Below are 205,261 nucleotides of genomic sequence, written 5' to 3' on the forward strand. Positions count from 1 at the left end.
AACCTTAGTCTCCACACATTGTGATGAAAAAGTCATGATGATTTGATATCCATCTTGAGTTTATTACTGTGCGCTTAACACGTTAATCCCTTTATGTTCTCATTAATAGATACATAACATGTCAAAAATGACACAGTGTGAATGCAAAAACTAACACTGCAGAGTAAAGCATATATTGACATAAGGGCTTATGTATCTGCATGTATATACCTTTACACATGACATATGGATGACTTAATGTTTGAAAGAAGTAAAGCTTTGCTCCTAAACCTGAAACCCTAGACTTTATTGAAAACACATTTGGAGGATTTTTTATTTCTCTCCCGTGATTCCGTAGTCCTAACGTGGCCGTAGGTTATATGGAACCGTGGGTGCTGAAAGGAAATTGCCTTTGCATACGAACTCCACGATCTTTCTCCACTGTTTCCTGTCCTGAGCCGCGTTCTTGTTGGGAAAATCGGGTGAAATACCGTACGCTGCTAGATCCATCTCCACTTGTTTGATCCACGTCTTTTTAGATGCATTTCTTAATACTTTCCAACTGTCTGGCCTGGTTCGCCATAGGGTGCGGTATGGGAGACGGTGCTCATCCATCCTGCAAACATGTCCAAACCATCGGAGGCGGGCACTTTTAATCAAGAATCCGGCGGAGGCAGCGCATTTGGAACACCTCCAATCTTCTCACATCTGCCTCTAAGAGTACCCAAGTTTCCGCTCCATATAGGAGGATTGGTAGAAACAGAGTGCGGTATAAACGAACCTTCGTTGCTGTTGTTAGAGACTTTTTCCTCCAGATGCACCAGGAAGTCGAACCAAAGGCCGAAAGTAAAAGCTGCTAAATTCACACCCATCGATCCAAATGATACACTAAAATTAAAACCATAAAGAAACATTTTCATTCAAATAAAATAAAATATAAAATCCTTTCAGGCAGTTGCAAAAATAATCTGACTTTAATCTGCCTTATACAGATGCTGGTCATATAATTAGCATATCATCAAAAAGTTGATTTATTTAAGTAATTCCATTCAAAAAGTGAAATGTTTATATTATATTCATTCATTACACACAGACTGATATATTTCTAATGTTTATTTCATTTAATTGTGATGATTAAAACTGACAACTAACGAAAATCCCAAATTCACTATCTCCGAAAATTAGAATATTACTTAAGACCAATACCAAAAAAGGATTTTTAGAAATGTTGGCCAACTGAAAAGCATGAACATGAAAAGTATGAGCATGTACAGCACTCACTACTTAGTTGGGGCTCCTTTTGCCTGAATTACTGCAGCAATGCGGCGTGGCATGGAGTCGATCAGTCTGTGGTACTGCTCAGGTGTTATGAGAGCCCAGGTTGCTCTGATAGTGGCCTTCAGCTCTTCTGCATTGTTGGGTCTGGCGTATCGCATCCTCCTCTTCACAATACCCCAAAGATTTTCTATAGGGTTAAGGTCAGGTGAGTTTGCTGGCCAATTAAGAACAGGGATACCATGTTCCTTAAACCAGGCACTGGTAGCTTTGGCACTGTGTGCAGGTGCCAAGTCCTGTTGGAAAATGAAATCTGCATCTCCATAAAGTTGGTCAGCAGCAGGAAGCATGAAGTGCTCTAAAACTTCCTGGTAGACAGCTGCGTTGACTTGGACCTCAGAAAACACAGTGGACCAACACCAGCAGATGACATGGCACCCCAAACCAACAGTGACTGTGGAAACTTTACACTGAACTTCAAGCAACGTGGATTCTGTGCCTCTCCTCTCTTCCTCCAGACTCTGGGACCTTGATTTCCAAAGGAAATGCAAAATTTACTTTCATCAGAGAACATAACTTTGGACCACTCAGCAGCAGTCCAGTCCTTTTTGTCTTTAGACGCTTCTGAAGCTGTGTCTTGTTCCAGAGTGGCTTGACACAAGGAATGCGACAGCTGAAACCCATGTCTTGCAAACGTTTGTGCGTGGTGGTTCTTGAAGCACTGACTCCAGCTGCAGTCCACTGTTTGTGAATCTCCCCAACATTTTTGAATGGGGTTTGTTTCACAATCCTCTCCAGGGTGCGGTTATCCTTATTGCTTGTACACTTTTTTCTACCACATCTTTTTCTTCCCTTCACCTCTCTATTAATGTGCTTGGATGCAGAGCTCTGTGAACAGCCAGCCTCTTTAGCAATGACCTTTTTTCAGCTTTGTCAGTGCCACAGACTAATCGACTCCATGCCACGCCACATTGCTGCAGTAATTCAGGCCAAAGTAGCCCCAACTAAGTAGTGAGTGCTGTACATGCTCATACTTTTCATGTTCATACTTTTCAGTTTGCCAACATTTCTAAAAATCCTTTTTTGTATTGGTCTTAAGTAATATTCTAATTTTTGGAGATAGTGAATTCGGGATTTTCATTAGTTGTCAGTTTTTATCATCAGAATTAAATGAAATAAACATTTGAAATATATCAGTCTGTGTATAATGAATTAATATACTATCTAAATTTCACTTTTTGAATGGAATTACTAAAATAAATAAACTTTTTGATGATATTCTAATTATATGACCAGCACCTGTATGTAACATATATTGTTTTTGCCATTGCTAGTGATTGCTATGTAACTTTAGATTGCCAGCTTTCAACACATTTCATTTAACAGTTCTTTGTGCAAGTGTCATACTGACTAGTGATCTTACTTTGTCTTTAGCAAGCCAACAACAACTGACCTTAACATAAGGACAATAGAAAAGACCATTTCTTTCTCCACACAAATGCCACAGAGAAAACCTTGTGTATTGTGGCTGAACTTGCAGGTTCACATATGTGTTCTATTATTCTCCATGTATGTGTGCTCTTGCATGGGGACATTTCTGCACAACGAACAGGATTTCTCATGTTTGGAGAGATGAGAAGAAACTTGCTTGTGTCACGGGTGGTGTATGGCAGGAAGCACGAGGAGACGAGGAATTCAAATAAACAATCAACTTTACTATAAATCAAAACCACAAACAGGTACAGGCAGATGGAGCGGATGCAAACACCAGTTAACATAGACGAGAACCGACAAAGACAGACTGAACAGAAGAAACTAAATACAGAGACAAATGAACCATAATGATGTGAAGACAGGTGACACAGATGATGATAACGAGGAACAGGCTGGTAAGTGAGGGAGTGAGTTCAGGTGTGGAGACAAGGAGGATTCTGGGTAGTGTAGTGCAGACAAGGACAGACAGGTGCAGACGAGGACTGTGACATTACTCCCCCCTCCCGGTAGGCGTGACCTCACGCCTTAGAACAGGGGTGGGAGGGTGGGCATCCTGGAGTCCGTGACGGGAAGGCGGACCGGGTGCATGAGGATGGACTCCAGGATGGACCAGGCGGCCATGGCGGAGCAGGACGTGGGCGTGGCCATGGCGGAGCAGGACGTGGGCGTGGCCAGGGGGGAGCAGGACGTGGGCGTGGCCAGGGGGGAGCAGACGAACCCTCGGGCGTCCAGGGTGGAACTGTCGGACCCTCGGGCGTCCAGGGCGGCGGAGACCCGTCGGGCGGCCATGGCGGCGAGGACCCGTCGGGCGGCCATGGCGGCGAGGACCCTTCGGGCGGCCATGGCGGCGAGGACCCTTCGGGCGGCCATGGCGGCGAGGACCCTTCGGGCGGCCATGGCGGCGAGGACCCTTCGGGCGGCCATGGCGGCGAGGACCCTTCGGGCGGCCATGGCGGCGAGGACCCTTCGGGCGGCCATGGCGGCGAGGACCCTTCGGGCGGCCATGGCGGCGAGGACACTTCGGGCGGCCATGGCGGCGAGGACCCTTCGGGCGGCCATGGCGGCGAGGACCCTTCGGGCGGCCATGGCGGCGAGGACCCTTCGGGCGGCCACGGCGAGGGCCTATGGCCCCCCCCAAAAAAATTAAAGGGGAGAGTGACAGAGTCATTACCAGTCTCTGGGCTGGACGGAACCAGCGGTGAAGGGGTCTTTGGGCTGGACGGGACCAGCGGTGAAGGGGTCTCTGGGCTGGACGGGACCAGTGGCGAAGGGGTCTCTGGGCTGGACGGGACCAGCGGCAAAGGGGTCTCTGGGCTGGACGGGACCAGCGGCGAAGAGGTCTCTGGGCTGGACGGGACCAGCGGCAAAGGAAGCTCAGGGCTGGACTGGACCAGCGGCAAAGGAAGCTCAGGGCTGGACTGGACCAGCGGCAAAGGAAGCTCAGGGCTGGACTGGACCAGCGGCAAAGGAAGCTCAGGGCTGGACTGGACCAGCGGCAAAGGAAGCTCAGGGCTGGACTGGACCAGCGGCAAAGGAAGCTCAGGGCTGGACTGGACCAGCGGCAAAGGAAGCTCAGGGCTGGACTGGACCAGCGGCAAAGGAAGCTCAGGGCTGGACTGGACCAGCGGCAAAGGAAGCTCAGGGCTGGACTGGACCAGCGGCAAAGGAAGCTCAGGGCTGGACGGGACCAGCGGCAAAGGAAGCTCAGGGCTGGACGGGACCAGCGGCGAAGGAAGCTCAGGGCTGGACGGGACCAGCGGCGAAGGAAGCTCAGGGCTGGACGGGACCAGCGGCGAAGGAAGCTCAGGGCTGGACGGGACCAGCGGCGAAGGAAGCTCAGGGCTGGACGGGACCAGCGGCGAAGGAAGCTCAGGGCTGGACGGGACCAGCGGCGAAGGAAGCTCAGGGCTGGGTTCATGGGCTGAAATGAATGTGTGTGCTGCCCACACACACACAACAGCCATGGATCCCACAAGTAGCACTGCGTCATCCAGAGCTGGCTGGACGGTCTCTGGCTGGACGGTCTCTGGCTGGACGGTCTCTGGCTGGACGGTCTCTGGCTGGACGGTCTCTGGCTGGACGGTCTCTGGCTGGACGGTCTCTGGCTGGACGGTCTCTGGCTGGACGGTCTCTGGGACTATGGCCTTCCTGGCAGCACGTGCTGATATAAGTGGGGGATCGGCGATGCAGGAAACCAGTCCTGGACGTCCATATACCGATCCGTGGCTGGTTTGATGGTGGGCGTGATGGAGATGGCTGGAGACGGTGATTGTGTGGCGATGTCATCAACCTCGCCTACGGTGAGGGTTGAGCCACTCAACCACAGCACAAGATCCAGGTACCACTCAATGGTCTCACCGGGATTTCTGGGCGGGATCCACGAGTAGAAGTGTGAATCGAGTCCACTCCAAAATAGATCCCCCAACTGCTGATCAGAGAGCGAGGTTTGATGGCTGTACTTAATGAACTCCTCTACGTAAGATTCTATCCCACGGCCATTCTGGGTAATAGAACACAAAATTGATCCAGCTTCGTCCATCTTTTGTCTTGGTCGGTTCTTCTGTCACGGGTGGTGTATGGCAGGAAGCACGAGGAGACGAGGAATTCAAATAAACAATAAACTTTACTATAAATCAAAACCACAAACAGGTACAGGCAGATGGAGCGGATGCAAACACCAGTTAACATAGACGAGAACCGACAAAGACAGACTGAACAGAAGAAACTAAATACAGAAACAAATGAACCATAATGATGTGAAGACAGGTGACACAGATGATGATAACGAGGAACAGGCTGGTAAGTGAGGGAGTGAGTTCAGGTGTGGAGACAAGGAGGATTCTGGGTAGTGTAGTGCAGACAAGGACAGACAGGTGCAGACGAGGACTGTGACAGCTTGGATAACTACACACTACTAGAAGTTACAGCCCAGAATCAAATTTGATTTGGATCAAATAAATAAGACAATTCATCACCATTGGAACTGTTAAAAGAATGACCGTTTCAAATGGGTTTCTAAAACTATAAACAAAAGACAAAATATAAAACATATTTTAAATGTATTTATATTTTCGAGCAATTATGATTAATACTTTGTTTTATTTACTACAAATGCCATTAATTGAATGCAATATCATTGATATTTAATTAGTAACTTTGTGTCAAGATCAGCAGTGATGGGAATGATAGAGCTGAGAAGCACCTCCTTCTGTTTAACAAGATGCTGTCCCTGATATAAGTGTGTTGGCATGCCTTTGACTCTAGTCATATATCTGACATAAAGTCGTCACGTCTGTTGAGGTGATGAGGAGTGGTATGCCTACAGGGTTCAAGAACTCCTTCATTAGGCTGCTTCAGTATTGAGAGATGGGCTCTAACTAAGAAAATCAAAAGTACATCTGCTGATGTGCCATTGGCAAGAGAACTGAAGAAACACTTTTCACTGCATTCATGTTGAAATATGGGAATTTAATTGATAAAACCGCAGAGATGATCCTTAACAATTATTATTTTACTGGAGTTTCTCATGGTCATGCAGTTAAATCTATCTATCTATCTATCTATCTATCTATCTATCTATCTATCTATCTATCTATCTATCTATCTATCTATCTATCTATCTATCTATCTATCTATCTATCTATCTATCTATCTATATGTCTGATAGTTTATCTATCTATATAATCCATCTGTCTGTCTGATGGTTTATCCATCCATCCATCCATCCATCCATCCATTGGTTTAAAGTTTTAATTTAAAAATGTGATTGTAAAAAAAAATCTCTTTTTGTATCACAGTGAACATTCTAGTAGATAAAACAGGATAATTTGTGTGAATTTTGGACTTGTATCAGTTGTGACAGATCCTCTATGGAAAAACCGGCTGTGTGTGTCAAGTTGCAGAGAGGAGAAGGCTCTCAGGCGGTGCACAAAAGTCGTTGCCCTGCACGTGGGGATGATTGCTGTGATTATGAGTTTTTACGAGAGCAAACGAGTCATAAGACATACTGAAGCAGCTGTGGGCCATTTCATCATGGGCCTTCAGACCTTTCAAACCAAGTAAATAACTGTACTTCTGCTTCTTGCTGTCACCAAAAGTTATTACAGACTTTTTTCTGACTTGCAAAAAATGTGCATTACAGCCATCACTTAGCATTTAGCACATAGTTTAAAGTTCAAATTCAAATTCAAATTTATTTGTATAGCGCTTTTCACAATACATATTGTTTCAAAGCAGCTTTACAGAAAGTGCATTTCAGAAAAGTACATTGAAAAAAAATACAGTTAGTTAATCATGTATTAATTTAGGGCATAACATATCGCCTGCGTTGAGTCGTCTCTTCACAGGCGTCGAGTCGTCTCTTCACAGGCGTTTAGTGCGTATATCATCGCAGATTTTTTGAACTCTGAAGTCTCTGTGAGAGGCTGGATACAAACTGGAGCTGATGAACGCCATTTACCTCGGGACTAGCGTCCCGAGATAACAGCAGAAAAGCAAATGGGAAATAATTAGCATAGCTGCTGTTCATAAAATTAATGCATTCGATCTGATTCAACAGAGGTATAAAAGGTAAGCATTATGTGAATGCTTGGCTAAATAGATGCGTCTTTAATCTAGTTTCTAACTGGGACAGCGAGTCTGAACCTCGAACAATATCAGTCAGGCTATTCCAGAGTTTAGGAGCTAAATGCGAGAACACCCTCCCTCCTTTAGTGGACTTAGATATCCTAGGAATGACCAGAAGCATCGAATTTAGTGATCTTAAAAAACGCGATGGATTGTAAGGCGATAGAAGGTCCATTAAATACACAGGAGCTAAACCATTTAGGGCTTTATAGGTCAGTAGTCATACTTTGTAATTGATACGGAACTTAATAGGTAACCAGTGTAGAGATGATAAAATTGGTGTTATATGATCATATTTTCTTGACCTAGTAAGAACTCTAGCAGCTGCATTTTGCACTAACTGCAGCTTGTTTATTGAGGATGCAGGACAACCAGCTAATAAAGCATTACAGTAATTTAGTCTTGAGGTCATGAATGCATGAACTAACTTTTCTGCATCAGAAACAGATAGCATGTTACGTAGCTTAGTAATATTTCTAAGGTGGAAAAAGGCTGTTCTTGTAACATATGATATATGATTTTCGAAAGACAAGTTGCGGTCTAGTATAACACCCAGGTCTTTTACTGTAGTGGATAAAGTAACAGGACATCCTTCTAAATTAAAGTTGTATTGTACAAGGTTTTGTGGGTAGTTTTTTGGACCAATAAGTAATACCTCTGTTTTATCTGAATTTAATAGCAGGAAATTACACGTCATCCAGCATTTTATATCTTTAAGACACTCTTTCAATTTAGATAAGTTAGTGTTTTCATCTGGTCGTGATGAAATATATAATTGAGTGTCATCAGCATAACAGTGTAAATTAATTCCATGTTTTCTTATAATATTACCAAGTGGCAGCATATATATTGAGAATAGCAGAGGGCCTAACACAGATCCTTGCGGCACTCCATAGTCTACTGACGTTATCTTCGATTTTTCCCCATTTAAACAGACAAAATGATAACGGTCTGATAAGTACAATCTAAAACAGCTTAATGCCTGTCCCTGAACACCAGTGTAGTTTTGTAGTCGATCCAAGAGTATTGCATGATCTATAGTGTCGAACGCAGCGCTAAGATCGAGTAGAACTAGTATTGAGATACAGCCTTGGTCAGAAGCTAAAAGTAAATCATTTGTAATTTTAACTAGCGCAGTTTCTGCGCTATGATGCGGTCTGAATCCTGACTGAAATTTTTCATAGATATCATCTTCTTGCAAGAAAGAACACAATTGAGCGGACACAATTTTTTCTAGTATTTTAGACATAAATGGAAGATTTTAAATGGGTCTGTAATTTGCTAGGTTATTTGGATCTAATTGCGATTTCTTAATGTGAGGTTTTATTACTGCCAGCTTGAATATTCTTGGAACATGACCTAAAGATAAAGACGAGTTAATAATATTGAGAAGAGGCTCTTCCACTACAGGTAACACTTCTTTCAGTAGTTTAGTTGGTATTGGATCTAATAAACATGTTGTTGGTTTAGATGCAATGATAAGTTTATTTAGCTCTTCCTGTCCTATAGTTGTAAAGCGGTGTAGTTGTTCTTGAGGGGCGATAATTGAGGCTGAATCATAAGACACCATAAAAGATTGTACATTTACAATTGTGTTTCGGATGCTTTCTATTTTCTCAGTGAAGAAATTCATAAAATCAGTACTACTATACTGTGGCGGAATATTTTGCTCTGGTGATGTCTGTTTATTTGTTAATCTAGCCACGGTGTTAAATAAGAACCTTGGATTATTTTGGTTATTTTCTATTAGTTTGCGGAGATTCTCAGCCCTGGCTGCTTTTAGAGCCTTTTTATAACGTGACGTACTGTCTTTCCATGCGATTCTAAAGACCTCTAAATTAGTTTGTTTCCATTTACGCTCTAAGTTAGGAGTTTCTCTCTTGATAACATGCGTAGCACTGTTGTACCATGGTGCTTTAGTTTTCTCTCTAACCTTTTTTAATCTAATTGGTGCAACAATTTCTAGTGTACTAGAGAAAATGGTGCTCAAACTGCTGGACATTTCCTCTAGTTCATCTGTTTGTTTGGGTTCACTGAGCAGCTGAGATAGATCAGGTAAGCTATTTAAGAATCTATCTATAGTGGTTGGAAGGATTGTTCTGCCTGGTCGATACCGTGGCGCAACATTACAAATTTCAGCAGTACGTATTATGCAAGTTACCATGTAATGATCAGTGACATCATCACTTTGCGGTACAGTATCTATATCGGTTGGATTGGTTCCATATGATTTAGATTTAGACGATGAGTGGGACCACTGACGTTTTGCTTGACCCCAAAGGAGTTTAATAAATCTGTAAACGCAGCCCCTAACGCATCATTTGTGTTATCTACGTGTATGTTAAAATCTCCAACAATTATTGCTTTATCGACATCAAAGTAACATATATTTTTAAATGCCATCAGAGTGTTGAAACTTCTCATACCAAAACATGTAATCATGCCTTATTTCTCTCTAGCAGAGCAGAGCAGGAAGTTTATTGCGATTTAATGGCAGTAAGGTCAATAACACAAATATGTAAGCCTAATGGCACTGCAGAGTCTTTACACAAAGCTGTAAAAATGACAGATAGAGTGCGTGCGGCTTGCTGGAAGCCAAAAAGCCCAAATTCAGAGTAAAATGTGTTCTCTTGTGACTTTCATGTCAAGAATCGTTCTCGTTGATTTGACAGCCAATGAATACTCTTGATGGACACTGGCTTGGAGCAAGACTTCACTGGAAGCTCTGTGTCAGTGCTTAGAGATTTAACGAGAAAAGGGTTGTGAAGAGGGACTTGTAGCACACAACAGTAGATCCATGACTTTCCATGGTCACTCTGGTTTTGCCAAGTAAGACATATTCCTGGATCAACATATTTTGTTGATCCCGAAACAACGTTCCTGTCCAAAATGTTTGTCCTAACCTTATCACTGGTGAACGTGATTTCACCAAGTACCACATTTGCTGGATCAACATCTTTGCTTATCCTGGAACAACTTTCAGATCAACCAATCAGATTTGAGGGACAAGTTTACAGTATGTCAAGTTTAGGCTTAGAACCAGGGTAAGGTGGTTCAACATCAGTGTTATTCACCTATCATTTCCCTCTGATTTTTAGGGGAAAGTTATGGGTAGGGTTATGTTTAGGTTTAGGGGGTAGGGATAGGGTAAGGACTAAATTTTGGGACAGGAATGTTGATCCAGGGACATGTCTTACTTGGCAAAATCACGGTGACCACTACCCCTAAACCTAACCCTACCTAGTTATCCCTAAAATTGGAGGGAAATGATAGGTGAATTTCACTGATGTAGAAGCATGTAACCCTGGTTGTAAGCCTAAACTGACACTAACTGTAAACTTGTCTCTCAAATCTGATTGGTCAATTGGAATTTTGTACCAGGATCAACACAAATGTTGATCCAGGAACATGTTGCACATGGTGAAATGACGTTCACTGACTTTCCATGTTGCTGGAGCCGTATGCAACACTTGGTGGAGCAGGGTCCTGTCTATTACACATTTTAGAGTACATTCACGATTTAAAGGAGTACATTCATGAAAATTATGATAAAGTCTTGTCATTTCAATCCCGTGTATCCACAAGATGGTTATGGAAATATTTTCACTAATATTGCCGCACCCTCTAGGCAAAGCTAGTAGTTCTCGTTAATTAAAGTCGGCATAAAAAGGTTGCGATAGTATTTTCTTCCCTATGATGTGTATCTGAGCATAACAGCCGTTTCACACCGCAAGCATGAGCGGCGCGTGAGCAGCACGTCAGCGCAACTACATCGTCACTGAAGCTGCAGACGCGCGAGTATTCACACTGGAAGCGTTTGTACAGCGTCACAACAGCGGCTCCCAGGCTACACATAAGGCTACATATAAGCAAGCATTTCTTTACAAGGACTTTTGAAAATTTTGTTTTTAGAATTTGGTGGTCATAAACACATTTGAAGTTTGTTCAAAGCCCAAACTGAATAATTAAAAACAAGTTTGATGGGTAGCCTACATTTTCTATAAAATGCTATTTTCTTTATGTTAGTCTTCATTTCCTTTTCTGACATACTGCAATTCTTGTTAAAACACACTAGACATGCAAATTCTATGCGTTTTGGGCACTTTTTGGGTGAAATCATATTAATTGTGTCCATCAAAAGTGTGCTTTCACTTTAACTGAGCGTGAGCAGCGCAGCAAAAATAGACTCGAAGCCGAAACCCCCGCTTCACTGCTGCTCACGCGACGCTCCTGCTTGACGCTCACGCGCTGTTCCTGCTCGCGGTGTGAACGCACTCATTGATTAACATGCACGCCGAAAAAAATAAACGCTGCTCACGCGCCGCTGACGCTTGCGGTGTGAAACGGCCGTAATGTCTTCTCGAACAAGAAAAAATTAAAGGCGGGACTTGATTTTGTCCATCATGAATTGATTGGATCATTGTGGTTTGCTATGGTCACGTTTTGGTTTTGTTCATGTCATGCTTCATGTCTGTCATGTGATCCCCTGTTTGTCATGTGATCTAGCCATGTGTCATGTCATTGGTTAATCGTCTGTTCATTGTTCACAGGTGTCCCTTGTTTTGTCATTAGTCTGTGTATTTAAGCCCTCATGTTTGCCATGTGTCCTTGTAAAGTTTTGTTCTACTGTAAGTATTGTTGTTTAGTGTCATTTTCATGTTTATGCTTTTGAGTTCATGCTTTTGTTTTATGTTTAATCTTGTTTATAAATAAACTGCACTTGGGTTCTCATCTACACTTGCCTCCAGTCCAGTGGATCCATTAACAGTTATATTGCAGTGATCTCAAGTGAGTGACAGTCAGGGGCTGTGTTTGAAATTGCCCCCACACCCTCATTTACTATTCCCTACATTAGCCAACTACTTTACAGTTACTTGAAATAATTCAGACACTGAGTGCACCAGAGGGGCTGCCATTTTTGTGTGGTTTGTGCTTGCTGTTTAAACATCATTTGACACTCAGCTAACTGGCAGAACCAGAAGTAATAAAGATTTTATCTTGAACTCTGTCATGGAAAATATAAACCTTAATTAAATTTACTAATCAATAAAAAATAAATGTATACCTGTATGATTACGCTGAACTCACATTGGACCAGTAGTTAGAAAATTTATGGATGATAACCTGTGCATACCATCTTCAGGCGAGACACAGGAATTCATTCAGCGTGACCCTCAGAGTGCATTATGGGTATTATCTAGCTGTATAGTGTACATCAGTTGTACATGTTACAGGGGATGTGTGTTCTTTGTAAGTTGGGGTGGGTTTTGTTTAATAAATGTACAAATAGATATTTTTCTTCACGTTTGTAGAACTGGTTGTTACAGTACACTTATTGCAGTGCATTATGGGATTGAAGGATTGCACTCGATAACATCCACTATGGTTTCGGACACCACTACAAATGGCTGTTCCCTCAAATAGTGCTGTTTTTAAGGCTATGGGGTTCGAACACAGCCAACTTGTCCCACCTTCACGAGATGTAGTTCAAATTGTTAACATTATTAACAACTTCAATTTTTGTCTGTTTTCACACAATGCTATCGTATGACTTTTGAAAATGACACGAATCATATGGATAGCCTGTTACAATCACCAACCTATCTTGAAGTGAGTATAGATTTTCATTACTCCTAACATAAAGATGTATACGTTTTATATATATTTATATTGCAAAAGCTATTTTGTCATAAAAATAGCTATTTCGATTACAAAGTTTATAAGGAATAATTAAGTTGTCATTAGAGCCGAAACTGAAAGAACCTTTTTTTTTTCTTTAGAATTTCAGTTTTGTTATTCATTTAGATAAATAAGCAAGCTAGCTAAAAGGAATCCCTCATTTCATATCTTTGCCTCAGCAATTTAATATAAACTGTATATAATATAATATATAATAGTAATATAACTGTAATATAACTGCTAATATGGTAATATTAATATATGTTTTTTTCCACGTCAGTCAGGTACACTTTTGCTATCATGTGGGTTTAGTTTTAATTTTGTTGTGCTTTTATAGCTTCTATGACTGAGAACATTATGTTCATCAGTAATTTGACTGTGTAGCTCCTGTGGGTTTGTTTTATGTGGAATTTTCTATTCCTTTGCTCTTTAAGAGACATTTTCGATGTGAAGCAGAAATATTCTGATGGAGTGGACATAAAGTTCAGCTTCACGGCTCTTAGCTCATTATTGTACTGGTCATATCTTGAATTCCTCAGCTGTGCACCATACTGAGAGAATAAATGAACTGATTTGAACTTTATTTATGTCATTTCATCTTGAAATGCCACAGCTATACATTTTTTGTTTGACATTCGCTTTGAGTTCTGTATAATTCCAATCAGATTGACCAATAATCCATCGTTTTGTTTGCTAAACTAAACAATGTTTGTGCCTATAAGAGGCTGCAGTTATTTTATGCTCTGAGTGAATGGATGATTTGCATTTTTCATTTCTGAAATGTAAATTTAATTTAACAAATTCTAGTGCTTCTAAGCTGAATGTGTCTGTGGTAAAAGGCAGAAGACATGCATTCATTTGTCATCTGTTATACCTAGCTCCTAGGGAAAATCTGATGAAATATGAGCAATGAGACCATTTATTTTACTCATAAGAAGTGACCTTGGTTTTGGAGCAGCAGTAGAACTCAGGCCTGCAGCTGTTTAAACTTTTTTTTTCAGGAACAGAGAGAAAATAAATGTGTGAAAGAAGCTTTACATTGTAGTCCCAGTGTCATCTGGAACATGTTTCTCTCCATAAAATTTTTTTAATGAAAAATTACAACGCTATTTTCTTTCAAGGGACTTTCTTTCTTCTGTGGAATACAAAAGAAGATATTTAAAAATATATTTCAGTGTTTTTTTTTCATTTATACAAGTCAGTCCAGTGTTGATTCGAATCCCACTGACTTTCATCACACAGAAACATTCTCCAAAATATCGTATTTTGTGTTCCAAGACAGTCATTCAGGTGACATGAGAGTGAGTAAATGATGACAGAATTTCTCATTTTTGAGCAAACTATCCCTTTAAAATGACTCACAACGCAGTTGTAATTGAGTGCCATAATGATCTCATTCCTTTTCATGACATTTGGAGAGAAGAATCGTTTGTTAGATTACCTTGATCTCTTTTACCTCAAATCACTTCAGCACAGTTCTTCTGAACTCTGGATCCCAAACTCCTAAAATTGCAAACCTTCGAAAATGGAGCCACAAAGGATTGAGACCCTAAAATATAATGTCTAGGTTTGTCATTATTACCGCTGGTTATGTTCTGAAAGGCTCTATTACGCAACAAAGTCGAATTTTATGGAGTTTTTGGAAAGCTTGTAGGGTTTCAATCTCAGTTTCAACCTGGCATGTTAAATTCTTTGTATAAACATGTTTCAAGTCATACATCCATGCGTAGTCACACAAGCATGCGTGACCTTGTCATGGCTAGTTACAAAGAAAAAAAGACCCGATGACATGCATGTATCTTCGGGCTGCTTTTTCAAAAGATGCAGGACACATATGATAGACAAGAACATTACACCCAGCAAATAAATCTTTTATGCTAGGACACGCTTTGATTTGCAAAATTAGTTACAGCCCACTGTGTTTACAATGCTTGTATCCTTTATAAGGTTATAGAATCAAACATAACAAATAAAAGGATATCTATAAAAATGTACAAATGTATTTAATGCCTATTAACCAAAGAAAGTGCTTTGGCTTCAGTGTTATTGTGCATTTAATTGTGTGAGGATAACTGATGGTATAAAAGTAGTCATTGTTTTTAAATGTATCTATGTTGTGCATTATGTAGTACTTTTTGGGGATGAAACAGAATCAAAACTGCACTCAGATCACAGTGTTTCTGAACAATCACACAAACTGTTTAAGTTTAAATCACTAAAACTTCTGGATACGAGTGCCGCTCATAATTACATGAAACAAAGGGCCAAAAATAGGATTTTTCGATATGGCAGAAACATGAATGTTGCCTCCACAAATGAAACAGCAGGAGACAGTGCACTTAGCTAACAAGCTAACACTGCCGAAAGGATCCATTTCAATAAATGGACATGAATATGCAAGCCCTGGAAGCCTGACTAGATCATTATGTCTAAATAGTTCGCCAAACCTCTGGGTATAGCACAATTTAAAGTGAATTGGAGAACAGATGTTTTTCACAAATTTAAAATAAGCCTTTATTCGTTATTTGTCTTGCCTGCAGCCCAACGTTTCAATGATTGCTGTATAGGCCTAAATATCACGGTCATGTTCTGTAGGGCTTTGGTTTCCCTGTCACTATTTGGCTGAGTTCTTGTTCATTGTTGGTTGTTATGGTTTCTAATTAGTTACACACCTGTTCCCTTTTCCGTTGATTATCATTCCATGCATATTTAAGTCCTCAGTTTTCTTAGTTCTTTAATCGGTGTTGTATATGTTTGATGTGTAGTGCACTTAGTGATTCTTTGTGTTCATTAAAGTCCCATTAGTTAATGTCCCCTACTGTGGAACCATGTTTTTCCCATTAAGGATAAAATGTGCTCTCTTGATAACTGCTTACATAAAGACTGTCTCAAATTGTGATTATCATAATGGTGCTATTTCATTAAGTCACATTTTGCCAAGATTATCTACACTGGCAACAGACAACATTGCTTGTATAGACCATATTCTCCAGAGAAACAATTGCTCAGCCATTTTAGAATTTTGACTTTGAACTTCCATTTTTGCAGTAACACTGTATATTTCTATGGCATGCTGTCAAAGTGTAATTAGCTGGTGAAGAGGATTTACTTATAAGCTATCGAAAGCGTGTTAGCAAGTCAACGAAAGCGGCAATATTTTAAAACAAGCGGTTCATTTACAAATACGTAAGATCTTATCTTCATGCTGTGGAAATACAAATTGGAAGACAGAACACAACGAGCACAGCAAGTTCATTTTAAAGTATACTTAAGTAAAGTTCAAGTACATTTTTAAGTATACTTTATGTAGTGAGTATACTAATATTGATGTACTAGTAGTAAACATGTAAGTGTACTATTTCAATACCACTTGGGACGAAAGAGGCACACTTTTTAGTAGGCTATATAAATACTATAAGTTTAACAGTAGTAAACTAGTTCAAAACTAAATTTCTATGTAAAGTTAACTATTTATATATTAATTTTACACTTTAAGTATATTACTATGTAATTGTATGAAATAGCCTACCTTTGTGAAAAAATTCAGATACTCTGAATTAGGAACATATCTTTTTTCTTTGTTTGAAAATATTGATTTATAATGTAAGTTTATAAGGCTGTATGTAAAACAATGTGAAAAGTATTTAATAGGCTACTCAATCAAAAGAGTAAACATAACTACAAGCCAAGTATACTTTGAATACTTAATTACACTGTAAAGTATACCTCGATCAAAAGACCAAATATACTTAGACCTTTCTGTATACTTGAGTGCAATTTTAAGTATATTTCTGAGAAGTACATAAAATATTTCTGAAAAGTATAAAAAGTTAGCTGAAAGTATACTTTCTTATTTTTTGTTTAAAAGCAGTATACTAATAGCACACTTGAATAAACTTTTTTTTTCTTAAGGGTGGGGTGGTATTCACGTAAGTTGTCTATAAAGATCATTTAAAATAAGTGAAAAAGTACACAATAGGATTTATTGTTGTTATTTTGAAGTTGATGTTATCAAAATTCTGTTACCTCACTTCTCCACCAATACTTCACAGTCACCAAAATATGAAGATAAAAACAACACAGATGGGGTGATGTTAACATTTGTTCTGTTATGTTTGGCCCATATCTTGTCATCAGCCTCCGAAACAATATGAAAATTGTGCTTCAGATGTGGTGTGGAAATTACTGTTACTTTGGTCTGAATGTCTCTTACAATTAGCGTAAATGCACCTGATATAATCAATCCTTCCTTTTTTGATTTTGACTTGATATTGATTTTGTAGTGACTCTAAGTGGAGTTATCAGTAACTTGATGATGGCATGGCACCACAGGGTCCCGTTCACCTAAACTCACCGACAGAGAATATTCACAGCCCCACCTCAGTCCACAATGAGTCATCATCTGACAGCTGGCCCAAAGTGACTCAGGCCAGGGTCATCACACAAATGTTTACCTTGCCCAAAGTGTTGTGTATCACCCTTGAAATATTGCAGGACTTATTTACTTGAGATGAAATGGAGAGTTAAGTAGACTTTTTGATGCTTGAAGACACGGTATACCTGCCACAGAAGAACTATACTTCAAACTGTTTAAGCGCACGTGCATTATTTCTTGATTATTTATGAACTAAATACAAAGTTCAAAGAGTTCGTTCTTTATGACTGTTACTCTAAATTGTCAAGATTAATGACTCAATTTCTGCATCTTGTCTCTTTAAAGAACATTAAAAAACTGGACTTCCTGGACTATTTCATTGTGACCAAAGTTCATTGGCTAATCAGACGGATGGGATGCTCCGAGGCTTGGAACGTGTTTTATGCAGCTCTTTTAACTAAAGCCATAGTGGTTACAGTATCTCTTAAATTGGATTGAGTAATCTGGATGAGACTCAAGTTGGATCCTTGTTTCTGGCATTTACATATTTTGCTTTCTCAAGAAAGATCATCATTTAAAAGTGAAAGAAGTGCATGTGTGTTTGTACTGTACGTGCTTAGCTGTGGCTTAGAGACTAAATTGTCCCTAAAAGTGAGCTAAATCTGACAAAGTCTCTCTTAGGGGACATCTGAAATTGGAAAATCAAATCATAAATAAAGAGAAGAAAAGACGTAATTTATATGATATGCTGAAATTGTGATCATGAGTAATGGATTGTAGAAAAACATACGACCCAAAAAATATTACCTTTTAGTAGGATCTAAGATGTACAATGAACAACGATTTCACCATCTTGTACAAATTATTACAGTTTTCATGAGAATGTTTTTTTATTATTTTAACCCTCAAAGGTGCTGTATGTAACTTTTTGACTTTACTAAGGGGGCTTTCACACTAGCACTTTTGGTGCGCACCCGGGTTCGAATGACGTCAGAGTTCGGTTCGTTTGGATGATGTGAACGCTGTCTTCCGAACTTGGATGCGCACCCACGAACCGTACTCAGGTCCGCTTAAAAAGGTTGTCTGGGGTACGGTTCATGTGAACACCAGTACGGTTCGCTGCTGATATGAACGCAATCGAACCAAACCGCGGAAGTGAACCGCTATTGATGCCATATAATGTATAATGTGGTCGACAGGAGAGTCGTCAGTGTGTGTGTGTGTGTGTGTGTGTGTGTATACACTTACCTTGACGAAAAGCGGGATTGACGCACTCTAAGCAGAGAGATGATTAATGCTTGCCACCGCGAGCAATTCTATCCATTTTGATGCCTTTTCATTCATAGCGGCGCCGGTTACCAAGCAACACGATTACGCGCCAGCTGCAGCTTGATGACGCAAGCGTACCGCGGTTCGGATACAAATAATATAATGTGAACACAGTTCATCGGGGGCAGGGGGAGGGAGGAGCAATGGAACTCAGGTTCGGAACAGGCAATCGAACCAAGTGTGAAAGCGGCCTAAATCACAAAAATACCATATGTTTGCAGATATTTAGGAAACATTAAATATTCACATGTTCACATGCTCATTTCTCTGAAAAACAATACAGCCTGTTATTCTACTTTGAAATATGCATTCCCTGTTGGAATGTCCGTTTTTGTTTGGGTCTGTGTGATCCCCCCAATTCATAGTATTTTAACATCCCGGGTTGCCAGCTGGTGGAAAACACAGCGTATTGTAACCATGGAAGCCAGCAAACAAACTAAGTCAGAGATCACAAAATCTATCTGACCTAAAAAGCCTCGCCATCCATCTAAAAAGCTCTATGCCCAGAGGCATATTAAAACATGGATGAATTAACTAATCAACTTACAGTGTAAGTGCTCAGCACCCTCCAATATCAATTGCACGCGTTCCTGTTGCGTGTTCTCAAACTAGCAACCCACATGAGCGTCGAGTCTGAGGAGGAGGGGCAGGAGAAACAACCCTCTCCAATATTTAGAATTTGGGCTTCAGTACCCATTTCAACCACTAGCTGTCAATATTAAATACTGCACCTTTAAATGCATGAATGTTTCACCAATCAATAGCCTATTACATTTTCAGGTCTTTAGCAACCCAGATCTATACATAACATGGATGTATCTCTACTTGTCGCGATAATATAAATCTATCCTGATATTAGAGTAACAATTACAGAAGTATAAAATAAAGCATATTTTGCTACCTCTTAGAGCTTGGAAGCGTTCAGTTTTAGCAGATGTTTTAAACCATCATCACTGTCCTCGTCAGAGCTTATTTCCAAGTACATTCATCATCTAACTCATATTCGCGATCTCAAACATATTCTCAAAACTATCATTTTCAACATCTTGAGAGCATGAACTTAACAATGGAACTGTTTCTTCTGAAGGAAATGGAATATGTGACTATCTAAAAGTCCTGCTATGATGACACCCTTATTCCACTCCACGTCCATAACACCACATTACAGGCAAATACAATGGAAGTGGCCAGATAAGGAGTTAAAGGGTTTCACATATGGATTTGGCTTTTAGGAACTCTCCATTAGAACTCTCCATTTTCTAATTTCTGTGGTCATCATGGATCAGCACCATACATTTTTCCATGCTGTGACCGCTTTTATGGAAGTGGCTGTAGAGAGTTATTAGTTTGATGTTCTTGATGTACAAAATGGGAATACTAACAGACCTGCTTTTTCTGTTGTGCACTTTATGAGAATGTCTTTAGATTAATTCTAAGAATAAATGAGTGTCTTCACTGTTTCATCACCGTTTAGCACTTCACTGACCTTCTGGTGTTGCGCCTGTCTTCACTTCACCACTCCTGAGGAAAGCCGGTAAAGGAATTGCGAAGTGTAACATTCCTTGTAACTGTCTAAGGTGTAAAATAAAACAATCGATTCTTAAACTTTCATTCTGTAGACACTGATGTATCATGTGAAAGAAAACTCAAATCAACACCGTTGATGTTCCGGGCAGCCTAAATCTGGAGTGATGATTAATGTGAGTCTCATGTAGAAAAAAAATGAGGGTAGATTAGAGAGGTTAAAACAGCAACATGCTTCATAAATCATACTGGCAACGCCATCGGCTCTATGAATCTGAGGAGTCAAAAAATAAACACCTTGTACATTTTACAAACAATAACATCCTTTTGGCCAGTGGAGTCTTTCATATAAATTTATTTTATATCATATTGAGTTGTCGGCAGGACTTTGTTGTCTTTTTGTTGATCAGTTGCCATAACTCCCTTTCATTAGCTGGAAAAGAACATCACAGAACATCTGTACTACACCAGAAAATTCATTTCAGTTACCACAGCTTTGGAAGATTTTTTTGAAAATGTGAATCACACTTGTGTTGCTTGGTATTTCTGTGTTCGCATCAAGGAAACTTTTTCTGATTTATCACACAATTTGTGTGACCATGGCGAAAACTGTTTTTTACACAGTTTTTTTTAAATATGTTTTTATTTTTTTATTTTCATATTATGTTTTCTCTAAGTTTTCTATAATGGGGGAATTTGATAACTGAAAATATTGTTTGAAGTTTCATAGAAATGTATAATTGCATGAAAACATACATTTTAAAGGCAATTACAACTGAAGCATGATGGTATGGCCTCAGAGAGAAATTATTATTATTATTATTGTTTTCAGAGGATAGAATTAATAAAAATAATTAATAAGGATATAACTCACATATTTTAAAAAAAACTTCTAAGATGTCTAGGTCATAAATCTTTTAGTGCATATGTTTCTTTATTTTCTTTCTTATGGATGATGAATACATCATATCTTCAAAGTGGGCCTCATTTCAGCTCAAACTTGTCGAGGCGTCTCATGTTGGACAGTGACATGAGAAGCTCGAGAAGATTCTTCCGTAGAGCGTGATGCCTAGGCATGTTTGAATACTAATAGCGTACATGACCACTGTCACGGATTCACCCAACGACACACCCCAGCCAGCTTCAACCCAACACACCTGGTCCCGATCGCAATCACCGGAATTCTGATTTACCTCACCTGCACCTTCATCACTTCACTCACCACGCCAGCTCTGCATATAAACCCCAGTCAGTCTACAGCTCACTGTCAGGTCTCGTCTTTGGACGCCAGTGACTCTCCGGTTCCTAACCCTTCGGTCTGGTTCCAGAATACTCAGTATATCTACGCAAGTATTGTCCTTCTACACTAACCTCTCTGTGTGTGTGTGTATTCCAAGCAGCCTCTGTGTGCGGTGGTTCCCCGGGATTCTCCAAACCGCCTCTCTGTGTTCTTCAGTGGAATTCTCGGATCTCTATCCGGATTCCAGTGGTCAGCTATCTCCAGTATCTACAAGACGGCATCAAGTTCAAGTCTTCTCCCTGTGTTCCCCTGTGTGGATCTCGAAGCTCATTCCTGTATTCAGGAGTTGCATACAGTGTCTAAAATAAAACCTGTTAACGCCATTCTCTGTGTCTTCATCCTTGCAGTAGTGTGACAACCACATTAGCCCGGTTCTGTCAAAACTGCATTGGCTCCCTACTAAAGATCGTATAAATTTTAAAATATTGCTGATTACTTACAAAGCACTAAATCATCTCTTAACACATTATAGTCCTTCACGTATATTGCGATCTCAAAACTCTGGCCAGTTGATAATACCTAGGATATCAAAATCGACTGCTGGCGGTTGATCCTTTTCCTATTTAGCACCTGAACTTTTGTCTTCCTGGCATTATCCGGGAAGCAGACACACTCTTTCAGTTTAAATCTAGACTAAAAACACATCTCTTTAACCTGGCATACACATAGAAAATTATACATTCCTATTATTCAAATCAGTTAAATGATTATTAGGCTGCATAAATTAGGTCAATCGGATTCAGGAACACTTCCTATAACACCCAATGTACCCATTACATTTTAAGAAGAATGGCATCTACGCTAATGTTAGTTTTTCTGCTTATTCCGAGGTTTACTGTAATCAGCTGGATCCAGGCCGTATCCAGACCAGATGATGGACCTGCGCCTTGACACGACCACAACGCATGATTTAGTCAGCCGTATCCGGGCTATATCCCGACAAGATGGAGGACCTGCACCTAGACACGACCACAACGCATGCCTGAAGTGTCAGCAGAGATTGTGTCAACTAGACTCTCTACTCGAGTTTTGGTTCATTCCCACTGTCGCCTTTTTCCACCTTTGTCGCCATTGGCTTGGCTTGCTTAGTTGGGGATATTAAATTTAACATTTAATTTAATATTCAACAATAATATTGATCTGCCTGCATTGACACTATTATACAAGAACTGAACAGAGCTGGACGATGACATCACGGTTTACTCCAGAGCGGCTATAAATATATAAATGAACTAAATGAATAATTTTTTTTTAAACAAAAATGAAACATCACTGAACTTACAAAAGCTGGACTGTGACGCTGGAAACAAACTTCTGGAAACAAACTCATTTGCATTATTTTCCTGTTTTCTCTGTAAAGCTGCTTTGAAACAATCTGTATTGTAAAAAGCGCTATATAAATAAATTTGACTTTACTGACTTCCCTAGTGGCTCAAAGTTTCCATTTCCCAAATGGTGTGAGAGCTGGTTAAAAATGGCCACAGAATTGTCAGGAAACATGATATTTATTTTGGACATGAGCAAAGGCTAAAATGTTTCATAGTAGGATTTTTGTTATGAACCCACACATAGAAGCTGGGCAGCACAGGCTATCTTTCATCTTTTGTAACACCTGAGTTTACAATAGCAAATTGGCAAGGCAGCTGTGTGCTCAATTTTTCTTTCTTTTTTTATTCCAAAGTTAATCTTGTCAAGTATTGTGTTATTTGGCATTACTCTTAAAGCGGACAGCATCTCCCTTATAACTCAAAACCTGCTAAGCACAATAAAAAAAATAGCTCGGAGCGATCTCCTTTGTACCTCTCTGAACGGACTCCAGCACCATCCATCAAAAAATCTCCCACAAATCTGTCTACACACATCAGTCAATGAAATACAACACACCCTTCACTGTAAAAAAAAACATTCTTTGTCAGCCAACCAATGTGGTCTGATGTAGTCTTTGTGTGATGTTGGAGTTTTTAAGTCTTTTATTTTGACATGGTTAATATTATAAAGGTCTCATTTCCTGTCTTTAGTTTCCTGTTCCCCTTGTTTATTGTTTCCAGTTTATCCTTTTCTTGTCCTTGGGTGTGTCTCAGTCCATTCCCTAATCAGTTTCTAAAGCTGTCTCATCTGAATATTCCTACTTCCTGTAATATATAATAAGCAAAAATAGTATTTGACAGGAATAGCATGTCCGAATAGTTTCATAAAACATTAGGCAAAATTACCCTGATGACCTATTACTTCTTCTGAGATTCTGAAATGCACTTAAAAGGACACTACTATCCCAGTCCGACGATGTGAACGTCACGTGTTGTCATCCCGAAATTGCGGTATGGTGTGAACGCAGCATAAGTAATGCAACACTTCTTGCAGGTCACATTCCAGTGACTCCATGATTGATGTATTATGTCCAGACTGCATTCACAATATGCACATTCAGAAATATAACTTACTTTTTTAATGAAACTCAAAGAGTATGTCATTTTGGACAGAGTCAGCATCAAAATAGAGTGGTGCAGGTATGACGTCAATTTGTAGGCCAACCGGCAGTTAGCATTACGCTGGCTTACCTGTACAGTGTGATGCCGTTTACTCTCCTCGACAGCCTCTTTAGTCCCATTTAGCCGCTTATTAGTAACCACCTTTTCCAAGACATGTAACAGCTTAAAAAAATCATGAGTGCTGTAATACTGTTTACATTGTATTGTATAATGTATTTTATGTTGTAAAATAAAACGTGAAAGTGTCTTGAGCTTGTGTTCACTATAGACCTTATTTCAGCCATTTAACCAAAATTCCATTAGAAAAAAAACACTGAATTTGGGACGAGGGAGCCGGAAGTGCTGAAATGCTAACTCGCTTCCGTGTTTAGGCCTACAATGTGATGTCATATCGGTACCACTATGTGGCTTCCTATAGAAATACCCAGAATGCACTGTAAAAAATCAGTGGATCAATAAGATATGCTTACCTTGGCTGCATTTATTTAATCAAAAATGAACAGTAATGTTGTGAAATATAATAATAATTTATAATGAGTGTTTTCTATTTTAATATATTTTAATAATTTATTCCTGTGATGGTAAAGCTGAACTTTCAGCATCACTCCAGTCTTCACATGATCGTTTGGAAATCATTCTAATATGGTGATTGCTGCTTAAGAAACATTTCGGTAACACTTTACATTAAGGTTCCCTTTGTAAAGGGTTTATAAAGGTGATTGTTAATGACTAATTAGTCATTAACAAATGCATTATAAATAATTAATAAGCAGTTATAAATGCATGAATAAAAGGGTGACTAACGCAATGCCCGCCAAATCGTGAGCCTTTTCTAACTCACATGTTATAAATGCTTAGTAGATGTATTAATTCACGTGTATTGGATGCCGGGTATGCATTATCAATGACCCACGCCAAGTGAGCTGTGTGCATGATGTTCAACAGGGCTTGCTCTTCAACGTCCTGATCGTCAAACCTGTCCTTATGTTTGGATGTGGTGAAGCCGAGGACTTCAGCAGCTGTGTTGTATGTGATATCCCTGATTTTGGACCATGTCTCCTCAACATTAATGGCAGCTTGATTGTCCAAGGTGCTGAGCCTGTCTGAAAGAGTCTGACAGAAGTTAATATGGCAAGAGTCAACCCGAAGCTTAGAAACATCTAGTTGCTTCCACCTTTTGGCTTTATGTCGACGTGATGGAGCCAGGTCCAGAAACATCACACTACGCAGCAGTCGGTGGTCAGACCAACAGCTTGTGCCTCGCATGGCTTGAGTTATATGGATCTACCTGAGATCCAACACTTGCCAGTTCTTTGATTGAGGATGTTGCCCAGTGGTCTTGTACTTGTTTGCCTGCTGATAGAAGGAGTTTGTGATCGCCAGCTCATGTTGCGCACATATCTCCAGCAGCAGTTTGCCGTTTGTGTTCTCGTTTCCTACTGAGTGTTGCCCAGAGACTTTCGGCCATGCAATGGCAGTTTAGACGCAGTTTAGTCTTTATCTTTTGTACTTTTTGTCGACCGCAGAATTGGATATTCAGCTGGTCGCGGTGAACCAGCAGAGTGAGTGGAACAAGCGATGTTTAAAGAACCTTTTCTATCCCCTTCTTCCGTTGAAGAGAGCAGCGCTGTCCCTAAAAAGGGCTGCTCTGTCACCTGGCCAGGATACGAATGGTACCGTCGTTCCAGGTCAGCATCAGACGACCATCACACCCTGGCCGCCTACGTGCAGGTTCGTGACTAAATGCTCCCAGTGGTATCCTCCACCTGCACCCATCGCCGCAGGACTTGGCGTATGTGACATAACATCACAATGAATGGATTAAAGTGGGAAAAGCTTGTGAGACCGATCCCACTCTCTCTTCCAACAGTGACCGTTGCCAGCAAGCTCAGAACCTGAGACGTGCAGGCTGGTGACTGCTTGGGCAGCAAGCTGGCCGGAAGTGATCCCAAGATGGGAACCCTACAGCCCTCCAGAGTGGCTTGTGACTGCTCCACTGTGGTGCTATGACCAGAAGACATAAGGGCAGTCTTTGCCAGAGCCCACTTGGCCAGTCATTGTCAGGGTTCCTTCAAGGCCTTTCCACCTCGCCCTAGGTGATACTTCGGTGCGAGCACCTTCATCACTGATGTCATAGCCCAAGTAGGTAGTCAGCTACTTAACTGTTCACCCCCTCAACAATTTGAGGTGTGAGTCGGAGTCAGAGGGGGGAAACCCACAAATACAACACCCTTCAATCTCACTATGATAGTCATTTTTTGCTGCTTCATAAAATAAATCAGGAATCTGGTTTTAGGTCAAATAAGTGTGAATAAGTACATTTACTAAGCATTTATTACATGTGAGTTAGAATAGGCTGACTATTTGGCAGGTACTGCGTTAAAGCTAACCTTTATATTCATGCAGTTATAACTGATTATCAACGATTTATAATGCACTTGTAAATGACTAATTAGTCATTAACAAAAACTTTTTAAAACCCTTTACAAAGGGAACGTTAATGGAGGTAAGTGTAAGTGTAATCAACATTTCTTATTCTTATTATACAGTTGTGCTGCTTAATATTTTTGTAAAAAAGAAAACGTGGTACACTTTTTTATATATAAATAGAACTGAAAATCTCAGCATTGCATTCTGCAGTTTTATTTGTATTTGTCAGGGTTCTGTCACTTCTGTCTAGTCTATTTCTTCGTTTTGTGACAGAGCCCTGACACTCATGTTTGACTTGTGTTGTGTAGCACACGGCTTGTGTTTTTACTAGCTGTGTGCTATCATGTTGTCATGTTTTGTGTGAACACGTGGCTTATGAGTGTTCTCATTGGCTGTGTGTTCATGTCTTGTTTTGTGTGAGCACATGGCTTGTGATTTGTTTTACTGGCCATGTGCTTGTGTTTTAGTCATGTTTGGTGTGAGCACATGGCTTTTCATGTATGTTTCCTTGTGCCATGTGCTCTCCTGTTGATTGTCTAGTCCCTCCCATCTTGTTACCTGATTGATTCATTTGCCCCACCTGTCCTCTCTCGTTACCTCCTTTGTTTGTTCTCCCTATTTATTCTCCTTGTGTTTTCAGTCCTGTACTGTTTCGTCGTCGTATGTACGTTGAATGTACCCCGAATGTACCCCTTGTGTCAAGTCAGGTCAAGTCAGGTCAAGTCAGGTCAAGTCAGGTCAAGTCAAGTCAAGTCAAGTCAAGTCAAGTCAAGTCTTTTCCCCTACGGGGTAGTTTTGTTTGTATTTTGTTTTATTTTTATTAATAAATAACCCATCATGCACCTGAGTCCTCGCTCCTTTCACTACCACCACGCCTGACAGCATTAGCCTAAATTTGTTTAATGTTTGTATGCAGATATTTATGTACATTATCTGTTTTTCTGGTAACACTTTACAATAAAATATGCCTTGGCGAGCATAAGAGACTCCTTTTAAAATTATATAATAAAAAAAAAGGCATTAAAAAATCGACAAAAAACGGTAACACTTTACATTAAGGTTCATTATTTAACTACCTTAGTTAACATTATCTAAGAATGAACAAGACTTCTACAGCATTTATTAATCTTAGTTAATATTAATTTCAGCATTTATTAAAACATTATTAAAATCAAAGGTTGTATTTTTTAACATTAGTTAATGCACTGTGAACTAACATGAACAAACAATGAACAGATGTATTTTTAATAACTAACACTAACAAATATTAATAAATACTGTAACAAATGTTAACTAATGAACGTTATTGTAAAGTGTTACCGTTTTTCTTTATAAAAAGAATTATCTATATTGCTGAATATGTACAATTTTCAGAATATTTTAAGAGCTACAACAAATATGTTACCTGCTTTATTTTTGACCCTTATACAGTTATTTGAATGATCATTAGTGGATCAATGTCCTTTCTAGAGTCCAAATTTGTGTTCATAATATACTGATTCACACCACAGGGAACTAGTGAGTTAAAGGATATATTATAATGTCCTCAGGAGACTTTATGAGATTAAAACCTAGGTTTTAACTACCTTTACACCAAGAGGAAGCAAGACACACCATGAGCTGAGCATCTAAATGTTCTCTATTGTGCGCTCTGTTGTGAGATGTATTATATCTGATCTATAAAGATTCCTCTTGAGCACACAAAAGGCCTGTGAGCACCTTCTTCCATTCTGTAATTCTCCTTTTTGAGCCATCTGTGCACTCGCTGTGCACTGTGAGGTTACCATTGCCAAACCTGTAATGGCTCGATTTGACTTTAAAATAATATATATTTTCTAATGCAGCTGTTTGAGGGAGCAAAGGTTGGCAGCTCAATTTACAGAGGAAAGCATTTACTTGAGTAAGACTTGAGCAGTACACTTAGTTAATCCTCCTGTCACAGGTAGACCCCATTACTCAATGGAAAAGAAATAGGATAAGGTAATAGTATGACTTAACTGTCTTAACTGCACCAAATCACAAAAGTGTCTCTGGGTTGCAGAAATTTGCTCACTCTTGTTGGAAGAAACTTAAGGGAATCTACTCAACACCACCAATGGAAAAATCCCATGAGCTTGATCTTCATTAGAGAGTGAAACATGTGGTTTCATACAGACATTTACAAATATTTAAATATATAAATAAAAGCCACCTTAGTGTTCAGTAAGAAATACAGGCCGTAAATAAAGGATTAGGAAAACAGACTCTGTCTCAGTCTGTAAAATGCATGAAACATGACTTAATATGAGAGCGGCTTGCCAGGTTAAGGAGATGTGGGCTGTGTGGATGGACGGGCCTTTCACAACAGTAAATAACATCTGTCGGTCAAATTACTTCCACTTCCAGAAACATCCATTGTTAGAGGCCCTCAGAGAGTGTCAGATCTGTTGTGTCCTCCTCTAGATTCACTGAAGCCCATAATACTTAATATGCTCACACCTGACATGAGAGAAAATATAGTTTTAACTTGTAAACTGCACACCAGATAAAGATTTCTATATAATATAACCGTATATAGCACTATAAAACAGGAGTGACAATCATGTTCAGCTGCTCTGTGAATGCAGCCATTGTTTCACGCAGAAGATTCCTTTCCCTCTGTCCTTATTATGTGTGTCGCCTCGGGTATGCAATTTTATTTCTGCATGTCAAGCTCCAGATGGTCCCCTGAAACCATTTTGAAAATATTCAACGTGATCATACGGGAAATCGACTTGTTATTTCTGAATGCTGTTGAAGTGGAAGTATCTAATCTGTGTGTCTGACAAACGCCACCTTGTGTAAATATTCATGCACCGGAAATCGCTCACATTGTGCCTTTGACACAACATGGGAGACAGGCCTAATATATTTGCACACATGTAATCGAAGTGAAATAACAATCTCTGTGTCGTTTAGGGTTTGGTTTGTGAATGCTTTAAATAATTTGCATAGTGCATCCTGTGAAGTGAATGTAGTAGCAGTACCAGCTTCAGAAATTCCAAAATCATTGAGCGATTTTAGCTGCCAAACACAAAGAATCGTGGCTAAAAACAATGTGGTTTTAGTTCTTCAACTCCATATACAGAAATGTCAATTGTTTTTTTTTTTTTTTGTGCATCACAACATGTGGCATAAACGTAACACATGCAATACAATGCAGGCCTCATTTTCAGTCAGATCTCTCATTTATATTACAATAAAGCTATAAACATTTCAATCAAGAAAACATTTCCATGTTTATTTTTAGTCGTCTTTGATGACAAATGATTTCCTCTCATCAGATGGTGAGCAATATGAAACCTCAGTTCAAACAGTACTGCGGACAAAGAGGATTGCTGCAAGACTCATTTAAATTCTTCCTGCTGGCTGGTCATTTTTTGAAACACAAGCGTGAAGGTGCTCCAGAACACACATATAAAGGTAAATAGACTGTTGCTGTGAACACTTCTTGGTGAGCTCATTACAATTCCCTTTGGTGCTTTGTTCTTTTCAGCCGTTGTTTGTTTGCATTTCCTGAAACCAAATAGTGGATTTTCTCGGTATTTAAAAGGTCTGTGTTTCAAAATGAGCTTTTGCTGGAACAATCACAGCAAACATGATCAGTATGAGTGTTTGTATCTAATTGATCCTTAAAAGGTTGTGCAAAGTAAAATCAAACTAAAAATGTGTGAATCTTCCAGTGTGATAAAATAAAGCCGCTACATCCTCAAGTCCAACAAGTAATTATCAATCATTATGGAGCTTTGTTTGAATAAATACTGGTAAATTCGTTTATAGCGCCTGTGGTTTAAATGGCAGTGATTTACACAGTTTTATTGGGGCACTTATGTAATTGATTGAGGTTTAAGTGTTTAACACACTCTGACCCACAGAGAAACATGGTCAGTAAAACAACTGATCGTATGCACAAAAACCCAAATAGGGTTCGAAAGCTGGGTTTCTTCATGGTCTGTCAACATTTTGATTAATTGGTATGGATTTAAATCCCTTGTAAATTTTCATAAAACCATATCACACAACCACAAATTTGTAAAGAAATTCCAACAATAATACAGTATGAAACGCTGGTCTATATTTGTCTAATTTGAATTTTGATTTCCTCAACATTCCTTTCTGATCCAGTGATCTTTAACTTTCAGTCAAGTCTAGAGTATCATTGGACTTTTAAGTACATGCAAGTGTTAGATGCCAACATGTGGCATACGCACTCGAAAAATAAAAATGCTTTATTAAACTGAAACTATAAATATAAATAATATTATAAATTATGGAATAATGTGTAATAAAAAATGTTATATATATATATAATTTTTGCCCGATCGCAGGGCATAAAGTGAGCATGTTAGCACATGTGGCACATTAAATGACCTTCTGTGGGGACCTCCAGGAGCTCAAATTGCTCAAAGCAGCAGAGAGAATGCTAACAATGATACATCTCTCATCCTTCAATCAACATGAGTTTGAAAAAGCACTCTAAACTCAACCTGGATTGTAGATAGTCTCAAATAGCAAACATTAGCCCAGGGCAGTGTTTTTCAAGTATGCCATTATTTTTATGCATCGTGATTGACTCAAACTTTTTTATGTAATATTATACCATGTAGCTTATAATGAAGCATTTTAATTATAATTTTAGGGTTGAAAACCTAAAATTGGTTCTTATTCGAGCCAGTTCCAATTGTTTTTTTGTTTGTTTTTTTTACAATTTGTGTACGGATAATCTGCTCTATTCAGCGACACCATGGCTGTGTCCGAAAACTGGAAAATGCTTTTGGAAAATGTTTGATATCCACTATCCTAAGATGCAGAGGAGTAATTTCACGGGGAGTCCGATTTTGATACCACACTGTGAAAGTTGAGCTAAAAATGTTGTCTGAAAGTTGCGGTTGGTTCTTATTTGTGTAAATGTAAATTTTTGACATTGAAATTATTTTTGTAGTTTGAAGGAGTGAGCCGGTTCTTTTTAGTAAACCAAAACAAACGGAGCAACCAGTGTAGTCTGACTTCTGAACAAATGACTCTTATGAGTTGGTTCTTTTTAATGAATCAAACACACACAACATGCAATAATGAAACATGGATCACAACTTTTTAACTGACTGGTTGTTCAAATGACAACTTCCCTGCTGAAAAATCCAGCATTTCTGGTCACCAGCACAAGATATACCTGTTGTTATGCTGCGACAAGCATTGGATCCTGGTTACTGGTGGACCAGTTATACCAGGTAATTTTTTTCTTGAGAACAGCATGACTATGCTGATCCACCAGCTAGACCAACACTATTCAGCTCTAACCACAGCATAAACCAGCCTGGACCAATTCATGCAGGATCTTTCAGCAAGGTTGTAGTTAAAGATACACATTATGAGGTTTGTCAGTAGTCTTTTATAAATATAAATTAAAAATGCATTTGTCACCTCTAAGGATGCTTTCACACCAGCTTCATTTAGTTCAGTTGAATCGCACTAGAGTTCGTTTTACCCCTTGGTGCGGTTCGTTTGGGTAGGTGTGAAAGAAGCATTCGCACTCGGGTGCGCACCAAAAGCTGACCAAACAAGTGTACGCTTTCAAACGAACTCTGGAGCTGTTCGTTTGTGGTGAGAACGTGATCCGACCTCGAACAGACCCAACTGCCAAAGAACTGCGCATTTTTGGACTAAACCAGCTGCCGTAGTCAGCTGCGCTGTCCATTATGGGATGAGGATTAATGTTTGTTGACAGTTTGCACTTTAGCATGGCAGCTCGCAGACAAACGTGGAGTTCTGAGGAGGTGCGGAGTATTATAGAAATTTGGTCTGATGACCATATTAGCTCCCAACTCTCCAAAACTCAAAAGAACAGCGAAATATATTTGCTTTGTTTAGCAAACAGCTCAGCTCCATAGTAAAAAGCTGTCTGCAGGATTTTTCTCCTCTTTGTTAACTTCCGGGAGCTCTGGAATTTTCCTGCACGTTTATTCTGACCAATTGAAGTGCAGTTACCTCTGGCCAACGAGTGATGTGGATGTTGTCGCGTGACTGCATTTTGGTTCGTTTCATCAACTCATCATCTGATTCGGACCAGAGCAATCAGTCTGGTGTTAAAAGGAACCAAAACGCCTGAAAAGGATACAAAGTATAATTTTTCGCCCTTAGTCCGGACCAAATGAACCAAACTACAGATGTGAAAGCACCCTAAAAATAGTTTTAAAACTTTGTGTAAAGAACTTTTGCAAAATATTTAAAAATGTATTTGACATGATATAACCATATGGCAATGGTATCAGTAAATCCTTTAATGTAATTAAAAAAAAAAACATTGTGCAAATCTTAGTATAAAAATCATCTAGATAGCATCAATCATTTTTTCATTTTTCATTTTTCATTTTCATTTTTCGTTTACAGCATGTTTTATAACACACATATCTTATTATCGCAACTAGAGAAAGCACAAACACAGCAACGACAGTGAAAAGAACCAAAAACACATCTACAGAATGGTACGAGTACCATGGCATCTTGTAGAACTCGGAGCGCAGGTGAGTCGCACCTTTATTTCTGATCACATACTCGATCCAGAAGATGGCTGAGTCCAAAGGCCTCATCGGCTGGTCCCTGTGGAGACCTGAGAGTCTCTGCATGTTTCTCCTGTAGGAGGCATCACCGAGCAATTCCTGTAGGGCTTGTCCAAAATTATGGCCTCGGAGCTCTGACAACTTTAGAATCTTACCTGCTCCTTTCTCCTGAATACGTAATAAGTTGTCAAACTGGTCAAAGAACAAAGGAATACCCAGGACCGGTACTCCATGGTAAATGGCCTCCTGCACTCCATTGGTTCCTCCGTGGGCTACGAAGGCTTGGATCTTGGAATGTCCCAGGAGGTCATTCTGCGGCATCCAGTCCACAATTAGAGTATTGTTGCCGACTGTAGATGGGTGATCTCCAAGATGTCTCCAGATGACTTTTTGAGGTAGACTAGCAAAAGCGGCCGCGATATCGTTCGCCATGTCGGTAGGGAGACTTTTAACAAGTGTTCCCAAAGACATAATAATAAAACCGTGGTCTCCTGAGCTCTGCACAAAAGCTTCCAGATCTGCAGGAAGAGGCTTGGAAGGTTTGCATTGAAATCCACCCATGTAAACAACATTTGGCATGGTTGGTCTCGGAAACTCGAAGACAAAATCAACCCTCATGAGCCAGATATCAGCAGCTTGAATGAGGCTAAGAATGTCCGTTTTGTAATCAAAATACTTCTCTATTAGTGCATCATAATGTGGACCCACCACAAATCTGTTCTGGAAGAAAATAAAGCTGTGAAATAAAACATTTTTAACCCTTTGAGTGAAGCTCATTTTATCTGTATGACCAGTGCCTGGTAAAGGTACATAAGACATCGGAGATGGTGCTATAGCAAAATGTCCTTCACCACTGGTGATCCATCGTACATTGAGAACAAGAGGGAGTTTTAGATAATGAGCTAAAAACACCCCGCCTGCTATGGCAGGATCGGTGAGCACCAGGTCATATTGTTCATTCTGAAGTCTTTTCACGAGTGTCTTATCTTCTAAAATGTCTGAGACCATTTTACATGAAATATAATGTGCTTTTGACAGCATTGTGAAAAAATCAACCTGAAGCTGCAAGAATGACAGTCCAGAAGCATCGCCTCTCTCTATCTCCATCACCTTCACTAAATACTCTTCAAAAAAGTTGTCAAATGTATTTGTTTCATCTGGGATTGTGATGGAAGTGTAGAGAGGGGAGTTTTCCGTGATGTACCAGCTGGATTTGGGTCGGATAACGGTGATGTTGTGGCCCCTGGAGTGCATCTCTTCTATCAGGACTTTCATATTGACCCAGTGGCTTCCATCGACAGGATACAGTAGAACTTTACCCCCGCTGCAGCTCAGGGTGATAATAGACAAGGCCAAAAATAATCCAATAATAAAATGCGACTGATTTGAAAGTGACTTCATTGTACCTGACCAAAAAGTAAAATAAAACAAAACAAATATTAATATTTCTCATTTGCACTCACAAAAGGTTTTAGAACACTGAAATTATTCATGTGCAAAACTAACACAACTAAATGTTACTAACTGACAAGATTCTTACCTTAATCGTTCATGCATGAGTGAAAGACAAACACTTGCTCGTTCCAGCTCCATTCATATAAGTTCAAATTCTGCCCTTTACTAAGATTTTACAAAGTCCACTTAAATTATTAACATTCAAATCAATAATTAACATGCAGACACTGCATATGGTTTAAGGTGCACTCAGACATATTTTTTTTTCTATAGCACTTTTGGACTGTTGCAGTAATATTGATACAGTTCAAACGTTTGTAGTGACCAGCTTACTCAGATATACCCAACTAAAGTGTCACCTAATGTAAATCATCTTTATTAAACAACAAGTTATTGGAAAATGCATGCAGACAAACACTTACACATAATTTCACACACATTAACAGCATCCTAAATGCTTACTTTAAGAGAAAGCTGTACAAGTGGAGACAGGACTGATGAAAATATGTGCTGGCCCTCAGGATAAAGTGTGAATCAAAGTTGAAAGAATAAAAGGATGAAAAAGTGGTGACACAATGAATGATAGTAAAAAATAACACTAGCTTGTTCGAGAAGTGGCCTAGCAATTGCACGTGCTCAGGCATGCTGCTCATGTGGTGGTGGAAGTTCAAGGCTAGCTCTAATAATTTAGGGTCATACTCTCTATACTGTCTCTGTTATCAAAAATGGCAAAAGAAAGCAATATACATATATTGGGGCAAGTTGTCACATGTTTTAAATGTCACTTAATTTCTACATAAAGTTATTCTAAAAACAACATGCCTTTTTGCTGTGAAATCTTTCCTGATATAAATATATCAGGAACAGACTAAGCATAAAACTAAGCATTTAAATATCTTACTGAGTCATTATTAGAAGATGATGATATTTATATGCATTTATATGCATTGCTATACTCTTATAAATATCTCAATGATTTATATTAAAAGCTATCAGAATGTCATCTTTTTGTCCATATTAGTGTCAGCATATTAGTGTCTGCTACAAATTGCTAATTTTTGCGCAGTTTGGGCCTAAAATTAAATAAAATCGAGTATGAGCTCCATATTCTCCTATATCATACTATTTTTAATATTTTATTTAAAGGTTCAATAAACTGCTCTATTTTAAAGAAAATCAGATTTTTCTGAATACTATTTCATATGTCATGCTTTACAGGGTTAAGCTTTAGTAAACTATTCCTTTTGGTCTAGACTATTTTATGAAGGTCATGAACTCTATTTCTGAAGGATAGGTAAACACAGAGCCCCCAAACCCAAGAAAATAAAATATATCCCCCACTCGTCGCATAATCAGATATGCCATGGCAACATAGATTCATAAGCAGTGTTTTGTCCCTCAACGGTTGTATCGAGTGCATTTTGGTTTTAAATCCCCCCTTTTTTCTAATTAATTGTCAACTTTAAAGCGTTTGGAGCAAAACGCAATGCCAAGAGTGTGATGCCAAGAGTTATGGTTTAAATTGCACGGTCTTACACAATATCTCTGTGTTCTTCGGTCACTTAGCATGCAAAATAAACCATATAAAGCTGGAAACTTTCTCTGGATATCACTATTTCCTTCTTCCTACACTAAGACAATGGCAGTGAGCAATCCAAGCAGCCGGAGGCAGTAATCTGTTTTAGCTGCATGATTTCAATCTTGGATTGAAACCATTAGTTTTAGAGGACCATGACATGACCATCCAACTCATGTCATAATAAATACTGTATCAACATTAAAACTGCAGTTGAATACTTAAATGAAAGAAAGGGCATTGCAATATTATCATTATTTACCTGCTTATCAAACAGACACTGATATTAATGGGAAACGTTTAAATGCTTGACAATTCACATAGATAAACCATTTGGACAAAAACTTGAAAAACAAATGTCTTTAACAAAATGACGCCCTCTGTTGGATTTACATAGTTTTGTGGATCAGTACATACAGTTGCACTGAACCAGTGTTAGGCTTAGGTTTGGGGTCAGTAATAATTTAAAAATAATTATTACTTTTATTCAGCAAGGATGCAATAATGTTCAAAAGTGTCAGTGTCATTTCTATTTCAAATACATGCTGTTCTTTTGAACTTTCTTTTCATCAATGAATCCTGAAAAAACAGCATCACTTTTTTCAACATTGATTAAAATAAGAAATGTTTCTTGAACAGTAAATCAGCATATTAGAATGATTTCTGAAGGATCATGTGACACTGAGGACTGGAGTAATGATGCTGAAAATTCAGCTTTGCCATCACAGGAATAAAATACATTTAAAAATATGTTAAAATAGAAAACAGTTGTTTAAATTGTAATAATATTTAACAATATTTCATTTTGTACTGTATTTTTGATCAAATAAGCCTAAATGCAGCTGGTGAGCAAAAGAGGCTTCTTTCAGAATGGTCGTGTACTTTGTTTTATTTCTGATGTGAATTTCAATAAACAAAGGACTTTGGTGAAACATTTTTAGCACAAGGTGGTCAGGGAAGGCCTCTAAACAGACGTAATGCTTTGTCATGAACACATTCAAAGCTTCTCAATCTTTTTTTTTATTTTTCTTTATTTGAAAGGATCTTCATAGAAACTCAGCTGTTTCCTATTACAAGACCTCTAGCAAGTTTTAAGTGAATGCAGTTGCTCACAAAAGAGGGACTGAATCATCAGTTTTATCCAAACTGTCAAGGGTGGAGGGTGAACATCAGGCAGCCTCCAGCATTTGGAATAATAATGACCGGTATTTAAACCCAAAGGATTTGATAAACCTGTGTAGTCAAACAATCTTTTTTTCATGGTTATTATAATAGGAACACAGAGTTTACTCTTGCGAGTCCTACTCAAAACGGTTACTATATAATATTAAAGCCGAAAAGACCCATATTTATTAATATGTTACTTTTTAAAATCATTAAATCCCATCTTTACACAGGAAAAATAGTCTCTGACATTGAAAGTAAACGGCAATTGTGCCCTCATCTGACAGAGCTCAAGTAAAACAGGAAGTGTTTTCATGCGCTGTCTTTTTTTACACATTTTGACACAATATGTAGCCTATTTCATCACACATATGCAGATATGCTTATCTCTCAGCATGATAAAAACGTTCGTTGTCCACCTTCCAGACCTGTCCGCGGCATGGCGCCTTTTTTAAACCGTAGGCCTACAACGCGAGCGTTATTAAATAGTAGGCCCTAGGGCTGAACTGTACGTTCTCGACATGCACCATACCGTAAAACTGAAAACTTTTAATAATAAATACCTGAAACAGAAAACTTTTAATAGTAATCGCTCTGCACTTCGTAACGTGAACTGTGGTCTTCCACACGCATATCAAAGTAACGCGTGAGAAGATTTTTATACACCTGTCAACTGGGATTTTTTTTTCTTTTTTACCTGGGAAGGGTGTGGCATCAAAATTAAAAATGAATGACGCCTGCAGGAGTCACTCATACCTCGTATAAACATAATAAACAGTAATTTTTACTGAAATACATAATGCATGGAATAGTTTTGTCAGAATATAGATCACATGGTGTTGCGCAGTAGGCTAATACGCATACATAGAGGTCTTAATGCTGATTGTTCAATCGGCTATGTGTTCATATTTTATTGCAGGTCATAGATTAATTTAAGCTAATTTTATTATTTAACTTTTTGAAAAAAAAGCACAATAGTTTATAAGAATGAGCACTGTCAACATTTAGCATTAAATCTACATCACTAGATCTCATCCAATGAATTTAACATCAACTGGTTTAATAAATAGCCTATGGTGAAAATTTTGCTTATGTTGCATGCATAACACATGAATTAGCAGTGTTTGCATTTACCATGCCAATATAATTTCAGTGTTTGGTTTTAAAGACATGTTTGTATTAATTAAATGTTAACTATTACGTGTAGCCTGCATCTATAAAAAGATATTTATATGATAAAAAATCAATCGGTGCAAAATTAATACGATTTTTACTCTCGATTTTCCATGCTTGCTTTCTGCGTCATCTAGTGGCCGTTCTTCGCAACAACAGTTTTCCAATCCCATCCTGCACCGCGAGCACAGCAACGACTCCGAGTCCGAGCTGTCTGCTGCCAGGGGCGGACATGTTGGGGCGGCCTGCTGGAGGACAGTACCACACATATTTCTGATTTTACCGGAGAAAGTGACTGCAAAGGAGAGACGGGACACCATGGATGCCGTCAACGCTTTTAATCATGAGGTGTGTGTGTTCAATAAGATGAAACCGGAGTAAAATGGCGGTTTGTTGAGGACAAGCGTTCAATGTGGTGAGCGGCCCAAGCCAGATGAAGGCCTCAGTGTTTAAAATGCGCAGTTGCATGCTTCCAGGTTGGATCTAGCATATCATACGAAACCATCCTTTCGTAAATGTTATTGTACATGCTTTGATATGCCTATTACGACACTTTGAACGCCATAATAACAGTCTCCTAATAATCATACTAGACAGCGTGATCTGCAATTGTCCACTTTGCATTTTAGTTTATGCTATTGTACGCCGGATCTAACATGTATGAATGCACATCTGTGCTAATGTTATGAGATGTCACACAAACTAGTGCTCGTGTTGTTTACAGTCTGCGCATAGTGTCTGTGTAGTTCCTCTGCCATGAGTTCATTCAAGGAAGACCCATAACCTGTCACAGTTAAGTCTTTGTATAACTTTGCATTCAGCATTGCTCGCTGATAGTCGAGATAAACAATTGTGGCCGGAAATGGTTAAATTATGCAAAATTATGTCCCACCAAAGACAGAACTATTGTTAATGGACAATTAGCAGTATTTTCTTAATGCCCATGAAGTTTTTGCACCAAAAATATAGTTTTAAACTACAATTTCCTATATTTTCTTATCTTTGAAAAAAAAAAAAATCGTTACTGTACCTTTAAGAAGTCAGACCTCCGCCTACTGTAGTTTAACAAGGTTGTTAATGTAAATATGGACATTTATTCATTGTAACGGTTTAAAGTTAAAAGTGTTTATATATATATATATATATTGGTGAAGTGTGTAATTCTTACACCAAACACATAAAACTGAACTGTAAAAACAATGATTGTGTTCAAGCATGTAGCATGTTTTCCCTCAAACTCTTTCCTGCTGTTATTGGTCAGCCAAATCGTTAGTCACGCCCCAAATCTCACGCTATTGGTTAAACCAGTGCTGGTCAGGATGCTTAAATGGAATATAACAATGCCGCCCACCTTTTTAGCAACCTTGGTTCTGGAAGTATTTCCCAGTGTTTTTTTTTTTTTACATTTATAAGCGATGAACCAAAAGCAACCAGCTGCAATGTGAAATTAGTGAAAATGTAATGTAGTTTTGTCACCAGGAATTCTGCATTTCAAAACCTAAAAAATAAGTTGAATAATGCAGGCTGATGGCATAAACAAAAACATATATAACCAATTAACAACCTTTTAGCTTACAGTAGGTATGTATTTTAACGCTTATGAGCTATCTTTAAATATCAGGTCCTCTAAAGAGAAAATGAATGGGATTTTTACTTCCGGAACCAGACTGTTGCACTCTATAAACAACATTGTGAAAGCGATTTCAAGCCACAATGTTAAGTTTTCCAGGGAAATCATCAGCGTACAAATTGCTTATTACCGTTATCTCTGAATAGTAAGCTGGAATACGGTGAAGTATTTCAACTTTGATAAAAGTACAAGCTTTAAAACACTTCCTCCTTACCACAAGAAATTCAGTATATCAAGTCTGAATGTGCCAATAAATTACGCTACAACCACGCGATGGTGCTGTGTTTGTAAAAAGTGTCATAAATTATGGAAAAGCCTTCTGTTCTGTTATTATATAATAAAGCTGTTCATTTTAAGAAGTGAAACTTGTTTTATCCTTTTGCAACATGTCCCTTACAAAAACATAGATTGAATCAGTTAGTATAATAGCGTGCTACTTTGATATACACTGCTGTACTGAATCATCATTACCTTATTCATGGTAATTACATGGCGCTCTGTCATGGTATAACTACTATGTTTTATGTCCGGGAAACTATGGCATAAAAAAAACAGCAATATCATGGCACTTGTCATGTTTAGTGTAAAAACTATAGTATAGTGCATCATCTTATAGTACAGGTTGCTTCCACTCATCAGACTGCAATGTTAAGCTTTCATTGTTATAATACCCAGTAATCAAGTTTCCATGCTCTATACTTTACTTCAGCCCTTATTAGCATCATGCATTAACATTACTTTATGGCTTCATTGCAGCTGTTCTCCTTGATGGACACCAAGCCTCCCATCTCAAGGGCCAAGATGATCTCTATCACCAAATCTGCCATAAAAGCCATTAAAGTAAGTTTGACAGACATCCAATACTTAATGTCTGTTGGGTTTTAATATAATAAAGTGTGTGTTTGTGCAAGTACCTCAGAGATTTCTCATCCTAGACAAAGATACTTGAACATGTATTTGAAAACCTTCCCTTTAATCCTTTCTCAATTGTTTGTGTCCTCCAGTTATACAAGCATGTTGTTCAAATTGTCGAAAAATTCATAAAGAAGGTAGGTGCCCATCTGAACTGAATTCGAATTGGATGATTGTTGGTTGTATTCATTTACTAAATGCTATTATGTGCACAGTGCAAACCTGAGTACAAAGTTCCAGGGCTCTACGTGGTGGATTCCATCGTGAGACAGTCACGGCATCAGTTTGGTGCAGAAAAAGATGTGTTTGGACCCAGGTTCACCAAAAACATTTTAGGGACATTTGAGAATCTATGCTTGTGTCCCACAGAAGATCGGGTAAGAATATTTCCCATGTTTTATTGTTTTTTTTTATACAGCTCCTTGTTCAGTACCCTCATTGTGTGGTTTAAATTATTTGAATCGGATGCTCGCTTAATGATATTTCTCTTCCTCCTCCAGAGTAAGATAGTGAGAGTGCTGAACCTATGGCAGAAGAATGGGGTGTTTAAAATTGAAGTAATCCAGCCTCTCTTGGACATGGCTGCTGGATCCAGCAGCTCAACAGGCTTTGACAGCGGCCCTGATGCGGGTATAACACTGATATGCAACTTTATGAAAATCGCTGATTTTTAGTGCTGCTTGTTTGGTATGAAATTTGTTTTGCTGTACAACCTTGACTCGCAGCTCACAAGTATGAGTGTGTTAACACACACTACTGTACTAACATATAATAACTTCATTATTGATGTTTTTCTGCAGCATCCCCACAGTCTCCCGTGAGGGAACAAGAGGCTCATCCTGTGTCGACGGCAAACTCGGCCGCAGCAGCTGCGCCTCAGCTTCAGACCTCAGATGCCTTTGCGGCTGTTGCTCAACTAATTCAGTCTTCTCAAGGACAGCAGGTTAGTTGAATGAATGCACTGGATTTCCTGCATATCAGTTGTTTGCACATGATCACCTTCGAACACCTTGTGTTTTCAGCATAAAAGATGTGCAAAGGAATCATGAAATCTTTTCAGTCCTGTCGGGATATTCATATGTTGTCTTTTTTGTGAAGCTTCAGCAGATTCTGCAGAACTTTCAGCCGCCGGGGAAACCTCAGTCTCCAGCTGTGGACAATAACAGGAGTCACCCCCACCAACAGGCCCAGGCTGTGACTGCCACCTCTTCCGCCCTCACACATCAGCACACCCATCCCGCACCACAGCCTGTGGAAAAGAAAGCCACTTTTGACACGGTGAAATAACAGAGATCAGTTGTTTTTGAGTAACACATCTGAAAACACAGTGAAAGGAATGGGTTATAAGGCATGTCATCCAACAACCAACTAATCATGCGTCTCTCTCACTACATTCATTTTTATGCTCATTTTTTTAATTATTAATCATTTTTTATAAAAAAAAAATGTTCAACATTAAATTGTTAAAAAGTGACATTAAAAACATTTATATTTACATTATTTTGTTTCAATTAAATGCTGATCTTTTTACAGATTCCTTAAAGAATCCTGAAAAAAAGATTTAATCACAGTTTCCACGAAAATACTACGCAGCACAACTGTTTTAAACATTGATGAGAATGTCATCATTATATCAGCATATCAAAATGATTTCTGAAAGATTGTGTGACAATAAATTCAGCGTTGTCATTTCAGGAATACATTTTTATTTATTTATTTATTACATTTTTAAATTGTAATAATATTTCACAATATTACTGTTTTTGCTGTATTTTTGATCAATTAAATGTGAGCATAAGAGACTTCTTTCAAAAACATTAAAAATTCTCACCAGTTTACCAAACTTGTGAATTATAGTGTATATTAATTATATAAACATTTGGTTTCTTTGAAATGATCCATCTTATTTATTTATTTTTTCAAGTTTATTTTTATAATAATTTTGTGTGACAGTGCTTTAATTACAATGTGCCCAAGAAATGTGTCTGAACAGGTGACCCCAAAACCAACTTTTTAAAGTTTAAAACCTTTTAAATATGTTGTGTTGTGCATTCCTAGTGGGCGTACAGATTTTGACATTCTCTTTCCTCCTCTTTTTTTCAGACACTTCTGGACCGCTTTGACTATGATGATGAGCCAGAAGCCGGTGAGGAAGCCAAGAAGGATGAAACGACATCTGCCCAATCTTCTATGTAAGTAGCATCTCATTTACTAAATGTTGAACTGTGATATACAGTATATCATCTGCTCAGTTTTGGGCAGAATTTTCAGTTTCTTTCATCTGTCTCTTCAGGGGATTTCCTGAGCAGACCGTCCCAGGATTTCCTCCAGCCAATCAGATGCAGCACTTTCAACAACATATGATGACTGTATCACAGCACCAACAGGTAGATTACTACAGCCTTCTTATACGGCAACATTTTGATGACATTCATTTAGTAAATCCACGGTCATGTTTTGGTTTTTATTTGTTGTGTGCTCAGGTTGTTCTACCTTCAAATGGACAGGTCCAAGGCTTTGGTATTATGACCTCTCAGCCCTACCCAGGCATGATGCCTTTGATGGGGCAGCCGCATACAGCTTTCCCTTCTCAGAACGACACCTTCAATCAGCTCATGGCTGGACATCAGCATCAGGTTAAATGATTTTGAAAATTATTTCTTAACCGTTAAGCTGCTTTTGATTTAACACTAATCATTGATAACTTGTGGCACAGGAAATGATGAATTCAGATGCTTCCGCCAGACCTCTGCCCGATGGGAAAAGATCAAGGTCACGCTCGGGGTCGAGGTGCGTACAACAAATCACTAAACTAATCAACAATTTATAACATTGTGCTTCTATGAAAACCATTTTTTTTTGTTGTGTCAAGGTTAATGTCGGCATGAAGCGGAGTTTGTGATAGTTTTTTCTTCCCTATTGTGACTTATATCTGAGGCAAAAGGTTTCTTGATCAAGAAAAAATGTAGGGCAAGAGTTTTGTTCCCTGGGGAATTGATTAGATGGTTGTGGTTTGCTATTGCTGTGATGTCATGTCATGTGAGTGACAGGAGGGTGTCCCGCCCTCGTACCAGTAAACGCATTATAATAGAAGAGATGTCGCTGCAAGAGGGAGGGAAATTTATTTTGCTTGAAGATTTTGAGACCACAAAAAAAGTGCACTGGTTAATCATTTATAATATTGCAATATTCCATAAAAAAAAATCAATTTGGATTTATGATGACTAAATGTTGTTGTTTTGTTTCAGGTCTCCTAAAAGAAGAAGGTCTCGGTCCAATTCCCGCACCAGACGAATGCGTCATCGGCGATCTCGCTCCCGTTCCCGAGAACGGCGGCGTCAATCACCTCGCTCACGGTCACAGGAAAGGAGAGACCGAGAAAAGGAAAGGGAACGAAGACAGAAAGGCCTTCCTCCTATAAAGAATAACACTCTCAGTGGTAAGCAAGGCCACTTTCAAAGCTATAGCCTCCAGTCCAGTCCTGATTATGTGTATTCTGAACCTTCGTCTGTAAGATTTTGTAACTCTCTTTCAGTTTGCAGTACAACTCTATGGGTGGGTCAGCTGGATAAGAGGACGCAGCAGCAGGACGTGGCCTGTTTACTAGAGGAGTTTGGGCAGATAGATTTAATTAATGTATGTTTTTTTTAGAATTAGAGCAGGCGTCACCAAACTCGGTCCTGGAGGGCCGCTGTCCTGCAGTGTTTAGCTCCAAACAGGTCCATCACACCTGCCTGAAAGTTTCTAGTATGCCTAGTGAGAGCTTGATTAGCTGCTTCAGGTGTGTTTGGGGTTGGAGCTAAACTCTGCAGGACAGCGGCCCTCCATGACCGAGTTTGGTGACCCCTGAATTAGAGTTTCATGTTTTGCATATTTAAGTTCTCCTTAACATAACTTTATTTCTATGCTAAAGTCTCATTTTGTCTTGTCTGATCTTAATAGATGATTCCTCCTCGTGGTTGTGCCTACATTGTCATGATCCATCGTCAGGATGCCTATCGAGCCCTGCAGAAACTAAGCAGAGGTCCATACAAAGTCAACCAGAAAGCCATTAAGGTATCAGATGATTATTTTATTACAGATTTAATAAAAATAAAATAAATTTTTATTTTTATTTTAAACTTGATTTAAACAAATGATCAAACTGCATAAATATGTAAAAACATGTACAAGTATTTATATATGCAAATTTATTGATAATAATTTTTTCTTATGTTTTGTTTAAGATTTTTTTTGGTGTTTTTAAAAGAAGACACGTATGGGTACCAAGGCTGTATTTATTTGATCGAAAAACAATAATATTGCGAAATATTATTACAATATGATGTATTAGAGGAATGGTCTCTGATCTCTTGTCAGGTGTTCTCCAAACTCATCAGGCATTATAGAAGAAGACTCAGAGCTGTTATCTTGGCAAAAAGGTTGCAAAAAGTTTTGAATAAAAGGGTGCCATTAATTGTGGCCAATGTGTATTAGAGAAAAACATATACTTATTTCATAAGGAGATTTTTCCTCCAATTTTCAATTGTTTAACTTCGATGAAAGGTTAGATTTTTGTGATATATATATATATATATATATTTTTTTTTTAAAATAAAAGGTCAAAAGGATTAACTGCAGATTTATTTTCACAGGCTTCTTTGTTCATATTTACCAAGAGTGCCAATAAATCTGACCAGGACTGTATTCTCCTTCTTAGAAGAGTGAAAGAAAGTGATTGAAAGATAATTATAATTTGCATTGTTTTGGTTAAAATTGTCAATGTCAAAGTTGAACTTTATTATAGTTGATCATTTAGAGAGATATTCTAGAGCTTCTGAAGCATTGTCTCTCTAGTAACAGTGAATATTTTAAAAGTATAGTTCACCACAAAAAAAAGTCTGCATTAATTTGATAAAAAATACTGTAAAAACTGATGTATTACTCTTTATTCAAAAATGTAATTTATTGCTGATGCAAAGCTAAATTTTCAACATCATTACTTCATACATCCATAATTGCGAATTTAACTTGTGCGCAAAATTGGAATAAACATTTGCGAATAAAGAACAGTTTTTATCCAGTGAGCCGAAGAGAACAAAATCATCACTTCCTGATAAACTGGCGCTAAATATCACTAAGAAAAATGGAACTTGCTGCAGTAGGAGAAGCCACTGTATATAATAATTTTGTATATAATACATTTATTTGTGCCTCAGAGCACGCAGACGAAACGCTTGTTATCTTGCTTTTGGAGGCAGATCCAAATAGTTTTGCTGTTTGGGAACAGTCTTGTAAAACAGTTCTGGTAGGTAATTATACTGAAATACTTTGACAGACTTTGCTCAGGCATTTCCGAACGTTTTTAGAATTTATGTGCATTTTGACGTTTCCATCCAGCTTTTTTATGCAATATCCCAAAATGCGCATCAAAATAGATGAAAACAGCTAGTGTCTCATGATCGTTCTAATATGCTGATTTGGTGCTCAAAATATTTCTTATTGTGATCAATGTTGAAAACAGTTGGCTGCTTAATATTTGTGTGTAAACAGTGATACTTTTTTGTCAGGATTCCTAGATAAATAGATTTTTTTTTAATAGAATATATATATATAATTTACTTTTACTGTCATACAGTTTTAATTTCTTAAAATAAAATCTTACTGACCCCAAACTTTGGAACGCAGTATGTGAAAATGTTTAATTATTACTATTTTCAAACTCATTGCATCACTATATTTCTCCAGATTGCATGGGCTCTGAATAAGGGCATTAAGGCTGAGTTCAAGCAGTATTGGGATGTGGAATTGGGTGTGACCTACGTACCATGGTCCAAGGCAAAGATGGAGGACCTGGATGTGTTCAGAGAAGGAGGGATGCTGGACCCCGATACTCTTGCACCAGGTAAATATTGGAACTAATTGGTAATGTAATTCCTCTAGGCATGAAGGACACATCATAACATATGGTTTGTCCATTTACAGAGTGGAGGGGCTCTCAGATTGAGCTAGAGAAAGCTGAAGAGTCACAGAATGGCAGACCTGAGGTGAGAAAAGTAGAGGAGACCCCAGCTGTAGTACCTATGCAGGTAATTCATAATGCCCTGGTTCCTTTTCCTAAAGGTTTGGTTTTATTCATTTTAATCATCCTTTTTTATTCATTTTTCCTTTTTCGTTCAACCTCAGGTTCCTCCTGTCCAGCCAATGGGAGCAGTTGGTGTCCCACCTCCAGGATTCTCAGGACCCATGAACATCCCACCCCCCTCATTCCCACCTGGGGTTCCCCCACCCCCTGGTCCCTTCATTCGGCCAAGCTTTAACCCCATGCAGATGCCACCAGGTACAACAGAACTAGTGATGATCAAAGATTAATTTAAATATGTAGTAAGGATAAGTTTTTTTGTTTTTGGAGAACTATTGTGCCCAGTTTCTAACATGTATTCTTTGTTTCAGGATTTCTCCCCCCGGGTGCCATGCCTCCTCTGGGTGCCACTGGGCCTCCTCCACCTACAGCAGGGATCGGCATGCCTCCAGGTGGCCGGTCTTTGTTATACACCCTATCTAATTTTATTGTCTTGACTAGGGGTGTCCCCGACTAAGGATTTTCATAGTCGAATCAGAATCGTCAAGTCTTCCCTATAGTCGACTAATAGTCGAATCGTGTGTGTGGGGTTAGGGAGGGGGCGGGGCTTTAACATTTTAAAGCCGCGATGTACAGAACACGCAAAGATATAGAAAAAAATTTAGAACAACATTTCGGATCAATACAACTAAGAAATAACATAAATAACTGCAGAAAGGCCACACTGCAGACAGGATTTACATTTCACATGCAAATCAAATTAAATCGGCTAAATTGCCTGTGCGAGCAGGCTCTAAGTACCTACAGCTATTCACCGAAAACTAATCAACAATTAATTTACAGAATTAAATTAGAACAGAATATACCTTTCTAAAAAAAAAAAAAAACGAAATAAGTCTGAATCAAGTCACAAGATGCAGAACAAATGTGTGCAAAGTGCCTAAAGTGAAGGGGAACATATATTCAAAACACAAGCCACAAATAGTTAAAGTAGATTACCCTGAGTGATCAATAAATAAATAAAAAAATAAAGATATTATTAAAATATCGAAAGTATAGCCAGAATGGTCAACTTTGTCTTTTTAACTGCAGAAACAACAATAAACGCTGAACTCGAGTGACAGTTTATCTAAACATGTTCACAGCATCCAAAAATCAAATTAGAACCGGCTGAAATTTTTTGAAATCACTTGTACCCTACCTGATCGAGAGAGAAAAAATCTAGTCTTTCACTCTGTCTGTGTCTCTGTGTCCGTTTGAGTCTTTTCAAATTGCGTGCGCGGATAAAATGCATTCTAAAACGCTTAACATGAAATACGTTTAACGGCTTAATGTCCTAAGACAGTTATATTAAAAAATCCAATTCTATACACACCTTATTAATATAGCATACTGTATAGCCTACAGAAAAGCAGATGAGCCCAGAATATGAACACAACGCGTTTAATTAAACGCTAATTTTCCTCCCATTGAAAACCGTTATTATAAAGAAAACGCTTTACGTGACTTTCTATAGGAGGAACACGATGCGTTCATATTCTGGGTTCATCTGCTTATCTGCACATTGTATGGTTTCTTAATGAGGTAGCCTACTATACATTAATTAAGCCATGTAAAAGTGCCCTAGCATTTTAAAAGCTTTTTAAAAGCTTTTCTAAAACGTTAAGCGTATTAGAATGTCCAGAGGAAAACCAACTTGTTAACGTTGGCCTGCAGAAGTGCGATCATGGTTTTCCTGATGCTAAATCCAGTCTGGGAAAATATCCTTTCTGATGGTGTGCATCCACTCTTTAGATTTTCTTATCCCAGACATTTTTAAAGATTTAAATCCCTGCCGCCAAAATGCTCCTCTATCGGTCACGTATCGAAAGTGAAACTTAAATCTGTCACGGGGTGTTTGAATTTATTCATGCACGTTAAAAATATTTATTTAAAGCTTCTTCCTTTGCACATTTGTATTTACAGCATTATCATAATAGGCTCCTATATTAACGTATTGACAGAAAACCGGTAGTTCTATGTGAAATCAGACTTTGAGCACCCATATAACCTCTGCGAAGATTCGACTGTGAGATTGGTAGTCGAATCAGGCTCCTCCTATCGATGCATCGAATCTTCGACTGTTCGGGGTCACCCCTAGTCTTGACCAGCAAACCTGTTTAGTTTCTTTAAATTTCCTATCTTGACAGTAACACTGAGCTGATTTGTCCTCTTTAATTCCTGTAGTTGGCAGCTCAGTTGAAGACCTTTCGAACGATCCAGCAGGTATGGGCCCAAGAATCAACAGTGATGGAACAGATGGGTTCAACTCAGGTGGGTTTCAGCATCTGTGTATCGGTGATACATAAACAGTGATACTTTTTTTTTTTTTTTTCAGGATTCTTTGATGAATAGAAAGTTCAAAAGATAAATGTATTTACTATCACGTTTGAGCAATTTAGTTTATTTTTGCTGAATAAATTCATTCATTTATGTTAAATAATTACTAATCCCCAATATTTGCTTCTCAGGAAACCAAGTGCCTCCTGGAGGTCCACCAGGGATGGGCATGCAGTCCCCACCGGGTCTTCTAGGTTCAAGGCCGGGTATGATGCCTCTCCAGCGGCCCCCAGGGATGCCGCCCCCACACATGCAGCGCTTCCCCATTCCACCTACTCGCCCTGGTATGCCACCCATACCCCCACAGATGATGCCACCCAGGGGTCCACCTCAGATGATGCACCGCGAGCCACCACCTGGGGCCTTCGGCATGCCGCCCCCTCCTCATGGTATGAGGGGCCCATTCCCCCCTCCCGGACCTCACTTTATGAGGCCAAGCGGACCCAGACCAGACGGGCCGAATGATCATGAGGCGAGGCCGTTCAGAGGCGAGCGTGGCGGGTTAGGAAGGGGAAGAGATCGAGAACCGGACTGGTACGGAGGGCGGCGTCCTTTCGGCGAGGGTCGTGGCGGGGAGAGGCCAGACAGCCGTGAAAGATTTGGAGGCTGGCACGAGGAGCCGGAAAAACAAGGCGGGTGGGACAGAGAAAGGGAACGCAGGGACTGGAGAAGTCCGGACGGAGAGAGGGATCGAGATAAAGGACGGGATGGTGAAGAACGGACCAGGCGGTCCGCAGGGAGCAGAGAGAGAAGCACACGATGGGACCGAGACGATAGACTCGATCGACTGGGTCTCACCAACGAGGAACCCAATGAGAGACTTGCAGCGAATACCAACGAGCCCAGTGCAGACTCTATTAAAGAACCTGAAGCCAAGCCAGATGTTCCAGCACCTTCTACTGCAGCCATAGCAGACTCAAAAGCCTCAGAACCTATAGCAGAAAACAAATCTGACGAACAAACACATAAAGAAGAGTCATAGAGGCCTCTTTTTAAACAAGACCATATGAGCTTCTTCCATGTCAGTGCTAATCTTGAATACTGCTGGCTAGAAAGCAAAGTCCAACTGTTGTGGGATGCATAGGATTCTTGGTTCTTCATCACAAACCAAGTTTTTCAGACTTTATAAAGCGTCATTTGGCAAACGTGGAGCGTTGCCTTGTGAAATTATTGTACCACCTCAATGAAGCTTGAATGTTGTATTAAAACTGAAGATAAGGAAAAGAATCGATCAATGGTTTTGCTGTAAATATGCTAACATTACTCAAATAATATTTGTAGATTTTGACTGGCTGTTTTTTTTTTGTGTTTTGTTTTCATTGCAATGATATCCCTGTTCAGTTTCAATAATGGAAACATTGACTAAAAGAAGATATTAAGACCCTTTTGCTGTAATGTTTTTAACTTAATGTTTACAACAAAAAACACAAGATGTTTTTATAATTTTTAAGTTTTTGGAGATAAGAACTCCAAATATTTCAGCGATAGGGAGGTGGTTTTAATAAAATATTTTCATACCAAATGAATGAACTGACTTATATGCAAGTTGTTTCAATCTATTTTAACATTTACCCTAGTGATTTTATAAATACTTCTGCCAACTAGAAGTAAGGTTATCAAGTTTAAAATTAATCTTGAAAAAACGGAATAAACTGGTTGCTTTTTGCCCTATACAACCAGATTTCCTCTGAACTGTGAATTTACATTTACATTTATTCATTTAGCTGACGCTTTTATCCAAAGCGACTTACAATTACAATGTATCATGTGACACTATTCCTGAACCATTTGTCAAGGGTTGATAAATATGTTATGTAGGCTACTTGCTTTTATTATATGTAACAACATTTCTCCATTTTTGAAACTTTTTTTAAAATTAGATTGTTGCACAAAAATATACAGACCTACAAATAACTATGGAATAAAATAAAGCCGAAAGTTAAAAGCAATATAAAATTGAAATAATTACGTTTTGAGAATTACAATTTGTCACTAAAAACAGGAAATGAATTGCAAGCATAAGGTTTTAAAGCTTTTTTGTTCTCAGACGATTTATGAGGAATTGCTTAATTTCTTTCATCAAAACAAATATGGTGGCGTATAGGAGACATTGACGTCACTTTGACAGCATGATACGCCAGACTTTGACCGAATCAGCGGCCACCAATCCGTTCAGCCTTCTGATTGGTCAGCTCGACACACGCGCCTCCTCTCTTACCAAACGCTGTCGGTTTATTTCACTCTCACAACTTTACAGTTTGCATAACCCAAAGGCAACATGGCGAAAAAGGCTGTTTGTGTGCTAAAAGGCAGCGGGGAAGTAAGCGGAACCGTTCATTTCGATCAAGAGGTAAAAATAAAAAAAATGTGTATGTTTTTCCACGGTGTTTGTTATGGAGAGTAGCGCTCACAGCGACCTAGCCCGAAACCACGCACGTTGCATTTCATAAACTCTAACGTTACAAGTGAGATTTAAGAATTAACCGTGCATTACTGTGAGATTAGCGTTACATTGGCGTAATATGCGGTTGCACGGGATTCGCTTTGCATATTCCATGCACATTTTGATGGCCAAACCTGATAATGAAATACAATGGCCTGTTCTAACGTTACGAGATTCACTTTTTGACCCATAATTTATAATGCACTACAATCGTTCAGTAATGACCTTTGGTACGGTGGCAGGTCTACGTTTCGTTTGCGCCCCTGTGCACGTGCATAATAATCATTTGCACCTGAAATTGGGACTATGGGCGTAGGCGTTTACTGGCCGCCAGTTTTGTCATTGAAAAAGTCGCATGAAATAACTAGAAGAGGAAGGTTTGCCGAGTCATGCTCCATCTCTGTTTGCTGTCAATTTTGCCAAATAGGACAGAGATCACAGCACACATCAACTGCTGGCAGGAAACTGTACTGATGTAACGTTAGTGGTTGTAAAGCTCATATATTATAGTATGACTTTGCACTGTGATATTTAACATTTACACTATGAAGTTTCATCTTCATTTCATATAACTTTGTCAAATATTTACATTTAAGCATTTGCCAGAGGCTTTGTTTATCTTCCATTGCATTTCAGATATACATTTGACCATTTCCTGTATCAAACCCATCACCTTGGAGTTGTTAGCACATGTATCTTCATCATGTCAAGCCGTAAATGTTTGTTTTCTGAAGTGAAATGAAACTATCATTGACCACACGAGTGGTCTGTGTGTTTTAGAGTGACACGTCTCCAGTGAAGCTCTCAGGTAAAATCACTGGCCTTACTGCAGGAAAGCATGGATTCCATGTCCATGCTTTTGGAGACAACACAAACGGTAAGCACCATTACTCCTTCCTCTGACCTTTATGTACGGGTTTATCCTATTAGGACTGAAGTGGTTGGTTGATATTTATTTTTTTATGGCCGATGCATTGCGCTTTATAATTTCAAAACCAGTCATGCTTCTGACACACTGGCCAAACAAAAACTTATTGACTGATAAAAAAAAATGCCACTGGTCTTGATCTAGAGGTCTTTATTTTCTTATTGAGTGTGGTACAGCAACCAGAAAATGTACACATGAACACAGACTAAGATTTTTTTCCCTCTATTAATCACAGGCTGTGCCAGTGCTGGTCCGCACTTCAACCCTCACAACCAAAATCACGGTGGACCAACTGACAGTGCCAGGTGAGTTTATCAATGTGCTGTATGGCATGACCGATTCATCATGTTACTCGCAGTACAAACTCTGTCTGCCAAAAGTTGTCTCATTTGCATAAATCCTTCAAATTACTTGCTTCAGAGAATGTCTAATAAGGGGAGAACTCTCACTCTCAGTAAACTTCCGGCTTCTGAACTGGTTGCAGTTCCTCTCTGGTTCTATATGAGGGCGCTCACAGGACGAGTGCAGAATGAATGGAGGTCTATGGAGCTATACCCCTCAAAATCCACTTTTCTCAGGATATAATTTTTTGTCTAGTAATTTGAATGTTGTATTCGAAAGATGCAAAGAAATTACTCATTGCTGGGTGTTAGATTTTTTAGAGTCACTTATTTGCTTTAAAAAGACTTTTAAAATGTCAGTGACGTCATACACATAATACGGCCAGAGATACTGCTTTACGGCAATCCTTCAGTCACTTTGGTGCTTTTCTCTCGAGGCATCGACAACACAGCTGACACAGATAAATACACCTGCTAGAAGAGTTTTTGTTTTGTTGTTTTAAAAGACCACGCGTGAAAATGCACACACATTCTAGTCCCGCTTTGGATGCCACGATGCCATCAAGCGGTATCTCTGGACTAGAGGGTGACACGGGAGTGGATTTTCAAACCTCTCCCGTCCCACTCACACAAAAAATATCCTGTCCCGTCCCTATCCCGTGATGCATAGTGATTTTGTTTCCCATCCCGCGGGGTTCCCGTGACCCGCGGGAATCCCGAAAAAATGTCAGCCTCTAGTGTGGAGCATGTCATTCATTTTACCAGCCACACCAAAGCAAACAGGAGAGCATAAAGAGATGGAGCAAATATAATTTAGTTCAAAATTTAAATATAGAGTTTATTTATAGAAACTGTATATTTGTGTATAAAGTTGGGTATCAGTTTTAAGACGATTCCCATTACGCCCACTCCCGCTGACATTTTTTCCTTTCCCGTCCCAATCCCGTGATGCATAGTGATTTTGTTTCCCATCCCGCGGGATTCCCGAAAAAATGTCAGCCTCTACTCTGGACGTAGCAGACCCATAGACTCCCATTCATTTTGCACTCAGGGCGATCGCCCCCCAGTGGAACTCTGGTGGAACTACAACCAAAATTTGGTACAATAGGGCTTAATAGGGAGTGAACAGGCTCTCCTAGACGGGCTCTGCTTGCTTCCTAAATAGTCTCACATTATATAGGATTCAGGTATGTAATAAAGTAATCTGTCCGTTTGCATTCTTATTCATCTCAATTAGAGCCCGACCGATATATCGGCGGGCCGATATTATCGGCCGATTTTAGGCATTTTCCTAACTATCGGTATCGGCATTTATAATGGCCGATAAATGAATATTTTAAAAAATGCGGTACGGTGATTCATGTAAGGGTGGCGCTGCCAATAAAGCACCTAAAAGCTGTCACAAGAACTGGCAAAAATAATGATTATGAATACAACAAATATAGCAAGGAGACATTTTAATTGTTTATTAATAAACAAGTGTTTTCAGTCAGTGTCAGCCAAAGATGAAGTTGACGATGCTGACTCGCGATCTTCAGTGAGCGCGCGCCAGAGAGAAATGCACATTTCATACGATTACATGAGTCTGTCTGTCTTTCGTTTTGAATTGTTCTGTTTAAAAGTAGACATTTCAATATAGATATATTTCAATTCTCAGGTCTATACGCTGAGTTTCGGTTCATGAGACGAGCTCCAGTTCACCCGCAGGCGCCTCCGTGTCGAGATTGTCTATCGTCTGCTATATTTACTTATTATAAATTAAATGCAGGCAAATGGTTGATGAAACATAGATTAAAATTAAGATACAATTAATACAAAACGAAATTCACTTTGAAACGAAAGGTTTTGAGCTTTCTGTTTGATGTCTCTGTGAAAGTTTCAAAGCATTAGTGCCGCTTTCAGAGCGCTCACGTCCGTAGTGCTGAACTGTCGCGTCTGTAACATTGTTTTTTCCTCATAAATGCAAACACGAAAAATAAAATAAAATAAAATAAAATGAATATTTTATGTAGCCTGTGGAGACTGAGAGCCAACCCTTCTTCATCCGGTGGGTAGTAGCCTACTTGTGATTTGCGCAGTGTAATTCACAGAATTGATTTCTCTGCTACAAGCCTCTGTCACGTATTGTGTGAGCTTGTGACTATTGCAAGCGCGCAGCTGAGAAGTCCTGATTATATTGTCTGCTATATTTAGGCCTACTTCTTATTTATTAAGGCAATTGGTTGATGAAACATTGATTAAAATGCGTGGCGCGAGCGATCTCCGACAGTAAACTGATTCTGCTTTGTCTAGGGTAAACAGCTGTTGCGACGCGAGCAGTAACGGCCGCGTCCGGTGTAGACACCGTGTTAAAGCTCATTCTGCCTGATAACGCTACGTTACAACATCAAGCAATATTCCAAAAATGTATATAATTATAACACTTTATATAGGGCCATTTTGCATTAAGAGTAGCCTAGTTTCACGTTTAGTACATTTTGCTTACTAATTATTTAAAATAGTATAAAAGTACTGTACATGTAATTAAAAACGTTTTCATTATGATATTATTCATTTTACTTTAGTAAAAAGATCTGAGTTCTTCCTCCACTGGTAGAGATTAGAGGAATTAAGAGTAAAAATAGAAGATAATAAGGTTTTGTCAGTGACACTTTTTATATATTTATTGATACAAGTTATGACTAAATTAAAAGACAAAGTCGTCGTTAGTGAAGATTATGCAACAGTATTTAGAATATAATATAATATAATATAACATGCAATGCAAACTAGTTTGGTTACAGCTCAGCTGTATAATTCTCATTCTATCATTCCCCCTGCCTCCATTACATATCTGTGTCACACAAGTGTTTGATTACCACATTTGAGTGATCATTGCAAAACGTGTTTATAAAATATATTTATTCTGTTTATAGCTACTGTGTAAAGTACCCATCAAAAGTTTGTACACACCAATAGGAAAGTGTCCAAACTTTTGACTGGTATACTGTACTATAATACACATAAATAATATTGCTACTGTATTATAATATACACATAAATAATATCGGCCGATATATCGGTATCGGGCTTTTTTTACTCCCTAATATCGGTATCGGCATCGGCCCCCAAAAATCCATATCGGTCGGGCTCTAATCTCAATGGTGGTTGCTCAGTTTCTGAACCAATCGCCTGAGCTATAAATATAAGCACTACGGCACATCCGGGAACTTAACTGTCAATTTCGTTACTTTGTTTAAAAAAAACAAAGTAAAATCATTCACTGGCTTACCATGGTTACTCAATGAGGTACGAGTAAATGTTTAGGTAAGACACCTCTGGCCACTGGGTGGGGTTGTTGCACCAATTTGACGCTGGGAGAATGAAGGGATATGTTTTTAAATTAACCAAATTAAAGGACAACTCCGGCGCAAAATGAACCTTTGGTCGAATTACACATTGGTACATAGTCAACCGTTCTCTGAGATTTGTTTTCATGATTATTGAATGTAAAGAGTTTTATCTCTAAAAACTGTTTAGCTTATAACGTTAGTATATAGGGCATAGAGTAATGAAAATAAAAATCACTAGTTAATACCACTAACAAGGCTCGAAATAGCCCAACACTAACACAGTAGCATAATTAGGGTCTCTATCTGCAAACTGAAACATTGAGAACGTTGTAAGTGTACAGACAGTTTAATAAGAAGATACTTTATAAAGACAGTCCACTTCGCGTATACAGGCAGGAGCCATCTTTGGAAAACAGTCTCGACCAGTCGAATCATGAACGCCGAGCCAAGTGCGCTGAATCAAAGAGTATAGAAGAACAAGAGGCGAAACTCAATAGAACGTTCCATTGCAACACCAGCGCCCAGCAGCAACGCTACACTTCCGTAATTTTGGGGTGAAAGCGACTCGGGCAGTCCACTAGTGTTGATGTGTAGTTCGCGAACGAGCCGCTCTAAAAGCCAATTCTTTGAAAAGAGCCGGACTTGCCATCACTATCCACTTGCTTTTTGCTGTCGCTATGGCTATATCAGCTGCTTTGTAATTTTATTTTTTTAAAGTAACGTTACATTAAAGATCAAATCCAAACTGAATGATGACAACAGAATACAATCACTAGGCTAGTGATCATCAAATCCCTTTCAACAGTTTATTTCACAGACTTAGACAAGTTTTCTACTTTTTTCCCACAAAACCTTTAGTATTACCATTACAAACACTGAATTAATACCAGCATATAAAAATTAAAGGACATGCTATATCAGATAATTGGGAATATTGGACAATATTTATATATAACAGCAATAGAATAGCTTTACAGTCAACTTTTTGTTTTGTTTTTTTGCAGTAGCTACTATCTTATATTAATGACCACTATGTAAACAAAAAAAACACAGCCACTGTCCATCATGTTCTATAAGATCATGTTTTTAAGCATGATCCAGGGGATTACCCATACAGAAATGTAATATGTCAATATAAGTAAATTACATATATAATGTCAGTGCCCATGTATGTCTGCTGCCTATATGAGAATATATGAAAAATTCATATATATATAAAACACATAGACTTTTATGAAACAATATAGCAAAAATGTCCGTTTTCATGTAAGTGCCATATATTTTCCCATATATGCACAAGCACATAAATGTTAAATATATGTAGCCTAAGACCCATATGTGTGCATGTACTTATTTCAATATGTTTTCAATACTCTTTGGCCAAGTGCGCTGGTGAGATGTGAACGAGCCAGAAGTTGTGATAAGGTGAGCGAACAGTAGGCTACGTGTACATATTTACGAGAAGAAAATGGTTCGTGTTTGTGCTTTTCCCGAAAACAACGGACCATTTGAGATTCCAAGATACTTCAGCCAAAGAGTATAGAAGAACAAGAGGTGAAACTCCGATGCTTTTTTAGTAACAGTCACTAGGTGGCGCTTCGGTAGCGCGGCTGCCATTTTGGGGTGAAAATTCCAACTGGATCACTGGACAACAGCACAGAAGACAGTTGTTTTGAGTATTTACATTTTATGCAACTTTACACATTTACTACTATTATTAGTTACCAACTCCACTAGGCCTGCAATATATTCTGTACGTTTTGTACATAATGTAATATATGGCCATATATGTACTTATATTTTAAATAGCATGACATATCTATACATATATTTGACTTATCTGAGAACACAATATATGCCTGCAACATATATGAACATTTATGTGTCCAAACATGTGAAGAAAATATTTGATTTCATCCATATGATACCATATATCTGTATATATTACAGTATAGTATTGGTTCCTCACATATATGGACAACATTAAATATAAATATGTGACACATATTTGTTTCCCACATATTTAATAAATGTATGTAAACATACATGCATGTGATACTGATGAAGCGTAGCGCTGCTGCTGGGCGCTGGTGTTGCAATGGAACGTTCTATTGAGTTTCGCCTCTTGTTCTTCTATACTCTTTGATTCAGCGCACTTGGCTCGGCGTTCATGATTCGACTGGTCGAGACTGTTTTCCAAAGATGGCTCCTGCCTGTATACGCGAAGTGGACTGTCTTTATAAAGTATCTTCTTATTAAACTGTCTGTACACTTACAACGTTCTCAATGTTTCAGTTTGCAGGTAGAGACCCTAATTATGCTACTGTGTTAGTGTTGGGCTATTTCGAGCCTTGTTAGTGGTATTAACTAGCGATTTTTATTTTCATTACTCTATGCCCTATATACTAGCGTTATAAGCTAAACAGTTTTTAGAGATAAAACTCTTTACATTCAATAATCATGAAAACAAATCTCAGAGAACGGTTGACTATGTACCAATGTGTAATTCGACCAAAGGTTCATTTTGCGCCGGAGTTGTCCTTTAAGTTTGTTGATGCATCTTTCACGCTCAATGGCAGGCAGGGTGGACATAATTACTTGACATGTTTAATCTTAGTGATTTCTTAAGTTATTCACGCCTGCCAGCTGTGGACGGACGTTGTTTTGTGACGCTATTTTGTATTGAAATCTATGGGAAGTCTAGTTTATTTTCCCCTAAAAGTGGGCATGAACCTGTTCAGAGACATTATATGACGTTGCGTCGGTTGTGCGTATGGCTGATCATTCTTGATCCACATTAAATTGCATTATGAAAATACTGATTTCCTGATGGCAAACCCTTTATTAGTGACTGTCCTGAGCTGTGAAAAACAAGTCCTTTTAAGAGGGACTTATAACATTATATTTTATTGTGCAGTAGTGTTATTACAAGATATTTCTTGTGTTGAGTTTTTTTATATATATATATTATATTATCCTAATAATTTTATTTTTATATTGAATGGGTTAAAACAGTGGGAATGTGGCCTGTGAAAACGCTAGAGATTTTTGAAAAGCGCTGTTGACTTAAATGTTACTGAAAGAGGTTTTAATTTGTTTTCAAAGAATATATCCTAGTGTGAGCATCCATGTTTTCCCCAAATCTTTCAGCCCTTAAGGATGGTTCAGTCACACACAAAAAAAGTGAAGCCCATCTGTTGGTTTGCAGGTCTTTGTTTTCTGTGGGCTCTCTTCAAAGTGAAAATGTCATTTTTCAAGTTTATTAATTTTCTGTGCAGATACACTCCCCTTCAAAATCACCCCAATCAGTCTAGAATAAAGATTCCTGTATTTTTTCATATCACAATATATATTGCATGAAAACAATCACAATGCCAGTTATTTTCAGGTGTGCAGCCAGAATTGAAACGCATGATTCTGCATGCAGTATCTTTTCTGTATAATTTCATGTAGCCGTGTGCTAGTAGATGTGTCTTGACTGTAATATTTTGTCTCCTAGACATGTCGGAGACCTTGGTAATGTGACCGCTGATGAAAGTGGGGTTGCAAAAATTGACATTGTGGATAAAATGCTGACCCTGTCAGGGCAACACTCCATCATTGGGAGGACCATGGTGGTAAGAAAACAACTGGTTTTATAATAAAGCGGCACATCTAATGGCAATAACTGTCTGTTCAACATTAGACTTTGTGTATTTTCTGCTGTAGATCCATGAAAAGGAGGATGACTTGGGTAAGGGAGGCAATGACGAAAGTCTTAAAACTGGCAACGCTGGAAGTCGTCTGGCCTGTGGTGTTATAGGCATCGCTGAGTAGAGTCCAGCTCTAATCGAAGAGCCAGCTTTGAAATATTAGTGACCAATGTGGATCCCCCCTCATTTAAGCACAGTAAACTGATGAATACATCTCTATTTTTAGCAAGTTAATGCTTAAAGAATTGTACTTTAGCCCCACACAAAGCCATTTGTCCTGTACATTTCTATGTGGGACCCTTCTGCATTTTCAACTACAAAGTGATGTTCATTTCCTCTTTTTGCTTTATTCAATAAACGTTGATCAGGCTGGATGTGTGTGTGTGTGTGTGTCTTTGTGAAATAAATTTATGGGCTGTATGATGGTAAATAAATAGCGTGGGTATATTATTAAACCTGATTCTGGTCCGTGTTGTAATCTATTCATTTTTGGCAACTGAAATAAAGCTGAAAAAATATTTAAATTTAAGTACTAAAATTACGAAAGCTAAAACTGACATAAAAGATAAATATAAAAATGACAAGCACATCTACAAACTTAAAATCTAATTAAAACAAAGAAGATTAAAAATCAGCTAGTTCAAAATAATTAATACTTTAGGATATAAAGTAACACTTCTGTTTCTTTGATGAAATTATTTTTGTTTTAGAAATGCTGAAATGTGTTTTTAGCTATAAAAAGATAAAAGTTGGAAAGCTGCGTACATTGTTGGAGGGATATTCTCTTTTGGTATGGAATTTTGGAAGCCTTGGTTAAGATGGGAAATGTTTATTAGGGTAGTGTAACTGGTTTGACTGGTCTGGAGCCAAGACAGGTCATTGCATGGAAAACACCACTAGATGGCACACTTTTCTTGCGACACTGCGTGAGACCCAAAAGCGTCTTCAAGAAAATAATTTCGGAAAGTTTGTAATGTTTTTAACTTTATGAGTGTACTTAAATATGAAGTTGCTTACTCGTATTGAATTTGTAGTCAACTTTATAATCTCATATGCATTCGCATTATGCTTTGAGAATTGAGGTTTTATAGGGAACTTTTAAGATGGCCTGGCTCTGTGAACTGCTGTAAACCAGTTTGACCAGGTTGGAAGACCAGCCAACTTTAGGATTTTAAAAGATTTTATCATCAGGAATATATTACTGTAATCCCTCAGAGGCACTTGAGATTGAAGTCATTGTTGTTCTATGAATATGATTTTAAAATGGGTGGTCGCGCCTTTGACATCTGACTCTATATTTGACACTGCTATTAAACAGCTGCGCCCGGTGCAAGCCAGCATTCGCAGATGGCCAGTGTACTGCTGCTGAAATTACATGCTCCAAAACCTCTTTCTCTTATAATGGGGCAGCCTCCCATGTGAAGAAACTTGGCATTCCCAGTTTCCTCCCTCCAGACGAAAAGAGATTCCCCAGAGAACGAAGACCTGCAATCCACAGATGAGTTTCACACTTCAAATACCAAATTTGCTCCCAGAATGCTTATGTATTTGATAACAATGTAACATTTGAGCTTTATTCCAATCTTTATTTTGCTTATTTTACTGTCCACACAATACATTCAATACTCTGTGTGTTTAATGGTTAGGCCTACATTTTGTTATGCCTACTACTATGATGCATTCTACCCAAATAGGAATAAAACTAGGGGAATCACTGTGATAAATAATTTCTGATCCTGGTGATGAGTTTTCTGCCCTCTTATTACAGATGCAGCAGTACATAGACCTTAAAATGTATTGAGGAAGTACAATCATGGTTCTCACATGGACACATTTCCAGAAGCAGAGAGAATCACTGGAGCGTGATGAGTCAAAACGCTGGTATAAATAGCATCAGCAAGGCGAATCATGAATAATGAAGGAGCCGCCCATCCCACTGGAGCAAGAATGCACAAGTCATAGGCCTCACGTGCTGTCAACACACACTAACAAGGTCTTGTGTCTTATACAAAGCATCCACACTCTAAATGAATGCTTCAAACCTTTTCATAATCTGTGTGGCTATGGTCTGACTTTGCATGTGAGATTGTGTAGACGAATAGGCTACTGTGATTTTACAGTCTTGTGTAATTAGCACACATTGCAAGCATTCGTAAAAAACACATTTGCATGGTGTCGGTTTTCCTTGCACATGCATGTGCTTGACGATAATTATTGTTTTCGCTCTATAAAAGCTTAGCTTGAGGCTTTAATGGTAGAAATTTTGTCCAAACCAAAAAGTTCCCACTTTTTAAATCTTAAAGCACACTTGCTTCAAGAATAATACATAAGCAAACATTTGTCTTTGCTGTGCCCATATATAAATACACTACCATTCAAAAGTTTAAAGGAAGGGTGGGCAATTTGTTTCATAAACACTTTTTTGTTATGCTATGTACTTATATTGTATGTGGAAGTCACAGGACCAAAAAACATTTGTCATTCGATTCGAATGCAATGATATGATGTCCTACTTGCCTTTCATCATATGTATTTTCATACCGCCGCACAACCTGCTCGCTCAGACATCACGTGTCATCAGAGCGTTCCGTAAGGCTACGCAGAGTTGTAGACAGTCACCGAGCGCCACAAAGAAACAGCAGCCGCTTCAGCAGCCACTTAAACGGAGCTGTCTACGTCCTCAGACTCGGAATTATGTGATTTTATCTATCAACACTAATACTATCAATGGTGAAATTAATCTGCAGCAGTCAAGTGGTACAACTAGCTCTGTAAGTTGTTTACATTCATTATTATTGTAATGTTAAGTGCTTTGAGGCATGAGGTAATTTAACATCGTCTCTTGTCTCGTGACGCTTAGCAATCGATGTGCGTTCATTTGTTTTGAAGGAGGCGTGGCTTTGTAGAGCGCTCTGAAGGGAGGGTGGGATCTTATGCTTTTAAAGCTAGCCTGCTATTGCTAGCCTATTTGAAATGACCTACTCTACCTTTAAGGTTGGTAAGATTTTTTGATGTATTTTAAATTAGGCTGCATTTATAGAATCTGTGTGTGTTTTAAAGTTTATCTGAAGCTGTTTGGTCTTTTAATTATTTTTAAACGTATTATGTCCACCTGAGGGTTTTTTCGGACCCCTGTTTCCTAGCAACACGTCTAGATGTCCTGGATCACCGTGGGAGGAGAGTGCAAATCTGAGGGGTTGTTTCAGTTCGATGCTGACGTTACATAAAGGCCCCTGCGCTTCAAAGAACCAACAGTGATTTTATTGACTTTTTAGCCCTTGTTTTCGGGTGTTGGCTTTACGTTTTTAACACTTTTGATCATATCCCACCTCTTTGTTACTTCTCAGTTTGTTACAGCTGAAATGGGATGCTTTTGTTTGATTAAACCTGACTCTAATCCTAGTTTTTTATTCCAGATCTTGCAAATAAAGAGAAAGATTTTGAGGTTCTTGATATACATATTGAAGTTCCTTGAGTGTCAATATGATATCTGAGGTACCTTCAAAATGTTGCCCAGGAGTTCTCCAGATTTTTAGAGTTTATTGGCTATGTTTCATTCTGGGGATATTTTTGGACCAATGCTAGATGTTTAAGCCACAGGTCAGATGCCATACATGGCCTCTATACTAAGGGCCAGGGGTCATTTAATGCTCACTTTTGACTGCAGAATCCTCCTGACCAGACCTTTGCCCCCCAGGCATGTGTGTTATTCAGCCAGAGCCTCTAAATAACCTGTGCCTGTGAAGTCTGAAGATGGAGGATCACTGTGTGGTCCACTTTCACTGGAGTTCTGTCACTTTTTACTGTCTGAGAAATTTTCCTCTCTGCTCAGTTCTCGGGATATGGCAGAAGTAAAGTGAAGGACACATAAAAACAGACTTCACCTCTGCTTTTATTGCACCCCTTTGAAGTTACTCTTCCTGAGACAGTGGGTTGACTCAAATATCATTCATTCCTTCCCACATATGATATTCTTTCTTTTTAACTATTAAGTGTTTCTGAGCATGAGAGAATTTGAGTCAACATGCCATAACCCATATTAAGTGTGTGTTTGACCTATTTGCTCCACAGATCAAGTGGATTGACTAACTTCTGCTGTTATATGACCTTGTTAGATCAATGGGCTTGAAGAACAGGAAAATATTAAATGTGATACAAAAAGAAGAAAGTTATACACGGACAAATTAAATGGAAATAACATTTAAATAAATGTTATGTGGTCAAAATTCCAAAGACCTCTTTTGAAAATCTAGAATTCTAAATTTGATCGAAATGTTTTAGAATTTTGAATCGATAAAAACAAATAAATATTGTGATATAAAATTAAAAAGGAATGTCTGTGTGTATGTACATTATATTTGCAGATTATGACCACCTGCTTAATATGCAGTTGGTCCTCTTTGTGCTGCCAAAAAAGACCCATTGAGGCATGGACTCTACAAGAACCCTGAAGGTGTCCTGTGGTATCAGGCACCAAGACATTTGATTAAGTCCTGTAGGTTGTGAGGGTGAGCCAACATGGAGTGAACTTATTGGTCCAGCACATCTCACAACTGCTCAATTTGCATTGAAATCAAGGGAATTTGGAGGCCAGGGCAACACCTTGAACTCTATCATGTTCCTCAAACCATTGGCAAGGTGCATTATCCTGCTGAAAGAGGTCACTTCCACCAGCGAACACCATTGTGTACCTGGTCGGCAACAATGTTTAGGGAGGTGGCTCTTGTCAAATTTACGTCTACATGAATGGTTGGACCCAGGGTTTCCCAGCAGTGCTGCTGTGACTTGTTTGTCTGCTGTGAATTTTGCGTGACTTGTGCCACAGTAGACCTTCTGTTGGCTTGGACCAGAAGGGATAGCCTTCGTTGCCGTTGTGCATTGATGAGCCCTCAACACCTTTCGCTGGTTTGTGGTTTTGGTGTACTGCTGACCGGGAACAACCCACAAGCCTCGCCATTTCAGAGATAATCTTACCCAGTTGCCTTGCCATAACAATTTGGCCCTTTGTCAAAGTCGCTGAGATCTTAATTCCTGCCCATTTCTGCTGCATCCAAAACATTGATTATGAGAACTGATTGTTTGCTTACCATCTAATCTACCCAGACCTTGTTAAGAGATTATCAACGATATTCACTTCACTTGTGACTGGTCATGAATAATGGTTTGGCTCATCAGTGTTTAAATATAGTATGTGTATGTTTGTATGCATATGTCTGTATATATAGAGCCATATTAAAAAGCAGGTAAATATAATTTAAAAAAAAGTAGGCCTATATAAACTGACATTAACTGTTCTCTCAGCGGAAACTACAAAACATGACCTCTGATCCTGTAGTCATGGGACAAATATGCAGACAGAAACTGATCACTGTAAACTGACCTTAGCCAATCAATCAATCAATACAATACCCAAGCCAATCAATTCAGGCCTAGATTTATATGTCAAATACCCATCCAGGGAAACAACAGTGAGGAACTGAGAATCAGACAAAATTACTTAAAAACTAATATAATAAACTTTCCCCCCTCTCTGATTAAAAAAAAAAACAGTCCAGCCTGCTCAGTTATAAACCGCAGCCACAATTCCACATGCCAGATGAGTGCAACTGAAAGACTTCTGAGACATTCCCACCATAGTGTAAACAGGAAGTGGAATAAAAAGGCCACTCAGAGTTATTACTCAAGATAATAAGTTCAGAGTTTACTTGGCCAAGTCCTCAGTGTTATTACACAAGTCACTTTCACATTTGCTTTATTAGTATCCTGTGGGGTTTGAGGATTTGCTCCTTTAAATAGCAGTTATTTAAATGTCTAATTCAAACGCTAACGCACATGCAAATGACCGTTACAGGTGTGGCTGCACAGGGGATCGGACTGAGGAAGAAAGAAACATGTTTACACCTGGAAATGTGTTGAGGTGAGTTGAGCTCTTCCCTTTTTTATTATTTGTGTAGTATGCACTTTAAAACGACATCAATGAAAGTGGACAGATATAGAAAAACATGATTTATTTGGCCTGATTCATTTTATATGTTAAATTGAGATGTGGTATCCTTTGCAGAAGTCTCTAGTGTGATACATGTGTTTTGTTTTACCACTGTGTTGATGTGCAAACTTGGTTTATATTGTACATATATGTTATCTCAGGTATTTACAATAAATGATAACAAATTAAATGAATGCTGAAAAAAATAAATCAAATATAATTATATATTTCATTTATCTTTTCAGCATTAATACAACACATTCAGATAGATTACATAAAATTATATATATATATATATATATATACACATACATATATATAGGTAAAACTTTACAATACGGTTTCATTAGTTACATTAGTTAACTAGTTTATTTATGAATAAGTTAACTAAGTGAACAGTACTATTCATTTACTAACATTAAATATTAATAAATACTGTAGCAAATGTATTGCTCATTGCTAGTTCATGTTAGTTGATAGTAATACATTAGCTAATGTTAACAAATGAGACCTTATTGTAGTGTTACCATATATATTTTATATATATTTTTTTATGAAAGTATATATGGACTATATAGTATTCCAAGTTGCATAAATTAAATGCAGTAAACAAAAACACTACAATGATATATAAATACTTTAAAAAAATAGCTGTTTCGTTTGAATTAGAATGCTAATACAAGGGCAGTGTGCTTAACTCATTAAAATGATGTCACAACAAAAAATTCTTAACAGGAAATTGAGACTAAAAATAGACTCAGTTTTCTTTATAAAAAATATTATTTTGTCTTTATGGCCTGGGCATGTTCTCGATAACCTGAGTGAAATATTTTCTGCGGCATTATCATTGCTTTTAGGGTTGCATGTTTTTTATTAACAGGTTGGTGTTGTAAAGCGTCATGTTGGATACCAGAGGCAGTTTTCATTCCTGACCTCTGCATTTTAAGGTTATTTCAGAGCTGGTAAAAACAGTCTTCTCCCTTTTTGTCTGAGTTCATTAGACAAGGGATGCAATTAGAGTCATTAATTGGAATGGGGGCCGTACTGACAAAGAAATGATCACCTGGAGGCAAACGGGAGAGTGGGTGGGATTTTCCAGAGTGCAGGGGCGATTGGACAAAGCCGTGTGTGCGTGGATGTCTGTATCACTGATACTCTCAGCATCCTTATGAAGCATTCAGAATCAGCTCTGTTTAACTGCATAATACCGCTGGTAAACTTGCTTTTTTATTGTGTACTCATTTGCCCTTACAGACTGTCTGTCTGTGGATTCTGTGCATGAGATGTGTAATCTTCTGATCAATTTTGAATTATTTTTCAATATATTCAGGTCAGATCTCTAGGGGCAGAGGTTATTTCTCAGGATTTGTGCCAACTTTATCACTAGCCATTTATTTGAAGCTATTTCATGTCTCTTAAGTGTCCTCAGCTGACCTTTCAGCCATGTCTGATGTTTGAGAATGGGAATTACTTCTTTTATAGCTTTTTGTGTGTGGGGGTCAGGCTTTGCTATCTTAATAGAGATCAAATGTCCCCACAAGGATAGTAAAACCTGAAATCATTAGAGCTAAGGCATAGATGATTGTTGTGTCTGACCTGGGGCATTTCCCTGATATATAAGAAATATGTAAATAAATATATATATATATATATATATATATATATATATATATATATATATATATATATATATATATATATTTTTTTTATGATTAAATAAAAAATAAAATAAAATAAAATAGAGAAATATTTTGGTATAGGCTTAAAATTTGTAGTATTATGTTTCATGTTGTATTTGTATATGTCCACTGGAAGCCTCAGTACCAAAACAAATTCCTTGTGTGTGCAAGCACACTTGGCAATAAAGCTCTTTCTGATTCTGAAAAAAAAAAAAATATATTATTAACATGTCAATATAAACACAGTAGAAGTCAAAGGAAAGTTCCCTCCGTGATGTAAAAATGAACGCGTGTTGTTAAATTCAGATCTAAAAATAATGCTGTGGTTTGACAAAATAAAATTGCATCGGAGGTCTATATACAGGTCCTTCTCAAAAAATTAGCATATTGTGATAAAGTTCATTATTTTCCATAAAGTAATGATTAAAATTAAACTTTCATATATTTTAGATTCATTGCACACCAACTGAAATATTTCAGGTCTTTTATTGTTTTAATACTGATGATTTTGGCATACAGCTCATGAAAACCCAAAATTCCTAACTAAAGAAATTAGCATATCATGAAAAGGGTCTCTAAATGAGCTATTAACCTAATCATCTGAATCAACTAATTAACTCTAAACACCTGCAAAAGATTCCTGAGGCTTTTAAAAACTCCCAGCCTGTTTCATTACTCAAAACCGCAATCATGGGTAAGACTGCCGACCTGACTGCTGTCCAGAAGGCCATCATTGACACCCTCAAGCAAGTAGAAACATCCAGAGCCACCGTGCACAGGCTTGTGCAGGAAATGGGCTACAGGTGCCGCATTCCCCAGGTCAAGCCACTTTTGAACCAGAAACAGCGGCAGAAGCGCCTGACCTGGGCTACAGAGAAGCAGCACTGGACTGTTGCTCAGTGGTCCAAAGTACTTTTTTCGGATGAAAGCAAATTTTGCATGTCATTCGGAAATCAAGGTGCCAGAGTCGGGAGGAAGACTGGGGAGAAGGAAATGCCAAAATGCCTGAAGTCCAGTGCTGTTTCTACTCCAGACTCAGTCCACTGCTTCCGCAGGTCCCCCAAGGTCTGGAATCGGTCCTTCTCCACAATCTTCCTCAGGGTCCGGTCACCTCTTTTCGTTGTGCAGCGTTTTTTGCCACACTTTTTCATTCCCACAGACTTCCCACTGAGGTGCCTTGATACAGCACTCTGGGAACAGCCTATTTGTTCAGAAATTTCTTTCTGTGTCTTACTCTCTTGCTTGAGGGTGTCAATGATGGCCTTCTGGACAGCAGTCAGGTCGGCAGTCTTACCCATGATTGCGGTTTTGAGTAATGAAACAGGCTGGGAGTTTTTAAAAGCCTCAGGAATCTTTTGCAGGCGTTTAGAGTTAATTAGTTGATTCAGATGATTAGGTTAATAGCTCGTTTAGAGACCCTTTTCATGATATGCTAATTTTTTGAGATAGGAATTTTGGGTTTTCATGAGCTGTATGCCAAAATCATCAGTATTAAAACAATAAAAGACCTGAAATATTTCAGTTGGTGTGCAATTAATCTAAAATATATGAAAGTTAAATTTTAATCATTACATTATGGAAAATAATGAACTTTATCACAATATGCAAATTTTTTGAGAAGGACCTGTATATATATATATATATATATATAAAATAAATAACATAAAATAAGATAGAACATTTAAAATACAATATATAAAATCAAACAAAATAGAGAAATATTCTGGCATGGGTGTAAAACATTATTAATAGCTCAATGAAAAAAAAAACAGACTTCAAAGGAAAGTTCCCACAAAGATATAAAAATAAACATATGTGTTGGTAAATTCAGATCTCAGAATTATGGTGTGGTCAAAAACCGTCAATCTGGCTTTATTTATTGAAGAAACAGGCTGGTAAGAGTATACATTTGCTTACTCAGCTACTGTGTGTGTGTGTGTGTGTGTGTGTGTGTGTTGTGTGTGTGTGTGTGTGTGTGTGTGTGTGTGTGTGTGTGTGTGTGTGTGTGTGTGTGTGTGTGTGTGTGTGTGGCACTGGAGAACTCTCTGGGTGGTAAAGTGCAGGCTGTCCATTTAAGGGAAGGATTAATCTTTTTTTTTTTCTTTCCTTTGGGACAGGACATCAGTCTGGGTGGAATTCTTACCTTCTGATGTTTTAATCCCCCCGTTTCTCTCCATCTCTCCCTTCTTATGCCCCTTTTCTGCTATCCTCATCAAAATGATGGTTAAGCATCTCTTCAACACTTAGAAGTTTTGATGGGATTGCAGCTGCCCTGTATTATGTGGGTTTTGGTGCCTGTGAGAGTGTTTATCTGTGTTTGTTATTAGTACAGATGTTCTCAATTTACAGCTCTCGCGTACATTATTTAATGAGAATGTATCTTGCGCTTGTGTGAAAGTGTACTATTCAGAATATATATAGATGATCATTTAATTTTGTATTATTATATTTTTTATGACGCATTTTAATTCTGCTTGCATCTTGTTTGCTTACTCATTTCAAAATCAGTTCAATTTTTTTTAATTTAAAAGGCATTCATAATTTAAATATGTGCTTGAGTGAGTATTTCACACACATTTCATCCAGTTAGCCGATGTAACGAGACAAGCAGAACTATAGGAGAGAAATTAGAGACAGATCACATCCTTTCTGCCTGACCTGTAAAGAAGAGATTCACATTAAGGAATGAAAGAGAGAGAGAGAGTGAGGACAGCTGAGAAAGAGGAAGTGAGAGAGATGCCAGGGGCGGATGCTCCAGCGCTGCCGCATCACTTTTGATTTGCATGCTCTATATCTCTGAGCACTTGTATATGTGTTTTGTGTTGTACGGCATGAAACTAGAGCAGAGCTATTGTTCCAGTAACAATGATGAAAGACGATGAGAAAGATGCTTGGATAAATGTACAATCTTGGCTTGACTCTCAGATAGATTCTACTTAAAGGGATAGTTCACCCAAAAATGAAATTTGTTTTATCATTTACTCAACCTCATGTTGTTCCAAACCTGTATGAATTAATTTCTTCTGTTGAACACAAAAGAAAATATTTTGAAGAACGCCTGTAACCAAAGAGTTGATGGTCCCCATTGACTTCCATAGTATGGAAAAAAGAAATACTATGGAAAGTCAATGGGGTCCATCAACTGTTTGGTTACTTCTATTCTTCAAAATATCTTCTTTTGTGTTCAGCAGAAGAAAGAATTTCAAACAAGTTTGGAACAATTGAGGATGAGTAAATTATAAAAGAATTTTCATTTTCAGGTGAACTATCCATTTAAGTTGCAAGTCCTCTATTTGAATAGGCTTATTTAAAAAAAGAAATCGGATAAACCTGCATGAGAAAAACATACAAAAGGATCTGTATAGCTAGGGGTTGTGGGTTTAAAATGTATTCTGTAAGTTTATGTACTACTACTAGCTATAATTAAAATATACACAGAAGTTAGCTAAATCTGAAAAAAAAATTGAATGAAAAAAATTGTAAAGAGGCTTGAAATGTCTTTATTCATTTCTTAAAACATTAAATGTTCAGTTTTATGGTTTGGTATTGACTTAGAGTTAATTATTATAAAAAGCTTTTTGTTTAATTTAAGAAAAGTAGACGTCAGTGTGAAGTTATCATTTGGCACTGTGATGCACTGTCCAGAGCACTCTTCATGTTAATGTAGAGTATCCTCCGTCTGGCCCCCGGTGTCACACTGAGCTTTTGTCAGTGGAAGATCCAGTCTAGTCTCAAATACTTTTTATTATCACTTCTAATTGCAGAATTTATATTGCATTGCAGGTCCAGATATGTGGCTATTATTACAATATTAATCCTGACCTCAGACCCTTATCTCTACTGTTACAGTTCACATGTGTTTTCAGTTTGGGGATATTTTGTGGCCAACAAGAAATGCCATTCTGAAGATCTTTACATTTACAGTGTTGATTCAGCATTAATGAAACACATTGCTGAATTTACATATTCATACATTTGCGTATTGATTCAGATTAGCTTTATTCACAGGTTGGTCAGATTTTGGTCTGATATGTTACTGTTAAAAAGTTTATGGTGGAAGATTTATTTTAATATTTTTAAAAGAAGTCTCTTATGCTCACCAAGACTACATTTATTTGATCAGAAATATGGTAAAACAGCAATATTGTGAAATATTTTTATACTTACAAATAACTGTTTTCTTTTGTAATATGTTTTAAAATCGAATTTATTCCTGTGATGACAAAGGTGATTTTTTTTAACTGGATCATAAGCCATAAAGTAGTGAACATTTAGTATTTTTACGATCTAAGAAAAGTCTATAAAACGTCTCAGGTTACGACTGTAACCTATGTTCCCTGAGAACAGGGAACGAGACAATACGTCAACGACGTTATGGGGAACGCCTCAGGCGTGACAGGTGTCTGAAATCACTATCAAATCACGTCAATCATATTGACCGGCGACAGCCCGTGAATCATTAGCGTGAATGATTAACGTGCGACCTGGAAGTATAAAGGGGCGCCTTGCACACATGACAAATCACCTTATCGTCTGAAGGGACTGTACGGTAGGCAAGCCCCGAGGCATGGCAGGGAGACGTATTGTCTCGTTCCCTGTTCTCAGGGAACATAGGTTACAGTCGTAACCTGAGACGTTCCCTTTATAACAATACGTCAACAATACGTCAACGACGTTATGGGGAACGATATACCAACTCCGCCATGCTAAGGGGAGTGCATGCCAAGTGGCAGTGACAACTGTCAGAACCAGCAACTTCAAATGAAACGCTAGAACCACTCACCCTCAGGTCACACTGGGCTGTCAGTGACAGCATTCCCTACGGTCATAGCCCAAGCTACAGCCTCACAGAAAAACCTTCACAAATATGGTTAAATAAAAGGTCTACCTGGGCCGGCTCTGGGCCTGGGACCACAGCTTCCAATTAGAAGGGGTCCCTTCTAGGGAATGTGGCTAGGGAACCCGAAGGAACCCCAGCCAGTCACTATTCAGGGGAACGTACTCACCCCGAAATGCCACCAGGACGGCCTGACCTGGCGTCAGTACATAGACACTTAGTCTGGCCAAATCCTGTCTGTCTGAAGACAGAGCCTCTGGACAACAAAGCCTTAAGAAAGGCATCCAACCCGAGGGACTGCGAAGCTGGCAGTGAACCACTCGGCCCGGATCTCAGAGACGGGATATCCCGGAGAGTATGACAGGGCATAGTGCTTTCCGACCCTTGCTAGCGAGGGGAGTTCCTCTACTCGATCCACGGATCAACCCAGTGTCTGTGTTTCAAAACACTGAGGAGGCCTGTGAAGGCCTAAGGGCTGATCTAACTGGGAGGCCTCACGAGAGGCCTACGACCGTCTGACCAGACTCAGGAAGCCGCATGCTCATAGAGACCCTCGGTGAGGGGAGCACAAGGTCTGCCTGGTAGGCAAACCAGGCTGTAGGCAGAAAAGGTTCCGGGAGGGAACCAATAGCAGAGAATGAACACTTTAGTGAGCCAGGGCGCAAGCTCGCCTTCAGCAGCTGCCTATTAAGGCTAGCTGAAACTGATAGCAAGAGACCACTAGCTTCATAATCCCAGCACCACTAGGGAACGTTACAGGGAGGCCCGGAGAGGCCTACTAGCTGATAGCCAACGTAAGTGAGAATTCACCTTCAGGGAGGCACGTGAGGCCTACTACCTGATAACCACAGTATGTGGGGTGCTCACCTTCGGGGAGGCCCAGAGAGGCCTACTACCTGATAACCACAGTATGTGGGGTGCTCACCTTCAGAGAGGCCAAGAGAGGCCTACTACCTGATAACCACAGTACGTGGGAACTCACCTTCAGGGAGGCCCGGTGAGGCCTGCTACCCTACAACCACAGTATGTGGGGAGCTCACCTTCAGGGAGGCCTGGAGAGGCCTACTACCTGGTAACCACAAACTGTGGGAACTCACCTTCAGGGAGGCCTGGTGAGGCCTACTACCTGACCGTTCTCATTCAAGGAGGTCTGGAGGAGCCTACTACCTGATAATCACAGTATGTGGGAACTCACCTTCAGGGAGGCCTGGTGAGGCCTACTACCTTTGACAGCCAAAATATTTGGGAGCCCACATCCTAGGGAGGCCCAGAGCGGCCTACTACCTGACAGCCACAATATTTGGAAGCTCACATTCAGGGAGGCCCAGAGAGGCCTACTACCTGATAGCCAACGTAAGTGGGAATTCGCCTTCAGGGCGGCCGGGTGAGGCCTACTACCTGATAACCATCTTAAGTGGGAATTAACCTTCAGGGAGGCCTGAGTGGCCTACTACCTGATAACCACTGGTAGCTTTGAGCCCTGAGTCCGGGTGATAGTATAAGGTGGCCTGCTAAGGCCAGCCAGCTGGGGACTCGCCTATCAGGGAGGCCTGGTCGGGCCTAATAGCTAATAGCAAGTCATATTCTGCCATAAAGTACACTGTTGGGAACCATACTACACAAGCATAATTTACTAATGGGCTTCCAGTAGCGCTATAAGGTATGTCCCACAATGTTGGGACTCACCTCCGAGGAGGCCTGTTTAAGGCCTACTACCCATCAGTGAGTCAACTGCCCGAACCACCAAGGCCAACCACGTAAAGTGAGCTGGCCTACAGTGCCCTCTAGGGGGCTGTCCAATCAAGGAGGCCTGCTGAGGCCTACTACCTAATGGCCTTCGTTGGCAGAAAAACTGTTTACACAGCGCCTACAGCATCCTGGTGCCTAATCACATTGCCCATGGCAGTGTACTCAGCAAGAAAGCTAGCACCCTTAAAACAAGGGGAGTACAACATACGCCACTCTGCCTCAACGGAGGCCCCAGTTAGTCAGGGGCCTACCATCTATGCATGGGCGTCAGCTCAGGGCAATGCTCTGGCTTCAGGGGAGCGTACTTCGACCAAAGAAGAAGTGAAGCTTACTTCATACTCGACCCGAGCCATAGTGGTGCGAGGTAGGATAAAACAGAACTGGGAGTGAAGTGCTCAGACCTACCTGTATCACAGGGGAATACTCACACCTCACCCTGAGGTTACCAGGGTGCGGGCCTGCCAGCGGCTCTAGGGGTGACAGAAATGTATCTGTGCCCAACCTAGGGGAGTGGGGCTTGAATGAAAGCCAACCACCTACAACCTAGCGCTCGAGCAGTAGCTCAGCGAGGTGAGTGAAGCCTAAACTGGCGGCCTAAATCCGTAGGCCAGTTCTGCACGGCAGGGTCGGGCAGGAAACCCAGTCTTCTTCGTGAAGCGAAAGATGGCCTAACCCTGCTCAGTAAAGACATATATACCACGGAGGCCTATTTGAGGCCTACCATGTCCTTATAAACCATCCTCTGCACCACGCGGCATTACTCTAGTCACCCCAGAATGCAGAGAAGGGGGCGGGCCTTGGCCAAACGACTCCCATGGGAGGAGGCTGTTCATACAGGGATGCTAGAAACCTACATTCACAAAGTGAAGGGTCAGAGGAAGAAATGCTAAAATTTTTAGCAGAGCGCCTCCATTATCCCTGGCACAGCCTAGGCCAGCTACAGAGGCGGCCCTGGTGAGGGCCAGCCTGGAAGCATAGATCTATCTGAGGGCTCGGAGGAGCCACAGCCTTACTAAAGAATATAGTCTGTATTATTCCATACAAAGGGCTGCAGAATCGCTCAGCCTAATGAAAACCCAAACAGAGCTCAAGGGGCGACATACTCAGGAAGAAGTCAAACGGACCCGTGGGCCGGACATAAGATCTATCCGAAGCTCTAGCGTCAGTCAGCCCTCTAAGTAAAACAATTTTAAGAGAGAGACCAACCACTCTACCCTGAGGTGGCTAGCAGCCCGAAGGCTAACACATTTACCTTTCTGGCCACCTAACGGGGAACTTCAGGGCCCTGATAATCCAATAAAGTTCTCTTACCTTATTACCTTGACATGACCCCATGACTTTATACAGGGAACGAGGTCTGTAAAGAGAAATATGTTATTTTTTTTTAAACACAAAAAATACTCTTTGAAAAGACCAGCAGCTCACCTGCGGCGTGCAAAGTGAAGACTTGCCAGATAGTTCTTTACAAACCTGGGATCCGCCACTTTACATGCCTGAAAGGGGCATTTCCACTAACCAAGCATAGGTGGGCCATTGGAACATAGTTCTTATCATAGGCCCATCCCCAGGCCTGATGTTATGAACGCCTGGGGGTCAGAAGAAAGAGGGCAGATTTCGTGACCCTCCGGGGAGGTTCTCCATTACCGACGCTGTGTGCGTTTGCGCTGGATAACCTCCCTCAAATCTCTTCTGTTGCGGGAGTCACGCCTTCTCTGCGACCTGCTCCTCAAGGGAGGGGGCGCACGAGAGGCGACACTGGCTCGCTGGCCCTGCCTACGGTCCTCAGACCGTGAAGGGCCAGGCCCTCCCGCTTGCCGGGGTACGGACGCGGATCTCAGCGGTATACAAGTTTTAAATGCTGCTGAGCGCGCCTTCGCCTCCCTGAACTTCCCCACCACCGCCTCTACGGAGGTGCCGAAGAGTTCGGAAGGCGAAACCGGCAAATCGAGGAGAAAGCCTTTTTCTTTCTCCCTGATGTCGGCTAGATTTAACCACAGATGCCTCTCCGTGGCCACCATCGCCGCCATCGACCGTCCGATCGCGGCAGCGGTTTGCTTGGTAGCCCGGAGAGCCAGATCTGTGGTGCGGCGCAGCTCAGCGACCGCCTCAGGGGACATCCCTGCCCCCTGGTCGAGATCCCCCAGCAGGTCGGCCTGGTACGCCTGTAACACTGCCATGGTGTGCAGTGCAGCACCGGCCTGACCTGCTGCCGTGTATGCTCTGCCATTCAAACGAGCCGTTGTTTTCAGCGGTTTGGATGGCAGGGTTGGAGCTTTCAGTGTCGCTGCCCGCCCAGACACGAGATAGTTCGCGAACGTCTCGTCAATGGGCGGCATTGACACGTACCCATACTCTCCGATCCCCTCCACATCAGCGAAACTGGCCCGCTGATGTCAGTGAATACGGGCAGAGTATGGGCTCTTCCATGCCCTCTCGATCTCCGTATGGAGATCAGGAAGAAATAGAAGTCTCACCTGAGCTGGTGGTGTATGGCCGGGGAGAAACCGATCGTCGAGCCTACCGCGAGCAATCTCTCCTCTAGCGCGCTGCCAAGGCAGCTGCAGCCTGTTGGCAGCGTGCTCCATCACATCCACCAGCTCTGCATACACGGGGCAGGATGGCTGAGGAGGTTCAGGATCTACCTGATCATAAACCTCCTCAGCCATCTCCTGCGCGTCCTGAAGAGCATCAACTGCAGGTACAATCGGTGAGTAACCTTCCCCATCGACCTGCAGTTCGCCCTCGTCAGCCGTCGAATCATCTGAGAGGTTAACAGCCCTCTCGAGACGATCGACAAGCTCCATCTGGGAGCCCCATGATGTAAGTCGCCGATCGGCCTCAGCACGAGCGGGACCCGCACCACGAGGTCCAGACGCCGGACCCCCTTCACTCGAGAAGAGGGCCAGACGAGAGCGGAGCGTTTTAAGGGAAAAACGCTCGCAGTTCGCACAGAGGGTTCCCTCGAGAACCTCCCGTGCGTGCTCTTCACCCAAGCAAAAAACGCACAGCTCGTGTGTGTCGGCCGGTGTCAGAAACCTCGGACACGGGTCGGCACACTTACGAAAACAATCTGCCTTAGCTGTGCGTTTCATCTTTCTCTTACCTCGTAACTTGAATAGCGTTTTCAAACAAACAGTCCCTGAAGACGATGAGATGATTTGTCATGTGTGCAAGGCACCCCTTTATACTTCCAGGTCGCACGTTAATCAGTCACGCTAATGATTCACGGGCTGTCGCCGGTCAATATGATTGACGTGATTTGATAGTGATTTCAGACACCTGTCACGCCTGAGGCGTTCCCCATAACGTCGTTGACGTATTGTTGAGTTCCCTTCGAAAGGGAACAGCACCCAATATACTGTTAATATGAGATCATTTTTTCATATTGATTACTCACAGGTGTTATACATGTATTTTAAATTGCACATTGCATTGTGTGGTGTTTTAGGGTTGAAGGAAATGTCCGTAAACTTAACGGAAGAGTACTGGTAATTTTCTGCCAGGACATTATCCATTTTTCTACAGATATTTTTCTTACTGTGTACAGAACCTCATATTACAGAATATTCTGTATACAATTCCAATAATCCATCATCAGCCTGTAAGCTGTTAGTATCCAAAATACAAGACTCCTACATGAAGCAGACAGTGAGCGTATACACAACGTTTCCCTCATTAACAGACATCACATTGAAGACCTCAATCAAAGTCAACCCGGCCCTGTTCCTCTCCCTCATATTCATTTTAATTAGATTTGCATATTTCAATTTTAGAACATAAATTGCTCCATAATGTTGTTTGGTCAAGTCCCACAAGCCCACCTTGGCATGCGTGTTCTCAGAATTCATTTTTTCTTAACCCCAGTTGGCCAGACCTCTCTATTTCTGCATCACTAGAACGTTTGACTCGATTTGGAGCCTGGTCTTGTGTCCCAGGGGCTTTGATGTAAATTGGAGAGAATCTCAGCACTTGGACACTCCGTCTGGGCATCCAGCCTAATGAGTGGGGCCCGGGTCACCAACTCACCTCTCTTTGCCTTTTTTCTCTCTTTCTCCCTGCCCTTCTTCTCCATTATCCACCTCACTGTCTCTTCTCTCCCTGAATTTCATTTTTCATCCTCCACAGCCTTTCCGTTTTTCGTCTTCCTCATCTCAACACACATTCCATCCATCGCTTTGTTCATTGTCACACTCATCCCATTCATAATGCATCTCCCAGAGAAGCAAGACCTATGAAACCAGTGGTTTCCTGCCCTCAATAGACTTGGCCCACATTTTCAGCTTACTGTCAGATGTAATAATGTAGCAGCGTTCTTGCATTAGCTTGTCTTGTTAGAAGATGCCCATCAGCTTTACTAAGCTTAACTGAGGTTTGTGTAATTCATGAGGAACCACTCTGTGTATAAAGCTGCATCTAATATGCTGTTACATGAGGGAATGTAGTTTAAGAATATTATTCTTGCATCTTCTCTAAAACACCTTTACATAATCATAGAAATTTGTAGTTTGACAATACGATTCTGAAATATTATTACTGTAACAATTTTCTCACTTGGAGATTTTCCATTTTCCGTCTTGCTTTGCTGTTGCCAGATTTCGACAGAACTTTTGTATTCAGCGAGGATGAATTAAATCAAAAGTGACAGTAAAAATGCTGTTATTTTGAACATTCTATTCTTAATAATAGTTTTCACAAAACTGTTTCAACATTCATACTAATAATAAATGTTTATTGAGCAAAAAATCAGCATATTAGAATGATTTCTGAAGGCTCATGTGACACTGAAGACTGGAGTAATGATGAAAATTCAGCTTTAAATCACAGGAATAAATTGGGGGGAAAAAAATAATTTTCTTTTTTTGCCCACTGAAAATTAGTGGAATATTTTTGTGATTAATTTATTGACTGAACAACATATTGAATGTTTTTTTGGGTAGCACTTTACAATAAGGTTAATTAGTTAACATTAGTTCATGTAATCTTAGTTAATATTAGTTTCAACATTTACTAATACATTATTCAAATCAAAGGTTGTATTTGTAACATTAGTTAATGCACTGTTAACTTACATTAACTAACAATGAGCAATACATTTGTTACAGTATTTATTAATCTTTGTTAATGTAAGTTAATAAAAAACAGCTGTTTATTGTTTGTTCATGTTAACAAATGCAACCTTTGATTTTAATAATGTATTAGTAAATGTTGAAACTAATATTAACTAAGATTAATAAACGCTGTAGACGATATTGTTCATTCTTAGTTCATGTTAACTGAGGTAGTTAACTAATGAACCTTAATGTAAAGTGTTACCGTTTTTTGTCAATTTTTTATGTATTTTTTATTATTATTATTTAATTTTAAAAGGAGTATCTTATGCTCGACAAGGCAAATTTCATCTTGTATTATGAATAGCAGTTTTAAGTTGAATAATTGTATGTTTTTCCAGTGGTTAAATGGTCCTGTTGGATTTTAAACCTAACAGAATGGCAATTTACATGCGTCAGAGAGGGTTTGTTTGTGCCAAAAAAAAAAAACATTTATGGGTAAGATAACAAGTCTTTATTCCTCTCTCTCTCTCTCTCTCTCTCTCTCTCTCTCTCTCTGTTCTTATATCATAAATCATTTTTCTTGATGTTCTGAGTGCCCCATAACACAAACATCTGCTAGACTTTGTTACCACACACAGAGATAATTTTTATCAGTTGATAAGTCTCATCCTGGGACATCACGCTCTGTCTTTTATCACAGAAAGAAGCGTCCATTTGCGTTTGTATATTTTTCCTTATTCTTACTATCTAACAGATGCCAAAAATTGATTTACTTTTTTCACTGGTCACTTTAAGTAAGATACTTACAGGCCTATGTTATGTAATATAATAGTGTCATACCCATAAATAAAGACGGGGAAATGCCAAATGGCCAATTGTTCCTGTCATGTTTAATGTTCTCTGGAATGATAAACTCTTTTTAATAAGTTTTTCCTGTTTTTAGAACTCATGCTGTGATTCAGACTCCCTTGTAGCCGCTCTGTGGCTGTGGTCGCAGGTGTTGTTGAGGGGATTTATTCATTTGTTTATCCGGGTGGCCTCTGTAGCCACGGGCTGACCGTGCCAACCTTGCTGCGGGCTGAGCAAGGGGATTGAGTTTATCTCACAAATGACGGTGTACTCTACCTTTTTGTGCAGTGTGTTATTGTGTGTTACCTATGTTATTGTAAAGAGGACACTGACAGGTTTGGAGGGTCTGTGAGAAGTTTAATTTAGAGACTTTGTATGCAGGTTCATTGAGTTTGTTGATTTGTATTTGTGTTTAGTGCTTACGAAAGTATATATGTCCTATATTTAAGTGTGACCTCACTTCCACGCTGTGGAGTCTGTTAGAGATAAGAAAGCTGATAATGTCAGCAGGTGTGTGGCTTACCGGAAAGATAGGCCTGGGATGGGTGAGTGAGGAACTAGATGTAGAATTAGATCCCGATATGGACACACAAATCTCAAACGTTTGTGTTACATTGTGCAGCATGGACCATATGGGTCCAAAATGCAAATATATATACTGTGCTATATATATATATATATATATATATATATATATATATATATATATATATATATATCCATCCATCCATCCATCCATCCATCCCTCCAGAAAACAGTTATTTAAAATTTTTCGGTGCGTCTCAAAGGTGACGTTCATTATCACTCACGCCACCGGCCTCACGCCGTTCTCTCACGTCTCGTCCTGCTCGCAACAAGAAGCTTCTTTTCTTTCTGGTTGTGAATTCTGATTAAAACCATCTGAAGGGAAGCCTCAGCTTACGTCTGTGAAACACAATGAGGTTTGTTATTTTCATCGGGTGGTTCTTTGCCTCCATGTCATGCATTCAAATTATGTATTGCACACCTAGCCGTAAATAATGCTATAAAGGTTGCTTATTTGCTGCACAACTGTACAGCTGTACATCACCATAGAGTTGCAGCTCGAATTAATATTCTATGCCAATCAGAAGCATTACGTCAGTGAAAGTGAAAAGGGGACAAAGAGGTGGGATGCTCTTCTCTCATTCCATCTTTCACTTCACCGTTTTTCTCTTTAACTCTCTCAATCTCTCTCTGTCATCTTTAACTGATTCTTATTGTTGTTTCTCTATCCCCTCAGCCACCTGCTCCCTGTTCCAGTCTCTTTTATCAGAGTTTGAGTCAGTGAAGATGAGAGAATGGCAGTCTTGCCTGCTCTATTGTCTGTGACGTTCTTATAGAAGCTTCTTTTCTTTCTGGTGGTGAATTCTGATTAAAACCATCTGACGGGAAGCCTCAGCCTACCTGTCTGTTATAACACAATGAGATGTGTTATCAGGTACAAGTCTTGCATTGGAAATCTAGAGAACATCCAGCACACTTTAGTAGTACATTCCATATGTAATGTCATATGGGGGGGGGGGGGGGGGGACATAAAAAAAAGACATAAAAAAAAAATGTTTTTTTATGTCTTTTTTAAATTTTAAGTCTCTTATGCTCACCAAGGCTAAATTTATTTGATAAAAAAAGTAACATTGTGAAATATTATAATTATAATCCTTCAGAAATCATATAAATATGCTGATTTGCTGCTCAAGAAATATTTCTTATTAATATCAATGTCGAAAACAGTTGTCCTGCTTAATATTTTTGTGATACATTTTGCTAAATAAAATCGTGATTTTTTTTAATGAATAGAAAGATAAAAAGAAAAGCATTTATTTGAAATAGAAATAACTGTATAAATGTCTTTACTGTCATTTAAAATGATTAATTTCTTAAAAAAATATCTTTTATATTGAGCATAGCATATGTTGTTTCTTGATCAAGAATAACTTTGTACTCGCAGGAAGTTATGATAACACTTACGAATGTGTATTTGAGAAGGTTTATTTTAGGTATGTGTATTTGAGAAGGTTTATTTTAGGTATGTGTATTTGAAAATCTGACTGACAATGTGCTAGACACTGGAGAACGGAATACAGGTGGAGCAGCTTACACCTCGACTTGTTATTCTGTGTACTTGTCTAAACACGCTCACGGCTTTTCAAATCATTCTAGAATGGCAGTCGGCCAATCAGCAATGACTGATATTTAGCCAATGGGTTAGCAGAACTCTACACACATAGATACGGTAGTCGGTATGGAAGAACTTACGTTTGTGGGTAAATCATCACCAAACGTAAATCCTAGATGCAATCGTCATTGTGATTCCTTGGAGCCTGTTAGATGTGTGAATGTCACCAACAGCCACCAACAGGAGAGAAGGTGTGTCGGCTTAATTCTGAGAAGTTGTTTAGTTGGTAATAGCAGTGCGGGACAGCATCTATTTCTCCACGCCCTTCTTCGTGCACAGACATGTTCGGCTCTCACGGTCGGTGAAGTATTGAACCAGTTCTAAGATGCATTTCAGGAGAATGCACCTTAAAGCCATCAGGTGCTGTGCGATGAAGTATGTCCCTTTAAAATCGCTTAAAATTTAAATATATTGTAATGCCCATCCTATTTTCAAAAAATGGGGACTGAAGGGTTCAAGCTTCAAAAGGGATGACGGTCTTCTGAAGCCATACGATAGCTTTGTGTAAGGAACAAGCTGAGTCTGTTCCTCAATTTGGTTCTCAAACCATTGACTCAATTATCCAGTCGAGAGGGAAAGTGAATAATGACTCAGTACATTTCATAAAGGGATCATTCAGTCTGGTTTAGTGAACTGATTCAAAATTACAAAGAAAAGATCCGTCCCTAAAGAATGATTAGTTCACTAATCAGAAATGATTCCTTCTCATTAGCTAGTGCAGATATTAACACTTTCAGTGAATAGCAATTTTTGGTCTAACTTCAGGCCACCCTCATCCTAAGCCTGACCCAGAGACACTTTACCAGAGTGACAACCAGTCTAATGCTTCTGTTTTTCACTGATTGCTTGTCTCTAAGCCTGTGACTGTGTGTGTATGCATATCTGCTTGTGATTGTGCATGTCTATGTAAGCATTTGTGTAAATCGATATCTAAACTTTTTTGTCCCCTTGTCCAGGCTGAGGATAATCTGATCATTAGTGTCCTAATATCCAACTCTCTCTGTATTGTGGCAAAACAGCATGAAGGGGTTAGTTCTGTGGAATGCACATGCATACATACTCCTATGGGTTCTCTTCAGTAGGTTTGTAAGCACTAGTTACTCATTGACCACCATTTACAGTGGGTTCTCTGAAATAATAATACTAGTTCTTTATGCAGTGGCGGCTCTCAGCAGCTTGCCGTGGGTTAAATCCCTGATCTCCACAACTAGGATCAGTGTTGAGTTTCCCACGGCCCCCTCTCCCACTGATATACTAGCCAGAGGTGAATATGGCCCGCAGCATTGCACAATATCTCTGTTTTCAGCCATAAATCCAGAGGAAAAACAAGCAATGTTCTCTCTATAGGCCTGTAGGTCTGATATGTAATGTGTTATGGACTTTGGTCAGGCTAGACACCATATTCAATTTTACACAAATGGGGTTGTGAGGGAGAAGTACAGTTTGTTCAATAGATTGCATTGTTGTATATCTTGGTGTTGATAGTTCAATCAATGCAACATTGAAAGTACATACATATTTTCTAAAATCTGACAAAAAGCATGGGTTGTAAATTAGACATGACATGGAAATATTTTATTGTGATGTTTTTTTTGTTTTTTGTTTTTTACATACGACTTTCCAAAAGCATAAATACACACAAGTTTAACTTGTGTAAAGCAGTAAAACTTTTTTATTAAAACTTTTTAAACTATAATTTGTTTTAACTATAACCTTACTTAATTATGTGTTGCAATGAAAAAATATTAGAAAAAACGTTTGACTTACTTTATTTTATTATTCTTAAATTTTTTCTAACATAATATCACAACATAATGTTTGTTTTGGTTTGTTTTCAGTGTTTGTCTTTAAAATTGTATTTTATTTTATATTTTATTCACATACAACCACAACATAATGCATGTATATATGTATATGTATGTGTGTATATATATATATATATATATAAAATTATTGTATTATTTCATTTTATTTTACTCACATAATACCACGACATGATGCATGTATATAGTGTATTTTAATTAATTTGTATTACTGTACTAAACTTTTTTTTAAATATTAATTGCATTCCAATAAAATAAATAGTTTATATATATATTTTTTTTACTTTATAGTAAAATAATTAGAATGTGTCACACGCATATTATGCGTGTTTTTGCTTGTGTGGGACTTGTGTACACAAGCGTGTTATCTTAGGGTCTCACAGGCAAGCAATTTAAAAGGAAACGGGTTGTCTCAAAGCTTAGGGGCAAAGACCCAGTCTGCGTGCTGGCAGATACTGTTGATCCAGAGGAGGTGAAATGAGAAAGAGAAAGAGAGAAAGAGGGGGAGGTGAGAAGGAGAGGGGGAGGAGAAGCAAATGGAGGAAAGGGGAGGGTTGAGCAAAAGAGTGAGAAAGAAAGCGAGAGAGAGAGTTCACACACACCTCTTTCTGCGCTCTCAGTGGACAGACTCATCCTCACATGGTTGGATTGAGTGTGTTGTGGAGTTCTAATAGATGAGAAACACAGAGACACGCAGGATTACGTCCAGTACTTAGAGGAGGCATTACCAGTATGAATTGAGCTAGGAGACATTCAAATTGCTGATTTAAGGATACTTTACTGAGTAACAAAAACGGACCTAGGATTTACCTGTGAGGTATGCCACACTAACAACTGTATTTCCATGCTGTTTACTGTCTTTCAGAGATGTCTTTGCAATTGGACATTAGTGTCTGTCTGTTGGACTGTCTCTGTGTCCCATGTGCCTGTGCTCGAGTGGACGGCTGACAGTGATAAATGCCACACTGCTAGGTTAATAAGGTTTACTAGCCATAGAGGCTTTGAAATTCTGTCTTATGTGCCTTTGTTGGACAATCAATAAGCTGTGTGTTTAAGTGTATGTGGGGTTTGCTTTGAGAGGTCTCTAAAACAAATGGTTCTGTGGTTGTAAAACCCTTCATCCAGACAGAAATGTTTGGAAGCCAAGGAGGAGGATCCGTCGGTGTATATTCTCTCTCACACATGCTGCCTTTGTGTGTGCGTGTGAATTTTCTCACTGGACGGAGTAAATCTATAGTTTTCGCTCTATTTTTGCTGTTCTGTCACAAATTGACTTTAGTATTAACATTTTTTTGTAAGCAGAAAGCTCGAGTGACAGTATGCTTTAGTTCTGAATGTATTGTACAGATCTGTCAATATACTCAGATATTTTGTGTGTAAAAAGTCACTCTGAAATGTTTTACAGCCTTGTTCTGTTCTGCTGTGTTACCTTATGGATAATATGCCTCATTTAAAAGTTTTACAGTAAAACACAAGAACAGCTCCAGGATAGTTCAGTGTGTGTTTCTGTGTAGGAATGTGTTTGTGTGTGTGGTCTACAGTTCTGTGGAATTTGATTCATTGTGATGAGATGACTGAAAAAGCAGCTGAGCTGAGATTCTGATGAAAGATAGAAGAGAAAACACTTAAAATACAGCAACGTGAAATAAAAACAAGAGAAAAGATAATATATAGAAACCTTAAATGAGTTTGAGAAAGGTATAGAGACCATCAGACCTGAAAAAAAGACATTAGACCACTAACATTTATACTGGGTTGTCTGGGCTCATGGGGTAGCTGTTGCAGGTCTCAGCTGTTTGTAGCAAGACAGAGATGGCACACGGGGTGCCAGATTCCTCCCGAGGTCTCCTAGTGGTCTCATGTCTTTATGAATGAATTAACTGCGCTGTGGAGGAACTCAGACGGGCCAAACAAAGACTCCTTCATACTTCACTCTAGGTGTAAACATAGCAAACAATGAACCACACTCTTCCTACACCACCATATAACTGGCCTCCCCCTCAGAAACAGGCTGGACAGAGACTACCTGTCTCCTTTAAGAGCTCATATCTGGACTTTATCATGTGCATCTGTCTTGCTCCTGTCATATGCTGTTTAATCTATGGATTATTAGACTCAATAAACTCACTTTAAAACGGGCTGCTATGCTTTCACACAGTCAGATTGATTTCCAAGCGCAGTAGCTTTGTGGTTTAGGTCAATAAGTAGCAGACAAGATTGTTCTTCAAATACTGAGCATATAAATCAAGACCCTGAAATGTAAAAGCAGTACATTAACATGTAAAATACGGGAGATTCTTTTGGAATTGCAGACCTTGGGTAGTTGCTGGTTATTCAAGTGAAATGGGGCATGTGTGTTCAATCATGAGTGTGTGTCAGTATGCCTGTGCTTGTATTTTACACACTTTATAGTCTGATAATATGCTATATTTGTATAGAAGTGTGTTTGTGTGTATATATGAAGGCTAAATAAGGCAATCATGTTGTTTTGCTTTGCTCTGTAAGTGTGTTAAGTGGAACTAAGTAACAGAATGGCTTCTCTGACCCTCAGGGCATTTCTTCCTTTTTCTACCCCACTGGAGCAGAGGGCATCAGGGTGAAATGTGGGGGGTAGAGAAGCTGAATGTGTGTGTGGGGGGGAGGAAATATGGCTTAAATGGGTCACAGCACCACCACAGCATGTTTAAAGTACATTAACACAAAGCTAATGAAAGAGATGAGGAAATAAAGAATGAAAGGCAAGGTTTTGTGTTTATGTGTTTGAACAAGAGATATAAGCTACCACTTAAAGGTTTGGGATCAGAAAGAGTGTATTGCCATCACAGGAATTAATTACATTTTAAAATATATTAAAATAGAAACCAGTAATTTTGACTGTAATAATATTTCACAATATTACTGTTTTTATTGTATTTTTGATCAACATCGACTAAGTTTTATTCTGTTACTGTTTCTGTATTCTGGTCTTTTATTGGTGTGATAGTTTTAGATAAACAAAATAGTGACAGGTAAGAAAAGTTAAATAAATTTGAATTGCAAAATATTCTTGTACAGACAATAAATGAACTTGTGAGTATGGAGATCAGAGCAGTGACTGGTTTCTAAAGCACCTGCATTTGAATGTTCTATAGGTTAGAAAGTTGTTTGGAGAGTTTTTCAAAGGTATTTATATCTTATGTACTTCTAAACTCAGATACTAAATAGTTTCATGCTGTTTTTTCAAGCAGCGATAAAACACGCACAGTCATTGATTTCACTGACAGAATACTCACCGACAGAAAACCCAATGAAAGAAAAATGACATGAAACAAAAACAATGCATAAAAACCTTATGGATTATCTGCGACGTTGTCGCCTCTGTAAACCCATCAGGAACATTCTGTGTTGTATGAGGTATTATAATCCTCATGTTAGATGTGTATGTGCGAGACCTGACAGATAGTCCCCATTGTCTCCTGCTAATGTGTGTTTCTTAATGCAGCGTGTCCCCCATTCATTCAGCATGTCCTCCTCTTTCAATATTAGCACTTGACAGTGGTTGTTTAAGCGTAGACCCCCAGGAGGAGATGAGGAGGGGGTAGTGGGGAATTTTTTTTTTGTTCTGTGTGTGTGTGTATTCGTGTGGGGTTTAAATATATATATTAAAACATTTATGGTATTACCATCTTTCCTCTAACGCCACAGTGTCAGACCTTTCCCCTTTAACCTCTATTAAAGGCAGGAGAGTTTTCCTAAGTACTGTACTTTTGTTTATAAGAACATGCCTACAGTAAGGGTGTGTGTGAGAATGTCTTTCGGACATTCAAATGTCATGTTCATTCGTAATGGATGTAATACAACAGGCATCTTTTCTTTTTTAAATCCTGTAGAACCAGAAAAATTACATTTCTAACCTGAAGGCAGAAAGACACACGCACACTGGACTATTTCAGAAGTCCTTTTCCATGAGGAAGTGATTACTGCAAAGCCAAAACTCAAACAAAGTGGTGGTGCACATGTGAATATGAAGTATGCGCATGTGTGTATTTAAACACTAGTAAGGTCATCTGTGTGTGAGAGGGGGCGCAGAAAGTTAACAATAGACTGTAACATCTAGATCGATCAATCGTTAAATTTTTTTAGCCTCACCATTTGTCAAGTAAAATCCACAACCATTTTACCATTTAAATGTACCTGTCACTACAAAAGCCTTGATCTGACACATTTCGGATCACTTTAATCTTTGAAGATCTTCAGACCACAAGCCTGTTGAGACAGGCCACACAGCTGCAGGCAAACCACAGATTACTTGCTCATTCACTTAACGACTTTAACGAGGCGATTGACAAGAATAATGTTGAAGGAAGAGTGATAGGGAGAGTAGCAAAGCGAGAGAGGGGGTTGTTGGGGATTAACCACGTGAACCTTTCCATTCTGCTAAATTTGTGTGAATCTGAGTCTCAAAGAAAAGAGATACTCGGTCCTTAAAGGCATCGGTCACTTACCCTGATGTTGTTCCAAACCTGTATGACTTACTTTCTTCTGCAGAGCACAAAAGAAGATATTTTGAAAAATGTTTTTGGACAAATGATGAAAGTAAATGGGGTCCAAAACTTTAATTAACTTTATTGTATGGACAAAAAAAAAAAAACATGTTTTTTCTAATATCTAAGTAAGTTTAATTGTACATTATTTATAGTACTATGTTTTTAAAAGATTGTTACTTATTGTTTTCAACTGTCTTAAATTGTTGTCTTAAATCATATTGAAGCTTTATTGATAATGTTTTTTTTTTATTATTATTTAAAAAAAAAAATCATTTCTCACTCTGAGCTTTTGTATGGCTTCAGAAGACCACTTTTATGATACCTTTTTGAGCTTGACAGCCTCAATCTGTCTTAACTTTCACTGTATTAAAAAGAATACCTGGTATTATTTTCAAAAATTCACATTTGTGTTCCATGTAAATGATAACAACATTTTTAGGTGAACTACCCCTATAATGCTACTTGATCCAACTTGTTCCTCTATCTGTTACTAACATCCTTTCAGTCGAATCACAAAAGAGACTCCTCTTCAGCACGGGTCATCGGGGGAGAAAAGATTGGCTCTCTCAATATCCTCTACTGACCTGGAAAAGATCTGATCTCGGGCTGAAAGGGCCGACTGCTGTTGCATGCTGGTCTATTTTACTCTCTAAATTAGCTTTTTTTTAAGTAGAGACTTGAGTGTCTTCATTCTTGCCTTGTGGCGTGCGGCTGCAGGTTTTGTTGAGCTCCTTCCGCTTCTTTGGCACAGAGGAGAGGTTGTGTGGATAAAAGCAGCCTCTTGCTTTCAACAAAAACTTTTTCTGTGGTTCCAGCACCATGCAGCATAAATGCACAGGCTGTGAAGCTTCAACATGGTTTTTACATACAGCAGGGTCAGAGGATTGTAGTTATATAAAGTCACACAAACTTGGTGCCTGGGGGTACCATGGTCCTATTTTAAAAACATTGGACTCTTTTTAGTGAATTCACATTTTCTTTTTGTAAGCTTGCTGTTGAAAGACCTCCAGGCAGGGTAACATTAAAAATATCACAGATGTAATCTCGGAATCCTGGCTTTTGTATTTATATTTAACTACACTAGAACTAATCTGTGGTATTCAGTGCTATAGTTCTGATTTATCAGATGGGAATTGTTCATTTTATTTTTAAAGTAGACATTTTCTACTGTATTTGTTTTTCCCTATGCGGTTCACTTATAATGTTAGTCAAGGTTGTTGGCCAAAAGGCAAGTTGCAGTTATTTCTATAGCAGTATGCTATATGCTAAAGTGCTGTAAAAAAAAAATATTTTGTACAGCACGTTCGCAAACATTTGTTTTTCGTCACCTGCGGGGTACCTCAAGGCTCTGTTCTGGGCCTTTTTTGTTTTCTTTATATATGTTGCTTTGAGAGCATATGTTGTTTAGAAACATAACAGTGCATACCATTGTTATGTAAACAATACTTAGCTGATGTATTAATGTTTTTTTTACTTTATTTTTTATTTTTATTTTCTCACCCTAAGCTTTTGTATGGATTCAGAAGACCACTTTTATAGGTTTTTGCTGTATTATTATTATTTTTTTCATATTTATCAGATGGGAGTTGTTAATTTGTTTTCTTTATATGTGTTCGTTTGAGGGCATCTGTTGTTTAGAAATAACATTGCATACTATTGTTGTAAACAATACCTCGCTCCTAAACAATCTCCTAAACTCCTAGCTCCTAAACAATCTTGCTCTTGCTCTTGCAAAAAAAAAAAAAAAAATCTTACCATCTCTGTTTGACTGCCTTTAAATCATGTGCTCATATATAGGCGTGACATCAAAACTAAAGCAATATCTACATTTTGTAGATTAGTTTCCACAAATGGTTTTGTTGACTGGGAAGGGAACTTTGAGTTTTTAAACGTTACATACAGATGTCCTTTTGATGTATATGAAATGCTTAACTACTAATGCTAATCTTGAATTGCATGATTTTTGGCAGAATGAGCAGAATTCTCATTAGCAGTCTGGTAAAGTGTGTTCACTGCTGACGCACTTTGATGAGACACCTTCTGTGGGACATAACAGCTTGCTGAGGGGGAGAAAGAGAGAACTACAGTGTATATGGTTGGGTATGTGAGTGTGAGTCTTTTTTGGCCATGCACTGCCCGTATGTGTGTGAGATGGAGGTGGTTTTTAAAAGACAGGTTGGTCAGCAGTAATTCTCACTCACTAAATAGTGTCTGGCACTGATGTAGTAATGGGGTATTGATTTGTAGTGGATTGGCCGATGGCATATGTGTTCTTTAGAAACTGCTCTATATCTCTCTGGTAAAGGCTGAGTGTCACTAGCACACACACGCACGATGAAGAGATAAGATTCATTGCCTTCCCACCGTAAAAATATCATCCAGCACTGAGGTAAATCTAGTGATGCTTCACCCATAACCACAAACCAGAGGTTCATAGAGGGTATGAACACTTCTTGTAGTTCCACTTCTTGTAAAGGTCAAATAAGAGAATGGTGCAATGTTGAAAAATAAACCTTTTTTTCCATATATTGCAGTATTTTTTTTCCGTTATTTTATCTCAAAATTATTTTTATTTCTATTGTTGCAATGAACAATTATTTAAATTTTTACTTGATTTTATGTTTTATTTGATCTCTTTTTACAAATGTAAACTTATGTTTTTTTCAATTAACCAATATTTTATTTGATCTCATTACAAACTTGTTCTTATTTTTATTGTGTTGCATTGAACCAATATTTTATTTTATTTTATTAGCTTTTTTATTTTATCCCTCATTACAAAATCTTATTTATCCTCGTTGTTTTTATTTTGTTTTGTTTTGTCAGATCTCTCTTGACTTTATCCAGCATTAGCCTGAAATTAGCCTTAAAATTAAAGAGATACATGAAACGTTCATAAATGAAATAAATTAATATTCTGAAAGCTATTCTTCTCAAGACCTTTCTGTCTGTCTTTGCTTTTGTATCTTTTCTGTCTCTCTGTTGTTTGCGTGTGACATTCCTGCCCTTTCAGGGCCCAAGTCTTTCAACTCCCTACCCTTTTTTTTCTCTTCTTTCGTTTCTTAAAGGAGCACATTGTTGGCGAGGTTCTGCTTGTTGACGCAGGTGCAAAAAAGAAGCAAAAGAATAAGAGAGTCAAAGAATGAGAGAATGACGGAATCCCGGCATTCAGGATTACCCCTCCTTCTCAAATGAAGTCTCTTAGGCATTAAAAGATGGCTTGAGGCCACAACACACTCATTTCCTCTCTCTCTAGACCTGTCAGGGCTTGTAGATTGTTCTCATCAGCTGTAGAAGTTTCTGTCCGTTGGTCTCAGGTGTGCTGAGGAAGGGCTGTAGCACCGGTGTGTCTTTTGGTGCCTCCTCCACCCCTTTTCCTTTCCATTGGGGCTTCCTGCCAGATGAGAAGAGCCTTGGGCTCCGAGCCAAAGCCTAATCCTACCTCTCATTCACTGTCAGCAGCAGGAATCCCAGTGCGTGTGCTCATTCTGGATGCGTGAACTGTCAGCATTAGTGGCCATTCTCTCTACAAAACTCAACCTAAGCTGGCCATGTGTGCGTTGAAGCTTAGTTCAGCCTGAGATTGCCACAGTGCTGTGGACCAGACATAAGAAAAACTGTGCACTTCAGAGTCTTTTCACTCTGAAATATGACTTTGGTGTCTTGGACTTGCGGTCAGTGAATGGCTTGGCATGTTGTACTGTGGTGCTCATACGGAAAACGTAGGTTTGAATCTGGCCCACAACATCCCTCACGATTGTCTCTATAATAAAACGCATTGAAGACAAGCACTTTTTTTTGTCACTCAGTCTCCATCTCAGATCCATTTAGTTGTTTGTTGTCCAAAAAAAAGAAGAAGAAAAAATATTTTTACAAACCAAAAGATCCATTTGGATGTGGTTTGAAATCTGATTAAAACGGCAATTTTTATATATGGCAATGAATTAATATAACAATAACTTTAATTTAATTGGATTATTTTATTTATTTTATATATTTTTTGAACGATCAGATCTCAAGTTGTAGTTTTTTTGGTCAATCAGGACATGACGTGTATGTAACATCACACATAAGTGTCTACAGCTGTTTCTGAATCCACTATTTTCACTCCCTCTTTCCTTCAAATACTGATTGCCTTGCACAGCACACATGGAAATGCCTTCGATGTTTATGTTGCCTCATGAATACTTGCAGTGTAAAGGTCAGATTAGGCGAACAAATTTTAAATTGGGTGCTGTTTCCAGGATGACCTCAACACAAGTTTTTAAAGTTGTCTCTTTCTTTTTTGTTATTTTAAGAAAAGAGCAGCATCCAGACATATTCATCCGCATTCATCCTTTTGTCTCTTGCCCTCCCCATTTCTCCCTCTCTCCCTCTTTTCCCCCAGACTGGCACTCTTTGTTCAAGCGTGTCATTGGAAGTGTGTAAATCGTGAGCCCCTCAGCCAAACATTTTCCCCTCTGATCAGTGAGAGGACCCATCTGCAGTCCTCCTCCTCCTCCTCCTCTTCTCTTCCTGCATGTCATCACTCCATTTTCCCCAGACAGAGGACACAAATTAGCCCCATTTACACTCCATTTCCCCCAACTTCACTGCCTCTAACCTGATAATGACCGGTGCATCTAGATGAATTAGGAGGATGGCGACGAATTGTGTGTGGGTGTGTAACATAAGGATAGACATGGGTCTCTGCAATGATGATGAATCTGATGAACACACACCTGAAAAAAATAAAGCAATAAGCTATGAGAGGCCTTGCGTTACAGTGATTTCACCACGGATAAGAGGTGGTCTTAAGTTTGATGTGAAGTATAGAGGTAAAATCACTGTAACACATGGTCGCAAGGGCTTATTGCTTTGTATGAAATTACATCAATAGCAAAATGATTATAAAAACACATGTTCCCCTGATAGTTATATTTATTATTACTGTTAAAATAATATAGAATGTGTTGTCACAGGTGTGTTTATTTGCATATTGCAATGCCTTTAAATGTGGCTCATCCAATCAGAATTTAGTGAATAATTCATTATTTTCCCATGTATATTTCCCTTAAATAACAGACGGTAACCAAATATAATACAATACAAATAAAATAAAAGAGATGTAAAATGGTTGTCATTAATCACGGCATTTTTGCTTGAATGCTTTACTAATTCACTATCAACACAACTACAGATTGGAATTGTGGATGAAATGTTATAAAAGAGGAGAATAGAATAATAAAATGTTTGTCAGGAATATCTCCAAGTTTTGCACGTGTCTTTTTTTTCACAAAGGAACTATCAACAAAAGCACGGATCAGAGTGATGAACGTGACTTCAGACATTGAGAGAAAGCGTTTTTGGTCCCCTGCAGTCTAGATGTGCTCCCCACAGCCAGGCACAGTTGGCTTTATTGGCGTGATTATGGAACAACAGATTTCGTCTGCCCCTTCGAGAGGTTTAAATGGGTCGCATGAGAGCAGCAGACGAGATATGCTAAGCTCTGTGTTGGAGATGAGAAAGCCTTTGAGGAGCATACAGTATGGCCATTGCACTGCTTAGAGGGGTTCGTTTGAGACATGTTAGGCTCTCGACAGGACTAGTCCTGATCCAACTTCATCCTCAGGTCAGCAGCCTTCTGAAAGAGAAAGATTTGAATGGTCCCCCTGAGGATTTTGAGAACAAAATCAAACACAAATCTACTATTACTTGATGTCAACCTGTGGTTGTAGATTACTGTATGCATGGCATGATGGGATTAGAGTGTAACTTCAAGCTTTGTTCGATCCCTGAATCATTTTTTCATACAGACTTTGACGTCAAACACCAAAATACACATGACATTTTTGCACATCTCTCCGATGTGTTAAAGACTGCCATAAGTTATAGTGTGAAATCACTCTTAATTTTGGCTTCTTAATTTATCAAACAGATAACCATGGGATGTCACCCTGGTGTATTATCAATCTCTCCTTTTTGTTCTTTCGTCATCACTCTATCATTAACACGTCTGCAAAGGCTTAGATAACACGGCATTCCAGGTCATGGTGCGTTATTGAACAAAAGAGAGGAAACTGGTCTGGTGGTCCCAGAGGAAGTAACCACAATCCTTCTCCACTTTGACCGGTGGCAAACAGATTGCCAATAAAGTCGCATTATAGATTAAAAGCTATGAACAAATTGGCCTTCTTATAGTATTTTTAGCACTAGCACTACTCACTACAGGATGTTAAGTGTGAAAAATGAGTCACAATTTTAGTTTGGCCATATTTGTTCATGTGCTAATAGAAAAAGCAACTGAATACGAACATAAATGATGATGATAACGCCACACTAAAAACCAAGACAGGCAATCTCGGGTTGATGGGGGGTCAGACACACCGGTGGTCTGCGTTTAAAGCATCATCCACTCATTACCGGCTCATTGAGCTCTGCCGAACACAGGCACGGTCAGGAGCCCGGAGACATGAGGGAGGAGTCCTGTCACTTCATTTGGATTAATGGACAGTTAATATCTCCTGTCCTTTGAAGATCTTCAGAACTAGTCTTAAGGAAATGGTCACCCATGCTGTTAGGCTGTGGATATGATAGGACTTCCTTTTGTCTCTCACTGGAGAAACATTTAACAGTTTTTGTAGTTGGACATGAATGATTGAGCTATTGTAGTTTAAATATGAGGTGTGTTCTTAAAATAAGGAAAAAAGGGTTTATTTTGGCTGGGCTTTGTGACACTGTTATGGATAGGACAGAGGTGACAGGAAAGAATGAGGAGCGTAGGGGGGATGGGATCGGGAAATGACCCCCGCAGGACCCTGTTGGGCTGGCCATAAGACATGCTTTCAGAATTTAGTCATTTTTATCAGTGAAAACGTTTCAATTTTGTTTATATTTGTTATGTTTATATTAAATTACTCTACTATATTTTTTAATACAGTAAAATATTGATAAATATACATTTATATACTCTATAACATATATTACTAGTATTTGTTAATCAACATTATTTTCCTGTTAATAAAATGGACCCTTGTTACAAAAAAAGAGTTCATGTTACAAAATAAACTAAACTAAGCTAAAAAATAAAATAAAATAAAGATGAGAATAGATTAAAATAGAAATGAATATCCCATGAATTTTACTTGAAAGATTATCATGTGGCTTTTTTTTTTTTACTGAGGCACTAACACATTTCACAATTTTTACAAATTTGTGATATCATTTTAAAATAAAAGGTTAAATCTTAGGTTAGAGTCCAATCCTTACTATTAACTAAGTATTATCTAGGACTTTTACCTCAATAAACTCATAATTACTGCTTATTAATAGTAAGGTATTAAGGTATTGGGTATAGGATTAAGGGATGTAGAATATGGTCGTGCAGGATAAGGCATTGCTTTATAAGTACTAATAAAATATGCATGCTAATAAGCAACTAGTTAGTGAGGAATTGGACCGGAGGAGTTACCAAAAAAATTATATATAGTAAAACTTTAGATAAACATGATCAAAGCATGTTATGTGGTCAGTATTTTCATGTTCCATTGATGTGAATCTTTATAGCTGCTTGTTTTTCTACCTCCTTCCTTGGAAAAAGATGATGTTAATCTTCCCATCCTGGTGTGCATAACGTTTTCATGCAGTTATCTGTCATACGAGTAACAAAAACATGTGAATACTTCAGTACCTGTGGTGATAAGCTTCTTGTGAAGTCTCCTCTTTAAACTCTTAACCTCTCTCACTGTCGGTCTCTCTCTTGTTCTCTGTCACTCCCTCTTATTTTCCATTATTCCCAAGGGCGTTTCATTACAGCTTTCAAGTCCCTCTCATCTCAAGCTAAGTTGGTCATTCCTGGTCGGGAATCAATGGAAGAATGTGAGAAATGGGGAGATTCGCCTGTGGGCAGGGTGGGTTTCAGTGGGTTCAGGGCTTAGGGTATTGTTAAAAGGGACATGCACCAATTAGCAATGAATGTAGATGGACTATTAAAGGGATCTTAAATTAGTTTCACAGGCACAAGAAAAAGGTCAACACTGTTGCAGTGGGAATGGATTTATAGAGCTAACACACTCTATGAGATTTTCACCATCAGCACTGTTTGGAAAATGAACTGCTGGGTTTTCACCTCAAGTTCAGTTCAGCACTTTTATAGTAAAATATTTCTTAGGTGTGTTGGCTAAGCAGAATTAAACTTGTAATGAAGCGAAAAAAGAGCAGAGGGGAAGAAAGAGAATGTTTTTCCCTTGTTCAAACAAGGTGGTTGATGAATAAAAGAGAAAGAATAAAAGAAGTGAGCCTATTGATCACACCAAACAAAAGGAAAAGAAAAAAGATGTCAGGGCAGACAGAGAGAGAACTTGAGGGAGGGAGCCATTATTATCTGATACCTGAGAAGTTTTGTGCTTGTGCGTGTGCGCTTATGCGTGTGTTTGTGTTTGTGTGTGTGTGTGTGTGTGTGTGTGAGTGTGTGTGTGTGTGTGTGTGGTGTGGGGGGTTGGTTGGCTGTTGGAGGGAAGTGTGTCTGGGTGGGGACTGTTAAAAGTGTAAAATATTTGGTGGCCGTTGTGGCAGGGAGTTCAACAAACAAGTTGTTTTCTTTTCTATTGCAAGTCAGTCTGAAGAGACAGTGAATGTAAATGTAAACAGAAACCAGTTCATTATTATGAAAGTGACATTGTATACTATTTTGTTATTGACTCTACTCATGATTCCATGGCAACATTTACACAGAATCTGTGACAAAGTTCTGCTGAAACATTTTCAGATTTTTGCTGAATTCTAGTGTCCCATAATTAATCATAATTTTCTGATAATCACATACTGTTGTTATTGATAGTATCAACTAATGGGTGAAACAAAAAAAACATACTTCAGTGTCACATCATCTTCCAGAATTAATTATAATATGTTGATTTGGTGCCCAAGTAATATTTATTTGTATTATCAATATAATAGAGATGTGCTACTTAATATTTTTGTGATGAATAAAAATCTCAAAAGAACAACATCAACAGCAATCAAAACTTTTGATCAATTTAATGTAAAAAAGTTTTCATTTATAAAAAAAAAAAATCAAAACCCAATCTTTTTTTATTATTATTATTGAATTTATACTCATAATATGCAAAAAGGCTCACAGAGAGTTCAGTGTACCGTTTTGAGTTCAAAATGACTTATGATCTGATTCTTTAAAGTGGATAATTCAAAAGAACAGATTCGTTAAAACAGCACGGAAAAAAAAGCACGGAAAAAATCTATGAATTTCTGGGCACAAAACGGCATGATCTTTCGGAAACTAATGTCCAAATAACGTTACAGCATTTTTCACCAAACTGTTTTATTTTTATATCATTAATACAAAATGATATCGTATATATTTGATACTATATCTCAGCACTATCTATGAGGTAATCTGTCAGTAGAGACCGACAAACACAGTGTTGGCAGTGATTATGCTTGTGTCTTTGTCTGCGCTCTCTCAATTATACTAATAAGAGTAGATTGTGCACATGCAAAATTATAGATTCCATCTGACTGAACAATGGAGCATTTCTAATCCAGTCTCTCCTGTGCTCACTCTCTCTGTCTGGGTGTGCAGTTAAAAGCCCCGTAGTCTTCCTCAACTCAGTGCAGCAGTGCTGGGCTTTGGGGAGATTTTAAACCTTGCTCTTTGCCTCAGGCCTTAAAGACCAGCAGCAGAAACAAAACACTATGTATTGGACTAATGGGAGCAGGTTTATGGAACGAGAATAATGCATTTGTGTTTTGCTTCCCCCTCACTTACAGCAGTCATCACTCCTCGCTTTTATTTGTCTAGTGAACATCTATCTTCTCTTCCATCATAAATGATGAGCATCCAAGTGCTTTTTTATATTTATATTATAATATCTGATTGAGTTAAGTTTGCAGACTTATCAGAGTCTATTTGCGGGTGCAATTTTGCAGTAGTTCTTCTCAAGCAGGCCTGTCTGTGCTTTATAATGTGATAAATGGAGAAATTTCAGATGATTATACTTCAGGAATGATATGTTCGCTCCATTTTTTAATTTAGTATCGAAGAACATTATTCATTTCACACCCCCTATATCCGTTTGCTCAGTTTTGAGAGAGCTAAGTAAAGTGAAGTTACTGAGCGCTACAGAACTATGAAGAGTTTTACTAGCCACTCTTATCTCTATATTCCTTATGAAGAATTTTTAAAAGATTGAGAGTGTTTTGTGCTACCTGTAGGGATGTGTTAATGTGAACTAGCTGGAGGAAGCTAAAGAAAGCAAAGTTTGAAATCTCGCTTTTTAACACTAGACTCGTGCTGGTGATCTATTTCACAGCCGCTCTTTTTGCTCAAACAAAAGATTATCTGAGAGAGGGAACGGGATGTTCAGTAGAGTCAGTCCGTTTCATTATTCCATTACAATGCACACCCTCCTCACGGCCAAACATTGGCTTCATTCTGCAGATGGGACTGGGGGGGGAGAAAACATTCACCGGGGGGGGGGGGGGGGGGGGGGAATGGGTACGAGAAAGAAAGAAAGGATGACATTAAGAAATGTGACATGAAAAGAGGAAAGACAAAATGTGATGTTAAAGACAAAGAAGGAAGGAAAAAATACTAACAGGTTGAAAGATAGATAGACAGACAGACAAAAAAGAGAATAAGCAGTGTGGAGGCTGAGAGAAGATCAGAGTGTGTGTGTGTGTGTGTGTGTGTGTGTGTGTGTATGTGTGTGTGTGTGTGTGTGTGTGTGTGTGTGTGTGTGTGTGTGTGTGTGTGTGTGTGTGTGTGTGTGTGTGTGTGTGTGTGTGTGTGTGGTTTAATAACGGAGCTCAGGCTAGCACATCCTTCACAGTGAGGGAAGTGAAGTGGAGGAGGTGTCCTCCTAAGTGCCTGTGATTAAACATTCACAGTGAGACTATACAAGGCTCAGCAGGCTATTCCACCACCATACACCCTTCCTCCATCCTCTCCACCTGCTTCTACCCTGCAGGAGACGTCCTGCTCCAAGATGACAAAAACACATTCACAAACAACAAGAATATAAATATATATATATATATATATATATATATATATATATATATATATATATATATATACTGTATATATATATATATGAGCTTCATAACTCAGATTTTTACATATAGCGATCAACATTTTGCGTTTGCGTTAGCTTGGGGTCTGTTATCGTCATGCTGAGATTTATCACACTTTATTATTGCTGAATCCGAGTATCATGTAGGTGAGAAGTAGGAGGGAAGGAGAGAGTGGGCAGAAGGTCACTCGGTTCATTCGCTGACTCACGTTTGCCGCTCTGCTCAGCGGGATCACAGTTTCTCTCATCGATTTTCGCTAACCTTTTGGTTATGACTGCAATGACATTTTAACTGTAGATCCCCGCTGAGATATTCCATCTTGAGAATATTTCGAAGCAGAAGATTTGATATTTAATGCGATCGGATCAGATGGTAACAGATCTGTGTTTGATTAGCACACATATGTTTATATACTGTCACAGCTCACATTAAGAAGGGAAACAGTGGAAAGTCCCTTTAAGGCAATTTGGCGGCCATCTTGAGCATATTTCGAGTCATTTGCATACAGCTTATATTCTCGAAAGACTGCAGTCTACAAAAAAAGTTAATAGTGCACTCATATAAGAAAGATTGTATTTATGAGTTGAACACACATGAATACCACCACAATGTCCTAATTACAAGTTTGAGGCATGTCAGTGAAAAAAATATGGCGAACACAATGGATGCATCTATAGTTGATGGTAAATAGGTTGAAAAGTATGAAATTACTATTTTAACAATCAAACTAGTTAAGTTGTTAGTATTGTACAATTACAATAGAATATATAACAATTCTATTTACAGCACCTTCATACATAATAAAAACATAAAAAGGAAAAACACGCCTGATACACATTCTTTATTCAACGTTTAATAGAAGTAGTATATATTTATTTATTTATTTGTTTATTTATTTATTAGAAAAAAGTGTATCATCATCTTGCTCTGACCAAAGTGACTTGAACGCGCCTAATTACGAATTCCCAATAGCATGAAATGGGAACTCAAAATGTTTTTAAAAAAATATCTATACTGGGTAATCAGAAATCGGAATACTACTGGAGATGCTTTTTTCACATCCGAGTTTGGTCCTCTATTCCACACCCCAGTAAACTTCACATTTGAATTGCTGATATAAAAGACTAAATATCTTGTGGAGGATGAATCTAATGGTAGTAGTATGAAGGAGGGGACATGGAAAGGAAGGAGGAGCAGAGATATAGAAGGGGAGGGCAGAGCTGCAAAAAAGTGAAATGCAGTGAAAAATGGGGTCAACTCTAGTTTATGTAAGTCTACAGCAAGGTTGAGTAGACTTACTGCAGTGCAGAGTTTTTCTATCACTTCTCTGATGTACACGAACAAACGCATACACCAGACTGTCGTCCTGAGGATAGAGTGCGTCAGATGGGTCTCTATCTCTCACGTTATTGGCCTTAAGGTCTCGTTGATCCAGAGAAATACACACTGACCTCAACAAACGCATTCACACACACGCTTCTGTTACGCACACTGTTTGTATCACAAACCCTCTGGCAGCGAGAAACAACACAGGCACATAAGAAGACACTACATTTTTACAGTAAAAACAAGATTTGTGCGGTCCTTACCAATGTTAACTCGCCAGCACAATACTAGGGTGTTTTGGTTGGCTGCTAAGGTGATCTAAAGGGGGTTGCTATTTTCTGAACCAAGTCAAAAGAGCCCATCCCAAGTCTCAATGATATTTTGGCTTCTAGATATGGCTTGAGTACCTCCTATATAAGTTTAAATGGATCCAATATGCAAATTTTACTCTTTATCTTTTCTTTATCCTCTTCCTCTATTTCTATCCCCTGGTTACTGGAGCAGTGACCGTGTCATTCTGAAGCTAATTCGTAAAATGCAGCGTGTAGTCTGAACCTTCTCATATTGAATCTTCTAATATTTATACCTGCTGCAGTATGGAGATGAGGCTTTCTCTCTGCTCTTCTCTCTGGATTAGTAGAAATTAGGTCAGATTGGCATTGAAGAACATATAACTGGGTTCAGCTTTAAGACTACTGCTGGGTAGCCTTGATCTTCTGACGTAATTACTGTATTGTTGGCTTCTTAAGGAACTGAGACGAATCAGAAAATTCTTCCTCTTGTGCAGCAGGGAAGGTGTGTGAATGTTGTATAAGTGGTCTTATTTATGAACAGAAATCCAAACTATTCTTGTGTCTGAACTTAATCTTCCTCTGTTCCTTTGTTTAAAATGAGTGTTATATTTCTTTTTCAGGGAAAACTGCTGTAGGGCTGATCAGGACCATGAGGTCAATAAATAAGAGCATTGCCGTCTGGAAATGCTTCTGATCCACTGTTTCTGCCTCAGGTACTGTTGCTGATCTTATATATATATATAAGATGTCATGTGCTAACACAATAGAATTGTGTTTTTTAGGCAGCTCAAAACCTATAAGCTGCCTTGCTGCCAATTGCAGCAATTAAGTTCAACAAAGTTTGCTATTAGCATGTAAATTGCATAAAAACACACACAGATATTGGGTAAAATGTTACATTTTATTTACTTTCCGAAGTATAAATTGAATAAAATAATTAAACATGTAGGTTTATAATTAACATTTCTTCCGCCTAGCTAGCCCAACATCTTGAATTTAGTTTTTCCCGAAGCTTGTCACAATGGGAATTGGAATGGGAACATTATGGGACTGGCTATAATTGCTTGTGCAAACTAGGTATCACAAGCAATTATGAGGCAGCATTATTAACTTACCTTCTCGGATAGCCTTCGTGTTGGGAGTGTGTCTATGATGCCTTAAAATGCTGCTTCTATAAGTTTTTGAACAGATAAATATCTCTCATGATTATTCTCCTACAATTATTTTTTACATACCAAAGTGATTCCATAAAAAAAAAATCCTTAAAAGGTAAGAAATTGATTCTTATAACTAATTCCTTTTTCTTTCTTAGAACTAATTTATCTGAATTTTACCCTAATTGAACCGTTCCAACAATTTCAAGAGGTTGTAACCGAGAAACACATTGCGTGAACTCTCTAATGGAGGTCATTTTAAAAATCCACTGATGTTCTCAACACAGGGGGTTGAGAGGTTTCACATCCCACTCCTTCGCTCACTCTCTTGTGTCTTTGTGTGCGTCAGAGATATTTCTGGTGTTAGATTCTGATCACATGCAATTCAGCTCTCACTTTTAGAGGTGGTATTTAGAGACTGAATTTCTGTTCTGTAGGTACATCCTCTTTCATTATGTTGCTTTCTCTTTCGCAGCTGTAATAGTTCTTAAAACGTACCGCCTTACATAGGAGTTGGATCTAGTAGGTATGCTGCTTTAGAGCTGCCGTGACTCTTTTATGGTCTCTAGATAGCATCTTAAGAAGAATGTGATGTTTGCCTATCTTTGAAATGTCACAGGCATACAGACATCTTGCTAGTGTTTGGTGGGTCTTAACTTCATCTGTAGGTAGTGACATGTCCTATATCTAACCCATGTTGTGTCTTTCACAGACGTTAAACCATGGGAAATGTGGAGAGCCAAAATGGAGGCCAGACCTACTACAGTGAGGGGCAGAGCCACCTCTCACGAAAGCACACGTCCCGATCACTTCGCATCTCTAACAAGCAGTCTCGACGATCGCGTCATGCCTCAACCAGCAAGGCTGAACACCGCAACTCTGAGACCAGCACTAAATCTAGCAGCACCCCTTCCATCCCACAGTCCTTAAGTGAAAATGGCCTGGAACCCTTCAATGAGACAGATGCTTTGGAGGGCTTTGGGGGCACCATTTGGGTGGACCGGATGGCCATGAACTTGCGGCCGATGTCCTTCCACAACAACTTGGCGGATCCCACCACCACGCCTGGCTCCGAAGATGGAGTTGAGATGGACACAGTGGTGCCAGACGGTTGTGATGATGATGTACTTTTCACAGGTGAGGACACATACCTGCAGAGGACCAGAGACGGTCCTCGGGAAGGTGGCAGCTTCAAGAAGAAGCGCTCCAAATCTGCAGACATGTGGAGAGAGGATTCCATGGAGTTCTCCATGTCGGATCTAAGCCAAGAGCATCTGACAAGCACAGAGGAGATTATAGGGACAAATGAGGATGAGGACAAAAGCTTTGCCAACTGTGGAGGACGGCGTCGCACCTCCAGCCCACGGACTCTCGAGACTCACTCAGGAGAGAGAGCCAACTCTTTAGATGAACTTTGCACACAGAGGTTACCTCTTCGTGGCTCCCACCATCTCTATAATGGTCACAATCCTGAGAGGACGGAGGGAAACGCAAAGAATGGCGAGATCTTGTCTCCTGCGGAGGAGGAAGGGAACGGATATGGAGCGTACACTCTTCCTTGTCGTCGTTCTCACTGCCTGTCTGAAGGACTGTCCAATCATCAGGCTACCATCTGCTCACGTATGCAGGGACGGCGTGCGCAAACAACACATGTAAGTTATTCCTCTGACAAATGTTTTTTTCACATCCTCTCAAAATAAAGACTGTTATAAATCATGTGCACTTTGCATACTTCCATACCTGCCAAGTAGTGTCGTCCATTTATTTAGAACCTTGTTGCTAAAGTGCAACAATCAAGAACTGAATAAAGAGCTTATTGGATTCTCTGAGGACATTTTTTTATATAACTTTCAGGTCTAGTAAAATGTGAAAGATAAAAACCCTTCAGAATCTTTAAAATCAAATTCTGATTTTGACTTTCATATTTGGTCATATTTGATTTGATCTGAACTGTCTTTGCTTGTCAAAGAGCTTCCAATTTTGAAAGGTCTCAGGGGACACTTCAAACACAACTTTCATTTTCAAACCTTTGGCAGCTACTTTGGACAGCAGTGTTTTTAAAACAATAAATAAATAATATACCTGGGTGGAACTGCAGTGTTTCTGTGTTATCAAAGGGCCAACAAAAGCTGCCCCTTCTCCTTAGAATGTCTTCCTCTTTCTGTTCCTCTTTCGTGCACTGGTGAACAAGTTGAGAACAAGTACAGATTACATTAGTCTCTTCCTTTGTGTATGTCAAAAGAGGAAAGAAAGAAGAGCCGTTTAGCAGCTCGATGGAAGTTAGTTTCCATTACAATTTCTATGAATTGTCTAACTATTATTTGGGATAAATTTCTGAGAAGGAATTCTTGTTTGGAGGATGTCCCATATGAAGTACTGTCACCGTAGAGGGAGAGTCATCTTTTATCTGGATTAACCTGGTCTGTGTGTGTAGGATATCACAGCTTGTGAGGGCAGCGAGTATGGAGACAGTGGTATTGACGGTGGTGCAGCTGAGATCGAGCGCTCCTCGCGCCGTTGCAAGGCCATGTCTGCGTCCTTCTCTGTCTACTCCACTGCTAGCGGAAGCATCTTCGCGGGAAGCGACAGTGGCAGTAGCAGCGGAGGTGGAGGAGACCGTGAACGTCAAGCTGGTGGAGATCAAGGCGTGTACGAGAACTTTCGTCACGAGCTGGACTTGAACTCCAGACAGACGCGGGAATGCCTCGAGGAAGCCGGTTCGGCTGCCAGCGATGAAAGGAGCAGTGGAACGCTAAGCTCCGTTTACCCCTCAGACATTCTACTTAGCACGGTGCAGGGCACTGTGCGGAAGGCCGGCATACTGGCTGTGAAGAACTTCTTAGTGCACAAAAAGAATAAGAGGGTGGAGTCAGCAGCAAAAAGGAAGTGGAAGCAGTACTGGGTGTCACTCAAAGGTGAGATACAAGCTATGTTTAGAATAGAATATTGCTCTTACTATCTCTGCAGTATATTGTGTATACTGTGCATTGTACAGCTGGATGTCCTCCTACATTTGATCAAATGTACAGTATACAACAGAGCGCACTTCACTGGGTATTCTGTCCCACAATACAAATCGTTCTACTTGATCTTTTCTTTTTAAACTCGTTGACCCTGCTTCAGTTATTAAATATCCTGCACTTGCTATTTCACATCGGGCTTATTACAACAAACCCTAATACTTTTATTTTCTAACTCTGAGCTTTTGATTCTTGCTGTTTGATGTTTGTACCTTTACCATGACTTTTCAATAACAATATAATTTAATGTTCAGAGAAATTTCTTTCAGCAGTTGCTATTGTAAATAAACACAAAATAGTATACTATACATTACTGATCATCCTTTGTGTCAGAACCATAATCAAGTTATATAAAGAGTTTTCTACAAACCTTTTGCCATCAATTAAATCTAATGCAGCTCGTCCCATACGCTTCAAATATAATTATCACCGACAACATCCTTTGCACAGCTGTTCATCTTCTTATGATGACAATTGTGGGGAGCAAATAATCACCCCAGTTCTGCTTCATGTAGATGAATCAAGATCCTGAAACTTGTATTACATTTCCAGTCACATATTTTATGATCTTCCTTCTCAACTTATTCTCCCAGGATGCACTCTGTTTTTCTACGAAACGGATGGACGTTCAGGGATTGACCACAACAGCATTCACAAACATGCAGTCTGGGTGGAGAACAGCATTGTCCAGGCTGTACCAGAACATCCCAAGAAAGACTTTGTGTTTTGTCTGAGCAATGCACTGGGAGACGCCTTTCTATTCCAGGTAAGTCTGGAAAAATCTCAAAAGACTAATATTAATGTGATTCCAGTTACTTTTAAAATCTTGAATTTTTCAGGGTAGCATTTGAAACCCTTGGCGAGCTTTCTGTCCATACATTTATGATTTATAGAATTGTACGACTTCAATACACATGGTCCACTGTTTCATTCAAAACTGCTGAATGACATTTCTAAATTTCTGTAGATCTCAGTGGCATTTTATTCCATGACAGGTGACAGCATCCTACTTACCATGTGACATTCTTAAAGGTTAAGTAGTCGGGCTTGACAGTCAAATCTATGTGACTGTCATTTGGTTATTAATATAATTTTTTTAGCACTGAAAGTATCTTGTTGTTTCAGGAGAGCCACGGCCGTGGACTTCTTTTAAAATAAAGATTCCTACTTTCTTCTCTGTGAACTTTAATCTACTGAAGTCTCTTTAGAAAAAGAACATGCCTAAAGATATATTTTATATTCACTTTTAAAGTGTTCTCATGTTTTACTCCCCTTTGTACATGTAAAGTGAGAGTTGCAATATTTTACGCTTGTTTTATGCGATAAAATCATGATGTCAATAGTGATGTATAACCATATATATCTGGAATTTTTAGATACTGTTTTCCCCATTGTAGGCAAAATGCCAGTGGGCTTCCTATAGTGAGGATGTAATGGTCTGATCTGCTTCATTTTAGACATCAGGTCAAACAGAGCTGGAAAACTGGATAACCGCCATCCACTCAGCCTGCGCTGCGGTCGTCGCCCGTCAGCACCACCGCGAGGACACGGTACGATTGTTGCGTTCTGAGATCAAGAAGCTTGAACAGAAGATCGACATGGATGAGAAAATGAAGAAGATGGGTGAAATGCAGCTCTCTGCCGTCACTGATGGGAAGAAGAGGAAGACTATCCTGGAGCAGGTATGCACAGGCCACATATGCAAATTTAAAAGAAATATCAAACTCATGCCATTGGTTGAGCCAGTTAATAAAAATCTTTAAACATTAAATAAAATTAAAGCTTCACCTTAAAACTCTTACCCTTGGTTTCACAGACAGGGCTTAGATCAAGTCAGGAGTAGACATTGGTTAAAATAGGACATTTAAGTAGCTTTTTATTACCATGTCTTAGAAAATACATTACTGGTGTGCATCTTGAGACAAAACAAGGGCACTGACATTTTTTAAGATATGTCAGTAGGCGTCGCTTTCAGTTAAAACAGCTCAAACATGCATTTTAGTCTGGGACAAGGCTTAAAGGTACAGTAAGCAATTTCTGAGAAACGCTGTTGAAAGAAGATCGGACTGAGCACCAAAACACACTTGTAGCCAATCAGCAGTAAGGGCGTGTCCACTCATGAGAAGGGAGTTGTGTGTGCTGCATAGCGTGTTTGTGAATTTGGGGGCGGAGCTATCAATGTAGGGGTGTGATCCTTTTGGGTAGAGGCGTGTTTACTTTGGTGAAAGTATCAATTTAAAGTATCAACAGTGATTCTCAGAAATCGCTTGCTACACCTTTAAGCCTTGTCTGTGAAACCGGGCATTAATGCGGGTTTACTTTATTAACTAGCACACAAAGATTTGGTGTTTTTGTGATGCTACTGTATATTTGTGCGAGTATCTTATTGTTTTTTTATGTGGCTTCTAAACTAATCTCTGACTGACATGTGATTTGATTTTACTTACATAAAAGATGAGTGTGTAAATGCGTGTCTATTCACTTATTTGTGATGTACTTGTCTGTTGGTGTGGAGGTTTGCATACTCCTCCATGGTCTCTGAATAGACTCAGGTCATGCTGGCTTGGAGGAGGCCTGCTGACTAATGATTTATCCCAGCATCCACCTCCAGTAAACAAAACCCTATTAAAAACACTGCCCACACTCTAATAGTCAGCAGCTTAAGGGCATCAGTGTGCGAATGCAGAAAATATAAAGTGCAGAGCATTATAAAGTACTAATAAAGTTTAAAAAAAACTTAAATCTTTCTTTCCTTTTGTTCAGATATTCCTCTGGGAGCAGAATTTGGAGCAGTTTCATATGGACATGTTCCGGTATCGCTGTTACCTGTCCAGCCTGCAGGGCGGCGAGCTTCCAAATCCAAAACGCCTACTTGCTGTTGCTTCCCGCCCCACCAAATTGTCTATGGGTCGTCTTGGCATTTTTTCAGTATCATCCTTTCATGCCCTGGTAGGAAATGCACACATACAAACCTCCATGCTCAAAACACCAAAACACACTCAGTATCAGTGCATAATTCTCTCTTTCTCTCTGTTTCACACACGTCTTTTCTCATTCACACGTTTACTTAACATCCTCTTAATTTTAATCCACTCCACAAGAGCCCAGTGAGCTCTGAGCTGCCTGCCAGCCTGTTCTTGGCCTAAGTCTTTACAGAAACTGCATAACAAAACAGGCTGTCATCATCGTGTTTTTGTCATTCCTGTGGTTCAGCAGAGAACGTACAGAATGGCGTAACATGCAGCTGTATGACCGCCTCACCTCAGGCATCACAGTGTGGTGTAGAAAAGCAACTCCCATTTTATTGCGTAACTCATTGAGTTCCTTGTAAATGAAACCAAATGTGACAGAAAATCCTTGACTTTTTAAATAATGAAAAAGGGAGAAGTTTTTGTATTTTCCCCTTAAAAGCTTGTTTTTTTAAAAGCATCATCTCTAATCACTGCCTTAAACCTTAAATGTATTTATACAATTTCCTTTCTTGTTTCTTCTCTATTATAAAGCAAGCCACGGGGTTTTGACTTTAGACACTGTACTGCAGATGAAGAACTACCAAGGTTTTATGCTTATGGGAAATCCTCCATACAGACTGATTACTGAGGAAATCCTTTATGGCTTCTGTGGCACTAACGTTTATTATCCCAGAAATGTGGTTTTGTGTCGGGGTGTGTGAATAGGACAGCTCCACACCATGGCAGTTTATGTGTGTACTTCTTCTGAAATGAGTCATGGTGTCAGATTTTTTCCCATCACTGATCTTTATTTGAAGCCTAAAGGCAAAGGGATGTTTTTTTCCCCTCTCTTTCTTGATATTTTCTCACAGTGTCACTGAGGCTGTTTGAAATCAATGAAGGCTAAAACATTTAGGTAGAGTAAAGGCCTGTTCATACCAAGAATGATAATTATAAAAATAACTATTTTAGCATCCACACCAACTGACATTAACATTCTGTTTATTACAGGCATGAAACTGCAGTTATGTTGTCTGCCGCTCGAGCTCTGTAAAGTTGGGAGGATTCTGACTGACTGATTATTAAAACTGTATAGTTATTGTTCTTGGTGTGAACAACCATCAAGAGTTATTTCCTATAAATAAAACATTTGTGTGTTGTTTAAAAGTTTGATACTAATTGTAGATCTCACTAATCATGGGATTGGTGAAACATTTAAAGGATTAGTCCACACACAAAAAAAACTTATTTACACAAAAGGAGACATTTTGAATAATGTTTACGCTGCATTTTCCCATACATTCACATTATTTTTTGGGGTGATCTGCCCCTTTAAAGATTTACTCCATAGCAACAAATGCTAAATGTTTTAAAACTACCATCACATGTGCTTGATACTCTTAGATGTTTATTGCCTTTCTGTCTGCGTGTTTGTGTTGCACAGGTGGCAGCGAGGACGGATGGGGGAATTCGGAAACGTACCCAAGCCCTGTCTCGTTCCTCCAGTAAACGGAAGAGCCGTTTCTCCTCTCTATGGGGTCTGGACACTACCTCAAAAAAGAAAACCAAAGGCAGACCCAGCATTAAACAGGTTCACATCTGCTAGACATCTGCTACAGTCTGTTTATGGCATATTTTACATGTGCTCAATAGAACAAATCACTGTTTATTTTGCATACAATTTGCGATTGTAAGTTTGTATGTGGTATAAGTACATTCAAATACCTTCGAATCATCTCACACATTTATGGTGAGACTGAAGGTTCATGATCTTATCCTCCCTTGAAACATCCATAACATGCTATTTCGCAGATAATACTCCAAATTCGTCTCAACTAGTTGTTTTGTCTCAACCTAAGGTGTTCGTAGACGGGGAAGACCCAGTTAAGAGGAATCTCGAGCACATGATTGAGGACACTGGAAAGGAAACACTGGTGAGGATGACGAGGATCTCAGCATGCTTTACACAATTAACACTCTCAAAGAGAATACTGTCAAAGGCAGAACGCATAAGAACCGAGATGTAAATGCTGTGTGGATCTCCCAATGGGAACTGGAAAGAGCTAGAGAGAGAGTTGAGTCACCCAAGCTGGGCTGCAGGCCCTCTGAGAGAAGCGGCGGGAGGCCCAGGCTCCTCTCCCACCCGGCACGTCCATTAACAGCCAGGAGAGGAGGCAGATGGCGGGTGTTTTGGGAGGGGAGTGCATGTGTGCGAGTTGAATGAGTGACAGAATGTTGGAGTGTTTAATGTATTGTCTGCATGTGTCTGCCAGTTTGTGAGTGTGTTTAAGTCCCTCTGACCCATTTCCCGCTCTCCTTCACCATGTGTGGGCTTGCTGTCTCTCCATGATGTGGGACCACCATCGCAGCTACTCTGTGGGCAGATTGTTGAGGGGAAGGGGAGGGTGCTAGGCTGTCACCCGATAGTGTGGGATAAGCTATCTGAGCCAGGCAGCATGCCGTCACTGACAGAGGGCCAGACCCGCTGACAGACCCAAGAGCCCCCGAAAGACCCACAATGCACTTCCCAGCCGGTACACTTCAGCCCATCGATCACCCGCCAGACGTCTAACAGCGCCGTTGTCAGACAGAGGCGCTGAGTATTGCACTGGGCTTGCCTTGCACATTGCTGGGCTTGGATGCGAAGTTAATTAGTATCAGATTAGATATCATCACATTGTCTGCTGCATCGATCCAGACAGCCCTGCTTAAATGTGATAAGCCCAATTTGTGCAAATATAACCTGGAAACTGACACCTCAGTAAATCTGCATTCAGAGGTTTTGTAATATTGTCTTGTGGTAATCACCGGTCTAATGCATTTTAGTATTCATCAACATGAAATTTACGCTGTTTACTTTCTTAATACACGTTTTTGGTGTTGTTGTGCAAAAATTATCACTTATCTTCATTATTGCCGATTTTTCCTTTTGAGTCACATCATTTAAGATGTGTAGGCTATTGGTTAATGTTAACCAATCAATCCAAGCAATTCCCAATGGATGAAATCAAGTTACATCCTTCATTTTAGGATTGGGCAATATATCGGCAGTCATATCGGCATCGGTACGATAAGTAAAACAGGCCGTGTAATTGTAAAAAATTAAATATATTCCCAGGTGGTTGAAATCAAGTTCTGTCTTACTTTTTTCAGGATTGCACAATATTTCTGCAGTCATATCGGTATCAGTAAAGTCAAATAAGCCATAAAATATAGTATACTGTAATATAATATATATATAGATATCTACTGTCAGCTTGGTTATTATTTAAAAATAAAATTAATTGATGTTATTGGTAGTTTGCTTAGCAGTATGTCCCTAAATTTCTTCACTCTTAAATACATCACATTATATACATTAAATGGGTTGTGAAAACCATTTCAAGTTGACATTAAGCACATTAAAAAACTTTTTTTTTAAATTGTTTTAGCAGAAGGACCAAGAGGGTTCGGTGAAAAGCCTCCCCCAACACAAGACGGACAGTGAAGTTTGGGTGCCCGACTACCTCAGGCCGTCCTGGGTCTCTTTACCTGACGATCGACCTGTGTTGGCTATCATACAACCGGGCGAGACGGCCATGGAGGCCCTGGAGACACTGTGCAGGGTAAATGTCATGTGTACTCGCAAATAAAACTTTTCAAATCAAATAGATTACCTTGAATCCTGTCAAACTGAAGTTCCCAGAGGCAAGTAACTGGATGCTGCATCCTTATCTTATTTATTTTAACCATGCTTTCTTCTAATATAATTCCTCTCGTAGTTTCATGTTGAACAACAATGTCTCAACAGCGACATGTTTCAATGTCGCATCAGCCTATATTATTGTCGCAAAATGAGCATGTATAGCCACACCTACTTGAACGTTGCCTTAGAAATATTATACATGATTATTGAAAAAGTAGTTCACACATAATTGATTTTGTTGTCCTGCTTGTCATCTTTTGTCATGGTGTTAGCACACGTTAGCTACAGATATGTCAGCTGTGCCATTTGGTTCTTTCACAAACAAGGTCACAGTTTCACCATACAGTCATCTTGCAGCCCATCTGCAACGATGAAGAGGAAATGTAATACCTAAAACACACTTTAATATCATCAAAGCAGAGTAATCTTATGATTCATCCATGGCTAACATCTCATGTAACACATTTCCTGAAAACACGAAACTTGCCCACCCCTCCTTTGATGCTGGATTTGTTGAGAAAGTGCTAGAACTTTCCATTTCCCAAGGCAAACTGCTAAAGTGTCAGTGAATTATTTCTTCTTGCGGTTATCTTCCTGTTATCATTCTGCTGTAGTAGCTCTCTGCCTCTTTCCTTGTCTGTTTTCAGCCTCTGCCACCACGGAGTGTTTCTAGAATGCTCTTATCCACACTTCTTGTAAATATGTCTTTAAGCATTTATGTAGATAACGCACCACGTCTTATTCAAACTTGAATGCCAGTGAAGCAATCACACAACAGTTACTCTGTCCAGTATTTCAATTTATTGGTCATCTACATGCATCTCTTTAGATAGTCTGAAGCAGAGTAGCATGAAACATAAAGAAATATAAATAAATTATCCTGCGATTAAGTGGCCACACTAAATCCCAGAAATGGTTTTCTGTCAAGCCCTGAAATAAAATATTAACCAATTCACACTGGAGAACATAAAGTTAACATCCTCTGTCATGGACAATTTTTTAAAGCATTTTAAGATGGTCGTAAGTAACAGCACAGATTAAATGCTGACTTTTATTGCTGAATGTAAATAGTTTCTCGATATTTATTTAGACTTCCTCATTTGTTAGTCTTTCTTTTTATACAGCTCTTTGGAATACCTTATTCTAATTGGTCAGTTGAAGCATTCTCTAGTCAAATATATGTCATGTCATCTCACAGTCTCCACTTTCTTCTTCTTTCTTAATATATATATTTCAATAAAACAATATTTCATGACCTTTTTCTCTTGTTTATGTTTTATTATATATTTATATTTAGTGTTAATATAATATAGTATATTATAATTTACTATGTACAATATTTCCTGGTTCTCCTCAAACTTAAAACTTTGACTATGATAGCATGTTATGAACCGATAAACAGCTGCAAGTTCATGTCCTATCTGGTCCATTGGGACAAAGAAAACGTTTTTTGATGAGGTCATTGAGTTCACTACTTTTATATGAAAGGCACAGGGGTCTGAACGAGGCTCATAACCTCAGATTTCTCTTGAGGGCTAGAGCCATGTTATCCATCCCCCATCTTTCCTGCTGAGTGATCATACAGACCACAGTGAGCTGCCATTTAAGGGATCATTAATGCGCAATCCTTGCAGCCCGTGCTCTATAAAAACAATGCATAATTTGCCAACTACTTAGTCTAACAAGTTTCATTTTTACACATTATTTATTTTTAGTGTATAAAGACACCAATACTAATAAGAAAGTGATTACAACCATACAAACTTGTTTTTTTACTTCACAGGCTCACAGACTGGATCTTTCCAAGCACTATATACGGTTGAAGTTCCTTGTCGACAATCAATTGCAATTGTATGTCCCCAAGCCAGAGGAGGACCTCTGTGACCTGGTGAGTCCAACGAAGAGAGCCTGTCAGCGGCCACAGCGTTTCCTGGACAGCTAAGAGCACCTAGCGGTCACAGACTCAGCGTGGGGTGAATTTATTAGACTGTGACGGCTCTGCAATGTGCCGCAGATAGTATAAAGTTTTAAAGTTCTGACTGCAATGTAGGTTAAAGCGAGTCTAAACTCTCCGACAGCTTTGAGGCTGCTGCATATGTTATGAATTATGTAGAAGATGCATGTACTGCATAATGCACTCTGAATAGTTCTTCTATCCGTGTGTGTGTGTGTTTGTGGAGTCTGGGGAAAACCACCTCTGCAACGAATGTGCAACCTCAAAAGCTAATTTACTTTGCTTTTTTTTCACGGTTGCTCTTCTAAGATGACAGATAATCTTTGTGTTTTCAATGTCTCCTCTCATCTTTTCGCTTTCTCTCAGTAGAGACTTAACTTTCTCTTACTTTATTTCTCCCTGAAATGATCAAAGCCTCCGTTTTGTCTCAGGCTCTCTTGAGAATGGGCTGGTTTTTATTTAGCATATCTATGCCATGAATTTCAGCAGACTAAGACATTTTCCATGATGTATGAGCTCTTTCTGCTGTCATACTGTAAATTAACTGTACATCCTAAGAGTGCAATATGACTCTTTCTCTCTCTCTTCCTTTGTTCAGCTGTTCAAAGAAATTGAAATTTGTCGCAAGACAAACAAAGTCATCCAATTTGACAGAGATGAGTCCTGTGCCATTGGCTACGGTAACAATGCTGTTTAGTTTATTTCTGTTTTTATTCCTGTTCTTTGTTCCTTTTTCAGTTGTTTATCTCTCGTTTTATCTTTTCCAGGTTTCTCAGTGGCAGTAGTAGAGGAGAATGGAGGCCAGCAGCTTCATATCACTGATGTGAAAGCCGGAGGTCTGGCATTCGCCAAAGGTGTGTGATGGAACTCAACAGATAGCTGTTCTTCATCATAGCCAAGCCATATACAGTGTTGGGGAAGATACTTTGAAACTGGACCCACAACAGTCGTTCTGTGATAGAATGAAAACCATTGTGTGATTGCTAAAAATAAGAATTTACTTCAAAGAGATTAGAATCTAGTTTGGCAATGCATTTCTCTCTTGTTTATGGTATGCTTAATCATGAAAACGGTTCCTAGATTATCTTACTGCCTCTATTTGGCAGCTGTTCCAGGCCCAAATCAAAACCTTATGCCGTCCTCCCCACTGTAAATGTCTCACCTGCAGTAGTCTGTAAAACTGCTGAGAAATTAGCAGGGGAATATGGAGGAGTCTGAACTGAGATGACTGACCCAAATCTCCACTGGACTGGAGGAAAATCATTTAAAAAGCTTTCACATGAGCACAGGATTACTAAGAGGAGCAAATTAAAACCATTACACACTTCCAGTGATATCTGTGCCAAGCGAGTGCGCTCATTAAGAGCAACCTTCAGAACGGGTTCAGATACTCTCTGTTCCAGGAAGTCAAGTTATTGAGCGTCAGAGTATTTTAATCAGTGGCGCTTTCTAAGATAAGCATCGCTATTATTATTGCTCATACTAAGGGTCAGGGATTTGTGCTAAACCCCCAAGAATTAAACCTGCGTGACTGAATGCACAGTATACAACGCGCATGAACTTTCCCTGCTGCAAAAACCCATTTAAACCAGCCTGATTCTGGTCTTAGCTTGTTTAAGATAGTCATCCATCCTGACCCATTAGGTTTTCAGGTGGTTTAGCTCAAAATTGTCCAAAACCTAAGCTTAGACTAGCAAAAAAAATTAGGTAAAAATTCAGCAGGGTTTTGTTTCAGTATCGTTCTTCGTAATTCTACCCAGAAGGCCTTCCAGAAGTGGCAGTGTACGAGAAAATGCTTGTCTGGATGAATAGTAAGGCAGATGGATGCAAATCCAATCGGACAGTGTGGGAAGCAATTCCCTCTTTTTTTGGGAAGAATATGCCCCAACAAAAAATTGGCTCATCAGGACCATGTGCTGTCCAAACTGAATGGAAGTGTGTGTGTGTGTGCGTGCATGTATGTGAAATACGCACAGACAAACTTGCTGGAGGTAATACTCAAATTCAGGACAGTTTGGACGCACAGCACTGGGGGCGCTTGTTGATGACATCACCCCAACATTCATCATCACTCTATTGCCTGGGGCAGAGCCGAGCCATCCATTGAAAAACCTTTATTACAGCTGACATTTTGCTTCATGTAACTGGGTCACACTTAAGGCAGTGTGTGCATGCATGCATGCATGCATGTGTGTAAATCCATACAGCATTCATAAAAGCTCAGAAACAGAGAGGGAAATTTAGCTCCAGCAAGAGTTGGGAGGCTGGGCATGGACATCAATAATCATTTAAAGTGCCAATCCTGCCTAAAGAGTGTTAACTGAGCTATTTGAGGCTAATTGAGCAGCTGATGTATTGGTAATTGATAATTAAGGAAGGGGGAGGAGCAGACACGTTTCCCCCTTTGTTCTCATCCTGTTTTGTACAACATACACAGCAAATCTACTTGAATAATAAGGATGTAATCATTCTCTAACATGGTTATATGAATAATTAACTTTTTGCATTAATAATTAACCTCTGACAGCATTTAGTTTTGCACCTCTGTAAGAAAACAAGGACTTTTTAAATGTTTTAAGGGGAATTCATGAATATTTTTGTCTGCTTCTGTGTTTGAGTGATGTAACAAAATGTTGAGGGGTTACAAACTTGTTTTTTGTGTTTGTCTTTTAATTTTTGTAAAACATTGTGTGTGCTCAGGTCTCCGAGCAGGTGATGAGATTCTGAACTTGAACAGTAAGCCGGCGAGCGCTTTGGAGCTGCCAGACATGCAGGCTGCTTTTTCTCTGCCCTCTCTCACCCTGACTGTCAGCACACTGCCCGCTACCGATCCACACCAGCTGTGCCAGCTGCCTCCCCGCCGATCGGACGGGGCGCAGGACCTCTGCACTGACATCTTTTCCCAGAGTCAGGGTAAACCTCTTCACCACTGTCTTATTTTTTTTTTCATATATTTCCATATTTTCTTGCCATTACTCAATCTTTTAAGTCATTCTGAAATCATAAAAATCAGCACTAGAATTTGAGCGTACATCAACATACTACTAGAGATACGTTACCATTTAAAAGTTTTTGGTCAGTAAGATTAAAGACAGCATTTATTTAATTAAAATACAGTTAAACAGTACTACTGTGAAATATTGTTTAAAATAACTTTTCTATTTTAATACATTTTTAAAATGTAATTTATTCCTGTGATTTTCAGTCTTCAGTATTATTTTAGTATCATTGATATACAGTTTTTGTTAATATTTTGAATAGGCTCTATGCACGATCGCTTCCGCGTTTTGTCTCAGCCCGCCCAGTTACATCCGGTGCTGCGTCAGAAGCCGGGTTTGCCTTAGGTGGAGATAATGGCAAATTACACTCGCTGTTTACAAAAACTTCCTGCGGTTGATGTGAATGATGTTAACAACACTGTGAGGCAGTTAGCTGTCACACATAAGAGTAAGAAAGAGAAGGGCTTTAAATTATATATTTCGACCTACATCGACAACTTTGAGGGTGAGTATTCTCTCATATCGTGCGAAATCCGACTAGCGAATCAGTTTCTAAAATCGTTGTCTCCGTTTCTGAGAAAATGAATTTTATTAAAGTTGTGCCGCTATACACTTCGCGCTATGCGGAAGTAAAGACGCTGGCTGAGATCCTACCGGAAATACGTCAGCAGCGTTCGTGCATAGAGCGTATTAGGTTTTATTTTCTCATTTCCTATTTTAATATTTTATTAATTTTGTTGTGTTTGTCATTTTTTATGTTTTTTTTAAAAAAATGTCTACATAGTTTTTAAGCTTTAGTTGTTTTACTTCAACTTAACTAAACAAAAATGTTGCTTTGGCAACTAGTTGGAATAAAATAAGTTTCAGTTAATTTCAAGTAATGAAAATGTTTTTATGCTTTTAGTTAACTACAATAATAACCCTGCTTCAGTGTCACATGATCCTAATGTGCTGATTTGGTGCTCAAGAAAGGTTTCTTATTGTCAATGTTGGAAACAGTTGTTCTGCTAAATAGTTTTGTGGAAACCTTGATATGTTTTTTGGGATTCTTTGATGAATAGAAAGTTAAAAAGAAAAAACAGCATTTATTTGAAATCTTTTGTAATTTTGTAAGTGTCTTTACTGTCACTTTTAATCAGTTTAATGTATCCTTGCTGGAATTTTTAAAATTCTTAAAAAAAAAAAAAAAAACTTAACTTGTGCCATGGTACAGTCTTGTTCAGGGGTTCTCAACTCTGTCCCTCGAGATCCACTTTCCTGCAGTTTAGCTCCAGAGCTCCAGTCCTAATCAAACACACCTGTACGAGCTAATCAAGGTCTTCAGGATTAATGGAAAGCTACAGGCAGATGAGTCTGATCAGGGTTGAAAAGTGAAACTCTCCAGTAAAGTGGATTTCGAGGGCCAGAGTTGCTCATCCCAGGTCTGGTTGCTAACCCAGTCCCTGTCTTTGTTCATTGCTCCCCCTAGAGGACATCCTAGATGAAGGTCTTGGCCTGGTTCTGCTCAGCCCCGATGACACGGTGGAGGACAGGGTAAACCTAATGGCTGAAAGCCCTGCCGACAGCCTGGAGGATGAAGTAGACTCAGCACACAAGGTTAGAGACCAGCTGCCATGAAGATTCATCAAAAAATCTCTACTCAAACCTACAACTGTCTGGCTGGCTGTATTGTACTAGATTGAGCTTTTGGTTTTGATGCAGAGAGCATGTCACCCCAGTTTCTTTTTTGTCAGGGTCATTATGTATTTACGTTCTGTGGCCTCTGCTGTTATTTGGGGTGGGTAAATACAGACTCTGTTTTCTGATATGATGAGTGTCATCTGGGGTCCGAGGCTGACTGAAATCAGATGGCTGGTTAAGAGCTTTGTGTCATGTGATCTAAGTGACCTTTGATTTCAGAGACTGCAGCAGATGGGAAGACAGGTTGTCTTGCCTTGCGGATCTTCACACGTGCACACACTCATACTCTCACACTGAGTGTTAGTGATGACATAGTCCACTTGATTGAGGTCAAGATCAGAGATGGATGGATGAAACTTGTCAACACATACTCGTACTCAAAGATCCAAAAGTCTGTGACCACTAATGAATGTGCCCCCTTTCACAGACTGTAAAGCTGCATTTCTATAGGGTTTGTTCACCCTAAAATGAAAATTATCCCATGATTTACTCACCCTCAAGCCATCCTAAGTGTATATGTCATTTTTTTCTTTCAGCCAAACAGAAACAGTTATATTAAATATCTTGGCTCTTCCAATCTTTATAATGGCAAATAGCAACTGAGATTTTGAAGCCCCAAAAAGCGCATCCATCCATTGAATAGAGCTGGACAACAAACTCAAGCTCCTCTTCTATTGTATCGAAATCCTCAAACATTTCTCTTTAAATATTCTCGTTTTAGTCTTCTTATTCATGACCGGTGTTTTGATTTGCTCTATCCTCTGCACTTCTGCGTTCATTAATACATCATGCGTCGGGTCAGAGGTCACTCTTCGGCCGGAACTCGACTCGCGTACGGCCATTACCGGAAGCTGCTCATTATAGTTTATTAAGTTAAATATGTTTTTTACAAAAACACTTCGCTTCAGAAGGCCTTTATTAACCCCCCCTGGAGCCGTATGGATTACTTTTATGATGGATGGATGCGCTTTTTGGGGCTTTAAAATCTCAGTTATGCACTCCCATTATAAAGCTTGGAAGAGCCAGGATATTTTTTATTATTACTCCAACTGTGTTCGGCTGAAAGAAGAAAGTTGTGTACACCTAGAATGGCTTGAGGGTTTTTACATGTATAACTATTCTTTGTTTCAAATTCCAGAATAATATATATATATATATATATATATATATATATATATATATATTAGTGCTGTTAAACGATTAAAATATTTAATCGCGATTAATCGCATTAATGTCATAGTTAACTCGTGATTAATCGCACATTTTTATCTATTCTAAATGTCTCTTGATTTCTTTTTGTTCATAATTTTTTCTCATTTTAATGCTCTTATCGACATGAAAAAAGTGGATTGCTTGCTTTGTGCACATTTTTTTTTATTGAAAACAACATAGGCAATACTGTGTTCAATTTCACAATAACATTCTCACTTGGAGCAAATAATTTCTTTGTATCACAATGTAACACTGTCCATCAATAAAAGGGTGAAAGAAATACTGACGAGGTACTGATATTGACGAGGGGGCGGAGAATTCGCATCAGCTGTGTGTGTGTGCTTGGCCATCATCAAGTGGTACTTCAGACTGGACGTGCTGCGATGATGATAGCTCAGTTCATAACGACAAAACACACAGATCACTTTGGTCTAGTCAATGGAACCATTTGCCAACTTTTAAAAGTAAACTTTCCATTCAGAATCTTATTGGCATCCATTTCGGCGTCTCGCGCTCGTCATCCACTCAAAACGTAACGTTAACCTATTTGGCCGGCTCGCAAGCCCAAACAAGTGTGTGTGCGCGTGCCTGTTGTTTTGTTTCCGGTCTAGCTAGATCCACTTGCGCTTTGGTCGACGAAGCAACAAAACGTCTTCGCACGGCGCAAGCCCTTGAAATGAATGGGTTTCATAGCGCAGCGCCGCGCATGCCGCGTCCTGTTGCAAAAGCATGTGAAAAAAAACTACAGAGTTTGCTAGACCAAAAAGACCATTAATCTCGCGATAAAAAATTAATCGCGTTAAAATGGTTTTGCGTTAACGCCGTTAATAACGCGTTTAACTGACAGCCCTAATATATATATATATATATATATATATATATATATATATATATATATATATATATATATATATATATATATGTGTGTGTGTGTTTATGTTGCAGTTTCTGTTCACCACTATATAAGTTTACACAACTATGACTATTCTTCTTTCTGAGAACCTCGGAAATGTGAAAAGGGTCCATTGATAATTTTTTTAGTTTTATATTATTACATAATATCAAATTTTATCAGCAGAACAATTTGAGTGAACTGAAAAATGAACATGATTTGGTTTGTCCATCTTTTTATTTAATAACATTAGCACTTGAGCCGCATGATCATGTGATCTGAAAATGACCCAAAGAGCATCTTGTACGAAGAGTCACACGATCAAAGTCACAAATTTGCTTAATTAGTGATCTAGAATATTTCTCTTAAATATTTCTAAATCGTTGTACATCACCTTTCTTTTACTTTTATTTCCAGGGTTAAATTTAATTTTGAATCCCAGATTTTCAATGTGGTCTAAGAGGTTTGGACTCCACTGTATACAAAAACACACACTTTGCAACTTCCACTTCACACTGCAATGTTTTTCCCAGAGTAAATGTTATAAAGTCTGTCTCAGGATTGATTCGTCTCTCTCATGATGGTGCAAACTTTCTTCTTTTCCCTTCTGTGTTCTCTCTGTAGGTCAGTGTGATTGTTTTTCTCTGTTAACTGACCTGATGTCTGGCCTCTTTTTTTGGGTATTTTTTCTCTCACACGCTCTATCTCTTGCTCCCTCTTGCTCTCTGTGTCCTTGTCTGTCACACCGACACTACCAGCCGGCTATAGTCTCTCTCGCCTGTTCTCCAACACACCATCTGTTGCAGAAACACATTTAGCCCTAATAATTCACCCACAGCAACACCACATTCTGTCAGAGCGTGTGTTTGTCTTGTCCCGTTCCCCTCTGTCCCACCCAAGTGTCGTGTTGTTGAATGAGTTGGTAGGATATGAGTTTTGTGCTGGTAACTGACGTTTTGACACATGCAGTCACATGACCACACCAAATAGACTGTCATGAACGCTCTTTTGACACTGTCAAACCGGGGAAGGGAAAGTCTAATTCTGGTTTACTGCTTCTCGCTCAGTTGTGTTAAAGGTTCTCACACGCACATGTGATGCAAAAGGAACGCTGTACTAAAATACTGACAGTTTCCTGCAATACTTATTCAGCAATAACTCTACAAATGAAACAAAATGAAACGCACAGCGTGATCAGTGTTGTCCGATTCTTGGATGCATGGCTCTTATGACCCCGTTCTTAAAAGTGAATTAAAAAAAACAAGGCAAACTGTGTAGCCTTATTCCCAAACAAGCTACTTTTGATTCACTTCTTTAAACGGATACTACCGTGCAACTTGTATAGTCAGATTCCTGAACAAAATTCCACGCCCTCTACATAATGAGGACATGCCGATGTCATTTTAATTCAAATTCCAAATAAACCTACTTTATTAAAAACTTAAAAATGCAGAATGTTTGCTATGATGGGTATGTTTTTTGTGTGTTCCTTAAACCCGAATTAGATCTCTATTCAGACATTAATTTTACCAAGTTTACACATTTTCTCTTGTCTATTTAGTTTTTGAGTTCTTAAAGCACAACTGAAAGCTTTCTCTTACACTGTACTGTCTATTGTTCTGTATTTGTATGTGGTTTTGACAGAAAGACAGGCAGAGAGAAGCTGATTCAGCTGGGCATAATTTATGAGCTTCATTTTCTCTCATTCTCTCTCTTCCCATATTAATCACACGGCCGGTTATCGTTATTATCTCACGTCACTTATGTTTTCTTTTCTCGCTTTGAGATGAGGGTGAAAGAGAGGGGGACATCTCCTTTAATTAGCTCTGCATTCTAATTGCTTGATTATGCACATCGATTCGAATCGTTTAACGCTGATAAATTATGGAGAAACCCGCCGCAGGAAACAGACAACCTAGAAGACAAAGGACAGGAGGACTTCATTATTTTTCCAACCTCGATAATGACTGCATGTATCTCACAGAGGGTGGTTCAACATCCTGCTAAACCCTAAAAAGTTCTTCCCCTGCCAGTCTCCAGACTTATCTAGAATGCAAGTTCAGCCAGCCGAGCAGTTCTGCCCTCGAGTTATCACTCTGGAGAGAAATACGAATGCATGTTTATGGATTTGGGCTGTTAACTGTCTAAATATTGACTGTTCACATCAGCGTGGCTTAGCTGTGTGTGTGTGTGAGAAGGAGAGGAGGTTTCTACTGCAGGATTCTTTTAATCGTGATTGGTTTGAGGATGCACATGATGTGGAGCTTTATGCTTGTTACAACCTGCATCCCATGAAATCTCTTGAGAAATTTATGGATTTGCATGTTTTGCCAGTCATAAATGCTCTGAGGTGCTGCAAAGCCGTTAAGCTTGTGTGTAAGGTGAGTTGTGAGAGAAAGAGAGAGAAATTGGATAAGCGGAGGTGATTCTTGACTTGGGCATGCAAACCAATGCTGTTCTGCCATTAAAGCAGAGCTGTAATTTCATATTGGAGCCCATGAGCTTTAGTAGCATGCATGGTAGACAAGTCTGAAATGTTTGCTTTTACATTTTAAAGGTTACAATTAAAATGCATTGATGTTTAGATAACCTTGGATATAATTCCACACACAGTTTTGAAAAGTTAAAGCTCCGTCAAGACATTGTACATTTAATTTGTGCAGTTGAGAAGTCTCTTTCAGAGCCTGATAAGGGCATTTCTCTGCTTTCCAGAGAAGGAAACATTCCTCTTCCTGACTTCCATGAGTCTATGCATTGATAAGATGAGTTAACAAGCCAATAAAGGCTCCTGAAAAGTGTGTGTGACTGTGGGTCTGCTAACTTTGCCTGAAAGATAGACATTAGCTCTTCTAATAAAGCAAGCATGTTGGAACTCGTGATGAAGCGCTGGCTGAATGGGTGAAGGTTTGATTGTCATTTAACAGTATTTTTTTCAGTTTTTATTGAATTTATATATGGAATATATATGTGTATTATATATGGTATAATTCAACGGCCCGAAGTCAATTATTCTGCTAGTACTACGGTTACCATACCTCAAAACATTGTTCAGATTAAGTATTTCAAGACGTTTTTGTCCTTAAAACACTCGTGTGTAGGACTAATTTCTCACGCATCTAACCCCAAGCCTCCGTTGTCAATTCCAAAACGTCATTTTAGAGCTATTAACAGAGACTAAAGCCATTGAAAGCAGACTTATGCAGTTATTAGGACGAGAGAGAGAGAGGGAGAGATTAATGGAGGGTATATGTTGAATTATCTGAGTGTGTCTCTTAGCAGTGTTCGACAGCAGCATCTCTACTAATAGCAAAACTGTAAGTTTATCTGCTCCAAGATCACGGCCATTATTACCTCACTTGTAAGAAATTCATGTAGCTTTTAAGTTGTTAAACTATTTTACTCATAAAATCGTCAAAGCAGCACTGACAGCACATTTCAACACTGACAACAGTGTGTGTCCGTACTGTATGTTTGAGTGGGAGATAGAGCGGGAGAAAGACAGTATATGCTTTCCGTACATAATAAAACGTAATTTAGTGGCAAAAAACATGGAAACTATAATTGTATAATATATTATTTGCTTGGTCCGTGTCATTGTGGGATTTGGTTCTTTTGCTGTTGTAGGCTTTTAGGAGCTTTAAAATATTTTAAATCATTTGGCGAGGTGATATGGAACTGTAATGCGGTCTAAACCTGCCTGGAACTACTTAGCTGTGCGTTTCCCTGAAAATAATTGCACACCAGAACGTTCGTTACCAAATTGGATTGTGTGTGTGTGTGTGTGTGTGTGTGTGAGAGTGAAGAACCTGTTCACTAACTGTTCTGGCAAACCCATCTCTGCCTATGGTTGTTCTTTTCTATACTTTCACCATAAAGACAAACATTGTGCCACACCTGTCCTCTTTGTTCTCGGCATGTTGGCGTTTTCACCTGAGAAAGCTGTGCTTTTCCCAGCTGTGTTATGATGTGATGCTTGTTGTGTCCCTGTGTTCCCCTCCCCTTCTGTCAACTTCCTCCTGCTGCCGACAAGATTATTATTATTTTCTCTCTCTCGTTCTCTCCCTCTCTCTGTGTGTTTACTGTACCACCACAGCTGTCAGATCCCCATTCCATTCATCCGGCTAGAAACCAGCTCAGACAAGCAGAGACGTAGGGAGAAATTCTAGGAAAGGAGGGAGGAGGCTGTGTTGGACAGGGAAGCTATCGTGGCTTGTAGTTGGTAGTGGAGAAGACTCATTCGCTGTATCGGTTTCTGGTCGGAGAAGCTCCGTTCTCGCTCTCATGGTCTGGTAGTGACACGTTTTGCACGCAAAGATAAGCTGGAGGTGGAGGCGCTTCCTGTGTTTATTACGGGTCACCCTGCTGTGACTTCTGTGAACTTTGAGGGGCAGAATGTCTGTGCTGTGGAGATACAGGAACTCCAAACGTTCCTCAGAGTCCATCTATGACATGCTGCAATTGGTGAGCCTGAGTATGTTTGCTTTTGTGTGTGTGATACTTACTCAGCATTACATAACAGTTCATGGGCTCCACACTGTGTGTATTGTTAGATTTAGCGGCTTAGTATGTTACGTACATGTAACATGTATAATGTTGCATAGGACAATTTGAGCATTTAAACTGGGATGTTCTGGGCTAAATACAATTTTAAGTTCTATAATACAGCCAAGTACCTTATAAAATAATAGATTTGTAGCAGCGCTAAAAACTGTCACAGTGTTTTGGTAGTATAACTGTAGCATGTACATGTTTTAGCATGGAGCGCAGGGGCGGGTATGATTTTTACTAAGCCAGACTTTGCAAAGTTATATCAAATCTTTCAAATCATGTCATGACTAGCTGAAAAGGAATTTCCAATTACTCTCACTTGGTTTTCGCGTGAAAAGACGAGGTAACTACCCATAAAGCGCTGTTTACATGGAGCAGATTCTAACCATAGGAATTGTATCTGTAGAGCATAAACAAATTCATCCACTTAGAAAACTAGTCCCTCTTTAAAAGAGTGATTGAAAAAAAAAAAATCATTTTACTGCTCATATAGCATGCTTTTGTACAACAAAAAAATCAAATGGGTGCTTTAGGAAAAATATATAAATTTCAGCAGTTTTAACTTGCACTGACATCTTAAAATATGTCAGTGCCATTTTGTCTCAAGATACACGCACCATTAATGATTTTTTTAAGGCATGTTCATAAAAGTTACTTAAATAAATAGGTTTAATTATGGCTTAATTAAAAACCGTAAGCATAACCAGACCTGTGAAACCATGCCTAACATTTCTCTTTTAAAACCTGCTGGAATGGCCCATAGACTTCCATTGGAAGTGCATTTAGGTGCTGTCACATTTACTGTTGTTTGGCAAATTTATGTGGGCAAAATCCATTAATTTCAATAGTAATCCACGCTACCAAGAATTTTGCAATAGGGTGATATAAAGTTCCTTTCGCAGATTTCCCAACGGATTTGCAGCATTGACCAACAGAAATCTCCTTTCACAGGAATTTTACTAGTATGAATAAATCGGTAGCATGTGACCAGAAAATCTTCCGCCTAGAAAAGTAGTTACTCCTCAGAGTGATTTTAGATCATTTTACAGCTCACGTAGCTGTTCTTTTTTGTTGTTGTTTTTTTGGGACTAAATTCATGCTTAGGAAATATGATTCACATTTGTTATTTTACACCTGAATGCTTGCCCTAAAGACTTTTAATTGTAGGTGCACTACTGTAGGCTACTTGTTTTTTATGTTGTTTTCACAGAACAAGGAATGAGTCCATTTTCTATGTTAATCGACAGCATACCACAGATCTTGTAAATAAAGCATAAGTTTTATTTAACCCGGAAAAAACGATAGAGCTCCTTACTCATATCTCCCTACATCGCCCCACCTCTCTCCTGGCTGTCCAGGCTGGTTAAGGCATGCTGGGGTGTGCAGGCTTTTTTTCAGTCCGTCACTGTGTGTTTATCATGAGAGGAATTCATTCAGCTGGAAGCCCCATCTGTCCTCCGTTCCTCCTGTCTTTGTGAATCTGTTCCACCTCTTCCTGAACATCACCCTGAGCCTGAGCTCTTGCAGTAGTGCTGGCTTTAAACTTCATCCTGTGACATACGAGATGTGACACTGGTTGAAGATCTTTTGGAACGTAATCTGTCTTTTTGGACAGGTTTGTGTCGTTTAGGTGGATGTTAACATTATATTTATATATTTCAGGTATTTGGAAGCTTGATGATGTGTTTTAATATCTATTGTGTAATGTTTCTCTGTGATTAGCTCTGTAGTACGAGGGGAAGAAAGTGAGTGAGTGAGTGAGTGTGTGTGCTTTGAATGGTGGGAAGTTGAAATAATCTTGGCTAAGGGCAGTGTGTATAGCCTACTCTTTGTTGACATGTTCTTTGTTGTAATTTAGTACTGAACAGTTCGTCTCTTTGGGAAATCTGGCAGTGGATGGATTTTCCATCAGAGTCCTTTCAGAGATCTGACATATAAGTGTGTGTGCAGTAAATAACTTTAAGAGGGTCTAATTACACTTTATCCAAGCATTCATAAGGCATGATGTGCCTTGTTTTTGGAGTAAAACTCACCGAAACTCACCGAATGTATCTGTTTGGAACTGGAAATGCTTCTTTCTGACTCTTAAATGCTCTGAATACCTGTGAGTGTGTGCCTGTTGCTGGTGAACATTTTAGAGGCGCTGGCTTTTATTTTTTACTTTTTCAATTAAAAAATGTGTTACTTGAGTCATTGTAGCATTTCTTTTATTGTGTTTATATACGTTTTGTGCTAAATATTATATTATAATATTTGTAGTAATTGTATTTGTATGTAATCTTATGTATTTATTTATTTATTTCAATTTTTTTTCACTTTGAGGATAATCCTCATATGCTTCTTTCACAATTTTAAGTATTAATATTAAGTATGATTTCTCTTAAAATTAGTCTTTTAAAACAATGTTTTGCTATTGGCTTTACCTAATTTAAACAGACAAGTTGAGGATGATGAAAGGAAATGTGAACAGGATTTATCAATAGATGTGTCGATTTTCCACTCCTGCGTGACTTTTTTTTTTTTTTTTATGCTATTTTGTACTGACATTTTAGTTGTTTCTGGTGTTTAAATTGAAATCGTTTCTCTCCACAGAGTACGGAGCAGGTGACTGCTTTCTGCCGCAACCTTCATGATATGAATTCCACTGAGGGTCCCGTTTTCTGTTCCTCGTCTTCCTCCGCATCTTCCTCCTCTTCATCATGTGTGCCCAGCCCCAACTCGCCCATGCCTGTTCTCTTCACCCCCCGCCAGCTCTCCGACGCTTATAAACTCCGTAAAGTCATCAGTGAGCTTGTGGACACCGAGAGGACCTATGTTAAGGTCAGTATCTTCTGCTGTGTTTTCAAAGCATGGTGTGTTTCTATTTTAAAATAGAAACAGTCCTGAATGTCCACACAGAATAAACATGAAAATCACTCCTTATTGGTAAAAGCTGCACTGAACCAAATTATGAAAAAGTCTGTCTCTCTACAGGACCTAAACATTTTGATAGAGCGCTACCTGAACCCCCTGCAGAAGCAGAGCTTCCTTTCTCAGGATGAGGTGAGATATTTCATTAGTGTTTTTAATTATCATTATTATTATTCTTTTTAAAAAATCTTTCTTATATAATTGATCAATATTATCATCATCTGAAAATGTTATTGGTATTGGCTTTAAGATTCTCTTATTCTCTTTACCTTTCTAGCTGGATGTCCTTTTTGGAAACTTGGCAGAAATGGTGGAATTTCAAGTAGAGTTTCTGAAAACTCTGGAAGATGGAACCAGATTAGTTCCAAATTTAGACAAACTGGAGAGAGTGGGTCAGTTCAAGGTACAGTTATATTCGTCAGATTAGATGCTAGTCTGAGTAGATGCTAAATATGATTTAGCACCAAAGCAAGCTCACTATATATTGGACATTCTGTGATGAAACTTTCTTTGTTTTCTAATTCATTCTCTTCTAACTTCCAGAAAGTACTGTTTTCTCTTGGCGGATCCTTCTTGTACTATGCGGACCGTTTTAAAATCTACAGTGCATTTTGCGCCAGCCACACAAAGGTCCCCAAGGTCCTTACTAAAGGTAGCACAACTGCACTATCAGAGACTGGTTTACTAGCATTAGCACATTTAGCACTGATTTAAAGGGCAAGAAAGCCTTTAGATCCTTGAGGTATCTTATTTCAATGTCATGTCCAATGACTGGATAGTTTAAGTGCTTGCACGCTTTCTAAGTTTGCCACTTTCTTAGTTCTTTTTCTGAACCCCTACCCCCTGCCAAAGGCCAGTTTTCAGAATGTATTCAAAGCTAGAGGGTGTTTTTTACTCTCTCAAACGGAAATGATGTACCCCAAAGGTTTTTTCTTTCTGAAGAATGATGACCCCCTTTAAGGGTCTACTGTAAAAAAATTGTCAATTCCCTAAGGCACCAAAGCTTTTTCTCTGATGTATGTGAATGTAGGGAAAAGTGGCTCAAGTTTTAAAGGCAATGAGAGGCTGACTAATATTTGTATGGTTAAATGTGTTTGACTATAAAATATGAGGCTAAGAATTACTTGAATGTGTAGTTCTTGGCTTGAACACCATGGGCTGAGTATATTGACATAAGACCCCTGCCTAAATTAAAGCCTAGTTTGAGGATACCACTGATATGAAATTCTTGCGCCATCCTATTATTTCTCCAATCTTTTGCTGCAGCTAAAACAGACCCGGAGTTCAAGGCGTTCCTGGCTGAGAGGAACCCCAGGCAGCAGCATTCCTCCACGCTGGAGTCCTACCTGATCAAACCCATTCAGAGAGTCCTAAAATACCCACTACTCCTGAGGGAGCTTCACTCTCTCACCGACCCAGACAGCGAGGAACACTACCACCTGGATGGTAAATATGAAGAATCAGATACTTACTAACTAATGTTAGGCCACGAATGGATCTATGGAGTAATATGATGCTGCTCCTATTCTGAGCAGGTTTTGAAAAAACAACAACACAAAAGACAGGATTTTGCTAGCTCTTTTGAATTGTGCTTGCTCTTCCCAGTATCAATGCGTAGTGAGTGTAAACTATATTAGCTTCTTTGTGTAAAATATTAGCCAATCAATAGGGCTGCGTGATTTAATTGGAATAATAAAACCATAACTTGCATTTGGGAAAGCAACATGCACCAACCATCTTCCCAAACTTGTAATGATAAGCACTTATATTATTTTGTTGTCAACAAAAGGGAAGCTTTGAGGGATCCCTATAAATATTAGTATTGTAATTTTACAGTTGTGCTGTAAAATGCATTTTTCATAATTACTAGTTTATTTCAGTCAAATATTCACTATTTTAATATTTCTTATTCTTATGCTACTGGTACTACTACTACTACTACTAATTATTATTATAATTATTATTCATAGGCATTCTGACATATCAATTTGCATTTTTAAAACTTTTTGTTTGTCACATTTTAAATTGCAATTTTTATCAAAAAAATCACAAGATGTATCTCCCCCAAAATCTTGAAGCCGTGCCAATCAGAATAGAGGTAATTTGCATATATTCTTAAAGCTACAGTAACAAAAAAGCCAGTGCAATTCTAAATTGAAAATGGTCCTGAACCTTTACCAACAGTGAAGCAAAGTGTTAAAAGTGTCTAAAGATTCAGATGAATCCAATCCCACCTGGGGTTTGTAAATTGTAACTCTCTCTATAATTGACTTTAGTGGCAGTTTACTGAGTCTCTTTTCTTTTTCGTAGTTGCAGTTTACTGAGTCTCTTTTCTTTTTCGTAGTTGCTATGAAAGCCATGAACAAAGTGGCCAGTCACATAAATGAGATGCAGAAGATTCACGAGGAGTATGGAGCGGTGTTTGACCAACTCATCAGTGAGCAGAGCTCTGAGAAGAAAGAGGTACAATTCCACTAGAGTCTCCCTTAGAAAGCATCAACGATTAGTTTAATGCCACTACCAAATGTCATGATATGCACACTGACGTCATCTAACTCACTAAAAGTATGCAGATTTGGCTCTACAGCTGTTTACTTGTATCCCAGGTTGCCGATCTGTCAATGGGTGACCTCTTGCTGCACGACACTGTGGTCTGGATCAACCCACCATCTTCTCTCATGAAGGGGAAGAGAGACACAGAGCTGGCTGCGTTCGGTGAGTGCTCGTGAAGTGCTTTTTCCAGAAAAAGAATACTGTTCTCTTATTCATTAGTCTGTTCCCTACAGTAATGGTTTCCTACATCAGTAAAGGCCAGCTGTGTCTTTGGGCACAATGGCATTAGAGGAACCACCTTGTTCTGTGGCTCTTAAGGCATTAAAGTTGCACTTATACGCATTCAGACTTTTTTTCCTTTGGCTGAGACATTTTAGAAGAAGAAACCCTTCAGATACTTTAAAATGGGTCAGTTTGCCATTGAAGTTAGCAGTTTCACCGGGTCACATTTTTACTCTGACTATTCTGAAAAGAGCCCCAAGCTTCTCTATTGTAAATGTTTGTATGGTTCTGTGTGTCTTGTATTAATGTTTTATTTCATTTTTTTTTTCTCCTTCAGTTTTCAAAACGGCAGTTGTTTTTGTGTATAAAGACTGCTCGAAGCACAAGAAAAAAATTGTAAGTGCTTTTTCCCTTTCTTCATTATTCATTAATGTGACAGGCTTGCAGAGCTAAGTTTAAGTGCTTGCAGACTAGCGCTTTTAAGAGGTGTAGTTTTTGTTTTATTGAAGGGCACATTGTTGAGTGTGAAACAGGGATGCCCTTATCTTGTACTTGATTAATTTCTGCTGTCTCTTCGGCTTATTTCACATGGCTAACAAATCTCTGTGACCATGGACTCGGAAACCTTTCACTTGTTTGTGATTTTAAACTATAATGTGGTTTGGAGAATATATCCCTTCCCTAACTTGTTTTCAGTGTGTCAGGTGGTTGACTGCATAATGATGTATTTTAAGTGAGCTCATTTTTTTTTTTTTGTGTGTTATTTTGTATCAGGGTGGATCTCACAGAGCGTCAGTCCTTGATGAGCGAGACCCGGTTCGTTTCAGACACATGATCTCTACAGACGCTCTCCAAGTTCGCAACCTCCCAAGTAAGTTTTGGTCTAGTAGTCTTGTTCTTTTCCCACGGACCTTTTGAGAATTGTGTGGTTTATTATAGCTTAAAGCTGTAGATTCACAAGTACTGTGCGAGGAATGCATTTTAAATCCGATGAACCCTGATGAGTTTAGTAAAGTCTGCTTTTGGCTCAGTGGGCTCAGGCCAGAATGTTTCTATTCCCTATTGATGGTGGATGCTCAAAGGTCATCCAACAGGAACTTGGGGTCTGCACTCTTGTTCATTGTCCCAGGGTCCGTGTCCTCCATGAGGTTCATTAACCCTGTCCTGATCTTGTGGGTTTTCCCACAGTCCTTTTACCAGCATACAGTTAACCTGATGTTTCTTTCATCCCAGATTCAGAGGGATCTGCATTGTGTGAGGTTGTTCACATGAGGTCAGAATCTGAAGGTAGACCTGAGAGGACCTTCCACATCTGCTGCAGGTGAGATGAAGTCCAGAACGCCATGCACACCTAAGCCCTGAAAACTGACCGATAGACTTCAAACTAAAGCAAAGAAAAACTGAACGCACAAGGAACTTAGTTCTCCCAAAAATTAAAATTCTGTCATCAATGTTGTTCCAAACCCGTAAGACTTTCATTCATCTTTGAAACACAAGTATAGATATTTTATTGAAAGCTAAGAGATTTCTGTTCCTCGATCTATTGAAAGTCAACGTACGCAATACTTTGATGCTTAAAAAAAGAAATTGAGCTAAGTCTTAAGATTGCTTTATATGATGAACATTTCATTTTTATAGGCTTTTATTCACATATAGGCAATGACACGCAAAGAAAATATGGTGCATAGCTCAAACATGCTTTGTAACACAAGAATAAACTTAATTCGTTCTTTTTAAAAGCAAAGTTTTGGGTTAGTGGTTTTTCAAAGGAGAAACATTCATTAAAAATGTTAGTTTGTGTTTCAAATATGAACTGAATTCTTACAGGTTTGGAATTACATAAGGGTGAGAAAATGATGAGATTTTCTTTGGTAATCTGTGCCCTTGATGATATCACGGCTCTAGTCCTTCAACTAAAAGGTATTTGTAAAAGAGATAATGTGTAATCTCTGTGTAAAATAGGACCTACAGGCCAATAAAGAACGAACTATAATGGCCCCAAAAAGCTTTTGCACACTCTTAAAAATGTTTGAATATCATTGCATTGATTAGACAACAAAAAATATCCAACCAAGTGGCATCTGATAAGATTTTTTTTGAGACATTTCATTTAAAAAAGTCTCAAACATTTGTGATATCTGTCTTTAAATAAAAAAATAATCGCTATATGATAGTAATACAATGCAATAGCATTCATGCATTTAAGTGTAGCCTAGAGGGATAGTTCACCCAAAATTGAAAATTGTCATCCTTTACTCACCCTATGAGTTTCTGTCTTCTGCTGAACACAAAATATGATATGTAGAAGAATGTTGGTAACCAAACAGTTGATGGACCCCATTGACTTCCATAGTATGGAATATTTTTTTCCATACTATGGAAGTCAGTGGGATCCATCAACTGTTCGGGTGAACTATTAATTATACTTTTATTTTCATACTTTTGGGACCGCTGTAAATTGTCAAACTGTATATTCCCATTCCTCAGTAAAATATCTGAATTTCTTCTTGTTGTTATTTGTTTAGCTCTCTAGAGAGTAAAAAAGACTTCCTAAAGACAGTTCATTCCATCCTGAGGGAAAAACAACGACGTCAGTTAATGAAGACTGAGAATTTACCTCCAAATCAGCAGTATATTCCCTTTGGAGGGAAACGGCTTTGTGCACTAAAGGGTTCACGACCCTCCATAAACCGAGCGGGTAGGTTTGAGATGTCTGACGCAAACTGAACATCGATTACTTTTCTCTGCAACACTTTCCTTCTCTCTGCTCTTCTTCCTATATCCCTGCTAACTCTCCCACAATATCGCTCTCGGTCTTTCTCTGGCTAACATGATTAAAGCCGCAGTTTTTGTCTCAGGCTTTAGGGTGAGCTGATTATTACATAACAAATTTAAATCCTTGTGTCCACCAGATGATATTGCCGTTTTTCTTTCCTAATTTGAGAAAAATGGTTTACTGAATAAACTAGTTGGCATTCACTCTCTCTTTACTATTCATCTGCAGTTTCAGACCCATCTCGAACCCTCGGCCGCCGGAAGCTGATCCGTAATCGTTTCACCATAGACACAGGTGTGGTTTTTGACGACGGCTCGTCCCAAGGCCTGTCACCCATCACCCCGACAGAGTCCCCGCTGTCGTCTTCACTCCGGAAACCCCAGCAGCCCATCCAGGACACAGACCGCTGGGTGGAGGACCAGTTTGACCTGCAGCACTACGAAAACCAGAATGACGTGAAGGAGACGGACATCCTCAGTGACGACGACGAGTACTGCCAGTCCGTCCGGGGCCCTTCCTCTGATCCGAGCCTGGAGGAAACCTTCGAGGCCCTTTCGGTGGAAGGAGATGAAGTCAAGGATCCTAACGGACTCTCGGAGGACAAATCTCCAAAATCCCAAGCGCCCCCAAAGTTGACCCTCCTGAGAAAGCAGTGCGCAGTGGAGGGCGTCGCTTCCGAGAGGGACTGTGAGGTTATTTGGGTCCGCAGGGACGATTTTAAAAACAGCTGCAACAGTGACATCTTCTGAGCGGATAGAGAAATATGAGAACTGTGAACTTGTGCAAGAATAAGGGAGATACCTGCTGAGTTCAAGCCTTTCACAGACACGATGCACTGACAATCTTACTGAAAGCCAGAACTGAAAAACTTGCACCACAAAAACTTCTTGAGATGCTTCAAACCTCTCCACCCTTAACGCAGGCTTCCTGCCATTTGAATCAAGACATCACAAGTAACATTCAAAGATGCCAACTGTACAGCCATTGTATTTATAGGGGCTTCATAATGACAGACAACAGGCAGCTACATGGTTTTTAGTTGATCTTGTATTTTTGTTGTTGCTTTGTATTAAACACAAGATCCTGGTCGATCTGTTCAGTTGTGCTTTTTTTCCTCTTTTTTTTATTTTTATTCAGGGATTTGCAATTTAACGCTTCATATAACCTCGCTAGTTCTTTGTATGGCTATACACAGGTGATTTTGTAGAGCGTGGCAATATACCCAGGCGGTGTCACAACAGTTTCGACTAGCTGTTGAATGCCGCTCCTGTTACAAACCCAACAGTTCCTCGCTTGCTGTCTTTGTTCCCTTTTATTTATAGGTCACCAGCAACCCAGTATTAAAGATCACTGTTCACCGAACATGCTGAGAAATGTTCTTCTACTTGAATATTGAAGTAAGAACTGCAATAATATAATTTGTTTTTCGGTTATGAAATCAAACTACCCATAGTCCTCTCTCTATGGGCTTTGGTGTGCTTGTATATTCAACAGCCAGACATTTAGATGGCATTATAATTCAAAGCACCCCTACAAAACTGTTAAGTGTAGCAGATTTGTCCTGTTCATACTTGGTGGGAATGAGATTTTAAAGAGTTTGAGTCTTTTATGGTATTTTGTACGATGAACACGTTAAACTGCACGTGCATTTTAAACACATGAGATGCCCTTCCACGTGAAATGCAATCACTGCACCTTTAGCCATGGATCCCTTGTTAATGAAATTGACTAAGACAAAAATGTAAAAACTCCTTGCTTTTACCCTCTGCCTTTTTGAGACTGTGTATGTTCATACTGTGGAAATAATTATCCTAAAATAAATTTTCCTAATTTATATTTGCAGTTTTATCTAATAAACTTTGTATGTGGTCAGTTTTAAATAAAGTTTGGTGTGGTTTTTAACACGGTGGCTTGTCTTGTTAAATAAAAGAAAATGGGGGGAAAAAAGAAGAAATAAACACTTGATGTTTTGCAGATTATAACTACAACTGAAAAGGCTGCAGGTTTTGGTGTTGTGCTGAAATCTTGCTTCCCTGTGAAAAATTGACTCCCTGTTTCTGATTGGTTAATAATTCAGTGGGAGCTGCTACCTGATTGGTCCCTATCTCTAATCCTTATTTTAAACCTCAAAGGGAGAAGACATATAACAAGAAGTTTGCAGTGATGCCCTGCGAAATTTTTCCTCTCATGAACGTACATTAACGAAATGACTTTACAGAAAACAATACTGAAGTCCTACAATACATTTTTCCACCCGCAGAAGGGGAACAGATGAGTCATTTTAATGGAAAATAAGCCAGGCCAGAAATTCCTCATCTCTCCTGCGGGTTATTTTTGTCCTTGAATTGTTGATGAGGCAACAGTGTGTTCAGGTTCAAGCTCAGTTAGCTACTTTTAAAGCTAGCTGAAACGTCATTTATAGATGCTCTAGTTATAGGCTGCTCAAGATGCATTAATTTATCAAGAACAGTTTAAATCCTTAGTTGTTTGTTTTTTGGTGTGATTTTCTCAGTTTATTCACATTTTCTTAGTCTAGTGTCTAAAATGTTGGGTATACTTTTCACATAGGACCCACTTTATATTACAGTTTTTTTCTCAAAACTTGGGTCATATTTTTCAAAAAACTTCACATTATTCTCCTAACCAACTTTCAGCTTGGCACAGCAGTCAATTTCACATTCAAAATGAATTAAAACTACCATAACATTTCATATATGTGTAATATGTCTCAAATCAACTCATCCAACAAACACACTTTGTCAATCATTAAACACAGGCCTGAATAACACTAACATTAGGTTTCAATATTCAATGTTTTTATTTGTAAAATTTATTTACAAAGCAAGAATGACACTCTGCTGATTATAAAGCACTGCAGTATATGTTACACAGTCCATGTTTACATTACAGTACAAAATTATTCCTGTAAGTTTCCACTTTTGTATAGATGGTAATGAAATTGAAAGACTAACACCTGTGTAAGTGTCCAGTTACATTTAATTGCTTTGATATTATTAGATTTTTCTTTTTAGATATTTAGAATATACAGTATTTCAACATCGTATTACTGTCTTTCAATATCGTATTACTTCTAGGTTTTGAACTTAAGTTTAAGAGTTTTGAAAAGAATATGTAAACAAATGTAAATTGGCCTGTGAAGTAGCTACATAAAGTTTTGGTGAAGTTTGTCTAAGTGAGAAAAGAATTAATGTAAAGTGAAAGATGCCATCATTGAGTGCATTATGTGCCAAAGCAATGATAAATGATCAAAAAAAAAAATACCTGCATGTAATTACATCTGTAATTACACTGTTGATTCATTAACCCACCCTTATACTTAACCATACCACGAAACCTGTAGCTAACCTTAACCGTATTCCGCCTCAATAGCAGCAAAAGTGTTTTGCAATACGATAAGTACATTGTAACTAACAATTTTTATTATTTTGTTTTATTCTTTGATGCAAATAGTAAAAAAAAAACACCTTATATAAAGTGGGACCCATATTAGTTTGGTCTTTGGCTCAATTGCTCTTAAATTTAAAAAGGTGTTTTCTCAACTTTATAGACCTTTACTACAGATTTGATCATATTCATCTGGGCAGCAGTTTAAACATCAAATGCACCATAACGTTTTCTGCTCTGCTGTAGAGAAAAACATTTTTTTATTTAGAAAATGAAACACCATTTACAAGTGTTTACTGTAAATAAAACACTCCTATAACCAGTTCTCTACCATGAGATCCATCAAAGGAAAAATAAATAATGTAACATTTGAAATTCACATTTCTATTTCAGGTAGCTGTCAGACCATAAGAGCCTGAGTGAAGAAGAATGCTATCACAACAACAAACTAAGGGACAGTTGTTTCACATAATGACGTAAATTTAGGAAATTTACACGGATAAACTAACACTCCTATGGCCCTTCTCAGTCCAGCTCTGATTCCATGCAGTGTCTTGGAGAAACGTTATCCACTGTCAAGTAAGTATGATGAGTTTTAAATTATATTTAGTTAGCTAATACTAAATGTGCTGGAATTGTACAGTTTTGACCAGCTAGTTGGACTTCCTGATCATTTAACTATTTTATAATGGGTTATTTGTATAGTGACTGATCTGGCTTTTAGACTGTGATTTTTTAACTTTTAACTTTTTTTTACTATCCCTAGGACCCATTTCTCAATATCACAACATCAGTCTATGTGGGCTAAACTGTTTATCATTTATCAATGCTTTGGCAAGGAATGCATCTTTCAAAATACATGAATACATTTCTCACTTAGACACACAAACACTCATATACAGGCCAGTTTGCAAGTTTACATACACTTTTCATAATTCAATATTGAATAAGCCAGTAATTTGCTAAATTTCTTCACTAATGCAACATTGAAATATATTCTCAATCTAAAAAAATGAAATACTATCAAAACTATTAGATGTAGCTGAACACCTACACAGATGTTAGTCTTTCAATTTCATTACCTATTATCTATACAAAAGAAAAAATGTAGGAATAACTTTGTACACTAATGTAAACATGGACTATGTAACATATCCTGCATTCGATTCTAAACAGCAGATAGCTGGCTGTCATTCTTGTTGTTAGTGTATTTTAGGTCATTGTTTAAAGGATTAGTTCACTTTTTAAAAAAACTTTTTCTGATAATTTACTCACCCCCATGTCATCCAAGATGTCCATGTCTTTCTTTCTTCAGTCGAAAAGAAATTAAAGGGATACTCCACCAGTTTTTCTTATTAAACTATGTTATTCCCTTAACTAAGACGAGTTGATACATACCTCTCTCGTCTCAGTGTGTGCACTATATCGCTCTGTATTGCCGCAAAACTATGTTAGCACTTAGCTTAGCCCATGCATTAAATATGGGCCAAGCAGAGAAGCGACCAAACACTTCCACGTTTTCCCTATGTAAACACAGTTACTCGAGTAGTGTAACTTGACCTGGGCTGGTGACACAAAATAAACCGTTGCGCTTTTCTAAGCGTTTAAAATTGATGACTATATTGTGTGGCGGAATACCATAACAAGTGCTTTTGAGCACTTCGACTTGGCGCAATAATATCTTCACTCGTGAAAAGTCCTCTTACCGGCTCCCGCTTCCTCTCCCCCTCCCTCTGACATTTCCGTCAATACAACCAACGTGATATGCGCCGGCAGTAGTAGTTCGAGCGGAGTTGACGAAGTAACAGGTTGTTGGAAGCTAGTTTGTGTACAATAATGGTTAAAGCGTGCATCGTAAAGGGTTGTGAAAATAAGGAGAATGTACATAGTGCTGTCATTTTTCACTGAATTCCAACACACCACATACAGCGGAGAGCTTGGTTGAGTTATACGGTTTAAGGCTTATACTACATGTTTCTTTCTGAGCTCAGTCCTTATCTAAATAAAACAGTAACTTTTTATTTCCTGTCTCAGAAGCGCACTGATTTCACAGATATGTTACTCAGCTAAGGTTACTGACACTTCCAGGACAACTAAATACCATGCAAAAGTACACTTACAGCGTTGGGTGATGATCCTCTTTCTTGTGTAAGTGATCTGAATATTGTTGGTGTAGCCTCATCCTTTAGGCGTGTTCCTGTGCAGGTATAGTCCTCCTTTGTGAAATGTTCGGAGCAAACACGCCACTTCTTCAGAGTCATCAATGGTGTTTTGGGATTCTTGTTCAAAGCAGCTAACCAAGCTCTCCGCTGTATGTGGTGTGTTGGAATTCGGTGAAAAATGACAGCACTATGTACATTCTCCTTATTTTCACAACCCTTTACGATGCACGCTTTAACCATTATTGTACACAAACTAGCTTCCAACAACCTGTTACTTTGTCAACTCCGCTCGAACTACTACTACCGGCGCATGTCACGTTGGTTGTATTGACGGAAATGTCAGAGGGAGGGGGAGAGGAAGCGGGAGCCGGTAAGAGGACTTTTCACGAGTGAAGATATTATTGCGCCAAGTCGAAGTGCTCAAAAGCACTTGTTATGGTATTCCGCCATACAATATAGTCATCAATTTTAAACGCTTAGAAAAGCGCAACGGTTTATTTTGTGTCACCAGCCCAGGTCAAGTTACACTACTCGAGTAACTGTGTTTACATAGGGAAAACGTGGAAGTGTTTGGTCGCTTCTCTGCTTGGCCCATATTTAATGCATGGGCTAAGCTAAGTGCTAACATAGTTTTGCGGCAATACAGAGCGATATAGTGCACGCACTGAGACGAGAGAGGTATGTATCAACTCGTCTTAGTTAAGGGAATAACATAGTTTAATAAGAAAAACTGGTGGAGTATCCCTTTAAGGTTTTTGATGAAAACATTCTAGGATTTTTCTCCATGTAATGGACTTCATTGGGTACCAAACGGTCCAAGGTCCAAATGACAGTTTCAGTGCAGCTTCAAATGGCTTTAAACGAAACCAGACGATGCATAAGGGTCTTATCTTGTGAAACGATCGGTCATTTCAAAAATAAATAAAAACGTTTAAGTTTTATAAGCACAAATGCTCGCCCTGCTCTGTTCTGTGATGCACGTTTCTGACTCTCCTGTTCGAACTCGTTCATCAAAATAAACAAATCTTTTTTCGAGTCATTTCGTTCATTGAATGCGTTGAATGAACGAAATTACTCGAAAAAGCCTCGTTCAAAATTAACAAATCTTTTTGTTTTGTTTTGTTTTGTTTCGAACTCTCCTGTTCGAACTCGTTCATCAAAATGAACGAATCTTTTTTCGAGTCATTTCGTTCATTCAACGAACGAAATGACTCGAAAAAAGATTCGTTCATTTTGATGAACGAGTTCGAACAGGAGAGTCACCAACGTGCATCACAGAACAGAGCAAAACTGACAGTATAAAACTTAAACTTTTTTATTTATTTTTGAAATGACCGATCGTTTCCCAAGATAAGACCCTTATGCATCGTCTGGTGTGGTTTCAAGCCATTTGAAGCTGCAATGAAACTGTCATTTGGACCTTGGACCGTTTGGTACCCTATGAAGTCCATTATATGGAGAAAAATCCTAGAATGTTTTCATCAAAAACCATAATTTCTTTTCGACTGAAGAATGAAAGACATGGACATCTTGGATGACATGGGGGTGAGTAAATTATCAGCAAAAGTTTTTTAAAAAGTGAACTAATCCTTTAATGAGTGACACTGTGTTTGTTGGTCGGATGACAATCTTTGCTAGTGTTATAGAAGAATTAGTTGATTTGAGACATGAATGAAGTGTTTTGGTGCATTTTGAATGTGAAATGTACTGCTGTGCCAAGCTGAAAGTTGGTTCAGATAACTGAAAAGTTTTGGACAAAATTACCTAAGTATTGAGAAATGTGTCCTAGCAACTGTAAAAAAACAACCTGTAATGCATTTCTATTCTTTCCACACACTGCTGCCTGCTGACTAGTCAATTATGAATAATATGAATAATAAATCATAAATCTGTCAATAAATGTAACCATGCATTATTTGAAATGCTCTAGAATTGAAATTGAAATTCTACTTTATTTCTCTCCTACCTGCCACAGCTGACCATCAATATTAAGAAATCATGGATGAGTCGCTGAATCACACAGATGAAACATTCATCAGACTGAGGAAAGGAAGAGTCCTCTGTGTTGATATAGTAGCTTTGATTTGTGCTTCTTTTGGCTTTCTCTGTGTAGCCGTGATCATGGGACTACCGAGGTGGAAACTGACCGTACATTCTGGATCATGTGTAGAATATGCAGGGCTATGGACTAAATGTTCTTTTAGCCATAATGCCAGTTCATTAACATGCAAAGCCTATTTAGATCCAGGCCCGTGGTCAGCTCGTTACTTTATAACTCTCTCTTCGGTTCTGGCTGCGGCTGCATGGGTCATTTCACTCGTGAGCATTCAGTGCACCCGTCCCGAGAGTGCCAGGTGTTGCCTGGTTGGAGCGGCCTGTTTGCACCTGCTCGCTTCACTCACTACTCTCATCCCTGTGTCCTGGACGGCACTAAGCATCTTCCATGCCGATCATGGTCTGAGCTCCATTCGGTTCCACATGGGGGAGGCTCTGTTTGTAGGCTGGCTGGCCTCGTGTTTGCTATGCACGGCTGGGCTGTTGCAGTGTCGTTCTGGCCCCCTCGGCAGGGCAGGAGAAGAAACCACCATCGCTGAGTCCTCCAGCCACAGCGACATCAGTTTGGAGACACTGTTTAGCTCAGCCAGCCTAGACTCTAATGCAAATGCATGCATTAGTGAATTGTAAAAATGGATGAGTTGGTGACAGTAGTCTTTTTTAAAGGGATAGTTCACCCAAAAATGAAAATTCTGTCATCATTTACTTACCCTCATGTTGGTCCAAAACCTGTATACGTTTCTTTCTTCTGTTGAACACAAAATAAGATATTTTAAAGAATGTTGTTAACCGGACAGTTGCCCTCACTGAATTCCATGGTATTATTTTTTCCTATGGAAGTCAATATGTGCCATTAAAGGTTGTCTCAGTGATTTCAGGCCCAAAATTAAATGTCTAATCTTTCCTAATGATCCGCTACCTGCCCGCCCCATAAGCATGCCGTCCAATAACCGCGTCTCTGTAGGGCAGCGTAGGCTCTGAAATCTGCACACAAAAACAAATGGGTACAACCACCACTCAAAACCAAAATAAAGTGTTCCAACCAATCACTGACAGGGGCGGGTGTTGTGAGGTTTTGCGCTCGTGCACGGCTGGACGCGAAATCGGAGCAACACCCGCCCCTGTCAGTGATTGGTTGGAACACTTTATTTTGGTTTTGAGTGGAGGTTGTACCCATTTGTTTTTGTGTGCAGAGTTCAGAGCCTAGGCTGCCTACAGAGACGCGGTTTTTGGACGGCATGCTTATGGGGCGGGCAGCTAGCGGAACGTTAGGAAAGATTAGACATTTTTTTTTGGGCCAGAAATCACTGATACAACCTTTAACTCTCTGGAGAACCAATATTCTTTTATTTTAATATCTTCTTTTGTGTTCAACAGAAGAAAGAAACTCATACAGGTTTGGAACAATTTGACGGTGAGTAAGTAGGCTAATGACAACATTTTATTTTTTGGGTGAACTATTCATAAGGTTATTAATAAGGTTTAATTTAATGTTTAATTGTTATGTTTAATTTAGTCAAATAACATCTCTACAGCTTCTTCCTTTGAAATATGGGCTGTAATAAGATTTGCCCAACAGATGGCGTTGCTCCACCATTTGGCAAAAAGCAAGTCAGCTTTTGGTCCAATTAAATTTACCGAATCGGTTCGTACCAATGAACAAGACCAAATTTAAGTCATTCAAGTGTTTCTTTCCAGATGTATTAAGTTTGATTTTTGATGATTATCACTAGTTTTCACTATTATGTAGATTATGTCAAATGTTGTGATTACTATTCCAACATTATCATTTCTAACATATTATTATTATTAATAAGAAGATCATAATAGTAATAATAATATGATTAACATAAATGTGTTCCATTTTTCACAGTAGCCTATTGCTCCTATGTCATCCCTTTCAGTCGAGTGTTCTACAAACGCTTATCGAATCGTTTCGATTGAGTCAATCAAGAATGAAGAATCGGTTCAAAACACAACATCGTCACTATAATTCTGAGGACTCTCATACATATATTTTGAACATGAAGTGAATGAGAGCAACTATTTAACTTCCCATGACAGGCATCAGGTCACTTTACCTCAAACAGATTGTCTCAATGTAGCTATTTGGAGGGGAAGAGAATTTAAGACCCTGGAAAAAGTCTGTGCGGACTTAAAAAAGAGGATAACACCGTGAAGAAAGCCAAAACGCTGAGTAGATTTTGCTTTAATCCTGCGTCTGGATCATGTGTCTGCCATTGGCACGCGCACTTTACTATCCTCGCAGTGAGCGTGCGGTGTGCTACAAGTATTTGAAGCGATGAACGCAGGATATCCGCACAAAATCTTACCTGAAATGTCTTGAAAACTCTGTTACATCGTGATCTTTCCGGTAAAGGATGATATGTTGTTTTTGAGTCAATAACTGGCTTTTTCGAGGAGCTGTTTCCATTGCGCGCGATGGGAGGTGAATGGTTGATGAGCGCGCGCTACGATTCCCTGAATCCAGTTTTATGACATGAAGTTTTTTATTTTTACCAATTTTGATTACAAAGCCATGGATAAGCGCAAAAGACTGTTATTTTTCCTTTTTTACTTGATGTCAAAGTTTTACCTTAGTGACCAGCAGGTCATACGAATCGGTAAGTGATTGTCTGTAATGTCACGTTCATTGTGGTAACGTTAACTTTGTCACCTGCAGTTACTTGTTAATTTATAAACTTTCGGTGTTCGGCATCGTGGGTCTTTTTGTCACGTCACTGCTTAATCGACTTGTGAAAGTGTTTTGTTATCTCTTGTTTCAAAATATCTTCATTTTCTATTTATTTTTGTGACCTCTCTAAAAGTATTGTGTAGTTGTTGTGTCTGCATAGAAATAGCCTACGTATTCATTGAAATGATCAACATTGTCCGCTACTATAATAATGTTTTGTTCCAGAACTCAAACGTTAAAACTTTCTACAAATTGGGATCAAATCATTAACAAAGATAGGTTTCTCAAAGTCCTTTGTTCTGTATGTGATGTTTGACCTTTCCTGACATAATAAGTGTCGTTGACGGGCCATCTTGAAAGTATTATGTTTAATATTAAACCATCAGCATCATCATCACTAAAATGTGATTTGAGAGATTTGATCACTGTCTGCCCTCTATGTGTTATTGAGATAAAGCCTGCTGTAGTCATACAGAGAACAGTACTGTATGATGATTGATGCTGAATGGCTTTGGCTTCACTGTAAATCCCCAAAGTAGTTTTAACAACCTACATTAATCCTCTTTCCTACCCAAGACTTGATTTGATGCTCTCGAGTCCTTTCCAAAAGATGGGACTTCAGTTGAAACAGAAAGCTTGGCGTATTGCTTCTGTGGGATAGATTGTGAAACAGAGCTGGAAATACTATATATAGAGAGAGATCGGGAAAAATTAAGAGACCACTGGAAAATTAGGAGTTTCTCGGGATTTAATATTCATATGTGTTTAAGTAAAATTTATATATTTTTTTTGTTTTTTTGCCTGTTTTTTTAAACTACTGACAATATTTCTTCCATATTTCAAGTAAAAACATTGTCTTTAAGAAGGATGCATGACTCAAGCAGCGTACAAGGTTATCCTGGTAGAACAAAATTGCTCCCTTCTGCCCGGACAATATAATATATTGAATAAACTCGAAGGATTGGTTTCTCCCACGGGACGATGCTCCTTGCCACACAGCCAGGCCAATAAAAGTGTGGATGGAGGACCACCAGACCAAGACCTTGTCATGGCCAGCCCAATCTCTACACCTGAACCCCACTGAAAACCTCTGGAATTTGATCAAGAGAAAAATGGAAGGTCACAAGCCATCAAACAAAGCCAAGCTGCTTGAATATTTGTGCCAGGAGTAGCATAAAGTCACCAAACAGCAATGTGTAAGAATGGTAGAGCAGGCAAAGACACATGAAAGCTGTAATTGTAAAAAAGAGTTTGAACCAAATATTCATTTCTTAAGTTAAGACATTAGTATTGTGTTGTTTAAAAATGAATACACTTTTTTGCATTCTTCGAGGTCTGAAAACATGCCATCTTTTTTGTGATTTGAACCAGTTGCCATTTTCTGCAAATAAATGCTGTTTTTTCTTAAAATTTGGAAGAAATGTCAGTAGTTAATTGAATGAAACAAAAATGTAGATTTTACTTATTATCATTATTAATTTGATATTAGCACCTAAGTCAGCTAAATGTAAAATGTAATATTATTCATTTTTAGATAACAGTCTGTTCAAACTGTAGTCTGCTATAGGCACTCCACTGGACCATTTAAAATTAATTAGTTAGAACAAAAGGTTTACAAACACATTCTCTTTCTGTATATGTCAACCTACAGTGTTCCATCCATCCATCCATAAACTACAATGACATGACCTCAATTTAGGTTTACTGCAACGATCCTCTCTTAATGTTGGTAATTTTTCCTAAGATGTATGTGTGTGAAAGAGTTCTTTAGCCCACTGATCTAACCTCCTAACTGCCCTATTGATTCCACAGGTATTTCATCAGTTCTGTCCCTGAGGATACTTGTTTAGAGCACACCATGTGTTGACCCTTATTACCTGAGTCATTTGTCAAAGTTTATCAGATATTGTAGGTTTACAGATGTTTTGTCGCCTTGAACACACAGTGTTCTGTCTTTAAGATGAATGTGCACTGGAGCAATGAATCATATTATTAGATATACACGCCCTTACACATACACATGAATTTGATAGGACATTGTATATCAAGCTGGAGACACTGTCCCAATGTGCTTTCAAAAATACAGGTGCATTCACCTGCCACCTGTCATCTGAATGTTATGATTGGCATGTAACAAAGTGCACGCCACTGTAGACATGCAATAATTGTGGGATTAGTTTGCATAACAGTGAGCCATAGTTGATACACTGACATTCCTTGGCTTTTCACAAATGTTCATGTCAACATTGTATGACAGTGTACACTGTACAGTTATAGTTTCTGTTTCAAATATGATGAGCAAAGATTAAAAATAGATGTTGGATGATACATAAGGAAACAAGATTTTTAAGGTTTGCTTTTTAAAACAACTAATTTTAATTTTCATTTGCCTCTATATTATTGGATCCCTCTATTCAGAGAAGAAATGAACATGTAAATGTAAAAAAAAAAAAAACATAGTATCTTATTTATAAAAAAAATAAGTTTGGTAATACTTTACTTAAAGCCTTTGCATTATAAAGGTATTTAGAATGTTTGTTATAATGCATTATAGCTTTTCATAAATAATGGTAACCAAAGGCATAATGCATTTTAATATTTGCAGATTCCTTGTAACATCTAAAATGTGTTGTTTGCCATGTGTTTTAATGCATTATACTTTTAAAGGTGTAATAATGAATAGATACGTGTAGTGTATTATAACTGTGGTTACAATTATTCATGACACCATACAATGCATTATTACAATGCATAATTAATGCATTCTATTCAGATCACTCACCATGCTCTCCCAGATAATTAGGTGCTAAGACCTGTGTCCGTGGTCAAAATTCAAAAAAGTGTGTACTGTGCACTCTAAAAAATTTGTATTAACTTCAAGCAGGAGATAAAAAAAACAATGTAAACAATTTGTCTGTCTGCCTCCCTCAGTACATAATTAATGCATTAAAATACTTTTATAATGCATTATATATAAAGATTTTAAGTAAACTGTTACCATAAGTTTATTAAATAAATTATTTTTTTTATAATAAAAAAAATCAATGGCCTAATAAAAGCTGTTTTAATTTACAAAGAGTGGGTCCATCTCATGGCAGCTGCCATTTTTAGATGACCAGCTGAATACTACTTGCTTTAGGTAACCCATATTTTTGGTAATATATTTTCCATCATTAAAAAGTTTTATGCCTCAAGAAATTATTTTAGATGATTTTTATTATTATTCAGTAAATAATCAATTATTATTAGATTTTTTAAAATATAACTTTATTTAAAACAAATCTCCATATCAATGACCTAAATAAAGCTGTTTTAATTTACATGGAGTGGGTCCATCTCATGGCAGCTGCCATTTTGAGATCACATGATCAGCTGAATACTGTTTGCTTTATCTAGAACGGTAACCATATACTCTATCAGGCACTTTCGGACACCAAATAAATTAATCATGGCTTTAATTAATCATTGCATTTCTACAATGACACAATAACTGGAAACATTTTTACGTTTACATGATGCTGCATCAATGCCACGTGTTTGATACAGCCATTTACATGTTTCTATCAGCATTAAGGAAAAGCAAACTAAATTTGTTTTCTCATCTTCACGAAAAATAAATCATAAATGTGTCCTATAAAGAATGTCTGCGGATGCCATTTGTCATCCCATTGGTTGCTAGCACAGATTTTGTTAGGTTTGGGCTGAACTATTTCGCACACGTTCTTGTTTAAGATCTTTATAAATCTTATAATTACTGTCCAACCCTGTATGAATTTCTGTTTTTAAAATCTTGTGAATGTTAAGCTGCGTCAGTTAATTCCTGTGAGTGGTTTAAAATAATCTGCGCTCTGTAAGTATCACAGTGTTGACTGAGGAAATGTGCAGTGCTGATGGAAGTATTTCACAGGCCATGAGTGGAAATTAATCCTTTTAGATTTGGATCCACGTGGCCTCAGATGTATGTTCAGGACTGTGAAATGGCACTGCTCTTTGACGGTCAGCAGAATTTCCCTAAAAGTCTGTACGGATATGGTGAATTAGGAGCTGGTTTGCATGCCTCTGTGCATCTATTTGAACACTCTGCAAAGTATTTGTCAATTAATTAACAAATAAAGTTGGTTGTAAATATATGCATCAAAAAATACTTACTGTTAATGAACCTCTTATAGATGGAGATTGAATTAACAGTGAATGAACTCGAGTGTTTAGGATGACCCCCATGAGAAAATCAAAGAGTTCGATCACAGTGGCGGAGAGAGTGGAGAATAGCTAATGTCTCTCGCTCTTTCTCTGCTACAGCATTGGTATGCATGCTGACTCCTTATCCTTTTGTGTTTTCTTGTGTTTGTCAGAAGGGATGTGTTTGAACAAAATTTCATGAATTTGAATGAGAGAGAAGGTTTTTTCTTTGATGATGAGGCCTGTGTGTTTGCAGAAATCATTGTGATGTCTTTATGAGGAGTATGTGGAATACATCATAGACAGTGACTGAAATTTTGAAAAGAAGGTCAGAGACAGAAAGATAAAGACTGTGTCCGAGATGATCTGAGTATTCAGCAGTGGCTTATGCGCAGGTTTGTGTATGTGCTTGTACGTGTGCATGCTTGCATTGGTTTTTGCTCATTTGTGTTAGAAGGTTCTTCTATAAGCATGATCTTTTTGATTAATCAAGAACTGTTTACATTACATTTATTCATAGATGCTTTTATCCAAAGTGACTTACAAATGAGGAATATCATGCGTTTCATCTCACAAGCCACAGTATGCAGCAAATTGCTGAACGAAAGTAATATGACAGCGTATTATAAATGAAGTAATTTAAAGGTGCACTCAACAGCTTTTAATAAAAAGTTTAAGCTAAAAGTTTCACATATAAAGACAACACTTTTTTATTTAAGAAGTATTCACATGTACAAATGTGCATTTTTAAAGTCCACATAAAATGGATATTTACTAGGGATGTCCCGATACCATTTTTTCTGAACCGATCCGATCCGATACCAAAAATTCTGAGTATCGACCGATACCGATCCGATACCAGCGCAGTTTTTTTTTAAATCAAGTAGAATTTCTATAACTCTGTGTGTTGATCTGATAATCACTCTTTTGTGTGTTAAACACAATCTACTTAATACAGAATGAATGAATACAAAAATGATCATAACCTATGACAAAAATTCTATTAAAAACTAGATTAGTGGATAACTCAGCAGTAAAATTTAGTCTAGAAAAATCATAAGTGCACAATAATTGTATAAAATCTGAACATTTAGTGAAAAAATACATTATTTAGTGGGGAACAAATAAGAGACAATAAGTGTAGCACTAAATCTGGTAAAACGTTACACATTGCTCTTTGTATTGTTGTAAAATACATTCATGAAAAACAAGATAACAAAAATCAAAAAGATCAATTATTTTATATATAGTCTACTATAAAATTAAGACATATTTTAAATGTATAGAACAGCTGTTTAATGAGGCTGCAACATATGATAGATAGGACATAACAAAAAAGGCTATTAATAATCTTCCATTGCGCAAAAGTATTATGATATGATTATGAAAGGCTGCAAAACAGTGCGGCACAAAGTGCTTATGCGCATCCCGAGCGCTGAATGATCCGCTTGAAGCAACACAGTCACAGCGCGCAGCTCTTCGAGTCCGCATTGAAAAGTTCAAAGCACAAAGGAAAGACATAATGATGCATAAAGTGTATTATACAGTATCTGTCCATGCAATAGTTTATTGAGTCTTTTCTTTTAACTGTTTTGAATTTCAGTTACTGTGCGCGTGAAGAATAGTGCTCTCCAGTGTTGTGATCTAACAAACACATGGTAGAAAGGAACATGATTAAGGTACAGCAATACAATCCAGCAAGATAGTCATTTTATGCGAAACTATAGACCTTTATCTACAGATCAAGTATAATAATATTAACATTGAATCATCTTGGAGAAAGTTTCATCTATTGTAACCGAACGCGACGCACTGCTGAATGGAGAATGATTGACAGCCGCAGCGGATGGAAAAGTTTACGTGAACTTAAATTTAATGACTTAAATATTCATTTATATCTTACATTATACTATAGTATGGCTTCAGAACACTTATAATATAGTGCACGAAAACCTTATGGTGCTTTATGCTTTTTTGGGGCTCAACAATAACAGAGAATAGTGAACATACAATATCGGATTTGGATCGACCTCGTCTGACCGATACCCGATCCGGCAAAAATGGCAGTATCGGAGCCGATACCGATACTGAGTATCGGAGCCGATACCGATACTGAGTATCGGATCGGGACATCCCTAATATTTACCCTATCTGAAGTTTTGAAGTTGTAAAAGAAAAATATTAAAGTCCCCCTGTATTGTTGTTTATATGTCTATGTGTCGTTTTTAATATGCATTAAGACAAACCATGTGCAAATTCATAAGTTGACACCATTGCTGAATATTTTCTCTTTAAAACTGCAGTGAACCAAAGACAGTCTCAAAAATACGGTTGGAAATCACTGGTGTTTCTGACGTCACAAACTAGCTTGTAACCAATCACGTCAACGTGTGGGCGGGCTTTAGCATATCATTAACTATGACCGCTCTAAAGCAGTGAAGTCTCAAGAGAAGCCAGGTTATCCCGATATATTCTTCTGTTGATATGAAAAATCGGGGAAATTTAGCCATATAGCGGGTGTATGATGTATATATTACGATGTTATGATGAAATAGCCTATGCTTTTCTCCACGGACGTTCTGAGTTGTTCAAAGCATTTCTAAGGATACCGAGGCAGCGGTCTGACTCTGAGATGGCGAACGGGAACATAGTTTGTGTAACATTCACAACAAATTATTAGCTCTTAGATAACATAGTCAAGCAAAAGGCTAATCATATTAATTACCTTTATGTGTCCCGACATTGTAAAGAACGGTACTATTGTGCAGCATTTATCTCAGTAAGTTGGCCGAGTGGATCTCTGAGAGCTCTGAGAGTGAGTGGAGGCGGGGCAAATTACTATATTCATAGTTCCATTTATACTAAACGAAGAGCAGTGTAGAGTTACATTCCAGCTATTTTAAGGCATGAAGACATTTTTCACATTCCCAGTTTTAAGGGATACAATTTTTTACAGGGGGACTTTAAAGGACTTTTTACAAAAAAATAAAATTTTTCAAATTTTCTGCTTAACAATTTCATGTTTAATTTAATGTTACTTGCCGTTTGCATGCAAGTAAATCCATAAAATTTACACACAAAATTTTTTATTTATTTATTGTATTATGAACAATTCATATTTTTTATTTTTTTATTTGTGATCATTCAATCTTCCGGTGAAACGTCAGACTTCTCTCTGGTCATTCGGATCTGCCTCCATCTAATCAATAACCGATGGGTAGAACCAAGTTCTTTTCTGGTCTCGTCTATGTGGGATGTGTTTCGCTACTCTTACTCTGGATTACCCTGTGGATTTATTAAAAAGACTGCCTAATTATCTTAATCTATGTGTGTATTATACCAGCACAATCGGTGACACCTGCCATGTTAAGATCACGAGTCGTGTCATGTAGTTTTTTTAGTTCTTTCAGCCAGTGCTCTAAACAAAACAAGCAAATCAAGTGGAAGAAAAAATTAAATATCCAAATTGGCTGTTTTTACTAGAATGATGAAACAATCCATGGCACACGAAATGCCTCTGTGATCATCCAAAACACAGTGTGACAGTTAGCGGTCACAGTGCAATGCAACATGAGACCGAGATAAACAGACGAAAAGGATCAAAAAGAGATAAACAGTTTAGCAGTTAGTAAACACACTTCATGCATCCAGGCCACTAGGTGTCCAATACAACCGTGATGTTTAAATTGAACAAAAAAGTACTAAGTGCACCTTTAATTTGAACTTCCCATGATTATTCTTCTCTGACTCAAATTTGAAAAATTACATTGAGTGGAGCAAAGGGAAACTCATCAACGTTAAATATTGATTTTAATCATACTACAGTACATTATATAAATCAGCCCAGTTCTACCCTCTGCCTTTGTGAAATATTTGCTTTTATAAACGCAAATGTGGTTGTTCTTTTGCCAAAAAAACAATGCTGTATGAAAACACATCCATTCTTAGAATTCAGTTTGTTCGTACTGTATCGTTGTGCAGAGCGTTCTTTCAGAATATACTGTAAGCAGGGTGGTTGATGACAATGATATATAGTTAGAGCTGACAGATATGTAGCATTGAAAAGCCTCAACTGAACATCTCCCGGAATGATCCAGGGGGAAATGAAAAACAGTACCGGCTGAACGCACAGAGCAAAGTTTGAGATCCTTCATGGCATTACAAGGTCAGATGCACTCAAAACAGTCACCAAACACTTATGCATGCACAGTCATCTGCTTATTGTGCATCATAAGACTTGGGCTGCATACAAATATGCATACTTCACTACTGTATAGTATATGAAAAGAATAAGATTTAGTGTCCGAATTTACAGTATAAAACAGTAGGAAAAAATTACCTGGATGACCTACTACTTCCAGCATGATTTTAAAGTGCACATCCAGTCCCACAGTAGAGGATTTGTAAATGGCAGTGAGGCAGCACAACTGATGCTGTAGGTCACATGACAATGACAACAAGACAAATGTAGTGACGGGATTCATAATACAAAGATAATGGTCACAAAGTACGTACGTAAAAAAGTACGTATTCAGAGAGTGTTTTAGATGCTGCCTTTATGTCACTTTCAGTGACATTTTGTTTTATTGTCTCAGAGTTGAATATTCTAAAGTTCATTGAGCTCAATATTTGGAGGGGAAAAAATGAAGGCACTTAAATACCAGCAGCATTTCAGGGCTGCATTCAGACATAATCTCCAAAGGGCCTTTGAGATGTTAATTTTGGTAAAATGTTAAGAAAAGTTGAGAAATCTGAGGAATTGACTATAATTGCACACATGCTTCATCATCGGGGTATATATTACAGCTATTAGATAAAACTCTCCACTATTTTATGAATGAAAAGTCCAACTGTTTCCTTTATCAACCAGTTCCTGAGGAAAATGAGAATGATACATGTGCAAAAATAAGAAAGAGGCACAAATGGTTTGCGAGCTAAAAGGCAAAAAGACAATGCATCCAGTAACACAGTCTGGGAATGGCGACAATTACCCATAATTCAGCTAATTTACATCAATTTAAATGTAAAACTGCCTAACCTCTGCACCATTTTTGTTCATGTGTGCAGAATTTGAATGAAAAAAGAAAAAACTCTGAAGCAAATATTTCCACTCAAGGCTTCGTTGACGGTCAAATTAGGCCTTTAAAAGTTTCTTTTTGTCTTTCTGTACTTTGATATCTTTGCTATATCTTTGATATCTTTTCAATCTTGATAAAGCAAATTATTAAAATAAATACAATTATTAAAACATTGAAGTTAATAAATGTATTAATTAAATAATAAATTAATAAATAATAAAAAATCATTTAAAAAATAGATCATAAAAAATGTATTCAAATCATTTAACAATACAGTACTCACTGTAGTGAGTACATTAGGTGATTAATGTTGTAGGTTGATGAAATAGAAACTAAATAATTTCCAAATATTATTTTACACATATATCTAATATTAATAGTATACATTTTTTCACAGTATAAATTGGGTCTTTATACATTAACTTATAATGCTGTCTTTTTAAGCCAGCATGCACACATGAATAATTTAAAATAAATACGACAATATTCCATAAAAAATAAGAACTGTCCGTTTTGATTTTTGACTTTAAATTTAAGGTCCCTTGCATAGGCTATTTGGGGATCAGTGGTAAAAGATTGAAAACATGATCTATAGCAGAAACTGATACTTTTAGTCCATACTTTTTGCCAACCACTGCGGTTTGTGTTGCCTGCTAAAACCTTACCAATTGCTTACCAACTCTGGGGGTCTTTGAACTGTCTGTTGATCAAAGCTCGAGAGAAGGCACTGCATACTGCGTATGTCACATTCTGGTAGGTAGGACATGTTCTACATTAAAGTACCATGAACTGCATTAATGAATTGTCCACTGTGAGAATATATTGAGGAAGATGTGCTTTATACTGAACTAGGGCAGTGGAAAAATATCAATGAGAGTGCTGGCCTGATCCTGATTTGATTATGATCCCTTGATTTATACTGACAGAAAAAGTATATTTGGCCAATACTTGTACTCAGTCTTTTGATCGAGATATACTTAACAGTATAATGAAGTATTCTAAGTAAACTTGGCTTGTAGTTTTGATTGAATAGCCTATTAAATCATTTTTTCACATAGTTTTACAAACTGTCTTATTGTCACGCTTGTACTGATGGACAAAGACACAAAGAGAGAGTGACAGTGTTTATTTACACAAGCAACTTCGGAATGCTTGAAGGCTCGTGATGTCCGTGAACAGGAGTGATACAGGAAGAGCTCGACTGGATCAGCTGGATCTTACTGAAGGACACTTGAACAGTCGTAGATCAGTGCAGGTGAAACACAGGGAGGTGATCGTGAGTATCAGGAAACCCAATTCACGGCCGCTGCAGAGGAGATATAAATAGGACGTTAGCATGGAGTGAAAACCACTTGAAGTGAGGCAATAACTGGAACCAGGCAACGAACACAAGGAACCAGTGAGTCACAGGTAACGGATAGACGAGACCAGACGCTGAGTGAGAGGAGACTGAAGCTTATGAATGGTGTGCAACAAGGTGAGTAATGATGATGAGCAGGTGGAAGCGATTAGAATTCCGGGGATGATGAGCGAGACCAGGTGCGCTGAGTTGCGATCGATGGAGTGGTGTCATTGATGATTGAATCCGTGACAGTACCCCCTCCTCCACGGCCAGCTCCTGAGGGCCGTAGTCCCCGACGACGAGGGTGACCCCGCGGACGAGGCTTAGGACGATACGGATGATCCCTGTGGAAGTCTTGAAGGAGAGCGGGATCCAAGATGTCATCTCGATGAACCCAGCTGCGTTCTTCCGGTACAAATCCCTCCCAGTCCACGAGGTACTGAAGTTGACCTCCCTGACGACGTGAGTCTAAGAGGGTGTGAACCTGGTATACTGAATCCTCTGCGGGGTCCACTGGAGGATGAGGGGGCATTTCGTCGGTGCTCAATTCTTTAGTCCGAAATGAAAGGGGTGAGAAGTAAGGTTTTAACAAGGAGACGTGAAAGGTGGGAGCTATCCTGTAGTGATGGGGAAGTGCTTAACGGTAGGATACCTGGTTGACCTGCCTCTCAATCGCGAATGACCCGATGTACCTGGGTATCAGCTTTCGTGAGGGCAGCCGGAGGCGTATGTCCCGGGTCGAGAGCCATACCAACTGGCCTGGAGTGTAGAGAGGAGTGGCCCTGCGACGGGTATCAGCCTGTAGTTGATGCCTCCGAACTGCCCCTTGTAGATGTACATGGGCTGAATCCCAGACCCTCTCACTCTCCACGAACCAATGCTGAACTGCTGGTACGTCAGATGGTTCCCCAGACCAGGGGAACAGTGGTGGTTGATAGCCTAAGACACATTGGAAGGGTGTGAGACCAGTGGAGGACTGACGAAAGGAGTTTTGAGCATACTCCGCCCAAGGTAGGTACCGGTTCCAGTGGTTCTGTGTATCGTGACAATAGGTCCTGAGATACCTTCCGATTTCTTGAATTTTACGTTCTGCTTGACCGTTGGACTGAGGATGGTACCCCGACGTCAAACTGACTGACACTCCCAATAACTTAAAAAAGGATTTCCAGACGTGAGATATGAACTGGGGTCCTCGGTCAGAAACCAGTTCTTCTGGAATACCGAAGTGGCGAAATATTTCTGTGAACAGAAGTTCGGCGGTCTTGAATGCTGTGGGAAGTTTGGAAAGTGCTAATAGTTTGCAGGACTTTGAGAATCTGTCGACGACGACAGGTTTGCAGGTCTTGTCATTAGAGGGAGGTAAATCAGTTATGAAATCGACAGTGATGTGTGACCAAGGTCAATTCGGTATGGGGAGTGGCATTAGCTTACCCTCAGGTAGACGTCGTGGTATCTTGGTCATGGCGCAGGCGGTGTAACCCTGTACGTACCGTGAAACATCCTGAGACATCCTGGGCCACCAGTAATGTTCTTGGAGGAGAGTCAAGGTCTGATGGCTACCTGGGTGTCCGGATCCCGGAGAAGTATGCACGGACTCCATGAGGGGTATCCGGAGTCGAGATGGAACGAAGATCTTCCCCTCGGGACCCCCCGGTGGAGCAGGTTCCGACAAGGTGGCCTCAGCGATGAGGTTGTTGAGATTCCAGAGAATGGGACTCATTATCAGGGTTGAAGGGAGGACTGTTTTGGCGCTTTTCTGAGAGGTTTCCGGTTGGAACATACGAGACAGTGCGTCGGCTTTGAGGTTTTTGGTTCCAGGGCGATAGGTTACCGAAAAGTTGAAACGAGTGAAGAACAATGCCCACCGGGCCTGGCGTGGATTCAACCTTTTGGCGTCTCGAAGGTATTGTAGGTTACGATGGTCTGTGATTACTTGGAATGGATGGTTTGCTCCTTCTAGCCAATGTCTCCACTCTTCCAACGCCAGTTTGATGGCCAATAACTCCCGATTGCCCACATCATAGTTTTGTTCCGCCGGTGTTAACTTGCGTGAGAAGGCGGCGTATGGTCGGAGTTGAAGAGGAGTCCCCTGCCGTTGGGACAGTACCGCTCCAACACCGTTGGAAGAGGCGTCGACTTCCACGACGAATAGCTTATCTGGGTTCGGATGGCAGAGCATGGGGGCTGAACAGAAGGCTTTCTTTAGGTTCTCGAAGGCTGCAGTGGCTTCTGGAGACCAGGTGAGACGTTTGACCTCCTTCCTTACCATGGATGTGACAGGAGCACAGGTCTTGCTGTAGTCCTTGATAAAACGACGATAAAAGTTCGCAAAGCCAAGGATTCTCTGTAGTTCTTTCAGAGTCTGAGGTTTGGGCCAGTTGAGGACAGCTTTCACCTTGTTTTGATCCATGGAGATACCCTGTGGCCGAATGACATAACCCAGGAAGTGAATGGTGGTTTGGTGGAATTCGCACTTCTCGAGTTTTAAATATAACTGGTGGTCACGAAGATGGGTCAATACTTGATGTACATGGTTTACGTGCTCCTGAAGACTGGTGGAGTAGATGAGGATGTCGTCTATGTAGATTATGACTAATCAGTTGAGTAAGTCACGGAATATTTCATTCATGAACCCCTGGAAAACTGACGGTGAGTTGGACAGACCGAAGGGCATGACCCGGTATTCATAGTGGCCTGCAGGGGTAATGAAAGCCGTCTTCCACTCATCTCCCTTGCGTACGCATACCAGGTTATAGGCGCTCCGTAAGTCGAGCTTCGTGAAGATTACCGCAGATCGTAGTTGTTCGAGAGCAGCAGGTACCAACGGTAGAGGATATCGGTATTTGATTGTAGATGCATTCAGGACCCGGTAGTCAATACACGGACGAAGCCCACCATCCTTCTTTCCGACGAAGAAGAAGCTAGATGCGGCTGGGGACGTAGAGTATTGAATATATCCCTGTCGTAACGCCTCCTCCACATATTCCTCCATAGCCTTATGCTCAGGAATGGACAGGGGATAAACCTTCCCTCTAGGTAGAGTGGCCCCAGGCAGCAACTCAATGGTGCAATCCCAAGGTCGGTGAGGTGGAAGGGTGGTAGCTCTTTGTTTACTGAACACGTCCTGAAATGCCTGGTATTCAGAGGGAATATTCGGGACTGAATCAGTGACTGGACTCTCAACAGAGGTGGATCCCAGGAAGACTGGAGTGGGGGGCTTAGACGGATTCTTGTTAATGGCTAGAAGGCAGTTTACTTTACAATGTTTGCTCCATTGACATACCTCACCGGTGGCCCAACAGATGACTGGTGAATGCTGATCAAGCCACGGACGTCGCAGAAAGAAGGTCTGCTGTCGAGTCTTCCAAGACATAAAACGAACACTCCTCACCATGCAAATAGCCCACTGACAGATATACTACTGGACTGTAATACTGGATGTTTCTTCTCCCCAAGGGTTTGCCCAGAATAGAGAGGATGCTCAATGGACGAGTTAAACGCCGACGGCGGGCTTGCAGGCGGTTGAGCAGCGATGCGGAAATTAAATTCCCCGCTGCGCCAGAGTCTATAAAGGCTTTTGCTGGAACAGAGTGTTCACGATATTTAAGAATTACAGGGGTTAGTGCCAGATTAGAAACTGAACAGGGTAGATCAATGGTACTCACCCCCGAGCGCGTGGGGCGGACAGGACAGTCCAGGCGATAGTGATCAGCAGCTCCACAGTTGAGGCACAGATTATTGTTCCGACGACGATTGCGCTCGGTGGTGGCAAGATGGCCTGCACTGATCTCCATAGGCTCAGGTGAAGGGAAGTTTACTGACGGGGAGTGTGGAGTTGGTAATTCAGGGATCGATCTCGCGTTACTGGCCAAAGCGGATCGTGGAGGAAAAGTTGTGGGTGACCGGAGACAAGGAGCGCGATGTTGAGCAATAAGGATTGATCGCTGAATTAGTTTCTCTATCCCAATCGAGTCTTCATAAATGGCAAGCTGCAGACAGATGTCGGGATTCAAACCACGTCGATAAGCAGTCATTAAAGCAACTTCATTCCATCCAGTGTTAGCGGCGATAGTGCGGAACTGCAGGGCATAGTCTTCCACCGTAGAACGGCCCTGACGTAAACGTAGCAGCTGATCGTGGATGGATACCGCATTCGAGGTTTGTGCGAAGACAACTTGAAAGTGTTCCAGAAAGCAACTCAACGATTTTAGAGCAGGTGCATTAGAATCCCATAGCGCTTGTGCCCAACTCAAAGCGCGACCTGTGAGTAGTGAGATAACAAAGGATATCTTGGCTCTTTCAGAGATGAATTGGTGGGCGTGGATGTCCATGTTAAGTCGACACTGCAAAAGGAATCCACTGCATGCCTCGTCTCCCGAATATGAAGCGGGTCGGGCCATGGGGCTACTGGATGCAGGTCGGAGACTCTGTAGAGTGCGACTAAGTTCAGCGAGGGTTTCTTGAAGTGTAGTAGGTGGACTGGATGAGGCAGCGGCCGCTGCGGAGAGAGGCGAATGTACTGTGGCAGTCGATGCGGTGGCGCCCTGAGTGGTCTCAGCACCGGAATGTAGGACATTGTGAGCTGATGAAGCTTGCATAGTGTGGTCCGGTCTTCTGTCACGCTTGTACTGATGGACGAAGACACAAAGATAGAGTGACAATGTTTATTTACACAAGCATAAGCAACTTCAGAATACTTGAAGGCTCATGATGTCCCGGGGAATTCCCAAGTCCCAGAGGATTCCGTGAACAGGAGTGATACAGGAAGAGCTCGACTGGATCAGCTGGATCTTACTGAAGGACACTTGAACAGTCGTAGATCAGTGCAGGTGAAACACAGGAAGGTGACCGTGAGTATCAGGAAACCCAATTCACGGCCGCTGCAGAGGAGATATAAATAGGACGTTAGCATGGAGTGAAAACCACTTGAAATCAGGCAATAACTGGAACCAGGCAACGAACACAAGGAACCAGTGAGTCACAGGTAACGGATAGACGAGACCGGACACTGAGTGAGAGGAGACTGAAGCTTATGAATGGTGTGCAACAAGGTGAGTAAAGATGATGAGCAGGTGGAAGCGATTAGAATTCCGGGGATGATGAGCGAGACCAGGCACGCTGAGTTGCGATCGATGGAGTGGTGTCATTGATGATTGAATCCGTGACACTTATAAACTTACATTATTTGAAAATATTGATTTATAAAGAAAACAGATATGTACCTAACTCTGATTACTTAGATAAAGTAGATTTTAAGAAAATTCCTAAGTACACTACCAGTGGACAAGCCTACACAAACTTTCAGCACCTTTGACTGAATTTTCCTGCTGTCTATGTTTTCACCGTTATATGGTAGGGGGCGCTATTACACATCTTTTAGTACAGAATCTCCGGATCAAAACACAGGTGAAGAAGTAGATAGAAGATTGCTTACGTAAATGTAAAACATCGTGATCATCAAACATTAAACAGCACATAAACTGCCTAACGTTACCGAATGAAATTAAAGCTTTACATAAGTTCTGCCAGGAAGACTCAATCGTTACGTCACTCATTACCTTCACATCTAACCAATCATGTTCTAATACTTGCAGTATAAACTATCAGTACTTACACATGTCTGAGTTTGCAGATGCTGACACAAGCATTCACCTCCATCCTCCCCACCATCACCAGGATGGTCCCTTCCCCTCCATCCTCCCCACCCCACCAGGATGGTCCCTTCCCTGATTCCGCTACCCTCGGATTACGCGCTATGGATGATGAATTCGATCTACTCGAAAATCTATCTAACATAAATCTGTGTTATGTTCTGAATCCGATCTGGTTTAAAAAAAAGCGATTTTCTCATCTTATTGTTTAAACAAGTGCTTTTTTAATGAAACTTACTCAGATTCAAGTGTTGATAAAAAATGATGCATGAAGCTAAAATTGAATGTTTTTAAAATGGAAAGAGTTAAAGGGCTACAGTTATATTTCAAGTATAAAAAATTCATACCTAAATAGGAACATAGTTGTATACTTAAAGTACAAAAATAATATATAAATATTAAACTATACGTATGATGTTATGTTCACTTAAAGAAAACTTACAAGTATACTTGCCATAAAAACTAAACAAGTATTTGACTAGTAAACTATAGCTATATCTATAAGTTCACTTGTAGTATAGTTGCAGTACAAATGAGAAATGTAGTTGTAAACTATAGTTGTGTACTCAAAGTTTACTACTGTTACATTTAAAGTTCATTTACTAAAAGTGGGCCAATTTAGTCCCAAGTAGTATTGAAACAGTACACTTACATGTATACTTCTAGTACATTGATATTAGTATACTTACTACATAAAGTATACTAAAAAATATGCTTGTACTTTACTAAAGTATACTTGAAGTTACGAACTTGAAGTATACTTATTTTTTGTAAGGGAGTGAGCTGCTGCAGGAAACAGCACCACCAAAAGCATCAAAAGCAGGTGAGAATTTTATTAAACCCCTCAAAGATACTCATAAGCACTTTCAAGTACAAGAACAATCTTTGCTTAGTTTTGTTGGTGGCCATGATGTTGTGGCCCTCCTCCCCATGGGGTTCGACACGACATACGTCACGACCAAACGTAAGCGATTGGTTATGGCAGATCCAGAGTGACTCTGGGCAGATCCAATAGTTTTAGACTTCAATAGAGTACCCGGCTACAAGGAAGTTAACGCTTGTCAATGGAGCGGTGCCAAAGACTATGTACAAATGAAATGTACGAGAGTCTGGTGGGACCAGGCTAGGTTTTTCTTTTATGAGTACAGTGAATTTGTATTACTTAAGATCACATTTATATTACATTACATACTTTATATTATAGTACATACTTCTTTTGTCACATAACATTTTTCACCTACTGTATAGTAGGGAAGAATGCGATTTCAGACGCAGTCATAGCGTATGCGATTCTTCCTATTGAAATGTTTTGTAATGTGTGACCCCCTGTTGCCGATCTATCATGTAATGTGCACACAAATGCGAATAAATGGTTCCCCAGATAGTCATGTATTGTGGGAAGAACAGTGATTTAACAACTTTGAAAATCGTGTAGTGTGTTCATAGTTAGTGAAGCCTGAGTTTGTGGTTTTGTATTTCTTTAGTAAAATTCATAAATGAGTGATTTGAATTGTCCTGCTTCCAAACTGTGTACAAACATATTTTTTGTATTATAGTGTAACGATAATAAATTAACACTTTGTAATGAACATAATGTATAACAGACAATAAAATGTTTTTTTCTTTTCTTTTTTTCCGATTAATCATAAAAATATGCAAAGCTCTACTCCTCTACGTACAAGCATATAGATACAAAGCTTAGAACTTTCTTTTTAGCTTATGTTTATTGCAGGGTCAAAATGCATTTAATGGCACAAACATGATAGAAAAAGAAATTCATTAAAGTTGCGGTCTCCAAGGTGAGTCGCAGAGGCTTTGGACATCCCTTGGGGACCATTTTCCAATGAATAGAAATAAAGCATTAAGCATGCTCAAGTAACCATCACTGTGCCTACACACACAAGACACTGTAAATCAATTTGGTTCGAAATGGCTGACTCTTAACGTGCCAATTAAAGGAAATTTGAAGCTAGATTGATTTGGTGTTTCCAGGTAATAAAAGGTCAATGACGGATCAGACTTTTTAGTCAGCTGAAATAGAGTAAATAAACATAGCAAAAGCGTAGATCCGATACTCCCTCAAAAACTAACCGAGACTTGTTTGCTGTCAGACTCATTGTTATCAACTCTCCTTCATGTTAGTGCGTCTGCCTCGTCTAGAAAAGCTTCAGGCTTCATTTTTATCTCCAGCCTTCCAATCGGACACAGTCTGACCATCTCCCTCTATATGAAAGCAGTCAGTTTTTCACAGACGAAATCTCATCCCCTTGCTCCCTGTGTGGAGTGCTCGGTCTGCGCTCTTTCCTCGAGGGATTATCTGAACATCAGACAGTGTTATCCACAGCACGACTTTTTGGCTTTGCTCATTCCAACTCAGCTTTCAAAAAGCCAAAACAAGCCACTGAGACCGGGTTTCGTAGAAGCTCGTATCTGCACTCTGATGAGCTTCATCTCACATGCATGAACATTTCCATTTAATTACTCTTATCTTCATTCACAGTCTTTTCATTAAAGAGCCAATCTGTCACTTTCACTGTTGGAGGTTGGCTGTTTATTGGTGAGTTAATGACCCATTATTTCCTGCTGAGACCTGTTTGTTGGCCGTCTATGAATAGAGCCCAATCTCAGGTGGATGTCCTCCATGCGGATCTCACCATTGCATTGTATTTGCATGTTGTGTAGTTTTAGTATCTCCAGCATTACAAGTAATGTGTCATGACAATGCTCTTGGTAACAGATGTTCATGCATAATTGTGGAGATACACTCCAATGCAAGTCTTGGCCAGTTAGTCATTTGCGCAATGTTGACTTTGCACCCTACGAAGTTAAATAGATTCTTGATGTGCATATTCAGTAACAAAGTCTGACGTTATTTGCTGTTATCATGATTATTTGCTGATTCAGGTGTGAACAATTTGTTTTGATCTCGATGATTGTGTCATTTGCATATGATCACTGGGAAGAGATGATGTTGATTAACCTCATGCAATTTTGAGAATAAGCTTCACTGCCAGCAAGGGAAGTGATTTAAAAAATGGCGTGTTAAAGGTCAAATGCAGTGTTGGCCAATTAGTCCAAATTTGCCATTTCAGATTTTCTAAATGTTATGGAATCGCAGAATGACCTGGTGTAACCTGTTTAGCGAATTATATCACATACTTGGTATTATTATTTAGTTGCATCATATCAGACTTGGAATTATTCAAGAGCAGAAGTAAAACAGCTATTGTACTCTGGTTTTTTTTATGATTTATTAAGATAATGCATTCATGTCACTCTCTTTTATGTTCTTAATAATAATCAAACAGCAACACTGACAAGAAAAGCTCACTGCTTTTGTAACTTTAATAATCCTCTACAGTTAGATATACTAAAAAACTCACACTTTTTGTTCCTTTGCTTGTAATTGATTTCTTTGTTCTTCATTTTATTACAGACTGTTTACTATGATGTTCACTTAATTGAAAAATAATCAAAGGCTGCATAACTTATTTTTGAGTGGATAAGTGTCCATCACTCAAGCGATGTTAATACAGAGCAATTCTATACAAAACTTCTGTCTGGATCCTCAGTTTGCAATCCTAAATTGTCAATGTGTGTCAAGCGTCAATGTGGTCTGGATGGGGAAAAAATGATCTAGAACAGAATATGAACTTTGTCAGCTGTTTGAAAATACCTGAGCCAAATTGTATATTCTTTACATGTGTCTTAGCATCGTTGTACCATTTCTTATTCATTTAGATTTTTTTTTTCACTAAAGGTGAACTCTATGTTTAAAGGCTCATCTTGGCAAGATAATGTAAAAATAGTGAAGTTATATCTTTGATGAGTATAAACAGACAGGTCAAAAATATGAGTTGTCGAAATAAATGTGTGCATTAACCTGTTTCAGACGACTTTTGCTGGGATGTGCTTGGATGGGTAATTTTTGGGAAGGTTAATTTTTTCTAAATGGGTATCTAACAGATGGTTTTAATTAAATATATAGCTATCATGACTACTCTCAGTGTTGGTAATGGATATGACAATGTTAATATGTTTGGTCTTGGCAGAATAGATCTGCTACACTGCTGAAGGTACGGGGTTTATGAAAGCGCACTGCAACTGCTACAGTACATGCTGACCAAGTATTTAAAGGTTGAGCTGCGAGCTCATTGGTTACTGATACAGCAGAAACCAATCAGCTGTGCCCCATAGAGAATCATGTGATTGCAAGCAGATTGAGTTAAGGACTTATCAGGCTACATCATTTAGAGTTTCAAGAGCTGGACTAAATTTTTTCAATATACTTTATCATTAACTTGGATTTGATTTGTATTTAACATTAGCTTGGCACTATTGTTTATAACTGTTTTTAAATTAGTATGGACCTGAAATGTATCTATTTTCAGGGAACTGGTTTTATTTATTTATGTATTTATTTTTGTACATTAAGCTAGACACTGGTTTTTAAATATGTTTTTAAGGAACTGTAACTAAACTAGATTGTGCTTTTTTTTTAGCAGGCCTATGCTTTAGAATTAACTTAAAATTGATTTATATTCAGCCTTAGATTGGCCCTATTTTTTGTTACTGCTTTTGAATTAGTGTGGAACTGGAATTAATTAATTACCTGGAGATTAATTTAAATTATATTTGTAAATTTAACATAGGCTCTGTTTTTTAGTAATTGCGTTTCAAAATAAATTTAAATAACTTCTGCCTTGGCTTGTATTTACCACTAGTGCTTTGAATAACATTTTAATGGGATTTATGCATTACCAGGGCATTCATATTAATTTTATTCATACATTGTACTGATTTTTAAATGTATTTTACTTTTACAGTTTTTTTCAATTGCTTACACACTAAAATTAAAACTTTCCCACTATTAGCAAAACCTTACACTCAAGGAGCAAAACACCAGCCTAGATTTGCACAATTGTAAACACGTTGTCAGTTTCACCCTTTTTGCAAAACATTACACACAGTGACTTGTAAAACTCTACAGGAGGTAGAGGAAGAGGAGAAGGAGGTAGAGGAAGAGGTGAAGGAGGTAGAGGAGGAGGCCCAGGTAGACGAAGAGGAGAAGAAGGGGATAGAGGAAAAGGCCTAGGTAGAGGAAGAGGTAGAGAAGGACTTGTAGAGTTGATAGAACCTGAACAAAGAAGACGAGGACCAAATTTGACTCAAGAAATCCGTGCAACACTTATTGACCATGTTATCAACCATGGACTGACACCGATGGAAGCTGGACAAAGAGTTCAACCAAATCTCTGGTTGATACTGTAACGGAATCTTGTTGCTTTTACAGTAGTTTTTCTTCAGAGTCAAACTGTATGTACTTCATGCAGTAATTTTTATTTGTCTACAGATTTTAATTTTTTCATTGATTTCAAGAAATACTGTAAATAAATACTTGAAATATGAGTCTGCAGAAATCAGTGTTGTGCAGTGCTTGGTAAGTTTATAGTAGGCCTATTTGTGTACATTCTCCCTATATCTCAAACTAATCATGAAGAATGTTGTTTGTTTGTCACAATTTTTTTTTCCATCTAAATTATCCCTTACATAACAATGTCTGGCCAAAAATCTAGCACATGCTATTTCCTAAAAATAGTTTTTTTTACAAATGTGTTTTTTATTTATTACAGCAGTGTGAAATTGGTTGCAATAGTGTCTGATCATTGAGGACAGTGCTGGTCAAATGAAAACTAATAGCATTTTCACAAATATGTGTATATCTTTTGACTGAAGTGTGTATGTTTTGACAGAAGTGTGTCATTTTGCAAACAATCTAGGAATTATGGCAATTGAGTGTGGTGTTTGGATAATTGTGATTAGATTTTGAAAAAAAGAACCCAGTTTTCAAAATTGCGTGTAAACAATTGAAAAAAACTGTAAAGTACAAATTTGGAAATATACAGTACAAGTGAGATTAATCAGTCTCCTTATTTGCTTGTTGCTTTGCACTCTTTATTTTGGTTAAAGGGGGAATCTTTGAGACTCGGGAGAATGAACCCGTCAGTATGGATGAACTCGCCTTTAAATTTGCTGTTACAAGTATCAACCGAAACAGAACCTTGATGCCAAACACCACGTTGACCTACGACATCCAGAGAGTTAACCTCTTTGACAGCTTTGAAGCCTCCCGAAGGGGTATGATTTTATTTTTTTGATTGATTTGATTTTGAATTTATTTTACTATTTTATTGTTTGAAGTAGATATAATACATTATATATATTATATTTATTATATTTTATTGTTAATTGAATGTTAATTCAATATATTATGTTATAATTATTTTAAATTGATGGATACAGTTGAGAAGGTCAATACCTCTGATGAAGGACATGCCAAAATAACCATTTTAAGGGGCAACTGTTTCAAATTAGCTACTTTGTTAATTTTATGTATTTAACATATCTAATACAACAACATGGTATTTGTACCTCTAATGCTTAAATATAGAAATTATACTCCAACCATTTTCATAGAAATTGCCATTATAAGCTAATTTAATGAAAACCCAGAACTGAAAAGGCCACACTATAGCTTTTATTATGCTTTGTTCTGTTCTTTCCTCTTCTCTGTTTTTAATACACATTTTCTCATGTCACCTGTTTTTCTTTCCCTGTCTGTTCTCTCTCTCTCCATTTTTCTTCTCTCAGTATGTGACCAGCTGGCCCTGGGGGTTGCGGCGGTCTTCGGCCCCTCTCACAGCTCCTCGGTCAGTGCCGTCCAATCCATTTGCAATGCTCTAGAGGTGCCACACATCCAGACACGCTGGAAACACCCATCTGTGGACAATAAAGACAATTTTTACATTAACCTCTACCCTGAGTACACCTCCATAAGCAGGGCTATCCTGGACATTGTCATTTTCTTCAAATGGAAGTGTGTTACTGTGGTTTATGAAGACAGCACAGGTGAGTGACAGTTATGGTTTAGAAAGGGGAGACAAACGGATATTTGAAGGGCAGCTCAATGTGCTTTTTGAGGTTTTGTAATCTGCAATGGGATCTTCACAGCTTTGTGCTTTAAAATGGAACACTGCAGGCCACAACATTTATACCGAAATCCTATTTTCTGCTGGAAAGAGTGACTGATGTCCACATATATTTACATTCTATTATATTTAAAACAAATGGGAATTCAAACTGAATTCGACATTAACCCTAGCATTGCTGATCATCATCATCTGTTTTGAATGCTGGTTCCCAAGAACGGAATACTGGTATCCCCTTCAGGCCATGCTGGTCAAGTTTTGCTGATGAACATGTATAAACCAATATGAATCCAGCATAAACCAGTTTGCAAGTGCCTTGTGGTTTAAACTGTCTTTTCAGCAGGGATCCCCTCATGGTGTCTACTTACAATTTTGTAATATACAGAGTTTTCTGTTCTGTTAATGTTAGATATAGTATTTTTATGTCAATTAACAGTTCTGTAACTGGTTCGGTAACAGCCAATTTAGAGACACAAACTTCTGCAAAGTCTCAAAGATCGAAATGCATGATAAATGTCATGTTCTGTCATGACAACACTAAAAGATTGGCATGGTAATGGATTTGGCAATGTTAATGCATTTGGTCTTGGTGGAATAGATCTGCTACTCTGCTGCTGCTGCAGAGCAAGTACAGAGACTTGCTACTGCCAATACATTCATAGACATTGCTGTGAGCATGTAAGACACGCTGCTGCTGATGCTGCTGCTGCACATGTAACATGAATTAACTCCCGTAGCAGATCGATACAGGTGGAGCTGGGGAAGGTGGAGGGTTTCTGAAATCGCGCTGCAGACTGCTAACAGCAACACTACCGGTATTTAAATGTGGAGCCACAGCTCATTTGCCGCTGATGCAACAGCAACCAATCAGCTGCGCTATGTACTGTAGATGACGATGCGATCGCTACCAAATTTAGTTAAGGACTTATCAGCCTGCTCCATCTAGAACTTGGTATTTATTGTCTCCTAAAAGAAAGAACCGATTCTGAACTGCCATACTGCCAGCCTATGGTCTTCATTGGCTGCCTGCGAAAAACATCTACTTTGACCCGCCCTCAAACGCTGCAGTTGTAGCTGAGGCCTGGAAGATTTTGGTTTGTGTTGTTGACATGTCGAGGAGACGCTGTTTTCGGCTCTACAAAAGCAAATCCACTTTGCAAGCACATTCAAAGGATGAGATTGATACGGTAAAACCAACGCCAAGAGAGACCAAATCCTTGATCGAACTGTTTCAGACACTCTGAGAAAAAAAGGTGATGCAATGCATGTAAACCTATTGTAGGAGACCTTCAAAACTTAATTAGGGACCTTTAAAATAGCATAATAGGGCCACTTTAAATTCCTGCATTGAAATGCACAGTAATGAAAAATTGCATGTGTCATTGGCGTGTTTAATGCATGATTTAATTTGGGAAGTCTTCTTTTGTTCTAGATTAGTTTGGTTTACCTCGCCCTTGCCCTTATCAGTTTAATTTCCTCTTGACAGCATTATTTCAATACCGTATATCATTTTCTATATATTTCGACTTTTGTGACCTTTTCTAAACTAAAATTGTTTTGAAAACAGTGAAATATTGACTGAATATTGATCTCCTCCCACATTGTTTCCTGCTGATTACAGACATGTATTTCATAGGCCTTGGCTCATGTGTCAGCAGACTGAAGAAATATATCATGATTGGAACGGTTGTTCAGATTTATAATTATTATTATTTCTCTCAAAGTGATGATAAAATGTGTCGATATCTCACTCTGAAGATAACACTGAAGAATCAAACAATAACTGTAGATATAAAACACTTAAAAAATCAACATGACATAATGGGTGACTGACTACATTTTGAATAAATTGTCAATATTGTGCATAATTTATCAAAAATGTATCATTTCAACTTTTTCATCAAATCAAAATGTAATAACTTTCTCTGCCTCTGAGATGACTTCTGTTTTGATGCAATCAAAGACATGCAGATGGGGAAATACTAACTTATAAAAATATCATAGCACCAATATCACCACACAATCAAGTTACTCCAACTTTAAATCCAACTAAATTGTTGCATATGCAACTGCAGCATAATGCGTAATATGCAAATCACGCATAATGCTATAGTTCATCAACACACTTCAAGTGTTCCCCTGATGGCATCAAACTAATCTGGAGAGCAAATCAAATGCAGACAAACTTGAAAAACAACCACAAACTGCCTTGCAAACACTTTTTCTACACTTACACTATTTATTTTTCTACAGCTTAAAATGAACATGCTGACACTGTAGGCAATGTCTTTGTAACAATTTGCTTGCACCAGATAGAAATTGTGTCTGATTGACCAGTTTCAAAATGATTAGTGTGTCTGATTCATAGCCAGTGACTTGGATCGAAATCATTAGGGGAGCTCAGGGAACAGATGCCAGCACAAATTTACCCTAGTATTTACACATCACACCATCTCAGCTGTAGTGTGATTTATCTTGGATTCCTGTGTGCCATCCCATCTGTTTGAAAACACAAATTACACACAACTTTCTGTGTTTATGTACTATACTTTTGATAGCATGATTTATGATCTTATCATTGCTTGGAAGTACGTTATTAAATGGCCAAGACTAAATCAAGGCAAATAACTTGCCTGGAACTAAAAGGGGTTTCATATCTGGTTTTTTTTTTTATTTGTTTAACTGAGGATCATAGCAATTTTGTTGCCCAAACCTGTTATTATGACTGACATATTTCTTTATCCATGCCACTGAATTTAGTTGCACAGCCTTTATAAGAAATTCATGTCCCTAATATTAGTCTGCCACCACTTTTATTGATTTTCTCCCTGAGCCTGTATGGGATATATTTTCTTCAAAATATCACAAAATTTAAGAAATGTGGGTTTTCATTTTTAATCCAGTTTGAATCCCTTTAAGTTTCGGTTACCGTAAAGAAATAATTAATAAAAGCTATTTTAAAGAAGTACCAAACACTGTGATGATTTAATAAAGCCATCATGAGATTATAGAAGAATTACACTTAAATAAGTGATCTGCAAGATTGCCGCTTAATAAAGTTTGCCCATCTGTATAAGTGTTGTTATTGTTAACTAAAACTATTTACTGAAATACAGCTGAAAAAATATATTAAAATATATATATATATAAAAATTCGATGAAAATCTTACATTTAAAAAACGTTACGTTTAAAATAGTTTACTACTTTTTACTATTATCAAGTCTGTTGGAATCATTAGAGAGATGCAATCATATGCAATCATATTCTAGTGAAAATAACATAGAGGATCCTATTATCTAATAACACTGACTGAGTCTGTCATTTTCTGCGGTGGCCCTTGCTAATGCCTTTCCCAGGTCTGTTCAACCTTTAGATAACATTTTGACCTGCTGCGGCTTAATGCATTACTTTTCGCTACTATAGATTGAGTGTTTTGATTAAAGAGAAGCCCCAAATGCATCTGATTGTTATGTATCAACGGAATAAATGAGTCCCAATTTATGGTCCCTGTAAACGTCTGCTATAACACTAGGGAAATCAAAAGTGTAATTACTGCAGCTCGTGATGAGTTTGTTTCTCTTCCATTGCTCCCCACCTTCGATCACTTTTTTTGTGTTCTGTTATTTCAAGGATTAATGCGTATGCAGGAACTGATCAAAGCTCCGTCCAAAAACAACCTGAAGATTCGTATCCGCCAGCTGGCGTCGGGAGGAGGTGACAGTCGCCCCCTGCTGAAGGAGATGAAGAAAGAAAAAGAGTTTTACGTCATTTTCGACTGCTCCTACCAAGTAGCTGCCGAGCTTCTCAAACAGGTTCATCATCCTTTCAATAAATTCTCGTTCTGAACTTTCGTTGAACTCAATGTTCCGCTGATTGAAATGGATTGAAAATGAGAGTCAAGTGCTCCTGCATGCTGTGACCCAGCAGGTTCTCAGAGCTGTACTTTAAAGCGGTCATGTAATTCAGTATGTGCCATGCTGCCTTTATTTCTGAATACTGCTGAAATCGGCTTATTTCACACTCAACCCGACTTTGTTTTCTTTTCCTTCTGGATTCTTCCCAAAAAACATATTTTATTGTGTTTCTCCCCCGCAGCTGATGTCGATGGGTATGATGACAGAGTATTATCATTTCTTCTTCACTACTTTGGTGAGTCTGAAAAGCTCCCTGCTTGCTATTAATAAGAGCTCTTTTCATTGCATTGCAGGTAAAGTGATTTTCTGCTGTTTCTTATAATTGTTACTTGACTGATTGTATGATAAAACCCCACTGACATCTCGACTTACCTTGTACACCCTGGGTGACATCGACTGTCTTATGTCAGGCTGTACAATATTCATTCTGATCTATGTTTGACAGTGTTCACTGAGTTCACTCATTGACACATGAAACTGAAATAGTAGCGCACTATCCTAAGCTTTTGTGCTAATGTTGAAAAAGGTTTTAAAGAATCAGAGTGAAATTGAATTTAGGGAAGAATTTATAAATAGAAAAAGAAAGTCATTCTTTGACAAACTCAAGACAAATTTGAATTTTGGCTTGGAAACCCTTAAGTTTAAAGAAGTTTAAAAAGTCTGAAGTCCTTGACAAAAAGGCCTGACAGACAGACAAGCAGATATGCTACCATTTAAAAGTTTAGTGTTATAGTAGTATACGTTTTTTTTTTAAAGAAATTAATACTTTTATTCAGTAAAAACACATTAAAATGTTCACGTGACTTTACATCGTTACAAAAGATTTCTATTTCAAACAAATGCTGTTTTTGAGCTTTCCATTCATCAAAGAATCCTGACAAATGTATTACAGTTTCCACAAAATATTAAGCTGCACAACTGTTTTCAACATTGACGATAATAATAAGAAATGTTTCTTGAGCACCTAATCAGCATATTAGAATTATTTCTGTAGAATCACTGAAGACTGGAGTAATGATACTGAAATTTCAGCTTTGACATCATAGAAATAAATTATAATTAAAACAGAAAACAGTTACTTTAAATTGTAATAATATTACCTGTTGAATTCAGTAATTCAGTAAATTCGACTTTCTGCTATTTAAATTCCAATTCTACTTCCTGTGGGTTGTGGCCAATTCAATCCAAATTCCAATTTATGAATTTAAAGGGAGACAATTCTTAAATTCTGAGTTTTGCACAACCATAATTTATGGACTCCTAACAAGAGCTTAAGGCTGTACCGCAAACTAAATGGACCATTTCATCTCTTATGGCAAAGAAATACATGTCATGAAGAGGTTATATCTTGTGCAAAGTTTGCACAGCTCTCAAAACTAAATCTGAACAAACTCTTGTTGTCTTTGCAGGATCTGTTTGCTTTGGATCTTGAGCAATACCGCTACAGTGGAGTCAACATGACTGCCTTCCGCCTCCTGAATCTAGATGATTCGTATGTGGCTTCCGTGATCCAGAAGTGGTCCATGGAGCGCCAGCTGGCACCGCCCAAACCTGAGAGTGGATTGATGAGCGGCATTATGACTGTGAGGATCGCTCTGCTGTCATGCTCAATCCTGTTCGAGAGTACTAATACAGTTTACTTTTTTTAAATTTCCGCAATCAAATTCTGGGAGTCAGTTTAGATATCGCAAAATAAAAAAAAGTCTTGTCTTGACTTCCGTTATGAGTTTATACTGATAGAATTAGATCCGCTCCTGTAAGAAATTGCTTAAACAGGACAATTGACCTATTGGTAAGTCCCTCCACTCGAACGCAGATGAGCCAATGGCAGTTAAGTATCAGTTGCACGGGGACCGGAACTCAGATATCTTTAAGTTTCAGCGCCATAGAGAAACATTGGAACATCCGAAGCTCTCATCGGTTTGATAGTGTTTACGCTACAAAAATGGTAAAACGATGTGCCTGGAGTTATTGTATCACTGATTCCAGGTATCCTGAGAGGATGGGCAATGGAATTTATTTTATTCCATCTCCTAAACCCAAACAAGACAATGCAAAATGTCTTCCTGTGTATTAATCCAATGATGTGGACGCAATAACCTGGTTCCCAATGAAGACGAAAACATTAATTTTCCGTTTGTCATACTCTCATTAAGTTACAATTAAAGTTAGTGAGTCCATGCTAAAGTACAAACCTAAATAGCTAACTGTTCTTACGTTTTGTACAGACTGGTCTACAATCAGTGCCTCTCCATATTAAACTGGTTAAATGTAAATTAATTTAATCTTAACCTGCGGTACATGAATAGTGTTGATCCTGGATGTTGTCGTCTGTGATCGTGACGGCCGTAACAGAGGCTTCTCCCGCTTGCACTGTGATCTGTAAACCCTCGCTTCCAAATGAATCTTGTTACCCACCACCATATTTATTTTAAAATCTTTTATATATCCCTCCATGGTATATTTAAGTCCCACATGAATGCCCCTCGACGAGAGGTGGTCCTTCTGTGTCCAACATTTATCAAAAACATCTTGGGACAAGGTTTTCACACTGACATCTGTCATTGAATGACAGTTAGTGACTGTCCGAGTTCGCAACAGTAACTAAGGGGGGCGGGGCTTACCGACAGTCAAACCTCTTAGTAAATACAGTTGTCGATCCCAAACACTGACTGTGTGAACGCACAGTAAAACGAGCCAATCACACTGCTCAAAATCCTCATTTAAATATAGACCAGAACTAAAACCAATCCCTAACTTCTTATAAGCACATCCTGCAAAGTTAGAATAACTAGGATTAAGTCTTACCGCTGTTGACTAATCTACCCGTCCTCCAGAAGGCAGTGTATACCGCTAGCACACTCAGCCTCATTAGACATGCATGAAGAGCTTAAAGCAGAAAGCATCCAGAGATTTATTCAAATCTATTTTTACCATCCAGGTCACATTTTAGCACTGAGTAATACCCAGAGAAACATAAGGTGTGTGCGGCAGGGGACAGGGGAGGAGCTCTTTTCCTGTGATTAGATGGAAAGGAAATTAAACTTAAATGCAATTACGTAACGTTCAATATTGTATGAAAGGTAAACAAAAAACACTTTCTGCATGTATATTAATGTATTCATGTGAAGTTTGATTATATTTAGAGCATGTTTTGTGGGTAAATTCTTCCCTCCTTCCGCAGACCGAGGCTGCTCTCATGTATGACGCCGTGTTCATGGTTGCTGTCGCATCTCAGCGGGCCACACAGATGACAGTGAGCTCCCTACAGTGCCACAGACACAAACCCTGGAGGTACGGCCCGCGCTTCATGAACTTGTTTAAAGAGGTGAGAATATTGTCCTTTATGTAGCAAAACACATTTAATTGATTTGAATCTTAAACTTGATTTGAATTGTATGCGATTATAGACATTTTATTTTTAACTTTACAAGAAACAGTGTTTACACGTGATAAGTGATTACAATTAAATCAAGTTAAAATGCTAAAAAATGAGTTTTATTTTGTCAAGGAATATGTTTTCTTGCTGCTAAAACGCATACACTACCATTAAAAAGTTTGGGGTTTAAAAGAAAAAAAGTTATAGTGGCACAACTGTTTTCCACATTGATAATAATAACAAGAAATCTTTCACCAAATCAGCACATTAGAATGATTTCTGAAGCATCATGTGACACTGAAGACAGGAGTAATGGCAGCTTTGCCATCACAGAAATACATTACAATTTAAAATATATTAAAAAAGAAAGGTTATTTTAAATTGTAAAAATATTTCACTTTTTGCTTCTGATCAAAAGAGACTTCTTTTAAAAAACATAAAAAAATCTTACTGACTCCAACGTTTTGAACAGAAGTGTATATAAACTGCAGCAGTGCATAATGCATCATATCATTAATAAGATGAGCAGTTATTAATGCATCAAATCAAACTCTGAATTATGACAATTTCTGATATGTTTTTTTATTGCATCATTTTATTTATTATAACTAGGGCTGCGTTAATTGCGTTAAATATTTTTAGCGCGTTAAACTGGAAAAAACTAATCGTATGCGTTATATAAATAAAAAAAATTTACGCAGCATCCGTTTTTTCTGTCATTCTTTTGCTAGTGTCACACTCTTATTCATGCAAATGCTTTTAAACCGTTCAAGCGCGACAAATCAAAAGAGAACGCGCTGCCTGTGAATGTCCTCTTTATGTGACACACACACGACGCACAGAAAGACGCTCGCCAATATTGTGTGTGTGCACAGATATAATGCGAAAGCATTCTCTTTTGCACTTGAACAATAACAGTTAACACATCCGAACTGTCCGTTTTGTCCTCATAAGAGCAGCCTTAAATTAGTTAAATAAAGTCTTAAATGAACGTAAAGAGAATGAGACGCGTGTGAGATCCGCGTCATGTGCAGCAGTGGCAGGTCTTAAAGTGACAGCAGCCACTAATTCTGTCTGTCCGTAAAGTTAATCAAAGAACAAAGGGAACAGAAAAAATCACTCACTGCTCTCGACTAAAGAACTATTGTAGCTTTAATAAGCATTAATATTTTCTACCTGTTAGATGAGGAAGGGCAACTGTAAATGTGACATTTATTATGGGTTTATGTGAGGATTGTTTTAAGTCCGCTTAAAAGAACTTGTTATATTTTTTGAAACCTAACAAATGTAAAAAAATTGATAGCTGTCAATTACACTGTAATGTTGAATGGCTATAATTAATGTTTAAAATGTAGGGGGGGGGGGGGTAATTTTCTTCGAGACATCAGTAGCTGTATTAGTATCAGTGGTACTGGCCTTCATTCATAAAAATATGCCATTAAACAAGTTTTTAAAATATACTGTTTTTATGTTGTTTCTAAATTAATTTGGAGATTAACTGTGAAATTATTACATAATAAAGTATATTTAAAAAGTATTTTGTGATTAATCGAGATTAATCACCGGAAAAAAATGTGATTAATCTAGTTAATTTTTTTAATCGATGGACAGCACTGATTATATCCCTTTATGTGGTTACAAATAAATCGTACAGAACGGTGAAAGCGACAATATCTCAAAGGGGATACACTGCAAGAGCTTCAGTGTCACTCCTTTTAGTAGTTGCAACATTGCATTTTTACTCATTTGTATTAAGTCAAACCTTTAGTTGCGTAGATGGTCATGCACATATCATATCTGCAACAGTCGCTACCACTCATGTTGAAAAGGAGTTCATTTGGTAGATCACTATGATCACTGAAAGTGTGAATACTGCTTAATTTTGAAATATTTATCAGACAGTCGTTTTGTACTTGTTTTTTTTTTGTCGTTTTGTCGACTTTAAACAACATTTCCTTTAGATTTTTGACCCCGTATGTTACATAAAAATATATTTGTAAATGAAAAACATGTTTTCAGGGCAGCGGTGCTTTCAGGACATAGTAGTACTTTTGCGGTTTCATCTTTTTTTAAGTCCCAGATCACTGCTGGATGCTCTCACCGCCTTTGAACTGAGGGGTCATAACACTTCTCCTTCATGTTTTAGTGTGGGGTGTGTGTCCATCCTCTCTGAGAACTCAAAAAGCGATGTCCTTGATAGCTCAAAATGGCTGTCTAAGGGAACGTAAGCTTGTTCTGAATTGGCTTTTCAGTATCATTTTTAGATATGCTTTCAATTCCACTTGCATAGTGACTCGGCTTTAGAAATGGAAGAGGTTTTTAAAAATGAATAGTGCCACATTGCATTAAGGAAGGGGCGGCCCGGCAATGCTCAGCGGTACAGAGAGTGAATTTGTTTCCCTGTTTGAGTCTGCCGTGTCATTTCGTAGAAACCATTGGTACTCAGTTTGGACCTTATTCACAGAGCGGCAATGCCAGAAAAAGAAAAAGTACAGAACTTAAAGCTGTTTTCATGTTTCATGAGGAAATTACACTGCTTGTCATTAATTTTGTACGTTTGGATTTGCTAACATCTGGTTGGCTAACATGTCTTTAGAGGGTTTTTGAAGAGATGTGTGGTTTCAGTGATGGAAATCTATGGTCTAATTCGTTGGCACAATTTAACCGCTGAACCGCCCCCGAGAGAACAAGTTCATTCTCTAATTTACCTACGTGCGTCTGTGGAGGGAAAAGTCTGCTGTGCGTCAGGACCAAAATAGGAATGATACATGCGTCGGTGTACAATGTCAATTGTGCTGGGTGGAACATAGGGCCCGAAGTGTGTAATTTCTGCACCATTGGTGTCACCAAATGAAATTGGAAACATATTGGCTGTTTTCAAACAGGCTTCTGGAACATTTCCTTTGTCTTCTAGAAAAATACGCCATAAACCAAACCAACCAGCTGCAAGTTGAATCACAGCATTGCATAAGCATTGATTTTAAGCAAAAACTTACAAAAAGGTAAAACTTACTTAATGGTGTTATTGAGGGAAATTAAAAACAAATTAATTCAAAGTAAAAAATAAGAGAAGGATAAAAGTATTGATTTAAAGAAGCTGATTATATATATAAAAACAATATTTTGTGTGTATTGTTTAAACACATAAATGATTAAGTAGTTTGAGAGCGTAGGGAGACTGATTCTATTGCGTCTTTTGCAGAGCAATTCTCTGATTGCTGGAGATTCCTTTGCAGAATCATGAGTAATGTAGTTTTTCCACCAGGAATTCCACTGCTGAAAATTATCTATATATATAATTTATTAAAATTATTGTAAGTTATTGTTAAAAATCAATTCACCTATGGCAGTTTAGCTCCAACCCCAATTAGACATACCTGAACCAGTGAATTAAGGTCTTACTAGGCATACTAGAAACTTCCAATCAGGTGTGTTGAGGTAAGTTGAAAATATACTTTGCATGACAGCGGTCCATCAGGAGCAGGTTTGGACATCCCTGGCCTCGGAAGAAAAGGAATGGGTTTCTGGTACTTTTTTGATCAAAAAACAGGTAGCTCCACCTCCATACCGTTTGCTGACCCAGTGTTGCTCCACGGAGCTACAGTGTTTACACTTTTGAGGGAAATGAACCTTTAAATGGCTTACTTATAGTCATTTCCACATGTTCAACTGGGAATGGATAAAGTGTTGAGCATCTGAAAAATGATGCACTTTGGTTTTAAGTGTGTGTAAGTGTCTAATTAGGCTTGATTTGAATTGAGCAAATGTAGAGTTAGTTTTCTGTTCATGCCAACACCATGACGAACTGCTAATGAGTCCAGATGCTATATTTTAACGACCCATAAACTCTGTATCACAGCACCATTAAAGCCATAAAACACTGTTGTAAGAGGCCTCTCTACAGACACTGCTCTAGAAAATTCTAAATATTCTAAATGTTGTAGAATACAAAAACACATCACTCTGTGAACTGCGTATGTGCTTTAGCCGTTGAAATTCTTCACTTTAACAGCAGAAGCAGCCGTGCTGGAGAGCTTTTAATAAATCGCCAGGACAAATAAAAACCCTCTTTATTTAATTTATTATTTTTCTTGCTTGTCCTGTCCATTTAAGTCTTTTTCACTCACTTAAGTTACTGTAATGGGAATTTTGGTGCAACTGATCAACTGTGACAGAAGGCTGAACAGCTTTAAAGTATTTGTTTATGTTGACCCATTGAGCAGGAGATGCTGAACAGTGCGGTTTTGCTTATGAGCTGCATTTTATGAAGAAATAACTAACAAAAAAGTATTATGTGCCATATAATTCTAAATTATGTAGCTCCTGTACTGTAGCAAAAAAACAACAACAACAACAAAAAAACCTTTCTACACCCCATTTAAGGAGCTTTGATTATATTACACTGCATAGGACTTGGCAAAGCTATTCTGATGAAACGGCATTGCATACAATTACAATATAAGACCCACAGCTCTAGTGACACATTTAGGGGAGGTTTTCACAGTATTTATCCCTGCTTGGGGCCAAATTGTAGGGTTGAAGTGAAAAATAAGTATCATTATGTTATTTTCGGCACCAAAAATGTTTGTGGTACCATTAGGCTCACCACCCTCTGCTTCTTAAAACCAATAAGGAAAGTTAGTGTTGTCATTATCAAATTATGCAGTACGTGTTAGAGAATTTTCGAGTTACACTTTAAAGTTACACCGATTAAAGCAAGTTTATAAGATATTCACATTCCTGGTCTTATTGTGAACAATCAGTGCTTGTATTCCAAAGGAAAAAAAAGTGTATTCATAATTTCTTTTTTCTTTTTTTTTATATTATTATCAACAGAACAATTTGACTAAATCAATAAATAAATATTGTGAAAATTTTATTTCAGAATTTCTTAGTATTTGATTTTATTCCAAAGTGACAAACTTGCTTATTTGGTTGGTTAGTGGCCTAGAAATAGTGCATAATCTGAAATATTTCTCATTAAGTTTGTTTAATTTCTTTGTTTTAAATGTCTCAAAATCCTAAACCTTGTTTTATTTCCAGATTTGAAAATTACTTAAAATACCAACTGGCATTTTTTTTATTTTTATTTTTTATTATTGCAATGCAGATAATCAAAAAAATCCTTAAAGTCTGATTTGCTGGCCAAAAGCTTTTCTTTCTTTCTTTCTCACCCTAGAAAGTAGAGACATTTAAAGTGACTAGTCAGTCGACCATTTTTATAACCATCACTGCAGTTCAGTGAACATGACAGTAAAGGCACGTTCACACCAAGGACTATAACGATAACGATAAAGTTATAGTTCCAAAATTCCATTCTAAATATAAAAGAATAGTCCACACCCCAACTATAACAATAATGGCACAGAGAAACTATATCATTGAATCAATTTCAGAATTAGAATGCCCCTTTGAATGTCTCCATTGGCTCTATTACAGTTCCCTGCTATGGTGGAAATGGTTCACATCGAGGTCAGCATCAAGTCTCCAGGTGTGCTGCAGAATAGTAAGCTGTATCTCCCTGAACAAGTCTGGTGACATGTTGAAGGCCAGCCTCTTGTTATGAGATGTGCTCTGAGAAACACAGCAACCTTGCTAATAGAAGTGTTTTTTCCTGATATCCCACCCACTTATCAAAGGGCTTGAGCAAGGCTATTACTCTTCCTTAGTTGCCTCAGCTGATTGAATTCTGGGATTGCTTGCTCTCATTTTTTGCACAACAAAGCTAGGGGAAATGAAATGACAGTACACCAGCTTGATGTTCTTGCTTTGTGGGAAAAAATGCAGTCAGGTCTGACCATGTGTAGTGTAAGGAAGAGCACTTGTTATTTATTCAGAAAATATAACCTAAAGATTTGAAATTTTGCCTCAAACAGCTTATGTGTGAATTAAATGTATTAAAAATAAAAAATATTTAAAAATATATTTTTAAACTTAATCGAGAACTATGCCATTAAACTAAAAGTATAAGTCTGATCTTCCATTCCTAATAACCATAATTGTTGTGGTGGCCTGTGATAAAATGTAACAGTAAATGAAAAAGCTCTGTAACACTTGCTAAAATCAATACAAAACATCCTCAAACACGAACACATTTTAAGATTATTAAAAATGGGTAATCTCGCTGTAAGAAAGTTATTATGAAAAATACACATTTTTATAAACTTTGAACCTCTAAGATACACAAAATGTTTTACGCTTACAGGTGAAACTCGTGAAAAGTTTCACCTGAAACAGGTGAAAAAAAATTTGAATATCGTGCAAAAGTTATAATTTTAATGATTATGGCTTACAGCTTATGAAAACCCCAAATTCAAAATCTCAGAAAATTAGAATATTACATGAAATAAATAAAAAAGGATTTTAAATACAGAAATGTCGGCCCTCTGAAAAGGTAATCATGCATATGTATATAGTTATATATACTAAATATATTAGTTTCACCTTTTAATTTGCATTACTGAAATACATGAACTTTTGCACGATATTCAAATTTTTCGAGTTTCACCTGTAAGCGTAAAATCTACACTTGCATGTTTTAAATCATCCACACTTTAATATTCCCTTTTAATATTGCAGATATATGCAATTCTGTTCAAAAGTATTTGTTTTAAATATTAAATATTTTATTATAAATTATCACTTTTTAACTCTGCCAAGGGAAAGACACTGGCTAGCCGACAGGGTAGCCGTACCGTGGAATTTACACATATGGGGTTGCCGCAGGGACGCTACATATGGACACCCAGTCTAGCACAGGTTCCTTAATGCATACAAGTGTTACGCCTGCCGTAGGGGTGACAGAGGAACTCAACAGGGTTACACAACCGGGGATCACACTGGAGCAAATAGACGCACGTATCTGGCCGACCAGGCGAGAATGACGTAGCAAGCCGACACTTGAGCAGGTTCCCTGCGCTACTGGCCACTTGGGGCGAGTATACGGGAGGATACCGCCGTTACACGAAGGCTATAGAATCTAGCGAATGTGTTGGGTGTTGCCCAGCCTGTAGCTCTACATATATCTGTCAGCGAGGCGCCTTGAGTCAACGCCAAGGAGGAAGCAACACTTCTAGTTGAGTGCGCTCGCAAGGCACGTCTTGCGGATTGATACGCCAAGACAATAGCATCCACTATCCTGTGGACTAACCTCTGCTTGGAGACAGCCTTTCCCTTCTGCTGGCTTCTGTAACAGACGAAGAGCTGGTCTGAGGTCCTAAAGCTTTGCGTTCCGTCCACGTATAACCTCCTCCGAGGGCAGCGCTTGCAGTTTCACTACCTGGTGTCTAAAGGGCGTGGTAGGAACCTTGGGCACATATTCGGGACGGGGTCTCAAGACAACGTGAGAGTCAGCCGGTCCGAATTCTAGGCACGATTCGTCGACAGAAAACGCTTACAGGTCCCCTACCCTCTCTTGATAAAAGCCAGCGCAGTCAGGAGCACTGCCTTTAGTGACAGGATCTTTATCTCTGCTGACTGCAACATGTCGAAGGGAGGTCTCTGCAGTGCGCTGAGCACCAGAGACAGGTCCCAAGAGGGTATAGAGGGGGGATGAGGCAGATTTAGTCTCCTTGCCCCCCTCAGGAACCTGACGATCAGGTCATGCTTTCCCAATGACTTACCTTCAACTGCATCATAAAAAGCGATGCAATTGCGGCGACATGCATAAAGATGATAACCGACAGTGAACTGAACAAAACAGGAAGTATATATACACTGAAGCAAAAAAGGGAACTAAATAAAGCACAGGTGTAATTAATCAGAAACCAAGGAAACTAACAAGGGGATTAACAAAACTAAACAGAAAAGAAACACAAGAAACAGGCACATGAATGAAAACAATGAAATTGTTTGTGGGGGGTTAGGGGGGTACAGGTTCTTCGGATCGCAGGAATGGCGGTGTTTAAATTTTTATTGTTATTTAAAATTGCTAAGACTTGCTGAAGAAACGATTTTTTGCACCGTCTCTTCCTCTTCAACCTGCACTGTCTCCTCTCTCTCCTCCTCTAATGGGCCTACCCTGCACCTTCTCTGGGCCAGCATCCTCTAAGGGCCTTTTTAGGGGTTTTCCTCTCGGGGCGAATGAGGGGATGCTTAATTGCTTTTTATCTGACATCTTTGAAAGACAGATGCAATGATTAATGCATCCATGGCCAGGATATAATTATAAAATATGACATGATTTTAAAAGTGACCTATAACATCGACTATGCTATGAGAGATGTTTATAATCTGCTGGGGCGGCAGTGGCTAAGTGGTTCATGTAGGTTGTCTACAAACCAAAAGGTTGGTGGTTCGATCCCCGGTTCCACCTGATCGAGGTGTCCATGAGCAAGACACCTAACCCCAGCTGCTCCCGACAAGCTGGATGGCGCCCTGCATGGCTGACACCGCCGTCAGTGAGTGAATGGGTGAATGGGTGAATGTGAGGCAACATGTAAAGTGCTTTGGTGGCCATTGGGTCTGTGAAAGCGCTAAATAAATGCAGTCCAGTTACCATAATGTGACAAATATGTCAGTCATCAATGTGATAACGAAAATATGACTAGGCTGTAAAACTGTTGAAAAGGTTTTTCAACAGTGTAAAACGTTGAAAACGTTTGTGTAAAACGAACGTTTGTGTTCGTTTGTGTAAAACGAAACTTTCGGATGATGTTGTAGCAAAATCACGTGAACAATTCCAGGATATGCTTTTTTTTTCATTGGTTGTTGCGTTAAATCTTACCCAGATACAATAGTGCTTTTTTCTGATTGGCTAAGAACTCGACTAAGAACTCCAGGGGAGACGCGCTTGATTCCTGCCGGTTCCATAGTGAGAGCGGCCAGAGAAATTTTGGGCGCTTCGGCATATTAAATATATTATAAATAGTTTTTCCGCGTGAGAAATACAATGTGTAGCGGGAGTGCGTGACTAAAGACCGAAATGAGTGACTGTCATTCTCAATGCGTGACACTTGAGAGCCCTGCTAATGCTACATATAAATATTGCTGTTTTACTACATATCTGAGCAAGTGCTGCTTTTCTTACAGTAATGTACTGTTTTATTCATCATTTAGGCAAACCTGAAGCACATGATCCAAGTGTTTCTGTTCAGACTCTGCACTATAGTCCATTCAACTAAAATTTAATTGACCAGCAAAATGCTCTTGGGGTTTTTTGGAGTTTACAGACGCACATTCCCTGAGGCTGCATGATATTCCATTAAGGCTATGATTGAAAGACACTGCAGTAAAAACAATGTTGTGGATCATTCTCATTGTATATTGTTTTTGTGCCTCAGGCCCAGTGGGATGGTTTGACTGGACGGATAGTCCTTAACAAGACTGATGGTCTGCGGAAAGAGTTCAACTTAGACCTCATCAGCCTCAAGGAGGACGGCACGGCGAAGGTGAGTCAGCTCAGCCGGACCCTGAAGTGAGACTGCTGCTATCAGCTGAGTGAATGGAAACCTTGAGCCAACTGTCTTAATGTATTTCCTGTATGGATTAAATTAAACTGAATTTGTTGTTTTGAAAGCAGACATATTTATTAGCCAGATCATTTGTTTTGACCTTGTTGCTCTCATGCTGATTACACAACTCTTCAATTCTTTCTAAAAGCGAGTGGCTGATGGTGCATCACGACCTACTAAATTATGGACAAAGGTTTGTTCCAGTCTTGGTTTCATTCCATGAGTTTGTGATTAAGACCTGTGGAGAGCTTGGATTTCCTTTCCTTCAGTAAACCAAGTGCCCTTTCATCGGCTTCCCTCACGCTGCAGAAATCCCTTCACTTCCTTATCGAAAGAGATCGCTGCCAGTCACTTCAGCCAGAATGTCTTGCTGAGATGCATAATGTGTTCCAGTTTTAGTTATGAAAGTTAAATCACCATCCTCAATATCCAGCACTGTAAAATACATACTTTTTTTCCACAATGCTTCACGCCTCAGTAAGTAACGGCTCCATAAAAGCCTTCTAAGGCGCGCAGAATCCACAGGCAGATATTAAGAGAGCAGCTCTAATCTACTTTCAAAGTTCATTTGAATAAGTCGCTCATTTCAGACTCATATGAGTTGTGTGACAAGTGGCATACATAAACATAGACTAGATTAGACTTGTGTTAACAAAGGGTTTATCGAACAGAGAAAAGCAAGCCCTCCATCAAGCGGTTTAAACATTTTATTGCTGACATCCTGTTTTAAAGGAGTCATGTCAGATTTTTCTCTTATTATTTTATTTTTTTAAGATCCTGTATAATGTTAGTCAAATTGGTTTAATTTAGATTTTTAAGCCACTGATACTTACTATCTCTCTGATCCTTAGAATTAGATGGGCTGCTTTTATTAAACATTATTTATTAAATATTAAATTCTTGTTGATTTCTGAAACGCTTTTATGTCATAAGATCAAGGATGATTTGATTCCTGTAATGTATTTTCTAGTCTAAATAAGAGCTATGCTGTCAGGTAACCGGGTAATACCTTCTTTTGTGACATAATATATCTGTCCACCTGTCTATCTATCTATCTATCTATCTGTATCTAGCAGTATTCATATCAAACTCAGGAGTAATACATTTAAAATAATCATAACCACAATATTATTTTAATTAGTTGTATACAATAATTTAACAAAATTATCACTACAAACAAGCAATAAAAATAACAATAATAACAATAACAGTTATTTAAAATCTTTACATTTTATATAAATTGTAAAGTTTTCCTTGGAGAAACTTTAAAAAAAAACTCTATTAATGTACTTTCTGATTATTTATTGTAAAAATAGTTCCATTTAAAAAATACAATTTACCCTGATAACATTGTGTCGTTTTTATAGAAGCTGTGACTCCTCAAAAGTTTAAAGCACTCTGAAGCTCCGAAATCTTCACATCTTTACACATTTTTCATCTACTTATGCTTCTTGTGTTCATATTTCATATTCATATTTGAAGTCCATTAACCGGAATAGCAGTGGAGATAACAGAAAAGCTTCATCAATTGTAGAAACGTTGGAAAGAACTTGTTTCTGCTTCATTGACCTAGAGAAATACAGCAGTATAAACCTACATTTCCTCATCTTGAAATTTACACTGAATATTCTAAAGCTCTATGCATAGATGCATATAAAGTGTATATATTTGTTTATCAAGTAGTAGATCACTAAAGGCTCACACTTTAATTTCAAGAGAATTATTTAACCTTCTGATATAGTGCACAGAACTGTACAAGTCATTTGTAGCATTTATGGTGTGATTTTGCATCCAAATCAACATGTGTGATAACCATCAACCCTTTCTCATACTTCTTTTTTATCCTTTCTCATACCTCCAACATTTTTATGTTGTGTTTTTTATTTATGAAAACTTCAATTCAACATGGCTAGCAAAAGTGGAAAGTAATGCACTTAAGATGGTTTATTTATGAGCTTCTATTTTATTGGACAGATGTGTAACTAAAAAGAAATTCTCTAAAAAAAATTGGGAATGATTATATTAATGTTGTTTTTTTTCTTTGTGTTTTAATAATTAATGTATACAATTCATTCATAATTTGTAGAGCATGCATTAAATAGGAAAGCATTTTACTGGATTTTATTGAGCTGGGAAGGAGTGTTTTACAGTCAAAGGGATTCAGTGAATTAGGACTAGATTCTATAATTTTCTTTCATTACGCTTGTTCCTTTCCTGACCTATTTAATGAGTGCAGTGATAAAGTCTGTCCTTCTTTCACTGTCATCTCATGTGCTCAAAAACAGAGACTCATGTGATTCATGCCTTGTCATTTCTATATTGTATTGTTAGATTGGAGTGTGGAACTCTTATACAGGGCTCAACCTGACTGAGGTAAAAGACAGTAAAAACATCACAGACTCTCTGGCTAACAGAACGCTTATCGTCACCACAATCCTGGTAAGAATCCAATCAGTTTTAAAACAAGTTATAATTCAATGTTATGTTAAAAATTCCTTTCAGGGATCACAATTATGTTTAGTTGGTCAGATTTGTATTTGCCTGTGAATAGTTTCACTGGCCCACCAAATGAAAAAAGAAATATATACTAATATTTTGTTGTTTTTTGACAGCTATTACAGCTATAAATTCACTGAAACACTCCAAAAATTAGACTGCTCGCTTTCCAAAATGACTATTTTTGAGCAGTTCATGTCAACTCATCTCATCTGACCAGCTAACTTTGCCTCTGTGACATCTGACCAACAGTCAGTTTTCTTGTGAACAGGAAAACCCCTACGTTATGTATAAGAAATCTGACAAGCCGCTATATGGGAACGATCGCTTTGAAGGCTACTGTCTAGATCTGCTAAAGGAGCTCTCCAACATCCTGGGATTCACCTATGAGGTCAAGCTGGTTTCCGATGGCAAATATGGAGCTCAGAATGACAAAGGCGAATGGAACGGCATGGTTCGGGAACTAATCGACCATGTGAGTGATCTCCCACAAAGGGTATTTTTTATATATCATCCAAATGCAGTCTTTGTAGATGACCTTCTGCCTTTCCACCCCATTATATTTCAGTTTATATCACACTATTAGGAGACTAAAACCAGACTGTCTTTGACAACTGATTAACCAAGATATTTCAGCTTTTAATGGATGTTTTTGTAACTTGGCTCCTCTCAGCCAATTTAGCAGAGCTGAGAATTATGTTTATTTACAGCAAGTGTAAGTAGTCCAAAAGTTTTGATATGAAGACTACAATTGTGTATACAAAACATCAAGGTGCAGGTTCATTAAAAGTACTTCTACTTTAATGAGAAATAAAATCGGTACGTTTTTTTTCCAAGGAAAGGGGCATTTGTGTTTTCATCTGGCTGTTTTATATCAATATTGTTTCTTAATACTACTGTAAGACTGGAAATACTGGAAGGACTTTAAGAGAGAGCCACTCTCTGAGAAAACAAAGGAAATTATCATTTGAACTCCCCCTCATGCACTATTTAGACGAAGGTCTCACCTCCCTCATCCTAATCTACATTTCTCTCCCCCATTCTTCATCCTGGCAGAGATCATCCAAACTCACACAAGAATCTAAATGGTTTAATGTGAATGATTATCATCGAGTTTTATACATGGTTGGTATTATTTGAAATATCTCGATGCGACTGGTACAAATCTCTCATTCCCAAAGAAGTAAACCAAAAGGTAATAAAGTTCTTAGGAAGTTTAGAAACATCTTCCACAATGGAGGGTGTGTCTTTGAGTTAATACCTTCTGACCATTTGACTGAATGCTAATTTTCCACTGCTAGCAAATGGTGACTTACCACTGGGGATGATCTTTAGATTTGAAATGAGGTCTGGGTATATAATGAAACGCAGCGAGAGCTCGGGGCTTTTCTATATTTGAGATCGGCCCGTGAGGCTGAGAGTTGCGAGACTCTCAGCCTCACGCATTTCTTGTCGGGTAAACTTTTTCCTCTTTGTTCTAGAGCATTTGATGTTTTGCATTGATTATCCTTGAATTGATTATGAAATTATAATGATACATTTACCTGACATATTAAATTGTGACATTTGATTATTCTAATTGACTTTGACATTATTTTCATTCAAGAGTTTAAAAGAATAGTAAAACATTCGCTCACATTTAATGATGCACAGATATCATTTAAGCCTTTTTTCATTTGTGGAGTCAGATGAAATAACAAGTTAATACATATGAGAAAATGTATTGCATTTAACCAAAAATACTTTGCCGCGAGAAAAGACAGTAACACGCAAAGACCTTCACCGCTAATTCGATTACCGCCATTGGATCGAGTTAGACGGCCTTACACTAGTTTGCCAATCCCCAGTGTCTTCATAAGTCATTTATTTGTCAGTATGGTCGAAGTACAAAATCTGGCAATCTACAAAAGAGCCTTTTTGCACAACTTTAGTTTAAATAAACTTCATAAAACAACAGGAAGCTTCAAACAGCCAGTCATTTTTCATCAAAGCCTTGTTGTGGGATCCATCTCCGCAGGCGTCACTTGTTTTTATCTTAGTGATTAAACTCTAATATGAACTGCATCTATCTGCATTTTTTCCAGCCTTACAAGTTCCCATCGCCTTGTAAACCTCTTCTTGTCCCGTTAACCAGATAGCTGACCTGGCTGTGGCTCCACTGACCATCACTTATGTCAGAGAGAAAGTTATCGACTTCTCCAAACCCTTCATGACCTTGGGCATCAGCATATTGTACCGAAAACCAAACGGCACCAATCCAGGGGTGTTCTCCTTCCTCAACCCCCTCACCCCGGATATCTGGATGTACGTGCTGCTGGCCTGTCTTGGAGTGAGCTGCGTGCTTTTTGTGATAGCCAGGTATGGATGAAGGTCTCGGTTTAACACAAACATCACTTCTGCATCTTGGAAATATAGCAAAACAAATGTGCAGATTGGGTTTCAGATCTAGGAACACTGACCCAATTGTTCAAAAATGTCTTTCAGATGTTTTATAGTTTGACATAACATGAGAGGACACATTATCAGGCTGTCATTTGAAGAATATTGCTGTTATCTGCAGCTTAAGGGAACATCGTACGTCTCTCTTTGAAGCTTTCAAGAAGTTTTTTCACTCTCGACAGTCTGATTTAAAATGTAAAGCTGTTTTGCAGAGTGTGCCTACAGATATCACGTTTCTTTGCGGGAGTGCATTTAAAGCAGTGTATTTTTCTCATGTTATATCATTGCGCTTGTGAGATGCCAGAATCAAAATGCTGATTTGATCTTGAAACAGATCAATAAGTAATAAACACAGTGCCCAGACGTTATTATATTGCTGTCGGATTATAGATTAATGATGTAAAAATTTCAGTCATGTTTGTCCAGATCCACTTTTTCCCCAAATGCATAATGCTTTTTTTCAGTCGGTAATGTTTTGTATTTTGTATGAGTGAGCATAAGGTTGTGTCTGTATTGAAACCCAGTTCATAATCCTTAGCCCTGGGCAATTATCCACATCTACCTAAAAAGAATATAAAGAGAGCTATGCTACCTCATCAGAGCCAGATGATTGATTCCTTCAATTAAAATGCAAATGGTCCATAAAAAGGCTGTCCAGTCAGGCTCTGTTAATGGACATTTGGTGGGGTCTCAGTGTTAGTGTGGTTCATGTGCACTGGGTGACCCATTTGTTGTCTGCTTGGAGGCCTTTTAAACTGTGATCTTGAAATTTGGCAGCTTTGAAAGCAGACATACAGCAGTTTATAGATTGAGCGTCTACACACCGTGAGGCATGACTAATGAGTCTTGTGACATGTTCTGATCAGGCATCGATTCACCGTGGGAGTCTTAATGACCTTATTTATGAGTGGTAAAATGGTCGAATCTTATATTTTATAATTAATCACACTAAATTTAAATATTAAATCGACAGCCCTATAAATAATATTTTCTGTGAATTCTCACAGGAATAAAAACTGCTATTTAACATTAAATATGTTAAAATATAGAAGCAGACAAAATCAGTGAGAAAGATTACAAGATTGATCATTTTTATTATATTAATTATATTTTAAATAATTAAGTTTATCTTTTGAATAATATAATTTTATAATTAATCACACTAAATTTATATTAAATTGACAGACCTATAAATTACACTTTTGGTAAAATTTTTACATGAATTAAATAATAATGTTCATAAAGAAGCACAGAATTTTTTTTTCCCAGCTCTCCCTTTGTTTTGCTAACTGGACAGATTAGAACACTGAAAAGTTTTCCCATGAAATTAGATGTTTATTAACCTTCGTTCCTTGCAGTTATTGATAGCCTGTTGGCAAAAATATATTTTTTTCGCTGTTCTTGCCAAACATGCCGTCTCTTAAACACAGTATTGATACTCAGTCTTCTGTGTTGTAAAGTCTGTTTTCTTTGATTTATCGACAGGTTCACACCGTATGAATGGTATAACCCTCACCCCTGCAACCCCTCATCTGAAGTGGTTCAGAACAACTTCACACTGTTGAATAGTTTATGGTTTGGTGTCGCAGCTCTGATGCGTCAAGGTATGTTACACACAACACTGCAAAAGTTCTGCATTGTTTTAGCGGATAAAAAAACACTGGAACAAGTGCCATTTATTTAGATTAAAGAAAATGTCACTGTGGTTGCTATGCTAAATCTGTTTGAGCTTAAGGGTAGTTGACTTTATATATTCACCAAAAATCACCTTGAGACCAGTTGGTTGAAATGAATAGAAAATTATTCGTTTGAGATTTCATTCAATGACATTCATACAGTAAGGAATTGTAGTGGTATGAAGATGACAACACACCACTGGCACAGTTATAAGTCACAACCAGTTATTGAATTGATTTTTGTTCTGACGTAGCTTGATTTCCTCTGGTGTAATATATGCTAGTGAGAAGAGGTCTGTAGGTTTTGCTACAGAGGGCATGAAACAAAATGGATGACCTGTCAGGTGTGCAGAAAAGTGTAAAACGCCAAGAACGTCTTTAATGAGAACAGGAGAACCCGACAAATCATTATGCAGCATAGTCTGACCTCACGCTACACTACAGAGAGATGTCTTCTGAAATATTAGATAAATCTTATTTACATCAGAGGGGCCATTCAGCCATGAAGATGGAAATTTACAGAAAAGTGGAGTGCAGTTGTGGGCATTTCATGTCACTGATGGATTTTAGGGTATTTCATTATGGTTAAAGCAGGTCATATTTATAATATATGAGAAAAAGGCTAAAGTCAGCATGAAATGAAAATTGACCCTATCTATTAATCTTATTGTGAACAATTCATCCACATAATTTATTTTTATTATTTATTTTTATTTTTTTCCCAGTCACAATATCTTCAGAAAAATATCTCTCTGAAGACTTATGCTGGACTTAATTAGACCTCTTAAACCCAGCCTCTTTCTTACGATTGACTGCAAACTCACAGTATTGAGCGCGACACCTACATCTCTAAATCCAATCAACTGATGGATATAACCAAGTCCTTTTATTTCTATTAATAATAATAGGAATATCTAAAAAATTTCATTTGATAAATAACTAATGCTGATGTAGAATAGGATGTTTACATAGAAAATAGACAGTCTTAATTAGCAAATAACAGGTTTATTCTAATTCAGTTCTAAGGATTAGAGAGAGATAGTGGGAAATGGTCATGTAAAACTATATTAGATATGTTGGCACAAAAAATAAAGCTTTGGCTATAATCAAAAAAAGTTTTAATTATTTACGACATGACCTCTTTAATTATGATCAACAAGCTTTTTGAAACCCACACACATAGTGTTAATTGTGCTCATTTAGTTGGTATTCATCTTGTTTGTGTGTGGTGCATATGTGTTCACATTATTACCTACCTCAGATAAACCTCCTACATGAGGTTACTGAAATAACGTTGTCATCTTTTTTATCTCATCAATTAAAAGATGCAGGGTTTTACCAATTAGCCAACGGTAGAAAAACAGTGAGAATGTAAAATCACAAAAAGTAGTTTTTGTCCTTATGTTGACAGAACAATATTTTAAGATATTTTTATTGTTTGGGTTTTCATCAGCTGTCCAGATGATTTTCCTCTTTAGTTTCTTCAATAAATTGATTGATATTCTTGACTTACATTGTGATAATATCAGGGCTATGATTGACAGTAGTGTCCTCCCCATGCCATTTAAGAGTAAGACATAGGTCAGTAGTTAGCATTTAGCCATGCTAATTATCTGATATTAGCAGCACAGCTTTTCCAAAGGAACAAACACACCTCATGGTGTCTGTAAATGAGCTGTTGCTCCCCAGGTGGCTAATGTAAAAGTGTTTGGTATTTTTCAAAAGGATTTATTAGCATGAGCATTACTGAAAGGTCAAGATCATGCATTAGCCCTGCTAAAAAACATAAACAATCCTTGAACAGGTTTTGCTACTGGTTCTTAGCCAATTTAGCTAGCCAGACTAGCTGACTAGCCCAACTAAAACCAAAACAAATTAGCCTGACCATCTTAAACACACTAAATTCGTTCAAACTTTTTTTTTTTGGTGTTGTCTTTTCAGTTAGCTACACTAATGCTAATAGAACCATTTCGAAAATCTCTTACATTTAGCCATTTTCCTCCTTTTGAATTTAAAAGAAATGTAGATAGTACATAACCATTATCCACTCTTTACTCATGGCTGACTACTTTAAAGTACTACTTTTTTGCCGACTGCTTTGGTGGGTAATCACTGTTGTTAGATATATTGCTTAGATCAAAAGTAATAATTTATCTGGCAATTTTAAAGTTGTGCTCTACAAGACGCAAAACATACAAATGCACAGTACACACACGGTGAATTTGTGCTGTCGTTCCAACTTCCAGCTACCTTACCTAAACTGGGCATCCATGCATGAAAGACAATCACTGCATCTTCCGAATCATACATCAGACTTCGACTCACTGGTCTGTCTTTCTAATTACAAAACGAACATATATGGGAGGAGAACTTCCTATTAGCTGATTAATATATATTGATAGCACACATAGTTTATCAGAGTGGTGACTTAGCTTATAAGGGCAGATTCATTAAAAAAAGAGTATTCTGTTTTTCTTGGCTTTTCACAAGGATAAAGTACAGTTCTCTAGATGGTTTCATTTTCTAGCGATCAAAGCCAGCCATAGTGAAAACCCCCAGTTAGAATAACACACATTAGATTTCTCATTAAGCTGAAGGTTAAAAGCTAGAGTCAGTGTGATGAGAGCAAACGTAAAATAAAAAAATAAAAAAACCCATTTAGGTTGTCACAGCGAGCTTCACGCTGCTCATGGGGTCCTGGGTGACTCTCAGTCCCTTGTGTGTGGGATTTTCTGAGGATGTGTGTATGCTTGCTTGTGTATCAGGGTTGTTTTCTCAGAGGAGACAGTGCCTTAAAATATCAGAATAAAAACTCTTTAACAGTACAAAACAAATATTGCGAAATAGTTGATGAAATGGTGTGTAAACCCCTCTTGCAATGTAATACTGTTCAACAGATAAAGATTCAGAGAGAGGCAGCATCTCTTTCACTCAAGCTTATTCACTTAAAAAAAAAACTGAGATGCATTAGCCCAAATCAATAAGGCCTAAGATCAATCAGTTACAAAAAGAAGTACAAAACCTGCCCTATTTAAAAGAAAATAAGTTGATTAAAAGATTTAATCCAATATTTGGTAATAACATAGCATAAAGTGAGAATTAAAAGTGTTTTTTTTTAGGCTAGTCTTTTTTGACCAGGAACAAGGTCGAGAGAGAAAAAAGCACACAAAATGATCAAACCGCCTTTGGGAAGTTGTTATACTGTATATTAAGAATATTTTGTGAAATATGTGGTTTCACATTTCAAGTTGTTGTCTTTGTTGCCGTCTGTGTAATGTGGATGTAAGAATCAGTTTCTAGAAGAGTAACTACAAGGTCTCAAATGTGTTGATCACATTTGAAAATTGTATCTAATGTTATTTAATTGAAAACCAACCAAACTTTTTTTTGTTAAATGTCATTTGCTTGTAAAGCTGTCTTTGTTTAAATGTCACTTGGTTATGAATTTTGTTATCTACTGCAATGACATTCAAACATTTTTCCAGCATGGCTTAAGTGTCCAAGTAATTTTTGGGGCCAGTGTTTTACTAAGCTTTTGTTTATTTCAGGATCTGAGCTGATGCCTAAAGCTCTGTCCACCAGAATCGTGGGAGGGATTTGGTGGTTCTTCACTTTAATCATCATATCTTCATACACGGCCAACCTGGCTGCTTTTCTCACAGTGGAGAGAATGGACTCCCCAATCGATTCAGCTGACGATTTAGCCAAGCAGACTAGAATTGAATATGGTGCAGTGAGAGATGGATCCACAATGACTTTCTTTAAGGTAACATGTTCTCATGTTGCACGCAGGATCGATGTGCCTTAACACACCGTTCACATAAAAGCTACTGAAATACAGAAGGAACAGCCAGCCACAATCCAAACACTCAGCAATTTATCAATTTTACAAGAGGCTGCCTGCACAGAAGGAGCTGGAGCTTTTAGGAGTAAGTTTATTGGATTTCTGCTAGGAAGTAAGAAAAGAAAAAAAAGGAGATCAATCCTGTGTGTCTGTCTCATGATAAGATACAAAGTAATAAAACGGATGCAGAGTCACGCACAGATGAGTTTTGAGTTGTGTTAACCAGAAAATTTCACACCCAATAAATGTCTTCTCATACTGAGGGGAATTCCATGAATAAATTGCACTAGATAATTGTGCCGCTTATTTGCACGGGTTTTTTTGCATTGTTTTAGTGCCATTCACAAAAGAAATTATGCTAATCAGGTAGCAATGCAAACACACAGCAAAATTTGTGCTAAATGGAATTTGACGAAAATTCTGTTTGCATTCTCACCGATAACAGTGTTATGGTTTTGTCCAAATAAATGATCACATGTTGTGTATGTATTTACTCTATAATGTTCAAAAGGATGCATTTATTTGATAAAAAATGCAGTGAAAACAGTAATATTGTGAAATAACTGTTTTCTATTTGAATATTTTTTCAAATCTAATTTATTCCTGTCTTCAGTGACACATGATCCTTCAGAAATCATTCTAATATGCTGATTTGGAGCTCAAGAAACATTTCTTATCAAAGATGAAAAAGTTGTGCTGGATAATATTTTTGTGGGAACTACAGTATTGGGACTATAGGGATGCTCCGATCGATCAGATCAAAATTCTAAAGATGGTTGCGTGCTTGATTCTCTGGCACCGTATGTGTGTGGGACTTCTGGGATCCGGTTGCGTCGCCATCATAAGGCAGTGTTTTTCAACGTCATTTGAAAATTCAACCTATGGAAACTGGATTTTGCGTATGGTTGGTAGGGTTGGGCTATATGGCAAAATATTATATCACAATTTTTTTCAGGAAAATCACGATTCTTTTGCATGTTGGTTTTACTATTTTGCAAGTAACTGAGCATTACAGCCAAACCAACATGCAAAAAAATCACGATTCTTTTGCATGTTGGTTTTACTATTTTGCAAGTAACTGAGCATTACAGCCAAACTAATGTCCCTATTTTAAAAACAAACCTTACAAGGAAACAAAATAAAAAAGAATAGACTTTTTTATTTCTCAATTAAATTTTTGCTTTAAAATATAATCATTAAAAATGACTTCAGGATGAGAGGAGTTAACAGTGGCAGTCATCAGAGAGCTTACATATTACTTTTATAAAGCTTGAATGATCGGGATCGGTATCAGCCAATCATGATGACAAGAAATCGGTAGTTGCTATTGGCTGCAAAAATCCTGATCGGAGCATCCCTAGAAACTATGATACAATTTTTAATGATTTTTTTTAAATTAATCTTTTTTAACATAAATGTCTTTACTATCAGTTTTGATAAATTTAATGCATTCTTGCTGAGTGCATTTGAAGTGTTAGTTAATCTTAACAAAATAAATGTACTGCAAGTAAATTTTGGCACCTTGAAGTAATGTACAATATGAAAATGGATATTCATTTTGAAACTTTTAAAATATTACATTTACCAGTTATTAAATGATTAGTGTTTTTAAAAATGAACTTTACGTAAGCTTTGAATTACAGCAGATATGATATAAAAGTAAAAAATGAGCATGTACAATCGAATGTAATGAAATATAAGAATATAATACCCAAGATAACTATTGGATGCAGTTGTTTGCACTCAAATACTATACATGCAATATAAGACATCACAGAGTCCTTGCTAATACCTCAAGCGTACACGTTCGCAAATCCTCCTGAATCCTACTGAACTCTATTTACCTCCACCAATCCAGCCATCTAAAATTCCAGTAATTCCAATAATCCAGTGATCTATCTTATGAATAGGATTCACACATATGCACCATTCATCATTTAGAGAGAGAAAGAGAGAAAGTCAAAAGAGTTACCCAGATAAAGCACAGAAGTGTGTACAGAGGCTGGTGAGGGCTTTATCCACCGAGATTGTACAGTATGATTACATCCGTGTGTATCTGGAAAAATACAAGCCTGTGGACAATCAAGACAAATCGAATCAGCTGTGAGAGATTTAGCACACAGCTGCCCCATTTCCCCCTGCTGTCCTCAGACACACTCAGACACAACATTTTACAACTTGTCCCCTTTTGACTCGGGTTAATGAGAGATCAGGGCGAACTTATCAGACTTGAAAACTCTGTAACTGTACACCAGTAACTGATTAAAAGAACAAGATCCAAAGAAAAGAACTTTGTAGAATGAAAAGAAATATCGATCCAGGTGGCGTGACTCGTGTCTTTAATGTGTCTTTAGTGCTTTTTGAAGGCTAAATCAACTCTTTGAAACTCTTTCAGAAATCAAAAATCTCAACGTACGAGAAGATGTGGGCGTTCATGAGCAGCAGGAAGAACACAGCCCTGGTGAAGAACAACAAGGAAGGGATTACAAGAGTCCTGACCACTGACTATGCCCTCCTCATGGAGTCCACCAGCATAGAGTACATCACACAGAGAAACTGCAACCTCACCCAGGTTGGAGGACTGATCGACTCTAAGGGTTATGGAGTTGGCACGCCAATAGGTAATGATGGCCCACATATTATCTGACAGGCTGTTGAGCCCTCTAACCATGACCTTACTAGCCTCAGGCAATAAACGTGGCATCTTTTTCAATATGTGCTGTTGAGAATTTATTATAAAAGAAAAGACACTACACAACCAATTGAGTTTGAGTTGCTTTGCTTGATTTAGTTCTGGCCTGATCATTTGCTGCATTCCATCCATAGTCGGAATTTGATGTCTCCGATACATGTGTGGGGAAATATTATTAAAAAATATTTTAATTACATAAATTATTTTGTTATACAATTAATATATTTCTAATATATGTGCCTATATTCTATATTTCTATAAATATCATTTATAAATCATTGCACATTAAATTGCATTGACTTCAGTTTCATAAAATAAATGTAGTATATATAAAATGTATAAATATATTTATATAATTTATTTATATTAAAGTGTAACCTCACTAAATTAAATAAAACTCTAAAATGTAAAAAAAAATCCCTACTTAAAAAGGATCGAAGTTGGAAGTTTAGCTTGAAGTGCTGTTCTATTGCACTTGTGTAGGTTGTTTGCAGGCTCAACTGTGGTTGTTTGCAGGCTCACCCTACCGCGACAGGGTGACCATCGCCATCCTGCAGCTCCAGGAAGAGGGAAAGCTGCACATGATGAAGGAAAAATGGTGGCGAGGTAACGGATGCCCTGAGGAGGACAATAAAGAAGCCAGTGCCCTGGGTGTGGAGAACATCGGAGGCATCTTCATCGTGCTGGCCGCCGGTCTCGTGCTGTCCGTGTTTGTGGCCATCGGAGAGTTCGTTTACAAGTCGCGCCAAAACAGCGATATTGAAGAGGTGAGTGGGAGGCTGGTAGAATGGCCCCGCGGGGTCTGAATCTTACAGGAGCTAATTACCTCACCGCTGTCGCAGCCGAAATGAGCCATGTAAACACAAATGAGACACTTGCGGGATGTTTTTGCAGCAGCCCACTGGTCAGGAACCTTTCCCAGACTGAAAGCACATGATGTTTATCATGCTTATTTTGCATGACATACATAGTGTTTTGCAAATGTACCAAAGTGACAAAAACTTACAAAAACCAATAAATGTAAAATATCATCATCCTGTGAATTTAATTTCCTGATCTGGATGATAAAAGTACCGCTCTTCAACACAGTTTGGCAATTCAGGCAGTGTGATGTGAAGCTATTAAATATGTCTGTAATGCATTGACATTTTAATTGTTTAATTGGATCTATAGATCAAATCCAGATGGGATTTTTTAACAAAAGTAAAGTCCTTTGGACTCTTTAAATAGCAGGGTTTGTCATCACTGAAATTAGCCATTAGACAACTACAGTAATTTTGATAATGTACGTTAGTTTTGGGGAAAATTTTTGTAAAGTGAATAGTGTTGAATTTAGTTTAATTTAGAATATATTAAATATATTATAAATTAAATGTGTATGTGTATATATATATATAGTTTTGTAAATATTAATTATTAAATTATGTGTATATATTGATTATTTATTAATTATTGCAGAATAAATTGCATTGACCTCAGTTTTATATGAAATATATTAATACATATATTTCTATTTAAAATATAAATATAATATTATGTGTGTATTTATATTGATTATTTTATTAATTAATGCAGATTATATTACATTAACTTGAATATATACATTCTTCTATAATTAAAAACAAAATTGATGATGAAATGAATCACAAGGCTCTAGTTTAACTTAAAGTGTCACTTGAGTATAAAATGTTAGTATCATACTAATGACAACATTATGGTACGGATCCAATGCTTATGTACATTTGTAAGCTGAATGCATATTTTAGCATGATTTTTATTTTAGTTGCTTGTGAATGCTTCTTATATTTTGTTATCATATTGAGCATTTTCATGTTACTAAACTTGTCCTGCTTTTTGTCTTTCTGTTCTATTTTTTTTTTTTTTTATCATTGATCTGCATGCACAAGGCCTTCTGTTTCTTTTACGGAGTCCAATCCCAGCAGCTGCAAAGAAGCGATTCCATCTCCTCCACTGGCACGTCCTTATCAACAGATTTAGAGAGCGGGCGGCTCCTCGGGGATGACATATGTTCTTCGCGTTAGCCACACACTCTCGTATCTGTAAGGGCTGTGCGTTATTTAAAGAAATATAAACTCCTTTCCCTCATTCACCCATCTACTGGTTACTTCCAAACCATCTGCCCAAACCCTTGACCTCAATCCAGCACCGATGCGGCTCAGAAATTTAGTACGGTTTTCAAAGAGATGAAGAACACTTTCATTTTTTTTGTTGCACACCCTGTCGGCGGACAGATAAGAAATGGAGTGCTCTCAGAAACTTTTATATACTGGCAGAAGCCATTCGAAGCTCAATTTTAAGTGTGAACTCTACATTTGATGTCCTAAATTCTCCCTCTCATTTTCTCAGTGCTTTCTCAAAAGATCGACCCACACAGTGAGGGTAATAATAATTATAATGAGGGTTAAGATAATCATTAGTGCTATAGCCCACTGATTCTTGAGTACAGAAACAGAACGGGCAGCAATACAGAAAAAAGTTTGATTAATGGAATTATTTTCGGTTCTTCTGATCTGTAAAGCTCCAGTGTCCATACAAAATGTGTGCTTGCCATTCACTCAATATTGGTTAAGACTGTCAGATAGAAAATAATGTGTGAAATATTTATAATTATTGACCAATCTAGCATTCACTTTAATAAATGAGACTCCATGAGAGATGGTTTCAGCTCCTTCTATTGAATTGCTACTACAGTCAAACAGATATTACTGTGTGAACAAAATATAAATCATATTTTGATGTTCTAAATGCAGAATTTATTTTTCTAGTTTTGCTTGCTGCTAATGGGACCTGAAAATGACATTTGAGTTTGCATTTCATGGTCTTTATATTCAATATATTGTAGTGATGCACCAAAATTTCGGCCTGAAATGGTTTTGGAGAGGCCGAAATCATTGACCGAAACGTTTTACTGTGTTCGGCATCTATTTTGTGCACACAACATGGATAAGCTATAAAAATTAAACATGATGTCAGCTGTGTGAACACTAGATTGACAATATTAATTTCTTTATTTTAATCGGTAATATGTTTCCTTAAATCTAAAATCTTTTAGTCTGTGCTGTTTTCTGTAGATGCATTCATTTGATCCTGACATTTTTAGGGCGCCTGCCATCCAATAATCGCAAAAAGATTTGTGCTTTGTTACTTTTAATATGAAGTAAAGTCTTCAATAAACTCATTAGTTAGCTAAAAACAATAAATGTTTTGCTAAATGTATGCACTGTATTACATTCTTTCTTATATATATATATAAAGAATAATTCCTTTATATAATTATTGTTGTTGTTAAAGATAATATTAATGTATTAAATATTCTTTATATTTAAGAATAAATGATAATCAGAATATAATTATGAAATCAATGCATTAATTATATTTTGTAATTATATTAAAAAATATTATTTTAAATATTATGTCTGTTTTTCATCTATGTAAAATATTGACTCTTGTTGCTTTAAAAGGGCAGGTGGTTTTAGGGTAGTACGTGTAATGTCATAATTTTGATTATAAAATAATATTGATAATGCAAAAAGTATTTAGCCGTATTTAGAAGAGAAATTTCATCGAGAGGAGAGTCTTCATAATGACTTGATTAAATATTGAATATTGAAAAAGTCTAAGATTACCTTGTCTGAAATCAGCCCACAGGATAACCGTAATCATCCGTGAGCTAATTCCCCGCTTTATCTGCCTACCACATCCCAGCGGCATTTCTAGAGCTGTGGCCATGTCTCCAACATCTCATGACACACAAGACCAGGACGTGCAGAATCACACGGAATCTGCATTATCACAATAGAAAACGGGCTACACAACCCAGTCATGTCTATTGTGTGTCTTTGCAAGTCAATCGCGTGAGAGTTTCATAGCATCAAAGTAACCATGTCGTCACGACCCTATTCTCCACATCATTTCCTGTTGTTTTCACACTATCCTAAAGGCCCTGATATACTTCACGCAAAATCAAAGAATTAACTGGTGTGACGTCATTTCGAACAAAATCAGGCCAAAATGAAGTTCGTTACTGGAGTTTGAAACGGCTTGCCTAGCGAACATTCCGGAAAAGTTAACTCTAGCTGGTAAACACCTTCATACTACCATTAGTCCAAGATAGGTGTGTGCCTTTTTTGACATGGAAATCTTTTCCGGGACTGGATCCGAAATCGCCCCCATACCCTCAAATATGGCATTATTTGAGGGGACAACCATTTTTAGTGGACTCATTCTATCCAAAATTGCACCGCAATAAAGAGTGTACAGCCGATGTACAGCTGTCCGAATTCGCACGCTCGTTTTTATTCAGTCCTTCAAGTGAACCGTATTCTTGGACTACCGTAAGGAATAGTGATTGAGGGTTGTAGGGCTAATAGTATGAGACACTCGCACTGTTTTTTTTATGTGTAATACTGTAAAGCTGCTAGTTTTAAAGCAATCTATTGTATAAAGTGCTATATAAATAAACCTGACGTGACTGGAGTGCCGAGTTGCATAGCTCTTGCAAACATTACGCTATCATCAGATGCTTTCTTACCGGCTGTTTTCTCACCACTGTCATTTTTGTTGTGTTATGCTCGCAGCGCATATTTACATATTTACATTTAAGCGCCGCTCACAGCAGTGTGGGCGTCGCCGGATGTTTGCTAACCGTACACTGCTGAAAAGGCATTTCGAACTTCTTTTCACCCCTAAGTGAAGAAACATAAAAGAACTTTGATGCGAGTATATCAGGGCCGGAAAATAGAATCATAAACAATAGATGAAACAGCTGTTTGCAGTGAAATTGACTCTAAATGCATCAAAACTAGTTGAATAGATGAAGAACATTGTGTGTTTGTGTGTGTATGTAAGTGTGCCTGTGTGTATGCATGTGTGTGTAGAGACTCACGCAAGACCTCGTGTTCTTTTTTGACAGTGTGTCTCTTTCAGTGCTGTGATGGAAGACCTGGGCATATCCCTCAGGTGCCACAAGGCCGTGAGGAAGAGAGGCAGACACAGAGGAAGAGCAGGCCTGTCTGGAGTCTTATGTAACCCCAAACGCATCTCGAGGAAAGAGACAGTGGCCTAGATCCATTTCCAGGGAGCAACTCTGCTTTTGACGTACCTGCCCGTGAAATGATTCTCATTGAAATTTGTTTATGTGCTTTTTAATTATGGATTTGCAAGTTTTTATACGAGTATTATGTGGATTGTGTTCGTTTTGTGTCAGCTACACAGATCTTGGTAATAGCCTGAGTTGAAAATGAAAGGAATCATTTTGAGATATTTATTAACGTACAAGCACATTGCATAAAACGGTCGCATTTTCTTGTGCTGTCCTTGATTTAATAAATAAAAGTGTACATTTTACACAAACTTGAGGAATTTTATCTTCCAGTGGTTCTTTTTTCAGTGACGCAGGTTCTATTAATTGCAACGTCATGCTTCTGATGCGTGACAGTTCCAAAGGGAATGCAAGGCATGGATGTTTCTCCATTACTTTGTTCCCGTTTTGACCCCAACAATTTAAGACGTTCTGCCTGCTACACACAAACCGCCAGCCTCAAGGGACTGACCGAAGAAGTCTCCCTCAAACTGAGGCACAATCAAGGCGAGTTCAAAGGTCGGCCTCTGCTTCAAAAAGCTACCTACTCCATGACCCAGACAAATTACTCTGTGAAGATTAAACGCCTTTTCTTCAGAAATACATCAGACGTGTCTTAATACATATCAGAAAATGCGCTGAAAGATAAGACGCTCTGAGATGCAGGTGATCTTCTTGATTAGATCTTTGCGCTACGGATGAATTTGCTCGAAACAAAGTGTGTGTGTATGTGTGTGTGTGTGTGTATATATATATATATACATACACACAAAATATTAAATGCATGGACATCTGGATATGCTTGTGTCCCTTTCAAACCTATGTAAATCAGGTTATACATATGTAGGTCAGCCATGTCCGGACCAGAAAGACAATGCAATTTCTTGCTCAGTTTTGGCCTTGAGGAAATGTAGACATGAAAGATGTTTTGTGGTGTTTGTGAGTCTGGACATGTGAGGGGAAGCTTGTGGGCTATTGGCAAACATATAGAAATTCTAGAGCTTCAGAGAGACAGAGGGCCATTCACACTTAAGAAGAAAAGGACTGCTCTGAGCTGTTTGGGCCTGGCAGTTGGTTTCAAAGGCCTCAGACTTAACTGAACACATGATGGCCATTGAAAACGACTTACATGGAGTCCTTGCTTTAAAAGCAGGAGCTATTATCATGTAGAAGCTTATATTTATTTTATTTAAATTATATTATTAACAACAATTTCAGTGAAAATACATCTATCTATTTGATGATTTACCCATCTATCTATCTATCTATCTATCTATCTATCTATCTATCTATCTATCTATCTATCTATCTATCTATCTATCTATCTATCTATCTGATGATTTGCCTGTTTATCCATCTGATGATTTGCCTGTCTGTCTGTCTGTCCATCCGTCCGTTTGTCTATCTATCTATATGTTTGTCTGTCTGCACTAAAGCCTGGAGTAATGACTTCTGAAAATTCAGCTTTGCTATCACGGAAATAACTTATATTTTATTTTTTCTTAATATTGAAATAGAGCAGTTATTTTAAATTCTAAATTTGTTTCACAATATTCCTTTTACAGTATTTTTGATCAAATAAATGCAGTCTTGGTGAGACTCCTTGCAAAAGCATTAAGAAATCTACTGATCTTAATTTATTAAAGTGAAAATTTGCCCTATAAAATTTAATTTTGTAAATGAATGCTATAGATCTTATTGTAAACACTAATCCAAGCATTTATTTATTTTATTTTTTGGACCCCTTACTGTTCAATCAAACCGCCTGGTGACGTATGCAGGACTTCTCCAATCATTTATTCGGCTTAAACCTCGTCACTGTACGCACACATTCATCTGCCTCCACTTTAAAGTGAATAAATAATACATAAGTAATTCATTTGAATAAATTATACAATTGATTTTAATGACTGCATTGTATGTTAATTTTATGTAAATGCTTTCCACCCCCAAAAAATCACATGGTTGTGTTGCATGAAGAGAATCACCTCATAAATAATTTGTTTGCTAGATTTAGATCAAGTATCAGTACAGCGTAACAACATCCAGTCATAGCTAAAGGTCAGACTGGTGTCCTCTGATAACAGATGTGATCAGTTTTAATAAACAAACCTTGTACTATCTGTCAGAGTATGGTGTCACTTTCACACTAATAGCAAATCACTCTTGTGGTACAACAGTGCTTTTAAGCTATCTTTTTTTTTCTTTGTTTCTGTCATGTGAAGCCTACATTTGGAATCGTATAATCTGACAAACGGATTTAATTCATTTTGAAAGCTTTAGTTTAAAAGAGAGGGGGAAACCTGTTTCTTCACTGACAGGTCTGCTCCAGCTCTGTCTGTTAAACAGCTCTGTTGAACCTATGGGACGGTGCATGTCAAAGCAAACACACTGAACGTGTTTCCAAGCAAAGATGAGAGAGAGAAAAACATCAGGTTGTTCCCCAGCGCAATGCGTAAACTCAGTATGCTGCCTGAACTCTTGTCAAAGCCAGACAGGGCTGGACTGGGACTAAAAACCGGCCCGGGCATTTTGGCCCAGACTGGCCCACTACATATAATCATAAACACAACCGATCTTTTCACGCCCCTGAATATGTATACTA

General features: G+C 38.5%; 5 protein-coding genes across 16 annotated transcripts; 4 read left to right on the forward strand and 1 right to left on the reverse strand.

The window, feature by feature from the left end:
• Positions 1-32,868: 32,868 nt before the first annotated feature.
• Positions 32,869-34,672, reverse strand: ugt5d1 (UDP glucuronosyltransferase 5 family, polypeptide D1). Its single transcript, XM_077243870.1, has 2 exons — positions 34,616-34,672; positions 32,869-34,481 (listed from the first exon to the last, which is right to left on the reverse strand). Exon 2 carries the CDS (start codon positions 34,474-34,476, stop codon positions 32,869-32,871), a length of 1,608 nt encoding a protein of 535 aa, XP_077099985.1. The 5' UTR covers positions 34,477-34,481; positions 34,616-34,672.
• A 3,919-nt stretch (positions 34,673-38,591) lies between these two features.
• On the forward strand, positions 38,592-50,947 carry scaf4a (SR-related CTD-associated factor 4a). Of its 2 annotated transcripts, none has more exons than XM_077242661.1 (20): positions 38,592-38,791; positions 40,830-40,913; positions 41,078-41,122; positions 41,201-41,362; positions 41,486-41,615; positions 41,786-41,928; positions 42,084-42,263; positions 43,089-43,177; positions 43,279-43,372; positions 43,469-43,621; positions 43,702-43,775; positions 44,234-44,424; positions 44,521-44,621; positions 44,928-45,041; positions 46,713-46,869; positions 46,950-47,053; positions 47,151-47,304; positions 47,418-47,498; positions 49,273-49,359; positions 49,557-50,947. In XM_077242661.1, exons 1-20 carry the CDS (start codon positions 38,762-38,764, stop codon positions 50,405-50,407), a joined length of 3,024 nt encoding a protein of 1,007 aa, XP_077098776.1. In that variant the 5' UTR covers positions 38,592-38,761; the 3' UTR covers positions 50,408-50,947. The 2 variants fall into 2 exon arrangements, with proteins under 2 accessions (XP_077098776.1, XP_077098777.1); XM_077242662.1 differs by having other exon boundaries at positions 38,625-38,791; positions 46,950-47,011.
• A 664-nt stretch (positions 50,948-51,611) lies between these two features.
• sod1 (superoxide dismutase 1, soluble) lies at positions 51,612-60,535 on the forward strand. The gene is made up of 5 exons (XM_077242674.1): positions 51,612-51,775; positions 52,649-52,745; positions 53,032-53,101; positions 59,969-60,086; positions 60,178-60,535. Exons 1-5 carry the CDS (start codon positions 51,704-51,706, stop codon positions 60,283-60,285), a joined length of 465 nt encoding a protein of 154 aa, XP_077098789.1. The 5' UTR covers positions 51,612-51,703; the 3' UTR covers positions 60,286-60,535.
• A 1,394-nt stretch (positions 60,536-61,929) lies between these two features.
• tiam1a (TIAM Rac1 associated GEF 1a) lies at positions 61,930-136,008 on the forward strand. Of its 7 annotated transcripts, XM_077242664.1 has the most exons (28): positions 61,930-62,154; positions 66,013-66,078; positions 102,171-102,263; positions 103,417-104,356; positions 105,139-105,619; positions 106,318-106,490; positions 107,182-107,406; positions 108,488-108,673; positions 110,120-110,266; positions 110,535-110,609; positions 112,107-112,280; positions 114,144-114,248; positions 114,913-114,994; positions 115,082-115,168; positions 117,015-117,227; positions 118,782-118,909; positions 128,238-128,465; positions 128,619-128,687; positions 128,833-128,958; positions 129,099-129,207; positions 129,822-130,001; positions 130,900-131,018; positions 131,162-131,270; positions 131,668-131,726; positions 132,105-132,201; positions 132,564-132,651; positions 133,856-134,028; positions 134,335-136,008. In XM_077242664.1, the coding sequence occupies exons 4-28, from the start codon at positions 103,427-103,429 to the stop codon at positions 134,853-134,855; spliced, it is 4,884 nt and encodes a 1,627-aa protein (XP_077098779.1). In that variant the 5' UTR covers positions 61,930-62,154; positions 66,013-66,078; positions 102,171-102,263; positions 103,417-103,426; the 3' UTR covers positions 134,856-136,008. The 7 variants fall into 7 exon arrangements, with proteins under 7 accessions (XP_077098779.1, XP_077098780.1, XP_077098778.1 ...); XM_077242665.1 differs by lacking the exon at positions 61,930-62,154 and having other exon boundaries at positions 65,963-66,078; XM_077242663.1 differs by lacking the exons at positions 61,930-62,154; positions 66,013-66,078 and adding an exon at positions 84,897-85,149.
• Positions 136,009-143,601: 7,593 nt separating this feature from the next.
• On the forward strand, positions 143,602-202,928 carry grik1a (glutamate receptor, ionotropic, kainate 1a). Of its 5 annotated transcripts, none has more exons than XM_077242671.1 (18): positions 143,602-144,352; positions 166,644-166,811; positions 167,325-167,582; positions 171,294-171,475; positions 171,759-171,812; positions 172,987-173,160; positions 174,762-174,905; positions 184,238-184,345; positions 184,557-184,601; positions 186,740-186,847; positions 187,176-187,379; positions 189,039-189,262; positions 190,829-190,947; positions 194,568-194,785; positions 197,259-197,484; positions 198,072-198,322; positions 199,463-199,615; positions 202,503-202,638. In XM_077242671.1, the coding sequence occupies exons 1-17, from the start codon at positions 144,229-144,231 to the stop codon at positions 199,595-199,597; spliced, it is 2,742 nt and encodes a 913-aa protein (XP_077098786.1). In that variant the 5' UTR covers positions 143,602-144,228; the 3' UTR covers positions 199,598-199,615; positions 202,503-202,638. The 5 variants fall into 5 exon arrangements, 4 of the variants coding, with proteins under 4 accessions (XP_077098786.1, XP_077098787.1, XP_077098785.1 ...); XM_077242672.1 differs by having other exon boundaries at positions 202,489-202,624; XM_077242670.1 differs by lacking the exon at positions 199,463-199,615 and having other exon boundaries at positions 202,489-202,928.
• Positions 202,929-205,261: the final 2,333 nt, after the last annotated feature.

This window comes from Siphateles boraxobius, unplaced genomic scaffold (genome assembly GCF_051911475.1).
Source record: "Siphateles boraxobius isolate OS27281-9 unplaced genomic scaffold, OSU_SipBor_1 25, whole genome shotgun sequence".
Taxonomy (NCBI): Eukaryota; Metazoa; Chordata; class Actinopteri; order Cypriniformes; family Leuciscidae; genus Siphateles; species Siphateles boraxobius.

Coding starts and splice junctions, on each gene's coding strand:
- ugt5d1 (XM_077243870.1), bottom strand. CDS start 34,476: ATGAAGTCACTTTCAAATCAGTCGCATTTTATTATTGGATTATTTTTG.
- grik1a (XM_077242670.1), top strand. CDS start 144,229: ATGAAGTTTTTTATTTTTACCAATTTTGATTACAAAGCCATGGATAAG. Junction 173,161..174,761: donor TGATGAGCGGCATTATGACT/GTGAGGATCGCT, acceptor CTCCTTCCGCAG/ACCGAGGCTGCTCTCATGTA. Junction 187,380..189,038: donor TTCGGGAACTAATCGACCAT/GTGAGTGATCTC, acceptor CCCGTTAACCAG/ATAGCTGACCTGGCTGTGGC.
- scaf4a (XM_077242661.1), top strand. CDS start 38,762: ATGGATGCCGTCAACGCTTTTAATCATGAG. Junction 44,425..44,520: donor AAAGAATAACACTCTCAGTG/GTAAGCAAGGCC, acceptor ACTCTCTTTCAG/TTTGCAGTACAACTCTATGG. Junction 47,499..49,272: donor AGGGATCGGCATGCCTCCAG/GTGGCCGGTCTT, acceptor TAATTCCTGTAG/TTGGCAGCTCAGTTGAAGAC.
- sod1 (XM_077242674.1), top strand. CDS start 51,704: ATGGCGAAAAAGGCTGTTTGTGTGCTAAAAGGCAGCGGGGAAGTAAGC. Junction 51,776..52,648: donor CCGTTCATTTCGATCAAGAG/GTAAAAATAAAA, acceptor TGTGTGTTTTAG/AGTGACACGTCTCCAGTGAA. Junction 52,746..53,031: donor TTTTGGAGACAACACAAACG/GTAAGCACCATT, acceptor TATTAATCACAG/GCTGTGCCAGTGCTGGTCCG.
- tiam1a (XM_077242664.1), top strand. CDS start 103,427: ATGGGAAATGTGGAGAGCCAAAATGGAGGCCAGACCTACTACAGTGAG. Junction 117,228..118,781: donor CATCTTTTCCCAGAGTCAGG/GTAAACCTCTTC, acceptor TGCTCCCCCTAG/AGGACATCCTAGATGAAGGT. Junction 131,271..131,667: donor CACAGAGCTGGCTGCGTTCG/GTGAGTGCTCGT, acceptor TTTCTCCTTCAG/TTTTCAAAACGGCAGTTGTT.